Here is a 288,358-nt window from a genome sequence, read left to right as displayed (position 1 = left end):
TTATTCAAAGGGAATTTTTCCACTCTGAAATCTCTTGCAGTTCTGAAAGAATGCAGTGCTCCTGAAATCCTCAATGTGGTCAGTGAAAACTTCCATGAAATGCAGTTATTTAAGGAATATTAGAAACTGGAGACCTCAGTTAATCCCTCACAATCTCCTGACAATAAATTACATTAAATTAATATTTCAATATTTACCTGTTCCCAGAGTAAACTCAGGTTCAATACCTTTGTAAAGTGCAGGGAAATACCTAAAGAAATCACCAAGAAATCTTTTAGCCCTCAGTGCAAGGTGAAATGACCTCTAAATTCTTACAAAAACACCGTTTTGCCCATTTAGAGCTATCAGAGTCAGACACAAAGAAGTGAAATCAGTGTTGTGAGAGTTGGGAGCAATGGGTGGAGGTTCTGGAAGGTTTTTTTCTGAACAGGTGTTGGGTGAGTCTTGCAAAATCCAGTGCTAGCAACCTCAAAAGGTGGAACTTCAGCTTCCCCCTTAACCTAATGCAGCTTCCAGAGGGCTGGAACACAAATCTGAGGAGAATTCCTGAGCTTCCAGGGAATTCCTGCAATATCTGTGCTTTTTAGACTCTTTATTTTCTATGCAAGACCACCAAAATATAGGCAAGCTTCTAAAACACACACACACACAAATCACCCAGGGAGTTTTCCGAAACAAATATTGTGGAAGAGTTCATTTTAACAGAGTTAATCCACCCAGAAATGGATAGCAGCAAGATATTTAATCATGGCATATCCTGTTTAATCACATTTAGAATCCTCTGGAAATTAAGCTTATACAACTTCCTTAATTTAGAGGACAGTATAATGCTTAAGTATTTAATCTCCTTAGGATTGATATTGGACTCGAGTCTTTTGCAGAGTTTCCTGTATGGATGGAAATTCAGAAGGGCTCAAATTAGCAAATCATTCCTTTGTTTTCCAAACTATATTTTAATAAATTTTTCACCTCAAATTCAGTTTTCTTCTCGATTATTGACAATTCTAAGTCCACTGAGCTTTTGTGGAGTTGTTTAGGAAATGGATTCCCCACTGCTGTGGTTCTCATCATCATTAAATGAATAAATTTATTTTTTCTGGAAAACCTTTTCCATTCCATTATTTTTAGTCTGTGCCTAAAATTCAGCTGCATTTTAAGCCACAGGTTTATCTTGGGGAGCTTTAGGATGGATCTGACAGACCACAAGTTCCAAACCAAAACAAAGGATGATTGTTGAGCCTACCCTGGATTTCCACCATGCTGTTCATTTTATTATGCAGAGATTATAAGATTTTATGCAAAATGCCTCAATTTTGGTAATTTCAGAGTGACTCCACATTTGAACAAGAAAATAACACAAGCAGCACCAAGTTATTATAGTAAAAATATTCACCAGTACTTACTTTTGTCCCTTCTCAATCTTTTAAATAAAAATAATCACTCCAAGTGTCTCAGGCAGGCTCTAACACCAGTCTAGCATTGAACTACTCCTCATAAACCAAGATGATGCCTTGTCTCAAAATGTACTTTAATAATATAGTATTTGGGGGTTTATGCCTAACAATAATTTGATTTTTCTGAATTTATTGATGAAGAAGGGCTGTAAATTCACCATGAGATCTTTCACTAAAGAACACCAAATATTTCCTACCAAAAAAAGTGGAGGGAATAAAATTGAAATCATAAATTCCAAACTCATCCAGGCAGGCAAGTGCTATGCTAAAGTAAATTCATTGGCAGATTTACAATTAAGATCCATATGGAATGGAAATAATAGTAATTATAAGCTTCTAGAAATGTTGTAGCAGGTTGTATCCTGGATTCAGCAGGGACAAATCACTCATATTTAGTTTCAATAAAGGCATAATTCCTGATGCCTTCAAGTACCTTCTAAGAGTGGCTCAGTTTATCACATTCTTGGAGAAGATGGATCTGTTTAAAACCCAAAAGGCAAAATGGAAGTGGGAACGTTTCCATCCCACAGGAGAGAAACTCCTGGAGGCATCACCTGCAGGGACAGAGCCATCCCAGGGCCTGGTGCTGGGACCACACTCCTGGAACACTGGTTTTGCCCTTTATCAGGGAAAGCAGGCCCAAAGAGAAGATCTGATGTTGGCTACAAAAATTAATGTGGTTTTTCCTCTCCAGCAGGGCTGTGGGACAGCAAAGAACCTTCAGCAGTCACTGTTTTATAAAGGCTGTGTATTTTACTGCCTTCGATGCCTCAGAACCTGTGTTAGAATGTAAATAATCGAGAGGGTTTATACTTATTCCCTAATTCTTAGTCCATTTCTATCAAACTTCAGCTGGACATTCCCAACCTTCCAAGGATTGCTGGGAGCTGAAGCGATTTTTCAGAGCATCTACATAAAAACTGATGACAATTGGCAAGAGATGCTGCTGGCCTTGGCTCTGATTTGGCTCAGGTTGGGTTTCCTCCTCCAGCAGTGTTTTATCAGCGAGGCCGAGCCACTAAAATGTGCAAATCTGTGTCTGCACCCTTGGGTTTGCAGCAGGTGTTGAAATGCAAACACAGCCCTTGATCACTCCAGCAGTGTTTTTGACCTCTTCTACAGCCCAGTAAAAACCAGTGCAGCTCCATTAACTCCCAAAATTTTACATGGGTTTGCTGACAGCTTCATCATTCTTTGTTTGCCTTCTCAAAGAACCCAGGACTTCAACTCGCACCCATCCACTGACCCATCCAACACTTGCACAGTGATTAAAAAATGTCAATTAAAGGACAAAAAAACCTCCCCCACAACATTTCTGCAGAGATTTTTGTTGCTGTGACTTGTTTTTAGCTAAAATATTCTTTCCAAGTTGGCTGATATGGACCTAAGGAAGTGGTTCTCCGATTTTTTTGGCCTGGAGAAGCTGAACAGAGTTTTAATATCAGCTTTGAAAAGACAAGTTCTGCTATGAAAACTGAGTGTTGCATGCATGAATATGCTTTTAGTTTTATAAATGAGGAGCTGAATTGCTCATAAATATGTTGAGCACAATTTTAGCTCATGTTCAGGAGGATGCTGAGAAAATTTGTCCTTTCTGTGTCAAGGAAACCTTCACCAGAGTAAGGAGGGCATGGATTTCATCTTGTGTCTCTCTGAATGCCTGGTTAGCCTTAAAAAGTAACATTCTCCAAATGTATTTAATCATAGAGATTGATCATAAAGGTGTTTCTGTGGGTTTTCCTTGAGTATTTTGGGTGAAACATTTTTATCCAAAGTGAAACACCGGAAAACAAAAGTCACTTGTACCTTGGCTGCCCTGACATTCTATCAAAATTACTCTGCTCTGCCAAAACATGATCATTTTTTCATCCTGTATAATCCCTTATCAGCGTTGTCACTACTTATTTTGCCCAGTCTCCTGGCAAATTTTACGTTCTAGGAGTTTAAATCCTCAATTCTTTTTCTGGGTCAGCCCTGTGCCTGCTATTCTAAGAATATTGTACTTGTCCTTGAAAACGCATCCCTCCAGCTCAGCACTCAGCTAACACTCGTGTAAAGCTGGAGAGAGCACAGCAGACACACCACTCGTGCCAAGGACAGGTTTTTTCCCCCTCCCAGCTATCTTTTGTTATGGATCTCATGGTTCTTCTCGTGGTTAAACACCTGCTGCGTTCCCTTGGGAATGCCAGGTTACCTTGGACACTCCGATCACCGCGCAGAAAGGGAGGTGTGGCTGATCATTTCTCCTAATAGCAGCACTTCTCCTTCTCTCCCTAAACGTGGAGAGTTCAAGGACATGGGGAGTTGGAGGATGGAGCAAAACGACTGCAGAAATTCTGACCTGTTCAAGCACAAACTTGTAAAACACAAACCGGGTCAGCTCTGAGGCCAATTCTGATACAACTCCTGACATTTAGTGAAGTTCTGTCAGCTCCAGAGGATAGGAATTCTCAGTGTAATATTCTCATTCTCATATTCAGTGTAAGAAATAACAGCCACAACCCTCCACAGCTAGGGTTTGAAAGGGAAAAGTGCCCTTCCAGGAGGGATTCCACTTCACCCCACAGCCCCCCGGGACTCCTCACTCTGCTCTTGGTCACAGCCAGACCTCGACTGACACTTTGAGCACTGAGCGGGGTTTCTGGTGAAGGCACGAGGAATTCTTTTCACTTAATGCTTGAATAAAGCTGTTGTACACGCTTTGGGTGATGATGAAATGGAACTGTTTCAGGTTAAGCACTTAAATATTGGATCACATCTTGTATATACACTGTTTAAATCTCATTAATACAGAAAGCTTCACTCAGAAAATGGGACCATTTGCTTTCCCCAGCAATTTCAGGTCATAGCCTGAAACAAAACAAGAAGAGCTTTAAGAAGTCTTTCCGATTTTTGTTTGGACTAACAAGAATAATGGAATGTATTTTAAAGATATAGAAGGAAAAATAGTTAATCCATAGGATTACAGGAACTGGAAGAGATAAAAAAAAAAAAAGCTCTATTGGGAATTCATATTCTATGCTACAACATTAGTGGAAGGGACAAAAATCTTGAGGAAAATTAGCAGAAACAAATCCACACTGAAGGAGAAAAATTCAATTCTAAAGAATACAAAAAAACCACAGCAGAAGTGAGGCCACAATTAGTATTCATGCCATAAAAGGAAACAAGCCCATTCCTGCTAATGGCTCCAGGCATCCCCTGTGGGCTGAATGCCCAAAAAAAAAAAAAATTGAGACATCCCCATTTCTACCTCAGGAGAGAACACAGCTGCTTAGGGTGGATGGAAAACAGGATGAGCTAAATATTAACATTTCAAGAAAACACAAACCACGGGAGAGCAGCGATGGTCCCCTTACCCTACTGTGTGTTTTAATGGAGAGGTTTAGATCGTCTGGATGAATCACTGTTATTTATTGCCTCGGAGCTGCGTGGTTTAATCTGATAGGGAAGGGCTGAACGCTCGGTATTTCCTTCCTAGCGTCTCTCTAACAGCTGTAAAAATTAATACAGGCTGAATGGTGGCATTAATACTCATCAGCGAGCTGGGGCAGCCAGGAATGGAGCAGCCAGGAGTGGGCATTTAAAGGTGAAGAATTGGCCGTTCACGCCACTTCGAAATGCAAATGTCAGCGCCGAAAAAGTCAAGGCAGCTGCTGGGAAAGAAAAATCTTTTATTAAGAGCTCATCCTTTCATCAGCACACAGAGCATTAGCCACGCATTCCACAACCTTCATCTAGCCAGGAAAATCTGCTTGCACCCAGGCACAGACCTGGAAGTTCTGAATAAAAGAATGATTTTTGACCTCAAAAATCCATTTCCTTCAAAATGTGCTGGGGTGTTTGTGTGTAAAACCTACTTTGTCCTTGGAATACAGGTGTTTTAAGGCTCTTTTAGGGACAGCACAAGACCTGTTCTGTCAGGGAAAGTTGGGTAGCCAAGAGTCAGAGAATGGTCTGGGGTGGAAGAGACCTTAAAACTCATCTGATGCCCTGTGCAGGCTGCCCTAGAGCAGAGGCTGGGCAGAGTTACAGAATAAAGCAGGGATTGATCAAAAGGATCTCCTCCATGGATGCACCTTGGGCAGCACCAGAGCCCAGCCAGGGCTGCACCCAAGATGAACCCAAATGGTCCCAAAATGCACGAGCGCTCCCGGGGGCTCTCACTGTGATCAGCTCTGCTCCATTGGCACACTGGAGTTCATTGTCCCATTCCAGCTTTAGCCCATGCACTCCCATCCTGCTTGTTTTTCTCTCTCCAGCCCACGTTGTTTGTGCTCTTGGGCCTGAGGTTTGGATCATTTGTCCTTGGTCCCCAGCTGGAGTGGGAATTGTTTTGTCTCCCTGCTCTGTGCAGAGAGCTCGCCATCCCCTGATATGAAGCTGGGAACTGCACACTAAAGCAGCACAGAACGTGAAAAATAGAAAAGCTCAAACCTGAGGCATAAATCCAGCCCCACACCCATCCATGGCAGGGACACCTTCCACTATTCCAGGCTGACCAAGCCCTGTCCAACCTGACCTTGGACAATTCCAGGGATCCAGGGGCAGCCACAACTCCTCTGTCCCAGTCCACCCCATCCGAAAGTGAGAATCTCCAATGTGACTATGGACAGCATGGGCCAGCACAGCCTCTCCAGGACAATTCCTTGGGACACTTGTCCCCTCAAAGTCCATCGTTTCACCCTCAGCCCTGTGGAGCAGGGCAGCACTGGTCCCCTTAAGCATTTTGCTTGCCTGGAGCAGTGCAGTTGAGACACCAGTTGAGTACACTTTAATTAGCCCAGAGGAAATCACAGTAGGCATTAAATGAGTTGGGCTGTTATTCTCCTGTTTTTACTAGCAGCAAATAAAAGCATGTAATTAGCTCTTCTAAAGGCGTTTTCAGGATCTTAAGGTTATCATAACTGTAAACAATAGTATATTTATCTAATCTGAGAGTGGAACTCAAAGATATTTTCATTCTGAATAGGAAATAGCAAAATTACAATTGGTTCACAGTTTTTTGAGGAATTTTTAGTTGAAAGCTTAGCAGCAGTGGCAGAAGACAATTTTAAAGAAGGTTTTCAAGCAAGAATTGCACAATTTCCTGATGTGGTTTAGCATTGTCAAAATATATGCTTAACATAATTTTTTGGTTCTGATTTATTGTAATTCATTTATATTAAAATATTGGTTTGGATAATGTATTAGTACATAAAAGATTACATAAATCAAACCCAGAAAGACTAAGATTTATAACACTCAAAATAATACCAGTTTGGGTGTAACTGAAATAAAATAATTGGCTGAATTCTTTAAGGTATTTCCCCACATATTTTCCACATCAATTTTCTGTGCAAGTTTCCAACCAGTTTATTCCACTCTGCTCCCATCAGATACATTTCAGATGAGCCCTTCCAGCCTGGTTTTCCTTTCAGTGATGCTGATATGTCAGGAATTGTTCCATGAAGTTACATCAGCATGATTAAAAGAGTTTGATCAAATGTACCTTACTGAAATGTAATTTATTAGCTGCAATAAAGTCCTCTCACAAGATTTATCAGAAAGAAAAATCCCTAGGCTGTTTTCTCCTGAAGAATCTTGTGGGTACATTTGAAACCAAAAATTGGAGAAGTGGTTTGAAACAGGAATTAAAGGATGAAAGCATAAAGGGGAAGAGCTGTAAGAAAGACCTGCAAATTTGCTTTATCAAACAAATATTGGATATTTGTCCTGTTCTCAGCATAACTGACCCCACCCTGCAGGCACAGCAAAGGTACCTCTTCAGGAGGATTAAATAAAGCCCCACGATAACGTTGGTTTGTTGTTTTCCAGGGAAAACATGGTGCAGATGAAGTCTCTGATGGAAAATCATCACCAACAGGTTCCTTAGAAAGGAATATTATTCCTTTAATGGCAGAACAGCCAGACCTAAAAGTTTTCATCTTCCAAACCTAATGGGACACAGAATGAGGCACTGATCTCCTGCTGGCTTCACTTTTGGTCTTTATTAATCCAAATCTTGCCCTGGATTGCCCTGGTGCCAGATGCAGAGATTTCACATCTCACCTCAGAAACATCCACGTATTTTGCAGACAGAATTAACTGACAGATGCATTCACCATCAATACTGAAGATACCAGCCCGGGGGAAACTGAGCTGGTGATAGTTCCTGATCAAAGGAATTATCCCTGAATGCTCTGGACAGGGATCCTACAATTCCAGCACAGTGCAGGTCTGTCTTGTTCCTGTCAGCATCCCCCACACACGTGTATTGTGCCTTGGTGACACTGCAGTGACTCCTGATTGTGTCACTCCCCCAGAACCAACACATCCAGGGCTGAATGAAACATTCCTGAGACAGTTTTGATCGTCCCAAAGTTTAGGGGATGAATTCCTACCCATGATCCTATTCTCCATTGAAACTGGTGGGAGTCCGACATGTTAAAGTGCTTTTGGGGGATCAAGGATCGTTGCTGCAACCCAGCCAAGGATTAGTGGATGGAGAATTAGCAGCTCCCCTATTTGTAGGGCAGAAACCTCCCAGCAACAATGATTTGGCTCACCATTAGCACATGTAAAGTTTCCACAAGAAAGGGGAAAAACCTCCAATAACTCATTGACTTTGAAGACTGAAGCATTACAAGGCAATGATGGGCATTGCTGGCTGGGTGATCAGTGGCACTGAATCCCATAAAATCTCATTTCCCAAGACAAATTTCCCACTGAGTGGCTCTTCTCCTCCCAGTGCACCACTCAAAAACCCCTTTACCCCTTCCATACACCCCCAGCAGTGAATCACACACACCTGCTGACTGGTAAACTTCACATTTTGAATGTCCTTATGAAGTTTCCGACACATCACTCTGACCTTTCCCAGATAAACACAGTAAAAACTGCCTTCTTTTTTCCCTTGGGTGAAAAACACTTCTTCACCTTGCAGTACCTCCGTGATAGATGACAGCATAAACCCTCACAGGACTGAGTTATCTGCAATCATTTCCTTGCAAAATATCACTAAATTCCTGTCCCATCAGCATATATTGATAACACCGAGGCTGATAACATCTGCAGCCCTGCAGAGCCTGGGCTGCTGTACGAGCCTGATACTCCACTCCAATTTCCTTTCTGTGCCCTGAAAGGAGCTGCAAATATCAGCTTTTGTTTTCCAGGTTATGGAAAGACGGAGGAGAACAGGGTACTGCTGCTATCCGAAGTCATGAATGCTCCTCAGAGCTTCTGGAAACCCTCACACCCTGGAGAGGGTGAGATAAAGCCTGAAGGGTATTTCCAGCATCAGCAGCTGAGAATCCAAGTGCTCCCAAAGGCAAACCAGCTGCAGGATGCTGTGAGCTCGTGTAGGGCACAGATATTGTCCAGTGCTGATGACATCTATAAGGTTTGATTTTTTTATACCTGGTGCAGCTTCCCAGGGAAACATCCTGGCATGTGGAATTTGCTGTTTGCACAAACCCAGCCAAAAAGTTAAATGGACACCAAATATCCCTCCCTCCCTGCCAGCCTCAATGTCTCTTTGAAGCCAGAGTAATGAGAACATTTAGCTCTTAAGTTCTGGTTTTACTTCCACAAAAGCAACTACACATCAACCTAATGTCTTCCTTTGTTCGGTGACACAGAGGTCACTGCTGTGAGATTTATTTGATTTCGCAGTTTGCCTAATTAATTTGTTCATTCTGAGCATACTCCATCAGCATCAGCAAAGCAGCAGATTCATTTACATGGTACAGTGCATCTGGAATAATTATTACCCCCAGAATTGTTATTGCTCCAAATCTGAGGGGAAAGGGAAGTTTCCTACTGTGATAAAAGGGCTGTGTTGTGGTTTTATCAGCTGAAAACAACAGCGTGGACTAAATTACAAAAGGGGCTTTTTACAAGTGTTAGGCAGCACAAAACACAAATGTCCATGAATCTGTTCCAAGACCAAATTTGTTTTTCTGATTTACTTCTTATCAAGTTTTATTAACAGGCTAAAGAGTCTGAAACCACTCCTGTTCCTGCAGCAATATTGGCAGGCAACCATCAACACTGATTAAAACAGCAACATTTTTTCACTGCTGGAGGGTACTATTGACCCCCAGGTTTGGAAAAATCAGACTTTTTATCAATAAATTATGCAAAATTGGTGGGATCACAAGTAGAGAAAGCAGAAGACTTTAAGGGGTCAGTGAAGTAAGACAGAAAGCATTTTAGATCAAGAGAGTTAAGTAGTTTGGGCTCTGGAGACCTGATTGACCAAAAAGGGAGCAGCTTTGTTTTTCCATTCAGAGTTGATCGAAATTCACTGGTTCCAGTTCTTGAGTCTTGGATTTGCTGGAGGCCCTTTGCTTTGATCAACTGATTAGCTCTTTTCACTGCCCTGAGAGAAGAAATCATTCTTGACTTCTCTTTGGACATCTAATTCCTGCACATCTTGCCTGTTTCTGAAACTTAAGTTTAAAACTGTGGGCCACAGTGAAAGGTGAAATACTTGATTAATCAGAGTTTATCCCTTGGTAGGTTTGGGTTTAGAAAGAAGAGAGGAAATGTGTGGAGCTCTCTGGTTCAGCCACTTCCATCAGCCTTTCACACTCACAGCAGAAAATTAGCAAAACACAGCATCACCTCCACTATTACCTCCTTCTTCCACATGGTATTTGGGTTTTAAACATTATTCCCAAATCTTCACTCTCCAACAAGGCTGGATCTACCACAGACACCAGTTCCTGGTCTCTAATAATTATAGCATATTAAAAAAAAAAAAAAAAAAAAAAAAAAATCCCAGAACTCCTGCCTACCTTGCATCCAGGTGCTCCCCAGGTCAGACACAGCCCAGTGCTGCTCTTCCTTAGGTAGCCAACAGAGCACCTGCACTTGCTTTAAATAAATCCACGAGGTTCCTGCCCCCAGGTTCAGTGGGGTGTGCCAGCATTGAGGGGACTCCAAATCACCTGTGTTCACTCTGGATCCCTACCAAAGCAAAGTGTATCATGGGGTAATTGAGATAATCCCAAGATATAGATATAAAAAAATATATATATATTTATCTGTCTATCTATACAATGGGTGTATATTGTATTATATGTTTGCAATACACACAGACATGTAACAATGTCAGGAAAATGTATTTACCTGATCTCTTTCCAACAGCCCAGCCTTCCAATGGAGGCAAAATGAGCATTTATTCCCTGTGATCTCTTGATTAACTCATTGCTTACTAACACCTCCCACCCACTGCACCAAGGGCCAGAATTAGGCTCAACGCTGACTCTGAGGCTCCTCATGTTCCTCGTGGTTCTTGGCTCCCAAGCAATGTGTTAACAATAGATATTTTAAATCCCTGAGTGTTAAATGTAAATATCATATTACAGCTGCATGAACCCGGCTGGGAATGCATTGTCTGTCTGCTAATGGTGCATGGGGCCTATTTTGCATCTCCTACTCTCTCAGTCTCTCATTCCAGCCCAGATCAGACCAAAAGCTGTGGCTGCTGAAGGTACAATTAATAAAGTGTGTGGAATGAGCTGTGACACCAACCTGCTGCCTGGAGGACAGGTCCCACAGCCACAAATGGAATATGTAGTGCTGCTACCTGGGATTCCTTGAGGATGTGCACCAGACTGGCGTGACTGGGGGGAATTACTGGGGCACAGCTGCTTAAAGCAGGACTCACTGTTGTGCAAAATAAAGTTTTGTACCCAAAAGTGTTGGTTTTGTTTACCTCCTGAGTAATTGCCCCCAAGGATTTTTCTTTTGCCCCTCAAAAAAGCTGGTTTTGACTGTACATGAAGATTTTAAAGCCATCTAGCACTTCAATGGTGTGAGATGTGGTGGTGTTGCCGAAGAATCACAGAGTGATGGGATAGTTAGGGCTGGACTAAGTTAAGATTTTCCAGTTCCAGCCTCCTGCTATGGACAGGGATATTTCCAAGGAGGTGGTGTCTGAAGGAGCAGCATAAATTCACTTTTCAGAGGAGTCTGCAGGTGACAGAGCCCTTTGGACCAGGAAGGACAGGAAAGGCCTCGAGGGCTGTGGGGTAGGACAGCATCCAACAGGGCTGTCCCCCTGTTGCAGTAATGTAGAAATATTATAAAGAAAGGCCTCATGAATTCAGGCCAGCTCTCCTAAATCAGTGGCTGGCCTTGTCAAGGTAGCACTTTGCAAGTTCCCGTGTGAAAGCAATCCTGGTGTGAGCAGTTCATTAATACAACAATCTATTCCTGGGTGAAAAACAGCTAGGAACTTCATAAACATTAAATCTATCTCATGAGAACCAGTGAAGAAAATATGTGAACAATTGAAGTGTAGAGAGATTTGATGGACAAGTAAAATATCTTTTACTAACCAATAAAGTAATTGGCAAGAAAATTACTGACCAATTGGAGTCCCTCATGAGGTCTCTAAAACTGCATAAAAAGGAGTAATGTGAATTAAGAACGACCTTTTCCACCATGAAGAAAATGGAGTCTGTGTGATTTATTTCGAGATCCCCCCAACAACCCATGGTGTGTGAGGGTACAGATCCATGGGTTCCTTCTCTTGTGTGAGCTCCCTGCTTCAGCCATCTCCCCCATTGCTCTTCCTAGTGAGCAACAACTTTTAAATCCTCCTTTCCAAGTGACAATCAATATAAATATCCTGTGGTTTTCAGGCTGCTTATACACTTCCCATAAAAATCCACGGGGGCTGAGCTGTGTGCTGAGCACTGCCTGAACTGCATGCAAAGCACTCTGCCATGCTTTTATTTGTTGGGTCTCTCCAAAGTGCAGGGGAATATGAGCTGAGTGCCTGATGAAAATGAAGTGTAACTCCTAATGGTTTATTTGCACTGCAGTGCATTTGCCATATCATTCATTACATTGCACTCAGTACCTTCCCCCTGTTAGCCATACATAGCTGCACTTAAATAAAAATGTAACGTCTTCTCTCTAATATTTGTGTCCTGAGTCTCAAGCATCTGTTTTATGGGGCTTCATCACTTTGCACATCATGCTACAAACTGCAGTGAAAACCTATTTCAACATGTGATTGAACTGGTAAAGTGGATCCATGGTTTTTTTGCAGTGGGCAAAACTTCAGTGATTTATTTCTGCTAACTCTTCTGTATGTAAAGTTGTGTTGGGCTTACTTTTTAATGAGTCAAAACATCAGGGTCGTGTAAATTTTGCTCAGGCTGGAAATGGTCTTGCAGAGCTTTAGATGGGAGTGATTTTAACTGGAGATGGGATTGCAGACTCACAGGATGTCTAAGTGTGTATATATCACAGTTTCAGTATTCAAACCATCACCTCACTGGAGAAGATTTGGTTTTAGCTAAGAAAATTCCCATTCATCACCTCATGCATGTCTAGGGAAGTGATATCTAAGTGCAGAAAGAATGATTCTGCTCCCTGGGAGGACAGATTTCCTCAGGGTCCTTCCTGGAGGTGTGAGGTTCACACCCGCCAGTTGACCCGAGGAATCAAAGCTAATACAGCATTTCCAAGGCACCTAATTTTTGTCATTATTAGAAGGTGATGCCTCAAACCTGCGCCCAGAGAAGTCAGAGACCAAATATGTATCAATAAAAGCAATATTTTACCATAAAAAGGGATGTTCCCTTGCAAAAATTACACAGAATTATAATTATCTGTGAATTCCTGACTGGATGAAAATCAGTGAGCAACATGAGCTAATTATTTTACTATGCAGATTCCTAATGATGCAGGATGGCAAAAGACTGGGATAAAGTCTCATTTTAATGCTGTTTCTTGAATGACTGATTATTAACGTCACCCTTTAATTTCTAGTACAAACCAGAGGCAAATGTCACCCATCCTCTGCAATCAGCTCCTTAACTCTGTCACCTTCCCCAAGCTGAAGGATTTATTCTAATTGCAGCTGGATATGACAAACTACTGCATCTGAAATTGAGACCAGGAACCAGCACATTCCAAACCCAGTGTGGAAAGTCAGGAAATCTGCACAATCTCTAAAGAAATGTCTTGGAGACAAAAAGGGAAAAAAAAAAAAAAAAGAATAGAAGAAGGATGAACAAAGAGTTGCACAGTGCAGGGTGAAGGTGTTCCAGGAAGGTTGGGGGTTATAGATACTGGAACCAGGCATTAACTTATAAAAATACATCACTTATTAATGCAAATACAAGGTGGCATTAAGAATGGCTCTGCTATGTAATTACTTATTGGATTTTTACAGCAGCATGGAAAATAAAGGGAATTTTCCTCCAATTAAATGCACTTAGTAAAGGAGAGGGTGTTACCTCATTCACTAAACATCAAACATGAGGATTTTTATTCAACATCAGAGGTTGCATAAACAGAGTGCAAAAACTGGGTCAAAATGTTTGTTTAAAAATGTTGCATCTCTAAACAGGAAGGAGAATTGTTAATCCATGGACACAGAAGATCACTCTGTTGCAGCTGATTATTTTTTCCTAATTGTTTTATCATTGTTTCCACTGGTCCTAAGCCTAAACTTTGGGTTTAAAGTTCAGGTTAGGAAGTTCAGGATATCTGTTTATGTTTGGAAAAGCCTTTTCAAAGCAGTTGAAAATTAGAATATTCAAAGCAGCGCAGGTGAATTTGGGGTTCTCTATTTCTTTAACCAAAGCCACCCCATGCACTTTGCAGCTCCAAGGAAAACCTGCAAAAGAAATTTATACTGTTCAGCTTTTTTTTTTTTTTTTTTTTTTTTTTTATTTTAATCCATTTTTTAAACAGATTTCTTACTAAAACTCTCAAGTCTACAGGGAGAAAATGCTGTTGTAAACATGACCCAGATATCCACTTCATGTCTGATAGTGATCAAAATTACCATGCAGTTTTTGCAATCTGGTTTCCAAAGTTCTGCTTGTAGCAGCTTCCTTTGCATTTGTTTCCTTTAAATATCTCTTTTTAGAATATTTATGGATACTGTTTTCCTTTTGCAGAGTCCTTGCCCTTGAAAAGTAAGCAGCCAGTGTAGCTTAGGATATACCTGGGTATAAATTATTTATTGAAAACATAAAGTATTGAAGAATATTGTCTTAAACTTTATTCTCTGACAATATAAAAAGAAAACATAATCTAATTAAAATGTAGGCTTTATAGGAAATGGAAAGAATTTGGTTTCTCTGAGTTATGGTATTGTAACCTTTGACAGGATGGGTTTTTTAATAAAAGAGAAGTATGTTTTCTGGAAAAAAAACAAAACAGGGACGACTTATCCCTGAAGTAAATATCCAGCCTGTGAAACATAAATAACAAGGCTAAAGGAAGAGGAATACAGATAAACCAGATTAACAGAAAAGATGAAAGCATAAAAAGCATGAGTGTGCTGGGGAAACTCTCCTGGGCTAACAAGAACTTGTCAGAGTGTGCACAGGGAGAAAAGAAATAAAGCATTAAAGATCAAACAAAAAAGATCCTGAGATGAGGTAATAATTTCAGGTATTTACGTGCACTAATTAGGTACTACACGTGTAAGAACGACTGGCACTAAAGAAAATGTTACTGATGAGCAGAGTGATCAAAACTGAGGAATAAAATGGCATTTCACAGGAGGAGATTGGTACCAGGTCCTCCTACAAAATCCAGGTGCCCTGATCCAGTCTTGCAGCACATCTTGCTCCATTTTTTCCATCCCCCTGGGCTTTGGCTGGATTTGTTGGGTGTGGGACCTGGCACTGCTGGGACTCACCTGGAGCAGGGACATTCGTGGGCAAAATGAACTTTGTGGTTTGGAGAGGTATTGGAGAGGGACATTTGACAAGGGCCTGTGGAGATGGGACAGCAGGGAATGGCTTTGAGCTGACAGAGGGCACGGTTTGGTGGGAGTCTGGGAAGAAATTCCTCCCTGTGAGGGTGGGGAGGGGCTGGCATGGAATTTCCAGGGAAGTTGTGCCTGTGAAAGTGTCCGAGGCCAGGCTGGACAGGGCTTGGAGCAGCCTGGGACAGTGCAGGGCGTCCCTGCCATGGCAGATGATTTTTGATCTTCCCACCCAAACCATTGTGTGATTCTGTGATGATTCCATGATCTACAACTCCATCCATTCCACTGCAAAAATTAAATAAACACAGAGGAATGTGGGGCAACTGCAGCATAAAATTTCTAATACCAAATGCCACCTGCAATCACAAACCTTCAGGACTTTTGATAGAGCAAAACAAAGCAGAATGTCTCCATATGAAAACAGATTTGAAACGATCTCATTTGTGATTGCCTAGTGTCTGTGCCCAGGCTCTGCTTTCTGCAGCTCTGCAGATAGGACCTGAACTCAGCTGGACTCTGGGCTCACAGAAGCTTATTCCTGTTTTGCTGATAAACAAAAAGAAAGCACTCAGTAAATGTCAATTCCAAATTAAACTGCACTCCAAAGCTTTTGTAAAAGCTACATTTAAAATGACTTTATTGCCAGATGAAATACCAGACTTTTCTTCAACTCCCTGATAGGAGGTCAAGACCAGGTGAGGGCTGGAGCCTTCTCCCTGGTAATAAGGAATGGGACAGGAGGAAACAGCCTCAAATTGCAGCAGGGGAAGTTTTGGTTGAAGATTAGGACCAATTTCTTCACTGAAAGGGTGGCCAGGAATCGATGGCATCGCCATCCCCGGAAATACTCAAAGGAGATGTGGTATTTGGGTTAATGCTTGGACTCAATGATCTGAGAGGGTTTTTCCAGCCTGAATGATTCCACAATTCCATGTGCAGCCTTTAAAAACCTGCACGTAGAGGATGAGTCCCTGGAATTCTCCATGACCTATCATTATAAGACAACACAGTTATTAATACTTGATCTGAAGCTATTAAGGAATGTTGGGGTTTTGTTGAGGTTTCCTGTTTTTTGCTGTTATTTGCTTAATTAGCTCATTGGCCCTGCTGCATCTGCTGCCTGGGAGGGAGTGAGGTGGACTGTGGGCTTTTACTATTATTAATTGCTGTGAGTTCTGCCAAAAAGTGTTATAAAAAACACCCAAAGAAGCCGTTTCAGCACTTTGAGGGATGTTAGTCATTACCTACCCAGATTTCCTCATGGACCGTGTCTCGTGGAGTTCTTGACTCTTAAATCCTGCCCTGAGTTGTGGCTGGAGAGATCTGCCCTCCACCAGAGCAGCTCTGATTCCCTGCAGGGATCTGCTGATCCCCTTTGAGATCCACTGCTGGGGGTCAGAACAGCAATAATAATCCTATTTTTGTCATTTTTGCCATGACCAGAGCCAAAGCTGCCAGCTGACTCCTGCTGAAGGTGCCGGGCTGTTGCTGACCCAGGTTCTGCTCTGTGGGTAAAGACGGGCAGAGTGGCTGCCTGCTTGTTCCTGCACTGCTGCTCCTTTGATTATTATTTTGATCTTTTTAGATTATCTCATTTAATCTCATCTATCGAAATGATGCTCCAGCCTCTGCCCTCCACCTGTGGCTGTTTTGTTGTGCTGCTGCTTAAGGTCACGGAATTTACTCCATCAGCTTGTCCATCTGTGCCACGGGGCTTTAGGCTGGATTTTAGGGAAAGGTTCTTCCCCCAGGTGGTGCTGGCACTGCCCAGGCTCCCCAGGGAATGGGCATGGCCCCGAGGCTGCCAGAGCTCCAGGAGCCTTTGGAAAACCCTCCGAGGGATGCCCAGGGTGAGATTTGGGGTGTCTGTGCAGGGCCAGGGGCTGGGCTGGGTGATCCTTGTGGATCTCTTCCAACTCGGGATGTTCTGGGATTCTGTGATCTGAAAAAGGACTTTCCACACTCACCTTTAGCAAACAGCTTCTCCACAAAAGACACTGACATATATTTAAATGTTTCCTGCTTATTTCGTGAGGGAGAAAAGCAAAAAAAATTAAATTTAAAAAAAAAAGAAAATAAAGAAAAAGGAAGCTTCAATGTGTTTTCATACTTGAAGCCTGGAAGCATTCCCATTTCCACAGCCATCCCAGGCAGTGTTTTGCTCAGCTCACAGATTCCATGGGCTCCATCACTGCTGGCAGTGCCACCTCTAAAAGGCAAAGAGCTCAGAACTGGCATTTCTGTGCTGCCCATCCTCGCTTCCAGCACAGATTTGTCACTCCCTGCTGGCACGGGGTGTCACCCAGCAGAGCAGGGTCCTCCAGCAGTGCCACCCTCCCTGGGAAGGTCTGCTGGGGACACGGAGCCTGCCCAGGGGCTGCTGGCTGTGCCCGTGCTGGGTGCTGGGCAGGAGCCATCTGCCCGTGGAGCTGTTCCCACAGTGGCTCTCCGTGGCGGCCAAAATGTGGATTTTGGCTGGCTCCAGGCACCCCCAGAGCGAGCTGGCAGCTGTCTGCAAACTGCCAGGACACACCTTTGGCCCCACAGGTGCCCCGAGGTTGGGCACTGGGCTGGGTTTAACTGGGAGAGAGCGAATTCTCCTCCCAGGGGCTGGGAAGGGGAGGTGTTTGGATTTGTGCCGGGCACAGGGTGGGCAATTCAGGGATGTTTTGTCATTGCTGGGCTTGCACAGAGCCAAGGCTTTTCCTGCTCTGCGTAGGGAGGGCCATGCTGGGGAGGAAGTTGGGAATGCCTGGGATTTTGGGAGGAGACACAGCCAGGACAGGTGACCCCAAGTGACCCCAAGGGATATTTATACCTTGTGACATCATGCTCAGGATGTAAACTGGTGGGAGGAAGGAAGGAGGACATTTGGAGGGATGGTTTTTCCCTTCCCAAGCCTCCATTCCATGGGATGAGGCCCTGCTCTCCTGGAGGTGCTGAACACCTGCCCACGGGAAGCAGGGAATGAATTCCTTGTTTTGCTTTGCTCGTGTGCACAGCTTTTGCTTTCCCTGTTAAACTCTCTTTACCTCAATCCATGAGTTTTCCAGCTTTTACCCTTCCCTTTCTCTCCCTGATCCCACTGGTGGGGAATGAGTGAGGGGCTGGGGAATTGCTGAGGTTAAACCACAACAAATCCCTAAAACTGGCACCAAATTCCCATATACTCTTCTGGAGCACTGCTGATAGGAAGGGCAGAAAGAAGCCTGAATTATATATGGAATTAAAAGTTTTCCTTCTACTCCAGCAAGTTCAGACGCTATAGTTTTCTAAAGAAAACATTCTGGTGTCTAATAGTTACGGTAAAATATTATCACAATAATAACAATAAATAATTCAATAAGTAATACACTGAGCAGGTTTTTACTTTTTAATTATCCATGCATATACATCTAAATATGTAAAGTGGGATGTGATCTTATTGTCTTCTCTTGTGGGTGAAAATCATGCAAAAATGCTGAATAAATTGATATAAACAGCCAGGCTGGCTGCAGGAATGGAAAAAAAAATACAGGTTTTATGCATTGGGATCTTCAACAGAGTTGTTTAAAATTCATACCTAGTTAATAATGAATACATTTTGCAATTAGTATTGGAGACCAGTTGCGGAACTAAATCCGAGGACAAAATCGGATGATTTTGTGTGAACGGGAAGCATCACCAAGGAGCGACTCAGGTGGGAGAACCTGGCAGGAGCCAGAGGCACGGAGCTGCCATGTGGAGCTCTGGGCAAAGGAGCAGTGGATGAATCACAGTGATACCTTTCCCTGAAACACCCTTCCTGCTGGAATCCTGATTGCCCTTGGAGCCAGTGCAAAACCAGGATGCTCCTGGTTTTCTTGGATTTCACCAGATAAGAAAAAAAAGTGTCTCATTCTGCTCTTTTTTTGTTCTTCTGTGGTTTATTCCTGAGGACATAAGGAGGGCTCCCTCAGATTTATAGCAACAGGAAATCAAACTCCATCCTGGGCTAATCACAGCATCCAATTAGGCATTTCAGTATCTTGGCTTTTAAATAGTTCAAATGGAAATGGGGGTAAAAATATCCTGCACAATCTCAGAGCACTAAAATCTCCCCAGTGTTCATAGCCCCCACACCACAGTGTGCCACAATGGCATGGAAAAGCCTGAATAAATCATAAACCACATTAATATTACCCAATTATATCAGACCATTCTTTTCCTAATGTCTGATATTTCACAGATTCTAATGATCATTTTCTCCACACCTTGAAAGAGCTGGGTATTAATGTGACAATATAATCATTAAAACAGCTTGTCCAAAACTTAGAATAGATCCTCAGGTATAATTGTTGCCTCTGTTGACCCTTACAGAGGACAGGGATTTAAACATACTGTCAAATATAATCCTCTATTTTAAAAAGACCTCAGAAAAACAGGGGGGGGGGAAATAGAAAAAGTGAGGAAGAAAGGAAATATTCCTGCATGATATTGCCTTAGGCATTGGGATCAAAGGCCATGGGGAAATCCAGAGGGGCAATGAAACAATCCAGGCTCTGTACTGGGCTTTGGTTCATGGAGAGCAGGAGTGGGAATGTTTATAGTGCATTATCTCATCTGGTTATCAGTGTCAGTGTTCTCCACACCAGTCTCTGCCATCCCCTGGCCTTCCTCCCCTGCTGGAGGAGGGAATTATTCGTGCCTGGCATTCAAGGCAGGACACTCCATGCAAACTGCAATCCGTGTTTTCATTTGCTTTCGATGCGGCCTCCCCCGGGCAATAAGGGAAAAATGAGAGGTGGAGGAGTCAGATAGATATGTCAGGATGTAATTCACCTGATTTCCTGCTTTGGCTGTGCTGAGTTTGGAAACCTAAAGCTTTGTATTGTGTGACCTTTGGTGCGGGCATACGCAGGGAAAGGAGCTGGGCGTGCTTGGATGCACTCTTGGGCTGTTTGCTTTAAAATACCCTCACTCTTAAAAGTTTTCTCAGTGCCACAGCTGCCCAGAATTGATTGGGAATTCAATGCAGCTCTTTGTATGGAGGGCAGGGAGGGGAAAACAAGATGACAGTGGTGGCAAGACCCTGCTGTCACCCCCTCCCACCCTACAGCTCCAAATCTGGTGTTGCCTGCACAGTGGAAGGAAAGGACAGTGCACAACTCAAAGCTTTTTAGGGATGACTTTCAGATTTTTTCCCCCACTGTTGGCCTCTTCTGTGTGAAAGCAGCCAGTTTTTTCACTTAGGAGAAGTAGGATGGAGCTGGCTGATGCCTCCTTTTGATTCCTTGCCATCACCAGTGTTTACACTGGATGTGTATCCATGGCCTTTCCAATATCCTGACATCTATATTCATGTGCCACTCCTGAATATGCAGCACAGGTAATTGCTTTGTCTGCAGCAGCTCTGTATAGAGGTATATTGCAAAGTGTTCTTGCAAAAAGAGGAGAGAAAAAGGAAAAGGCACCTTGAAATGCTGTGAAAAGAGACAATTTAAGGACATCAAAATGGTGTGAAAGGAATTAGCAGGAGCTGGGGTGAGAAAGCTCATGACAAACTGTTCCCCCAGTTCCACCTCTCTCCCTGACTGTGGTGTGACAGCAGTGCCAACAATTAGAGCTCACTCACCTTCTACCTGCTGAAAATCACTGTATCTTACTCAATTCCTGTGAGTCGGGAAAAATCGTCTGAAATACAAAAACCACCGCCAGGAAATTCACCTTCCGTATTTCTGCAATTGCATTTAATTGTCCTTGCTCTTCCTTGAGGAGACAGACCCTGTTTAAATGCCCACAGGAAGGGTTCTGAAGTGCAATGCTACAATTCTCTTTTCTGAGGGCCCCTCTCTGGGGTGCAGACATGAGAAGTAGAGGTGGTGCCAGCAGCCCAGGTGAGAGCAGTCCCATCCTGCCCCCAGCTGCTGGGACAGCAGGAGGGAGGTGCAGCTGCTCCTCAGCATCCGCCAGCAGCATTTCCTCATTGTCCCATCCCATATTTCCTTTTCTGACATCATCCAGTGATATAATTTCTCTTTCCTTGCACAGATCTCGAGCAGAGGAGCTGGTGAACAGAGCAGGGGTGGTTCTGGAGTGATGCTCCCTCCCCGTGAGCCCCACAGGCCATCCTGAGCCCCCTCCCTGTCCCTGTGTCCCCCCTGGCTCAGGGGACATCAGTTCTGGCAGCACCATCTGCTTTCAGCTGATTAGAGCTGAGTCAACAGCTCCAAATTTTCAATTTTTAGGCTAAATTCCACTCCAGAAATCCCATTTACAGTCCTGTACTTTTTATCTTAAGCACTGTAGCAAAGTGCACTGTTGTCCAGGCATGAGGTAAATTTTAATGGCAGAATTAATGCCAAATCACTCAATACATCTTTAAAATTAACTCATTATCATAACACTGGAAAATATAACATTGATCCACTCACACAGCAATCCAAAGGGCCCAGTTTTATTGTCTTCTTCAGACAATTTACTGGAAGTTGTCACTATAAACTTCAAAACCAAAGCACTGCAGAATGCTTGAATGTTCAGAACTGAGGGAAAAAATGAATTACAGTAAAAACACATGAAGTTGAGGAACACAAAATATTATGGAAGTCTTCTCAAATACAGAGTTCTACAACTTGCTTTGATTATATTTGCACATTGATGCTTTTGATAGGGAGAAATGGCTTTGACTGTAAATATGCACCCATTAAAATCCATATTTAATCTTCTTCCTCGCTTTTGGGGAAGCAGGATGTGCGCTGTGAGATATAGATATATATTTTTATATATGCACAACACAGATCTAGAAGCAAGGGTAATTTTCTCTGCCATTTTGATCATATTGAGGGGAGCATTATTTTCCCCAGCCTCTTGCTCCCACTGAGGCTGCACTGTTTTCACTTGCAGTTTGCTAACCATCCCCACCCAGCAACACAATATGAGGGATTCATAAATCATCATATTTCAGATAACTAATTGACAGAAATCAGCCCCCAGAGGAGTCTTGGAGTTTCAACAGCTCTTTACAATGAAGGACTCTCTAACTTGGAGCTAGAGTCTGCTTGAGCTTTGAACCAAGGTCAACATTGCAGGTCAACAAATGTAAGTTTAATCAGCCCAGCATGGAGACAGATTTCATGGTAAAAGCTGCTTTATTGAGTAATGTGCTGCTCAGCTCTGCATGCTGGGGAAGGCATTGCTTGTGGAGAGAGAGGGGCCTAAATCACCCAAACCCAAACAGAGTCATGACAGAATCATCACAGAATCATAAAAATCAGACCTCAAAGCCCATCCAGCGCCACCCCTGCCATGGCAGGGACACCTTCCACTATCCCAGGCTGCTCCCAGCCCGTGTCCAACCTGGTCTTGGGCACTGCCAGGGATCCAGGGACAGCCCCAGCTGCTCTGGGCACCCTGTGCCAGGGCTGCCCACTCTCCCAGGGGAATTCCTTCCCAACATCTCACCTAACCCTACTTTATTTGAGTTTAAAGCCATCAAATCATTCAAAACCAGCCAGGCTCTGGAAGGAGAGAGGGTTTGTGTGGATCAAATGAGAGCTATGAGCACAGGTAAATCCCTGGAGAAGCCTGGAAAACATCCCACTGGATTTGCTGGAACAGCTGTTTGAGCTGGATGTGTGCTGGAGGAGACACCTGTAATGCAGATGGCAGGAAACCTGCAAAATATGTTCACTTCCATATTAATTGGGGTTTTTTTTGCATCCCCAGGTGGGGTTAAAAAAAATTAAATTGTTCTGTAATTACATTGAACAAATTCCAATCCATTAATTTGTATTCATAATTTTGACACACAGCAAATTTTGTAATTTATTTTCTTTGTTGCCTTCTGTACACAACACATTCCAAAATGAAGTAAGATTTTTAGAGGGAAAAACTCTTTGTCAGAGGTTATTACTGAGATCTGACATGTCTAAACTTCTAGGGATAGAGAACCTACTACAGTCCCTTGAAAATTGTCATGAAAATTAATTGTAAAACCTGAATATTTAGCTTGAACTTCCCGCTATTTTGCCTGGTTGCACTCTGGCTAGACTGGCAGTGTGTTATTTAGAATTTCTCTTCTCCAGACTAAGTTTAGCCCTCGATCTTTGCTTTACCAAGAAAAAAACACAACAGCTCAATTAGCTCCCTGTCTCTGCCCTCGAGGGCATGTTTCCAATCCTTTCATCGTTCACTGGTACATATCTGATCCCATTCCAATTTATCAGCATCTTTCTTGGGCAGTAGCCAACACAAAGGGACAGAGCACTGAAATAGTAGAATAGTCTGTCAGTAATTAAAATCCCTCCTTTTGCTTTATCTGAGGAACCCAGAATCTGCTCTGGCTGTGGTGCCTCCAAGGGACCACGTGTTCAGCCCTTATCTCTTGTGATCACAACAGGTTTTATTTTTTTTGGTGACTGCTCCTCCAGGTGACTTATACTGAATTTAATTAAGCTTCAGCTTTAATTTAAGTCCTGTGAGTTAATGAGTTCATTTAAACTGGAGGGAGAAGGAGGAGGAGCAGGTGAAGAAGGAGAATGAGCAGGTGAAGGAGGAGGATGAGCAAATGAAGAACCAGCACAGCCAAGAGGGTGTGAGACTCAAACCTGGGAAATGCCTGGAGCTGGGATGGGGTGATGGGGATGATGGGGCTGTATCTCTCCTTGTAGCCTCCAGAATGATGGGAATGAACTGTCTGCAGGGGAGTTTAGGCTGGATCTCAGGGAAAGGTTCTTGCCCCAGAGGGTGCTGGCACTTCCCCGGCTCCCCAGGGAATCGGCACAGCCCCAAGGCTGCCAGAACTCCAGGAACCTTAGGAAAACCCTCCCAGGGATGCCCAGGGTGGGATTGTTGGGGTGTCTGTGCAGGGCCAGGGGTTGGGATGATCCTTGTGGGCCTTTTCCAGTTCGAGATATTTCAAGATTCCATGTGGATTCAGCTCCCTGTTTCCCATGTTGTGACCTTGAACAAGTCCCTTCAGCTCCTTGTTTCTCCCTTCCCTACCCGTGTAATGCAGAGGATAATATTCCTCGTAGCACTGGGGGAGTTGGGAGGATAAATAGATTAGAAAGATGAGCCAGATCATAGTTTTATTTCCATTTACAATGTATAAATGTATATGAACACACTTTCTCTCTTCTGCCCAAGCATAAAATGAAACATTTAGAAGGTAAGATCCAAAGAATTTCATTAAGAATCCATCGCAAATTGCAAATGACACCTCATGGATCGGAATGTGAATTGTGAGCTGGGTGTTGCAGAAGTGTAAAATTATTCCATAAATTATCTATGACAAAGTCAAAAAATGTATCAGTCAAAGAATGTATCAGTAAAGCCATCGTTTATTTTTAGTTCCCCAAACTGTGCACAGCCACATGTATAATACAGCAATAATTATTCCACTGCAACTTGGTGAAATAAAACCAGAAAGGCACCATGAAAAATAAAAAATAATATGAAATTCATTTGTGAAATGGTGAGATTTCTGCCTGATGGCATCTTTGAAAGCAAGTTTGTGTCACATTAATCAGTCTCCTCTATCATGAAGAGAGATGATGTGGTTCTAGCTCACATATTTTCATATTTTAATACTCATCTGAAGATTCTCCTCATATGTCAAGGGATGGGATGGATGCATGGATGGTACCTCATCTATCCTTTATACCATTTGGGACAGAGTTATTCTGTTGAATTTTATGCTGAGCTAAAGTTCAGTTTAAGAGCCCAGCAAATGGGTTAGAGAGAAAGGTGGATGAGCAGAAAGTAGAGTTGGTTTCTCCCTCTCCTCCAGTCCTCTGTGAGCTGCAGGATGGGCCTTGATGTCTGCAGACACATTTCCATGGTCTTTAGATTGCTTTGTTAAGTAATTATCCAAAAATCACAAAATCCATGGTTTGAAATTCTTTGAAGGTTCATTTAAACAGTCCAGTGCTGTGCCATTATCAGATAAACAAATTAGTCAATTAATGGGTTTTAAAATTATTAATATTATTAAAAATTATTGTTATTTTATTAAAAATTATGGACCCATCTGGAAAGACTCCCTTGGGATGTGAGTGAGGAGTGTGACTTTCCAAAACCTGGTGTGGTGGGATGGGTCACTCTTATTCCAAATAATCCAAGTTGTCCAGACTTGGTGCTGGCAAGGTGATGGTCATTTAAAGGTTGGACTCCATGATCTCAGAGGTCTTTCCAACCTAAATGATTCTGATTTATACCAGATCACAAAGAATTTGATGACATCCATATCAAAGGCCATGTAAATATTTACACACTTGGAAATCTCCCCCCATTAATGGAATATTAATTGAATTAATGGCACGAGGAATAGTCTGAACATCATCCTACATTGAACATTACGTATTCAGCTGGTTCTGGACAGCTACACTGGTGTTACTCGGAAGTATTTGCATGTTTGCAATTATTCAGCGCCAATTATCTTCAATCCCAAGGAACAAGGCATGACATTTTTCCACATTAAGATAAACTGAGCATGTTAGTCAAGTCCTACAATTTTTTGCATTGCACTGTTTATAATATTAATAGCTGTGCTTTAAGAAGTTCACTATTGAACGGTCAGAAATGATTTGTTACCAGGTGTTAGCATAATTTGCCAGCTGTCATATTTTAATCATTTTTATTTGCCTAAAATCTGACACTTAACTTTAGTTGGTAAATCATGACATATAGCAGCACTTATTTGATGCTACAGTAGCTAAGGGAAAAAAAATGAGTGTCCTACAAGTGATATTTGTATTTTCAGACAGAGAACAGATTCTGAAGTCCACTGTCATTCATAATTCACACTGAATCGCTCCTGCTCTCCACAAAAGCTGTTTTTATTTAAGTAGTTCAAGCAGCTGCTGCAGGCTCTTGTTCAAGTGTATTTTCACACGTGTGAGGACTTCCAGCAAAGCTTTTCAGCTGGATTTGGTGAGGAAAAGCTACTCCTCATATTAGTGAGAGTAGAGATCTCATGCTTTGTTATCATTGTTCTTAAAGCCACAAATGAATTCAAGGCTGCTCTGTTGTTGTAAGTTCATGTCAAGTGCTCTTAAAAGTCTGCATGAACATAAGATGAGGCTGTAACTAATTAATTGTCAATACCTGAACAATGAGAAGGAAACAGATGAATACAGATGCTTGTTAGATGAGCTTGAATTTTTGTAATAGTATTCATATTTACTTGCACATCAGATAAAAGATAAGTGTGTGAAAGACACATTTTGATATTAGCAAAACACTTGATTTTTTCCATGAAAAATCATATTTTGGACATTCACTCCACTTGTTTTGGATAGAAATATTATCTCCTCTACCATGGATTAAAAGGTGATTGATTACATACGACAATGAAAAAAAAAAAAATTATTAAGTTGCAAAGAGTTTTATGAGTTTCACCAGGAACTCATTGAATCTGATTTTATTACCTGATATTTTCAACCTAAAAAACTCCAGAATCAATGACATGGAAATGCAGATGTGCTTTTGTAGTAAAAAATGGCTGTAGAATTTAAGGCTGAAAAAAGAGAAACATCACAGAAGGGATAAGAAGAATTTCTTTCTGGCATGGTTTCATTTAGGATATATATGTAACTATTATATATTTATATATATATATAATTTAGACTCATTAAAATGAACTGATTAATAAAAAAAAGTGGAATTGCAGATAGAGAAATATAGACAAACATGTGGATAGTTACAGAATAGGGAACAGAAAGGAGACATTGTCATTTGAGAGTCATAAATTGAATAATAAGAAGCAGAAAATTAGAAAAAAGCCATGGGAGAACTTCCTCAGAGTGGAACAGCAATTGCTAGGGCTGCACCTTTTGAGACTTTTAAGCCCAAATTCTGTTGCTTTTGGATCATTGTCCCAGTTTTTCATATCTGTTTGCACGTGGGTCAACACAACAAGCCTTTAAATACCATTGGAATTGTTGGCTGTAACTGTTTTACAGTGATACCACAACTGGAGTAGTTAATGTGGATTCATAAAGATTTTCATCAGAGAGTTTTGGCATCTTTCTAGATAATAATATTGCACCTAAAGTTCCCCTAAAACAGTCCTTGTGGTTCATCTCGCTGGTCAAAGAGTCATTTCCAAAAGGTCTCTGAAAACCTCTGCTGATGGTGTAGGACAGCCCTCCCAGCTTTTCCTAAAAAAGAAAGAACTTCCATTCTTAAAAAATATTTGTCTTGTCTCTTGATTGAATATATTTTACTTCAGCTTTCACTTTGATGCCTTTTCCATTAAGGATCTTCCCTGTATCCAGTAGAATTCTTGCTTGTGAGGTGGCCTAGTGCAGGAGCCTGCCCTGAAAATGAGGAAGAGCTCCTGGTAGGTTCTGAAGGTGATTCAATGCCCTTTTAATGGAGCCCTCTTTTAATAGGAACCAAACCAAACCCTTGATTTCCCACAGAGAATCATTTTCCTCCCTTGAGGAATTTCTGGGGATTTTTCCCCCAGATTCTTTCCACCAGCACTGGAATATCTCCAGAGAAACTAGCATGGATTTATATCCCCTCTGCAGTCAGGAACATGAATCCTTTCTGCTGGTGCATCCTCTCAGAGCTGTTGTTCCTTTGCTGTGTGGAAAGCTAAATCATTTTCCTTGGGATGACTTGCCAGGTACCAACCTAAATTTAGCAGATATGGCCTCATTCTTGTCTTCTAAATAAATCTTTGAACCTGAGCATATTAAACATTCTCATTCTGAGGAAGAGGTGAGTGAGGGATCCAGAATGCTCTTTATTATTTCTCTGTTCTCATGATTATTTACCTACACATCAATCTTTGTGTCATCTGAAACTTTTACCAGCCAATCATTACTGAAAATGATTAATAGCAGTAAGCAGATACCAGCAGAATCCCAGCTCTGCACTTAATTATGATTCCCCTCTGATGAGTCCGTTTCAGATCCATTAGCTTGCCCATTTTTAATAGATTTAACCTCTGTTTTATTGCTATTGAGTAGTTCTCATTTTTAATCAGAATATTCCCAAGGCTGAGTCAGATGCCCTACAAAAGTCAGAGTGGCACAGAAGCCATGCTGGTGATGTTATCAGTAAAATAAAATTGGGGTTGTTTGTTTGACAGGACCCTTTCATGGGATCATGTGGAATGACAATCACGTTCCCGTCTTCACTTCTTCCTCTTGAATCTTGTATCAGCTTTAATCCCATCATTTGCCCAGGACTGAGGTCAGGGGAAGTCATTTAGAGGTGCCAAGGTTGTTCTGGCTGTGTATCTGGAGCACTGCCACAGCATTAATGCTCCAACAATCTGTTGGAATTTTTCTAGGATCAATCATGTATGAAAAACCAACATTCTCCTAGGATAACCTCGCCTGACTACAGGGATCACCCTCTGTAGGTGGCATCAGGGCTGTCAGTTTTAAAATATTTGTATTTATATGCGTTGTTTAACATCCTCAGTAGTTAACAGCTGACTCCTAAATACTCCATCCTCGTATTTCTTTGGAAAGTAGGAGATGTGAATATTCAAGGAGCAGTTCTCCTTTCTCTGCATTGTTATTAACAGCCTTATCACCACTATTGTGAAGTGATAAACCCAGAACACTGCTGGGATTGCTTTTGTACAGAAACCCCTTATAATTGTGTCTGATTTTCCTCAACAATTATAAGTGGACTTTTCCTGAGAATTAAGCTTTCTTTTCAGCTTACTGTAATTCTAAAATCCTTCCACTTATTCATGGTTATATACTGGGGTTTTTTCACATTTAATATCTGATTTCATTTTATACCTTCCACAGAAGGCACGTTTTGCCCCTGGTTAACAAATCAGTTTAACAACTTAAAAAATGCTACTTCTCACTTCAATTTTTCACTAGGCAATCTGAAATTTTTCTCTTCCCACATCCCTGTGCAAATTTTTGCGTCTCTCTGGGACCTATGATCATCAAGTGTTGATTCACTCAAAAAAATGTTTGGACCATCTGATATGATTATGGTGCACTGCACACCATTGAGATTATCCTACAATAATGGCATTAAACCTATAGGGCAGAAAAAGAAAACATCGAATGATGTGTTCAAAGAGAAGAATTCTTTATTTCTTTAGATATTGGGAAGAAATTCCTCCCTATGAATCCCTGGCACAGGGTGCCCAGAGAAGTTGCCTCTGGATCCCTGGCAGTGCCCAAGGCCAGGCTGAACACTGGGGCTTGGAGCAGCCTGGGACAGTGGAAGGTGTCCCTGCCACGGCAGGGGGTGACACTGGATAATCTTGAAGGTCCCTTCCAACCCAAGCCACTCCATGACTGTAGTAAAGTATTGCTTAAAGAACCAAACTGTTTGGATGTAATTAATCAGTTAAATATTCTTGTAAACTGCCAAGCCCTGAGTGCAACTCTGCTCTCATCTTCTCAGGGCTGTGTGGCTCTCCGTGGGTTACGGAGACTCTCACACCTTCACCAGCTTATTTGTAGGATCTGGCTTCCTTTGGCTCAGATACCAGTGAGGGTGTTATAAACCTGACTAATGAGGACTTGGGAACAGTGCCTGGAAGTGAGGTAGAAGCCAGGAGATATTAACTAAAAGTTTTCAGTCAATAACATTAAGTAGAAAACCCAGCCGAGAAAACCGTCACGTTTTTGGGCAGTTTGTGTGGAGAATGAAAGGCAAGATTTCAGCTGACAAACTCTTGTTGTGACTGTTCTTCCAGTTCTACTTGTAACTGACAACAGGAAAAAAAAAAAAAAACTGATTCCTTCCACATTTTCTAAGTTGTGACAATGGCTCAGTTATAAAATCACAGAATCACAGAATCAATAAGGTTGGAAAAGAGCTGTGAGATGATCAAGCATTAACCCAACACTGCCGATATGTTGAAATAATTCCGTGGTTTATTATTCCTGCCAGAGTTATGATTTTCTGTGCTAATGATATTTCCACTTGAGAATTATTGCATTTTGAAGAAGTTTCAAACCTGACACATCTCACCTTGAGAGGAAGAGCTGAAAAATGAAACACTCAGCGGAGTTTGGAGAGGACCAAAAGGAGACACGGAAACGGGGTCAGTGTTAGGGAAGGATGGATGTCTTCTCCAGATCTGCCACATGGAATCATTAACTTCATCTGGAAGGAATATTTGGGTAAGACAAGAGAAGTTTTTCTCAGTCTGAAATGAGTGAACCAATGGAGGAACCTATGGAGCCTCTGAAACCTTGGGAGCTGGAGGATCTTAGAACCAATTCTACACCAAACACCACCAGCAGCGGGGAGGAAGGAGAAGGGATAAATCAGGTGACCTCTGAAATTGAACCCCAAGTCCCTTCAGAGCAATTTTCTGTGATTTCATATTCAGGTTGTTTTTCTAGAACAAAAGTCCTGGCAAACCAAACAAGGAAAAATTATTTCAAAGCTCAGGGACATTTATTGCCATCTACAAAAAATGACACGTCATAAAAAGTTAGTTAATACATTAAATATGTAATTATATGTATTATAACAAATAAAACAGCAAAAGCTTAATAACTAATGAACATTGAGAGAACTTTGCTTTCAAATAAATTTGGTGATAAAGAATTGTTTTTGACAATAGCATTTATCATGGCCTACCTAGAACTGTTGTAGCTGTTTGTTGTACTTAATAAACAATGATAAATATATCTTTGTGCAGGAGAGTAGCTTAAATGTGTGTTGTGCAATCTTCTTGAGAAACTGTAGCCAAGACTAATTAAATGATTCTAATTAAAATTGTGTGGATAGAAAGGAAATTAATGGCTTCATTTGTACTATTTGTTTATTTCATTGTCAAGCGTACTGGATATAATTGCAGTGCAAAGAAGAAATCATCAAAATTATTTTTTCTTCTGTTGGTTCCCTGTTCCATCAATTTACTGTAGAGGCTTCATTTTCTCTATCTTTAGAGGGAACAATGCTGACAAAATGTGAAACCTCAACAAAGTTATTTTCTTGTTTGGAGCTGTTAGATGGAGAATACATTTATTGAACAAAGTAAAGGTTAAGCTTCAATTAAGCATTCTAAATATATTTTTTGAGCTATTGAAAAGCCATAATGTCTCAGCCCACATGGTTCACTGGAAGCTTGGAACAAAATAAATGAGAATAGAAACAGAAGGAGTGCTCAGATGGTGAATCTCTAACACGTGGCTTATAAAAGAATGTGGTGTTACTCCTACCATCTTTTATGGACAATTTGTATCAGATAAAGTAGGCAAAAATAAATCCTTATTAATGATATTTTCTTTTTTTAACTGCAAACAGAGTCTCAGACACAAAAGCAGAAAAACACCTGATTTTTTTTTCCCCAGGATGAGGTTTATATTTCATTTTACATTTCAGTTCTGAAGGGACTCCTCAGATCCAGGGAACAATAAATCAGATTATTGATCCAGCTCCTACAAGCAGCTCCTCATTCTTTTATGTGTATTTGGAAAACTGCAGATTGGAGCAGCCTCCTTCTCCTTCTCCTTCTCCTTCTCCTTCTCCTTCTCCTTCTCCTTCTCCTTCTCCTTCTCCTTTCTCCTTTCTCCTTTCTCCTTCTCCTTCTCTCCTGCCCACTGCAGGGAGCTGGGGAGGGACCAACAGCATCCTTCAAGACCGAAGCTCCAAAGGTTTCTTTCAGGACACTCAGCACTGCTCAGGTAATTCCTAACTTCCTTTAATGAACTTTAACAGAGGCAGAATTGTTTTGAGAATTTAATTCCAAATAAAAGATGAGAAACTGAAAGATTCTGAAATTCAGGAGCTTAAAATATGTTTATGTTTGGGCTGGACTGTGCTCCTGGAATTTGTTTCTTTGCCATGTCAACATTTCCTACAGAAAGCAGATGTTCTTTGTGGAAATTTCTGATTAATCAAAAATACAGTTTCCCTTTTTAAATTTGTTTCAGTTGAGCAATTTTGACAACTGAACCATAGCTAAATTCTTTATGCTGAAAAATAAAATCCGTCTTTATGTTTTTTGTCTAAATGTGCTTCAGCAATGCCATACACAAACTAACTTTTATAGCCCTGATAAGTGGAAAAATGTGGGAAATGAGAGTATATTTGAAAATGCTTCCATTAGAGACGTTTGTTAAAGCTGGCTAAACTAATGGCTTATTTTCTGCCTAAATCAGAGAGATTAATCTATAACTTTAAAATCAGAACAAAAAAAGCTCTGCTGAAACATAAAGTCTTGAGTAAAACAATTCTCCTCAAGGGCAGTAGACTCATCATCCTTCTCAGTGAGTGCCTTTTCTTTCCCTCCACTTCTCTGCAACTCAGAAATGCCCGTGCTGGATGGAAGGCCATCATGGCCTCGTGCTGCTGTGGGGTTTTGTGCATTCCTGGGCTCTGGGAGATCACCTCAGCCTGGGGAGCTCTCCAGAGGCACTCAGAACACAGGAGGGAAGTGCTGAGGGAGCAGCTGCAGCCCTGACTTGGTGTCGTGTGTTGTAAAATGCAGGCAAACCCAATGGGAAGAATGATGATATCTGACATTAATATACTATATAAAGGAGGATAATAAAATCTACATGCTACTTTCTCTAACTGCCATATCTAACTAACTATCAACTCGTGACCCTGTTCTCCAGAGTCCAGACACAGGTGGATCCGATTGGCCACCAGGTCCAAACAGTCCTCACCCCAGGTAAACACTTCACCAAGCACATTCCACATGAGAAAAACAAGGAGCAGAAATAGACATTGTCCTCTCTTTTTTTCTCTCTGCGCACCTCCATGAAAAATCCTGAGAGAGAGAGAAATGTGCTTGCCACAGTGGTGGGCTCGCCATGGTGAGATAGGAGGTCAGTTAAGAGATGGAGCTGTGGGCCTTGCCCTCACCCTGCGTGCACAAACCGTGGGGCACGGCTGCTCTACTGGTTTGGACTGGAATCCCAGAGCTCTCACTGGCCTGGGTCCTGCCTCTGCCACTGCAGGGTGAAACATGAAGGGGAGAGCCTGATGTCTGCCCTGCACAAGCCTTGGAGGTTTGGGTTTGTGCTTTCTCTGGGTTGGCCCCATGGGCTGAAAGCTCCTGTGTGGCCAGAGTGGCTGTCACCAGCTCCTGGTGGTCATTGTCCTGTCCAGCACTGCCCAGAGGGGTCATTCCTCATGGACAGCTGTGCCTGGGCTGGGGATGAGCTATGAGGAGAGGCTGAGGGAGATGGGGAGGGGCTCAGCCTGGAGAAAAGGGGCTCAGGGGGACCTTGTGGCTCTGCACAACTCCTGACAGGAGGGGACAGCCGGGGGGTTGGGCTCTGCTCCCAGGGACAGGGACAGGAGGAGAGGGAACGGCCTCAAACTAACCCAGGGCAGGCTCAGTGTGGACAGGAGCAGGAATTTCCCCATGGAAAGGAGGCTCAGGCATTGGAACTGCCCAAGGGAGGTTTGGAGTGCCCGTCCCTGGAGGTGTCCAAGGAAGGGCTGGACGTGGCACTCAGTGCTCTGGGCTGGGGACAAGGTGGGCATCGGGCACAGCTGGCACTTGACCCTGCAGGTCTTTTCCAAGCTCAGCGATTCTGTAATCCTGTGGTCAGGAATGGTCAGGGGACGTGCCTGGGTCTCACACCCCTGACCCCACTGATTTGTAGGCCCACACGAGGCCCTGCACCGTGTGCAGCTGCCTCCAGCTGCAGCGTGGGTTAAGTTGGCTGCTTCATCATCAGTGTCATGTTTTATTGGGGCAATCACTGTGCTATCAGCAGCTGCAATGCTCTGAGGACAGAAGCACAGCAAGTTCAGCAAAGACACTACTTTTTATTAGATCAGCTGATGTAGCTGAAAGAAAAGCAGACAAGATCTTTATTTCCCACGGGAAACCCGCTTTGGATGTGAAATAGAGGTCTTCTCTTTCCCATCAATACACTTCCAGAAGTTTGGGGTCCTGGATCTGGGTGGGCGGGCAAAAATAACAAAAAATTAAATAAAATGCACAACAGATGAGTGTGGAGGTGTGGAATAGCACCTTTATAAAGCCAGACTCACCTTCTCTTTCTCTGTGATGTGATGCTCACATGGTTTTACCTCCCACACGTGCCAGGCAGGAAACTGCCAGATGCAAAGAGAGCCACAAACTTTCTTTGAGTCATTTGTGAAGGTGTCAACAGACAGAAAAATAATCTGCAACTCTAAAGAGAAAGGCTGTGGTTTTGTGTTACCAACTCCTGCTCACAGGGGTAAAAAGGTGAAGCTGAGTTATCCAACCTGGTGATGTTTTCCTATTAATTAAAGTTATTGCACTAAATAGATTTTAATGGCACAAGGGTGTAAGCTACACCATGCACAGCCAGGAGCTGTTTCCCACCAGCTGTGAGGAATCATTGCTCAATAACAGTGAGAAGATTTTACTCTTTGCTCGTTGAGAGTAGCTGTGGTGAGCTGCAGTAGGAGCACACAAGTGTTGTAAAGTTTCTTGAAAAGGAAGATAAAAACATTACTACAGGACCTCCCTGCTTTGGTTGGAGTGCCTGAGACAAGTGATTTACTTCACAAAATTTTTCCCTTTTAATTGCCTGAAAACTGTCCAAAAATAAATTCATTTTTTAAATTCTTTTTGGCTTGGTGTATTAATCTGCTTGATACTTGTTGCTCTTCAATGAATATTTCATGCAAGCCAGCTTCAGCTTGAGTATTGTTTTTTCCTCTCCACTGTGAGGATTCCTTTGAGCATTTATTATTCACATTCAATAGTGCAAGGGGCTGATTTGACACCTGGGTCAAATGGAGGCTTCAAGAAGCCACAGACCACTCTTTCCTTGATGCCAGGCATGACAAACATGCCCAGTTTGAGCCGTGGCTGTGAGGGGTCAGCAGGAGCTCTCAGGCTGGTACAGTTCAGAATATTCTGCTCTGAGTGTGAACCCAAAGCTATTTTGGGGCAAAAAAAACCCCTCATTTTCTACAGGTACCCCTGCACGAGGGCATCCTCCAAGAGAAAAAAACTCTGGTGTTCAGGATACAAATCCTGATGCCACAGAATTGAAAGGCCAACACACCTTGCTGTGGAATCACCTTCCCCTGACCCCACCAGGAACTGCTGCCCCTTTCCCTGCCTTGTTTTGAGGAGGGAAGAAAGAGGACTCAAACGAAAAACTGGATTTCCTTAAGAGCCAACATGACTTTTCCTGGCTTCTATAAAAGCATCAGAGGTAACTTTGCCAGCTGCTTGGTTCTAAAAAGAACAGCAGGGATCGGATAAAAGGAGGACACTTGCTTTTAATTGTCTCCCTTCTTCCCACCCTTATTTCAGGGCAAGATTGCCCAGCAGAGTGGTTTTTTCTTTACATGTTTTTTTTCCTCTGATTCTGGATGACAGTATATTATAAATCCAGCAATCTTGCCACTTTCCTATGGAGCAAGTAAAAAATGGAAGGAAGCAAAATGTGCAGAATTAGTGAGCTTGCTGTTAGGCTTGAAGTGAAGGGGTGTGTGTGTGTGCCACGTCTCCAGTTTTGTGCCTCTGTGGGGAAGGGGCACTGGAATAACCAGGGAATACTGCTGTGCAGAAAAGTAGGAAGCTGCCTGAGTATTAAATGAGAGGAAAATCAATGCAGTCCAAAGGTTGCCTCCAAGGAAACAAAACAGCATTTATAGCTACGCCTGTCTTGCTTCGTCTTGCCTGAAAAGGCTGCTTGTTTGGCAAAACTCCTCCAGGATGGAGGCTGAACTCCAGCATGGATGGGAGTATTTTGGCCAGACGGCATTGTTTCTTCATGTCCTGGCCAAAATACTTCCACGTGTTCTTCAAAATGAATTTTGGCCAATCTGAGCCAATTTGGCTCAAAGAGCAGGTAGGAAATGGTTTGTTGGATCAGGGGGAGAAGGTGGAGCAGGGAGGGAGTGACCATGGAGGAGACCCCACTGTCCCATGCATGGAATTCTTCAGCCTTCACACCCAACAGGACTGACAGGGTGGATGGTTATCAGGGATAAAAGGATCCCCACATCCCTCAATCCCTCTCTCTGTCACCCCTTTCCCCTTTAGCCTCCTTGTCCCCAGTTCTGGGGGTAACTGGATCTTGTGAACTGGTTTTAGGCTTCCTGGTTGCCATGTCTGGGCCACCTACCTGCCACAGTTCATGGTCATGGTTTGCTTCCCTACAGATTTCCCAGGGGGAATGAAATGTGCTGGAAACCGAGAAACCCAATATCAATTTCCTTCTATCCTTTTATTTTATTTGATTCAAGATTCAAGGACTGTGAAACATTTCTCCATTGTTTGGCCTCAGAGCAAATTTACATTTTATTACATAGATCATATTTTTTCCCTCTGTGTTTATGACCATGGACAGCGAAAGTGAGAGAATGAAGAGAGAAATAAATATGTATACATGAGTAAAAGAAATTACATCGCTCACTACAGCGGCCTCAATGTCACAGCTGAAAACAGGCCCCTGTTCATATGCAGCTCACAGGTAACACAAATTTTCAGAAGCATTTTTAATACAGATGATGTATCACCTAATTACATAATCACAGGATGCTTTGTAATGGCTCAGTGATTTGGGGGAGATAAAAACTTCTCTGGCAAGCTCCGTGTGATCATAAGGTTTAAAACTCCAGAGGGGATTGCCAGGTTCTATATATGTTTTTGTCAGCTTTTTAATTTGATATTTCCCTGAAATCATTAGACTATAATGGGCTATAAAGGAGGAAATGTGTTTTGGGTTTTTTTAAATTTTTTTTTAATGCAAACATCTAAAATAGATTACCAAAATAAAAGTTAGTTAAATTTGATCTAAATGGCCAAATTCATCTTTTTCTCTCTGCATAAATAGTTCCAAGATAGTAAAAGTGTTAGGAAAATATTGAGAAAATATAGTAAGTGGAACAAAGTCCATCAGAGGCAGGAATGAATGAATAATATTGTGGGACAAATTGGCACTTCATCATTTCAGCTTAGGACAAGTACAACGTAGAATGAGGTGGTTTTGTAAAGGTCAGGTCCTACCTTGTGACCTTCTTGCTCAGCTGTTCAGTTGTGTGAATAACCCCTCCAGGGCCATGGGCTGGGTGAGTCACAAGTGCCAAATCTGTGTCATTCAGTGGTGGCCAAGACCCTTCTGCAACTTTAAATTTAATGCTGTTTTTCCCATGTCACACTGTGCTGTAGCTCCTCTCTGCTGCTGGGTCACAGCCCTGAAGCTGCCTGAAGAGAAGCTTCCTGTGTTCTGTGAGTAATTGACTTTAAACTGCACAATGCCTTGGAATCAGGACTTTTTCTAGGATCACAGAATGACAGAGTGGCTTGGGGTGGAAGGGACCTCAAAACCCATCCAGTGCCACCCCCTGCCATGGCAGGGACACCTTCCACCGTACCAGGCTGCTCCAAGCCCTGACCAGCCTGGCTTTGGACACTGCCAGGGATCCAGGAGCGGCCCCAGCTGCTCTGGGCACCTGTGCCAGGGCTGCCCACCCTCCCATGGAACAACTCCTGTCCCATATTTAATCTAACCCTGCTGTCTGCCAACTGAACAAACACTTTTGTGTATCATGAGCCTACAAACGTGAATCATTCTCATCAATATGACAGCACACAGGAACAGGGGGATGAGAACCTCCAGAAATTAAGCTCTTTGATCCTGATAAGGGCTCAGATTCCTGGGGCTTCCCATGACCCTGGGGGCTGCAGCTAGAATTGCCAGAGGTGTCCCAGCACGTTTCCTGTAGTGAGATAAATAAAAAAAATAGGGAGGTAGATGTTGAACTATCTCTGTGGAAGACAGTTGTTATCTGCTTTGACTGATAGTTTAATTAACAATGAAATTAGTGGGTTAATTTAGGGAGGGAGAAGAGGAGGGTTCCAATTAATGGATTGATAGCATTGAGGTATATACTTTGCTAGACACTTGCTTCCATGAAACCCTGAAATGACCCAGTAAATCATGCCTGATCCTAAATGATTGAAGGCCCCTCCTCCTTTTGAGAGAAGCCAAAATCAACTGCCAGCCTGGCAGACACCAGGCCAAAGTCCTTGTCCCCTTCTGTCCCCTCCATGGTGGGAATGACACTGTTCATCGTGCAGGAGCACAGAGTTCCAGGGCTCAGCTTCCTCACTGCTGTTACACATTTGCCACTTCAACAGAGATCTGGGAGAGTTTGGGTGGGTTGTTTCACTGAAAACATAAATAAAAGGTGGTGTGCAACTGGGAAATTCACTTCCAATGAATCTGCCACCAGAGGATCCAAAGGCCTGGCTCCTCAGCAGGTATTAAAATGATGCCACTTTCATCATTGCAAATCAGGAGAACCTGTTCAGTGGAGCAGGGACAGGCTCGTTAGTGCATGGGAGCTTAATTTGCTGGTGGATGTGCTGCAGAGCCCTCTGTGCCCTGCTGCCACACCTTCCCCGGCTCGGCACAGCAGATCTGGGAGAGAGAGGATGGATGGTGGGATAGCCCTGGACACCAGGGACACCGCAGCACACACTGAACCTGCCTCTGAACCAGCACTAAAAATTTAGAGAATTAAAAGTGAGATGTTGGAGGAGTTGGATGCTACTTCATCACCCAGATGCATTTCTGCACATTACTGTGAAACACAAGGCAGCAGCCACGATTATTTCTCCAGTTCCTGATATTAAAGGATTTCTGGGTTCATTAACCAGTCAGGTCTGTAACAGTGTCTGATAAATTGAGTTGCCTTTTGTACAGCTGCATTATCTTCATGTCTTTTCCAGAAAGCAGAATTTTACTGACAAGTGCGTGTCACACTTCCATATCTCACATTGATTTTCCATTAATCTGCATTTCCTCTCGCACTTTGAGGGGAGTAACGCAGAGCTGCACGGTGTCCTGATTAACACCTGAGTGCAGCAGCATTTGTGGCGTGCTTGATTATTAATAGAACAAGTGCAGTTAATTGCATTGGTCGAATCATCCCTGTCACTGATTAATGACTAAGTGCACTCCTTGTGTTTTCAAGATCTGAGGTGGAAAAGGAAAAGCACAGAGATTTACGTACTGTCTGAAGGATTTTTTTTTTTTTTTTTTGTGATAAAGACAACTGTTTGGAGAGAGAACATTTGATATCTTATTATAGACTGTAAACACATACCATCTAAAATTAAACAATTTTAGTCTTGGCTTTTGTTGCAGTCCTAGGGAAGTGTTACTGATGCAACTCAGTGTGATACAAAGTGATTTAATATAGTGCTTCTCCTTTGACTGAATTTAATCAAACTGCATTTTAAACAATACCTTGCCAGTCATGAAAATCACTGTAAAATGTAGGAATAAAAGTGTTCCATGTGATGCATTTGTGCTACAGCAGCCTTCTTATGCAGCCTCCCTCCTCAGTTGTTCAGTATATGTTAATACCATCATCTCTCCTTGAATTTTAAATCTCAGGGGAAAAAAAAAGGTGGGTAAGTTCCCCACAGTACTGCTGCTATTTTAAGTTGTCTTCTTTTGCATTCTCAACAATTGCCCTCACTCTTCAGTGGTCTTTGTACAGCAGAGTTAAGTACTTGCATTTTTGAAGGTGAAAAGAAATCAAAATAGCAGTAGCAAAAACCTGAGTCAGAGCACATAATCCTGTGATACGGGGCACCAGGTCCATGAAAAAACACTGTCAAATAACTGGATTCATGATGGGAAATGCACTGAGTGAAGGAAAATGCAGGCCACAGCTAAGGCAATTGCCACAGGAGCACCCAGAATGAAAGGTGCCATTGACACAGAGCACGTAATTCAGGAGTTGGTGTGTGTGGAGAGAAGCAAACACAACCTCAGAGGTGCTCTGGCTGAGCCTGATGGACAATGAACCAGAGCCATGGAGCAGCAAGATCTCTGCTTCCAGTCATTATCCTGAGCCTGCTGAGGAGCCATTCTTGGGAATGCTTTAGCATTTTCCCCACTCCATCCTCTCCAGGTGATATCCCTGCCCAGCAGTTATCCCTGCAGCACAGGTTATCTTGGCTGCTTGGTAACGCCTGGGAGTCATTTCGTGGATCAAGTGGCCGCTGTCTTTGGTCTCCACGTGCACAGGTCTCTTCCAAGAATATTCCATAATCTCTTAAAGCCAAGCTGCACTGGGAATGTACCTGATTTCCCACTGCTTATCCATTGATGGTTCCTCACAGCCCCAAATCCTTTGGGAATCCAGCATGGCTTTTGGCACAGCGCCCAGCAAGAAGGTAGAGGGAAAGGTCCCATATTTAGGACACCTAATGCCTCATCTCCCTGACGAGGGTCATGGGCTGGCAGAGGTTTTCTCCTGGTTTACACACAGCAAATCCTACTCCTGGTGGCACAGGATGGGAGTGTTGGGATATCTGCATAGGGCCACTTGATGATCCTCAGGGATCCCTTCCAGCTCAGGATATTCCATGATTCTATGGTCCTCATTTTCTACCTTCTGTCCATTATGTTTCCAGGTAAGTTGGGAGAATAAATCTGTTTTTTTGACCAGCTCCTGGCCACCTCTATGGACATTCTTTAAGTGAGAAACTCATACCCAGAAGCCGTCGAAGTTCTTATACCAAAACCACCTCTCAGGCCCATTTGGTCCTAAAGAGGAACGTACAGGCACAGCAGTGCACAGAAATGGATATTTTTCAGGCTGAAATCTAAACCTGCCTTCTCTCTCCCAAGGGATGCCCTTTCTCCACTTTGTAAAATGGTTGGGTTGGAAGAAACCTTAAAACTCATCCAGTTCCAACCCCCGTGTGGTACCTGGATGATTCTGGTGCCTCAGCACTGTGTGGTGTTATGGGAGCCACACGACAATGAAGAAACTCAAAATAAATGTCAAAAGCTCAGCAGAGAATGACTCAGAGCAGGAGAGTTGGAGGAAGTGGGTGGAGAATTACGAAGTTTCCACACATTTATCAGGCTTAGTCATAATCTCACTACTGAGAAGCAAAACCATGACAAAAACTCGGGGGGAAGGTGGGGGTGTGAAGTGGCACTCCAGGTGCTTCAGCAAATTGAAAAAAAATCAGCTCTGGTGGCACCTCTGGAGTGCAGGTGAGGCAGAAACAGAAAATCTCTGTTGGTTTAAGGTCAGTCTCATCATGGATCTTCCCAAAGGAATGAGGAGAAGAGCTTCACCCACCTCACCTGGGGAAAGGGAGAGTTTGGCTTGGGATCACACAAAGCAGTGTTCTGGTTTGGTTTCAGCAGCAGCAGCAGGATGAGTGCTGTCATCCCAAACATCTCCATGGAAAATCAAATTCTCACCAAAACCACACTTCACATTGAAAAAAGATTCTGTTCAGCCAAAAAAAAAAAGGAAAACTTTTGTGATACATTCCTCAGTGTATGGATTGGTCCTCACTGGCTTTTTTTTATATCCCTTGATACTTTTTTCACTGGAAAAAAAGATCTACAGATGTCTGAAGGATTCAGACCTATAGCCACAGCTCCTATCTTCCTGCATAATTCATAGAATCATGGATTGGTTTGGGTTGGAAGAGACTTCAAAAATCATTTAGTTCCAACCCCCTGCCACGGGCAGTGCTACCTTCTACTAGAAAAGTCAATTAAAACTAAAACTAGAATTCAGTAATTTATCTCATTTGCTCCTGACTGATCACAAATACAATGAAAATGCTTTTTTTTTTTTTTTCTTTAAAATCTGAGAGCCATCAAAATGCCACAAAAAGACAGCGAGCCACAGTTTGCCTTTTATTGGCCATCTGCCATGCCTGGGATGACAGTCAATAACAATCTGTCAAACAATTAACACAGCTAATAAAGACTCACCAAGGAACCTCATTTCCCAGCCACTGGTAGCCACCAATTGAAAAAGAATGTTCTGGAGCTGTTGGGTCCCACCCCTGACACCCAAGCAGATGGAAAAGGCACACGGAGTGGGAGATGAAGATTAATGAGTAAAACGTGCAGTGACAATAAGAACTGAGGCAGGAGCCCTGGTTTTGTCAGGTGTGGGGTGTGACCACACCACGCAGGTGACACAGGACCTGCCCTAACTGCTGAGGTGCCACATAAACCACGGCTCTCCCTGGTGAAATCCAGGGATGTTCTGGCTTTTCTGCTGCCACTGAAATTTTCACTTTCATCCTTCCAGCAAAGAGGAGGAGGGTGAAGAATACTAATGATCTTGAGAAGTTCGGGATCAGCACATCTCAAATCCTGCAGGATTCCCCTCTGATGGACTTTGGGCTGGTTTAGTTACCTGGTTGGCCTTTGTGAGAAGCACAGGTTGCAGAACTTCACCAGCAATTTTTTTATCAAGCCGATAAATTCTACTTGAGCTCCAGCATGACAGGACAATTTGGGGAATCAGGCCATGTATCACTCAGGAATTCCAGATTGATTCTTGCAGTCTGGGTTACAATGACCTGAATATTTACACGTCCAACCTCAGTCCAGCTGGGGACAGCACCCACGTGTCTACCTGGGAATAACTCAGGTTTTGTGGGGAATAGACTTAATTTGGGGAGAACAAAAGTGTAAGGGAATTGTCAATATTGCTGCTTTTGTCTGAGTTCTCTGCAGGGTTCTGATTGCTGAGAGAGCCGAATTTCACCATAGCCATGCAAAGAGATCAGTGATTATTGTCTTATTGTCGTGCCTTAAATTCAGGGAGCCTGGAGAGATGCTCAGAAAGAAAGGGAAGGTTAAGCAGAAAAGGAAACTGGTGGGTTCTGGTTTCCTGAGGAAGACATCCTCTTTAACTCTGGGATCAGACAAAACAGAGAAGTTTTTGGAGCACTGAGAAAAGGAGTATTTGTATCTTTTCTGTTTATGAACCTTTTAGGCTTCTCCTCAATTACCCAAATATATTAGTGAGCGCAGACAAAAAAAATCAGCCCCGAATTCAGTCTCCATGAAACGCTTTTGAATTCCTGACTCTCCCTTCCTGCATTCAAACACAGACAGCTGCTGCTCCGGGCTGAAAGGATTCAATGCTTTTGAAATTCATGGGAATTGCGGAGAAATTCATGGGAACTGCTCCCTCCTGTGGAGCAGCTGCTGAGCAGGAGCTGTTCCCCAGAGCCTGGGGTGGCAGCTGTGGCTGCTCCCACCACCTGAATGGTGGCCACCGTGTCCATCACCTCTGCGATGGCCAAGGCTGCCATGGGTGGCTCTGAAATTCCAGTTGCCATTCTGGGAAAGGCCACCACATCCAAGTGGAGAGCTCCCCACAGCACCAGCCAACAGCAGGCAGGTGGGAAAGGGAAAAAGGAAAATGCTCATCACTCATGGCAGCAAAATTATTTATTCCTCTGCAAGAATGATGCAAAATCCTCGTGTTTGCCAAATCCAGATGGGAAAGGATGGGGTAACTTGCAACTGTCTGATGTGGTCAGAGCAGTGTGGGGCTGTGAATGCCTTGTTCTAAGGTGGGTTTTGCTTGTGAAAGGCTGGATATAAATGCCTGTAAAATGAAAATATCAGGTTTCACAGCACAGTTTCGTGCCATTATTCCAGTCCTGTGGAAGAGGGAGGGCTGAAGCTTCAGGAGCAGGTGAATTGAATGTGTCCAAGGGCACAGTCCCCACTGGCAGAGCTCTCTTGCCCTCCTATTTTGTCCAGCAATACCTTGTGCCAGCTCTGCTTTGTTCATGAGAATACACAGTGCTTTAAGCAGCAAACTAAAAATACTTTGATTCAGGGAAAAAAGATTCAAATCACAAATGCAGAGCATTTCCAGGGCTTTCCCACACTCCCTTAACGAAGGGGCTGCTCAGAGGGGTGGGACTGATCCTGCCGTGGGAGCTGCTGCATCACAGCATCCTCCACTCGTAGAATCCCAGTTTATTCCTGAACATCCAGTGCTCCCACACTGCTGGGACAGCCACATCCTGCAGGGGCTCAATCCAGGGGCTGGACTGGCTCATCTCCTCCCAACCTGCAGCTCCTGCTGCTGTGTCAGCCTCCCACGGACACACTGGTGCTTCTCTGCTCTCAGTGAGCATCCTCTGAGCACTCTGTCCTGCTCTTCTCCTCCTTTATTTGTTCCTGTGCCTGGGGGAACTGGGAATGTGTCACTCTCGGAGCAGCCTGGCAGGGAAAGCCATGAAATACAGGTGTGCAAAGGTCACCTTCTACCTCAGCAGCCCATCCTCTCTTACCACGTTTCATCTCATTCCAGGAGAGACCATTTGTGGTGTAAATGTGTTTGAGGGAGGCTGACAAACAGCTCTGGACACATGGAAGTTGTCAGATCACATTAAATACATCATTATTAGAGTTAGCTTGGATTTCATAGGTGCTGTGGAGTCTCATCTAAATCAGTTTTCTCCACCCTAAATCAGCAGCAGATCCTGCCTGGGCAGATTCAGGTGTAAAGTGGGCAAGTCAAAAGGAAGGACAGGGGGAAAAACTCAGTGAGTGGAAGCAAGGTACTGTAATTTTTCATTAATTTTTCAATTATTCTTTCCAATTTCCCTCCTTTTCTCTTTCCTCCCTGGGCAGAAGTTAATCAGCACCTTTGAGCATTCGTTTCCTCCATTCCAGGAATTCTGTGGAAAAGTAGAAGTATAGAGGCAGAAAAATAATAAAAAGTAAAATATATGCTATTGGCATGCCTGTGCCCAGCAGCACAATTTCTGATGTATTCCTGCTCTTGTCAAACACAAAATGCAAATTTAGAAGGATGTGCAAGAGGCAGAAGAGATGAGAACTTAATAAAAATATCTTCTCAGAAGCAATGAAGAGCCCATCATATCAATGTCCCCCAATCCAGTAAAAAGCCTAGACAGAGTTAAAAGGAAGCAAAGCAATTTTATATTTGGGATATGGTGGTAAAAGTAGGAATGGTGGGAAACAAATCATTGTAAACTCCTGGTTTTGGAGTGGGAGCTCTGACAGACCTCTGGGACAGGCTGAGGAAGCAGGTGCAGGATTGGAAAAAATCTTAAATGCTGGGGAGGATTTCAATGATTTTGACACTTATAAAATATAATGGAATGATTTCAGAAAAGGTGTTTGTTCCTGAGAAAAATCTCAGTACTCAAAATGTCTGAAAAAGCCAGAAACAGGTGGGGTTTTAAAATGCTGAAAGGAACCAAGGCTCAGTTCCCAGACCATCTAAATGAAGGGCTGGATTATTCTTGTACCAGCCATGAAGTGTTGAGGAGCAAAAGAACAGGTGGATAAGGAGATTTTTGTGATTTGAAATGGAATATCTCTCAAAGCACCTTTTCCCCCCACTCCTGGAAGATTCACATTATTGCCACTCATTTGTCAGAGTTGTAAAAAATTGTTTCCCATTGTGGTTTGGCTTTTTTGTTTGGTTGGGATTTTTTGGGGTCTTTTTCTTTTTTTTTTTTTTTTTTTTTTTTTTTTTGTTTTGTTTTGTTTTGTTTTAATGAAATTATACAAAACCACAAAAAGAGAATGATAAGATACTTCTCATAAGGGTGTCTAAAGCCATAGAATCACAGAATCCCAGAATTATTGAGGCTGGGAAAGCCTTCCAAGGTCATCAATTCCAAGTTGTGCCTAATCCTCACCTTGTCACCCAGCCCAGAGCACTGAGTGCCACGTTCAGTCCTTCCTTGGACACCTCTAGGGATGGGGAAATGCTCAAAGCTGAGGTTCTGGCCAGAAACTTCTGTAAAAACAAATAACATAAAACCTAAAAAAACACTAAATAATAACAAAATGTAGGTTGACAAATATATAAATTCACAAAATAAATAACTCCCTGCAGACTGGAAAGGAGCTGCCTGACCCCATTATTAAAAAAAAAAAAATCCATCTTAGGTGTGTGCTAAAAAAAGATCAAAAAACTTTGCATCATTTTAGAGAGAAAGTCGCCAAAAGTTATTTGAAGATCACATAGGGAAGGAAAAAAAAAAAAAAGCAAGCAGGGGAAAGTCTACAGAATTAAATACAGTCAACAAGATTTCAGAAAAGAAAGGTCAAGCTTCAGTAGGTTTTGCAAATTCTTCAAAAGCATGAATTGCCCTGGGGGTTGCAAGGACCAAATGTTCAGGTTTTCATAAAGACATTAGGAAAGGCTTATCCTGGGAGCTTGTGGCAGTGAGAAAGCAAAGTCAGGAACACTGGAAGCAGCTGCCATTTTCCAGAGCTCTCCTCTCAGCTGGGGGACAGGCGGTGGCTGCCTTCAGACCAGGGATGTGGAGAGGGAGAGACGAACCCTCCAAAATCCAAACTATAGCCACAAACTTCTAAAAAGATCAGTGAATTCCCTTTTTAATTGCATTTGACAGGTGGCGGGATTTGCCATAAATTTGGAATACCTCTGGATTCTGGTGGAATGTGCACAGTGATCAGGATTTGTCCTACATGTCCTCAGAGCTTCATGGAAAAACAGCGATTTAATTATGTTTAAATGTGTTGTGGCAAAACCAGATTTTAATTAAATAAGGGCCTGGAATAAAATTGGATCATGTCATGCACGTGACCATCTTTAATTTGAAGTTCCATTTACTCATCTGGTCTTCTCAAATTTCAACAGAAAAGGCAATTTAAAATTCAAATTAAATTTAAAAAAAAAAATTAAACATTTTACTCAGAGTGTGAAGTGGGATGAAGTAACAACTTCAAACCCACTTTTTTTCTGGAACAGGGAGATTTTCTATGGTTATTTTTTTGTGTCCTACAGAGATTTTTGATGAATTGGCACTTCTATTTAAAAAAAAACAAAACAACAGTGTTGGCGAGTTCTCAATCTGTTCCATACCAAAAATCCCGAAAACCTCACACAGTGGCTGGCAGTCAGGGATCCTTTATTAGATCCCAGCCTTCAGCAGAGATTTCCAGACATATGGGAGAAATATTTGGTGGGCAGGAGAAGATTTTATCAAGAATAAACACAGCACGAAGCAGGGAGGTGAAGGCTGGGCTCAGGGGTGGAAACAGGGAATGCAGGGAATGATGATTGCCATCATTTTTCATGGCACTGCTGTAGACCAGTGTGATAAGGACTCCTAAAGGCCAGGGATTGAAGCAGCTTGGTTTGGTGGAAGATGTCCATGCCCATGGCAAGAGGTGGGAATGAGATGGGCTTTAAAATCCCTTCCAAGCCTTTTTGGGATTCAAGGATTCCATGGACCAGCACAGATGTGGCTCAGCTCTGCCACAGGGTGGGTGGGAAAGGGAGGGATATCTAGAGGGAAATGGTCTTCCAGCCATTAAATCACCACCCAGAGGAGGTCAACACAATGCAAGGATTAGCAATGCGCCTTCTGAATGCAAAAAGTGCCTTTAAATGCTGGAATTCACAGATGGAAACAGAGAAAACTTCAGATGATGATGTACTCCTTGAACAAGGACTAAAGAATATTTATCATAATACAGCAGACCCCTGAAAGAAGCAGACATTTGTCTGTATCTAAAAAAAATTCTTATTTATGTTACAAATATTTCCAGCATTAATATTTTTCTTGGTATAAAGAACTGCAGAAAATATTTGGAGAATCATTTTCAAGGCACTCACAGTTGGGGAAGCAGCAGTTCAAAAGATCCTAGTGGGTGACCTCTTAGCCTGGCTTTTTCTTAAGAGAAATGAAATAAAGCCAAGCTTGCAAAATAAAACTTGCCAGAAAAGTCCTTGGGAAGCAGGGACTGGTAAGAAATGCATGTGGATAAATGAAATGGAGCATTCCAAGAATATTGCTGCCTCCTTCTTGACCTGAGCTCCTTTGTGCCTGCTCTGCCCAGCACAGACTCCGTGCCTTTTCCTCTTTGATGGATACACAAACACCAGAAAATAAAGGGGAATTTATTTTGGGACTTAAATTGAAGCCCTTGAATGTAAATGGGTGATCATATCCCGTGTACTTCCAGGGAAAGTGGGAATCACTGGATGAACAGAGGCAGATTCTTCTGCTGGATGCTGTGCTACTTGGCTTCACCCATGGCATGGACACGTGGCCAGCACGGGAGGCAAGCTCAGGAATGGGAAGAGGAGGAATGAACCCACAGCCCTTGGTCTGAGCTACTGAACAACCTGCATGGCAAAGCAGCTCTGGCAGTTCATCCCAGAGCACAAACAGGGCAGGATTTCATGGCGAGTTTACCCCAGACTGCCCCAAGCCCATCCCAGAGCACAGCCAGGGCAGGATTTCATGGTGAGTTTACCCCAGACTGCCCCAAGCCCATCCCAGAGCACAGCCAGGGCAGGATTTCATGGTGAGTTTACCCCAGACTGCCCCAAGCTCATCCCAGAGCACAAACAGGGCAGGATTTCATAGTGGTGAGTTTACCCCAGACTGCCCCAAGCTCATTCCAGAGCACAGCCAGGGCAGAATTTCATGGAGACATTCGCCCCAGAGCAGCTTTTTACATCCCGGCCTTTAGGGCTACATCCAGAACCTTTTGTTTTCCTCTTGTTCTTGCCCTGGTCCTTGGAGTTCTTTCCTTTGTAGCTGAAAGCTGCTTTTGTGTAAAATCTGCCGGGAGTGAAGCCAAACATCACCTCTGGCTGGGCTGGGGGGCTCAGTGAGTGATTCTTCTTTGCCCAGGAGAATTCCAACCCCATCCCTGAGGGATGTGACATTGGTAGGACAGCTGTGAGCAGCTGTTTGCTGTCTCTCGATAGCACACATATTTCTAGGGAGGTCACCAAGGTATGGCTCCACCTGGGACTTCATTCCCAGCTGGACACAGCCAAAACCAGCAAATCCCACACAGTTCTGCCTCAAACCTTCCTGCAGACCCCGAGTTTTGTTCTCTAGAGCAGCGCCACAAATGTTCCTTTCCCCATCCCCGCCCCTCCCATGCCGCCAGCAGCCGTCAGCTTCACCGCGTTGTCCAGGGATGACGGGAAGCAGATGGAACAGGGCACGGAGTCGCCCTCATTTTCCATCTGCCACCAGCTACTTTTAGCTCCACGGCTCCTTGGCAGGGCTGGAAGTCTCCTGGTTCTCGCCGGCTCCTCCGGCACAGCCGGGCCCTGGCGCTGCCCTCGATGCTGCGGAGCCTCATGCACCACTCCCTCTTGGGGTCCAGGTGTCGAGGTGACCCCAAGAGTGTAAAAGTCCTCGTTTCCAGCCTGTGCAGCCAAAGAAGGAGTCTGAATGCACAGGGTCAGCTTCTCAATTTGTTTATTTTCCCTTATCTATCACATTCTCTCTCTGCCCTGCTGAGCTCTGTCCAGCAGGTCGGCCATGGCATTCTGTCTGCCCTCAGGGCGGTGTTCACATTTTATACCCAAAACTCCGTGTGCCATGTTTACAATAACGTGCCAATATCTGTCATTTATGTTGGACAGTGTGTCTGTACCTTAAACCAACAGAAAAGTGTCACCATCACAGCGAGACATGGAGGGCAAGGAGAAGGAGGAGAAGGTCAGGACACGCCCAAATTCCTCCATCTTGTACCCCTGAACCCCATTCTAAAAATCCCCAAAATTCAACTTTTTCACCCTGTGTTAATTCAACTACCACACTACTCAAACCCTTGTGGCTTGTAATCCCTCATACAGAGTTGGCAGTTTTCTCCAAGGGCTAAAATGGAAGCCACAGGTGTTTTTGACTTGGTGCCGAGGTCTCCGAGCCCCTGCCAGGGTCTCGAGCCAGCCAGGGCAGCCAGAGGGATGTCCTGGGTTCCCACACTCTCAAGCTTCCCACAGCTTCCCCGCTTACTTTCCTGCTCACACAAAAACAGATGATGGATTGGAGATGCTGCTCATGCTGGATTTATGCAGAACATAAAAGCTTACAGGAATCCTCACTACCTTTTATAAAATAAATTTAAATACACGTGGCTGTGGAGTAGTGGAAGACAATAAAACCCCAAATCTTCTCCAGGGGAGATTCTTGCAGAAAGGCTCTTTTTTTTTGGCTGCCATAAATGCAGCCCTGCTGTGCTGGAGCACCCTAAAGCAAAGAGCTCAGCCAAGACGTACCTATGGATTCCTAGTTTGATATTTACAAATATCCTTATCAAGTACAAAAGGATAATAGCATGGTGGGACAGAGATCCTGCATTTACAAGCCAGTGTCGAAATGCTGAGTTTTATTTTGCCGTTGTAACCCAGTGAAACATTTATTTGTGCTGGTGGGAGTGCATTCCTTTGAGCAGACTTTCAGTGACAAAAACATTGCAAACTCACACAAAATTATTTTTATTTATTTCTTTATTACTTTGCCCATTTATAAACTTAATTGGAAAAAAACCTCTAATATATTTCTTGTGGTTTCTGCCAGCTAAGGGCTGACCCTTATTAAGGATAAATAATGATAAACACATATGAGGTTATTTTTTCAAATGGAAATAAAGACCATGAGAATAGAGAATGTAACAGAGAATAAAATAGAGAATAAAACATCCATGGAAATGGCATTGCTTCAGGAGCAACCCCAGTGATGCCTAATTCTAAAGTAATCTACAATTCAGGACCTTGGAAGTGGGGAAAATGCAGTCTGGTAGGTACTAAGCATATAAGACCCAATGCACTTTTACCATCTAAAAGCAGAATATTTATGAAGCCTGGATCCAAAGTTTGATTTGAACTTAAGCAACCTCCTCAAATCCCAATTTTCTTAGATCTTTTCAGTTCAGGATCCATTTTCAGGTGAAGCTCTTAATAGCATTGTTTATTTATTTATCTCCAAATCTCCAAATAGCCAAAATATTTTCAAGCCTGGGTATCATCTCACTGATTTAATCATCTTTAAGACTGAGTGTAGCTTAGATTGTATTGAGTATCACAATTCTTATTAAAAAAAGAATAAAACAGAAGAATAAAAAAGGTATAAAAAGGGAAAAAAGCCAATTTCTCTTGATCCCTCCTGCCATGAAGGCTGACATTTGCAGGCTTTCAGTGCAGCATATTTCCAATGGTTTAATAAAGACAACTTCTCCTTTCCTGTCCCTGATCCATGCAGAACTGAATGTAGGGAGCTGCGTCCTCGAGCTGGGAATAAGCTGGGCACAGATCCATGAACTCTGCTCCTCTCCTCTTCCCAGGGTGACCCCTGGGCAGTCTGTCACCTCCACAATATCAGGAATTTCCCAGAAAACCTCAGACATTCTCCAGCTCACGGTCACCTTTTGTGAGCTCTCAATAAAGCTCTTTTCCCCCAGCTTGTGTTTAATTTAGAAACAAAGTGTCGGGCTGAAAGCAGAAGAAGAAATAAAAAGGAAAACAGGTTTTGACTTAGACAATGTGTGAAATTGGGCTCTTGGCTACAATAGGGTATAAAATTTTGAATTTTCAAAAAGATGCATTTTAGTCATGTTCATCCAAACAGAGCCACCAGAGGCTCGGACAGGAAATATTGCTCCTGGCTGGATAAAACAGAAAGATAACAGCTGGTTTTCAAAAGGGTTCTTTTTCCCCATTAAAATATTATTTCATTTTTAGTGCCATGAATTCAAAATGCTGTTTCTTTATCCTAATGAACATATGACTGCTAAAAATACAGAGCTCAGTTACACTTCAAGAGCAATTCAGATTTTTAATCTAATGTATTTTCTTAGTCTGAGTTCAAGAGAGCAATGAAAATTTGAAAAAACAACAGACTGAATATTTAAAACTGATGATGCTGGATCTCATTAACTACACATCTGTTTATAACACCTCTCCAAAATACTTTGGTTAAATGAAAAGTTCAGTTTGAAAATAATTCTTCATTCTTGGGGTTTAAATCTGAGAATTCAGAAATCCTTTCAGTTGGGTTTCTTATCTTAAAAAATGCTTTCTGCAGATCAAATATTTCAGATTTCTCATATGTGGGAAATAAAATACAACATTTATTTTGCTTATAATTATGAGCTACCTGGTTTAAAGGCTATTTTTCCTATATTATTTCATAAAACTGTGGACATAAAACCCATCATGAAATATTACGGAAGTATTTGCAACTACTTTTTTGAATTTGGGAAGGTTTATACCCAATTTCCTTTCCCTTCTGTTCAAGCTATGTGAGAAACACAACAAAGATCCAAATTCTCCTCAAGACTTTTCTCAGATATTCCATAGAGCTGTTGGAGAATGATGGTTTACAGTTGAATTAATTTCATTTTGTAGCAGTCTGATTCCTTATTCCACATGTAGGGGTTTTTTAATAGGAACAATATAGCTCTCTAGCATATTTAGGCCTACAGGTTTCACAACAGAAAATTCAGGAGAGGTGGGGTTGTCCAGCCTGGAGAGAAGAAGCTTTGGGGTGACCTCACTGTGGCCTTCCAGTGCCTGAAGGAGAGGACAGGAAAAATGGAGAGAGAAAATTGACAAGGGCGGGAGTGACAGGACAAGTGTAGGGTTAGATGGGATAGTGGGAAGGGATTGTTCCATGGGAGGGTGGGCAGACCCTGGCACAGGGTGCCCAGAGCAGCTGGGGCTGCCCCTGGATCCCTGGCAGTGCCCAAGGCCAGGCTGGAGAGGGCTGGGAGCACCTGGGACAGTGGGAGGTGTCCCTGCCATGGCAGGGGGTGGGATGAGACAATCTTTAAGGTCTCTTCCAACCCAAACCATTCAGGGATTCTGTGATGATGAAACCCAAGGTGACACATCCTGAGCAGGAATTTCCCCAGCGTGGTGGCGACACGCCCAGGGCACGGCCATGCAGGAACATATGTGGAATGGTCCAGGATAAAAACAATCAGTCCTGGAGCCTGGAGCCAATGGTGCCAGATGCTGACTGCTGGATGTCCTGGGAAGTGAAAAGGAATTGAGCTCTGTTGGGTGATGGGTTCTAATGGACATAAGTGGAGGTGGCTTTTGGAGGTGGCAAATGAAGAAGGACAAGTGCAGGGAACTGCTGCTGATTCTGAGGGAAGAGATCCAGGCTGAGCAATGTCAGGCAGCTGCTGCTTAGGGGATATTCAGGGAATGAAGATGAACAACGTCAGAGGAAAACTCCTAAGGAAATGTAAGTCAAACAAAGATATATTAGAGCAGAGGATTATTGCAGAGACTATAGAGGAGAATGAAGACAAATAAAGTCAGGCACTTGCTGAGCAGATCTTAGACAAACAAAACTGAGTAGAACGAGATAAGAAAGATCTACAGCACAAACAGTGTCTACAAAAGATTCCTTTAAGTTAGGTCAAGAGAAGAACAACAAATCCTCTTTCCCTACAAACAGATCTTTCTTTCCTCCCCCTCCTATTTCCTGCACAGATTTTAATTTTCCTCCTAAATCCACTAGTTTTTATCACTTTTGTTCTTCTTGCTTACTGCATTGCCCTCAGATATTTACATATTGTTGTATTTGGCCAGGAAAAGACCCATAATTTGGGACTGGATTCTTTTTCTCTATAGTAGCACCACTCAATTTAAGCCATGATGGAGCAAAACGAGAAGGATGTGACTGAGGATGAAATTTGGCACAACTTGCTTTGGACAGAAGTAATGAAAACAGGAGAAACATGAAGGACAAGAAATGCCAAGCAGTGATATCTGCTGAGAGGAAAATGAGGGAAGCTAATTACTGTAATTACAGAGGACTCCAAAACTAGAATTGTGTGGCCCAGCACTGAGACTGGATTCACAATCCCTTCTGATTACTGAACTGCTTGCGTGAAAATTGTGGGTTTTCAGGGAAAAAAGGAATTCTGATGTTCTTGAGGAAAAAACCAAGGAGTTAGTTATTAGTTGTTGTCAGGTCCTCTCCACTGCCATTTTTTTAAGATTACTTTAAAAGCTGGCACAACCACACCTCCAAAGAGAGAGAGAAAAGCAAGGCTCTAATTGTGGCTCAATTAAAAGGAACCATCCCCTAGACAAGGCTGACTTTGAGTTTGTCATTGTTACACCACTTATCTCTTGAGGACTTTTCCCTTTCTTCCTCACCAGGGCTGAAGCGTGTACAAGATGAACTTTTGAACTTCTGTTTCATAAAAAATAAAAAGCTTAAGATATTCTCAGCTTCACTACGGGGAAGACAAGATATTTGTCTCTGTGCAACATGACCTACTCCGAGTGAGACTTCACCATGTTTCTGCTGTGAACAAGGACAGCAAGTAAAAGAAAGTGAGACAGCTTCAGGACTCAGTGAGGTTGAAATAAGATGGATGAAAATTTATTAAAACCAAAATGTATTTTTGAGTTGCTTTCAATATAAGCATCAATAAGAAAGAGTTTGCAGTTGAAGCCCCAAAGATTATTCTGTCCATTTTCTCATCTTCCTGTCCTGCTGAATTGTATAAAACAAAATAAAACTCAATTCCCCCAACCCAATGGCATCAAAGTTTGACCTTCAGAGAGATTGGAGATGCAGTTAATGTTGAGAAAAATGGTTAACTGTGCATGGATAAGAAACACTTCATTGTGTGAAAGTGAACACTGAGGGATCTGCTGTCACCAAACTCCAACTACCAATACCAGGAGAGAAACCTCCCCAGGAGAAAACACTTCCAGTGCCAGAAAAAGCCGCTACACTCCCTCAGTGCAGCTGTTATCACCTCTGTACAAGTTTATCATGAGACTAAAATCCACATAATTGTAGCTGTTATTATGGAGAGGAGGAAAGCATTTGTTGCACAAAGATGGGAAGAGAATGGATGCATTCAGACAGAACTGAGCATCAGTTTGAGGCAGACAAGCCTTTATTCTTGGGTTTTAAAGCAAACTCTCCAGCTAAGTGGTAAATTGCAAGTCACCACATCAAGCAAGTGCAAGGAAACATAATTATATTTATTCAGGCAAATATGACATGCCCACATTAGTTTTTCTCAACTGTTGCTGCTAAAAAGGCATCTCAATGTGAGGGCCCAGTGGTTACTGAGCAGCACCCAAAGACATATTTAATAAAATACATAAAAATAGATAGGAGCACACAAGAGCTTTGCAGATTTTTAGGTGAAGGGATTCTTGATGAAATACTGTGGCTCACTGCTCCTCAAGGGTGATTTTCATGTGGGATCAGATAAAAGCTGCTCACTACCAATAAGGCTTTGGATTCACATGGTGTTGCAGCATGTGAAAAAATGTTTGGGTTTCCAGTGTTTTAAATAAATATTGTCCCTGCTTAAAGAGAAGCCATAAACCCACTTCTCTCACTGGTGTTTCCCTTAGAATGATATTGCTTTTTCTAAACAATTATTCTAAACTCTCCCCTCACTGCCCATCAAACTCCAGTGCTTTGTTCAGTTTGTTTGATTATCACACTCAGGATGAGCTTCCATGCCCACTCAGAAAAGGAAGGGAGGATTTGCTAGTATTAATTAAAGAGGACTGAAGGTAGAAACAGTATCTGCCTGGTGAGGAAGGCTGCAGGCACGCATTTTCTCCAGCAGATGCAAGAGAATGTCCTAATTAACTCATCAATAGGGTCTTTTCAAATGTTCTTTTAAGAGTGAATTTTACCTCGGAGCCTTCTCCTGTGTCGCATGTATCCCTCAATGTTGAATGATTCTACAACTGCTGCCCACAGTTCTTTGATATTTGCTCCCCTTCCTCCCAAATCTCTCTTTACTCAAGGTTTATTCGCAGGCAGGACTCAGACCAGGCTCAGGGAGTGAATGCATGGGCCAGCTCCTCAGGTCCATAACAGCTTTGGCTCATCAGGACTCTGCTCCAGAGGCTACTAACCCAATGACCTCATTTTCCAGCTTGGGTATCCCTAGCTGTGAACCTGGACCTCTACTCCCATGAGTAAATGCCTGGATGAGACTCCTCAGGACTGTTTGTCCATCACAAATACAAATGAAATCTACATTTGATTTTAGTGGGTGCCAAATCACATTGATTTTCCCAAAATGTATCAAAATACCGAGTCTGTGTCTTGGTGATGTCAATTAAACCAGATTAAGAGGAAATACTGCTTCACCAAAGTTTCATACAGGTTTCTTTTGCAAACAATGTTAATTTTCCTCCAAAACATGGCTGATGAAGTTTTCCTGAAGCTGTGTGTTGAGAAAAACCCAAGATAACTGATCACTTTTAAGGGAGTTTTTATTTTCCCAAGTAGAAGTTTACAGACAGGTCTCCAGTCAATGTCTCTGGTACCAAATGCTTCTCTGAGGGACTTGAGGGGTCCGCAGATCTCTGTTAAATTCCATTTCATATTCAGTTGGGAATATCCCGGTCCATCTACTGTCCATAAAGAATAACTCTCTGATCCATTACCATGGACTTCCCTGCATCTGGGGGAGAGGGAGCACTTTTTAGTTCTTTGTATTCCATCCACCCTAAAAGGATTGCATGAATATGTCCCAAAGGAAAGAGAGGATAAAGAGTATTTGTAGCCACTTTTCCTCACCCCTTGTTAACAGTGGCACCTGATTAATACATGATGAGACAGCATCATTTGAATATTTTTATTCAAACTGGTTGAATTTGGAAGTGACCTATTTTCTTGTACTGTACACAAGATTTTGAGCCCAACAGACCTGTCTGTCACTGAAGGATATTTGATAAAAATCTCCCACTGTCTTGTCCATGCTCTAATCCCTCTTCCCAGGCTGTGCTATGCTGGCAGTTCCCTCTTCCCACTTTGTTATTTGCCTTGTGTTTCATTGTTTACTCCTTGTTATCTTCTGGTTTATATTTCTTAGCAAGTTCTCTAGAGATTTCCACAAGTAGGGGATAAGACCTTGAGAATTTGCTTTTGTCTGTTTAGATGTAATTCTGAGTTATTGTTAACTCCTCTATAGGTTCTGTACATTTATTGTGCAGGTAGAGCAAACAGAGCTGTCCTTGCCTCTCTCCCTTTATGTGACATTTAACTGCTGCTAAATCAACAGGCATTAAAATGACTCCGTGGAATGTGCAGAGGTTTAAATGAACCAATGAACACATAACACACTTGATTATCTGAAAACAAGTAAGGAAATTTGAAATTATTTTATTTGGAAAGGTATCTAGAGGTCAAGGATATCAGGATATCTGAAGGGCTGAATGTAGGAAGGTTTTTTGTTTTTGTTTTTGTTTTTTTTTGGGGGGGGGGGCGTTTAACTTTCATGGAGAAATTCATTTAAAACAAAGAGGTCCTTGTCATTTTTAGTGCTGTGATTCAATGCATAGCCTCGATGCAATATGGAGATGAGAGGAGTGGAGGAGCCTGCTCCTGTTCTTTGTCCAGCCCCGGGGTGTGAACGAGCCCAGTTCAGCACATCCAAATCTCCGGCAAGGGTGAGCAATCCTTGTGACAGCGCTGCTCCTCCCTGCTGAGCTGGAAATCAAAATCTGGTGGCCAAGAAACCTGGGGAGTGCTTCTTGCACTGCTCCTCGGGGTCTCCAGGCAATTTTGAGGGAAGCATCCTTGGCTGTGTTAGGAGGTGGAAGGGCAGAGGATGAGAGCAGCTGCTGGCAGTTCCTGTGCAAAGTGTGGATGCTCCACACCTTGCTGGGCAGTGCAGGGGTCACTGGAAAAAGATGGATGTCCCCAGGCACTGCATTTTACTCAACTTTTCTGAAATGAAGGATTTCCAAACGGTTCAGAAAGAAATTTTTGGGTTATTTCAAATCTCTGTGCAAAAGCAACAAGGGAACCAAAAGCTGGGAATATTGTTTGTGGTTTTGGGAAACACTCAACAAAACAGGCTCTGAAACATGACTTCAGATCTTCCAAAAGAGGAAAAGTAACTTATTACTCAGATGATAGGAGAAGAGGAAAGTGTTTTAAACTAAACCAGGAGAGATTTAGAGAAAAAATTCCACCCTGTGAGGGTGGGAGGCCCTGGCCCAGGGTGCCCAGAGCAGCTGAGGCTGCCCCTGGATCCCTGCCCAAGGCCAGGTTGGACATTGGGGCTTGGAGCAGCCTGGGACAGTGGAAGGTGTGAAGGGCTAAATTTGTCATTTGCCACCAAAACAAAATTATTGTAGAACACAGACCTTGTTGGAAGATGTTTTAAAGAGACCAGGAGTTCTTTAGAAGGTGATTTTAGATTTTACAGTATTGAGTTCTAATGGGTTGGATTTTACAATGTGCAAGTAGTAATGAAAAACAAATGTCTCAACCCTTTTCACTGAGAAAAAAATTTCATTGCTTTAAAACATTCTTCTTCAAGGAAGACAGAGAAACTATGAAATTAAGACAGTATTATCAGTAAGTTCAAGTGGTGAATTGTGAAAATCAGGCAAAAATTATCTGCACTGAATCATTTACAACACACAGACTATGTGGGTGTTTTTTTTTTTTTTTTGTAAGATCCATTAATTAAACAGTTGCAATTAATGAAACAATTGAAAAGCCCACTTCTTTGACACACGGGTCACAAAGAAAAGAAGTACTAAATAACACATTATTTATTGCTAATTGTTCTTTGAGGTTAGCTTTTCATACTCAAAGGCTTCCTTGGAGGCAGCTCCATCTTTGAAGCATATCTAGTTTGCTGCCTTCTCAGAAATGAGCATCATTTATTGCTAAAAACCAAAGTTCATTGTCCATCAATATTTGTTTGAAGGCAGTAGCTTCATTCTGAATTATCTCCTTGAAGTGTAAAACCACCTATCCATTAATTAATTCAATTTACTCATACTTCTCCACTTTTCCACACTCTGCTTAATTACCTGCACGTGCATTGAAAGAGGAATATTTTGCAGTTTGGAGCTCAAAGGATTTTGGATATGAATTGAAAATCTTTAGCCACAGGTGAATGTCACTAACCAAGAAATCTGCAATTTAACAAATGGCTAATACAGTGAAAACATCTTATTTCCTTTTTTCCCCTGTTTATTCCAAAGATTTCTATAACATATTTTATGTAGATCAGTTTTGTTTCCATGTTTATTTCATGCCACACCAGTGTTTGCTTTCTTTGCCTCCCTGAAATACCTTTAGTCCAATTTGATTAGAACCAATCTAACTTTTTATTTTTTTCCTGCAAACAGACATTTATTAAATGCCAAAAATTGGATGATTAATGAAGAAATAATAGTGGGATTCAAAGCAAACCCTCCTAACCTTTGCAGCCCTTTACAACGGGATATTGAAATGAGTGTTTTAAAAAGACCTTGATAAAAACCCTTCATGAACAAACAATTCAGATAATATTTGTTGGCAGAAGAATTTGAGAGAAGCAGAAAACTGAATGGACTATCTCTGATTCCTCACCCAGTTTTCATAAAATGGTCAATTCACTCAAACAACCAAAGAAAAATTAATTCTGTTCTCATGTTGGTTGCATGAAAACCTGTAAGATTTTTTTCCTTTTCAGCTCATTACAGCTGTAAATCTTCTAAATTCCAACATTCTACCTTTACTCCTTACAAGCCTCAGCCATCCAGGTTTTGACTTCCAATAGCCATTGGAATGTGAGCCAGCAGCTTTTATTCAGATCAGCTCTATAGTTCAAAAATGGAACTGAAAATCTCACCAAGGGGGGAAAAAATAATACAAAGGGAAAAATAAAAGCACCAAAGAGCAACAACAACTCAGTGGCAGAGTGGTCGCCCTGCAAAGCTTGGTTTTAGTGGCACTGAGTGCCTCCAAGACCTCCATGGAGGATCCGTGGGATTTGATCTGTCTGGAGATCAGCTCATTATCTGATCAAGCTTTAAAAACATCTATCACCAGTCAAAACAGCAGCTCGGTGAAAGGAGCAGCTCATCGAGGGCAATTAGACACTTAGTGAGCCAATTTGTTAAGGGCAGCTAATTTTGGGAGGAGGTTGGCCCATGGCAGGGGGTTGGAAGGAGATAATCCTCAAGGTCCCTTCCAACCCAATCCAGCCCATTCTGGGATGTGGTGATAACTCCCAGAATGTCGGTGTTATCAGATAAATCCCTGCTTAGGGAGACAAAGAGGTGCAGTGACAGTGTGGCAGTGACACCTCCAGAAGGGCCCTTTGGTAGTGCCTGGGTCAGAGTTGATGCCTTAGGAGTTCAGCTTTTCTATTTTCCATCTATCTGTAACCCTGCAGTTCTTTAGAGTGTAACTCCAAACTCCACACACAGTGTGAGCTGCTGCTTCCCCATTTTGGGCAGACACAACAATTCCTCTCCAGGCCTGGCAGTCAAGGACACCTCACTGCCTCAGGCCAGAGAGATGGGAACAAAAGTGAGTTGGGGCAGCAAACTTGGGGTCAATGACTTCATTACCTGAAGCTGGAATTGGCAGATTCACCCTCAATATGCAAATGGACCAAACTTATCAAAGTGTGAAAATCTGTGACCCATTGTGCATTTTTGGGTGTAGCCCCTGGGGGGCTTTGGCTGCCCCAAATGTACCTGAAGGCCCTTCAATAAATAGAACAGCTTTTTATTCCCTTCATTCTGTCTGGTCTCTGTTTTTAGGTAGCCCAAAAAGGCATTAGGAGCAGTGGAATTAACTGAAGAGAATACAAATTAGCCCACAGATTTATTCCTCATACTGACACAATAAACAAATATTGATGGTTTCCCGTGGTGTAATACATCCTTATTCACTGCTTCACAACTCACTTGGAGCTTCATCATTTTCTCTTCGCTGCTTCTAAATGGCTGATTTATCCCATACTTCGGGAAATATTAGTCTGTTTACAGTGCTCAGATAGCAAACAGATTGTGCATCATTGAAGTAACAACGTGGAGACTTGCCATGGTTGATTGTTGTGCTCTTCACCTTGCTTTTCTTATTTTTTTTTTTTTTTTCCTTTCCATGCATCAATGTTTTAGAGAAGAGAGGCAAACTGCATCTACTCTGTAGTGAAGAAACGTGATTACAGTTTTTGTAAAGAATTTTGGATTCCTTCAGCAACTCAGGATGGCTCCTGCATTTGTCAAAATGCGATTTGGTTGGTGCAGGACCCAGGAGAAGAGCACAGGTCTGCAAAGCACAGGAAAAATTATGAGCCCCAAGGTGTAAACTGAACTACATCCTGTGGCCTCAAGTAAAACTGAGCTGCAGTTTTGAATAAATGGAATTATAGAACACAAAAAGGCTTGGGTTGGAAGGAAACCTAAAAATCATCCAGTGCCACCCCTGCCATGGCAGGGACACCTCCCACTGTCCCAGGTGCTCCCAGCCCCAGTGTCCAGCCTGGCCTTGGGCACTGCCAGGGATCCAGGGGCAGCCCCAGCTGCTCTGGGCACCTGTGTCAGGGCCTGCCCACCCTCACAGGGAGGAATTCCTTCCCAAAATCCCATCTCCTGCTGCCCTCTGGCAGTGGGAAGCCATTCCCTGTGTCCTGTCCCTCCAGGCTCAATTCAAGCACTGTGAAGCCCCAACACTCCTTGATTGTGTTGTAGTCACAATTCAGAGGAGAAGAAACGCTTTCTCCTGCCCTGGAGACACCCAAACTCTCCCTTCACCCTTCTCAAATGCAAACACAGAGGGGAATCACCGTGGGAACACTGAGACAGTCCTGTAGGATAAATATTATTCCCAGCTCTTTTCTTTGCTCTCAGAATGAGAAATACTCTCATGCATTAAGCATGCAATACTTATTTTTTCATAATGAAATGCCCCAAATATTGAAAAACTCTCAGTAGAATTCCTTTAGATTGAATCTTTTTGTACAGATAAATTGTCAATTTTTCATTATGAACTTTCCTAAAAGCCAGGATCTTATTTATGGGAATGAAGTGCCAGAGGGGTTCTAGTCCACCTCTGGACTTGCACAATCCCACAGAAATCAAAACATTACTAGTTAAGACCCACAACCACTAAATTAAATTAAAGGTCTGGTACTAATTCTGAGATTTAGAAAACTCTCATGAGATCCATTATTATTAAAATTTAAATAAATAAAAAGCAAGACTGCTGTAAGTTCTCTGTGCAGAGAGAAGAGTGCTCAGATAGCACCAGTGTTATGGATTTTGATTGAAATTACCTGACAGACTTTATTCCATTGTTTCCACCTTATTATGCATAATTGCTTCTAGATTTCAGATTTAGTTTCTTGACATTAACACGGAATATAAATTAGAAGTCACTTTATAAAGTGAGCTCTACTGAGAGCTGAGAGTTTGGAATCAAACTTTATATAGATCAAAATACGCACAATTTGCTCTGTAGCACTTGAGTTTTACTAAATGAGTTAAATGCTTAAAAAGTTTCTTCCACACTTTCAAACTCTAGGCATGAAACTGTGCCTAATTATGTTATTTTCTGCTGTATTCTAATATGTCTGTTAAGTTGTTCTATGTAATATATAAAATGAATCAAAGGCTTCCAGAAGGTTTAATTTGCTTTTGGAGCATTTTTGCAAGCAATATGTTAGAAAGTGTAATTCACAGTTTGTTTCAAACGAGGGAAAAAGCAGATATATCAATGGGAAGTGAAACTATTTTGCCTCGATTATTGATCTTAGAAAGGGGAACATTTTAATTAAATCTCCCATTTGCAATTTAGTGCTCTGGTTTTGCATCTCATTGGGATGAGATGAAGGATGTCTGTGAGAGGTGTGCAAATCACACTGCTCACAACTCTGGGGCCTTGAAGGCAGGAAAGGGCCACACATGGCAAGGGCTGGAAGAAAACTGCTTCCCAAATGCCTGCTTGGAGCTCCTCAGGGATTTCTACCTCGCTCCAAGGGCTGGATGATTTAGTCCAAGGAGAAAATTGGAATTGGAGGTGGATTCTTTCTCCCCACTCCCGCCCTTCTCCAAGACAGCAAGGACATTCTTGCCATTCTCTGCCCTGGCGAGGAGCCCCAAGCACAATTATTTTCCTCATTGTTTTTTCAGTCCAGGTTCTGGTAGCTGGTATTTCTGGATGAGTTTCTGTCAAGAAATCCCTACATCCATCCATTTTGTGCTGCACCCTGGGGAATGAGGGCTGAGCTGAGGGAAAGCTGCCTTTGGCAGCTCTGCTCCTCTGGCCAACACTTCCCACCATCCATCCATCGGCACCTTCACATCCCCCGCCTTCAGCTGGGCAGAATTTCTCTCCTGGGTGCCTTTTGGAATTCTTTAATCACGGGAAATATTCCAGTATTTATCCCTCCGTGGCTCTGCCAGGAGCCCTGCTGATTCTGCTGATCTCCACGAGGGTTGTGTTGGAGCAATCCCACATTTCCACATTCAGAAATCGTCCCCGAGCACTTGGAGACCTACACATCACCCCATAAATCCCTGTCAGTGTCTTTTTGGCCACTCCCAGTGCAGTTGGGTTTGATGGCCCATCCCTTCCAGCTGCCTAACTCTCCTCCAGGAGATCAAACATATTGATATGGCATCGATTGTCATAGGGACAATGGGATGGGATCTGTCTCCTGGAGATCTGTCACATCTCTCTCTGAGACAGGAAATTTTATCTTCACCGTTGTTACAGGCAGGGAAATCCGTCCCTAAAGCATTCAAACCAAGCCTCTGGGGACGTTGAGATTGTTTTGGGGGAAGTACAAAAGCCCCAGGAGTTAGAGACGGACAAGGTCATTAGTACTGCCATTAGCAGGAATCCTTCAGCTTGGAAAAGACCTTCAAGATCATTAAGTCCTTTAATCCATTTCAACACCCGCAGGGCTGGTGGCTCCAGCGCTTCCTTGGAAAACCTTTTCCAACACTTTTGGTGAAGAAATTTTTCCTGATATCCAACCTAATTTTCCCTTTGTGCAGTTTGAGGCCGTTAGCTCTTGTCCCGGTGCCTGTTCCCTTTTTCAAGCCTGTACTAACTACACCAGCTCTTACCCGGCTGGATTTTTCATTGTTTTAGAGAAGAACTTAATAGAACTTGAATTTTTTATTTTCTCCCATCATAGCAAGACAGCATTAATAAATTTAATGGGATTTTCAGGAGTTCCAATAACACATCTCAGCACTTCTCCACGCCCAAGAAAGAAACTTTCCCCCTCCAATATTTTTGGTCGAATCTTTATTACAACCCTGTTATCCGACACTCCTGTGGCAGCAGGTGGAGTTCCACAGGTGCCACCAGAGGAGCAGTGTCGGAGTCCAGGACATCCCTCTGGCTGCCCTGGCTGTCTCGAGACCCTGGCAGGGGTCTCAGAGACCTTGGCACCAAGTCAAAAACACCTGTGGCTTCCATTTTAGCCCATGGGAAAAGCTGCCAACTCTGTGTGAGGAATTATAAGCCACAAGGGTTTGAGTAGTGTGGTAGTTGAGTTAACACAAGGTGATAAAGTAGAATTTTAGGGTTTTAAAATAAGGTGTTCAAGGGGGTCAAGATGGAGGGATTTGGGTGTGTCCTGACCTTCTTCTTCTTCTTGTCCTCCATATCTAACATAGATGTTAGATATTGGCACATTATTATAAACAGTCTGTACGTAAGTTTTGATATAAAAGGTAAACACCGCCTGAGAGGGAGAGCAGAATGCCACAGCCTCCTTCCTAGCCAGATCTCAGCAGGTCAGAGAAAGAATGTTATAGATAAGAAAAAATAAGCAACCTTGAAAATGCAATCGGACGCATTCCAGACTCCTTCTTTGGCTGCACGGGCTAAGGGAACGAGGACTGTCACAATCTTGGGGTCATTCCAAAGAAAAGAGGCCCCGACAGAGCAGAGTCCATCCCCTGACCCTGGAACCCAAGGACACTTTAGTGTCTCTGCTTTCACCTAACCCGCCCAGGACATTCTTGGAGGGAAATCTCAACAAACACCCAGCCCAAACGAAGATTATCCCTGCTCCCTCTGCAGGAAAACCAACCCTTCCCACAACATGAAACCCCAGTGCATTCCAGCCCTTCCCTGCCCCACTGAATTATTTCTAGTGGCTGTTCCTCCCTGTGCTTTTCCATTCCAGCTCTCCTGAATAGTACTGCAAAACATAATAATGCTGCTGCTCTCCATCCAGCTTAATAACACCAAGAGATTGGCTAATAAATCTCATTTTTGAGAAAGAATACATTTGTGATTATTTTGATTTGCTTTCTGCTTTTCCGGATTCGATTTCTCCTGCTTTACACAGCAATTTTTCTTTTTTATATCTGGGGGATAGGAAAACACTTGTTTTTCTTTAGTTCAAAACTGAGACTTAATGTTAAAAATCAGTGGTTCCAACTGCAAAGACAAAATCACTTGAAATCATTAAAGCTATGGTAGCATTAAAGAATTTTCACATTCACAGAAATCTTTTAATAAAATGGTGTTTCAACCCATTTGCAAGATCCATTCGAACCCCAAATATCTTTTTTCCCCTCCTCTTATCTAAATCATAAACAGTGAGCTGAACTCATGGCTTGAATTTTGGAAATAAATTATTGAAGTAACTGAGCAATTTTTCTGCTTCTGATTTCTGTGATCTGCTCAGGATTGCTGCAGGTGTAGTTATTATTAATGATTGTTAATAAGATGTTAATTACCAGCAGGACCTCTCTCTGCACATGGCTGTTTGGTGCAGCCTCTTGAAATTATTGAATATTTACTATTTACAGGAATTGGTTATCTGAGTGACATGGGTTGTTTTTGTTTCATGACAGCCAATATAGAAAAATAACTCAAAAATAGGAAATATCTTTGCTTGCCTGGAAGTCGAGACAGATGAAGGAAGAGCACCCATATCTCAGTGATGTACAAAAATTTATTCATGAAAATAATAATAAATATTGAAAGATTAAAGGACTGGAATATAACCAAACCCAAATTGGTCTCTGGAATTCAAAGGAGCATATTCAGAATTGCTTTGCAGCAATCCAAGAGCTACTTGAGGCTTCTCCAGTGTGTAACACCCCTTGTAAAATTAGTTACTGCATATGTGAGCTCATGTGCATCCAGAGGAGAGACCGAGTCCCAAGTGAGTTCCTCTCATTCTCTGATTTGCTGTTCCGTGACTTTTTCTCAGGAATGGCACTTTATCAGCAGGCAGCACACCAGGATGAGAGGGGGAACTCCCACCAGCAGTCCCAGCGCTTCCCCACTGCCCCCAAATCTCATTCCTGAGCTCTTCTCTGCTCTGCTCAGCTGCTCTGGATCCCTGTCACTGCCACGGGGCCCTGGCCTTGGAGTTTAATATTTCAGCACATCCCTGGATTTATTTGGAGTTGAACACACAAATCACACCTCTATTTTTCATCTGGTTCTACAGCATTGGGCTGGAAGCGTACAGCCTGGGAAGGAGCAAATTTGACCTCAGGTCTCCTTATATTCCCTCCTAGGCTTGCTCTGGGATTTCAACACAGTTACACTGCATTAATACTTGAAAAAAACAGATTTGGCTGGGATTTGTTGGGGAGGGCTAGGGAAGCAGATGAGTGATTGTTTTAGTAATATTTGAAAATGGCTAGAAATTAAAAATCAAATAACTCCCCTTGAAACTGAGGGCTTGGATTTTTCTGAAGGTTTTACTGGAAGATCTCATTGACAGCAGTGGGTCAGAGGCTGGACCTGGAAAATGTGTTTTATACCCCAGTGAGCAACCCTGGTGTCTGGCTCAGAGTGGGATGAAACCCTGGCAACAGGAATTGTCAGATCCAGCTAATGGAAAAGCAGGAAAAACAGTAAACAGCACTCAGGACCTCTGGGAACAATTCCTCCCCCTGAACTGCAGGCAGGGGGAAAATCTTTGCCTGAGCTACATTTCAGAGCAGGTTTTCTATGGAAACCAGGTCCAGGTGAACACCAGGAGCACACCCTGGAATCCCTGAGCCCAGAGCAGAGTGCACCTGGAGCCAGGTGCCGTGACAGGGTCACAGAGGCTCTCACCGGGGTGTGAGATAAGCTCGGCTTAAATCTACCTGAGCACTCACCCCAGCAGTGCTTCTCTGCTATCAAAACTTGCTATCTTGTATCAAAATGCTCATTTTACTATGAAATTCTCCCTTTTTTACATTTCCTGCAGTGCTTGTCAGGGCAGAACAGGAGGAAAGGGCAGGGTGAGAATATTGGGTAAAATTGGGTCCTGGCAGAGCCCTCCTGGTCAGGTCCGTACTGGTTTGAGTACAGGAGAGATGGACAGGGACTCCTTCAAGGGAATGGACAACAGGGAATGGCTTTGAACTGCAAGAATGTCGCTTTAGATGGGATATTGGGAAGGAATTGTTCCCTGGCAGGGTGGGCAGCCCTGGCACAGGTGCCCAGAGCAGCTGTGGCTGCCCCTGGATCCCTGGCAGTGCCCAAGGCCAGGCTGGGCACTGGGGCTAGGAGCAGCCTGGGACAGTGGAAGGTGTCCCTGCCATGGCAGGGGTGGCACTGGATGGGATTTAGATCCCTCCCAACCCAAACCTCTCTGGGATTTTGTGATCCAGACTTGTTTGGCATGTAAGCAATGTTTAATTTGAAAACTTGTATTTCTCCAAGCTACCACCTCCTAACTGGACTTCCAACTCAGCTGATTAGACTTCTATCTGTTCAAAAAACCACAAACCTAAATGTTTCTGGGTCATTTTCTTGTGTTCATCGACAACACTAAGCATGACCTCTATTCCTGAATGTATTTCAATGTGCTAAAATCAATATATCCAAATTCAATCCTTCCATTCAACTCCAAGCTTAAGAAATGCAGCTCAAGGTTGTATCAGAACAAAAATTTGTCTGGTTCATTTCTTAAATGAACTCCACTCTGCTGTTATTTAATTTTGGCTCTGCACAAAAGGCAGGTGAATGTCCCAGAGCCCACATCCCCCACGGCCTCCTAAAGGATAACAAACTCAGCTTGGAAGAGGTTATATGCAAAAAGTTAAAGGAGACAAATGAATAAAGATTTTTTTTTCCCTCGTTCTGAATTACATACAGTAGAAATAGGAGTCATTTATTATTTTGTGGCTGAAATAGAGCTGCCAGCATTACCAAGGCAATACTTAGATAACCCCCAGGAGAGATAAGCAATAAAAAGTGCCCTGCAAGCAATATTGCCTCCTAAAGCACCATGGCCAGATGGATCTACAGCTGAATTTCATAGAGCATCAGTGATAAATTACTTCCAATTTCATCTGTGATTTACAAATATTCTTTGGAGACTAAAGAAATGTCTTCTTATTTTAATTAACCACCATTGCTGTCTTCTCAAAACAGGGTGAAAATCTCAAGTGCAGCAGATTCCAACCCTTTCACCAAAATCTGAGCTATTAGCTCAGAGAAAGTCAGAGTTATGCCTCCTTATCTTGCACAAACTGGATTTATTCTGGGCAAATTCCTAGCAGATGGTTCCTAGTATCTAATGAATACAGCAGACCATTACAAATGGGACACGAGATACACTCAGATCAAGGAATTTGAAAGAGAGTTTAAAAATACTTCAGAAGTTCAGGAAAATTTAGCTAATTTAGACTCAGGTACAGCTAATGACTTGAATTAAAACAACAAGACAGAAAATGTTTTCAGTTTGAAATGAAACTCATTTAGCATCTAATAAGCCTCTCTCTTGTTTGAGAGCTTTGCCAGAACTCCTGGAGTAGCTGAACAGGAGCTCACTTCACTCTTCCATTAAATATTTTGTGTGAAAATGGAAGAGTAATTTCTTTTTAAAAAAAAAAAAAAAGAATATAAATAGAAGTGAAAAAAAAATAAAAAGGAAACTTGAGTCATACAATCTATTCTTTAGGAACTATAGAAATAAAAATTTGGGGTTAAGAAAAAAGGTAGCAGAGTTGAGGAGAACTTCCCAGCTGCAGGAATAAAAGAGGTTTCTGAGCAGATGTTTCCAAAATGTCCCTTCCAGGCCTCAGGTGCTGAAGGTCAAATTGAATAAAAATAAAGGGTGTGCTGGGGTGGGGTGGCAGGGACAGGGTGAAGGGTGGCTCTGTGGTGGCTGCTCCTCTGGGATATCACAGAGTTATCATGGAATATTGTGGGATTTTCTCCAATTCACCCCAAATTCCTTTAATCTCAGCTCATTCCTCAGGTGTGAGTACAGCACAGGATGAGTGGAAGGCGGCTGCAGGATGAAATTGTGTGAGGCAGCTTCTCTTGAAGCATCTCCAGAATATTCTGGGCTCGCTATGGCAAGGTGACAACAGGATTGCTTGGAAACTCTCTCTTTTTCCAGCCTGTGTTAAAACACCACCAGAGGCTTGCTGCTCCTTTACTGCCTGCTGTAAAGCAGAACATGGGAAGGAAACTGAGGTTTGTACCTGCCCCACGCAACCCCAGCTCTCTCTGTCCCCTGTTTCAGGGCAGAAAACATTTCTAAGACAATGAAATGAAATGTTTAATTGCTTTTCCATGAAGAATTTCCCCCTAATATCCAATGTAAACCTTCCCTGGCACAACTCGAGGCCACTCCCCGCAGTCCTGTCACTGGTACGTGCCAGTGTTTGTGTAATGTGCAAGTGACAGTGTAAAACTGGTAACACCTGCTTAGAAGAGTGACTGACAGAGCTGTGCTGCATTTTTAATGACAAGAAATGTAATTTTCTAAAGAGATGGATATGAAATCTGGGAAACGGAGAAAGCCGATAGCGTCCTATTTGTCATTAAGCACCCTGAAATATCTTCAGATGAAAGCAAAATCCCAGTGTGGTGGGTGGGATGGGAATCTCTCATGGAAGTGTATTGACAATGCAAGTGGTTTAATCAGTCAAATTATCATTTTGTACAGAAAAAAGGCAGATTTGCTTAATGACCTCTCTACTCCAGGGAAGGAAGAAGAAATTGTCAATAAAAGCAATTACGAGTTAAATGAGAGAGGCAAGCACAGTACAGGATGAGTCTTGCCTTCTTTTTTTTTTTTTTTTTTTTTTTTTTTAATATTTTTCTTTCATTTGTAATTGCAAATAATTGTCCTGACACAAAGCAAGTGTGTCTTACAACAGGTCAATACTGGAAGATCACCCTGAAGATAAATACAGTTAGGTAAAAAAGACAATTCAAGTGATGACTCCTGAACAGGCTCTTCCTGTGTGACAACAGGAAAGATTTTATTTGGCTGGATTGGCATAGAAAGTGATCTTGATGGTCTCAGATTTAACCTACAGGGGAAGCAGAACACCTGCAAGATTTCAGGCCCTTCTATCAGCATGAACCCTAAAAATCCATTTTCATGTGTTTTAGAGCAATTTTTACCCTGTGAGCTGCTTCCTCAGCAGGTCCATCCCTCCACTGCCATGTGGGAGTTCCCAGCAGTGGCCAAAGGCTCAGTGCAGTGATGATTTTGGGCTGATTTAAAGAGGAAAAAGGGGCAATGCCATCTCTGTGACCTGAGCAGGATGACAGAAATAATTTAATTACCTCTGGTTTTGGGTGATAATCTTCTGTGGGGAAAGATGACTTTTGTTGACGTCCTTATGTATGGATGAAAACTGGGCTGCAGGATCAAGGGAGACTTTCTGCCTTTTCCAGAAATCTTAATTAGAGTTTATTTTACTGATAAAACAGCATGGACTGCTGAGGAACATTATTTTTTCATTCCTGCATATATTCAGAGAATCTCAGAATGGGTTGGGTTGGGTTGAAAAGGACTTTAAAGCCCATCCAGTGCCAGCCCTGCCATGGCAGGGACACCTTCCACTGTCCCAGGCTGCTCCAAACCCTGTCCAGCCTGGACTTGGGCACTGCCAGGGATGGAAATAAAGCAAAGCTCCCTATGGGTACCCACACTGACACCTGTAAGCAGCCAAAAACCAACTTGCAGGAGCACCCAAGGCCAGCAGCAGCTGATTTCCTTAGGAGGAGACTAAATCTTGTTCACAAGTCACTGGGTTCAGTGTGAGAGACAACCCCAGTGTCACAAATCCCCAATTTCCAAGTGAGCAGATGACAGGAGTGTCTCAAGTGCTGATGAGTTTATCTGCATCAAGCACTGGAGTGCAAATAATTAAGAATTGCATTGATCACGGGGCTTTAATGGCTCTTGAAAATGCAGGGGGAGGCTGCACAAGCATTTCTGCCATCAGCAAAGCTGCTTTAAGCCTTTCCCCTCAGCTCCTGCCCTGCCTCCCTCCTGCTGCAGCCTCCGGGGTGCAGATCCCAGTGTTTGGGGCTTTGCTGCGAGCAGGACAGATGGAATTATCTGGATTAAGGAACTCAGAGCACAACAAACCTTCAGGTTCTATTTTTTTAAACTGGGATCATTCTCTGATCCAATTTACGGCGCAGCCCTGGAGTTACAATGAGAGTGAGGAACCAAGCAAGGGGAGGAGGAGGAAGGAGCAGGAATTAATTCTTATTAAGTTCTTCAGCCTGAGAAAATGCTCTTCTACCCATAGCTGTGTGTGTGCCCAGTGAGATTCCACCCAAACCTCATCTCAGACTCAGTCAGTAGGACATGGATATTAAGGATGTGAGGTTTTTTTTTTTTTTTTCCTGTGGGTGGGTTTAGATAACATTAAAGAGCAAAACTTCTCAATGTCCAGACTGAGTCTGTCTCTTCAAGAGCTGAGCAATCTGGGATAGTGGAAATTGTCCACGGTAGGGGGTTGGAAATAAATGAATTTTAAGTTCCTTTCCAAGCCAAACCTTTCTGCGATTCCTAAATGCAATGTGGGTTTTTGTTTTCAGCTGAACCCTTCCGCACAGCCACAGGCAATGATTTTTGGGGTCAAAATTTCACCCCTGTGGAAGCAGAAACCACTGGGAATTTAGGGGAGCAAGGGATGAGTGAGGTGGGGAACCTTTACCACCGCTGCAGCAGTGAAGGAGCTGTGGGAACTGAGCACCAGAATTTGTCCTAGGAAAAAGGACTTTCCAGGGTAATCCTGTCATGTGGCTCTCAGGAAATGGAAAACAGCTTTGCATGTCTCAGAATCCTCTGTTTCCAGTCTATTCAAACCCACTGGAGGATTGTTTCAAACAGCTCCGAATGAATAAGTTTCCATTCCAGGTGTCTCTTGGCTTTTTGATTATAAATGAGTTTTCAGTCCACCTGAAACAGATCAAACATTACCACTGGGAGCTGCCAGTGGGGCTTGGGCACTTCTGGAATTCCTGCTGCTGGGTGTATTATGAGAGCAAGGGAGCAGAACTGCAAAACCTGATTGACATTGTTGAACAGAAAATGGAAAAATAAATTATTTTTTAATAAAATTGGAAATGAAAGCTGAAAGAAAGCTGTATGTCCCTAGCAAGGCAGAAAAAATCATGAAGAGAATACCCATTATAACAGAAAGTATTGAAAGTCCTGAATATTTGTTCTCAAAAATAGAAAAATGAGCTGGCTCAAAGCTCTGATCTGGGCTCCCTGTTGATGGATCTGCCTGTTTCCTTGCTTTGTTTTCCTCTTAACAGTTATTATCCCTTCAAATATTGTGGGGAGGAAACTTTTTAATGTTTTGTCTTTTTTGACTTGAAGGCTCAAAGTAGGAATGCTTGGACAATTTTCCATCTGCATCCAGAAGCCCAAATGTCCTCTTTTTTTCACACTGTGGAGGAACATGAAAATGGAAGGATTTGGCAAAGAGAGTTTTCACCATCCCAGTTCTTCTCCAAGGGAATGTTCTCATCCCAGATCCCAGGAATGTTGGGATGGTGTTCCAGCAGCAGGGAAGAACCTTCCCTGTCTTCAGACCATCCTCAGTGTCCATCACTGCTGCCACAGCAGAAATTTCTGCCCCTCCAGACCTTCCCAGTGCAGTCATTCCTCAACCCAATTCTGTCAAGGAGATCCAGCTAATTCGAGCACTTTTCATAGTGGAGGTTTCTGGTTTTTTTTTTTCTTTCTTTTTTTTTTTTCCCCAAGCTGGGTGTTTTTGACAGACTGTGGAGCTGAGTGGGCAGGGAATGAGTTACACTTGGACAGATGGTCCTTGAATTCCCAGTGCTGTTACTACAGCCATGGAGGGGCTGGGATAATGGGATAAAAGAGGCTGGAGCTCTAGTGCAGGAGAGGTGGAAACAAAGCCTGGCCTGGAAAAAGTCACCTCCCTAAAAGACCAGAGAAATAATCAAAGAAATATCCAAGAAAGGTGGGAGGTGAGAAGCTGAAGTGGAATAAAGCACCACAAGAAAGAACAGAGTCCAGATCCTACAGGAAAACCCTAATGACAGTAGGAGCTCCCAGATTTTTGGGCAAATTCAAGGGGTTTATCACCATGCTGGCTTATCCCAAAAGATAGTTATAAATCAGGCACTTTGGGATAATTCTCCTGGTGGCAGCAGGGAGGCAGGAGCTGCTGAGAGGGTCCACCCTGCAGTGATCAGCCCAGGCTCAAAAATGAACCCTCTAACAAGACCAAGAATTGAACTTCTTCCTACATCTGTTGACCTAATCACAAAGCCAACACTTCCTGCAGCCAGCAGAGCTCTCCCAAACCTAAATCCTGCCATTTCATTGTATTAATGGGATGCAAAGATATGAATACCATGGATAATATCCTAATTGTCTTCATTATACCACAGCTGGTTTGGGGTTTTCTTTTACATTTTCATGTCACCCACTGCCAGAATGAATAATCCTGCCCTAACTGCTGTTTGATCTCTTTTCTTTAATTCACAATTTGGCCATAGGAAAGAGCTCTGTGTTATCAGGGAAGGGGTGAAAACGTGGCTGGATAAGGTCAGGAATTTCTTTCACAGGTACTTGTACCTGGAATCCCCAGTAAAAGGGGAATGGGAATAATCACAATAAATACCATATCCCAGCTGCTTTCTCTGTGGTTTCAGCTGGGTTTTCTCCGTGCATTTCTGTTTAATTAATCCACTGCTAGATGATGCTGTTAGCAGGGGCTCCTGTTCTTTCTTTGATATCTCAAAGCCAACAAAGTGTTGTTGTGGTTGAACAATTATGCCATTAATGGCTCAATGTCGTTGGCAAGTGTTGCTAAGGAGATAAAATTATTTTTTTTAATAGTTGTATAATTCAAGGTGGGTCCTGAAGTGAAATTTCTGCCTTGCTTGCTGTCACCCTGCTCTAGATATGACAGTGAGAGAACCTTGTTCCTGTTGTTTGGGAGCACAAAGGAAGTGGAACAGAGGACATCTCAGTGTATTGATTATTCACTTGTTTTTCCCATCTTCCTAAAGCATTTTCTGGCCTTTTAAATTTCTTCTATCATCAAGTTCTTACTGCTGGAGCTATGAGATGGGCTCTATAAATGTCTTTCTCTCATTATATAATGTCCTTAGTCAGGCTGTCATCTATAATTAAGTTCTGCTCTTTAGTCTGTAAACACCAACGGGAGATTTTCTCCAAACTCCTCCACATTAACAGGACTTTAATTTGATTTCCAAGGGGGATCAGCTGGGCTGATTAAACACTACTGCCCAGGATGGGACAGCATGGGAGTGTCCATGGTTCTTGGAATTCCTTAGGAATCGCAGACTATACTTACAGGTGGATCAGGAATAGGGAACAGAGGTGATGCCACCCCTCCAAACACCTTCCCACAGCACTGCCCAGCCCCTTCTTGGTTGGAGCTTATTGAGGAACACACAAGACCAAGCAAAAAAGCTTGACCTTGCAATTTGTGCCTTTGTCTTCTGGCTGCTCTGAAAACTTGGGAGGAATCTAAGGAGAAATCCAAGGAGGCTCCGAGCAAACTCCCCTTCCCTCGACCTGCTCTGCATTTGCAATCCCACTCTCTCCATTAGCAGGGAGCCTGGGGCTGATGGCACCGGAGCTTTCAGCTCCGAGGGAATTGTTTGCCAGACTCTGAGGCTCCTGTGCAAGCTGTCCTGGCATTCCATGGTTTAATGACATCCCACAACCATAGCCCTGGGCAGCAGAAAGCCTCTGACAGGAGGATTCTGTGCATTTCATGTTTTCTAAAGATTTGGGATTTAGTGTTCACCAAGATTTCCCAAAAAAATGCGTCAGGTTTTCCAGCATGTAAAATTCTGACTTTTGGGAATTGAAATTTCTGTTCTGTTCTGTTTCTCTGGGGAGAAAGTGAAAATGGATGTGTTTGGGATCTATGCCTTGGCAGGATTGAAAAGAAAAAAAGTTAATTCCTCTGGCATAATACTAATACTAATACTAATACTAATACTAACACTAATACTGTTAATAATATTCAAACCAACATAAATACTATGGGTGTGACCCTGTGGCTTCCCCTTATTTTCTGTTCCATGGATGTGGAGGACATCAAGGACAGTATTCCAAGGTCAAATCTGTGCCTGTGCTGCCTCACATCCCAACAAATGAATTTATTTCACTTCAGTTTGTTCACCCACATGACCAGGCTCCTGATCCTGATCAAGTTTAAACCTTATTTTTTGGCAAAATCTGCTTGGATGCTGCTGGCTGAAGCACCTGGAATCCCAGATTTGCAGGTATCAGGAAGACAATCCAAAGGGAGATTTTGCTGATTGCCATGGTTTAATCAGACCAACCTGTGATGGATCCTGAAGGTGGGGATGCACTTTAGTTCTTCACCCACCACTTCAAGATTTTCATTTTATTGCTTTTCTTCTTCTAGAGGTGCCAGAGGATCAGAGAGAGGAGAATTGCTGAGGGTTGATTTGGAATTTCTCTCAGGGATGTGGACAATTTGGAGATGAGTAATGCAGCTATTTCTGATGAAGGAAAATACATCCCATAGACAGCGAGCAGCCAAACCCTTGATTCTTTCTATCAAGGGCTCTGTGGGTGCACAGATCATTGAGTTTTTGATTTTAAATGTCTTTTTTCAAGAGCTGTGAGCAGAACAAGGCCAAATCCTTGGATGACATGCACAATCCTCTGTGGTTGAGCTTGTAAATGACAAATGAGTCACATCTTTTTGACTAATTGATCTTGTCTTCTGTGTTTATTAACAGGAAACCACTGACTGCTGTTCCCAGTTTGCATTTGTATGGAAATGAAGCTTGCAACCAGTTTCCCATGGAACTAGGATGGTGAGGGATCCCCAGGAATTTTCAGGTGGATTTGTGCTCATGCAATGGAAACAAAAATATATATTTAATTTATTTTTTTTTAATAGCGGGCTAAATCATGGCTTGTTCCTAGCAGTCGCTGCTTGGGGTTAGCAGAGAAAAGAAAACTGTGGACATGGTAATATTTCCAAGGTTTTGGACTATGTTTAGAGCCTCCACCTTCAGGCACCTGCAGCAGTGCCCCTGACTTAGGAGCTGGTTGTTAGAAACTCCTTTTTCGACCTCTATCAGCATTTTCCAACTTCTTACATCTAGGAACAATTTTTTTTTTTCTTCCTGAATTAAAACTGGTGGATCTCCAGTGGCCTAATGGATGTCCAGAGAAGAGCAATGGAGCTGGGGAAGGGTCTGGAGCCCCAGGAGAGGCTGAGGGAGCTGGGAAGGGGCTCAGCCTGGAGAAAAGGAGGCTCAGGGTGGCCCTTCTATCTCTGCACAACTCCTTACAGGAGGGTGGGGTCAGCTCTGCTCCCAGGGAGCAAGGATGGGATGGGAATAAATGGCCTCAGGTCATGCCAGGGTCACCATCCCTGGGGGTGTTTAAAAAACATGCCACTTCAAAATATGGTTTAGTGGGTATGGGGGTATTGGCCAGCTCTTGGATTTAATGATCTTGGGGTCTTATCCAACCCTGATGGTCCTGTGATTCTGTGATCCTGTTGCTGCAGTGCTGCTACGGCACAGAAATGTCCCCCAGCTTTATTTTCCCACTGAGCTGCTGAGCTGCAGCAGTTCTGCTCCTCTTGGTGTCAAACCCATCCTCAGAAATGGAGAAGAAAGCAAATATTCAGCTCCACTTGTCTGTATTTCTAAGGGGGAAGTGACATTTCATAAATACTCAACTATGCTGTTCTCAACATCCAATTTTCTATATTGGATTCATTTCTCAAATCTACTTACTTTAGGGGGCTGAAATGTTAATCTAACAACTCCTGCAGTTTTACAAGCAGCATGTGGCTTTTTCTTTTCATCTGACAGTTGCATTTAATTGACCCTACAGCTTTAGGGCATTGAGACAACCATTATTCCATTAGAACACTTCCACACAGTAATAAATAATTCCACGCATGATAACTCTTGAGAGGAAACAACCTGGACATGGTATGGCTGGGATGTGCTGTTAGGAAAATCTGTCTGTGGGCACTGCAGGAAATGTGTTCCCGGAGGCCAGGAATCAACTGTGCAGCAAAACTGAGCTGCTCCTCACGCTGCAGTCCTGGTTCCCTTTGTGACCTCTGCACTGGAACTGCCAGAGAAAAATTCCAGTTGGTGACAGCTCTGGTAGATTTGAGCATTTGCAATTCTGGAGCCAGTGCCCGGCTCTGCTCAGTGCACCACTGAGCACTTGTCAGTTGTTAATCAGCCAAAGTCAATTAGTGCTCTCACTCTGCCTCTGTTCAGGGTATGACAGCCCTGAGTGGCTCTATGGGACTACAAAACAGCTGAGAAAGGGGAAGGAGATTTTTCTAGAAATTCCTTGGTTCTGCATGACAAACTCAGGACGTTTCTGCAAATTTTGGCTGAAGTTTGTAAACTTTTCAAAGTTTTAAGTTTGAGCCAGTCCCAACGCACCATTTTATTTAGAACTCTAAAGCTTCTGGCCACCAGGACAGGGCAGTTGGTTTGTCCTAGCAATGGTCAGCTGGAGATTTTCCCTCAGAGGAACCTCCTGGATGAGGGATTGCCCAGCAGGTGAGGGTGGGGTCACCCCAGTGCCACACCTTCATCTCAGCAGGATTTTTGTGTGGCCATCTGTTGCACCCAGGATTGTTTGTGTTCAGTGACTACTGGGGAACATGAAGGGACTCCAAAATTATGGATAATGTATAATAAGGGCAAGAAATCCCTCCTTTTTGTAAGAAAAAAAAATGCTGTGCAGGCAAGTGCAGGGTAAACTTGTCAGAGCTCTTGGCTGAGCTTCTTTGAGCCCAAGGTTGGATTTGAGACCTCCTGAGGTCTCATCCAGTCTCACTTATTCTGTTGTCCCAAGAAAGTGACAAAAGAAGGACAATTCATGATTTTCAAAACTCTAAGAAGCTCTGAGAAGAAACATTGTGTTGACTCTTCAAGAAAATGCAAATTGTGATTCATTTCAAGTCTCCCCTTCCAGAGCAGCACACAGCTCAAACCAATTAACTTCATTCCTTCAGAATTTTAAGACATGAGCTTTCACGTTAAAAAAAAAAAATTAAATTTTGGGTTAAAAGTTTTAATTTAGTTTACCTCCTTTCTCTCAGGAGATGCATTCCACGGAGCACTGAATTATGGATGCACATGGACAAGGGGGATTCATTAACTGAATGAAGTGTGGGGACTTTCCTCTGTTTTGTTGACACTTCCTTTCATATGGAAAATTCAAGTGCCAAGTTCTCATCTATTCATGTTGTGGCACCTCTTGTAAAAGTCGATATGTCACTATTTTCTGTGTGTCAGCCCAGACTGATGGCAGTGCTGACTTTCAAGACAGGTCAGGAAGGCACCAGGAAAAAAAGCAACAACCTTTGCTGAAGCAGAGTGATGCTAAATGTCACAGAACAAAGATTTAGCTGCAAATTTTGAGAGCTGACATGCAAAACGTGCCCACTGTGGAGTGCAGGGGCTTGTTTAAATCCTAACAAAATCTGCAATATTATACCCAGATACCTCATTGCTTCCTCATTCCCCTCCAAAGCTTCAATCCATCTTTGAAGGACTGAGATCTCTTTGCAGCTCAGCATCAGCCAGGGCAGTGCTCGGTGGAGTTCTGCAGCTCTTGTTCAGCCTTCCCCAGCAGCTGGAAGTGCATCCACTCACATCCATTTCAGGATATTGTCTGCTTTCCCATTAGCCCATTCCTCCCGGTGGATTCAGACTAAAAGTTTGGCTCCAAACTGCTTTTGGCTACCCAGAGCAGCATTACAGCAGCTTGAGCAGAGGGCAGAGGCTGGGAATTCTATGCTGGCATCAGCCCCATTTCCATTCCCCATCTCCTGCTATTTTTTAAAACTCATGCCTTACCATAATGCTGCAAAACACTGCAAAAATCCATCCTCTGCCTTGCCTTCAGCACACCAGAATCTGAGGCTGAGAGCTGGCCTGAGCCTTATTTACACAAGCAATTGTCATCAGAGAGAGCTGTCCTCCCTGCAGGGAACGGGATGCAAGGATTGGGAACCAGAGATCTCTGCCTGGCACTCTCCAGAGGTCACAGGGATCAATGGGTTGGGAACCAGAGATCTCTGCCTGGCACTCTCCAGAGGTCACAGGGATTGATGGGTTGGGAACCAGAGATCTCTGCCTGGCACCCTCCAGAGGTCACAGGGATCAATGGGTTGGGAACCAGAGATCTCTGCCTGGCACCCTCCAGAGTCACTGCATGGGATTGATGGACTGTGAACCAGAGGATCTGCCTGGGCGTCGTTTCAGACCTGATTTTTGTCTGTTCTTGCCTGTGACCTCTATTGTGATGCCCATATTGTTACTTCAGTGCTGGAAATCAAAGGCAAGCACAGCCTAGAAATACTTGAGCAGAAAAAAAATGAGCTTTAATAACTTGGTCTTACCTTTGCATTTCAAAGGATCTGTCACATCACTCAAAGAGCCACATGTTTTTAGTAATAATGCCACCTATACCAGAGACAGGATTCTATTCACACCAAAAGTTATTGATTTTTTTAAATTGAATTGCAGTGAAAATAGAGGTGAACAAGATGCTCTCCAATCCAGTGATACCCTGTAGAATATGTCAGTTGGAGGTCACTTGATTTTTTAAATATATGTGTATATATGAATCTCTATAAAATGTGCACAGCCAAGCCTGGAAGTGGCAGAGCAGCTTTGTCACCTGGGTGTCATTAGTTCCCAAAGTTTTCCTGGATGTTAATGTAGGATTCTATGAGATCTTATTTATAGGAACACTAAATAATTCCTATCAATATTCTGTCATTTCTAGTTCCATGCTGTACCTTATTGGGAAAGTATGAAAACAAAGCCAACCATTTAAAACATAAAGATTCCACTTTTAGCTTCTTCTAAGATTCCATTCCTAGGGAACTCACATCTTATATCCCGCATTTTAAGAACTTTGATCAGCACAACAACATCTGTGAGATTCTCTGGAACTGGAGGATAATTTCTAGTTGCAACTTGGTTTTTAATATACAACAGATTGAATAATTGTGAGTGACAGCCATAATTATTTAAACTATTGCACTGTGTAGCCCCACCTCCCCTTTAATGGTTCAGGGAAGAATATATGTATCAGATTAGCATAAATTTCATTTACTGTCTCATAGAAAATGCAAATTAAGAAGGCAAAACTTTAAGTAGCATTCATTTAGTTTTTCATGCAGGACAAGGATTCTTACCAAGGGTAAGGCAGAAACAAATCAGCATAAACTTTGTGAGTAATTTGAATTTATCTGTGAAGGTGGAGCAGGGTGCTAAGTGTTCACTTTATGGTCTGGCTGATGCTCTTTGGGGAATCCTGAATTTCTTGTTCTTTCTCTAACAGTTTTCTTAAATGTGCTGGAATTCATCCCCACCAAATTATTTTCTAAAACCATTTTTTAATTTTTATTTTAATTTATTTTGAGGTCAGCCCTTCAGCAACACCAGCGAGCTCTGAGGGTGAGAATTCCCCAAATATTTTCAATCCAAGACCAAGATTTAGCTTTGCTCTGACTCTGGCACTTAACTCTCAGTGGAAGATCCTTTTCCTTGCTAGGGATGATTAACCCAGAGCAGTTACCAGGGACAGGGGGGTCAGCAGCCAGACCAACATCTCAACATCCCCACTCAAACCACCCTGGGAGATGCTGCTCTCCTGCACACAAAACCTCCCGTCAGAGCCTTTTTTCTGGCAAGTCTGGGAAAATAAACAGGCTTTGAAGTACACCCTAAAATCCTCTCCAAACTGCAAGTCAAGTATGACTTTCCACAGCATGACAAGATTTTAACATGATTCCTATATTTATATATATATATTTTTTTTTTTTTTAAATCAGAGTTCCTTATTTATCATAGGATTCAAGAAACAAAGGTCTCCCGCCTTTGATTTCCTGAGAGAAAACATTTTACAGATGCCTCAGGAGAGTTCTGAGGGTTGTTTAAAGTCATCTGCTGTTTTTAAAGATGGAAGTTCAAGGGAAATGATTTCAAAGGAGCTCAGAGGAGAGAAGCTGAAGTTGGCACATCTTCTCATTTGTGTATTCCTTAGCTCTGGTTTGAAGGAAGGAAAAGTCTCGTTGTTTTGTAGAGACAGAAGAACTGAAATTGCCAACAAAATAAATCAGCTCTGATGAAAGGAAGATTTTTTTTTTTCCATCAGCTGGATGTCGATCCCACCCAAATGGAATTGTGAGCAGAGGTTAAAGGAAGAATGCAATGGTTGAACCTCTGCAGCCTCATCAACTCTTTATTAAAGATGCAATTCAAGGAGAGGCATTGGAATAAAATCTCTTGGGGAAGCATCAAACAAGGCTGAAATGTTTATGGAAAACAGTGCAAAAGCGATATATTTTTAATTTTCTCAGCAGTTTTCACTGTACATCCCCAGCTGTGTTCAAAATGCTCTTATTATTATTTCCCCCTCCTTTTTTTTTTTTTTTTTTTTTTTTTTTTTTTTTTTTTTTTTTTGAAGGTGAATAGAATGCCTGATAATTCTAGAACTGGAGGATAAATTCTGCTTGTAATTTACTTTTCTAACATACAGATAACACTTCTGGAACAGAAGAAGTGGGAAAGAGCATCCTGCAATCCTGCAATCCCTTTCCCCAGGAATCACTTGACCTTTGGAGCAGACCCTGTCTGAGAGGTTGCTTCTCTTCGGGGCTCTGTTTGGAAACAAATACTGCACAAAAGTTCCTGGAAAATGTTTGTTTAATTCACCTGCAGCGAGAGCAAGAGACTTTATAAACGGCCTGCAAGAAGCCTTGCTGAAAATCTCTGCTTAGAACATCATCTTAAACTGGTATATCACATTGTACTGGCAAAAATAAGAAAAAGCTTGAGTTAATTAAAATAAATTGATTGCCTTTCATTTACCACTGGCGTGTTTAGAGTTCCCTCATCTGTGGCACCTCCTGAACTGCTCACAACATGACACAATCATTTCAAAGAGGGGGAAGTGATTATGTTATCTCATTTAGAGCACAGTGGCATCATGGGAAGGTGGATTATCAGCCAATATGGTGTGTCAGCTTCATTCCTGAGAAAGAAGAGTTCTAGAGATGATTTTTCCTTCAGATCTTAATATCTGCTGCTCACAGTAAGCAGCTGTATTTTCTGCTTGATCATAGTTGATTTTTTTCAGTTTTGGCCACATTTTCTTGATTGCCATAGAAATATCTTTGTTATTCTATTATCTATAAAGCTAAGTCAGTCCCTCAATTTCATTTATTTGTGTCTTCATTTAACTCCACATTTTTCCCCAGTACATTTAGGGCTCAGTGACTTCAGAATCCTCTCCAGAACAAGGCAAAGGTTTGACAGCTCATTTCAGAACATTCTAAGCCAATCTTCTTCAGCCTGCACATCAGGTACCTCTTGTCCAACAGCCTGGATCAAGCCAGACCATCTTTGAATTAAGTTATTAAAGACACCATGGGCATGAAGCACCTTTGACAAAAATTTATGTAATTTATGATGATGATCATAAATACAATTTAAGAATTCCATTTTTCAAAGATCATTCTACTGAATTTTATCAGCAGAACAATGTCCAAGGAGTGTTTTTGCTTAGAGTCCTCACCCACTGCTTTCCTGAGCCATCTCACCCTCTTGCACTTGATATTTGATCAATATTATGAGAAACCTGATCTGGCTGTCATTGAAACCATGGCAAAACTTTCTTTTTTTTTTTTTTTTTTTTTTTTTTTTCTTTTGACTGGAAACATGACCAGACTCTGATGTTTGTCTTTTAATTAACAAGAGAGTTTAGAGATGAGTCTGTATGTGGCTTTATTTGATGTGGTGGTGCCTTTCCTGGGGCTCTCACAGCCACATCTCCAAGCCCTTTCCATGGGGGCCAGGGAGCAAAGCAAGAGAAGGATAAAACAGCTCTGAAGATGTCCCCCAAACAATGAAAAGTACAGCTAATTAAATTACTTTATGGCAGTGTTTAATCTTTTCAAATGATCTGAGGTTTGTTTTCCATCTCCTTCCCTGGTGATTTCTCAGCTATTCGACATCAGTGAATCCTTTGTCCTTGCTGTTCCCCAGACTGAATAAAACCCTGGTGAAAATGTCTAACCCTGACTTTCATAATCCACTTTTGCAGATTAATATCTAAACTGAGCTGTGCTTTCTGTCCAGCCTGCCTGGCATTCTCTCTGCTGCTTTCAGTAAATCTTCAAATAATCACTGGTCCCAAAGAAAGGATTCATCTTTCATTTCTTATTTAAATCCTTTATCAATAAATATTTGAAATTAAGACAAATGTGATAAATAAGGGATTTAATTAACAACAGAGTTTTAGTGTTCTTTCCTTTTCAGGTTGGGTTTGGCCTTTTGCTTTCTGAAGTCTTTGGAGATTATTCAGTTTCTCTTGCAATCTTTTAATCTCTTCTATATGAAATATTTAAACTTTCAGCATGTAATAATTGCAAATGAGATCAAGATTGGATCTTAGAGCTACCTAAGGTAAATTCTTTCATTTCAGCTAGTGATGGCCTGAGAGCATTCAAGTTACAAAATCCACATTCTCCTGTTTCCTTTAAGGCAATATTGTCTCTGCCTCTCTTATTTCAGTGTTCTCATTATGTTTCAGACTTGCTGACAGAAAGAGCCAAATTCCACCTGTACCTGTATAAAACATGATTCTCTATTTTTTTTTTTCCTGAGATCTGGGTTTAGGAGTGACCCGAGGTCTTTGGGTTTCTGAGTCAAGTACTAACTGGATTGTGAAAGGGCACAGAAAATTCTGTCACAGAAAATGGAACTGAGGTCCAGAAAATACCAGTTCCTTCCCTTCCCTTCCCTTCCCTTCCCTTCCCTTCCCTTCCCTTCCCTTCCCTTCCCTTCCCTTCCCTTCCCTTCCCTTCCCTTCCCTTCCCTTCCCTTCCCTTCCCTTCCCTTCCCTTCCCTTCCCTTCCCTTCCCTTCCCTTCCCTTCCCTTCCCTTCCCTTCCCTTCCCTTCCCTTCCCTTCCCTTCCCTTCCCTTCCCTTCCCTTCCCTTCCCTTCCCTTCCCTTCCCTTCCCTTCCCTTCCCTTCTTCCCTTTTTCCTGTTCCTCATGAACACATCATTATTCCAAGATAAAACTCCTTTGATTCTCCTTTTTATCTCCTCAGAACTTTTTACAGGTGAGATGTGTGGATTGTTCCTCCAGCAGGAGCCTTCCTCATTCCAGCTCCGGGGCAGAAACACATCGTTGAGTTTACAGAGAGTTTTAGTTCCTCCTTTACCTTCACTTCAGTTTGGGGATGTAAAAACAGCAAATGTCTTCATTTTGCTCATGCCAATTTCTGCTCTATGTTGGGCAAATTCTTCCTGGTTTTGTGGCTTCATTTGAAATCTCAGCCAACATTCTGCTGTTTGATCTTTTTTTCATCAGTGAGAAGAGTAGCTGTGGTGATCCCCTCTCCAATCATGTGCTGTTTAATATTTGTAATTATGTGGCTTTGCTGCAGAAAATCTGATGGACAAGGCACATTCAGAGCACCAACCATCAAAACGGGGTAAGGGGAACCTCCTGCAAAGCATTCCCTGTTCTGCTGGGGGCCTCGCTCTCCCTTTGCCCAAAAAGCAGGGGGAAAATTGGAAAAAAAAATGTCTGAAAGTTTCCTTTTTCCCCCTTTTTTTGGTAAACTTTGTTTCTCCCTGCCTGGCAGGAGGCAGAAGCAGCTAATGTCTCCCTGCTGAAAGCATTAACTGATTGCATTGTTGCTTGAGCACAGCAGCTGTCCTTATACATTTAGACTCCCAGTGACAACAAAATTAAGGCAGCCTCCCCTTCTGTCAGGCAATAAAATGATTTTCTCAACTTCTTTATTTCTTCTGAGAACTTCTTAGTGCCTGCCTTTCTCTGGCTGCAGCGAGATGCTCCATCTGAACTGATCAGAATGAAGGAGACCTTTTACTCAGTGCTTTCCAGAAAGGAAGAACAAAAAAATAATCTGTATTCCAGAGTGCCCTGAGGGTTGATTTCCCCCACTTTCCCATTTGCTTTATCTCGGTATATGTGGGTGGGTGTTTAATCTCATTTATGCCAGCAGTGCTCTGCTCAGTAATTGCCCGTGGCTTTCTGGTGTCTGATGAGATGGATCTTGCTGTGACACCCATGGAAAAGAGCAGATCTCTGCTTGGGAGCACAGAGGGTGCTCCTGCAGGGGCTAAACTCTTTCATTTTGGTGTCTTGAAGGCTCCTAGCGCTTTCTGCAAGATGATAAAATGAGATATCCACGAATGGCTGGCAGGCTTTGTGTGCCAGTGTTGGCAGCTCACCCTGGCATGGGGAAGGCTCCCAGGGCGAGTTGGAGCCAAAGGCCACCTGCTCCTGCTCTCCTGAAGGAATCAGAGATGGATCATCTGGCTCTTGGACACCCTGCAGTGACTGTGCTGGTCTCCTGCTGCTGCTCTGGGCTCTGTCAGACCCCAGCTGATCCGGCAGGTTTGGGTTTTCTGTCAGATCTCCCTCTGGCAGCAGTGCCTGTGGTCTCAGGGGAACAGAGCAGGTCAGGCTTGGGTTTGTAAATCATCTCCAGCATCCCACATTCCTTCCCAACAATTTTCTACCTCTGGTTTGCAGGGCCAACGGCTCGCTCCGACTCACCCATAAATTTGGGCTTTCTTCTTTTCATTTTGCCCTTTTTGCGTGACAATGATGTGACAACAAGGCCACCTTCAAGAGACAGGGGGAAGTCCCACAGTTTCCCCTGCCAGGATCTTAGGATGACATGGAAGCAGAACCGAGTAAGAAAATAATATTAAACTCGGTCTTTTCTTCTCTCAGTGACCTATTTTGGATACTCCTCCTGCAGCAGCCAGCCCACCTGCAAGGAGAGCACTGGAGGTGTCTCACTGCTGCTGAATTGCCGATTTCTGTGGTGAAGACACCTCTGCATTCTCAGCTGCTGATCTTATGTATATTTAAACTTAAATATGCATTGTATTAAATGGGAAAATCACCCTTCAGTGTTTTAATAACTTGTTTTTCCCAGGTCTGATTGTGTCTCTTTACAAGCAGTTGCCAGTTCCAACTCAAAAAACACCAAGTCTGCTATAACTTAAAAACTACAGGGTAAAACCCCCACAGCACCAGGCTACATCATTCAAATTTGCCACAGCAGGATCCTACACCTATTTTCAGAAACATTTAGTTTTATTTTTTCCTCTCCATCTGACCCTTGCAGCTCAGCATTGGTAATTAGCCCCCTGCTTCTCCCGTAGCTACTAAAAACCAGGGAAAAATAAATGTTTCCATTTGAAACCATTATTGCAAAGGCACTGCCATGGAACACTGGAGACTCACTGCTCATGTAAGGGAGATTTTCATAAAATGACACTCAGGCATTTGGGGGTTAGCCTTCAGAATTAAGAACAGTATATTTTCTTTTCTTTTTTCTTTTTTTTTTTTTTTTTTTTTTGTAATGAAAACTTGAGGCAGTGCCATTTCTGTGCTTCAGACTCTGAACTCAGCTGTTAAAATCTCAGCTTGAGGTGCTTTCATCCTAAAAATCCCTAACAGAAACCTCTCCAATTTGAAATAATAAAAATTGCTATCAGTGTAAGCAACGAAAAAGTCTTTGGGAACATAATCTCTTCTGCAATGGTACCCATAGGAAATGATGTTTATATGGAAGAATGGTCAAGCAATGATTTTCTTTTTTTAAATTGGTACTGCAGGAGATCTGCAAAACAATTTCCCATCACACGTGGTCCTAACAGTGCTTGGAGATTTTTGTAGCAGCTCCCTCCCCAAAATATCCTTCCAGTTATTCCAACTGTGCCTCTCAGATCAAACTCAAAGTCTGAGGATCCAGGAAAAGGTTGGATCAGCTGCTCAGAGCCTTTTGCAGACAGATACAATCAAGCTGAGATTTCATTTTATCATTAAATATCCAAATCAAACTAAAATTTACCAAAGCCTCATGGGAAGTATTGCACCTTGAGAGCTCTGAGTCTGCCACTCTCCCTCTTGTTTCGTCTGTGGATTTAAATTTAAATCCTATTTTCTTCCTTCTGCAAGGGACATATTAGAACAGATGTTATTGACTGAGATCCTAATCCTACAATGACACTGTGGAAAACCCATCCAATTTTCTTATGAAATTTGATGGTTTTCTTTAAGCTTCAGCTGCTTGTATCAACCACTTGTTTAAGGAGCTCAGCCTTTCATTCATTTCAAGGAGATTTCTGGCAGACAGGATTGAGGGCTGGGGTTCACACTGAAGGTTTAAAATTCCACATGATCAAACATCAAAATTTTGGGTAGTAATTGTGATTTTTTTAATGCTTTCACCCAGAAATAAAGGGGTGTGCTTAGTGAGAGTGCAGGGCTGGATGGGGCTGAGGAGGAGCAGAACAGCCCTGACAGCCAAAGATGGGTGTTAATTCTTGGAGGAGACTGAAAAAACAACCAGAACTCATGATGGAGCACATCTGCTGGGAGGAAAGGCTGGCACAGCTGGCATTGTTCACCTGCACAGGAGAAGCTTTGGGCTGAGCTCAGGGTGGCCTTGCAAGGCCTGAAGGGGCTGCAGGAAACACAGAGAGAGACAATGGACAAGGGATGGAGGGACAGGACACAGGGAATGGCTTCACACTGCCAGAGGGCAGGGCCGGATGGGATTTTGGGAAGGAATCCTTCCGTGGGAGGGTGTGGAGGGGCTGGCACAGGTGCCCAGAGCAGCTGGGACTGTCCCTGGCAGTGCCCAAGGCCAGGTTGGACAGGGCTTGGAGCAGCCTGGGACAGTGGAAGGTGTCCCTGCCATGGCAGGGGTGGCACTGGATGGGATTTAAGGTCCCTTCCTAACCCAAACAATGCCACAATCCCAAAATTTTACAGTGTCCATGGCTTAGCTTGAAGACTCTGGTTCCCCCATTTCTCTCTTCTACACTTTGGATTATCAGAGACAAATCCAGAACTAACATCTCTTTGTGTGTTTTATCAGTTCCCCTTTTCTCATAAAGGTTTTATTTACTCCACTCCTGACTCGATGCCACTTTGCCTCAGAAATTCTCCTCAACTTTGACTTTTCTTGCAGCACAAAAGCAGCAGGAGAGCCCTTAAAGACATCATCAAAATCTTTATTTTCACGCCTTCCAAAGCCCCTGGAAATAGATACTACACTTCATTGTAAATAGTATTTCTCTTAATGCAATGATCTCGTTCTAATCTTCCAGTGGTGTGAATACGCTTAGAGAGATGGATGCTAAATAAATTAAAATGAGCTAAGAGAAGATGCTTCATAACCCTGGAAATATTGCAAGCATTATTTAAAGTAGTTAATATTTTTACTGCCTCGTGAATGCTAATCTCTGAGAAATCTCAGGTACCAAATATAGTTTTAATTCTCAATTTTAGTTCTCACAAACTGGAACTGTAAATTAATTTCAACACTATAAAAAGTAATAGAGACGTTTATTTTCTTAAGCAATCTGCCTCATTCAGCTGCAGACTGGATCTGAATTAATGGTCCTGGCGTGCTGAATACAAAATTAGTGATAATGTGAAATGCACGTAATGATAGTATCTGCTGCAAGAGTTATAATGCTGGGGTGCAAATTTTTTATCATTAATCTTCTCCATTACTATTAAAAAATTATACTGATCATCTCTCTGGCACTTGAGTGCTTTTATGGGGGTTTCTTTATAAGAAATGGTTCCGTTTGCAGGATGAGCTTAGCCCGAGCCTGCTTTAACCTTTTGGGGATGTTTTAAGTGTAGAATTAAGGTGCCTGTTACATTTCCATAATCCAGTGTCAGGAGAAGATAAAACGTTGGAAAAGTCACTGGATGTGGCTCCAAAGTTCCGTCTGGAGAAAGAAAAGGAGTTGCTCAACACTTCTTTTACTCAGCAAAATTGGAAAGAACAGGGATCCTCAGCGAAGCCCCCCCACAGCTCAATGACAGCACCCACCTTCCCTGTCCCACGAGTTCCTTGGATTATGGACTGAATGTTTGTATGGAGCTGCTGGAATGTTTGCAGAAGTGCCAGCACAAGAGGGGAGAAGCAGGGAAGTGCATGAGGGGATGAAGATGTGATCAGGAAAGGAAGTGAAGGGAATCAGAGGCTGTGGGAAGTACATATGAAGAAAAAGTGGCTTCCAGGGAGCCTGTGGTGCGCCAGAAACCAAATAAAAACCTTTTTATTTCCTGTTTCATTTTATTTACTTCGTCTTTTATATTTCCTGTGGGTGTTAGGGCATTGCCAAAGAGATTCAGTGTTTGGTTTCTGTCCCAGCAGGAGCACAAGACTTCCACTGTCCCTTGACTCAGCTCATGTTTGTTAAAGAGTTTTACTGCAGTCGTGGGGTTTATCTCAGTGTACCTCTGACAGTGTCCAGGTGGGGTTGGGAGGGTTGGACCTGTGCAGAGCTGGTGGAGGGGGTAGGATCAGGAGCTCAGATTCCCCAGGGTGGGCTCAGCCCACAGTGCCTTCCCCAGGCCCTTTGTGCTCCAGGGTTGTTTGGAAGCTGTTCCAGCCGTGCTGTGAATAACTCAGTGCTCGTGGCATTAAACAAAACTCAAAGCAAACAGCAGAGCAAGAACAAACCTCTGCTCCAACATTAAAGGTGAGCTGCGTTAACCTGAGAGTGTGCAGAGAATCCCAGGATCACTGAGGCTGGAAAAGCCCTCCAGGATCATCAGGCTATACCCAATCCCTGAGCACTGAGTGCCACATCCACTCATTCCTTGCATACCTCCAGGGATGGACACTCCAAACCTCCCTGACCACTCTTTCCATGGGAAAATTCCTCCTGATGTCCAACCTGAGCCTCCCCTGGTGCAGCCTGGGGCTATTTCCTCTTGTCCTGTCTCTTGTTCCCTGGGAGAAGAGACTGATGCCCATCTTCTTTTGTGAGTTTGCTGGCGCCAAGTTGAGCAACTCCCTGGGGGCTCCCCTGGCAGGGGAGACCCTCCTGGAGCAGTTCTGTGTCAGGAACGAGAGACGCATTGGACTTTTTCTGTCTTCAGCTTCTGTTCATTGTTACCTTATCAAAACTTCAGCACGCCGTCTGCACCAGACTCTGCGTGCAGGAAAAGCAGCACAAACATGGCTAACAATCTCTTGCCACAAGGCCTTTTAAGTCTAATCAAAAACTAAGTTACCCAATTAAAAAGTGACACCTTAATTATTTTCCTTTCTAACCCAATAACTGACCCCTAAAGACCCACAATGCGGATTTTTCTACCCAATTACATGGTACCACCTAAACCCAAGAAGAAAGAGGAAGAAGAAGAAAGAAGAAAGGAACTTGCGACAACACCCTGTACCCTCCATCTTGAACCCATCTCTAACATACTAAAAATCCTAAACCCTAAGTTTCTCACCCATGTGACATACTACACTACCATCGACAATCTCTACAATCTATTTCACACTTCCGTGGTCTCTGCTTTACTTTGAAGCTTTGGAGGCCTTCTCCATGAATGAGGGTCAAAGTCAGTGTTTTCCTGGGAGTCAGAGCACCCCAGGGCAGACAGGGGGATATTCCCCCTGCTCTGGGTTCCCACATTCTTTCATTTTTTATTGCTGTGGGAGCGACTGATAGCCCAGAACAAATCCAGGGATGGTGCTGGGGAGACTGGGTTGGAGGTGGGGACAGCTGCCTGATGCAGTGGTGGCAACTTCTGCCTAGAACACAGTGTCTTCCAAAGGGTTTTATACCTTACGTGGTGAAAGTGAAATATTTTGGGCTCAGCAGCGTTTATTTTGTTTTCTTTCCTTTGGACTAACGAGCCTGAGTCAGGAAACCATGCAGGGAAAATCAGTATGCAGAGTGCAAGCATCAATTTAAATCTACAAAGTTGCAGTGGGCTATATAAAGATTTATTAATCAAAACATTTTCAAAATATTGACTGTGCACGTACGCTGTGAGGCCTGAGAGATCATCTGCAAAGCAAAGCTTGAATTAATCACTTCTTCTCATCCATTAATCTTTAAAGAATTAAAAAATTATGTAGCAGATATTTGTGGGTATTTTGCAAACTAATTTCATTCTCTAATTTAAAATTTTTTCCACTCAACAGTTGTTGTGTAGAGGGAGGAAACAACAGTTCGGGGCAATCAGCCAAATTTTGGCTCCCAGAACAGGGGGTGTTTTGTAGAAGGTTATCCCTGGATCCTTCCCATCCTGAGGGGACAAGTCCAGAGCCCAAAATTCCTGAGGGACAAAGCACAACCAAGAGCATTTTGGTGCCTCTTTTGGCTTAAACAGCTCTGCAAAACACAGATCTGGGGAAATCTGGTTAGAAGGATCTGGCAGCCCCTGTTCTCTGAAAAAATAGATGTATTACAAGGGAAAAAACAGAAGAAAATGTGGTTTTGTTGGAGAAAAAAAACCCTCATTTTTTAGTATCCAACCAAAGAATGCCGATGGATACCCAGTCAGCATCCTGCCACCTGGAATGGCGCTGAAAGCCTTTAATCACTGTCAGCCAGAGGATGCCACAGTGACGAAAACCCACAGGCAGCATTTGGGCTGGGCTCTTGGGTTTTCTGAAATGCTCAGGTAGGTACCAGCACAGCCCAGGGTGCCCATGAATCAATCCATGCTGGCAGGCTGATTTTACTGAAAGTTGTCGAGTGCCACAAAGCAGCCCCGTTGTAGCTGATGGCTTTAATTTAAAGAAAATCATCCATTTGTGGGGCCGGCTTGATGGGGAGCAACGGCCATGATTTTATTTCAGATGTTTCCTTGAGTGGGTTTATGAGGAAGTTTCATAAACAAGGTTTCAAAGTGCAAGGCATGTTGTTATTTGATTCCCTCCAACAAGCAGTAAGTGAGAGAGCCAGGGCTGTGTCTGCAGCAGGATGTGTTTATGGAGGAAACCTTGCGGTGGTTGGAGGAAGGAACACACATCTCCTAGTGCAGAGGAATGATTGGGAGCTGCCGCTTAGGAATGTGGTGCCAGAATTAGATCAATTATTACGAGATAAATGATTATAGAATAGACAAATTATTATAAGTCATATAATTTAATAATTATAATTGCAATTTATTAATATATTTGTATTTATATTATGTATTTATATATTTTATGTAAAATATAAAATAGAAATATATATTATATAATATATATCTTTATAGAAATATATAATACATATTTTATATATTATATATTTATATATAGATAATGTAATAATTTAAATATAATAATAATTTAAAAATTATAAAATATTAATATAATTAATCTATTATAATAGAGAAATTATATATCTATTATACATATATAAATAGATAAATTATAATATAATATAATATAATATAATATAGTATAATATAATTATATAATAATTATACATATTGTATAATATAATAATATTATATTATATATAATGTTATTATGTTTATATAAGATAATTGCATATTATATTATATATTTTACATTATAAAATAAAATAATATATTAATATATTAATATAATATAATATAATATAATATAATATAATAATATAATATCAATAAATATACTATAATAGCATGTATAGTATAGTATAAATATATAATACATATTATATATTATGCATTTAATATTATATTACTAGAGAAATTATTATATTATGTAATTATATAAATTATTCTGGCCCCTAGATAGCAATGTCTGAGCTCTACCCTGCCTCTAGCTGGGATTCCCTTTCTCAGGCAGCGAGGGAAAATCAGAAATGTGCTGCTGTTTCCATTACACACCTCTCCATTTCCTGCTCCTCATGTATATATACACACATTTCTGAGTTTGCACTCATCTATATTTCATATAGGTGTATGAAAGATCACTTAGCCACCAACTTTTCTTTTTAATTTTACCCTGTTGTTGTGAATTTCCTTCTTTGCTGAGTGCACTCACTGTGTGGGCCAGTGTTGGAGGTGGCTGTGCTCCACCCCAGATGCCCCTGGGCAGCCCAGAGCTGTGAGTTCATTCCTGGGGACAGAAATTCCTCCTGAGCAGAACAGTGGGGATGTAAATCCATAACCCCAGACTATACCCTGACTTAAATCCATGGCTTGATGGAATAAACTTCACCTTTTGCCAAAATTACAGCAACAGAGCACAGTTCTCTCTTCTAACTTGTGATGCTTGGGTATTGGGAGAGAAGTTTTGACAATTAAGTCAGAGAAAAGGTTTATTTTACAAGTCAGACTTTAAGAGGAATTTTAAAAGCCTTGTGAAACTAAATGGCCTGGAAGAATTTTTCTGTTAGAAAGTATTTCTGAAGTGCAGCAATGTGGGTTTTCATGGGTGTTTTCTATAGGAGCTGTTTGTCCAACTGTGTTAATTTTATTTTACATATTTCACTAGAAAATGCAAATATACAAATAGAGAAATAAAAGTGTTTCATGCTCCAGACAGGCAGCTGGGATATTTAAAGGGCTGGGGGGACGATGCAGCTCTGGTACTTGTTAAAAATTGGAATTTCCTTGGCCTGATGGAGCAGTTCCACCAGGAGAACAGCTCAGAGCTGATGTGATTGACAGCCAAATGTTTCAGGGCTCTTCCCCCAAACTGGGAAAAGCCAGGATCAGTGGTGTTGTGGTGTTACATTCACTGTGTGGCACTGCAAAGCCACGAGATGCTACAAAAACCCCGCCTGCAGACAGCACCTTCCCTAAAACAGCAGGAAGAGCCCATTCCATCCCTGAGCCCCTCCCAGGAGCCCACCTGAGGCTCCCATACCTGGGGTAGGGGATAGTGACATCAGCTTTAGGAGCAGCAGAAAGCTCTGGAAAACACAAATGTTCAGCACTGAAGTGAGAAGAAGGAGGAGCAGGCTCATCATCCTCATCCAAATCCAAATTCCTGCCTGCCTTTTTCCCAGCCCAGCCCTTCCATCTTCGCACCTGGCTGAGGCTGGGACTGGGCTTAGCCCAGGCAGGGTAATTCCAGAGGGGTTAAGCCTTGGAACTTCTTTCCTCTGCTCTGCAGCAGTGTTTGTCTCCTACTTTTCTCTGCTGGAAGCAGGAATACAAAAAAAAGTACTTCTAGCTCAGCCAGTGGATGATTTTTATCAGCTCATTTTAGTCAATAAAGAAAGAAGTCAATCACTCCTGGAAAATAGCACTTTCCAGTGCTGTATAAACCTGGCCAGTACAATTGCAGAATAAATCAATAGCTGCATTAATCAATACGATGTAAACTGCTGATCTCTGTGGATAAATTGTACTGGTGTAAGAAGGCTTTCAAATAAATTCCAAGCCCACTCAAACTGCACAGGCTTTGAATCTGCTGAGGGAACTGGGACCCGGGGAAGATTTGGGCTGTTTCTCTTTAAAATCTCTGGGACAGCAGGGCTGCAGAATAATGTAATTAAGTCATGGCAGCAGTGCTCCCACAGACCACTGCAGTGAGAGCTCCAGAAAAGATCCCTGTGCTCAAATTCGCCAGGAGAAGGGATTTCAGAGTGAATAGGGTGGGGAGGCCCTGGAACAGGGTGCCCAGAGAAGCTCCTGGATCCCTGGCAGTGCCCAAGGCCAGGCTGGACACTGGGGCTGGAGCAGCCTGGGACAGTGGGAGGTGTCCCTGCCATGGCAGGAGTGGCACTGGGTGGGATTTAGATCCCTCCCAACCCATTCCATGATTCCCACGATTCCTGTTTCTGTGATTCTAAGAGCAGCAAGTGGTGCACAGAGAAGGGAAGGCTGCTCCTCCACCTGGATGTTTGACAGCCCCAGGAGCTGTAGGAGGCTTGGCCTCTCCAGACACCTCCATTTTTTATGAAACCCTGCATTCGAGCACCTCAGTTTTTATTTTACTTCTTACCATAACAGTGACCCATTGCAAGGCTACTGGCAGAGCCTGTGGATGGTTTCTAAGGGAAAAATTGGATTAAAGCTGAGGAGATGGGACCCATGGCAGCAGAGGACTTGGAGCAGAGGGATGTGACTGGGAGTGTGGCTGGAAAACCAACAAAAGGAGAAACAAGTACATGAATGAGGAAAGTTTGTGTTGGACATTTCACTGAAGGCAATCTGGAAAAAAACAATTGTTAGGACATGATGACTCAAGTGCAACAATGAAATTTATCTTATTGGAATATTAAGATTCCTTTTATATATATATAAAAATAATATATATTATTATATATTATTATATATTGTATTATTATATATTATAATCTATTTGTTATATTATATTATATTATATTATATTATATTATATTATATTATATTTATTATAGATATAATTATTTGGGATACGAGCACCATATAGCCAACCCAGCACAGCACCTTACAAAAAACTTCTGCTCTTCTGGGATCCCTTAGCATTTCAGAATTATTCCAGTTCATTCCATAAAGATGACAAACACTTGTAGCTGCTTTTCAGTACTGAAGTATATTGGTGTCTATAAAATAGGTTAAGCAAAGAAACAAGGCACACCAGTATGATTAATATGACATTTTAATTGCTGCGTCAGACCTGTTTCCAAGTATTTAGTGCTAGGAACTGACAAAAGAAGCTCCTAATAAAAAAGCCTGAATGATTGAAGCTATTTAGAGGCCCTCATTGTACTGTGCTGTCAAAATGTCCAACTGACCTTTTCCTCATGGTAAATTTTTCCAGGGAAGATTTTATTTTTATTTTAATGGTGCTGATTGCCCACCCTCTCCCCCAGTTTTTAGATTAGATAATGGTCAGAGCGAGAGAAATGTCAAATCTTTACCTAGACTCTGGATTTGGCCAGGGGCATACTGTATGAAGTCTGTGGAACCTATTTAAATTTTAAGGTGGATATTTCTGAATGCATCACTTGCCATTATTTTATATTTTCCATTCGGAGCAATCCTGGAGGTGTTGTCCCTCCCATAAGTTCAGTCAGGAGCAGAAGGAGCATATGGAAAATAACTCGGGTGAGCGGAGGGAGGTTGGGCCACTCCTTGGCAGGAATAATGCACAGCCAGTGGGGGAGTCCTGCTGGAGCTGTACCTGGAGAGCTCAGCTTCCGTGTGGGAATGACTCTGTGACTGCCACCAGATCTCAATCCAAGGCCAGCACACCCCTGGCAGTGCCCAAGGCTAGGCTGGACAGGGCTTGGGACACCCTGGGACAGTGGGAGGTGTCCCTGCCATGGCAGGGGTGCCACTGGATGGGCATTAAGGTCCCTCCCAACCCAAACCATTCTGGGATTCTCTGCTTCCATGACATTGTGGCTACACCTACAGAGGCACCTGAAACCTCATTTTTGGGAGCACTGAGATGCAGCAACCCTTGGGCACGTCCAGGGCAATTTTGGGGGATGGTGTATTGGAAATATCAGTGCTGGAGGGGAATAAATGAGACATGGGGGGACGGAGATTACCTTAGAGTAGAAATTAATTTTGGATTTAGATGAAGTGTGCTGTTTTAACTTGCCTAGTCTGTAACTTGCAGTGCTCACAAAGGCTTGCAGAGATGGACAAAAGAATGCAAGGCTCTGATAAAGGTAGTTTTCCACCTCTACCCTCACAATAAACCACGTCGGTTTATTCAAGCTCTGACGTCTTTCAAGCAGGGAAAGCAAAACCATTGCTTTATTCAAATTCTCACATCTTCTGTGCTCCCTGAGCAGACAGAAATCCATGGAGGGGGACACAGAAGGAGCCAGGATCCCCTGCCACCCCCACAGCACCCCAGAGAGTCCCCAAACCCCCCGTGAGCAGGTGAATCCCCTCTTCCACACGGGCCCTGCACATCCCTGCGGGGAATTCTCCACCACTGAGGCACAGGCTGATATTAATAAAACCTTTTTTGCACATTTACAACACATTTGTTCATGGATGTGATTTAGAGCTCGGTGTCAAGGCATCACCAGGGCTGCATTCCAACGACCCACAGAAAACAGGGAGTTTCTGCACTCTGGGATAATGTTGATTTAGGGGCTGGTGCAATAACACACATGGGCTATTTTATTTCGTTTCTTGGCATTCCTATTCAAAAATTGCCCTATAAAGAAGGGAGAAGGTGTTAAATAAAGTTTAAATGCTCGTAAATCACAAAGAAACATTGTGCTTGGAGTGAATGGAAACATTTGGAGAGGCTCAAAATTGCTTTTTTCATGGAGAAATATTTTGTTGATGTGTTAAATTCAAAATGAAAATCCCTGACTGTGAGTCTCTTTCATGTTTTGGTACTTTGCTTAGGTTATCAAAAGAAAATAGGTATTATTTTTCCAGCTGTCTGAAAACTTTGGCTGGTCTGTGATTTTCTCTAAAATCTGCTAAGTCTGGGTCCAAAATTCCCTTTACTGGGCACCTTCAAATGGGGTTTTTAATTCAGGTTCTTGGCTGTTAAAAGTCAGGAGCACTGCAGAGTTTTTCTGTTGTTTTCATTTCAACTTCTGGTTTTAGGGGATTTGTGCTGTTCCTATTTCCAAAGTTTTTTCCTGCAACTCTAAGTGACAAAATTCTTTTTGACCCTTTCTCTTTTCTTTTTAATGAAAGCTGCCAGCCATGTGAACTCTTTCCATTTCAGCATCAGCTGCTTTAATAACACTTTCACATAAAAAGAGTTGGACTTTCAGTGCTTTGGGCTGCTCAGGCTCAATTTGTCTTGGTGAAACACCAACAAAAGGACTGGGAAGCTGAAGAGGAGGAAATGAACCTGCACAAGTTCTGCAGCGATTTAGGGATGATGGGAGGAGCTGGATTTAAAGTTTTTTGTCCTTAAGACTGCTTAATTCTGCTCCTGAGGCTGAATATTCACCCTGCAACTCCAGCTCCAAGGGAATTCAGCAAGGGAACATTCACTCGTATTCCTGGGATTCCTCAGTTGTGTCCCTTTTTAAAAAGGGCTGCTCCCATGGGAGTGACAAAATGCTGAGGTTAAAGAGTCTGATTTAGATCTTCTTCAGCGAGAAAAGAACATCATTCCTGAACAAAAGTGAGAAGAAATCTGAAGAAGTGATTCATTGTTTACTTCCACCACAAGGAAAAATGTTTTTACTTCATTAAGGTATTATCAGGATTTTATACAGCACGTTAATTTCTTTCTAAACCATTCTCTTTTGAAAGCTGTGTTAAACCTCTTCCTAATAACTCCTATGATTAGGAACTTTGTAGAAATCCCAGAGGACAGACTTCTAAAAGTGACATTTTATTTCCAGAACCTCCCTGTAATTAAGCATTGCTCAGACATTCTATAGAGCTGTAACTGCTCTGCAGAAAATCTCTTTTCACTTGAATAAAAAGATGTTTTTGGGTAAAGTTAGCAAAGAATTGCATTAATGTTACGAAGTATAAGAATTTCAGATTCAGTTTAATGAAGGGAAATAAAAGGTATCTGTTGTTTAATGGGCACAGAAGGTCTGGGAGTGAGCAGAGGTCCTGCTGGACACCTACTGGGAAGGGATGATGCAAAAAGCTCTCACAAAACCAAACAGGAGTGACCTCTAGAAAATATTGAATGCAGTCTGGGGGTTATTAAATACCACCAGCTGGAAGAGATCTTTAATGTCCCTTTCAAACTAAACCATTCCATGATCCTGTGAAGAGTTATTTCCTCGGACATCAATCTCTACCATGTGGTTCTGCAATGATTTTATAATTTTTGAGTTTATTTTCTGCCAGACCAGTCCACAGGCTCTGTGAGGAATCAGAGAATCAGAGAAAGGTTTGGCTTGGCAGGGACCTTGAGGAGGTACCAAAGTTTTGGAGCTTCCTCTATGAATTCCCATTCATGCCCATGGATAACCAACATGGTTTAATGTGTTCTTTGAAGGATTTCCATGCACAGCTGAGCTTCTTTTACCCATTCATGTGCTGACACATCCTCACCCCCATTCCAACAGTCCCCCGTTTAAAAATATTTGGGGCGTTTGGTTATCTTGTAGTTATAAATGTTTACAAAGATGACACAACATGGATCTGACAGTGGGGAAAAGAAAATAAACTTCAGAGCAAAGTGAGAAGGAAGAAAAGATTTCCCAGTAATGACATCAGGCAAAAAACACCTTTTATCAGACGTAGTTCAAGCTGGCAGGAGTGTGGCTTCAAGTGTTGAGCTGCATCTCCTGACTTGAAAGCCAAGCTCTGGTGTTTAATTTGTCATTCTGGGGACTCAGGAGATTGAAGGGCTTAATTAGCTGCTTTTATTTATATTTCAAGATGATGAAAATCAATGTTGTTCTCATTTACCTTCACGCCCAACCCAAAGATGAATCTACGCTTTCAAGCCACAGCAAAGAATAACAAAATCAGGAGAGACCAACTGATCCTGCTTAAGGACAGCTAGATTTCAGTTTTCCCTCAGAAAATATTCAGTGTCTCTGCAAGTTTTGTTGATCAGAACAGTCTTTGCATGGAAAAGTCCTTTAAAATGGATTTGAGAATATGTGAAATATCTGATGGCATAAAAGGTGCTGTTATTTCAGCTCTGGTCCAAGGCCTGCTGATGCCACTGAAAGTTTTTCTGTGGAATTCACTGAGCTTTGGGTTGGTCCATAGGAGACACCTTTTATTAAAGTTCCCCTTTTCTACAGAAAATAGCACAGGGCACTTCAAATAATGTGTTTTATGACACCTCCTCTAATACAGACAAGTGCAAAAAAGTAAACAAATAGCTTTTATTTAATTGAAAGTGGGTTTTTTTTTTTAACAGGATACACTGAAGAATATGAGATAAATAATATCCACATCACAAGAGTTTTAAATCACTGCTCCCCTCTGTGGCATCAGCCTGCACAGGTTGACATTCCATTAAAATGCTGCTCCAATAACAACTACTTGGAAAAAAATTGAGACCACCCACGTGTCAATCCCAAATTAGGTTTGGCATCGCTCCGTTTAATTAATGCATGTTGATTTACCCCTTTATTTCCAAGCCTATTTTTAAAAATTCGTGGAATATTGATGCCTAATATTTTCTTAATGACAGACCACTTCCACCTCCCTCCCCCTCCCCAGTGTTGATTTTTCGCAGGAATGTTGGTTATGGTGAAGAATTAAGATAAAATCTACACTTTTATTTTTAGAAGTCCACGGCAGAGCATTGCTGGAACCAGCAAGGAAAAGGGTTTAGAAGAACAGAACTCAACAGCAGGATCCCAGATGCCAATGTATGGTTTATCCTTTGGGATAATTTCATTGCTCCAGAGCTTAAACCTGTAAAAATATAAACAGACAGAGGTAAATCTGTGTCAAAAATTAGTTTTTCTTTGCATTTTAGCTCTACAGCAATCTCGGTTCTCTTTTCAAGATGAAACATTTTCCACAAATGTTATTGCTATTTATTTGTTTATTAAGCTGTAGTGGCCATTTCATGGAATAGGGTTTTGGATCAACCTTTCCTGTGAGCATCATCTTCACAAGGGTTTTGACTATTTTGTAGCAAAACGAACTATGATATATAAATATAAAAATGCTCCATTTTCCATGAATAACAAGTTATTTATGAGGCTGCACCCTGGGCCACCCCACCCCAGCCATGGGACCGGGCTGAGACCTCTGTCCATGGCAGATTTAGGGCCACATTTTGTGTGAGAACTTTGACTTTCCCAAGAAATCTTATTCCTGTGTCATTCCCTGAGCTCTGCATGCCCAGGCAGTGGAGACCTGCACTAAAAATAAGGTTTGGAGCAAAACACTTTCTCCTCTAATGAATGTCAGAGTATCAGAGACAAATTTACAGCAGCCAGCACCAAAAAGCACCAGGAGGGAGGACACCTATGGCAAGGGACAATCTGGGAATCTGTTGTGCTTAGAGGCACAGATTTCTTCTTATGCAACAGCATTCAGAGGGGAAAAAAATTCTCTCACTTACTCGATATTTTTGGAATCCTAATTTCCTCACTGCTGCTGCCATCGCCACCATCACTGACGGTTCTTATCTCGATGAGATAATCTTCTTCAAATGGGACCAGAAGTTCAGCTGAAGTGTTGTTTGTCTCCAGGATATGGGCTTTGCTCTGCCTGTTCTGTCTGTACAGAATCTAAACAGAAAGGGAATGGAAAACAAGAGTTATTTCATTTCGTTTTTAGTTTTAATGGATATTTTGGGGGGGGGGGGGGGGGGGGCGAGAGATTCTTCTGTCATTTCCCAAAGTTTTCTGAGCACTCTCAGCATCCTGCAGGGTGTTAAAAGCAATTTAAAACAGGGGAATAAATTCTGCAGTATTTTGGGGTGGGTACCACAGCAGGTGGATTCCTAGAACAAGAGGATAATCAAAGAATTCTGCACTGCAACCAAACTGTAAAATAAATTTTTGTTTCCTTTAAAAGCAGATTTATGGGAGTGCTCTTTGGTTCATTCACACAGATCTTTGTGTGAGTATCTTTAAGTCTCTTTTTTAAAAGTACATTCATGAACAGGGTGAGAATGTTTAAATGTGGTTTATGATTGCTTTTAATGATTCAAAGAACTGTTCTCTATTTCTTATATATTTGCGAAACTCCTTCCCTGGAGATATGAAAGCAAGAAACTTTAGTTAAGTAAGATTACAAGGGGACAAGAGAAATACAGGACTGGGGACAGAAAATCCCTCTGTTGGGATAAAGAAGTCCTACTCTGGATGAATATCTCTATAAGCATCAGCCAACCATCCCAATAAATCCAGAAAAATCAGTGTTCCAGGTAATGTACGCTCACTTTCCACCAAATCTCTGTACCTGTATTGTAACCAAAATCTCTGATTAATGGGATAAAGAAATCACTTACTTTGTAGCCCAGCACCTCAGACTCATTCTCCATTGTTTTCACATGCTCCCAGTTCAGGCAGATTTTGGAATTTGTCAGCTTCCAGGCGATGTTCGCTGGAGGTTGACTTGGTGCTTTAAAAAAAAAAAATAAAAAGGATTATGATAATAACGAGATAAACTGAGTATTAATTTTCATAGTGTAGCTGAATGAGCTGCTGATATGGGAGTAGCAAATGCTTGGGTGATTCAAACCTAAAAGAGCAAAAAACCATTTTCCAGTCCATCATTGCTCTGGTATTAGTCAGAATAAAGATCTATTCATAGCACAGAACCTCTTACTGTGAGACTTCATTTGCAAAATTAGGCACAGCCTGACAGTGTCTGACAGTTCAAGTTATATTTGAGAGATTTTGTGGAAGGAAAATGTTGTTCCTCTCTGTATTTCCATGTCCTAGAGGATGTTTTGCTGTCTGGATCTCAGAAAAAGCTAAAACTGGGAGCAAACTACAGAAGGCAAGATTTCCATCAGCCAGGACAGGTTACAAAGAGCTGCACATGAAAGTCTCCATATGATCCACCATGAAACATTGTAGGATTTTAGAAATTCTCAGCACAATAGGCTGAGAGCAGCTTTTCCAAAGGCTTTTTATGCCTAAGTGTGAGGACTTTGAAAATTTGCCTACAAGTGACTGGAACCGAATCCCGTGTGAACATGTGAGGGTGGAGCTGTGCCTTTGAACTGGAGCTCGGATTTAGGCCAACACGTTCTCTCCTGCTCCATGGCACGTCCTCCCGGGCCCTGCTGGGTGGTGGCACAGGAAAGAAGGACTGAAAAAGAGGTAAAAATAAGGAGAGATTTGGAGAAGCACATTCCAGCCCCAATTCTAAATTGTTTAACTCTGGGATCCTTCTCTTCCCCCCTTGTGTTGGTGATTGATGGATGTCACTTGGTTGATTTGGGGACAATTTCTTTCATTTCCCACAGAGATAAAATAACTGGATGGGTGCTGCTGTTTCATATCCATCTGCCTCGTGGCTTTGGAGAAGTTTAATCTACCCTTCTGGTAGGAAATGAGGCGTTGGTGGAGCTCCCAGGTGAATATCCAGGGGTGTCCTTCCATCGGCCCCACTGTCAGTGTTGGAAAAGATTAATTTCTTTATGAAGACATTTATCTACTCTCACATACATCAAACTGCAAATTTATTTAAATATGGCTTGAAAACTCTTTGTTGCTTTCAGGAAACATTTCATATATGGAATTGGATAACAAAATAGTCACAAGAGGCAAAGGATGTCAAATACTTCATTGGCTGTGCTCTCTGAAGAGGTTTGAAATCACTCAAAAATGGGTGAATTACAGCCTTGTCCAAAGCTTTTTGACATAGAAACTTAAAGCCATCTTAATTCATGATCTTCGGGCTGAAAAAACACCAGAGGAGGATTTGCAAAACAAAATTATCTGTTTTTTTTTTTTTTTCTGCCAGAAACTAGAATAAGTGGTAAGAGCACTTTCCCAAATCCATAGGAATATCTGTTAGCAAAACCAAGCAGTTCCAGGTCTAAGACAGGCAGATTATTTCCTCAATTAATTTCTTGTAATCAGTGCTGTCAAGAATGATAGAAATCCCAAATATCTGTTTAAGTTTATTGAGGTGCTGATGTTATTGTCCTGGTTTAGGTAACACTTGGCTTTGTTGCTGTACTGTGCTGAGGTTTGTCAGTGCAAGTATTTCCAGTATCTATATGTAATATTGATATATTTCATGTGTATATGTATTTATTTGTAAGGGAAAAAGAAGAGGAAGATGAAAAAATAAAAGGAGAAGGGGAAGGAGAAGGGGAAGGAGAAGGGGAAGGAGAAGGAGAAGGAGAAGGAGAAGGAGAAGGAGAAGGAGAAGGAGAAGGAGAAGGAGAAGGAGAAGGAGAAGGAAAAGGAGAAGGAAAAGGAGAAGGAAAAGGAGAAGGAAAAGGAGGAAGAGGAAGCTGAATAGCAAAGATAAGGGGGAAGGAAAAGGAAGGGAAAGAGGAAAGTGGAATTTCTGCAATCCATGCCATATAATGAAAGAACCAGAAGAGAACAGCTCTTTATGGAGCCATGTCCATGGTTTGAGGACCTCAATTCCACTCCCTAAGTACTTTTAACTTAAACCAGGATGTCACCTTAGACCTGACATCGATCTTAGAGACGAACACTTCAATCAGAATTGCACCTCTTTGGCAGAAGGATCATTTCAGCTCTGCTGAGTCCCTGCAATAATGGGATGAGCAGAAGGCTGCAGGAATCCTGGATGCTGAGCAGGAAGACAGCTATTACTTTGGAGCTCCATCTCCTGCTCCAGATGCACATTGTTTATATTCTCTTGACATATTATCTCTTCTCTTATTGCAAGTGCTTGCATCTTCCACAGACAGAGTTTGAAATTTTAATCTATATATTTAAATATTAAAAAGGTTATTTTGACTTTAATTTTTAAATGAACCATTAGCACAATCCTGAATTTGACAGAAGATAAAGTAGATGTAAAACAAAAGCAAATTTATTCCTTCTGTGTTTTGTCATTTGACTGCCATGTCGTTAACTTGTCTTTCATACAGGTGCACATAGGAATAGAGGGAAGAATTCCCAGAGATGAATCTATTTTCTATTGAAAAATGGACTGTGATGAAAGTAGTGGAATCACAAAATGGTTTGGTTGGAATAGCACTTAAATTTAATTTCATTCAACCTCCTGCCATGGTCACAGATACTTTCCACCATCCCAGGTTTCTCCAAGCCTCATTCAACCTGGTCTTGGACAATTCCAGGGATGGATCCTGTTTGAACCCTTCAGAAATATCTTCTCTGGCTTTATTTTTGATTGTTTTATTTACAATAAATACTGGTTTTGTGGCAATTAAAAAATCAATTAACTCATTCTACAAGTTGTTCCTATCTTGCACTTGGAGTAATGGCATGGAACAGCATATAGAAAAAAGGAAAATTGGTGAAACTCAGGAGAAATATTTCCCTTTTATGCTAAAGGGCTGATCAATAATTTAGTGGGAAAATAGATTCCAAGGAAAACAAAACAGCAGAAGGCTTTACTTTTAGTATTAATTTAAAAAAAAAAAAACAAAAACTAAATTGTGTTGATATCAATGTATCCCTTGTGCTGAGCTCTGCAGTGCGAAGTTCAGAGGTCTCAAAACCCCTCTATATTTTAAAGGGGGGTTTGGGGGTTTTAAAGCTTCCTTTAAAACCCCCAAACCAACACAGCCTCACCCCAGAATCTCTTGTCTGACCTGTGGGACATCCCTCCTTTACTGGCTCTGCATCTCTGAAATCCCCTGAAAGCAAGGGGGCTGCTCTTCCAAGGCAAACAGAAATCCTTCCTTGTGGGCTCTGATTTAGGACAAGAGGAAGTCTCTCACTCACAGATTTTGTTGTCTGACTTATGAAGAAATTTGAGATTTAGTTTTCTTTGCTGTTGAAGCGTTTGGCAGTGATGGGTCACGGTGAGCTGGAATGTGCCTGTCCCAGCTGGGAATTTGGGATCCTTGTTGTACCAAATCCAATACTCACGGGATTTCTTGGTGGTGACATTCACCGGGGTGCTGGAGGGCCCTGTCCCCGCAGTGTTGTAGGCTCGGACTGTTGCAAAATACACCGTGTTAGCTCTCAGGCCCGTGATGTTTTTGGCTGTCACATTCCCACTGACTCTGACCTTCCCAGCTGTGCTTTCTTTGGGATCATCTATCCAATATGAAACCTAAAAAGCGAGAACAAAGAACAGGCAATTCATTGTGTTCCAGCAATTAGAGGCTTGGCTGGGAAGCAGACATGCTGACAAGGAAGATTTCGAGGAATACAGGATTGTTTTGTACTCCAATCTAGCAGGATGTAAACCCAGGCATGAATATTTATAGAAAAGCAATAACATTTCAGAGACTGGATCCCAATTAAGGAACTAAATGAAATCCTTAAAATTACAGATGTCCAGAAGGAAACCTTTGATAAGGTAAGGAATGATAAAAACTTTGTTGGTTTTCTGGTTGAACACAATGAAAGAGAACCTTAAGAGATACAACAGAGCATTTATCTCAATCATCTAAAAGGTTTTTAATTATTTTGTATCCTAGCTCTAGTTTTGATTCAGTGACACCTATTTAGACCTGCGATTTTTTTCAGTGATTAATTGATTTAGGAAGGTTTGTGGACTGTACATGACTCTTATTACCTTCATTTTTACATTGCAATGATAGCACAGAATTTAAAGTGGTTTTTACTTGTTTTTCTCTTATCTACAAATTAAAAAAAAAAAAAAAAAAAAAAAAAAAGAAAATAAGAAATTGCTTCACTATGCAAGTAAAATGACCAGGAATGATATCTGACATTATTTAATCCCAAAATCACAGAATCATTTAGGTTGGAAAATATCTTTAAGCCCAACCATTAACTCAGCAATGCCAAGTCCAGCACTAACACACGTCCCCAAGTGCCACATCCACACAGCTTTTAAATCCCTGCAGAGATGGGGACTCCTCCACTGCCTTCTTCAAATGTTTGAGTTAATGGTTGGAGCTGATGGTCTTAAAGGTCTTTTCAGCCTAAATGATTTTATTAAGAGGAGGGAGAAGTTAAAAGCCTTTCAATGCACCACAGCACAAGCTCTGGGTAGCGCTGGAGGACAATTATCCTGCCCTGCTCTGTCAGCAGTGCCACGTGTGCCTGTCCCCAAATCTGAGCACAGAAAGTCTGAGACAGAGCAGCAGTTCTAGGCTGTGAATCCTCCTGATTATCTCAGGTGGCTTGCTGCTAATGAGAGACAGGGGAAGAGCTCCACGCTCTGTTGACTTGGAAGCAGCAGTTTGTTAATTGGGAGGAGGAACCAGAAGGCCAAAAGGATTCTGGATAGGCAAGGGACAACTTCAAGGTGTCAGAGCCCCTCACCTCGTAGCCCATTCCCTCACCTCGTAGCCCAGCACCCTGCCTGTGTGCCGGTTCCAGGGGATGGGCAGCCAGGACACCTCCACTGCCGCCGCCGACACGCTCAGCGCCGAGGCGCCCGCCGGGGCCATCTGTGGCTCTGGGAGAGGGAAAACACAGCTGCTGGGACATGGGTGTGACCACAGAGACAGTGCAAGGGGAGGAGATGCTAGGGGAAACAGTAAGAAAAGTCCCTGGTGTAACCATGAGCCTTACTCTCCACTTACGGTGGAATGTCAACAAAACCCGTTCTCAAAATAGTCCATTCCCCATCTGCTGGAGCAGATTTTCAGAGATCAGCCACACTGAGTGGTCTGAGGAGCCAAACCCTCTGAGAGCAACACCTTTGAGTGTCTCTCAGTTTTCCCAACACACTCAGCAGAAGCACCATGGGGACAAATGAGTTGAAACATCCCCCCTACTGAAAATCATTCTGAAAATTTGCCCCTTGCTATTTTTACTTCAGATTCCCATCTCCTGACTCACATCTGTTATAAACATCCAATGAGCAGGTTTGAGCCGGGTCCTTAAAAGCCCTATGAGATCTGCCTGATCATATCTGTCACCTCTTGCTGCTACACACCCATTACTACTAAGAGTAACTCGTGTTACCATCCTCTCCCGAGTAGATGATGGAGATGGAGCTCAGGGTCCCTTCTCCTTCGTTGTTGTAGACACCAACTTTGACCTCAAAAGGAGAGAGGGGTGTGATGCTCTCGTTCCTATAAACGTATCTGCTGGATTCCACCGAGGCCACCACAGCTTTGGTCCAGGTTGTTGAGCCAAGGGGACGGAACATGACGACGTAGCCAAAACCTTCCCCGTTTTGGAGCTCTTCTGACACTGGCTGTGGTGACAAGGCAGTCAATAAAGGTTTGCATGTAGCCACAGTTTTAATTGAATCTTCATTCCCTGACTATATTTTAGTGGTATTGATTTAGTTGGCTGTGCCTTGGAGAAGATAATAATGTTTGCCCCATCCGTCAATGTAATATTGAAATAAAAATCAAAATAATAAATCTATCAGGGCAATCAATTTAGAAACAAAAGATCTGATCAGCTTCATTAAAGCTGTCTCTTTCAGGCATGAAGTTTGCAAAATTAAAAGCGTTTCACTCAGTACAAGTTGTAGCTTGTAGATTTTTTTCCTTTCCCCAAAGGGGCATAGGAATGCTAATTTTAAATAAATTATTTTAAAGGAAAAAAAGAGTTGGGAAGGAACAAATGTATACAAAGAAATGTATGTCAGTTGTATAATTGCCTGCCTCTGAGTACAGTACTGCTGTATTTTTTTCAGCAAGGAGAAAGCCTCACGTGCATGAACATATTCTTATTTAAGTTCTCGGAACAGAAATGTTCCTGCAAGTCAACATGGCAAAATTAATGTTTCTATTAATAAAATCGCATGTCAAGATGCGTATGAAAGGCTCAAACTGAAAAGGCAATTACAGCAACACCGTGTCCAGCATGAAGTTTGGTTTTTCATGGGATAAAAATACTTCCACATTCTCAAAGCAAGAGGACATTTATGAAATAAAATCAGAATTAAATGGAGAAAAGAAGTGTTTCTCAGTAAAACTGCATTTATTTCAGAGCCTTGCATCAAAGCAAGGGGCATGCAAAAAGACAGAAAAAGGGTCAGGATCTGAGTCCTTGCTCCAACCTCTTCTCCTGCAAACTCTTGGGAGCACAAACAGTGTGAGATGATAAGGGAAAATCTGGAAGCACTTCAGAAGACTTCAGGGCACTTATAATAAATTCCTTCTAATTCTAACAATAAAAATAATGATAATAGGCCTGCCCTGGCATTTATAACTGTCTTTCCTTCAGTGTTTTACAAACACCCAGTATTCCCCATTCCATCTCTTTTTGAGTCCTGAGAGAGTTAAATTTGAGAGATGATGCCACACTGGGGATTTATAGGAGTTCAAGCTACTTTCTAGAGCATTTAATTTGTTTTTGAGGCTTCTGTGACCTCAGATTTAATCAAGACATTTAGTGAGTTCATCGCAGAAAGCCACAGAGTTGTGTTCAGTGCTGTTAGCTGGCCATAATTAGGATTTCTTCTGATTGTTTTCTGGACACACTATGGAGTCCAGCAGGATAATTTGATTGAGATCTCTCAGGTTGTTTTCGATTTTCATGTTCTTCTGCTCCCGAAGAGGAGAAAATGACACAAAAGAGTGAAAGGTGCACATGGAGGAAAACCTAGTTCAGGGAAAGTGGAATTTCACTCTGCAGCACAGGGAGGGGAAAACATCAGCAGTGTTATTTATCTAGTAGGGATTTTTAAAAACATCTTTTGATCTGATTTTTCACTTTTTGACCAAGCAGCCTCCCCATCACTTCCCAGGCTTTGCCAGAGGCTGCCTGCCTTCATCCCAGTGCCTGTGGGAAGCTGCTGGGAGGCTGGATAAGGAGGTTCCTTCCCACAGCACTCACTTTCTACTCTCTTAAATGACCTGCACTCACCCTTTGCAACTTGTCTGGCATTAACTGCTCTGGAAATGTGTATTCTTTGCTCTCGCTGGAGTGCTGCAGAATTAAAGGGCTCATCTCCTTTAACGCATAATAGGATATGTCTTGTCAGCACAGTGTTCCAGAATGGAAAACATGTAAACAAAAGTAGGAAAAATGTAAATGCGGAAAATGGCCAAGCAGATTAGTGTGTTAAGCACCTCCTGTACAATGGAGATAAGAGGGTTATGCAGACTTCTAAACATCTTTACAACATGCCTCTTAAACAGTTTATTTTTACAAATTGTTCCCTATAACACAGAAAACTTGCTGCATATCTTACAGGCTGTTTGCTCTCCACATCCAGGGCGAAATCCAGGCTCGACTGAAGCCAGTGACCAAAAGCCTTTGGATTTCAGCAGAGCTGTGATTTCACCCACAGATTTATCCCCCTTGGACAGCTGAGGTTAACTGAGCTAAGAATTACCTCCCATGTGATGACCAGCTCGGAGCGGCTCCCTCCTCCTCCGCTGATGTTTGTCGGTGCCACCGCAGGAACTGGAGAAGAAAAGGGGTTGGTGTTTGCAGCTGGCTCCTCAAGGCTCAGTCCTGGGGCCAGCCCTCTTTAATGTCTTTATGCCTCATCTGGACCTCAGGAAGTTCACAGGTGGCACTAATTTGGGTGGGAGTGTGGATCTGCTGGAGGGCTCTGCAGAGGGATCTGGGCAGGCTGGATCCATGGTCTGGGGCCAGTGGTGTGAGGCTCACCAAGGTGAAGTGCAGGGTCCTGTTCTTGGGTCTCAACAGCCCCATGGAGAACTCCAAGATGGGGGAAGAGTGGTTGGAAAGTGGCCCAGCAAAAAAGGACCTGGGGCTGCTGCTGAAGACGAGGCCAGGTGTGCCCAGGTGGGGAGGAAGACCAAGGTGACCTGGCCTGGATCAGCAATGGTGTGGCCACAGGACCAGGGCAGTGATTGTCCCTCTGCACTGGGCACTGCTGAGGCCACACCTCGAGTGCTGTGTCCAGCTCTGGACAAAGCTGTGGTCAGCCACAGTTGGGCTCAGTAATCCTGGAGGCCTTTCCAAATGGGTGATCAGAGCATTTCCTACCTCACCTGCAGCCATTCCACCTCTCAACAGTGGAACAGGGATTACACTGCACAGCAGCCCATTTGAAATTAACTGCAATGATGTTTACACATTTTCTAAGGTTGAAGCCATAGATGAATTTGATACATGAGTACCCTGGTTCAAAAAATTAATTAAAGAACTGGGAGCATCAAGTATCTGACATTATTATGCCTCATCAACTAATTGGCAAAATGATGTTCCATTCAGACTGTAGCTGCAACACTACTGATTTACTAATTATGCATTTGTTCAGTAAACATGTTGTTGGAGCAATATATTAATTTTTTAATTGGCTGTATGCTTTTCTTAGCAAATTCAAAACTAACAAGTTGCTTTTTTCCTTCTCCCAAGACTGTAAGTGTCCAAAAGTTGGTTGATTAGAGTTGGGTTTCTCCAGCATTCCACAGGTGTATGGCACCAGAGGTGGAGGACTGAGATCAGGGAACTTTGTTGAGGTTGAAGGGACTCATGGTGGAGAGGCAAAGAAAATATCAGCATTTCCTGCCTCTTGCTTTATATTTCTTCTTTAAGATCCCTTCCAACCCAAACCATTCTATGATTCTATGATATCGTGTTCTTTTTCAGCTGCTGGAGAAGTATAAGAGAAGAGGACATCCCTGGAATGGGCAGAGACAGGAACCCTCTACCAGACATTTGGTGGTGCCATCTCCAAATCCTATCTTCAGAAATTTCAAGATTGTTTTGTCATTGTCTTCATTCAGATCTCACTGTCTGAAAAGCTGATGTGTAGGGTGAGAAATAGGAGGGATGTTTACATCTCAGAAACTCTTTTTCAGAGAGTTTGGGCAAGTTTTGCCGTATCTGCTTGTCCTTCCCCTTGACAAATACTCCAGGGTGTCAATAAAATCAACAGTGCCTAAAGTTCACAGAAACTGATGCCAAACCATTATCATTTCCAGATCCTGGTCCAAGTATAAATATTTATCTAATTTCATCCTCTAGTAATGGGAGGAATTTCAGAATAATGTTGCTATGCAGCAGTAAGAGTGAGTGCAAGTGCAAACAGCCTGGGCTCTTCTGGAGGGTTTCACAGAGCTGTTCATTTTTGTCACTCACAGTCAATGTCTTTGGGCACATCAGAAGCAAATGATCTCAGACTGACAAGAACTGCATGGAAACAGCAAAACAAACTTCCAAGCCTTGTGTTTCACTGTTTCATGAACCAAGTGATGCTCAATTAGCTCATGTGTTAAATGTGTTCAGTACTTGCTACATTTGCATGGGGAGAATTTTGTGCTGTGGCTCAGCAGAGCCTCAACTGGGTCAGAGTTGAGAAACAGATGAAAATTTACAGCTGAGTGCACCAACAAAGGCTCAATTAATTCTCAGCTCCATTTTAATGGAATGAGCAGTGGCTCATTTGCATTCACAAATCTACCAATGCTCAGATTTTAGGTGGCAAAATAGTTATTACAACAGCAGAGCTCAAATTCACCCTTTCCTGGCCAGGTATTTGCTGTCCACACTGCCCTGCTGATTTCAAGTTCCTATTCTGACTAAAGAATTAATAAAAGCTGATATTGTCCCACTGCAACATTTTGAGACAGGGATTTACAGCAGTGAAGTAGTTTAGCAGCTAAAACCTGAAGTGAGTCTTTCTGTCTCTTTTGTTAAAATTTAGACAGAGCTACAATATACGGAAATAATCTTCCTTGTGTTATTGCCATGATAAATAACAATAATTTTATTGTTTCTTTCTCCTCATTGCCCCAGTCTTGCGAATCCTTCTAATAAATAAATAAATAAAAGCTTTAAAAGATGAAAGCTTTCATTGCCTGTCTGGTTTTGAATATCCTACTTCACAAAGCCCCACAGTGGTAACAGCAACAAAAACCTCCTCAAGATTAATTTGGTCTTTGTGATCAATCATGTAATGGAGAATATTCATTTGTGATATTCTGCTGGGAAATTTAAAAAATCTGACCTCCTCTGGAAGGTGCTGGGGTTGGAACTAGATGGTCTTTAAGGTCCCTACCAATCCAAACCATTCTGAGATTCTATTCCCAGAAACAAATGGATTCCACATTCTAAAAGAAATGTGTTTTCTTCTGTATAATGTACAATACTTTATTTTGAGTTCTGTCCCAAAATGCAGCTTGCCAAACTTCGGAGCTTGGCAAATGAGATAAACAGAGAAGAGAAAGTGGATTGTAAAAGCTGCTTCCATTTTACTGCTTTCCATCCCATAAACACTGATTTTATAGGTGGGAGACAATTGATAAGCAGGAGGTTGGGAGGAACATAAAACAAACCAAAGCTTTGGACTGCAAATAAATCGTACCAAACTGAGCAGGTCAAAGGACTGACAGTGTTGGTTACCCCAGAATGAGGCGAGGCGAGGTGCCAAGTCCCAGAAGATAAATGAGTAAAGGTCAGACAGACAGACAGAAAGGATTCCACTCCAGAGTCAGCAGAAGCTATTGTTTTCACTGGGCTTTGGATGCTGTCATTTATTTCCTCCAATATCCAAAGTTAAAATTATCCTGTTCCTCCTGATGCTCAGGTATCAAACACCTCTGCAGCCAAGGGACATTCAGAGAGTAGAGTTATCATTTCATGTGCAAATCCCTGAGCAGGGTAAAAACTTGGATTTAATTGGGAGAAAAAAATTGTTCTCCCCAACTACTTGAGTCAAAGGTTGGTTGGGACACATCAAAGGGAGGAAGATAAGGTAACTCCAGCTTTTATCATGGAATGCCAGAATGGTTTGGGATGGAAAGGACCTTAAGGCCCATGCAGTCCCACCACCTTCCACTATCCTGATGCCTTGTGCAGCTGCCCTAGAACAGAGGCTAGATGGAGTTAAAGAATAAAGCAGGGATTTATTCAAAGGCCTCAATGGATGCACCTTGGGCAGCACAAGAGCCCAGCCAGGGCTGCACCCAAGATGAACCCAAATGGTCCCAAAATAGACAACCAGACAAAACCAGTCTCTCTTTTATAAGTTCTGCTCCATTTTCACATTGGAATTCATTGTCCCATTCCAGCTTTAGCCCATGCAGTCCCATCCGGCTTGTTCTTCTCTCTCCAGCCCACATTGTTTGTGCTCTTGGGCCTGAGGTTTGGATCATTTGTCCTTGGTGCCCAGCTGGAGAAGGAATTGTTTTGTCTCCCTGCTCTGTGCAGAGAGCTCACCATCCCCTGATATGAAGCCCAGAACTACACACTAAAGCAGCCCAGAATGTGAAAAATAGAAAAGCTGAAACCTGAGGCATCAATCCCAGGTTGCTCCAAGTCCCATCCAGTAACGCGTTCTTGTGGAACACCTTGGATCCCTGCCCATGGAATTGGGTAAATAACCCTGTAGGAATGAGTGGCTCTGCTGCAGTGAAATTCCCACAGTTGAGAGCTGGAAAAACCCGGCAGAAAGCAGGGCCTTACCTGCTGCTTTGGTTTTCAGGAGAGCCGATGGCCTGCTCGGCTCCCCAATCCCAACGCTGTTGCTGGCGACCACGCGGAACTCATACTCAACCCAGGGGCTTAAATCCACTACGGTGGCCTTGTGAGTCCTGCCATTAATGACCTCGGGAGCTGAAGGCAAGCATGACACCAACAATGTGTTTTTGAGGTAATTAGTGGTACATACTAAATAAAAATTCCAAGGCAAGTCCTGAATTGCTCACCTGTGGCGACCGCCTGCCATCCCACTGAGAAGGGAGTCCTGGTCTGGACACTGTAGATCTGCACTGGGCTGTTGTTATCTACTCCAGGCTTCCAGGATAACCCAGCAGTTGTGCTAGAAACATGTTCAACTTTAACATCTTCTGGTGGACCTGGAGGGCCTGACACGATCAGCATTTTAAGAGGAAGGTATTGGGAAGAGAAGATTCACTGCTGGAATGGATTGGGCAACTCTTACTTTCTCAAGTCAGAGGAATTATTTATGAAGCTGCAGTGTCATAAAAGCTGCACAATCCCTAAATGATGGCTCCATGCCTGGATTACATTTTTATGAGTCAGGAAAATTAATGTCTTGATGTCGCTAACATGGAAACTATAAACAAAGGAATGATTTCTTCTTTGTGTCTGAGAAAGAAAGGCACCCAATGTTGTCTTTTGTTGAACCATTGAACAGTCTGAGAATTCCTACTGAATTCAATCAAAACTGAGGTTCAGAAAGAATGCAGGAAGGTGCACTACACAGATTTCTGACTTCTCCTGGGGTTTACAGATCTGCTCCCATGACAGCATTTCCTCACTGCTAGAGTAAAAAGCTGAGTTAGAAAATATTATTTCATATTATCTCCAAATAGGGGAAAGGAATGAGGTCTTTTGATTTTCCCAACCTTCACAGTGACCCAGTGATGCCTGAAGAAAATAACAACACTGCTGAGATTAGAGTATTTCCCTCTCATCTCTGTGGCCCAAAATTTTTGCTAAAGAGACCAGGGCAGAACTGCAGAGGTTCTGCAGTTCTGGGTTGGATGAACACCAGGATCATGCTGGCCACAATTTTGGGGCCAAGAGTAAAAGAAAAAGAACATTTCACTATTGGGATTTGGATTTAACATCCTAGGAATCATTTAAACAACAGCTGATGTTAAGAATTCCTAATTCCTCTAGAAGATATGCATCTCCCTTACAGACATACCTCTCACAATTATATCTGCTGCTGCAGATTGACTGTCTAAAGAAGTTTGCACCATGCACACATATTTCCCAGAATGATGCAGCTGAATGTTTCTTATCATCAAATCCCCAGCAGATTCCTGGAGAGATATAAAAAAAGAAAGAAAAATAAAAGTAAACTAATCACTCACAACATGCGTTCCATACTGGGCATTTTTATAAATTGCTCAATATTAATACAAAATCCAGCTTTTAAATTAAAATATTCATAGCTATCATCAGTTTCTTTCATGGGGACATTTTTATTATGGCTTCACAAATAACTCAAGTGCCTTTATGAAATTTAGGGAAGAAAAATAAATGTTTGCAGCCCTTGCAAAGAAACAGTGATTTGCCAGGCATATAAACAGCGAGGGAGGAATTATGATAAACATTCGTGTCGAGTAAAGACTGTGGCAAAGAGTTTCATTAAGGAGTTTGGGAAACTCACCCTTCCAATCCTTTCAAAGTGATGGATTCCTCTGCTCAAATCAAGCCTTTGGCCATTGAATGACCACGAGAAGAGCACGTCCAGGGAGGGGTCGTGGGACACCTGGCATGGCAGGACAATGCTCTCTCCAACTGTTGCATCTGTGTCAGAGGGGGGAATAGTGATGACAGTCCTTTCTGAGGAGACAAAAAGTTATATATTTTTAATTAAAATGCTTATAAAAATAGCAGTTTTTGAAGGAGGTTTGTACCATTCAGGAAATTATTTAAAATTTACCCAAATGTTCTGTAATAAAGGGAATTATCTCTAATAAAGTGATGATTTTAGACCACTCCTATGGCAGCACCAGCCCCATGACCATGTTGTGTGCCTGAGAGTGAGGAGATGTGAGAGGAACACCCTAAATTAGTTTTTATTTATATTAGGAACACCCTAATTATATTACTTCATAAAGCCTATAATCAGTAGTTACGATTTCAGTCAAAAGCTACAGACTTCTCTTAAAAACGTGCTTGCGGTTCTCCAAACTTGAAGAATTCTCCTGGCCAAAAACTGCAACAAAAGTAAAATTGCTGCTCATCGCCACTTACTTTAGACATCGACATCCTTAACCTGTATTAATGTCAGTGGTGTTTTACTCCACAGCACTGCTCAAGTTACAGCTTCAAAGACATACCCAGGCAGGAAAATTATTTATTTGATCATTTTTAACCCATTACATGGAGACCCAAACTTGCAGCTCTTATGACAGGAAGTATCAGCTCGGTGAAGGGGAAGGAAATGGGTTTATATAGCTTTACTCTTGTTGATATGACTGGCAGACTGATTAGAGATAACAACCACTTTGTTGTAAGCAATTCCCTTGAATAAAGCTTTTGTGCACGGAAGTGTTATAAAGTGGTGAGAATTTAGACATATGTAGAAAATGAGAGCAGAATCACTTTAACAATATTAATATGATCTGAAAATAATGTGAGAGGAGGAGAAGGAAATCTGCATGAGCTGGGTTAGTTCAATGCTCATCACAGCTCAACTCCAGAATTTAGGTGTTGCTTAAATCACAGAATTCTGGAAAGGTTTGGGTTGGAAAGGACCTTAAATCTCATCCAGTGCCACCTTTGCCATGGGCAGGGACACCTTCCACTGCCCCAGGGTGCTCCAAGCCCCATCCAACCTGGCCTTGGACACTGCAGTTATCATAAGAAATCTCCTTTATTATTGGCCTGAAACTGTTTACCTCCACCAAATAAATCTTGAAAACTGTCTTTTTGGGAATTACACTGGGTTTGGGCATGAAGTGTCATTTTTAGTAGTGATAACAAAAAAAAAATTAATTTATTGTGGTATTCCCATCCTCTTGCACCTCTTGTATCTTCCTCATCCCCACTAATGCAGAATGTTCACTTGGGTGATATTTTTTACTTCTTTTATGGGCTTGTCTTCAAAACTTCTATCTCAAATACTTTTAAAAGCTTCTTAAAAGCTCTTGGTTCTGCCTTATCCATCTATCTTGCTTAGCAACAGCAAACATGCATTATATGGCAAGTCCCATTCCAGAGAAGAAAAGAGGGGAGATGTGAGTGCTGGAGGTGCAATAAAGACTTCTCACACAAAGAATAAACAACTCAATGAGCAGCAATAAACTTAATTTGCACATTAGCTATGCTTTCCCAAGTTCTGACATTTCAGTTGAAAATAATGCTGAAGCAATGAGGCCTATAATTGAACAGCCCAAACTTCTCCAGAGGGGAAACAAAAACAAATGTTCCCTGCAAACAAGATCATTTTTATACCATGTTGTTACTTGGTGTTTTAATAAACTTCATGAATGCCAAACAAAATAGGTTTTTTTTTTTCATGTTTTAATGGCATTTTCCCATATTGCCACAATGTATGGGACATGTGAAAGGTGGAGAGCCTTAATGAAGTCAGAGCTGCAGAAACCCTGAAGTTTTTGGTGTTTTCATTGCTGGCTGTGCTGCAGCCCCATCTCAGGTCACACTTTGAGCTGTATCAGTGCTAATTGCTCTGTCAGAAGGTGAATATTAAAAAGATTTTTGCCAGATGCAAAGTTAAGGAGGAGGTCACACTGTAGGCTACAGCAACTGTTCTGATACTACTGAAAAGAAGGATATTAAAATAAAATAGTTACAAAATCAGAGAACCTTGGGTTGGAAGGGTTTTTAAAGCTCATCTCGGTCCACAAAAGCAGGAAATACTGAAATACCTTTCACAATCAGGTTCCCTGAGTTTCTGGCAGTTCCAAACTGGTTTGTGGCTACACAAGTGTAGACCCCAGCATCCACCTTGGAGATGTTGGAGATCCTGAGGCTGCCATCCTCCAGGAACACCACCCTGGGAAAAAACAAACAGAATGGAATCACAGAATCCCAGAATGGCTTGGGTTGGATGGATCTTAAAACTCATCCCACCCCTGCCATGGATGAGGACAGGGACACCTTTCACCATCCCAGATTGCCCCAAGCCCTGTCCAACCTGGCCTTGGAAACTTCCAAGGATGGGGAATCCACAACTTTCCTGGGCAACAAAAGAAAAATGGAAATAAAAAAGACTTCTGGCAGAGGAATAGTAACAGAAATGCAGTGCTACTTTTAAATGTTTCCATCTTGATTTTTCTCTTCTACAGCAAGCTGAATATGTGTTAACCAATTTTCACTGCTTCTGCTTATTAATTTATATATTAGAAATGTTTTATTGGCAAAATGGGGTTGGTAATTCACTTTTCCAGGTGACTTTCTTACAGTAAAATCTGGTATCTCAGGAAAAAAGTCAAAAGACAACTCGCTACTTACTTGTGCTCTATTTTTACCATGGTTTTGTTGTTTTTTTTTTTTTTACAGATCCCAGTGCTCCTAAGCCAAGCTAAGGCTGTGTGTGAGCCCAGCTGCCCGTGGAGTTCTGTCAAGATTATTAAAAGATATTATCAGACTGGCTGAGATGCTCAAATGCCACCTCACAAGCCAAGGAGCCAAATCAAATCCATCACTGTCTCATGGGGCCCTCAAACCACCTTGGAGTCACTGAGTTGTTTATATCAGTTTGCAGAGTACTGGGGAAATTGCATTTAATGGCAATTTCAGGACCCCTCCTGGGTTTTATGGACAAAATTAATTTTTAGGCTTGTTCATATCTAATTTTTTCATGTTATTGAGATGCTTTAGGATGTAAGTCAAGACAAGGATTGGATATGATTTCTTTGGATAAGCTGACACGGTGCCTGGCACCCTTCTGCTGTCACATACAAGGACTTCAGGATTTTGGGGATTTTCTACAGAATCACACAGAACACACATCTAAAAGTAGAGAATTTTCAAATCGTAACTGAATTAGCAGTGAACATTAGCATAGAAATATTATTCTGTGATATTTAGGGGTTTTTTTCCTCCAGTTCTTCAACATCGACCTGCTGCACCTTGTAAATGTGGAACTTGAACAATTTTTTTTCTAAATTTAGAAGAAATTTAGGACATGAAAGTCCTGGAAGTTTCATAAAAATGGGGTCAGGATCTCTATGCGAACCTCCTCTTGCCACTAAGCTCAGTCCTCAACAGGCATCAGAGAATCTGCACCCAAATGCCACATTTCCTTACACTCAAAAAAATTCAGTGTAAGCCACAACTCCACAGGAAACCAGGCTCCATTCACTCACAGCAGCACTGCATCATTTTTTATATCCCTCATTTAATTGACATTTAACTCTAATACAAGGCTCCTTTCATAAAATAGAAAATACCTAATTCATGCATCACAGCTTGAGTATTTAATATTTATTACTAACAACATAAGATTGGGTGATGTACTGAATTATTAAAGGAAATGAACAATCACAAGAGCAGAAGTTGGAGCTGGCAGTAGCATCAGAACCATTAAACACACAAAAAACCCATCACAGTGTGTTTCTGTTTCCCATTCTGGCATTTATACATTTGTAACTGCAAGTGGAACACACATCAGACCTTGTCCTGCTCCTATTACACCCTCCCAACAGCTCAGCTGGGAAGGAGGAGCACTAAACTTGGATTTCTGGTGATCTTCTTGCTTATATCCCCCTAGTTTCATATATCCCACCCTCATCTGACCTTTCCCTGCACAAGGATCTGCTCCTGAGCAGGGCAGGGTGGATTTAGGAGCAGGACATGCAGAGATGTCCCTGTGGTGCTGCTGTCCCTGGGGTGTACAACTGGGAGGGGAAGGGATTTAGGCTTGAGTGAAAAATCTTTGTTTCCTTGGCAATAATCACCAGGTACTGCAGCAGCTCTCGGTTTGCCACTTGTGCTACAGTGAGGAAATAAGTTCAGGTTTAATGATCCATCATATTGAACAGGAGCAGAGCAAAACAGGAGGAAGCAAAGTCCCCTCCTCAAGACAGAGATGTATCAGCTGAAGGGTACTGTTTGGATAAGGAAGGATGAATGAAGTTGTGCCAGGGAGGGTTAGGTTGGATTTTAGGGAAAGGTTCTTCTCCCAGAGAGTGCTGGCACTGCCCAGGCTCTCCAGGGAATGGGCACAGAGGCTGCCAGAGCTCCAGGAGGGTTTGGAAAACCCTCCCAGGGATGCCCAGTGGGATCTGGGGTTTCTGTGCAGGGCCAGGAGCTGGATCTTGGCACCTGGGGCAGCGTTTCCGATCCTTGTGGATCCCTTCCAACTCAAGTCATTCCATGATTCTGTGATCCCATGAACTGAGCTGGTGTCACATCTGTGCATCAACACAGGAGCCCTGGCTCCTCTCCCTCTGTGTGGGGACACACCTGTGACTGTTCCAAAGGCAGCTTTGAACATGAAGAAACATTTCCAAGTATTCCCTTTCTGCCTCTGCAATATTTTTTGCATTAATGACACGTTTCTTCCCATCAGCTTGCACCAATCACCAGAAAAACTGCTGGTGATAAAATAGGGGATGCAGTCGAGTGGCTGGGTAACATATGGTGCTCATCAAGCAGTATCCAAAGAGATTCCAGTGTGAATCAGCAAACGTTCATAAATTGGGTACCTGAATAATAATTCATAACAAGCCACCTCAGTGTCTTTCTCTCCATCAAATATTGATGACCTGTTACTTTTACTGCAGTTGCACCTAAAAGCTCTTAGATGCAAATTAAAATCCAGAAGTGGCATAAAGCAAAAAAATAAATAAAACAATCTCCAACCCCAAAAGCTTCAATGTAGGTAAATACACAGGAAAAAACCAGTCTGTAAAATACAGAATAGCAAAGGGGAGAAGCTTTGAAAGCTCTATCTTAGCCCCTGTGGATTCTGGTTACAGCTTTTCCACTGAAGTTTGGTCATGCCTCAGATTTTTCATCCCTGTATTCTTCATGATGAATTGAGACCTTGATAATTCCCATCTCTCTCATTTAGCCACTAAGAGGGGTTTGTACCTACTCAGGAGCTGACAGTGTCACGTTTGATCTGAAGAAATGCTGTTCTGAAACAATATTTCAATGGCTGGGCAGGCTGAGGATGGAATGGCTCTTTTAATGGATCAAAAAGGAGCTTAGCAGAGAGAAAATCTGCTAAATAAAAGCTCCTGAGTTGTTTGAAACAGGTCACGCTACCTAACAACAATTAGAGCGAGCGGTAAATAAGACACTCAGGCAGAATTTGTGTAAGAGCACAAAGGACTCCACCGTAATTAGTTTAGTGGGGAAGGGAATGGAAAAAAAACGTTTAAAAAAGTGAGAAATTTCCAACTGTCCTGAGGTCTGTGACAGGAGAGGGATGGGAAGACAGAGCACAGCAGAAAATCAAGATGATGCATTTCAAATGCAAGAATAAAAAAACCAATGCCCTCTGAAACACTGCCCCAGGTGCCAAGAACAGCAAAGTTGCCCTAAACCCTCTCAGAGCCACGACTTTGTGCCCTGGGTGGGCTCAGAGGGGCTGCACTTTGCCCTCTCCCATTTCTCTCCCAAATCAGGGAGCTGTGATGCAGATGGCCATGGGAGTATTGCCTTTAATGGGCTTTGGATCAAGCTCTGACAAATGGTTTAAAAAGAAGCTGTGAAAGGCACGTCTCACCTGCTGAAAGGCTTGCAGGAAACCATTCCCTTTCACAACATTTGAGGCTGTGTGAAGGCTATAGATAATAATTCTTAGCAGCTGCATCACAAGACAAGGTAATTCCAAGTGCTGTGAGGAGACAGAAAAGTTTAACTTGTCCAACACAATGCAAGGAGAATATTTTGTCTGCCAGGAAAACTGGACTTCTCTCAATAAGTAAATAAGTGCCTGTCAAAGGCCCAAAAGCACAAGATGTGAGGCAGATCTGATAAATGCAGCACTGTGAATAAAGGAGGAGAAGGAAGAACTCAGGGCCCAGCTGAGTTCATAAAGCTCTGAGGCAGCAAGGGATTGGTTAAGCCCAGCCTAACTCTAGGCTGGCATCTCTCATTCACAACATGCTTAAATCTTGATCAGAGTCCTGCTTTCACCCTGCTACCTCTGGGTGAGCAGCTCAGTTAAACCAAGCTGCTGTGAGCAAAAGAAGAGATGAAAATCCAGTTCTGACTATTCATGCAAGGTTCCTGCACACCAGGACGAATTGGGAATACACAGAAATATTATTCCATTTAGAATTGTGGAATAGTTTGGGCTGGAAGGGACTTTAAAGATCAAGCAGTTGCATGGGCAGGGACACCTTCCACTATCCCAGGTTGATCCAAGCCCTGTCCAACCTAGCCTGGGACACATCCAGGGATCCAGGGGCAGCCCCGGCTGCTCTGAGCACCCTGTGCCAGCGTTTTGTCACCAGCAGTGTGAAATATTTCTTCCTCATTCCTAATCTAACCTGACTCTCTTTTACTTTAAACCCATCAGATATAAATATTGAAATTCCCCTCTGAGTGACTCCATCAGCAGGTGAGATGAGATGAGGTGAGCACCATGTGCGGGGAGGGAAAACAAACAGCTTCCCCGGGATCTGCTGGAGTCAGAGCTCCGTGTGATGTTCAAAAAGAAGAGTTTGCAAAGTTTGTGCAGAAGCCAGAGGCTGTGGGGAAGAGGTGAGAGCTCATTAAAATTGTCACACATACTTTTTAAGTAAAGAACTTGAGAAATCAAGCAGGGATGATAGGTACTGCTTTTAATTAACCAGGCCAAACAAACCATCTCCGAACGTGTTGTCTCATGTGAACAAAAGATTGTTGATGGCTATTTGCTTTGATCTTAAGAGCGTGAAAGAATAATATGTATTTAACAAGGCTGATAGAAGAAATAAAATCTGAGAAAAGAAAGAGGTGTCAAGTCATTAGATTTAAAAGTGCAGCAGGGGTAGCTTTGTGCACTGCTGCATTGTTCAGGCAATCTGTTTTTGGGAGAGGGGGGATGTTAATTCATGGATACAAAATGCATGGATTCAAACAGCAAAGGGTTTTGAAATCCCCATCAAAATCTTGAGCTGGATCCGTGTAAAACTGGGTGGATTCTGCAGCTTTCAGCACTGCCAGAAGGGCAGCTCTCCCTTCAAGGGTGCAACTCTTTTCCAAATAAAGTAACCCTGATACTTTGTGAAGATTCCCTCTCCTTGTCTCCTGTCTGCCTCTAACATCTGACACCTCCCAGCATTATTGAAGCCTCATCACGGCACTGTGCTGATAAAAAGAGAGGAATCTGGATCTGATGAAATCAGAGGCAAAGTAATTTTTATTATCTGAGAAATCCTATTTGAAACCATGTCTGCTCAGCCTCCCTCTGCTGCTGAGGAGCAAACCCCCTCTTTATTTTCCAGGCTGTGCAAAGATATATTGTTTATAAATTTCTCCAGACATGCTGCCAGACACTGAGACAATATCTGACTCCTCTAATTTGACCAAGATTGAGGAGCAGGAGAAGCTGCATTAAAAACTACAAAGGGAAGTGAGTGAGGGGCAGAAAAGATGAGCACAACTCCCAGATGACTCGGAATTAGCAGTGATTTATGCAGATGGAAATGTGAGTAAAGTTTGGCTGAGTGAATGACTTGTCCCTGCTGCTGACAGCCCTGGTATTTTTGAAAAGGTCCCACTGAATCCCATCTGAGATCTGACTGTCTGTATCATATGTTAATGATCTTTGTACCTGTTTATTCTATTCTGAGCATAATTTGTATGCTAATAGTATTGCCATTTAATAAACTGCGCTTAAAAGATTTTCCTTATCTGCATGCTGATATAAATGAGCTTCAGGGTTGACTGACAATTAACTGGAAATCAAATAAATGTCATTATAATCTTTAAACTATTTGGATCAAAACAAAATTACACAATCCAGCAGAATAGTCTTATTAAAATATTGTAGAAAAGAATATTATTAGAAATTATAAAATGTGACACGAGAACTCTTCCATCCTATTTCTTAAAATTCTCCCCTCTTCCTAAAAATAGAATTTTTGCATCAAATCCCTGCAATTGGGACCACAAATATTTATTTATGTAAATATATACAGCCATCTGAACAGAGCTGTACTCCATCATACAGATTCCAGAGAAAACACTGGATTTTCAGGAGCTGCCTTTAACATAAAATAGCAAAAATTGTTTTGCCTTGTCTGTAATGTACTCAAGGATTAAAAGTGAGGCAGATGTTCCTCTGTGGTGGCCAAAGAAAAAAAAGTGACAAAAGCACCCAAATGTGCTCAAATATCTTGTAGTGATACATCCCAGAACTGGCAGCCAGGGAATACTGGGCAACAGCACCTCTGTGTGTATGGGAAAGAAAAGCAGAAAAGGAGCAGAATTGCCAAATAAAACAGTTGCCAATTTCTTTATCTTCAAAGTTCTGCTGGTTTTATGAAATCTTTGTAACTCCACTATATCAGACAAAAGCTCTTCCAGTGCAGGATGGGGTGTCCACACTGCCACTATTCTAATCCCACCATTAATCATCATTTTTTTATGATCCAGGCACTATCAGGAGCTCTGACTCAGCCCTTCACACAAAAATTCATTCCAGATGTAAAACTAAGCCCTTAATATGGGATTTAAGTAGAATTTAACCAGTACAGAAGGCCCTGAATTGCCCTCTGCCTGGGAGGTTTCATTCACTTGCAGGAAGCTGCTTCCCTCTCTGCTTGTCAGAACACATTTCAGAAGCACAAGGACATAAAACCTGCTGCTAACCTTAAGGAATTCTGTCCAGACAACAAGCAGCTGACACCAGCATGGCCCTGCTTGGATTTCAGAAACCCTGGAATAGAATCAGAGACCAAAAACCCCCAAAACAGAATCAGAGAATGCCAGCATGGTTTGGAGTGGAAGGGACCTTACAGCTTATCCCATTGCACCCCTGCCATGGGCAGGGACACCTTCCACTATCCCAGGGTGCTCCAAACCCATCCAGCCAGGTCCATCAGCTCTAATTTCTTGTGCCTGTTGGTTGGGCTCCCCGTGGACCTGCAGGAAACCTGGGACAATCCTCTCTGAGCTGGTGAATTTAAGCCCAGTTTGAGTGACCGTGATGGGGCCTGGGTGTGGTGCACTGAAGCCCTAGACCCACATCCTTGCATAGAAAGTTTCTGTCTTTTTGATGTGTTAGTAACATTCTGTCACTTGTGTGTGTCACTTCAGCTTTTCCTTTCCTTTTCCAGAGTTCTCTTTCACTGAAAATCCAAGATTTTTTGCTCTTGTGGAAAAGGAACAATGAAAGAGCAACATTCCTTTGTCTCCCAAAATCCTAAACCAGAGCTTCTTGTGGCCTCCTACAGATCCTTCATGTTGGCCAAGCATCAGCAGCTTTTCCAAGGTTTTCACATGACCCTTCCCACTCCAAATGACCCAGAAATCCCTTCCTGGAAGACTCTTTGTTCATCATTCCTGGAAATTGCCTGGCTGCAGTCCCTGTGCCCACCACATTTCTCCTGTGCAGGACCAGCAGCTGGACTTTGCTGCTCCTCATGGATCCCTTCCAAGCTGGGACAATCTGTGATTCTTTGTTAATCAATCTCCTTTATATCACTTCCCCAACACATTGATCTGCTGCCTCCAATGTCACATTTTTTTTTGAGAATTCTGGGGATCAGAATCTTTGATTTGGTGCCTGTGCAGCAAATTCCATGCATTTTTTTTCCAAATCTGCGGCATGTTTTCAAAATTTGGTGCATGTTATCCAAATTTTGAGCATGGTTTCAAAATTTGGAGCATGTTTTCAAAATTTGGTGCAGGTTTTCCAAATTTGGAGCATGTTATCCAAATTTGGAACATGTTTTCCAAATCTGGGGCAGGTTTTCCATATTTGGTGCATGTTTTCCAAATCTGGTGCAGGTTTTCCATATTTGGTGCATGTTTTCCAAATCTGGTGCATGTTTTCCATCCCACACTGGCCTTTTTGATGCTGCAGCACTACCATCAGCAGCAATTATGTGCATGGCAGCACAACTTGGACTGAAAGAGAAGCACAGAAGGTAGAATTCTCTCATTACTTTTTTTTCCTGCAAACTCCTAATTAGGAACCTTGATTCCCAGCCTGCTCAGTGGAAAAAATCCAATGAGATTATCTGGCTTTGGATGGAATCCTGAACATCCATCAGAAAACGTTCATGGAGCAGGGACAGGATACGACCTGGAAGGGGGAGAGGGCACAGCACTGACATTCACTGGGGGTTGGGTTATTGCAATTCCTCGTGACAGGGAAGAGTGACAGATTTCCTGGGACATGTCAGCATGCAGGACAGCCCCTTGGAAAGGCTCCCCTTAACAATGCTGTCATGGCTTGAGTGGGAACAATTTCAAATTGCATTAGAGAGGTGTCCTGCAGAGGGGAGATGTAATAAATCCTCTTTTTCACGTGAGAACATCTGCTTCATTTACTTCCTCCATGCTCCCATTATCTGCTGTGCTAAACACTGGCACTGAGCGCTCAGCAGTGCAGGGTGAAATTAGGTTTATTGGCTTGTTCCATTGTGAAACTCTCCAAGAAGAGAGAAGAGAAAGGAAAAACCCTTTTCTCCTGTCTTGCCCTGCACCAATATCCTCTGGCTGCTGCCTGGGTCAGGTAGCAATGGGGGTCCTCTCCTGCCTCCTCGTTACTCTGCATGCCTTGACTTCAAATGGAAAGAGAACAGAGGGAGAAGAAAGGGGAGAAACAAAGGAAAATAAGATAAAGAAGGAAAAATAAAGTATTTCTTTTTTTCTTCCCATTATCTGCGCTCGTTCTTCCTTCTCCTTATCTCCCTCCTCATCTTTCAGTCAAATTTTCCATTCCCCTGCCTTCACTCTCAGCGTGGGGAACAAGAATAAAATAACCAGAAAAATGGAGAAGAGGGAAAGACTGAAGGTACTGCAGGAGAGTTTAGGGTGTTTTCTGACAACCCTTTACTTGTTAAACTTCTCTTCTGTCAATATCACCAGTTCTGGTGATTTCTGTGGGTGCTGCCATGCGGGATGTTCCTCCCAGCCCCAGTGGCACTGTTCAGGGGGCAGCACTGGAAAATGCCTACAACCAACACCAAAACCAGGCAAATCCCCAAACCAGACAAACTTCCCTGCTGAGAGCAAATAAATCCTCAGCAGATGCTTTGGAACTGCCTCTCCCAGTTCTCTGCAATTCCCTTCTCTTTTCTGTCTGAAACCAGGACCACTGTGGTGCCAGCACTGGATATTTTTAGCTAGAAAATACTTCCTGCAGCTCTCAGCATTCCCTGAGGAACGGTGTGATGGTGGGGTTTGTCTGGTTAGCACCAAATGTGCTGTGACACTGGGTTTTCAGAGATAAAAAACACCTCAAAACACCAACCCCAGGTTTTGTAGGAGTTTTCAAGTCTTAAAGAGTAACTTCAGACCAAACACTGGAGGCAGGCAGGTAAATCTGTGCTTTTGATTCCTGTCAATCTGTCTGTAAGCAAGGAATGGAGCTGAAGTGATTAATCAAATTTAGCAGAGGTGGAATCAATCCCATTGGTTCTCCAGGCAAAAGTGGGATTTCATCAACAGATAAGCTTAATTTGTATTCGTGTTGACTTTCAGCAGTGGTGTCTGAGATAGCTGGAATTACTTTGATTGCTGATGCCCACACTTCAAGTGCTCTATTTAAATATTAAAATAGGAAATGAACTTCTTTACAAGCACACAGACACTGATAAGATAGAAAGGTTAAGGCATCTCATCAAAGCTATGCAAAACTCCTCGTGGTGGAGAAGCAAGGAGGATAAAAACAGAGACACACTTAATCCAGGCTTCAAAAATCAGATTTAAAAATAAAATAATAGTAAAATTAATATCCCAGTGCTATTCACCCAGCTGCATTGCTGTAGAAAGCTGGGAATAGGACAGTAAGTTCTGGAATTTCATAAGAAAAATAGATTTTATATGGAACTTGGTACCTGCATGCAAATATCTGGGGTATTTTATGTGCAAGCAGTGGGTGAGGAAAGCAGGGTGGTTTGTGGCACCAAGCAGCCTGGCTCGTCTTTGCCTATGCTATTCATCTGCTTTGACTTCAAGGCAACCGAGGGTTTTTTCAGACACTGTGGATGGGTTTCATTCCCTCAGCTTTGCTCATCTGAGTTTGGTGTCTCATTTGAGAGGGAGGCACCTGCCAAGAACAAGTAAATAACTCCCTTAGGCTGCATATTGACTTCAGCTAAAGAATAGTCAAGTGCCATCAATCTCCTCCTTTGTTAGCAGACTAGTGTAAATTTTAGAATTTTCTATCCATTTGGTCTTGATTCCTCCCCAAGCAGATTTTTTTATTTATTTTTAAGGATAACAGATATTCTGAAGCTAAACCAACAGCACTGACATTCTGGTAATTGAAATGTTTCCCTGAAGTTTGCTGAACTGTCCTGACACATTTCTGCTCAAATTGGTTGGAGCTGAAACGCTGTTTCACAGACAATGCATTTTGTGAGTTGTGTTTGATCAGGGCATTGAGTGAGGACTTCTCCTGTTTACCAAATAATCACAGCAGAAGCTGAGCTGGGAGGGACCCACGAGGATCAGAGTCCAACCCCAAATCCCACCCTGGGCATCCCTGGGAGGGTTTTCCAAACCCTTCTGGAGCTCTGGCAGCCTCGGGACCGTGCCCATTCCCTGGGGAGCCTGGGCAGTGCCCAGCACCCTCTGGGGGAAAGAACCTTCCCCAAAAATCCAACCTAAACCTGTCCTTGTCACAGGGAGCAGAGATTGGAGCTGCTCCTCAGGAGGAGCTGCAGACTTTTTAACTCCCTGTTTGTCTAATTCCATCCACAGACACAAAACAATCCTTTTCCCAAATAACCAAAAAAAAAAAAAAGTTTAAATATGTTAAAATGCTGCTGTTTTTGGAATCTGGCTGTGAGCAGTGGAGGAGCAGAAGGAAAGCCCAAGCAAGGGGTGGCCCAGAGTGCTCAGAGGGTGGTGGGAGAACAGATCCTAAGGAAACCTGCTGGGTCCTGGCTGTTCCCCTGGGAGTAGGAGAACCCCTCGAGCCTGGGCTCCAAGGGGCAGCTCCAAGGACTCAGCAATTCCCAGATAATTCCCCCACCCATCACAACAGCTGCTGTGCTCTCTTCCCACAGTGTTGATGAAATCCAGCTTCCCACCTCATTGTTTTCCCATGTTTTCTCCGAGTCATGGCAATAACCTGGTGTAAAACACCAAAACCAACTGTGCCATAGGACACAGAATTCACCAGCTTTATTTATGGCAGAGGATCCATTCCCATCCTTCACAGAGCTGGGACTGAGCTGTGTCCTACAAGCAAGACTTGGAGCCAACAAGTATTGAGCATATTTTATGATCTCTAAATGTACTTCTTGCCCGGGCCCCCAAAAACAATTTAAATTATGAATATTTGCTTATTACTGATTATTAATGCATGGAAAGTGTTGTATATGACTAATGCATTCTTCCAGCCTACCTCATTTCTCAGTTTTCCCTCAGCTCTCCTCATTGAAATTCCGAGTGAAGTGAATCCCATATGTTTCCATGCATGCACTGCAGTGCTTGGGGATCCTCAGCCCGGGCTGGGGGAATAGCACCTCTCTCTGGCAAAGCAAAACCAGGTCCAATTCCCTTTCATTAAAATGCTTCCATCAAAAGGAATTTTTGTAAAACAGGTTTTCCATGAGAGTCCCAGATCTGAATTCACTGAAGGCACGAAGACAGACGTTTGTGATGAGATCGGTGTCTAGACTTGAAAATTTGTTTTATTTAATATATGAATTGTTCCTTTCTTCTCTTCTGTTTCCTCAGTTGGATACGAGGGGATAGCAGCGAGAAGAGAGACGAAGAAAACTCCTGTTGCATGCACTGAGGATGTGACACACATGAAAATAGCTGAAATCTGTGTCAGACTCCACGGGAAGGGAGTCTGGAGCATGAAGCTTGGTTTTTGTTGTGTTTCTTTGCTACACTGAGCTAAAACCCACAGCACACACCAGGAAAACTCTTTATTCCACAAAGGCCACACAGCTGTCTCTTGCAGAAGTGGCATTGCTCCCCAAACCCCATTTCTCCAGATTTTGACCCAAAGAAGAAGGATAATTGCCCAAGAGAGCACCTGAAGCTGAACTGGCGGATATCACATGAGGAGGGAGCAGGGAAAACCATCCAGGAGGAGCCAGCTGTGAGATTTCTCTTGGATTCCTGCAGCTGATTACCTGGAATTCCCTTTCTCAGATGCCAGCACCATGGACCATGGATAAATCCCATTACTCAGGGCCTGAGCCCTGCCAGTAAGGGTGGAATTGAGTTATTGCTGAAAATTTGGAAGGGAAACATTCAAGGGAGAGGGCTGGGAACAACAAACAGATCTGGTACTGGTATGTTCAGGCTTTATTTCACCATCTAACATTAAATTTTTTTTCTTTTGGCATTTTCTGCTGGATTTACATGTGTGCTTCAAGTGCAATAAAGTGTTTTACAGAAATGAGAGCAGACAAGCTGCTGAAGAGCTGAGCAGGGGGGGGTTGGAGCCACAGAAAGGATGAGAAAGCAAGTGGGGCTGGAGAAAACTCTGCCCTGAAGAGGGGACTGAGGGCTGAGGACCTTCACTGCTGAACCCCGGCAAGAAATGCAGAAAATTACCCTTCAAAAAATTCTACGATATTTTTCAGAGAGCAGGGGCCCAAATACTGCGGCTTTGTAAACTTAAAAATGACCTCAGGAACTCAGAAGAAATCTAATTTAAAATATTTAATAGTGGAACTATTAATATGGAAAATCAAATAGTTAGTGCTCCTATTTAGCACACTTCTCTTTACACACTTACAAACCGAATTTATTATAAAGGAAAGTTCTCCTGTGATATCAAGAATTCAGCTGATCAGGAAGAGTGGTTACCACATATTCAGGACTATGAGGAATAAACTATTATCAGGAGTAAAAGGAAAAAGATGAACATGAAGGAATATTCTTCCCCCTTTGGGTGGAATAGGTCTGGTTTCACTATTTCTTTAACAAAAGATTAAATTTGTCTAAATAATCTAAAAGCAGCTGCATGATCTGACTTATTTAAGAAAGAGCCCATCACAGTTCGGCTGCCAGAACTGGAAGGGATTGGTTTCTCCTTTTTTTAGCAACTATAACCCCACCAAATATTTTTAAAAAGGCCAATAAAAGAGCCCATAAAGGTTATAATTGCAGCACGATAAAATGGGAGCAGAAATAGGCTTTGTCAGGGTTTAATCATATCTGTGGAGAAAGGCAGACCATGTTCCCTCTCTTTTTATGTGTAATTCCAGCACTTTAATTAGCCATGTACTTTACAGCCACACAAACTCTTACTTAATTTTGTTTTCTGTCAGGGAGATCTCTGGACTAACACTGTACTGATGATTTATTTCCCATCCTTTTTAAACCACGGCATTAGCCAGTTTGTCATTTAATAATCAAACAGCCTCATAAATTCCACTTTGCACCAGTGGCCACAGTGGCAATAATGTGCATGCAGAGAGTTTAAACTCTGTCTCCTTTGTAAATCCTGCTCCTGTTATTTGCTCCTGCCCAGCAGCAGGAGCCTTCTGGGATAGTCAGAAATTACAGTGTGCTTGGAATTATTGTTAGTAAATTAATACAGGAGCACAAGTAAATACTGTACGGAGTGTGTAAATATTTCTTTTATCAGTAAATCAGGTGGGGAATATCAGAGTAGTGGAACCTGAAGATCCAGGCTTAGTTCAGCCTCTGGAATAGGCAATACAATCAAAATACAATCGGAAGACAAATAAAGATTTGATTAAACACTGGTTAGAAAAGTGTTTTCCATCATGAGCAATTAAAATGAAAATAAAATGGCCACTACTAAAGGGGGGGAAAGCCATTGGAAAGTTCTCTGTGGCCATGGGATGGATTGCTCACCCAAATTTCTCTGTTCCATTGACGGCATCTATGTAAAATTCTCAGATTTGCTCCTTCTTTCATAAATGCTGCCGTGATTTATCTCTCTTGTACATTCCTGAAGCGTGGCATAGGGAAACAATTCTGTGTGCTACAGTCTGGGATAATGTTTTAGAGAATTATCATCATTTTAAGTCTGATGTGACCCAAAGTAACCTCGTTGAGCAAGTGGTCCTGTGTGAAAATCTGGTGTTTCCATTGCCAGAGCTTCATGAATTACTGATTATAGATTTCAGAGGCTGACAACAGAATGTGACAAGAGAGGGTTGCTGTTATATTTGTGAACTGAAAGAGATGCTGAGAAGGACTCTCAGACATTCTCAGCACTTCCGAAGACACTGCTGCCCATTTCATCCATCTGCCTCCATTTGTGTATGGAAATACCCTCAGGCCTGTATGTTGCATACAACATCCCTCATTTCTGTCAGTAAGACCCTTTGATTTTAATATTCCCTCATTCAATTGCCATTAGTGTGGAGTTAACAGAATTATAGAAAAGCCTGGGCTGGAAGGACCCAGCGGGATTGTGGAGTCCAACTCCATGGTTTTGTCCACCCCAACAATGCCACCCTGTGCCTGAGGGCATTGAAATGCAATAATGGAGATGCCTCCTGGCAGCTCAGCAGTAAGGAATTAGTCCTCACACACCCCACCTGACCCAAACCAGTTGGCCAGGGCCTGTCACTGCTGGGCCAGCAGCTCAGTCCTGCCTGCACGGGAGCGACAGGCCAGGGGGGCCAGGGCTTATTATCCAGCCTGTACAGCTGCACAGCAATTCTGCCTCAGCCTGGGGGCACATCCCACCTCCCTGACTCTCTCACAGAATCACAGAATAATGAGGTTGGAGGAGACCTCTATGATCATCCAGTCCAACCTGTGCCCTAACACCTCAACAGCACCAATGCCATGTCCAGTCTTTTTTAAACACATCCAGAGATGGTGATTCCACCACCTCCCTGGGAAGACAATTCTAGTACTTTATTATTCTTTTGGTGAAAAATCTTTTCCTGATATACAACCTGTACCTTCCCTGACGTAGCCTGAGGCTGTGTCCTCTTGTTCTGTCAGTGCTGCCCGGTGGAAGAGACCGACCCCAGCTGTCTGCAGCCTCCCTTCAGGGAGTTGTAGAGAGCAATAAAGTCACCTCTGAGCCTCCTCTTCTCCAGGCTAAACAACCCCAGCTCCTTCAAATGTTCCTCACAGGGCTTGTATTCCAAGCCCCTCACCAGCTTCGTTGCCTCCTCTGGACACACTCAAGCATCTCAATGTCCTTCCCAAACTGAGGGGCCAGAACTGGACACAGCATTCAAGATGCGGTCTCACCAGCACCGAGTAAAGGGGAAGAATGACCTTCCTGCTCCTGCTGGTCACACAATTCCTAATGCAAGCCAGGATGCCATTGGCCTTCTCGTGAAGCTGATTCCCTCCAGCCCCGTGGCCGGCCATGGATGAAGTGATGCTGAGCACAAGCGCATGGATCGCGCCATCATCGCCCGCATGGATTTGCTCCGGCCGGGCCCTCACCCCGCTTTGTACCCACAGAGATCCACTGAAAGACAAAGAGGCCTCTGGCATTCCCATCAACGAGCTGCCAAAAGCAATCCTGAGCCAACTGTGCTTCAACCAGCTTTAAATGATGTCAAAACAGAGAAAATTCAGCGGCCCAGTCGCTGGTTGCTGCCCGTACCTTTTGTTCTGGCGCAGAACCTCTGAGCCCTTTCTCCAGGAAACAACAGCTCTGGGAGCAGCACTGGGTTTACAACTGATTGTAACGTCTCCTCCAACTTGAACAACAGACAGCTTCTTCACGGGGTTTCGGGAAAAATCGGGGGCTGCAGCTAAAGAGAGAGAAGGAAGAAGAGATGTTACTAAATGAACTTGTCAAATTCTTCTCTTTGAGTTCCGCCAGAAGATTCAGTGATTGTTTTGGTTTCTAGATTTCTGCAAAAGTAAATCTAAATCTAACATTAAAAATGTATCTAAGTACCAAAGAATTCTAATTCTGTTTCTAAAGATGTCTACCTAGAAATGTGTGCTCTGACAAACTTTCCTGAGGAAATCTGGAGACTGGGAGAACTTCTCTGTCCATGAAGGAAGGCAAGATTCCCAAGCAGGATAAACCTCACACTCCTGATTCAGCCACAAATATTCATCTGCAGAGAGTATTCTGTCACAAGCACAGCTCTACTCTGGCTTTCTTTTCATAGACCTACTCTGTTTTCTGAAAATATGTTTATTTTTCCAGCAGCTTATGTGAAAATTCACTCTTGAACAAGGAGAAAACACAAGACATTGGGTGCTCCTGAAGTCTGTGTTTTACCAGCTTCCCTGATATTTGGCTGTTGAGCAAAGTTTACATTTTGAAGTCTAGAATAGAATACTTTTACAATAGATGAGCAAGTTCCATTCATGTTCATCTCTGGTTATCATTAATGAGATTCCTTGTTCCAAATTACTTGTTTATGTCCATATTTGCCATATGCTCTTTGTTTATAGTTAGAACTATTTTCCCTGCTTTCTGAAATAACTTAAAAAACCTGCAGAATAACTATTAATAACTCAAACTAAGAAAGAAACAGCATTCATTAAACTGGTGTATATGTGATAATAAAAAAAGATCACACATGGATTAGATTCTTCCCCCAAGAAGCCATGAAATTAAACTTAAAAAAAACCACATTTCTATGTGGGTGAAAAGCAAAGAAATATCAGGTTTGAACTGCCAGGTGTCATCTCCTCTTTTCTTAAATTTAATTTTTTTTCAACTAGTGTCCTTTTTACTGGTACCTGAACATTTTAGTGACATTTACTCACCGATCACCCTCAGCTCAGCATTGGCATAAATGGTGTCATATTTATTTTCTGCCACGCACTGATAGAGGCCTGAGTCTGACAGATTCAGCGTGGGGATGAGGAGAGTCCCATTTTCTATTTGAATTCTTTCCTGATAAGAGAAAAACAAGGAAAAACATTGACAGAGCCAATGAGTGAACAAATAAAATGTTTTTTAGTATCACACTGATGCACCTGATCAGGATTCAGAAGCAGAAATGTTGTTTTCTAGGGAGCAAAGAGGATGGGTGCATCAGGAATGGGATGTGCACCTCTCTGTGTGGTGGTGGTTGTATTTCCAGCCCTCTGAGCTCTTCCAACTTTTCAGGAAATCCAGGCACGTGTTGCAGTAGTGGCTTTGGGCAGATTTGTCCAGGTTTTCCACGTGTTTTCTTGCACTGCCGAGCTGGGAATCTGTCATTATCCTTCTCCATGAAGGTGACACAGAAGGAGCTACCTGTAGGGATGCTCCACACTGGGAGCCTAGAGCATCTTCCGCCTGGATCCTGAGAGGCAACACCTCATCCCTGGCTGGTGGAACATCATTCCATCATCCCATCAGATAAATCTGATGGTGATAATCCCAGGTGATCAGAAAAGCTCCACAGGAGACAGAGTTGCTCCAATAACAGGAACATTTTCAACATCATCACACCCCGAGACACAGAAAAATGAGCCACTGGAAAAGCTCCACTGAAAACCAACACTTAAATTCCACTTGGAAAGCCCCAGGCAGCTGTTCAGAGCACAGGGAGAGCGTTCTCCTCCAGGCCTGGATTTCTACACACGCCAACTTTCTTCAGCAATTCTGCTGAAATAGAGGAAGCTGCACAGTGGGTATATTTGGACTAGAGCATGGAAGTTGGTGTATTAAAAGAAGTTTTACTTGCTCTGCTTTGGAAAACAGAAAAAAGCCTGTTTCATGCTGCAATCATAACTTTAAGCTAAATATCTTGTGATTTTACAATTACTACCCTCTGGAGACAATAATAGCTGTACTGCAAAGTGGAGCACTGAGGAGGAGAAAAAAAAAAAACATTCCCCCAAACAGATGAGTTTGGAAGATACCCAGGGGGAATATAAATCCCATCACCAAGTGCAAGCTGGAACAGCAGATATCACGGGGAGGATGCTGCTACTCATTTAGCCTGGCCCTCTGTCTCTGGAGCAGGAATGGAGGAGTTTGGAGTACACAGTTAGGGGACGCACTCCAGTGTTTGATGAACAGCCACAAGCGTCTCAAATGTATTTGTGAAGTGCTAAACATCTGTCACAGAATCCTAGGAATGGTTGGGTTGGAGGGATCTTAAAGCTCATCCCCTTCCACCCCCTGCCATGGCAGGGACACCTTCCACTGTCCCAGGCTGCTCCAAGCCCCAGTGCCCAGCCTGGCCTTGGACACTGCCAGGGATCCTGGGGCAGCCACAGCTGCTCTGGGCACCTGTGCCAGGGCCTGCCCACCCTCCCAGGGAGAAATTCCTTCCCAACATCCCATCTAAACCTACTCTCTGTTAGTTTGAAGCCACTCCTTGTGTCCTGTCACTCCAGGCCCTTGTAAATACTCTCTCTCCGTCTTTCTTTCATGTCCTGCAAGACCACCCTGAGCTCAGCCCAAAGCTTCTCCTGTGCAGGTGAACAATGCCAGCTGTGCCAGCCTTTCCTCCCAGGAGAGCTGTTCCATCCCTCTGCTCCCCCTGGAGCCTCCTCTGGGCTCTCTGCAGCAGCTCCAGCTCCTCCCTGTGCTGGGCCAGGGCTGGGGCAGCTCTGCAGGTGGGGTCTCACCTGGGAGGGGCAGAATCCCCCCAGCCCTGCTGGGACCAGCCCAGGGCATGGGGAGTTCTGGGGTCGGCACACACATCCAGGGCATGTTTTCCAACACCCCCGCTTTTCCTTGGAGGTCTCCTAACCCTGAACGGACCCAGCCCAAGCCTGCTTAGCTTGGAAATGTGATGAGAGCACAGCCTGGGGCTGCAAGGCTGGTGTGTGGCAAACTAATTAACAACATTACATTACTTAAACTCTGATCATTTTTTCTGAAGCTCTCACTACAGATATCTTTTGCATACTTAGCTTTACCTCCAGGCTGTTTGCTGTCCTCTCAATGCATTCTATTTTTACAAACATCCTTTGAATACAAAACCCCTCTCTGAAGCAAGGCTCGTGTTCCATCCTTATCCCAAATTCCCCACCGTTCTCTGCTGGCCCTTTTGAGCTGTGCAGACAAAGGGAAGAATAAAGCACGCCGTGCAGACGAGCAGGGAGAATGCTGGGGTGACCAGCCAGGTGGTCAGGCAGAGAGGTTTGACAAAGAGGACACAATCAGAATCAGCCCCAGGGTAAAAAGCATCTGGATGTTATTCTTCCTGGGAGAATTCTGACACGCAGGGTGCTGCGACAAACTGAATATTTTATTACATCTCCCTTGTACTTTCCCCTCCAAAGTGTCCATTCTGTCCATTGAGCAATAACATCCAGCACTTTGTTGCCTGAAGAATTGCATTTACAGCACTCTGTAAGTACTGTGAAAATGCTGGTTGAAAATGTGTCTGTGAGCGTTTCATTCCTCTTTATTGAAACGGTGCAATTGAAGAGTGACAGACTCTAAATATTACTGCTTTCAAAGAGAGAGAAACAAAATAATCTTGCTCAGAAAAAGGTGACAATGACTACAATGAGCAGGTTCAGTAAAATTGCAGTCCAGGTAAATTCTGGCTATTTTCACCAGATAGAGGTTGGGTCTGTTTAGGACTGATCCAGCAGAAAATTATATGGAAGATTGGACCCCACTCCAACTACTTAAAATAAGTACAACTAAATCAAATAAATGCTGGTTCTGCAGCCCAGCAGGTGCTAATTTAGCCCATATGTTTTGGATATTCTCCTGTATGTGCTCTTGCTAGGCAGGAATTAATCACAGAATTATTTTTTTCCATCCAAGTGAAAATGCCCCGCAGATGAGACATCATGTGCCCCAGAGATGCTGGATGGATGATCCATTAAAAAAAACAAAAAACAACAACAAAAAAAAAACACCCCAAAATAAAAAAAGGGAAACTTGGCCTCAGCAGAATGCAAAGAGCTTCTTATCATAGAAGTTCTTCTGCATGAGGGTGCCACCAGCTGAAGGCTGGAGAAGGATGTGCCAGAGCTTGGCCTCCCCAGGGATTTTGCCTGGAAGGTGGGCTCTCAAAGACCTGGCTGATGAAGGATCTGATCATTGTTCTCAAGTGTTTGAGCTCCAAACTTCCCCTCTCCTCCTGCACTCCTACTTCCCTTTCAACTTGCTCCTTTCAAGTGACATTTTGCACTTATCCATTTATACATTTTGCACTCTTCCTTTTACCTTTACGTGGCTTTCTTTGGATTATCCTTCTACAAAGCACAGAAAATATTACCCCCAAAATTAGCTGATTTTCAGAGCTGACTGATTAATTAAGGTAAAGGATTAACTCAGCAGGAGAGCAGCACTCTGCATGAGATCAGAGGTCCACCCAGCTACTGATTTGGAACAGAAACAGAAGGAAAGTGCAATTCAATGCTGAGCATTTTTCAATTCCAGCTCTGGAATCCTCTTCCAGTCCTTTGGCATCCTACCAGTTCCCCAAACTGCAGATTATGTCTACAAATGTATTTAGTGTTTCTTTCACCAATTATAATTCATATTTTTAAACCTTTCTATACCTACAGCCATATCTTGTAGCAATTAGATAATTCACGTGAAGAAATTGGTGTTTCTCTCTCTCTAAACTGCAATTTCAAACATATTCAATAAGGATGAAGTCCAGGAATTGAGGTTCTGTGTTGCAAAGAGTTCGTGCTATTACATTTATTTTGATTAATCATATTAATCTTTACCTATTTTTTTGAAACTTAGGTAATATACTGTAAAATTAAAATAATGACTAAATAATTAAAAAAACCCACCAAATAAACCAACAAAAAGATGAGGAAGAAATCAAAGGAGACAGGAATCTTACCTCTGACATGAGGGGCTGGCCATTTTTTAACCAGCTGTAGGAAGGGCTTGGTTTTCCTCTTGCCTTACATTCCCAAAATAAACTGTCATAGAGAGACAGAAAGGCATTTTGGATTTTTTTATCCCATTCAGGGGGTGCTGAAAAGAATATGCAAAACATTTTAAGCAGGAGAAAAATGATTTTGCTTGAGGTATGCTGCCATTAATTAATGAACTGAGCAGGGCTAATTAATATCTGTTCAACACATTTTTATTATACTGCAAGTGAATTCTGTACAATTCCCTGGCATTGAACTTTGGGGCAGGCTTGGGAAAATGTTAGAAATCAAGTGGTTAATGGGTAAGGAGTTTGGTTGAGATTTCATCTATTTTAAAGGCCAAAATGTGCAGAAATGGTGATCTTAGATGCCTGTATTTCAGGAAAGCACCAAGACATCTAATTTCTGCAAAGTCTTCCTCTAAAGAAATTCACTGAGGTGTAAAAGCAGAATTTGCAGGAATCACCCAGGAGCTCTGTAAACAACTGAGCCTCAAGGGCTGAGCTGAGCATGAATTCCTCTGGGCAGGCTGACATTTAGAGCTGCTGGCAGGTTAGAGGTAGAGGTGAGACCTGGGGAGAATAAATAACACCTCATTCCATGGCAGGGACACTTTCCACTGTCCCAGGCTGCTCCAAGCCCTGCCCAGCCTGGCCTTGGACATTTCCAGGGATCCAGGGGCAGCCACAGCTGCTCTGGGAATGCCATTCCAGGCCCTCCCCACCTTCACAGAGAATGATTTCCCCCAAAATCCCATCCATGCCTGCCCTCTGGCAGTGGGAAGCCATTCCCTGTGTCCTGTCCCTCCATCTCTTATCCAAAGTCCCTCTCCAGCTCTGCTGGAGCCCCTTTATGTGCTCAAAGGTCCTATAAGGACAGAGTTCACCCTGCTTAAAAGCATTCTAATTACGTTTAATTTTTACTACTCTCAGGAGGGATCACACAACAAGCAGTGTCCAGGAAAGTATCCCTATTTTTTGGAGACAGTCTTCCTCCAGACGAAAACCCCCAGAGAACAAAAAAGGAGCAAGAGGAAATCAATTACAGAGATAATTCACCAGCACACTCCTAATATGACAAAAAAACCTCATGCCAAGGTTTCATGAGTGCTGTTTATACATTGCTCTATGAACAGCTATTAATTAATGTACAAAGCACAGTTAATAAGCACATTGTTTTAGATTGAATTAACTGATCATAATTTTATAATTGCCTGTGCTGTTATCAATCACGTCCAGGTAATCTACTGAACTTAATTTTAATGGAACTGCTTGATTGACGTGGGGAAAAAAATTAGTGAGCAACGAGAGCAAAAACTACCCCCTGAAAGCAAGGAAATAATGAAATATTTAAACCAGCAGCAGACTGTTCTATTCCTGGTATATATCTTGATATTAGCCATGGCTACAGGAGCCTGGTAGCTTATCAGCAAAGCCTGCATCTCTTCATTAGAAGAGATTTACTTTAAAAAAAAAGGAAAATACTTGCCAGAGTCTTCTCAACAGATGTTAACTGGAGGCTCAGTCTTGCTTGCTGTGATTTTTTTTCTCCTTGCTGTTATGTTTCATTTTCTTTTTTTGCTTTCTCCTTTGAAAGATTTATGAGGTAAAGAAAAGATCTCTCCTCTATTCCTGTCCAAATATGTTGCTTTCCCTGGGTGTTAAGAGTTCCCCTAAAGAGACTTCATTCACCCTGGCTATGAGGGACCATCCCATGGACTGGGGCTGCAGGGAGCCAATGCCCACAGGAAGGGACGGGGAAAGGGAGAAGAGTCCCAGATTATCCTCCACTTTTAGCCAAGCTGGAAGGAGAGGGAGGAATGGGATGAGCTCCCCCTGATTTGTCCTCATGTGTTTATGGGACATCAGAGGAGGTGAAATCACCTTCAGTGCCACAGAGCAAAGGCTCCCAAATCCTTCCCTGCCCTGCATCTCTGCTGGACACCGATCCCCGCCTGCCTTTCATGTCTCACACCCGTGCACAGGGATTCCTCCCTGCCTTTTATTAACATTTCCAACTTCCCACACTTCCAATCCGAGCTTTGATGTAAAATATCTATATTTGCTGAGGCTGTAGCTCAGTGAAGGTCACTGAGAGCCCCCAATCAGTTTTTAATCAGCTTAACCTGACATGCACTTTCTACCTCCAGGAAGGGGCTGAGAGACTTCATCTGCACAACACAGCAGAACACCATCCTGCTCTTCATTAAAAATCAAAATTCAGTTAATCTGCTTACCATAGACAAGTAATTGACCTCTTGCAATGTTTATTCCTCGGGTGTTTCCTGCGATGCACTCGTAGGAACCTTCATCTTCCTGCTCAACGTTGGGGATTTCAAGAACTCCCCCGGTCCTGTTGTGTTGGATTTTCTTCGCCAAGGAGCTTCCATCAGACCTCTTCCAGCTAATACTTGGGACAGGACTAAAGAATTGTATTTATTGGAGAAAAAGGGACAGCATTGGTTACAGCAGAGGAAAAAGAATGTAAAATCCTTCCCTGAGAGTAGCAATATTTTTTAAAAAGAAATAATTCCTAAGCATGACATACAGAGATTCATATAAGACTGAGATTTTATAGCATGTCCAATTTATTTAGGAGCACAAGTCCAAAGCGGGATGAAATCCTCAGCCAATTCTATGATTTTTCCTTAGGCCAGTGTGTGTTTTCCCCTCAGTAACTCTTACTTGGGGCTCAAACCTGTTTTTAAACCCTGTGACACTGAAACAATGACTTTGCAAGTCCAAATAAACACCACAGAAGTTCTGAATTATTGACTGGTTCTCCCAGCAAACAAATTCCCTGTAGCACTAAAGGTATTTTCATACCCCGAAATAGGAAATATTGGCCGAGATTTCAAAAGATCTAAAAATACCAATAAATCTAAATATAAAAAATGGGAGCCAAGGTAGAAGAAAGCAGACAGAGAATTGAGTGAGGAGAGGAAAGAACAGAACATTGAGGCTGGAAAGAGATAGAGACAAAAAAGAAATATTTCTTTTTTCATGTTTTTGAAGCTTTCTATCATTTTCATTTATATTTGGATCAATGTATCCCATACAACACAAAACAGTGAAGTGTGAAGGCAGCTATAAATACATCTTAGATTTCTGGTAATATCACAAACCATAGCAGCCTCACTTTCTTGATCTATTATGTCACCAAAACACTTTGAAATATTAATAGTCATGGATTTCACAGTTGTTTGCTGTTTCTGCAAACTGAAGTTGCTTTTTCTAACAAATTCAATTTTGAGCTTTTTACAGGGGCTTTGGCTAAATGCTGACTTCTTTTCCACTGGAAGTAACATCCACAGCAACTGAAAACACAATTTTCATGGAAGTTACAAGTCCTTGTTTCCAGTCTCCAAGGTCCCTGCCTGCAGTGCTGACTTACAAAGGATTTATTCCTTTTTAGCAGAGACTGTAACTGCTCACACCTTAAATTATTTAAGTTCAAGTCCTTGTTTATTGAACAAAGAAATCAAGTCAAAATACAGAATGGATTAATTTCTTAATAATTCAGGAAGTTTGGGCCTGATTTCTGCATTTTGAGTCTGTGTGTCTGTGATGATAACAACTTCCCTCTCAGTGAGAAGAGCCAGGAGCTGGGAGAAATGTGAGTTCTCTGAACAATTTCCTACAAACAGGAGTGACTGGGACATGTCAGATATTATGAACCAGTCAAAGGGCTGCAAAGCAAAACTGAGATTTTATTCTACGTTTCCCCATTTTGGTTCAAAAAAATTCTAAAAAATTCCAGAACTTTCTGGACCACAGCCACAGTCACCACCACCTTTATTAGCTGTCCTTTCCATCAGGACCGAAAGCTATTTCAGATGCTGTTTCATACGATTCCTTCCTAGGGAATTTATAAGGGTTTGTTTTTCCTGAGGGAATTGTTAAAAGGTGCTGTCTCCTCCAGAGACCTATCACAGGGTCATTCTGGCTGGAAAAGACCTCCAAGATCATCAAGTCCAACCTTCCACCTGCTCACTAAACCATACCAGGAGGTGCCACATCTACTTGTGGTTTGAAGCCTTCCAGGGCTGGTGACTGCAGAACTTCAGTGTTTCTCTGCTTTTTCAATGAACCAATTTTTCTTAAAAACCAACCCAAACCACTCCTGGTGCAGCTGGAGGCTGTTGTCATGTCAGAAGAGCCCATCCCCACCTGGCTCCAGCTCCCTTCAGGTGTTTGTAGAGAGCAATGAGATTTCCCTCGAGCCTTCTTTCCTCCACACTAATGCTGCAAGCCAGCATTCCTGCAGGATTTCTCTACAGCCAGTTAGTTTCAGTTATTTATTCAGTTATTTATTATAAAGCCAGGTACTTTTGGCTGTTTAAAAGGAGCACAGCTCTAGTGGAGACTGAGCCTGGCTCACAACTGCTGTGCTCCAGGCAGCAAAAACAGCCAGGGGAGCTTCCCAGCCTGGCTGGGATTGAGCCACAGCAAGGAGAGCACGGCTGGCTCTTCAAATCCTCCTGCATATTCAACACTGGGGGAGCAGCAACTGTGCAGCAGCAGCCTGCAGAATGCCAGGAGCGTTTAACTACTTGCTTTAAAGGCGTCTCTTCTGGATTTAATTTTATTGTTTTTATAACAAAGAGATTAAAGGGAACCAACAGCCATATGGGAGGAAAAAAAAAGCAATAATTAGATGCATTCTGCCACCTGAAAGAGCTTCACCTCCATATTTTGTATTCTCTCAGCCATTTGTTTGCTCTCAGCTCTGGTTGTTCATGAACGAGGGAATTCTGTGCTGACACCAAGGCCAGAGGCAGTGCTAGGTGGGAAAAGGCCCCTTCTGTCAGCTTGGCCAAGGTTTGAGCAGAAGGCATTCTCCTGATCTCCTTCTCCACACCACAGACTTTTAATCACATCCTTGGGGATGTCTCAAGGCAAGCTCAGCTCAGTTTTGGCCAAACATGAGGGTGTTGGACACTCTCTCCTGGTGTCAGCTGAGCAGGAGGACAGAGAAACCTCGCAGCTCATCAGCTTTACTATGTTTAAAGACAATAAATAGTTAACTGCACTTTGTTTTCCTGCCAGGGAACCTGGATTTTATCAGGAGAAGGAATTCCTGTGTCAGGACAGCAGCTCCACCTGAGCTACAGGTAAAGGAGCAGAATCTGTCAGGATCCATAACTCAGCCAATTCCATGGGATGGACCTTCCTAGAGAATATCTGCATTTCTCCAGCGATGCCTCATTGCTACAGAATTCCCAGCATCTTCAATCACTGTATTTTGCACAAAATAGAGATTTTTTTGGCTGGTTTCACTTTTTTCTGCTGCTAGTTTCCATCTTTATAACCAAATCTCCTAACAGCAACTCTTACTCAGGCCATGTGAAACCTTTCAAGGTTAAAAAAAAAATAAAACCAGTTTGATTAAATTGGGTTTTGGGACAAACAATCTATTTAGAAATAGATGAAAGGAGTCAAACTTTCCTTTAGAAGTAGGTAATCCTGTATAAAACCTAGTGCAATAAATACAGCCTTGTGAATTTTTGTGGGATTGTTTTGCATGTTCATATTCCTTGGAAGGCCAGGACCTGTCATTGCTGCACAGAGCAGTGCCTGCCCTTGCAGCTTTGGGGTGGCCCTGCCCCTCATGGGTCTTTCTGTCATTCCATCCTTTCCAATAACCAGATTAAAATTATTAACTGCTTGGGCCTAAAAAGTTTTGGAGTACACGAAGAAACAATGAGTGCACTTCCCAAATTTATTACACTTCATACACAAAGTCTGGCTTTCTCCTGAGTAAACAAGAAAACAGTGCATAAATATGAGAGTGTCTTAGTACATAAATCTGCAGTTTATTTGAAACCTTCAGAGCATCCAGGAGCACTAATTTAATTTATATTCCACCATACAGGCAGCAGAATCACAAAACCATAAGTTACTAACTGGGAAAGAAAAGGAGATGGAAAATATTTTGTGGCTGGTGACAAGTTCTTGTCACAGCGAACGCGAAATTAATTTGTCTGCAGAATTAGAACCCACACCATGAGGGAGGTTTCACCTTTTCCAGCAGAGATGATGCATTGGGACCGTGCCTCATCTTTTGTCCTGTGCATCTGGGGGCCCTTCAAAGGGAAATTCAATCTGCATTTGGGATAATGAAGCCCGTGGTTCGTTAGACAAATGAGCCCGAGCTGAGCTTTGAAAGCTGCATCACTGCTGACACCAGGGAGAATTAGGATCTGAGGAGCACCATAATTAAAGCATTTAATTTTGGATCCTCCTGATGGATTACCTGAAAACAGCAGTTTTCTGCAAGGTGTTGAGGCACAGCCTGAGCTGTGTGAGGGGATCTGCTCATCCCTGAAAGGACAAATTCAGGCCTTGCTTTGGTCAGGGGGGGGCTGGAAACTTCACTTGTGGTGCCCAAGATCACCCCATATCTGGGATTTCAGAATCCCATAACTGACCCTTTTAAAGCTTCCTACATCAACAATTTGAGAATACACCAGAGGTGATGCCTGGGATTTTTATGTAAATTTAGTAAAAATGGTTATTTGGAACCCCCTTGGAGATGTGTGATTATCTCCTTATTCCAAGAGCTGCTAGAAAAAAACCCCTTCTGTGAATACATTTAAAGGAATAGGTGGGAACTTCCCATGAAAAATGAATATTCTGGGGTGAAAGAAATCTTGTTTTATATTATTCACATATGCTTTTTACAACCTCAGCTGGCAACAGCCCATCTGCAGGGATTGTGAACTGATTATTTCCCTTTCTTTGAGAAGGGAATGAAGAAAAATATAAACCACAGACAGAGTTTAATAAATATGTGCACCAGACATGGAAACTACTTTGCTTATTTTCATTCCAGGGACTATTCTTATTTGTGCAACAGAAAAAAAAGAAAAGTTATTTTGAGAGAAATCCACAGAAAGCAGCACAGGGTAACTCAACTGAACATAATTCTTTCCATGGTGCTCAATCCGCTGAAAGACAGGGAACAATAATTTGGATATATGGCATGATTAATAGAGCTTGATCCAAACCAGGACTTTTAATCCTGGCATAATATTAAACACTGTCATCGTAATGAATATTGGTGCAGAACACAAAGTCTCATCTCTTCTATTAAACTGCCACAGGCTGCAGGATTTGAAATAGTGGAGCCACTATTTCATATTTCAGTTTTCCCTCTTTCAAAGGATTAAGTATAAGGTGCAGTTTTTTGCCTGTTTAGATTCATCAGAGAGCTGCACTTTATCTTATAATCCCATCAGAGCGAGCACTAATTTGCTTTTCAAAATCTTCTGTTTGTGGTGTCTGCTCTATAAAATAAGATTCAAAGTCAAGGACTGGCCTGAGATCCTTTGTCCATTTGGGATCCATCCCTCCAAACCCTCTTTGCAGGGAGAAATTCTTATTTAACCCCTTATTTTCCTCAAAACAAGAAGAATTTATTGGGCTGGTAGATGATTTGTAAAAATCCTCAGTGATATTTTAATGTGAAGTGCAAAAAGAGCTTTGCAATAGATCTATGTGGAATGCACCTACCCCAGGGTGCCGCACAGGAGCAGATTTGGGTGACTTTGGGCTCCCCCACGTTAAAGAAAAGGCATCCTTAAGACGTTTCAAACCAAGTTTTAAACTCATCCACGAGCCTGGCCTCTCCTAGCTGCATTTGAACTGTGGAAGTGCCTTTTGAGCGAGGCCCAATTGGTGTGATTTGCTGTTCCACACAGAAAAGGGACGCTATTTCTCTAAATACCACAAAACTACTTTCATTTAAGACTTTTGCAGCCCAAAACCCCAGCAGGTTGCCTATGATCTGCCTTCAGCATGAAAGATTTCTGTTATTCACAGTGCCCAGGCAGCAGCAGCCGCAGCATTGTCGGAGCCAGCGGCCTAACAGTGTGAATATAGAAAATTATGGATAATGGGAAAGCAGTTCTGAAACCTGAGCGAGATAATAACCACCGGTGCTCGTGGCAGATCAGAGGTGCAGCTCAACAAATGCTGTGCTGAATTGATTTTAACATAAACAGACAATAGCAGGGGCCAGGGTTTTAGTGGAGTTTGGGAATCTGAAGGTGCTGCTGCGTTTAGATGGTTCTGCCTGCAATTGCAAACAGTTGGAGGCAGGAAACTTCCAGCTTTTCACAATGCTACTAATCACCTGCATACCTCTAGAAATCTGGCCTTATCTAATAAGTTAAGAGTGTTTCACCTGCAATCTGTTTTGCTTGCTTTATTCACACCTAAGTGCCAGCTCTGAAAGAAAGCTTTTCCACTGATGGACATGTTGGCGAAAAGGTGATTTAAAGCTCTGTTTAGAGAGAAAAAAACCCCACAGACTGAAACCTGTGCGAGATACTGAACTTCTAAAAATAAAATTTAAGAGGAGAAATTGTGAGAAATTTTCCAGCATCACCACCCAAGAGCTTCTGCTCCCAAGCAGCACCTCCAACACGGGGTGCACATCAGCAGTGTGATACCAGAGAGGATGTGCAAAGTGGATTTTGGCCGTGGATCCCTGGTATTTAAGCAGGATAACTCCAGGGAAGTCTGGCAGCACTGCTTTCAGCTGCACATGAAGAAGAAAATCTACATTAAAGCTGCATTAACCCTCTCAGGCATCCCTAAGCACTGCATAGAAGGGTCTCCCTGAGGGATCTCATTATCCATATGTCCTTTCAGTCCCCTTTTTACTCCTTAAGATGTTCTTAAAATGGCAAAATCTGTTCATTACATTTACATGACCCATCTTTACCCCTTCACTAAGATGTCAGTGCTTTGTACATCTCATTTTCTGTTTTTTTCTCTATCATTGTTCAATGCTTTCCATGCAACAGATGGAAATAAGAAATGACAACTTGAAACGTAAAGCCTGCACAGACTAACACACAATTAAGGAGGTATTTAAAGAGAAGTAGCTTGACAGTATTTGGGAAAGAAAATCAGCTTTACCGAGAGTGCTAAAGTCTGGTACTGCTTTTGGGCCAAAAAAGTGCATATGCCTTTAATAAAAATTAGCTGTATTATTAGTTTGTATAGAAATCTCATCTGAAAGGCAAGGCTATTTCAATCTTATTAACTTTTTATTTGCTTTATTTTTCTACTTGCCATCCCAGGTTCCAGAGGAACATTTGATTAATTTGTGCTGTCTGCAAGTCAGGCTTTTAACCTCTGGGAAAGCTCTAAACACTTTAAAAGCTTATAGCCTTAAAATGGATTGTCAAAGTGAACTTAAACTAAATAGAGGTCAACAATCTCAGGGTTATTTGGGCTTTTCCAAGGATGCTCAGTGGAAAGACTGGAGTTTGTGGGCTGGTTACAGTGATTCAGTCCCCTAGCTGCTCCCTGAATGCAGAGCAGCTGCCTGAGCCACCACTGCAGCTGGGAACAGGCACAGCAGTGCAAGAAAACGCAGGAAAATATAGGAAAATGGATTTTTGGAAGGAAGGGCTGCTGCTGGGTCTTCCCAGGGCTCCTCAGCATTGCTTTGGAGACAGGAGGGTCAGGACATCCATCCCACATACTCTTCAAACATAACCTGAATCCCCCTTGATTTTTAGCAAGGGAGCCCAGAGGAGGCTCCAGGGGGAGCAGAGGGATGGAACAGCTCTCCTGGGAGGAAAGGCTGGCACAGCTGGCATTGTTCACCTGCACAGGAGAAGCTTTGGGCCGAGCTCAGGGTGGCCTTGCAGGGCCTGAAGGGGCTACAGGAAACATGGAGAGACAATGGACAAGGGATGGAGCGATGGGACACAGGGAATGGGCTCAAATTGAAGAAGGGTAGGTTTATATGGGATAGTAGGAAGGAATTATTCCTGTGAGGGTGGGCAGGCCCTGGCACAGGTGCCCAGAGCAGCTGTGGCTGCCCCAGGATCCCTGGCAGTGTCCAAGGCCAGGCTGGACACTGGGGCTTGGAGCAGCCTGGGACAGTGGAAGGTGTCCCTGCCATGGCAGGGGGTTGAAACTTGATGAACTGGTTGAGCTTTAATGTCCCTTCCAAGCCAAACCAGTCTGTGATTCTGTGATGTCACACCAGCACAAAAACCATTCCTATTTTGATGTGTATCAGGGGAAAGGGGGGAATAACGCTGAGCGCTGTCACCTGGAGTCAGGTCTCATCTCGGAGTCAAAACTACTCTCAGGAAAGAAAATCTTTGCTCCTGTTTTCCCTCCTCTTCCCACATTCCCTCCTCCTGCTTCGAGCTGCACCCACGTGAGCCCCAGTTGCAGCCCAGTGCTCTCTCTCATTTCCTCGGGAACACACGGCACAGAAACAATTAAAGCAAGGTTAAAAATCCATAAGATTCACAAATCCCCTTCTGACCAGAATAATTCTAATGTGAAAGGAGCAGTGTTAAACCCCACATTTAATAAAAACAAAGCTCTTACTTTCCCAGGGCAAAGCATTCCAGTCTGACAGAGGAGCCCTTGGCTGCGTAGGTTGTTTCTGGAAAACGCACCTCAATCTTTGGCTCATACTCCCCCATCACACCTGTGGAACATCAAAACAGCTCACTCCAGCTGAGCCCCAGACCTTCTCATGCAACAGAACTTCAGGGTGAAAGGAAGGGTGGCATGAATCACTTCAGAGCCTCACGTTCCACCCGTGGCGAGTGGCACACGGTGGAGCAGGTTGAACCTCCTGGGTGGAGTTCAACCCTCTGCTGCAAACTCTGTGAAATCTCTCCATTCTCTGCATTTAGGAGTTGAAGAGCGTCACTTTATACACGTTTTACATTACAAGTCTGCTTGTTTTGGAGATAATTTTGGGTTCACACCCCTTATCAAGCAACAATTTTGCCACTAGTCACTCTCAGGGCACTGCGTTGATCCTATGTGCAAGAAAATCAGGAAATCCCATGTGCAAACTACTTGCAAAACTCTTAAAATTTCTTTAAAACATCCAAATGCGAGTTGCAGACTTGAGGAAGGCTGATGTAATTAGATGGAATTATTACATTTGAAAGTCTGGCTGAACATCTGATAAATCACAGATAATCCAGTATTAATTTAGGGCATTTAATTTTGCAGCAGGTTTGGGATGGATCTAGAAAACTAAACTTTTAGCTGAACTTCTTCAATATCTTTTATGTGTCTCACAGTGAAACTCATTCCAGCCATAGGGATGAACATAAATCAGGTATTTTCCTGCAGTGTCTTTGCCCAGATCCCACACAGAAAATGAACCAATTCTTGTTTTATATTTAACAGGCAGCTGGATAATATTGCACATGCAACTTCCACTGTTGCCTCAGGGGCTGCCAGCACTGGAGTCAATCCAAAGGCCAGCAGAGAGAATGGGAGAAGAGAAAGGGACAGATAGAAGGAGTCTGAGAAAAGGAATAGCATGATGAAAAGAAAAAAAGGAATCAGAAAAGATCTTAAGGCATCTGCAATCAGAGTTTGTGCCAAATTATTAACTTTGGAGCTGAGGAAGTGCAGCTTTGCTTTGTGTAATCTGCTGATGTTATTGAACAGCACAGCCTCGCAGTGAAAGCATTACTCCATGCTTTATTTATTTATTTATTATTCCATAATGCACAACTGAGTTTTGTTTATCCTCCAAATCCAACTCTGCACAGACTTTTGTCACTGATTGTCGCCACTGCTTTGTAAACAGCACGAGTATATTGAAATTTAGGTGGGCAAACTCCCAAAACAAACTTTGTGTACAGATTTCCAGGTCTGTGTTTCTCCCCATGAACATTTAATTACAAATGTTGCCAAGAAGGGGTTTGTATGTGTGCAGGGGAGTTTCTCACCTCGGCAGCTTGATTTGAAGCAGCTCTCTGGATTTGATATCTGAGCTATACTTAGATGACAAATTTAGAAAGATTTGTTGGATTTAAACCTCAACATGAGCACGAGGTGAGAAATATTAACATGCCACGTGACATTCTCTTGTTGTTCAGTGACATTGGGAACTTTCTTTGCGTGTTCATCTCCTCATCCCTGTCCCTGACAGCTCAAACACCACTGATGCCTTAGGAGTTCAGCTTTTCTATTTTCCATCTATCTGTAACCCTGCAGTTCTTTAGAGTGTAACTCCAAACTCCACACACAGTGTGAGCTGCTGCTTCCCCATTTTGGGCAGACACAACAATTCCTCTCCAGGCCTGGCAGTCAAGGACACCTCACTGCCTCGGGCCAGAGAGATGGGAACAAAAGTGAGTTGGGGGAGCAAACTTGGGGCCAATGACTTCATTACCTGAAGCTGGAATTGGCAGATTCACCCCCAATATGCAAATGGACCGAACTTCTAAAAGTGTGAAAACCTGTGACCCATCATCCATTTTTGGGTGTAGCCCCTGGGGGTTTCATCTGGTACATTACATTTTTCATCTGGCTTCAGTCAGGTACATTTAGACCTGAATGTACATTTAGACCTAGATGTACCTGAAGGCCCTTCAATAAACATAACCACTTTTTATTCCCTTAATTCTGTCTGGCCTCTGGTTTTAGGTAAGCCCCAAAAGGCATCGTCACCGTGGGGTCACGTCCTGCTGCACAGCCTTCACTGGGGGAGTTTTCCCTCCGTGGGGGTGAATTCCCCACATCTGGAGCAGGGGCAGTTGGGGTTTTGAAGCAGCCAAGCCCCGCTGAGCACTCACCATCGCCGCGCAGGGTGAGGGCAGTGGGGGTTCCCCGCACCTGGCGCTGCGCCTCGGCGCTGCTCACGGCACACGTGTAATTCCCAACATCCCACGGCTCCACCTTGGCCAGGTACAGGTTTCCTGTTGCCTGGGAAACGAAGCGCCGGCTGTCTTCCTGAAGATCCAAGGTGTTATTGTTGAAGATCCACGTGTAGGACAAGCCTGGAAAACACCAGACACATGTCACGCGTCCCTCCCAGCGGAACCCCAGCGGGGCCACCGGGGAGAACGAGGGAAAACCACTGGGGAGGCACAAATTAGCACAGGCCAGGTGTTGCTATTGGACATGAAATGAGTACACAGAAGCTTGGTAAGTTCAAAAGAGAAAAGATCTAATTTTATTCAAACATCTGGTATTTATAGAATTCCAAAGGTGACCATGGATTGGAAGATGGAATTACCACCTCTCCAACCACACTGGTCCAAAGATCAATCATTTCTCTCCACCTACAGAGAAATATGTAAACTGCTCTATTTACACATGAAATTGTGTGGGAACTCTGACTCTCAAATATGTAAACATTATCAGAAGGCTAAAGAAGATTTATGAGAACTTTAAAACTTTCAAAAGAACTATAAAAGAAAACTTAACACTTTTAAAAATCAGGGCAACAGCCAGGTAAGCATTGCTTGAGTTTTCAGCTCATTTCAAGCCACTTCAGGAGGTCACAGCAGTTTCTGTCCCCTGCTACTTCTCATTTTCCTGCCTAGCCTGCTTCCAAGCAGGAATGGTGGTGCTGCAATGGTGTGGGAAAGCTGCTTTAGTAAATAATTCCTGATTACGGCACTTTCCCTCTGAAAATCCTGAGGGCAAATTGCTGCCCGGTGTTACAGCTCCTTTCTTCACTCTCAGTATGGAAAAATTCAACTGGTTACAAGGAGCATGAACACTGGATTTTAATGGAGGGATAAGCTGAGCTGCACAAAAGTATTTTGGAGACAACTTAAAATTTGATCCTATGGCACATTTGATAATGAGCATCCCCTTCTCTTCCATGCTTCTTGCCCCATTCTCTCTTCCTGCCCCTTCTCTGCCCCCATTTCCCTCATGGTGCTCCACAATGCAAATCTTTATAATGTAGATCTATAAGACCAGGCAACTTAAAACTGATTTATCTGACCAGCCTACCCTGGAAAAGCAGATATCCTTGTGAGTTTACCATTCCCTGTTTTTGGGAAAGACTTTTGGGCCAAGCCTTGAGCACTGAGGAGCAGGTTCAGAGCTGATCCCCCAGTGTGGGGTCAGCCAGGGTGTCCTGCCAGCCCCTCTCTGCAGCTGCTCTGCACCCACCAGCAGGAGCAGGACTCACACCCTGTCTTTTACAAGCCACAGTAAATCAGAACTTTCCAAATCCACCAGTTTAGCTCCTCTTAATTAAATGCATAATTCATAAGCTAACAATGTTCTGCCAACAGCTTCATTTTTACACATTTCCCCCATCAACAACCCCATTCCAAAAAGATTATTTACGTTGCTCTCCCCCCCTCAGCTCCAGCTTGGGAGCAGTATGGTAATAAGTCTGCAAACTCCAGTAGTTTTGTGGAGTTTTATGTTATCAGCTTCCAGCATTTTAGGACTCTCATTAGAAATGATGCATCTCCAGGGAGCAATCAATGACACTTTCTATACTTGGCTAAATCCTGCAACGGGCTCCCTTTTACTGCAGATAATGCGAAACTTTCCCGTGCTCTGCAGTAAACCTGGGAGAAGGAGCAATTAATTCTCAGGGTTACACAAGGTGTGTGCAGGTCCACGTGCTCACCCACAAGATCAAAACCTTGGCACATTTACCTGCCCTTGGACTTTGAGGTGCTTAAAAGCATCTATTTACTGAAGGAAACCTGGAGATGGAGGGCTTTTCCTGCAGGAAGGATCAGAAATAAGGGATGCAGCCATGACATGATCTGTGTTGCAGAGATACACAGGCTGTTTCCCTGTCTCAGGAACAGGTTTTGCTGACTGCAGACTGTCTGGGCAAGCAGACCAAAGTGTGCAAAATTCTGATTTCAACTCGTTTTTTGAAGGTCTCTAAGCTGCAAGACGGGGACTCTGAAAATTTGCAGGTAAATAATCTGTGTTCAATTAAATGTTGTCCACATTTCTGTGGAAGAAATACCTTGGATCTCCCCTTTCCCCAGACTTCCCAAAGCACTGAGGGCTGGTACCCCAGTGTGCTTTTCCTGCTAGCTGGAATTCCTGCTTTCCTCCTTACTCAGACCTGCACTAAGGCACCTCTGGGCAATAAAACCACTCCGAGTGCTTAAACCTGACATTTGGATGCCCAGATTTCCATGCCAGGAGAGCATATCCAAGAGAGTCTGGAAATAATTTTAAGAATGAGTAATTGGGAAAAGCAGTTTGGAATTTCTCTGCCAAATTCTGGTGGTGGCAATTACAGAGCTGAAGAAAGCCCTGACCCCCTCTAAGGGCATCCCTGTACCTGCCAAGACTCCAAAAGGATTCACTCCAAAATCTTCTTTAAAATATTTTATGGCATAGAACCAAAACCCAGACTCCAGGCGTGGGAGCAGGTGATGCAGCTGAATTCTCTGTGCAAGATAGAATAAAATAAAACTCTATTAAAGCCAACTTTGTGCTATACAGACATTCTTCAGGAGGTCAATCTGTGAATTAATTAATCAATAAAAGAGAACCAGACCTTTTCTGTCCTGATTTCTGTTCTCAGGGGGCTCCAGCTGACTTCATTTTCTGAAGTTTCTCCCCGTCTGCTCCCCACCATTGCTTCAGGGACTATTGATGAATTTTCCCATTAACTGGGAACAAGCACAGGCCCCTCTTAGTCATATTTAAATCCCTTTTCCCCCCAGTATGAGGGATATAAGCACTCCCCCTCTCCTAGCTGCAGGTTCATCATCACCCATCTGCAGGCTATCCTTGCCTAGAGCCTAATTCAGCTCCACTAAACTCTGTAGAAATCCTAATTTTAATTGACTTCAGTGGGAGTTGGATGAAATCTCAAGAGGAAGGAGCCAAACTTTGGAGACTGAACTTTTTTTTTTTCATGCTTTTAAGGCATAATACCAACAACCTACTCCCTCACTCAATATCTTTTCTTGGAAAGTTACTACAGCAACAGGTAACAGAGTAGAAAATCCAGAACTGTGTTATAAAATCTTTCATTTTGGGTCACTTGGAATAAATCTGATGAGCAGATCCACTGAATGAGCCAAAAAAAAAAAAAAAAAGGAGAAAAAGCCCTTTGCTCTCACTTTTATGGCAGAACAGGAGTTATTTTATAGTGCTGCAATATTAGGGTGTGTTTTTTTTGTTTGTTTTTTTTTTTTTTTTTTTTTTTTTTTTTGTTTTTTGTTTTTTTTTTTTAAATTTGTGGTGTCAGTGTCCCTTCTCACCCCAGAGACCCCAAAAGCTAGTTGATCCACCTCACCTTCCAGGTGGGCAATTCCTGAGCTTGGCCAGGCTGGAGAACATCTCCCACCTCTGCCAGTCCTGAGAGTTTTCCTTCAGAGCTCGGCTGGGAAAGAGCTGATAATCATTCCTGACACACAGATCCGGGGGATTGAACATTTCAGTGCTTCCCTCAGCCCAAGCAAACCCAAATCAGTGCTGCTGGATCCAGGCTGGGCTCAGGGACGGGGTTCTCCCTCCCTCTGGAGCAGTGGGAAAGCTGGATTAAAGATTCACAGGAGCAGAGACTGGCACTGAGTTCTATAAAGGGAGAGACACTTCAAACCCTCCCTTTCAGATTCTGCACTTTATCAAGTGCAGCGTTTAATAGAAAATGCAGAAATCAAAGGTCCTTTCTCATCTCCTCCCATCCTCTGCACACACCCAGTTTCACGTTTCACCTCCTTCCCCAGCCTTCTGCAGGCTGAGAATTGGGGATTTTTACCCCCCGAGTAGGTCCACAGAGGGCTCCCACATCCTTAGGAGTGTTTTGGGGTTTATTCAGCCTCCCTACAGCAATGCCAGCACACAGGAAAGCCCAGAGCCTCCGTCCCACTCCCAGCCCTGGCAGCTCTTCCACACCAATAAATGCAAATGCAGAGTGATCCTGCTGCTCCTAACAAGATTAGCAACTTCCTTAAAGCTCTGCAGGGAGCCAGCTCGGAGGAAACAGGCTTTAGATCAGGCTTCACTTCTAAGGAAATAAATGAACAACAGTCCACCCCATAGTCTTGTGTCAAGTATTACCATTTAGGCAGCAGCTTCATAAGCACCGGCAGGTCAAGCTCGTGTGTATCTGCAGAAGTTAAAGCTTCTTCCAGCTTCCTCCCTCCACGCCTTTCCCTACCTCAGAGCTCTCTAGAAACCACTTTTTTTTCACTAATAAAATATTGCTATATGTTGATTACACAGGGAAAAGGGCTGACCCAAAGAACTGAAAGCAGAGATGGGATGAGGCTGAGGAAAAAGTCCGGCTCACCTGGTCCCCCTGCCCCGCTGAGCCTCACTAACAAGCAGAGGGATGGCAGAGCTGAACTTGGCAAGGTGTGGAAATGAGCCTCATAAATAACCAGAGGCACCGGTGCATAAATTAGTGAGGAGGGGCAGGCTGAGGGAATAAAGGGTTTGGGGTGGGTCAGGTAACCCGGGGCAGCCCTGCTCTTGCTTTAAAAACTAATTACAGACTGTGATGGGGTTTTTTTTTTTTGTCTGTTAACTGTAATTTTTAATGTCCTAATTGATCTAAGATACAAACTTGGGTGGGTATTCTTTTCTTTCATGCTTGTGTTTGATCACTCCTGAAAGTCCTAATATTAGTTCACAGCAATATGGAATTCTCTTTTTGTTCTCTGAGATGCTTTAAAGCTGATGTGAAAGCTGCTGGAGCAGCCTTTTTGTATGTTTGTTTTTTTGCATGGTGGGCTTTGTTTGTTTGTTTTTGGTTTATAGCTGACTAATATATTTTTGTCCTCTATTTGAACAAATCACTCATTTCTCTTGTACAAAAACAGGTTAGCAGTGCTCTCAGTTAAGAAACCAGCACACAAAAAAAGAAGCAGCACATCTTTCCTTGTCACCTCTAATGGAAAATTAAGTTTAATTCTAATTGAGCTTTAAATATTTTAAATATTTTTGACCATGGACCAACACTTTTGGTGTCTGATAAGCAGCTGAGTGTCCTGATGAGCTCTGTAGAGTTTCCCTGTGAGCAGTTTAACTCCAGTGGTGCAAGACCAGATAAACTTGGCAATGTGAGAAAGAGACGTGAGACACTTCCCTAGAGACCATGGGTGGTAGAAACACTTCTGCAGCTCTCCTTCCATCTTCTTGATGTTATATGGGAGGAATTGAATTAATGAACCCTCCTTGTTTTCCATTCTATTTTTTCTATTCCTCTTCTTCTATTGTTATCCTGACTTTTAGAGGTTGGCAGGAGGTTTTACCCAGTGCTTCCTATTTCAAATTTCCTATATTAATAGCAGCTGCTTCAAACAACTGCTGTACAGAAGGTTCCTGTCTTCCTTCAAGTCATTACATCACAGCAAAGGCAACTCTTTCCCTGCTGCTAGGGCTTATCTTCCAAATTCCTTGACATCTCTCTAATTCCTGTCACATTTAAAGTGCTGCACAGAACTCTTGTAATGTGAGCTGGAAGCACAGTGCGTAATCCTTCCTTCTGTAGGTATTGTGAGGTGGAGGCAAGGGTTGCAATTAAAAAAAACCTAAATATACAATCCTTTTCAACAAAAACAACTTCCCAAGCATCTTGAAATGTTTCTGACTTGTCATGGCTCACACCATGTACTTCATCCCCATGGTATATAATTTTGGATCCTGAACTGAGTGTTTAGGGATGACAAAAGGACTCAGGCTCTGTTCTCTGGGGACTTGTTATTGCAGGGAATGGATTTTCCAGGCCTGTTGGTCAGCAGCTCCCAGCCCCAGCTGCAGGAACACTCTGGGAAAGGCTTTGCTGGTGGATACCACGTTGTCAGTTCAATTAATCTGGGGGGAACTCACCTGGTAACTATCTATTTGTTCTGAATGTTTTCTTCTCCTCCTTCCTATTTGTCAAATCATAATTTTACCCTGCAGCAGGAGGGAAATAGATAGTTCAGTGGCTGCAGGATGGATGTGTTGTCTTTCTGCCTGTCCCACTGATACATTTGAGAAACTCTTTGAAGCCTTTTGTGCCCTTAAGGACCATGTTTCACTTCGTCTCCTTGATTATATCCTCCTTTCATATGGCTGTAAACACCCAGTGAGCTGACACTGCCTCTCCATAGCACTGGAGGGGCTCCTATTGATTGATGGGGTTTTTCTCCCTCTCTGAAATACTGCCTCCTCTTTCCACATGACTATTTACCTTCTCCTGGGACTTTACTTATAACTCTGTTTCTTTAAGAAGGATTGAGGACTATTGGGAGCAGGACATGGAAAACTGCAGCTCCTGTGGATGCGTGGTCACTGCTTCCAAAAGCAGAATGTGAGTCACCCAAGAGCTGCTCATTCTTTAAGAGCAGAAAAAGACAATTTGGTAACTATGTCATTGATATTTCCCCTCTATTAATAAATATTTGCTTTACTTGGGTAAAATTTTCACCTGGATTTACCCCACCCAGAAAAGAAGATCTCGAGGGTCTTACGGTGAGCACCCCCAAATAATTAATCAGAAAACTCCTTTTCATTCCCCATCTGAAGCACTGACAATTACTATGAAACCTGATCTAGGCCCTCCTTTAAACAGGCAGTTCACATCCCCAGAAGCCCCTTCCAATCTAAATTATACTCTGATTATCAGGAAGGAATAAATCAGTGATTCAAGAGCAGAACCCAAACCTTCAAGACAAATCCACTGTGTCTGATGCAGGATTCAAATGAGGGCACTGCAGCAGCAAGCATTAAGGGGAAAGGAGCCATTCCATGCAGACCTGGAGTAGTTTTGGTGTAGGAGGAATTGCTGAGGGCTGCTTTCTGCCATTCCATTAGGACCAAGGCCCTGGGATAACCAGGAATGTCAGCAGAGAGTCTTCATGCTGTCCTTGCTGTGTCCCAAGGAATGACAGGTTAAATTTGAACCTTGGGTTTTAAGTTTTTCTGTCCTGTTTTGGTGTGCAGCTTTAGCTTTCTATTAAGTGTTACTGGGATCTTTTCTCAGGGTGGTGAAGACAAAACAATTCTGTTCTAGCTGGAGACTCAAGGACAATCTCTTCAAACTTCAGGCCCAAAGCATGAACAACATGAAAAGAGGAGGGTGGGCAAGCAAGCAAGCAGGATGAAACTTCATCATTTGAAGCTATTAACTGGACAGTTGGTGCCTGTATGCAAATGGACTGAAACTTAGAAAAATATGAGATCTCGTGACCAAGCCCTTTTTTGCTTCCACCTTGGAGCCATCTGGGCAGAGCCACGACTGTGGCTAGGGTACTGCCAGGGTGTGGCCTTTGAAGGCACTTCAGTAAAAATCCACTTTATTTCTCTTAATCCCATATAGCCTCTGTTCCAGCTCCTTAAGGCATCACTACTCCCTGACAAAATAATAAAAAAGGGCCCTAAAAAAGCGTGAACCCAGTGTCCTTTGAAGAAACAAAATCCAAATTTGTTGTAAACCCCAGTAGCTGATGCACGAGCAAATTCCAGTGTGCTAATCCCACAGGGAATTCTGCTGCTCCTGAGGTAGAGCAGGGGCTGCTCAGGCTGTCCCCCATCGTACCTCCGTGGTGGGGGGGAGTTCCACAGAGCAGGACCACTCCTTGTCCCTCTCTCACTGACACCGGGCTTCTCGGTCTCATCTCGAAGTTTTCCAGGTCTTGAGGGAAAAGGAGAAAACAAGGCCTGGTTATTGTCCATCAGAGTTATTCGTAACTGCATCCCAATTTATCCAATTTATTTATTTATAATTTATTTATACATGTATTGCACAGCAGCATTTAATTTCATTGAGAGATTGTATGCAAGAATAGCTTGTCCAACCTGTAGCATGGAATTACAGGATCATTAAGGTTGGAAAAGACCTCCCAGATCCTCCAGTCCAACCATTACTGAGCCCTTTGGCATTCACAAAATATTTATTCCTACAGCATTTCTACTGCAACTTTGCGAAGTTGTGTTTACAATTTCTATTTGCAAAGCCAGTCTATTATTCCACTACTTTTTCCAGCATCATTTTTTGGAAATTGCAAGACTTAATCTACATGAGTTGGAAAAAAAAAATGCATTTTGTAGTGTTTCGTTTTCTACAGAAATAGAGAACAGCTGTGTTCTATATATACAAGTGATAATTAAAGATCAGCCGGACTCCCACAGAGTGTAGGTTTAAATGATGATAAAAATATGTTGTTTTCTTTAAGATTCTGGGCTGGCCCAAACTGGCTGCAGTGCTTGGATATGTTTTAATTGCCTTGAGATTTAGCACTGGTTTTAAAGGGGAGGAAGAGAGGACTTGCAGTGGGAAATCTCCTGTCCATGCCCATCTCCCACAAGTGATTTTTATGGCTTTTAATGTCTATTTCTCACCATGTCTCAATCTGCTGCTTCCTCATGTTTCACTGAGATGTTGAAGAATTATCAGCCTGATTCCCCTTAATTCAATTACAAAACATGACACAATAGATGTGCTTAAAAAAAAAAAAGATTATTTACTTTTTCATCCAGTTCTCATCCTAATGAGAAGCCTTTCCATTTTCATAGAGCCATTTGGGAAATGATTGCTTGAAACTCATTCAAAATATGCTTTAATACAATAAATATCAGCTTCCCCTTAAACCTCTTTATACCACAGAGCTGTAAACTGCCTGCTCTAAGCTCATTTTATTTACCTTGCTGCAGATTCTTGTTTCAAACAATTGTTCCATTTTTCATCAGCTGAACACCAACCTGAGCCAGAGTTCAATAGAGAGAAACAGCCCTCGTTGGTCAGAGCAATAACGATTACTACCTGTACAGCCTCAGCTATTTATGTCAATATATCAATTTTCTCCCCCTTAGCTGAACTTTACACAGTTAATTTTTCTTTTCCTCCTCTTCATCTCCTGGATATTGGTCTCCTATGAAGACATTGTCTGCTCAGAGGGGGCTGGATTGAATTAAGCACCTGTAGCACCTCCTCGTGCTGTCATAGCACAATAGATGGGGCCTGTCAATACACGGGGAAAGGGTTTTAAACTCTGATGTTCTTTTAATTGCCTGCTGGCTACAGCTCTGCCTTGGATTATGGGTAGTCCAAGGGGGAAAAAAAACATAAGAAAGGCCAAGAAAAATAGAAAAAATTCATTTATTTAGTTGTATTCCATCCTGTAATTCTAAATAAAGGACAAAATAGTAGATGGGTGTACTATGATTAATTAGTTTGGCTTCATTAGAGTCCAGTCTCTGAATGTGCGGATTTATTTACTCATTTTGAAAATTTCATCTGAGAAAATTTACCACATTTTCTTTCTTTTCTGGCAATTATTTTCTGAGAAGAAAAAGGCCAGCATCAAATACTTGTGTGGAAAAGTGGTCCCTGGAATTCCTGTCAAGATTTGCTTGGGGTGCCTGGTCTGAGGTTTTATGCCCTAGGACAAGGGGGAAAAAGATCCTCAAATTCTCATATTTATTATATTATTTTTTTTAAATACTAGAAAGATGCAAAAATTCAGATTTTTTTAGGATTCAGGTGCTAACAACAAAGATGGTCACAGTTCCCTTTCCTATCTCTTTCCCTCAGCTGCTAATATGAAACAAACTGCAATTTCTTATTACAAAAGAGTTAAACCCCCAAAAATGCTGGAGCAGTATGGAAAATCTCTGCAGTCTAAGTAATTCTTCCCAATATTTTCACTGTGAGAAATCAGCCCTATTTTTTTTTTTTTCTGAGAATAAAATTTCAGTTGTTATGAGACATCTGAGAAAGGAGGGAGAAAAAATAAAGGAAGCGCAGTGCAGCAGGAGGAAAAGGTTTTCCTGACAATTGAGAATTAACTGTGTAATACCTCACTCTGAAATGGGAATAGATTTTGGAAAGTAATGAGCTGCTAGTAGCAATTTTTAGTTTAATGACACAATATGTCATGTTATCAGTTTTACTCTCATTTTAGGTGCTGTGTCACCTGTCCATGTCTCTCCATTAAAACCATGACAAGTGTCCCTGACTTGAATAATTAAAAGCAGGAGGATGAGATCTCTTAGGGATCCACTGTTTTACAGGGAGCAGGACCATTTTTGATTGTATAATGGAATCATGGAATGCTTTGGTTGGGAGGGACCTTGAAGCTCATCCAGCCCCACCCCTGAGACAGCATCCACCATCCCAGGGTGCTCCAAGCCCCTTCCAAACCTGGCCTTGGACACTTCCAGGGATCCAGGGACAGCCACAATTTCTCTGGGCACCCTGTGGCCTGCCCACCCTCCCAGGGAACAATTTTTTCCCCAATATCCCATTAAAACCCACTCCCTTTCGGTTGAACCCATGTGGGGAAGAAGTTGGCTGTGCCTTTTTAATCTCCACTTTTCAACCTTGAGGATCAAAATCCGTAGGCAGGAGTTTGGGGTCTTTCATGGCGTGTTTGTAGTTTTGTTATACAAAGCAACTCGGATTTTCCAGTGAGGGAGAGGAGATTTCCATCCCTTTATGCTTATTAATCATAGGTATAAAAAAGCAGCTGTGGAGGCACATAAATCATCATTTAATCTCTTCATCTCAGCCATGACAGGGACAAATATGCAATGTCCTTATTTAACCCAATTTTTAAAGGCCTCTAGGAAAAGACATTTTCTTTAAAGAATTCATTGCACTGCTTAACTCTGAGATCTTCATCACTCTGCATCCTTTACAAACCCTCACGTCCCCAGAATTTCACAGGCCAAACCAGAAATGATCTTTTGCTTTGATTGATTTTGATAGATAATTGTACAAAGTGAATTTATTCAGTGCCTCTTTCTGTAATAAAAAATCATTGAAGAACAAAAGAACCCCAAACCTCTGAAGGAGCAAACCAAGGCAAAATAGATGAAGAGAATTCATTAGTAGAGTCAGTGTTGCCTCTGTTTTCATCTTTGTTGGACTCTTCCTGCAGGCAGGCATCATCTCCCATGGAATATTGTGACACCTCATTCAAATGGGTTCGATAATGAGCTATAAAATAATCTACTTTTGCTTTGCAGTCCAGGTGGAAGAGAGAGGGAAGACGTGGACCCTCAGAAATAATGTCTGTTTTTGCCCCAAAGATTTCTCCATCTATTTTCCAACCTATGGGGTTGCATTTTCAATGATTTATTGCAATTTGAAATGTGTTAAGTGTATATATATAGGGGGAAAAAATTACCTGAGGATACAAATACAGATATTCTACTTTGTTCTTGTTATTCTGAAATTCTGGCTGCTGTCAAAACCCCTTCTCCTTGCCCTGGGTGTTCATTTCCACCAAGAGAGCACAACCACTGTGTTCTTCCAGCTCCTGTTCCCTAGCACAGCTCTGTAACGTAACATGACATAACCTAATAAAGCAGAATGTTGCTTGTCAAAAAGAGTATCAACTAAGAAGGCTAAGATCAGGTGTTTGGCACACATTTAGATTGCTAATATGCACTTAGGAATAAGATGACTATTTAACAGATGGTATATTTGCTAACTTCAGTGTTTCTGCAGAGATCTATAAATAAATTATCACCTAGTTCCTACATAATTCCTTTCATTCTTTGTATTTATCTCACTTGAAGAACAACGAGTTCCCTCACACTCCATTGCTCTCTCAGCTGCGAGTTTGAACAAAAAAACCCACTTTTTTTTTCTCCCCAGATCTGTGCATGTTGGCAGACTGCTTTTGGTAGAGCACGATTAATCAGTTGGATGTGATAATGAGGTCGTGGAGGCCAAGCAAAATGCTCAGATGCACAAGTGATCCTTCCCAGGGAAGAGTGGGAATGTAAGGACTCAGCTGCGCGTGGCACAGCCTCGTCTCCTGCTGGGATGTTGCAGGGCTGAGCAAGGAGGGGCTGTGTTCACACAACCCCAAACATTTGGCATTTTGTGGGGTGGAGTCAGGGAATGGCACGGCTTTCTTGGATGGGAGCAGGGATTCTTGAGGTGGAGGAGGCTGTCAGCTCCTCGAATAAAGGGAGGAGTGGGCAGAAGGAATGGGTCAGAGCATTTTTCACCTGCTGTAACCAAGCTTTACCCTCTGGGGTCAAGGATGTTATCATGGAATTACAGAAGGTTTGGGTTGGAAGGACCCTAAAGCCCATCCCATTCCATTCCTGCCTTGGGTAGGGACACCTTCCACTATCCCAGGGTGCTCCAAGCCCCATCCAACCTGCCTTTATCCTGATTTATGGCCTGAAAGTCTTCCAGGTAGATTTTAAACAGAATAAAACCAGAGGTTGAGAAGAATATCAGTGTTGGATGAAGGTGACCATTGGTGTCACTTTGCTGAGCACAAACCTGCCAGTGAGAGAAGCAAACCCAGGCTGAGTGAGGTGTTTGCCTGAAGAAATGGTCTCTGGAGACAGAAACAAAATGGAAGTGGTGGACAGAAAACTTTCCTGCTGAAGCAATTCCATTAATTAATAGGTTAATTAATTGGTTCAGCCATACATTACTTTTTCCTTAATGTTTTAAAGCTCATAACAGTAGAGATAATCATAAATCCCATAGTGCTTTTGGGCCTTAAAGCCCATCCTGTTCCACCCCCTGCCATGGGCAGGGTCACCTTCCACTAGACCAGGTTGCTCCAAGCAACATCCAGTTGCTGATTTCTCATTAATATATTAATTCTAATTTCCCCACCACCGCTATTACCCACACATCTGGTTCTTTTGTTTGGTTTATTTTAATATAAAACTGCCTTACAGGTGTCGGAGTAGCAGATTTAACTACACAACAGAGTGAAAGGTCAGTTTTCCTGGGATTAGGGAACTAATACTTAAATATATTGGATAGGAACAAAAACGAAATCACAAGCATCAACTCGTTCATTTCAACCTCCCAGCCGTGCTTGAAATTCCTGAACCTGCTCAGGGACAATCCACCCAAATCCACCCATTCCAAACCAGTCCATCCTAAGAAGGAGCATAGAACTTCTCCAAGGAAACCAAGGAATCTTGGGTGTTTTAATATATGAAATTGTTACAGACAATTAGAGAAACTCCAATTTATCACCTTGCATAATTACCATGGTTCATCTGAATTAATATGATTTCATGCTTTCTTGAACTTTTGATATTTTTTCCCCTCATAAATGTTTTGTCATTACATAATCCCAAATATAATGGTTGCAATTACTTGGTATTGAAATATGCAATGAATGTTAAGGCATGAAGAGTAAGAGCTCCTTACAAATTAGCCACGCTCCTGAGGACAAATCAATACAATTCCTCACATTTCCATGTGCCTGTGTCAAATTGTGATGGATCATTTCTGGTCCCTTTTTTTTCTTCTGTGCCTCTTATTGCCTGTGATATATTGCAATGGGAGAGGTGTTCCTGCAGTGATGCAGCACAACAGGAATTTCCTCACGGGGAAATGGGGTACAAAGGACAAGCTCAGCACTTTTCCAAGGAAGCTCCTGGTTACGATTTGCTGGGAGTTTTTTCCAGCACCTGTGTTATCAGCTGACAATTAGTTACCTTCTTTTGCTCTGGCTGTAATGAGTTAGGGGCCCCATTTGTGTCTGAGTTTGGTGCCTGAATAAGAGAATTTAGGTCTGTTATAACTACAAATAATAAAAATGAAGCCTATTGAATCTTTTAAATTATCTCAAATTCTGGAAGGCCCCATGCTTCCAGATTTTGGGTTTGCTATTTCTTCTCTCACATAAAGGAAGTCCCAAAAAATTGGGGGTTAAAGCCCTTTTAGCTACAGGCTGTGCCTATCCAAACCACCCCAGACCCTCCTGGACATCAATCCCTGTTCTTTGCTTCTCCTGAGTATTTTTGTACTGAATTGCCTTGTAGGAGATGAGCACCAATCTCTTACAGCCTGGATACTACAGGGTGTGTTATGGAAATATTCTTCTTTCTCCAAGTGTCTCCCAAAGGAATGGCTAATCTCCTTCCCTACGACTTCCACTGCAAAGTAAACTCTCTTTTTCAGCTTTCCAAACTGCACTAAACTTGCTGAACAAACCCTCTGACAGTTCCTTTGTCTTGCTAATACTGTCAATACATTAATCTTTTCCCGTTAGCATCTAATCTCAATTTTTTTAAATGTTCTAATTGATTTTCTATTAATTCAATTCTGAGATTAAGAGCGGTGTTATCTCTAATTAAGGTGTCTGAAAGCTGCTTAGTATTTCCCATTTCCTGCCTTTTAAATACTTGGATTTTCTCCTCAACACCTGCTGAGTTCCCCTGCTCCATTTGAAGCACTCGTGAGCCTTTAACACCTCAGGTCTGGATGATTTGAAGCAGGCAGCCAGGAGTAGCCTGGGAAATGCCTGAGTGTCTCCTTTCACCAGGACAGGTTAAAAATCCACTGGAATTCCCACTTTTGTTCTCACTTCCACCTTAGGGGAGCACTGCATCCCAGAGTGGGTAAAGGGAAAGCTGCCCTGTGCCCCAAAACTCCCTGATGGAGTTGCTTGTCAAAAAGAGAGGGAAAACCACAATCACTGGGTCCTGTCCTTCTCCAAAGCTGTGTAATCATCCAAAGACCTTCATCAGTGCTTCCTTATTTAGTTAAATTACTTTGGAGCTTCCAAGGGCAAGGATCTGTAATTTACACTTCAGGATAAACACAGGCCCCAGGTCCTCAGTTCAACTTAAATGATCTGAATGGCCAACCAAGGCACTAATTTTCAAGGTGGGGAACAATAATTTCTGCCACAGTCTGATTGCCTTATTCAATTAAAAAGTGAAAATGCCCTTTACAAAGTAATATCAAGCTTCTGTAGAGGAAAAAAGTGGAAGGTCACAATTAAATTAAACAGGGAGGGTGAGGTGAGAGGGGGAAAAACCCTGAGCTGGCTTGATTTTTGTTCATGCACCAACAAACCCAGAGCACAGAAACATCTGCTGTGAAGCTATAGAGCTGGTCTACATCTGGCCTTTGTTATTTTTTCCCCTGCTTTTACAGAGTAAGCAGCATAAAATATTAAATTTCTCTACTGAGCTGAGCACAGGACTTGCTCTGAGCAGCAAGTGTTGACACAGCCTTAGGGCTCCTGCTCCAAAGCCCATCTGCAGGCCAGAGGCACAGCTGAGGAGCTGCCCCTCTCCCAGGGAGGGGCACAGAGGGAATATATGTTAAATATTTTATATTCCTGAACAGTTTTCTCACTTGTCACGGCACAGTTCATTTGTCACCTGTCATCACTAGAGTCACTTCGCCGTCTGCAGGAGTTTTCTCCAGATTGGAGAGCTCTTAAAGACAGATTTGTCTCCCTGGGCTGAACCTCCAGGGTCGGATTCATCCCTGCCACAACCGCACTGCTTCTCCTGACTTCCAGGGGAGACAGCCCTGGCTGCTGTGTCACATGTCCTTTTGGCAGGGGGGTTAATTCTTATCCAAACTCTCTTCTCCTTCATATTTCCCACTGCTCCTACAGCAACCTGTTTTTAACTATGTGAAGATGGTTCAGGAACTTCTCCCTTCCCTCAGACCTTGACCTTGTTGTTGGGGACATGTAGCAGTACCCCAGTCCTGCAGGAAGCACCTCTGGCATCCCTGCCCTGGGTTCTGATGGATTCAGTTCCACTTAAGGCCACTAATTCTTTTTATAATGCTTCTACCAACAAAATAATAATCAAGGCTCGTAATACACACAATAAAAATGGCAAGGAAGAGAGGAAAAGTGGCAAGGAAGAGAGGAAAAGTGGCAAAGAAGAAAGAGCTCTCACATGCTGCTGACAATGTCCGTGCTTGTTTCAGCCCTTCCCAAATTCCTGCCCAGCCCTTTGAAGATCTTGATCCAGCACAGAATTATTTCTTGTAGAACTTCCCTGAGTTACCTCCCGCCCCTTATTTACCTCCCTCATTCCAGCTGCAAAGCCCTCAAAGAATTCCTTCCAATGGGAATTTCAAGATTTACCCAAGCGATCGATGTAGGGGATTTGTGGATGTGAATCTTGTCAGTGGGATTTCAGGTGTAGGTTACATTATTTGTTCTTGCTGTAGCATTTAGAAATGGATATTTACAGCTCAGTGCATTCTCTGTGCCAGATGTGGTTTTCGTGTTGAGAAAAGCAACGCCTGTGACCTCATTCCTTCACTCCATGAAAAGTCCAAATGTTACACACTGTTCCTCCTTCTCCAGTATCAGCTACAGAACAGGCAAGTTTATCTGCTACCTTAAAACATTACACAGGATCAACCTTCACTGCAAAAATAACTGATCAATTAATTTCATTATTTTTATTAGGGAAAAAAGCCAATAATTTATTCCAAATAATTCAGTATTTTTTTCCCTTGTAAACCTCCACCATAACTTCTTTTGTCTCACCAAAAAATGAACAATCTGATGTGAACATCACGGATATTTCACTCAATAATTTGTTGGAATCTACATCATCTTGTCTGTAATGAAAGGAGAGCAGATAAAATAGCAAATCACCCAGACTGCAAACATAGACTGGTTTTATCCTTGCCCAGAATTAAATTTTATCAATCAGAACCTATCAGCTCCAGGACCTGTGGATGCTTTGTTCCCCACCATATCTCAATCACATATATTGCTTTTCCAATACAACTGGCAATGGGTTGATTTAGGATAAACACTTTTAAAGGACCTAAAGAAGAGTAAATAATATAGAACTGAAAGATAATCTTCAAATACTTCTATGTTCCCTATTGCTACTCTATCTGTCTGGTTCACTGCCGGTAATGCTCCTTACAACCTCTGTGCAATGTAGATCTCTGTTTCACAGATTAAAAAACTCATTTTATAATAAAAGTCTAAGGAACTAACCTGGGATAAAGCAGCTTTAACCAAGTGCTGATAGAGCAGAGCCTTGAACACAGTGGTTAAGGACTCTGAGAGAGATGTTTAAACTGTTGGAGGGGCATAAAAGTGGAATTTCTGATGTGCCTGGTCTGTTACAACTTAAAATAAACAAGACACTTGATGTCAATGGACATCACATGGGCTCTGAGAATGCAGAGACTAAAAAAAGGGAATGATGGAGAAAGCAAACCCCCTTCCTTATGGAGATACGCCCATATCTTCTGGTTTTAAGATTCCAGGCTGTTCTTTGTGTCTTCAGGAATGTCAGGAGATTTGCATAATCCCATTCTCGTGATATCAAAGGTTTAAAATAGAAGTTCTATTATCACCCTGCCTTGTCCTGTCAGCAGGCAGGTGAAACCCTTCCTGGCTTCCTGCTTCATCACTGCTGAGTGGTGGTTCCTGCTTTTCCTGGAGCCTGTGAGAGGCTCTGTGTGCACAGAATTCTGCAAAGAAATAAACACTGGGAAGCTCAACGGGGAGATGAGCTGAGCGTGGTGAGGTCTTGCAGCGCTGTTGGTCTTGGAGTGATTAAATTGCATCACTTCAGAGGGTTCTCTGCATGTGTTCTGCTCAAAGTGGCCTTGAAGAATGCCCAGTGCCCCAGTTTGAGGTGGGTAGAGTGGGATAGTGACCCCTTAGAGACCCCTCCCTGTTGGAACCAGCCCAGAGGAGGCCACCAAGTTGATCAGAGGGCTGGAGCACCTCTCCTGTGAAGACAGCTGGGAGAGCTGGGGCTGGTACTCCTGGAAATGTCATATTCCTTACAACAAGGGTTCTCACCAGGTTTTTCCTGATTTTCTAAAAAAACTCTGTGAAATAAAGGGGTAAAAAAGAAAATAAGCCTGAGGCTGCTGGGTCTGCTCCATGGAGAGCATCCATTAAGCAAAGATCTTGGTATGGTCTCCTGCCATGGGAACTGCTGCAGAGAGAGCTGGAGCATTGGCACAGAGTGTCCATAACAGTCAGAAGTGATAAATGAAAGTTCTCTTTCTTTCCACTCCAAGCAGAATTTTGACAAAATACAGGGTTTATTTTCTGTAACTCATTTTACTCAGAACCTGGCCCCCAGCTCCCCACACCAGGGAGGGTGGCTGCTGCTGCTGCTGCAGTGATATTGGATTCTACCTGTGCTAAAAAGTCCAAAAGGCAATTTTGGGCTGCGAGCCTATTTAGTGACATATGGAAGAGATGACAGCAGCACTTCCATCCTCCAGACAGGATCGATCCACAGCAAATGTTCCCACTGCAGGTTGCATTTGTTCCTCAGCCCTGAAGATGCAGCCTGGGAAGTGTTACCAGGATCACCAGGAGAGCTGTGCAGAGCATGCACGGGGGAATTTTATGGCTGATTCTCCACATGTCTGCAGTTCAGATGTGTTTCTGCATCAGAGGAAGTGGGGTTGGAATGAGATGAACTCTAAGGCCCCTCCCAAACCATTCTAGGATTTATATAGAAGGCCACCTTTTTAAAACAGAGAGGTGGGGTCAGTGCATTACTCAGCATGTGTAGAGTAGAGAGTGATGCTAGAATGTGGAGAGAGACTGAGAGAATTGGGATTGTTCAACCTGGAGAAGAGAAGCTTTGGGGTGACCTCATAGTGGCCTTCCAGTGTCTGAAGGGAGCTACAAGAAAGATGGAGAGAGACTTTGGAAAGGTCCTGGAAGGACAAGACAAGGGGGAATAGCTTCCAAACTGACAGAGGGCAGGGTTAGGTGAGATATTGGGAGGAAATTCTTCCCTGTGAGGGTGCTGAGGCCCTGGCACAGGGTGCCCAGAGAAGCTGGGGCTGCCCCTGTATCTCTGGAGTGTCCAAGGCCAGGCTGGATGGGGCTTTGAGCAATCTGGGGTAGTGGAAGGTGGCAGTGGGTAGAACTGGATGATCTTTAATGTCCCTTCCAACCAGGCCATTCCATAATTCTCTGTAGATAGAGGCAAGTCTATGGCTTTACCCGACATGTCCCTAAAGGGGAAAAGGGAATTTAGAAAGCCAAGTCAAACTTTTGGGGATGTATTTTTGATGATGAACTTTTCCTGGCACTGCCAAGCTGAGCTCTTCCTGCTTCCTGCTCCTCAGTTATCAGCTGGTCATCCCTGAGTGCCTGTTGAGTGCTGAACTGAGCAGTTTATGCCTCCTTTTGTGAAAGAAAGGCACTGCCAGAGTTCATTCCTGCAATCATCTGCCAGGGAGCCTGATCAGTATTCCAGCCCTCGTGTGCTGTGATGAATTAACAATCAGCTTAAAGACCCAGAGAGCTTTACTCCAGGTGGTAGTTACAACAGCTAGCACACCTTTTAATCAAATACAATTGTTACAGAGGGATTTCTGGACACACACAGCACCACAACACAGCCCAGCCAGAAGTGTAGGTGCCATTTAGCCTTAAAATCATGCATGTCCAGACTTTGCAAATTCAGCCTATCTGATCCAAGCCTATTGATTTTTCCATTTTCTGTTTCAAAGCATACACTGCCAGTGAAAAGGGTTATGACATTCTGAGGCTGCTGGATTGCTATGTGATGTTTCTGTAATTTGTGTGCACTCAAAGGTAAATAACACGATGAAGTAATCAGATGAAAAGTGGGCTTTCATGCTGGCTGAGCATCTCCTAGCCAGCCCCTCCAACAGGGCTCTGCTAAAGCTCAGCCTGTCACCATCCAGCAAACACTAAATGGCTTTGATTTGGTTTAGTATATTCCTCCCTGAAATGGTTAAATGCTAATGATGGGCTGTTTTTTTTTGTGTTTTGGAATGGCAAAAGCTCAGTCCAGGAGGAATTACTGCTTCTAATTTGTTATTTCAGCAAAACTGTGTCTTCTGTCTCTGACAAAAAGCACGTGGAAGCTCTTGGGAGCTGCAGATTTCATTCCAAGTGCTCCAGCACTGCCACTCTCAGCCACACTGCTGTGAGCACATCATCACTGGCCAAGAGCAGGGAGGGTGGCAGTGTCAGGAAAATGCTGTTGAGAATAAGCACCAAGCAAAGCCCTTGAGCATCACTTTGAAAACCAGGAGAATGTGGTCAGAGTCCAAAAACTCCAAGGAGAAATCCTTCCTGGGTCTGTAGCATTGTAGGGAACTTTAAAATACAGAGTCTAATGGCTCCACTGTGTGCTCTCCTGTGGGCTTCGGGGCAAAGTGACCAATTCTAGGCATGAAATTAGATTGTTGTTGTTGTTTCTCAGAATTTCAGTCTGAGAAAGCTGCAATCATCATGACTTTTATCATCAAGGGTAAAATAATTTGACTGAGAATCTAATTTAAGATCCCTAAGCAGCAAGATGCTTTCAATTAATACTGAATTTTCTGGGTTTATGCCCTGAATAATTATGAATTAGGTTTGCATTTGATTCTTTTTCATTGTGGAGTCCCTTTTTATTCTAGTTTGTTTAATTGCACTTCTTATTTCTCCTGCATATTCCTTAATGCCTCTGCTATAGATGTGTTTGAGAACTAAAAGAATAAATAAGAGGACTGGACAGGCTGTTTCATGCAGCCTGTTATGGGGATTTCCCTTAAGACCAGTTGTTTGCACACAGTTATTTTTGCTTAAAACGGAGGAAATAATTAAAGCAAATCCCCTGTGTGCTTTGGGAGAAAGTTCTGGTTGAAGCCATACTGAAGCAGTTTTCCCCAACAGGTTTTTGTTTGTCTTTTTTTAAGGCATGAAATGCATTAAACAAAAATGCCTTAGGAAAAATTTCATCACTGAAAGAGTGGCCAAGCTTTGGAGCTGGCTGCTTATGGAAGTGACAGAGTTGCCATCCTTGGAAGTGTCCAAAAAAATGAGTAGATATGAAATTTTGTGATGTGGTTTATGAGCAGGGGGAGATAGGGCAAAGGCTGGACTTGGTGATCTCAAAAGTCTTTTCCAACCCTGTTAATTCTGTGATTTTGTGATTCTATGATTAAAGATGGGAAAGACCTCCAACCTATGACCTAACACCACCTTGTGAGCTACACCATGGCACTGAGTGCCTCATCCAGCCTTTTTTTAAACACCTCCAGGGACAGTGACTCCACCACCTCCCTGGGCAGCCCATTCCAGCCCAGCCACTCGTTCTGTGAAGAACTTTTTCCCAATATCCAGCCTAAACTTCCCCTGGTGCAGTTTAAAATTGTGTCCTCTACGGATTCTGTGATTCTAAGTTGTGTAAAAGCTGAAGGAAAAGCTCTCATGTCCTCATCTCTTCCTTCAAGCTGTTGGGCCTAGTTCCAAGATTAACTTCTCAAGCCTTTGACTTCATTTTAGGCTGAGCTGAAGTGTTCCAGGTGACCTTGTGCTGGGTGTCACCTCTGACCTGGACGTGGAGAAGCCGTGTGGGTGGCAGGCCATGACTCCAGCCTCTGGCCTGGTCGATCTCTCTCAGGGTTCCTAAGGGTCAGGGTGACCCCAAGAGAGATCATAAAGAGTCTTTGCTTCCCTAGCCCGAACACAGCCAAAGAAGGATCCTGGAATGCTTCCGATTGTGCTTGCAAGGTTGTTTATTTCTTCTTATCTAAACATTCTTTCTCTGACCCGCTGAGCTCTAGCTAGCAAGGAGGCCATGGCCATCTGCCCTTGAGCCCTGGGCAGCTCCCACCTTATATACTCCAAACTACATGTCTGTGTTTACAATTTATTACCAATTCCTATCATCTGTGTTAGACAGTGAATCTCTGCCTTAAACCAATAGAAAAGTGTCACCATCACACCAAGACATGGAGGGCAAGAAGAAGGGAGAGAAGGCTAGGACACGCCCAAATCCCTCCATCTTGTACCCACTTGAGCACTATTCTAAAAATCCCCAAATTCTACTTTTCCACCCTGTGTTAGTTCAAATATCACTCTACTCAAACCCTTGTGGCTTGTAATTCCTCACACAAAGTTGGCAGCTTTCTCCATCTCCATGGACTAAAATGGAAGCCACAGGTGTTTTTGACTTCATGCCAAGGTTTCTGAGCCCCCTGCCAGGGTCTTGAGCCAGCCAGGGCAGCCAGAGGGATGTCCTGGACTCTGACACCAGCCTGGACAAGGACAAGGACAAGGACAAGGACAAGGACAAGGACAAGGACAAGGACAAGGACCCTGCTCCCGTGCTTGGCTCTGGCTGCACAAGCCAAGGCCTGACACCAAAGCTTTGCAAACTTCCACTTCAACAACTGCAAAAACACACGTGGGCTGCTCCAAATGTAGTGCTGGCAGGGGAGCAGGAGACGTGCAGGATTCATAGGGAGCTTTCAAGTTTATTTATGACAAAACAAGCCTTGTGCAGGAAGTGGGGATGCCAAGGGCCTGCCATCCTAATGCATTTACGTGCTCCCTCTCCCTGATGCTGTCTCTCATTTTCAGCTTGTAGCTTTAATAATCTATGCCACTGCCTTCTGTACAATATTCCTCCTGCAGCTTTCCTTTGACAGCTTTGGTTTTAATAGAGGATAAGCACCAAACTCCAGCTGAATCTGAAGACATATTTCTAATCTCGTCCCACATTTATTTTTCTTCTCTGAGAACTTCCTATCTTGAACAGAGGAAAAAAGTATTTTTTATATATTTAGGTGACATGTTGAATAGGTTTCTGGAGGTATCATTAATTCAAACTCCAACTCAGAGTTAGTTACCTTGTAGTAAAGAGACAAATACACATAAACCCTGGTACTTGGATAATAGCTTTGATTCAATTCTTTATCAGGGAGATTGCAATAATGTGCCAGGCATTCCAGTCTTGGGAAGAATCCCATTTTGTGAGGTGTTGAATGAAAGTGTCATCACAGCAATGTGCCTGCCTGCCTGGATTTTAAGATATACCCTGAAGTATTGGTTGAAACAAAGAATTAAATTGGATGGCAACATGAAAATAAGGAACGAGGAAATGTTGACTGTGAAATAAGAGTTTCAGGGTAATTTGTTCCACTATTCTCATCAGGTCATTATGATATTTTCCATGTACTGTGGGTTTTTTTTTTTTTCCTATTGTAAGACAACTTAAAACTCTCAGTTCTGCAGTGATGCTGCTAAATTGAAGCATTTTCCTGTAAATTTGTGCTTGTCAGTATAAATAACAGCCTTTGATTTGTCTGTCCTCTCTCTTCTCCACGGGGAAGGAGGTAAATATCTGTCACCACTACTGGAAAAGTGGTGTAGTGCTTGATTATGGGATAAATTTAGGATTCTGTGGTGCTGCTAGAGCTGAAGGACTAGAGCAGGCTGAGGGCTGGGGGCAAACCAGGCCCAGCTCTGGGATCTGCTCCCTGCAGGAACTTTGGGAAGTGTTTGGGTGGGGGTGTAATGTTTAAATAAAGGAACTGCTTGATATAAAATGCTGAATAATCACCACAGCCTTCTTCTTTGACAGATATTCCTGATTTTCCTTTCTCCCCCATTTTTTTTTTATTTTTTTACACCCCATTTGTGCCTTCATTTAAGGATATTCCCTTTCCTTAGGTCATTTCCCAGCTCCCTCCCTGGCCTGCCTTGGTTCCTTGGGGATTACAGACTCCATGGACAATTTGGAGGTGGCTGTCTATTCTTGCTCCTTTCTGACATGGAATTTGTTCTGTCACTAATCAACTTTCACCTACAAATCTCAAAAAAAATTTCCCACACAGGAAGTCTGGCTTGAAAAAAATGTTTCAGCAGAAAAAGTGGTAAAATAATGAATCAATTTTTTTTTACATTTGACCAGCTCTTGGAAATCAAAGCTGTTTGAGAAATTCAGGGTAAAACATTATTAAATGAGGTACCAGCTATACACCTTTTGATCAGGTCTGCTGAAAGAGACTCTGTGAACCAGCCTGACCTCTGATATCGCCTTTGTGTAACCCCTATGACACGAGGTTTGCTATGAGAAATGGAACAAGATTAATAATTAATCCGTTTGCTGGTGTCTGAAATAGTGACACAAGGTTGGTTTTAGTCACATGTTTTATTAATGAGCTTTGAAAACAATTGCCTTCTCCCAGCAACAGACTGCTCTGAGCTTTAGACTAGAAAAAAAAAGGGCTGGAGGGAATATCTGGGGTTTTTTGGTTGTCACTGTTGTTCCCCCCCTCCCCAGGGCATTCACAGAACTCGGTCACTGCATCCAAACCTTGTGGAAAATGTTGTGAAGCTGTGAAGGAGTGAAACGGGGAGCAAAGATGAAATAAACTTTAAATCATCTCAAGATAGACAACGTGCTCAACCTGAGGGAGCTGAAATATGAAATTTTTCAGAGAGCAGCTCACACTTTTACACATTGTGTAAGGAAAAAGAGTGTTTCTTTGGTAATGTGAAAAAAAAAAAAATCAGTCTGCCAATTAGGGGAACAATGTTTTTGTGTCTCAATTAGACCTCATTAGCTACAGAAAACTCAAAGCCCAACTTTTTGCAACAATTCCCCCTCCAGCTGTAGCTACCTGAGGGATAACAACAAAACCACTGTCCTAAAAAGTGAGAACACCTTTATTAAGTGAAGATAATTGTGCTCATCTTCCTTGACCTTTCAATTTCCTGATTTTTATTCTGGCTCCCGAGGGCAGCAGCCATCAGATGCCTGGTTTTGTTATTAATATTTACCAGGAAATTTTGGGGTTTTTTTAGGAATAAGCATTTCAGAAGGAAGTCAAACCTTTTGGACAGAATCCCCAATGATGCTTTAATTACCCAATAAATTACAGTCCATGTGCAGAATTAATAGGAAAATAATGCTCTAATAAATATGATCTTCCCAACTTACATGCAAATTGAAGCTTTGCCTTCCTGCTCAGAATTGTTCCAAATGAATTTGTGGCCAAACACTGGTATGTTCCAATATCCTGATTTTTATGTGGGTTATTGATTGCCAAGCTGCCTCCAACCAACCTGTAGTGATAACTCATGGTAAGATCAATATCTGTGCCATTTTGCTTCCACCTTTGAGGGGAAAAAAATCAAATTATGCTTATAATTTACAGAGCCTATTCATATTTATCTTAAATAGTGTGCTGTAGCATACCTGTAATGATAAAAATGTAGTTAAATATCACAAAATTAGATCATTTTTTTACACACGACTGCTTCTTACATCAATCTTAATGATAGCAATAATGGTATTCTTTAGAAAATCTTTACTTTAGTCACCAGTGTTCACCCAAATGTCCACAAAAAGTAATTATAACTTATTCACACAAAGTTATCCATTCAGTCCAGAGGGGGGTTTATACCTTGTCTACAACTACATTACTTTTTATAATATGAATGGTACCTGAATGTGCTTTACAGTCCTTGCAAATGATTAATCATGAATTTGGCAGCAAAAAAAGCTTTGGAAATGTAGATCAGGAGGGATTGCACTTCAGAGGGCAGAACAAGAGCTGAGAGGGAAGTTTTTATCCAAGCACGTCTGCGACTGATCATTTAATGATGAGAACACTGCTATTTTAAATCTTCATTTGTCCCCGTTAGTCCACTGAGCAGAAAATGGATTGTGTCTGCAACATTACCCAGCTGTTTACAGATGTCAAAATACAATTTCTCTTTCAAAGAAAATAAATATTATGTGTTTCAGGAAGGCAATTCTTGTAGCTTTGCCATCAGTCACGCTAGGGTTGAATTCTCCTTGCTCACGTGGGGGCCAAAGGAAGGATAAAGGACTCAGCCACTGATGCCTGCAAGTTTTGGGTTTGTTAATGCCACTTTTCAGGTGGTCAGCAATCCTAAAACTACACAACTGGGTATTCTTTTCTCCTGATTTTATATCAGAGCCACCTCCTCAGCCTCTATCATTTGTGTTGATCTCTGGGTGTGATTCCAAGCCCTCCATTGGGTGGAAGGCTCATACAAAAATTGCCAATGTCAAACTTTGGGTTCCTGGCAGTGCCCAAACCAAGGGCTATCATCTCCTTGTTAATCCTCTGAAGGATCACAGCATAAAAATGATCCATTTCTGCTTATTTGCAGAGCTCCTGACAGTGAGGGCAGTTCCCCCAGGTAGGAAACTGAAGCAAACTCACACTTTATCCCTGGAAATCTGACCTGGATACACAGCACAGGATTTTGTGAGTCCCCTCCCAGCCCTCTCTCCACACACCCACACTGCTCAGGAGCTGGTTTTGTGCCAGAGGATTTCCACACCGGGCTCTGAAATGCAATTCTGTGCTCCAAGGGAAATCTCCACGAGTACAGGGAGTGCCCTGACCTTCAAGTGAGCCCTTGTTGTTTTGAAAGATAATGACTGCTTAAATATGAAATCAATGGAATTCTGTGAGCAAATTCTAATAACGTGAAATCATTTGTTTGGGTTGCTCTCCCCCTTTCATGGATGCATCCACGCTGAAAAATTTGGGTGCAACACTCAACTCTCAGGAATTCTTCCTACGAATTCCAACTGATTTTTGGTGTTTCTGTACCTCTCCTCAATTCCTTTTTGATATTTGCTTTAGTTGGTTTAGGTTTTGCTGTTATTTTAGGGTATTACCGTTAGCATTTTGCCATATTTCAGGATTTACATATGCTCCAAGTTGTCTAAAGCTTTCCATTTTCTAATCTAAGATATTCTGGTATTTAATTTGCCAGTTCTCTTTAATTTCAGAATCAATCACTAAAATAACTGCTGTCATCATTGCATGGCTCCCAATTAAGATCTATAATTGTTTTTCCAAACAAATGTGAAGACGTTGGCTTAGCTGCTGCAAATGAATTCTTCACAGTATTCTCATAATCATTCTAATCACCATGGTACAATGATTATTAAACTTTGCATATAGATCAGGGGTTCAGCTCCTGGTGTGGGCTTTTTCCCTAATTAATATGTTTACATCACTGAAGGAAGCGAATTAATGAATTCATGTGGTAGACAATGATTTAATGACTTTGTGTGTTCTGCAGTGTATTAATACACAGAAATCTGGATAATTATTTTAGGGAATTTTTAACATAAGCCCGTTAAGGCAGAGATCATCGATGTATTTTTGTGAATTTTTTCATGCAACCATTGGGAAATATTTTTCCTCAGTTATGGGAAATACATTCTGGATTTTTTTTTTCACCAATTATTTTTTAAACTTTAAAAAATTTCCTATATTCTGATGCTGAATTGATCAGTTCCCTACCAGCCCAAGGACTGTGAGTGGGTGTATGCTCACATGATTTAATAAATTCTCTTTTCAGTGTGCTGCTATAATAAAAATATCAATATTTTTATGACTTCATTGTGTTCTATATTTCTTAGATTATTTGCATTCAAATGGAAATGTCCTGCCAAGCCACCTGAGGCTTTCTTGTAATTGAGAAAAGGATTTGCAAAACTTCCCTTCATGTGCAGCACTTCCAGTGAGGAAGAAAATAGGAAGTGTAAAAAACTCTTGCCCGTGAACAAGGCAGCAGAGGGTGAAGGAGTTTTTAATCCCACCCCACTTTTGAGGCAGAATCTGCACTGAGCCAAGGAACAGCATTCCAGGGAAAAGCACATGAGAGCAGGGCTGCAATTTCTTTGTCCAGAGTGGATTTTTGGGATTACTGGGAATGGTTCTCCAGCTTGATGCAATGATTATGGACATATTTGATGCCATTTGCAATCCTTGTAGACTTTGTGCTCTGTTCCCTCCCTTTCATTTGTGTGCTCCAGTTATCCTCGTGCTGCTTGGATTTGGATTGGATTTGAATCTCTTTATCTCCTTTTAGTGCAGCACTCTGTGTTGGGCTGAAATATTAAAATGTTGTTCTAACCAATGCCGCTTATGCTGCCCTTGGATTTATTTATTAGTTCCATTGACTCCTCCCTGAGAAGATTATGGAGGAAACCCTCAGTTTCCAACTTGCATGAAAATTCAGGATTGTGGGATTGCTCTGGATACTGAATGGAAGTGCAGGAAAAGACAGCACCTGAAATCAAACAAAAAATGTCAAAATACTGCTGGAAACACTGCAAGGTGTTCATGGATAGGCTGGAAGTAAAAAAAAAAAAAGTAAAATTAATTGAGTTAGTTGGTGATAAACCCTCTGGTGACTATAACCAAAAAAGCTTAAGTGCAAAAAATTATAAATCTAATTTAAAATTTGTGTTTATTTACCACCAACATCACACCAGGAAACACCTGGAATAATGTACATGATAATGTAGACAATTCTGACTTTATAAAAAAGACATAAGAGATAAAACTATGTTTATCAGAACATTTATATAGATTTCTCAGTGGTTTCAGAGATGCTTCCATCCATATTTTTGTTTGCAGTGTAATCTGTGTTCTCTGTTACTTCCAAAGGGAAAACTGTGTCTCATTTTTATTACTCAGCCCTTCCACCTACGTTTCTACACAATTCTTGCACTGTGCTTCTCAGACACACAACATTTTGAGGAGGAGTTGCAAAAAGTTATCACTATATACCACAGGTCTATAAGAATAAAAGAGTACCTATTAAAATAAAACTTTTAGGAAAAGCTAAGCATTTTTTATTTCAAGAGAAGGCATTTATCAGCATATTTCTTGATGTAAAAACTGCTAAATAGCAGATTAACTGGTATCTAACTTTCTTCCTCTTGGAGTGGTTCTGTATTTCTGAATCAAAGAGAAACTTCCAGCAGTCCTTGCTGTTCTTTGCCATCACTCAGCAAAGGAGATGATTAAAATTTCATACTGGGCTTGATTTATCTAAAATTGTTGGAACTTTAAATATATGGGCTCAATCCTTATCTGACAAAGGCAGCATTAGCTGTGGTGAAATAAAAAAAAAAAAGTGAAAAGCTCCCTGCTCCCTCCAAATCGTGGTGTAATTGCAGCAGTGATTGTCTGATAACTTTTAATTGACCTCAGGGCTCCAGGATCCATCCCCAGATGTTGATCTCATGTCCCTGGAGCCACTGAGGCTTTGCAAAAAAAAAAAATGGGAATGGTGATAAAAAACCCAGGGAATTTAATTAATGGGTGGGCAGAAAAAATTAAAGGTAAAATATGGATATCAAATATGAGATGGGGGAGACTTTCCAGCTCTCCTGCCTGGTGGAAGCTGCTGTCTGCTCTTTGTGGGTGTGAGGAATCCGTGGGGGGATACAAGAGTCCAGGAATTTTCTAGGAAGCTGCTTAAATCTGAAACAGAAGGGTGGATGATATGGAAAGACTTGAAATTCATGGCCTGAACCAGGTGATGTTCATGTTGAGAACAGGGAGAACGAATGGGTTGGGAAATACGTGAGGGTTTCTACTCAGAGGAGGAGAAGTTGCACTGTGAAAAGGAAATGAAGGGTTCCTTTCATAAAGGAAATTAAAGAAATTAAGGGTTCCTTTCCTAACACAATGTCCTGGGACAAATCAAGCCATGAAGTCCAAAAGCCAAGCTGGCACTTTCCAGGGAAGGCTGTGGTCGGAGCAGTTAAAATCCCTTCAATAAATATTCTCTAAGCATTTCATAGGACACAATTTTCTTTCATGCCTTGCATGAATGATTTATTTTTATATATAATTTTCCTTCACCTCAACCATTACTTTCCCCATTATCTTCTGAAGAAAGCACAATGTCTTTTTTTTTTCCCTAGATTCCCAGCTTTTCTTTTTATCCAGCTTGGATTTCCAGATTCTTGGGGCAACAAGTTATATTGTAAGTGATGAATCCATAGTTACCAAATAAACAAAAAATCCTCTGTACCAAGGTTTTATTAAGTGACTCTTGTAAGGTATTGGAGCTGTTTCTCTAAACAAACACCATAAATATGCACATGAAATGCTGGAATTAGAAAAGGGAAGGATGTTGCTCTTCTGCTTTCCAAGCATTTATTAATGTATGGGAAGTTTTATCGAGTACAGATGCTCAGTGCTTCCCTTCTCCCATTTTTCACAGCAGTTCTGTGGATTCAGAATTAATTCTGTATATGTTTAAATACTTTGGGGATGATTTTCAATTATTTTGTTTTCCTATGTTAATTTTCTTTACAGCAAAGCAGCAAAAACATTTTTCCTTCGTTCCTCAAATTTACTCTAAACTTTGTATATTCTTGCTGTGAGCACTCAACAGATTTTTAGGGTTTATTTCTGGTGGTGCAGTGACTAAAACACAATTCAAAGAGTCACAGTGAGACAGTATTTCCCCAAGGTTGACTTCACCTGTAGTATGGCAGTGGATATCCTTTAGCTGTGCAGTTCAGGAGGATCTCTGGATTTGCTGAGCCCATGGAATAAGTTATATCATATGGCTCTTGGATAAAAATAGGCCCATGAAGGGTTTCTTCCCCTGTGAAAGAAAAACAATAATTTCAGATTAGATGTCTTTAGTATGTCCTTCCACATAAAATTGTCCTTTGGAGTCCTTTGCTTTCAGCTGCAAGTTAAGGTCTGCTGTTATATCCACCAGAGAATCCAGCTCCAGACACTGGACTGTTAAGGAGGAAATATTTCAAGGCTGATTGATAATAAAATCGCAGAGCTCAGCTGCTGCTGATTTATTTTGCAGGTGACAGTGAAGCTGCTTTGCATGTTTCCCGTGGAAGCTCCCTGGCCAACTGCTACATGTGCCCATGCACCTCATCCTGGTGCTGTGCAGCAGGACTGGCAGCAGGAAAGGATGGAATTGTGCAGTTGTGGTTCTGGGTTTGGTCTTCCCTGCTCACAGCAAAGTCTCGGGGTATCACTCACCTCCTTCTCCTCTAACCCTTCCCATCCCTTGAGATATTATTTCTGTATACTTTATGTATGATTTTTTTATACTGGCCTGGGTTTAGGGTTGTTGATGGGGTTTTTGTCTGCTTGTTTATTGGTGTTTTGGGGTTTTTTTTCCCTTCTCATTTTCAATCCTTTTAAAACAGGAGTGGCATTACATAATCAAACTTTATTTAATATCCAAAATGAAATTATTAATTGCAAGACAAATCAGAATTATTTCCAAATTTCATGGTGATCTTCCTTGTTCTGGGGAGCAGGGGAGATTTGTTCAGCAAACCACAAGGGCAAGGCAGAGCAGCTCTCTGGGTTACTTAAATAATCTTTGTTTCTTGTCCTGCCACTCTTCTGGGTTTAGTCCCTTGACAAATTTGAAGGCTTCTTTTTTCACTGTTTCTACAATTGACCCTTTGACTTGTCTTTTCTTTGGGAGGAATTTGCTTCCCTTCTGGGTTCATTTCTTCAGTCCTTCTCGTTACCTTCCCAGAACTGCCAGGGAGAAGTTTTTCTGAAGCCACAAAATGACCCAGGGATCATTGTTCTGCATTTTAAATCCCTGTATCCACCTGGGCAAGTGGTGAACTACCTGATGTACATAAAAACCCCTACTTCACCTCATAAAAATGTAAATATTTTGGTAAACCTGGGATTAGTTTCCCATGTTTTTTCCTAAATGGAATTTAGACTCATTTGTCATTTGCAGACTCTTGAATATCTTAATTTTATATCCCCTTGCCATGCCCTTAATGTGTAGAATAAGGACACAATATTTAAAAGCTCCTTTCCAGTGGACATGTCACAGTCCCTGTCACAAAAACACCACCCATGAATTTTAGTAAAGGCAGCTTCTTGGTGTTGTTTTGTTCTCTCTTTAATATCCTTTCCTCGCTGGCTGATCTGCAGCAGAGAATAACATCAAATTTGTGAGAAATGATGTGCACTCTCAGAGCCAATGGTGTCCTAGGAGTCCATCTCTTATTTATAGAAAAGGTCAGGCTGGTCATTTCTAATTTCCTGATGCATCCTTTTGTGTTTCCTATAGAGAATGGACATATATTTCTTCTCCATCCTCCAGGTTCAATACAATCACCATGATTTCTCCAGAGATACACATGACAAATGCATTTTCGTGGGGCTGTTTGCTTTTGTTAAGGTTTAAATAGTTCATATTTTTAAAAACATTGATTGGAATATGAATATTTGATTAAATGTATCATTTCTATACATAAAAATTGTGTATGAATCCTCATCATAGTGCTTGAAAGTAAATATAAACTCTTGTTATGGAATGTTTGATAAGAACTTAAAATGTATTTCTTTATGATGCCAAATCAGTTTGATCTCCATAAAAACCATAATTATGCCAGCCTGAATTCAAAGCTAAAGCAGGAAAATGAATCATCATTCCTTCATTCATTACATGATATTGTCTTCAGCCAATCCAGGCATTTACACAGTACTAATGGAAGAGGAGGAACCCTGATTTTTCCATAATTATGGAAGAAGGGGTGTCCCAGTGCTTCCAGTCACTGCTTTATGGACAATAAAGGTGGATATGTCACACCCTGATATTCCTGTCAAGTGGAGTTCATGAGGTTTTACTCAGCCATAATAAATATTTATATATTTATGCTCTTCCTCATCCAGACAGGGAGAAAGAAGCACAAATCTGGAGTTCACACTTAATCAACTTAATTTCCAGCCAAATCCTGCTCCCTGTTCTTTCCTGTTTCTGACTCTGGCTGGATTCATATTCAGCTCCTTGTGAGGTCTCTGCCCAGCTGGAAATGCAAAGGAGAACATTCCAAGAGCAGTTTAGGCTGGCCCAGGCCCAGGCTGTAATGTGAGTTTGGATAACTCAGTAGGCCGATATTGTAAATTAGCTGACTTTTATCCCTTTGCTACACAGATCTTCCTTCCCATTAGGATTTTTTGCAAAGTGGAGTTGGAATTACCATCACTCCAAGCTGCTTGGTGGAAGCAGATAAAATCTGTTTGGTGAAATTGAGATTGACCCAGAAACATCATGATCTATTTGCAGGGAGAGGTTTTAGGTTTGCCTGGGAGAATCAGCTCCAAGGAGCCAAACTCCAGAGGATTCACTGCTCCAGGACCAGGAATGGGGAATTCTGGTGGGCTGGGAGTACAAAGAAGCTGTGGCTGCCCCATCCCTGGAAGTGTCCAAGGCCAGGTTGGACAAGATTTGGAGCAACCTGGGATAGTGGAAGGTGTCCCTGCGGGGTGAAAGTGAATGAGTTTCAATGTCCCTTCCAACCCAAACCATTCCATGATTCTGGATGTACCATATCAGCAAATCCTTATGGAAGATCATAAGGAGAAGCTTCTAAATGCAAAACTGCCATAATTCACATAAGCAAAGTAGATAAGGAGGAATTTATCCAGGCTATTAAGTTCCAGGAAGGCTGTAAATTCCAGGGGTAGTGAGTTTCTAATGAATCTTTCCTAATGTGCCTTAGATAGAGCTTCATATCTGATCCAAAACATTAATATGACTTTATGGGCCAAAGCTGACACCTGATTAAGAGGCGTCTTTTAAATCAGTGTGATAGTAAAACACCTGTCAGTTAAAGCAAAAGGGATAGGACAGGCGAATTAGACCCTTCCCCCTTCCAAAGACAGCAGAAAAACTATGAAAAATCCAACTTATTCAAAATCTGTTTAATTTTTCAGCTGAAGGTATAGGTAATTTGTAATTGGAAGACAGGGAGTTTATGGGGTGCACAGATTTTTAAATGCCATGGAGTGTTTCCCTGCAAAGAGCACTGGGGTTTTTGATTGAATCTTGTCAGAAGCAGAATGAAATTATTATTTCCTGCCTCAAAGGCCTGGACCAGGGAACTCAAGGACTTTAAAAGGAGCCTGACAGATGCAAAACGAGTGGTAATGGATGAGACACTGCTTGGTACCACCTAAAGTAACACACATTTCTTCAAGGAGTCGGATTTTTACACTGGGAGAGAAGATGGGAAAAGATGAAGCAGAAAAATGGTCATGAAAATGTGTGGAAAAAACCCCAACTTGTCAGGAGCACAGGCAGGATTCCCTCTGTCCCTCCCAGTGCCACCCAGCTCTCTGAGAGTGAAGCAGTGACACACAGAAAGGCAGATTAGATTTTGTAGGTTTGAGCAGGAGGAAGCAACCTAAGACCTGCAGGATTTTCCTCAAGGGCCTTCAACTTTCATGTGTTTTCTCCCTTCAGATATTGATGTTCAGAGCTCCAGAGACACAGGGCTCCTTTCAAGTCTCAGCTGCTATTGAAAGAGTCAAACTGGGAGTGTTGGTGGAATTCCACAGTGTCTCTGCTAGCAGACACCAAACCAGGGAGACATTTAGCTCCCTGTGATGTTGGGAGAAGGGAAGGCAGTGAGGAGGCACACGGGGGGAACTCCTGGCACTGCTGAAGTCAGAACAACTCTCAGTAATGATGGGGAATTTGGCACTCAAGCCCAGGGTTTATAAATGGAACTGTCTTTAAGATGACAGCCAAGAGTGTGAGGCATCCCTTGTGCAGAATCATGGATTCATTGCAGCTGGAAAAGACTTCCAGAGCAACAGATCCATCCATCCCAGCACCATCACTGTGGCAGGCACATCCTTTTCTCTCTCAGGACTTTTTCATAGAGGAGCACAGAGAGAAGAAAGAGAAAGCAATTTCTATTTCTGCTCCTTGTTTTCCCATGTGGAATGTGTTTGGAGAATTGTTTCCCTGGGGTGATTGCTTGGTTGGGTTCTGGTGAGGATTGTTGGAGCTGATGGCCAATCCAACCCACCTGTGGCTGGGCTCTCAGAGAGGGGCACGAGTTGTGAGGAGCTGGATATGGTAGTTAGAAAAGTATGTTTGTAGTTTCAGTATCTCCTTTAAATAGTATATTAATGTGTTATAGCATAGTTATAATAAAGAAATCATTCAGCCTCTGAGCTGGAGTCACACATCAGCGTTTCTTCCCAGTGGGCTCACCTGCATTTACAATACATCTCCACTCAACCATGTCCTCAGCTGCTACATCCACACTTTTTTGAACACTTCCAGTGGTGGTGATGACACCAGTGCCCTGAGCAGCCTGTTCCAATCCTTTAGAACCCTTTCCATAAAGAAATTTCCTCCAATATCCAATCTAAACCTTCCCTGTCTCAACTTGAGGCCATTTCATCTGGGAGACAGTGTGAAAATTGTGCCCCTGCCCTGAGATTTGAAAAATAATGAGGGCAAGCAGATGAAATGAGGCACAGCTGGAATCTGGCATTTCACAGGAGCTGGCACTCCAAGTGCCCCTTCCTTTGTCCCCTCTTCCCATGTGTGGTGGATGGAAGTTGCCTGTGGCTCACTCGGAGAACCCCACTCTTGATTTGAGTTTGGAGATAAAACTTATTTAATCATGGCTCCTCCAGCCCAAAATGGCACAAAAATTTGAAATGTTTTCAGTAAGTCGATTCTGCATCCTGTCATTTTTTTTTCCTTGAGAAATGAGTCAAATATTCCAATATTTTTTCTGTTATTTAAACAGGAACTCTATGGTGGGGCAGGTATGGTGAGCTGAGGCCGATGTAGCAAACAACATGCTCAGGTTATGGTCTGACTACATATTTTCCTTGGGTATGAAAACAAACAATCAAGTCATAAAATACAGATTTAATTCCTAATGTAACCGTTATTGTCAGAACCTAGCATAGAAAATTAGGGTGTAATATATCACAGGTGATAATTAAGGAAGTATTATGCAAAAACTGTCATAGTCATGAGAATTATGAGCCTTTTTCAATTAAATATATATAGTGACAAAAGATTTTGTCAAAATGTGATACTCCCAACATTTTTTTAAAAGTTCTATAATAACCAGGATTGCTTCAACACTTTCTAGGAATACATTTGGGTAGCAGCAAATTTATTACCCATCTAACAGATACACACATTCTGATTCCAAAATAATTTAGGATGGATCCCTAAATGCCAAAATATGACATTTTCTCCTGATATCACCCCGAGCACAACAACCAAACCTCAGATTTACAGGATATCCTGTTCCATACAAACGCCCAAATATTCCCTAAAGATTCCAGACCAGGAGTTCACGTTGCAGAGAAAGAAAATTGCTCCTAATGGATGGGTTGTGGAGAGCATTCAGCGGAGCTGCACTGATTTAAGCTTTTGACTGGAGATGAGCACAGATTTATGAACAATTCATTGTGGGGATGTGTGGAAAGGTGCTCTAGGAGAGGGGCTATAAATACACAATGTGTCACCTGTATTAATAATGGAATATTTTACTGAAAAATAAACAAACGTGAACAACAGTGCTGAAATACCTACCCGGGCCTGACTTTTTTTGGCTGTATGAAAAGATCTCCCAAAGACTTCGTGCTATTGTGAGAGATGCAGACAAGTGAAATAAGAGGTGAAAATCACCTTTTCATTAGTGTGGGTGATTGGTTTCATGTCATGAACTTGGGCATGTCCTTCAGATGGAGAACTCTGGTGGAACAGACATCTAATTATGGAGACAAATATCCCTGATGAAGTTGGAGGGATGTGCCTTTCTGATGGATACTAATCCTGACGTGCCCCCTTCTCAATGAAATTTCATTAGTTTTTTGTGTTACTAGGCAGGATGAATAAATAATAATGAACCTTTTCCAATCGAGTGCATGAGCATTTTGTTCACTGTAATTTCAGTTCTGAGGGAGCCCCAGATTCAATGACAGATTCTGTTTGCTGCATTGTACTCCTGTAATATTCATTTGGCACTGTTGCCAAACTGACTGAAGGCTTAATTCAATAATTTATGCTACAGGAGAAGATAACAGCTATATCATTTAATATCCTGCCACTTAAAGAAAGCCAGCACTTTGCTTCTCTCTAACTTTTCCCTGTTTAAAATGTAACTGTGCTTTGCTCTCTTAGAGGATGGGGAGTAATTAAGCTAAGATGATTTTTGTCATTAGAATTTTGTGTGATGACTCCCAAATTCCATTGATAGATGCCCTGTCAATGCCTTATTAATGTGAGAGGGTCAAACATTGACTTGAATAAGCAAATAACAACGTGAGAAACTGCAGTTCTGCTTACACAGAAAATGAGGGAAAAAAAAAAAAAAAAGGAATTTGGGGAAATTTCAGACTCAGTTGAGTCTTTGCAGCGCTTCGTTCCCACCCAGGGACTCTGGAGACAGAGAGGGACAAAGGACAATTGCTGCACTCAAAGATCCAGCCAGGAGAGAAATCATGGAAAAGGCTGGTTTGCAAATAGTTTGAATTTACTGAAGCAAACAATGATTCATCTTTGTTTCCAGAGACCACCCTTGGTGAGTCCCACTTATGCTCAACAGGAAAATTGTTGTAATGTGAAGCTGTATTTTGGTTCTGCAGCATTGAGAGTCTCAGACCTTGTAGAAATCCAGATACAATCTCCATTCTACAGCACTATAATGCAGGTGGGTGTTTAAGCTCCTTGTACAAGTTATTTAAATTTGGTTTATTTATTTTGAATTACTGGAACAAAATGGCTCCTTCCCAGATGCTTGTTTTTCTCACTAGTAAGAGGCATGAATTAAACCAGTCAGGAATTAGCTGTAAGACCCTGACATCAGTGATGATTTTATATATAGATAGCAAGGTTTATATCCTGGGATAACACTTAGAAATAATTGAGATCAGGAAGATAATAGAAAAACACGTGGAGACCATTTATTTTTGCAGCCCAAATTACTGCCATGGCAAAAATTCCTCAGGACACAGAAAGATCTGATATAGAAATTTCAGGCTGCCACCTACTTCTTGCTTTCAGATGATTGATAACTCAGGAAGAAAACCTTGGGATATAAATCATCTCAAGCAATGATCCAGGCAAGATTTAAAAACTCTTTATTTTCTTACATATAATTGAAGAGGAATGCAAGGGATATTTAAAACATTTTAAACCTAAGGCAGGTCCTGATTTAAATTAGATTATTCAGGGAGGATATTATCAAAATATTTATTGTATTGACTGACTGATTCGCATCCATTTGTCATCACAGTACTGGCATCCATTTGAAGGATCAAAACTAAATTTGGAGCTTAAACTTTTAGGAAAAAAATGGTCTTTCTTGACCAAAAATCAGGTTGCAAAATTGACAATTGGCCATTGAAGATCTACCTGAGATAGATCAGACCTCGTGTGGCTTTTTTGTGGCTGTTTGGGTAAGATGAATTTTCCTGGCCAGCAGCACTTGCAGATGAGCCTCATCTTGAGAATATTTATGTTTAATTCTTATTTTGGCATCCTGGCAAAAAAAAAAAAAAACAAAAAAAAACCAAAAAAAACCCCAAAAAACCAAAACCAAAAAACCCAAAAAACCTCTCAAGTATCATGAGCCACAGAAGGAAAATAGAGATTCAAATAGCAAAATGTGGTTGGGATTTCACTGGACATGGTTTTATCCTTTGACTCCTCCTGCATTCCAGAAACCTGCTGAAAACAGGGAGGTGCAATCACTCCCCAGGAAAAGGCAGCATCATCCTCTGTTGTGGAAAATATCAGGCAAGGAAAATATAATTAGCATTGAATATTCTGTTATTGTGTCTAGCACGCTGAAAGCTCCCAGGCACTTTCAAAATAGACAGAATAAACAGAGATGAATGAAACTGAACTCTGCTAAATATCATCAATGAAGATCTGCTTTATTACTGGCAATTAAGAAGGGAAAGTCAAAACACAGGCTCTCATTATCACTCATTGATTAAAACCCAGTTAGAACATTGCAATCCCAACCAGCCCACTGCTCTGCTCATTCTGCATTCCAGCACAGAAAGAAGCACAATATTTCAGAAATAATTAGAAACACAGAGTTAGTGATCAGCCTTAATGTTCCCCAATAAAATTGCCAAAGCAAATGATTATGGATCAGCCAAAAGACACTATTTGAAGCCATCATCTTTTGTGGCTGTTTAATACCTTCATGATGATCTTTTTTTTTTTTTTTTTTTTTTTTTTTCGTGAGCAAATGCAAATGAAGTTAAAATCCTTCCAGTAATGGCACCCTGGAATTAGCAGAAGTCACAAGCATAACTTTGCAAATGCTTTTTTTTGGGGAAATGACTGCCAGCCATTGAGTTGCTCAGGCAATTTTTGTATCTGCTCTCTATTTTAGAGGAGCTAATATCAACATTTCTGGTGTAGAGCAAGCTGGGAATGTCTCACTGTCAAAATCACTGTGCTTTTCCATTCAAGGAAAAATGACCTTTATCTGATGTGTTCTCCAACACAAAAAAAAAAAAAAAAAAAAAAAAAGAAAGAAATGACAGCATAAACAACAAAACAAAACCCAGCTGAAAGGAGGGGGGAATGCAGAAAGGTCTGTGAGCCAGGGACACGTGAGGTGGAAATGTTGCTGGCCATGTCAGAAGGCTGAAAATCCTGGGAAATTTGGAAATTATCCTGTTTAGACACTGCCTGTCCCCTCCTGATGTCTGTATTTGACACCATTTTGAAGCTGCACAGAAACAGCAGCAGCCCAAAACTGGGGTTTGAGGTGTCCCTGTTAACCCTTCCCAGGGCTCTCACCCCAGAGAGGAGCCTGGAAAACTTGGAATGCCAGGCCATGGGAAGGGTTTGCACCATTTGTCCTCCTGTGCCTCCTGTGCAAGTTTCCAGAGGGAAACCAGAACCTGAAATGCTTTTCATGAGCAGATATGAAAAATTCCCTAACTCTGGCCAGTGCCAGTTCAGCTGCTTTGTCACTCTCTCACCTCCTCCCTATTATCTCTACTTTCATTATTTGTTAAAATCCAAACAGGATAGGAAGCAGGAATGATTTATTATTAAAGAAATACTATTTTCATTAACTTTTACAAATTGTAATTTCCAATCAAGCCTTCAACTATTCTATCATCAAAATTATTTTGCAAACCTGTTTTTTTCCAGCTGGGATTTACATTGATCCCTCTACATTTTGGCTTCTACCCTTGCCCATTACTTCACATCAACTCCCTGGTTTTTAAGAAGCTCTAAAAAGTTAATTTATGTCTTTTTCCCACCTGGAAGCATTCATAAAGAACATAAGTGCAGGAGAAAAACTGAGTCCAGATTTAGGATTTCTCAGTCCATTGAGTTCTCTGTGATTTTGTAGAATTTTGCTGCTTGGGTTGGAAACAGAAATAAAAATCAGACTATCTACAGTAGGAATAGCCTGATGGGAGCTTTAGCACCGGGCCAATAATGAAATGCAGGGAAAACATTTCATATCTATTACTTTGGGGTAATTTTTCTCTAATCCAAAAATCACAAAACTGCTGTAATTCTGCGGAAATCTCACATACTTGGCTGGCATATTTTCCCCAGCTCTAGTAGGAACTGATAACAGGCTGCTGAATTACTGCTTAATAAACCACTAAATGAGTGCCATCCAAGATAACGGGGCATTAAATGACGGCTATTCAGGGAAAAAGTAGAAGTGCAGAGAGAAATGCAAGAGGATTCTTTGCATAGAGGGAAATTGGATTAGTCATCTCATCTCTGCCAGTGGTGGAATTCAAACTGCAGCAGACTGGGGGGAAAAAAAAATGGAATGTGTTTTGACGCCAAAGAAAGGAGGACACTTAATGTAGGGGCAGCTTGTCATCACTTGAGCTGGGACAGAGTGTTAAAATTGTGGGAAATGTGAGCAGTGAAATGTAATAAATGCAAAGACAAAATGAAATTAAATGCAAAGATAAAACCCAAAAAGTGAAAATAATATATGGGTGAGATTATAAAACAAAACAAATCAAAGCGATATAGAGGCGTTGGAGAATTTCAGGATGTGAAGACAAAAAGGGCAAGTTGTAGGGAGCGCTGGACTCCAGGACGGTTTGGATGGATGGAGACGAGAGATCTCTGAATCAGGTCTTAGAAGATGTGGTTTATTATAAAGGGTGAAGGGCCCTGCAAGGAGTTGCCAGCTGCATCTCATGGCAGGCGCAGGGAGAGAGGAAGAGAGGGTTCCAGGTGAGGGTCCCAGGGGAAGGTCCAAGAGAGCGTCCAGTCCCTCGGGCACACCTTATCAGGGGGCTTCAAGGTGGGCTGGAACAGGACTTGGGCCAATGGGGTCACAGATACCTGATACTTCAGGGGAGGGTGACAGGTGTGGGATGAACCATACATTGGGGGTGAGACAGAGCATTCCATTTGACCTTTGACCTATCTGCAGGTAAAGGGCATTGTTTAATCAAAAGAGGGATTGCCTTCAACTGGCTGTACTATTGCTTTCTAGTTGTTTAGCAACCAAGGTTTGGTATCTCAAAGCTTGTTCTCATTTCAATCTCGCTTATATTTTCTGTATTCTCCAAATCTTTTGCCAGGCAATCATATTTATAAGGCTTTCCTATTGCATCTTCCCCAACAGCAAGTGTTGAATTCAGGTTGGATCATAGAATCATTGAAGTAAACAATAGTTTGGGTTGGAAGGACCTTAAATCCCATCCTGTTCCACCCCTGCCATGGGCAGGGACACCTTCCACTATCCCAGGCTGCTCCAAGCCCAGCCTGGCCTTGGGATGGGCAGCCAGCACTTCCCTTTCCCCCGATTTCTGTGGGATTCAGAGCCGAAGTCCTTCTCTAAGGATCAAACCCCGATCACACCACAGAGGTGTGTGAGGAGCTGCCCTGTCCCTGCCATCCATCACAGCCTGGTGCCATCCATCTCCAGCAGAATTTGTCCCACAAGGCTGCTGGGAAGACATTTGCTTGACTTGTGGTGCTTGGGAAATTGTATCCTCCTGACTGATGGTCGCCGTGCCCGCTGTGCAGCATCACCAGCAGAGTTATGACAGATCTGCTCAAGGCCATATTTCTGGGCAATGACATAATCAGTGATGGATTCAGCTCTAATTTCAGGAGATTTAGACTGCAGAGTTTCAAAGCAAAGAGAGGACGGTGTTCCATGTTCCCTGTCCTCAATAATTGCACCCGACTGAATTTGCAACACGTCCTATTTCACCACATTCATTTTCTGTGTGTTTGTGTTTTCACATTCCTAATATCTTGAAAACTATGCAGACATCTTGGGAAAATGTCAGTGCAATAGAATAAATGTTTGTTTGATTATTTTGATTTGAGTGGACATCCACCTTTGGCCTGACAACAATTCTCTTGTCTCAATTTCTCCTATAAATTAGTTGTGTATATGCACAAGCATTATACACATATCAAACTGGGACAGAAATCTTGATTCAGGTTTGGTTTCCTTAAAGTTTGCGTGAATTTCTGTTGATCATGTTACCACAGATTTTTATCCAAAACTCTTAACCGAAGTTATTTCAAGGCACAAAATACGAATCAAGCTGGATTCTGTTCATAGGATTTTGTTCTTTTCCATACAAATTCTCAGTGCTCACCTTTCAGGTCACTCTTAATCTGTAATTTTTTTTTTTTTTTAATGAAAAACTTGGGCATTTCTCTGGGAAGGAGAGGTTTAATAATACGTAGATACTTCTGCTCTCTAAATCTCACTGTGCACTCTTAGTTTTATGTGATTATTTTTAGATTCTCTGAAGAAAAGACATTGTTCCCTGCCAGTGAGTACTGAAAATCAGTAGCATCACTGGCGATAAAACCATTTTAATTTGCAGTCAGACTGGTGGGATATTAATGAGGTTTACCTTTCTTTAAGGCAAATTTGTGGAGTACATGTGCAGCACCATTTTAATTGCAACACCACACATAATTTCGTGTATCGCCAACTTATCTCCTGGAGAGGCTGGGGGTTAATTGAGTGAATAAAATAAATGTAGACTAATTAGGAGATGACAAGTTATAGCTGATAAGGTCACTTGTCAGGCAAATATGAATTCAATATCTATTGCATAAATTGTTACATTTTGTCTGGCCTAGAGCAAACTATTTGTGTTTTGCAAACTTACAAATGTACCAGGAAGACACAGAGAAAAGTCTTTTATTCCTGCCATATTCAGTGTAAATCAGAATAAATCTAAATATAAACAGAAGTTGGAGGTATCGCATTATATTCTGATTTAAGCTGCATTATACCATCAGTGATTTTTGTAGCTTTAGACTAATATGACTAAAATATGAATCTGATTATTGTTCAATAAATTAGTAGAGATTAACCCCTACAGTTTTGTTGACATTGTATTGATACTCATTTTTTTATAAGCTGTAGGAAAAGTAATAAATCATCAAAACCGATTTGGCGTAAGTGTATAAATTGAGACAATACTAGAGGATGAGGAAATTGCATTCCATAAATCACATTGGGGCTGGGGGGAAAGGCCTTCTGAGCACATGAGCCAAAGTTTGGATAGATTTTACTCTAAAGCACTCTAAATTTTCCAGGGTGAGCTCAGGGCACTGAGATGGAGACTCTCCCAAGGCTTGGGAGGGAGGAGTGGCAGCCTGGGCACCTGCTGGGCAGTGAAACCATTGCTGGCCAAGGGCACCCAGCAATGCCACACAGGAGAAGCCAGTCCCAAGGGACAGCGTGCTCTCATTTCTAACAGGCTGCTCTTTCCCCAGCCAATTCTCCCAGATGATAACGAGCTTTGCATCTGCTTTTAAGGAAATCCTGTGGCAAAAAAACCGACCCAGACTGGAGATCAGCTCACAGAAATAACCTCCCATGGAAATAACCTTCCATTGGCTTTGGAATGATGCTGGAGTGCTGCCTGAATCCCTGCCTGCCTCAGAGCTTTCCTCCCTGGGATGCAGGGATGCTGCTGGAGTTGGGGGTGGGCAGGCCCTGGCACAGGTGCCCAGAGAATCTGTGGCTGCCCCTGGATCCCTGGAAGTGTCCAAAGCCAGGATGGATGGGGTTTGGAGCACCCTGGGACAGTGGAAGATGTTCCTGCCATGGCAGAGTGACTCTGGAAGGGCTTTTTGATCCCTCCCAACCCAAACCATTCCATCACTCTGTGATTCCATGACAAAAGAAAGGTAAGGCTGCTGCCTGTGTGCAGAGGTTTGTTTGCAGAACAGCTCCAGCACAAATATCTGCACCTTCCTTGCACCATTTTTACACTCCCCTAAAATGGCTGCAGAAAGAATTGCGCAGAAATAAACCCTTTCTCCCTGCTTTTCCTCAAAGTGCTGCAATATTCAGGAGATGTCAGAGGTTCTGTCACTGAGAGAGAGTCCTGCTAATGCCAGACACACACCAGGAAGCCCCCTGGCCATCAATGTGAGTTTTCACTCATGACTCAAGCATGACCTTTGTGTGTCTTCTGTTTGTCTGGCAGCCAAAGTGAGCAAAGTTCCCAGGCAAATAACAAAGTGATGCTGCTGCTTCAGAGGAAAGATTACCCCAGCAAACAGTGTGACAGATCTGATCTCACAGCTGTTTTGTGCAGAGAAGACAATTTAAAGCCACAGCGATTTCCTTGCTGATACCTCGAAGAGTTGGAGTTTTTCAGTCATCTTTCACCTTTCCCTCAGAACCCTCCTTCCTTCTATTGTGTTTGGAAGCATTGAGGACAATTATTCTGTTTCTAAGGAGCTCCAGGGCTGCAGTGAAAGGTGCATTTTTCATTACAAATATCTTTGTCCACGAGAACTTTTCATTCCCACCAAGAGCATCTCCCACCATGGCAAAGCTCGAAGGAGCTGACTTCTGAGTGGAAATGAGTGAGTTACAGGTAATTAGAGCAGGCTGAAAAGCAGGACGATGATGTTTGGAGTGAAACAATGTCACACTCAGTGCCTTAATTAGCAGCAAAAGTGATTTAGCAAAGTAATATTCTAATTCCAATCCAATTGCTACAAATTATTAATAACAATAAGCATGGAATAACCGAGATCCACTAACAATGAGATGCAATATCTGTCACAGGAAAACACAGGGCCCCTTTCATAATGAGATTGTAATTAGAATAGAACAATAAAGCAGATATTAATATTGAACACAGGACAAAATACTGGTTATGTTTTAACCAGAAGGGGAAAAAGTGCTATTGCTAAAATTCTACAAGGGTCTAAAAATCAAATATATCAAAATAAAGTTTACAAATTTTCCTTTTGCTGCAAACCAGGAGGGAATTTAGGCAGTGTCTGACCCATAGGACCAGGATTGGCAGCTCCGGGTGGACTTGGCACACAAGGGGAAGCAGACCCAGGGAAATGGGGGCTGCAGGTCCCCTCTGTGCCTGAACTCTGCCTCCACACTCAAAATTTGCCCTCTTGTTCCCCTCTCACCTCCTGCAAGAGAAGCCTTAGAGAGCTTCATTTGCCTTTGGATGTTAACGGTGATAGCTGTGCCAGCAACCACAGCAATTACTGAGATAAATCCTCACATGGTGCACGTGGGGCTGCTCCTCCAGTTCCTGGAACTGCATAATTCCATGACAATGAAACACTTGTCTAATTTTTAATTTTTTTTAAAGAGTTTAATCCTAAATATGAATGGAGTCATGGAGAAAAGGGGTGTTCTGGAGGGTAAAAAACAAGCATAAGGTAAATAAAAATAATCCATTCATGTTATTACTGGCTGGCTCAGGACTAAAATCCAGTCTCCTGGGAAATGTGTGGTTTTCATTGTTTTGGGAGCTAAATCTGGGAAAACGGTGGGATCTGAATATCACAAGAGCAATGGAAGGAGTGCTTTCCACGTGGCCCGCGTGTGAGCAGCTCAGAGCTCCCCCAGACATTTCCACCCATCCAGCTGGAATAATCCATCCCTATTTCCCTCCGACTGTCCCAGGGCTGCCACACTCCACACTCAGAAATTTTTGTGGCAATCACAAGATTTCCTCTTGCAGACAGGGATGACAAAACACCTCCCAACCCCAAGAGGTTTATTTTTGTAATGCAGGCACCATAACCACAGCCTAAATCATCCTGAGGGGTTGGAAATGACTCTGGGAGCTCAAACTCTGTGACAACCACATTTTCTGTCCCAGGCGAGTGCCAACCATAATAACAAGACATTTTTTTAAAGCGCTTTTAAAAATACATTTAAAAAGCACTTTTTTTTTTTTTTTTAACATACATTTTTTAAAAGCATGAATTTTTTTTTTGCTGCCAAGAGGCCAGAGAAGAAAACACCAATTTTTGAAATACCCAGCTGGAGTGAAATTGTGGCAGCAAGATTTTCCTAGGAACGTCAAGTAGGTGTGAATGCAGTGAATTCCAAGAAGTTTTCAATGTTAATTCCTGCTCAACAAAAACCACACAAATAAACAGCGATCAATAGGCGCTAAATGAAAAAGAAGTAGCAAATCAATAATCCCAGACGTTTTATTTTCCAGCTTCTGCAAACAATGGGAGGGATGATCAGCCTCTGATTACGTGGAAGTCTCAGATATCAGTCGCAGCACTTAAAAGTTTGTGGGCAAGATCTTCACCCGCGTCAGGGTGTTGGTCCAGGTTTTCATGTCACAATGAAGTAGAGTTAATTTTGTTTTTTTTTTTCTTTGATTGGTTTGGGTTTTTGATGTTTTTTGATTTTTTTTGGGGAGGTTTGTAGGTTTTTTTTGTTTTGGTTTCGGGTTTTTTTTGGGTTTGTTTGGTTTTTGTTTTGGTTTTTTTGTTTTTGTTTTTGGTTTTTTTGGTTTTTTTGGGTTTTGGTTTTTTTTTTTTTTTTTTGCATTTCCAAGGTCTGATTTCTGGGAAAAAAAAAATCTCTGCTAGTGGAAAATCAGATTTCAGCTGGGTTTCTCTCTATTTCATGTAGGATGTAGATGATCCTTGAGGTCCTTTCTAACCCAAACCCTTCAGTGATTCCATGATTGTGTGGTTATAATAAAATCTAAGGTTTCGAGTGTCAGTTCTTTACTTGAGGAATTGGTGTATTGGAGATAAAAAGGGAGGGAATTTGGCTCTCAAATTCCAAAAAATCCATGTTGGTAACTCTAAAATGGGGAATCTCAAAATTCAGCTTCTCTGGGCAACCTGTGCAAGGGCCTCAACCCTTTTTAGGGTTTATCTCTAAAATCTGATCTAAACCTACTCTTTGTTAAAGCAAGTACTTAAAAGCAGCAATTTTCCTTGAAGAATTTGTGCTTCAATAAAGTGTTTCAGTAATATTTTATTGTGCCTCCTTAAGTTTAATGCCTTTATACTGAAATTTGCCATTGTTGACAATAGAAAATGCTCAAAATATTTGTCGTGCTTAATCACCTGCTAATTTCAACTTCTTGGCAGTGATAATAAAGTAAAATTGAATTGTCTTTGAAGCTGTTGCAATAAAAAAGTGAAAAAAAAGGGCCTCTAAAGTACCAGGATGTTATTTTAAAAAGGTAATGAGCCTTTTGTGCTGGTAGAGAAAATGGTTTGATATGAAACGGGAAGAAATCATGTAAAATTTAAATAAAAGGGGAAAAATAATGTAAAGCAACTAATTGAAAAGATTGGGAAGCAATAATTATTTAAACCAGAAAAAAAATAGATAAGGCCTTTCAGACTAAAGAATTTAGACATTTAGAACAATACAGAAAGCATAAAACTCTGGTGAATTCACACCCATGAACTGCAGCATCTCCACCTCACTCCAGGAACCATAAATAACATTTCCCTGACAGTGAAATCAATGCAGGCTCCAATCTCAAAGTGCACCCTCAAAGCAGCACCTGAGCTCTCACCTCTTCTCCACCACATCCGCGCACTCAGGGGAATTCCACAAATGGGTTTTGCTGGGAGATGAAGGACAACGAGGGAGATTCTTCTGTTGGGTGAGTCTAGCCCGTGGTAGGGAATGTTGGACATAATTCCCTGTCTCCAGGTTTGGGGTGGAGTCCTTGGGGAATGTGAGTGGCACTGGTGTCCAGCCAGGGCAAAGCTCTGAGGTGGGTTTATGTCTGTCTGGTGGAAAGCTTCAGACCCCCTCACATTCCCTAAATGTAAAGGAGCATCTTCAGGGCACGAGGTTCCCTTTTTCCTGGCTCTGTTCCACCCGGGGTGGTTGTTGTTCACTGATGTTGGGGAATGAACTGAACCTCCTGGCACACCACAGCATGGAAACAAATTTTTTCAAACGTCACTGCTGCCTCTCCTGGGAGCAGCACTGCAGTATCAGCCATGTCCTGCCACAGCCTTGCAAATCCTTTACAGAAATGCAGCTTTTTATTTCCCCAAACCATGAAAACCTCCATGCTGTCTAAGGCACACCTAATTATTATCATTGTCTGACTCATCAGAAGATCTCCAAATGCCTCTGGTTGTTCAGGGAAACCTTAACATTTCCAGGCTGGACTAGTTCATCTCCACATTTTGCTGTTAGAAATAGCAAAGATGTCGCTTGTCCTAAAATATATGGTGTGCTGTTCCATCCCTAAAGGTGCTGTTATGCCAACAATAAATCTGCGAGACGCTGCAGGCAGAGTGTGGGATGTGATGTATTCAATATTCATCCTGCTGTGACCCAGAGGAGGATCAGGACACTTTGCATCAGGAAATGTCTCTCTCTAATTTAACAGTTTCAAAATGATGGGCCAAAAACCCAGCCCAGGAGGTTGGGGCTGCATCTTGGATTGGTTTGGAGGCAAGGAGCCAAAGGGCCATGTAAAAATACAGCTGATGCCTCATTTCCAAATTCAGGTCAGACTGGCTTGGAATATTTCTGTTGTCCACAGCCTGATAGAATTCACTGCCATTCTGCTTTTTCCTTGTCTTTAATCCTGGAAATCCCCTTTGCTCCCAGTGGGGCCAAAACCATCAGCAGAACAAAGGACAGTGAAAAAGGCCACCTCTCCATGCATGGATTTATTCGAAGGAAAGAACCCACCAGGAAAAAGGTCAAAGAGGAACCATTTCCCTTTAGGAACAGGAGGGACACAAAAAATTGGGATCAGCTGTCCAGGAGGAAGATAGACCCTTGAAATTATCAGAAGGGATTGACCCAGGAGGGAATGGAGGGACCAGAGAGAGAGAGAGAGGTGAGGAAATGTCCTCCAACCTGATGGAGAACCTGACCTGGCACCCACACCCAAAGAACAGCCTGAGGTGCATCTGATGGATGCTTAGGACAGAAATATGATATCAAAAATGAAAATACAATTCTGCCTCATTAAGATATTCTTGACAACTTGCCTTGCACAACAACTCCAGAGGAAGCAGCACAATCCAGGAGCAGCCATAGGAGTAAAACCTGAGAGAGTTTTGGTGTGAAGAGACAATTATTTTATTTTATTGAGCACTTTGGACAGGTCTGTTCATTTCAACTTCCCAAAATCCTGCCTACATCTTTAAACCAGAAAGTGAAGGCTCTTTCCTAACATATTCATATCAAATAATGTTTAAATTTCAATGATGTCAGGAGATGGTTGTTGTACATCCCTATAGCAAGTACACAGAATTTAAAGTAATGATCTCTGAGTTTATCTTCATCACCCTTCTTGCCTCTGGTGCTCTGCTTAGATCAGATTATCTCATTTAAATAGCAATGGGTTATGAAAAAAAAAATCTAATCTATTCCCTCGCTGTGTCACTGTGCATGCATTACCTTATTTTATTTTGTCCCCTAAGGCGCTGCAAGAAAACCCTAAAGACCCTCGTGGAGACACATAAAAAAGCTTTGCTGGAAAATAAGAGTTGGAGGGAACATTATTCTTTCCACGATTTTTTGCCTATAAAGAGAATATAGAGGGCACTTTGATTTTTGAGTAATTGAATTGCCATTTTTGGGGGGTAATAATATCTAGTTCTTCTGCACAGCACATTTAATCCTGAGATTTAAAATTAATTTATAGGTCAAAATCATTTTCATTCTACATGTCAGGTAGAATTGAGGTAGAAACAAGGAGGAAATGAGTGACCAATGCCATCCAACACCCGGAATTACCTTTCCATCCCCAACCCTCAAAACTGCTCTGCTCAGCATCAGGGCTGCTTCCTCCCCTTCCCACTCATTTCTATTATTCCTAAATTGATGTGAACCTTCCATGTGATAAATCAGAGAAGTTTTGCCATAAGTGCAGTTTGACTGTTACCATCAGGCATATTTCAGAATGTCATGGAGTGAAAATCAGCGGAGCTCTGCTGAAATCAATGGAGTTAATTTATACCCAGGAATAAATTAACTTATCCCAGTGAAGTCAGTGGGAGCTTTTGCTGTTCCTTTAATTGAGTGCAGGAACAGGACAAAAGTGCCATTGTGAGCTACTCTTGGTGCCTGGGAATATGGAAAATTTGCATTTTTAGCTATTTTTAAATCTTTAAAAGCTGAACATGTTCATCTAAAAATGAGCTCCCAGTACCTTTTAACTGATGTTTAAAGCCCAGCACTGGGCTTGTTAAAGATGATCCTCTGGCAAGAATGATGAAGATGACAAAAGGTTTCAAAAATGAATGCTTGAGGGGAAAAAAAAAAAAACAAACAAAAAACAAAAAAAAAAGGAAGGAAAAGGTTCTTTTTAGAGATACAAATCATGGGTGTAAGAATATCTTGTCCCTCATGCAGCTGTCCTGCTCCTCCAGCCATTCAGATTCCAGGGCCACCATCTCTTTCCTTGAGAAATCAATGAATTACAGGGGAATCCTGTGCTCTGAAAGACTGGTACAAGTGCTTTACTCAGAGTAGTAAAGAAGGGAAGGATCTGTGAGAGGTACCCAAGAGGACTGAGTGGGGCAATGAGGAATTAAAGGGAAGATTTAGGTTCTAAACACATAATTGTTGAGATGAGTTCAGCAAAGCTGGGCTTAAATGAGCGACTGCTCACTTGAAATATTTTATATATCACAATATTTTATATACTCCAAGATCCTTAGTCCTTAATGTGCTGGTTGTTTGTTACTGAAATAGCAACTTGATATTGATTTAACAGAAAGTCTGATCCTGAGATCTGCTTTTTTTTTTTATCCTGAGGTTTACATTTCACATTTAGATAAAACAGTATCGAGGTTCATTTAAATTGTATTTTAAAATGGTACTGAAGTCTGCCCTCTGCTCTGTTTCTCCACTTCAAACAGCTGCTGACTCATGCACTACATAATTAATTTAAGTATCATTTGAGGTTACTTTAATACAATTTCCTTGTAAGTACATGAGTAATATCCTGGCTATTTAGAGTTCAATACATTAATTGGAGACAAAAGTCAGTTGTCATGGTTTCTATCACAGCCAAGTGTGAAGGGTCAGTCCATCCCCAAATTCATTAGAACCTCAAAGAGTTCAGTTCCCACTCAGTGCCTGTTTGGAGATGAGGCTGTAATGAGCCACATGAGTTAATCCCATTTTTATGGCTCTATGAAGCAGGATTGTCAAGTTATATGCTTTTAATTAGAAGAAAGGTTCAGAGCAGGAATGAACTCAGAATGCCAAACCTCACTGTGAGCAATGCCCAGCCAGGCAGCAAAGAACATTTTACCCCACAATATGTTACAAACTGTTGATATTTTAAATGAACACAGGGGACATTCAGGAAGCGGAATGGAGGGGAGGCATTCCTGCTCCTTCCGAGCACATTTTGTCCTCTGATCCCAGCCTGAGGAGTGTCAGGATGCCCAGGGTGGGAGGATGAGGGTCCATCACCACTCCAGCAGGAGGCAAAGAAGGAATGTTTGCATTTGCTTTGGGCTTTAAACCAGATTTTCTTTCCTCTTTGTGCATTTATATTGATAGTCCTTATGATTCTCACCCATTGTTGGACTTCATAAATAAACACTTTAATTTGCCTTTCAGTTAACTGTGATTTAAAGACACTTCACTCGCATGGAAGCACTTGAAGGGTGTGATATGAAATGTGGAATCAAAACCATTCATTCAGTGCTCCCAAACTGGTCTGGTTTTCAATCCAGCTTCATTTGCTGATATTGTGGCCAAGAAAAGTTTTCACGATGTTATCACCCAAGTAACAATTGTTTTTCTTCCTCCCTGTTACAGCTTAGATTATTTTTTAAAGCTGTTACCTGGATTCCAGCTTTCTTATGATCTTGAAAAGTGTTTTTCTGGTTCAAAGGCAGCACCTGGAGTTGTTTAAAATAAAATGTGTCCTAATGAAAAGCTCCTTAGTCACTTGTTCATACAAAAAAGGGCTGTTAATTTTGGTAATTGCTTCTCCTTTCTCCAAGAACTATGACACTGACAGAGATTTATCAATCACAAACACTAATAGTGGAACATTTTACCTGTGCTGCAGCTCATGAATGGCAGCAGACTTATTAGTTTCCATAGCAACACCATCTCCACTTTCCAAGGTCAAAAATTCCTCCCATCCAATCAGTAGGAAGAAAGTAAAGTGTGTCTTCCTGTGACTACCTGGATATTCTGCAAAAACAGGAAGAGATATTGGGCAATTAAAGTACAGACTCCAAATAAATACCCCAAATTTCCCCAGGTAAAATCATGTTCTACTACACTGTTTGGAGACTCAGACACTAGAAATGCAATAGGATAGGATCATCCTGGCCCAAAAAATAATTCCAAAATGACTCAAAGTTGGAATGAAAATCATAGGTAATCTTGGGGTTCCTCCCATCCACTCCGTGTGGCACAGAGATCTCTTGGATGGGAGGGAGATTCTCCAAATAGGAAAGAAAAATCTGCCTGTGGTCCCTCTGCCAGACAGTGCTGGGATGGAAGAAAATGAAAGTGTTTGGAAAAATGAGCTTTTCCCAACTCCTAAATGTTCATCAAATGTTAAGGTATTTCTTGTTCCATCCCTCTCCATGGAGCCAGGCTGGGAGAGCTGGGGGTGCTCCCCTGGAGAGGAGAAGCTCCAGGAAGAGCTCAGAGCCCCTGCCAGGGCCTGAAGGGGCTCCAGGAGAGCTGGAGAGGGACTGGGGACAAGGGATGGAGGGACAGGACACAGGGAATGGCTCCCAGTGCCAGAGGGCAGGGATGGATGGGAGATTGGGAATTAGGAATTCCTGGCTGGGCTGGAATTCCCAGAGCAGCTGTGGCTGCCCCTGGATGCCCTGGCAGTGCCCAAGGCCAGGTTGGACACTTGGAGCAGCCTGGGACAGTGGGAGGTGTCCTTGCCATGGCAGGGGTGGCACTGGGTGGGATTTAAGGTCCCTCCCAACCCAAACCATCTGGTACTCCATGATTCCATCGTGGTTTGGTTCTGATCCCAGCCAGGATCCTTTGGGGAATGTGTTGTATCCTGATGCAAAACGATTGATCTCCCAGGAGAGGAGAAGGGATCACAATGTCACACACACCCCAGGTAAAAAGGAGAAAAACACATTTTCTGTGTGAAGTTTGATCCTTCAGAACTGAACCATCCTGTAAGGATTTACATAACAATTTCCTCTAATTTCCTTTGACATTTCAGTCAACAGATGATGAATTAAGCCAGGAAAAAGTATCTCTTTGGCCTATACTCCCAAAGGGCAAACGAGTGATTTACTGCTGGGCATCAGCTCATAAAGCAGCTGAAACCAGAAATCACTTAATAAAATGAGTTTACAAAATTGTAAAATCATTCCAAACCTTTTAAGTACTGAAAATTTTCCACTGAGAAATTACAATTATGAGGCACACTTATGGATCCATATTCTCTTCTCACTTGTCTCATTTTTCACAGCAGTGTGAAAACATCTCATCCAGGGTTGCCCTGGAACTTGTTGCTGATAGGAGTGGCAGAGATATTTTTTAGAAAATTAAGAAATCCAAATCTTCTGGAAGCCATCCCACTTCTCGAAGGGACCTAATTTTGTTAATATTTTCTATAAGCCTCACCTAAGAAATGCAGGAGGTCTCAAGGGAGACACTTAAAATCCCAAGGAATGATCAACACTTGACAAGCTTCTAAATTTTGGAAAAAAAAGGATGGAAAAACCCCAGAGTTTCTTTTAGCCTTTCATGATGTCCTACTTCGCACACAGCTGTGATCTATTGAAGAACATTTGCAAAATTTATAAGTGTTTGAAAAGAAAAGGATTAAAAAGTATTAAATTATATTTCTGTCGGAGTAGAAACAGAAGGATGAGCTGGGTTGAACCTTTATATATCAGCCCTGCTCCAAGTAGCAGCAACTGCACCTAAACACCCTCAATCAATATTTCCTTTCTTTTTTAATACTTTTGGGTGCTTTTTTAGAGCACTTGCCTTCAGTTCAGGTTCCACTCCAGCCCCTCCTTTAAACCACCTGGCGATACTGAAGGTAGGCATTGATTATTTCTGCTTCGGTGGAAAACCTGGTGCTTTTCCTTATTGAATCACATCATATTTATTTCACACCCTTTCTCCTGCTTGTCAATATTTGTCTCGAAGCTCGTGTACATATCTGTGATATCTGAGACAAAAAAAAAAAAAAAAAAAAAAACAAACCTGCTTTAAATCTGTTTTCCCTTGTCCTTCCTGAACAGAATGTATCCCTTCAGAGCAAAAATGTAAGTTAGGATTTTAATGAATCACTTACATGTAATCTAATACCTCCTGTATTAATTCTGTGACTTTACCTGTCCCAATTTTAGATTTTTTTTTTTCCCTGGAGGAGGGAGAAGATTCCCCAGGCACTCAGGGCCTGTGTGAGCAGCAGCAGCACAGGGTGAGGAGGCTCAAATTGCCCATTTGCTGACAAATCATCCTGGTGGGTGCCAAGTTGGCTGTTAGCAGATAACAACCAGCGTTTGTCTGCAATTTATCCCCTTTTGCTGAAGTTATTGCCACGAATTTTGCACATTCCCACGTGTTCTCCTTGTCATTTCTATTTGGATTCCCCTCCTGTGCAGGGTATTTTTCTGTGGTTGTTTTCTTGGACAGGGAACACTTCCCAGTGCTGGTCCCACCCAACTCCTTTTCCTCAAGATCTCTCCAATATATTCAGTTGCTGGTCCTTCCACATTGGGTGTGTGAGTTATTTAGTGCAGAAATCCCTTCTAAGGGTGCAGGGGTTGCCAAAAAAAATTGGGAATGGTCTTAGTCCATCCAAACTTACATGCTTCCTGATATTCCAAACAAAAAATATTCCAAACAAAAAAATAACCACTAAAAGCCAAATAACTGGCTAGATCCTGCCTTTTCCAAGAGGACAGATCCTTTTTTTTTTGCAAGGAAATATCCTTTTGAAATCCTCCCTGCTTTCTATTCTCCTCTTGTTGGGTTCTGGATGAGTTTTTTGGAACCCTGAAACAAGAACCTGCAGCTGTCAATATCCAGAATATACACCCCAAACTCTCTGTATTCATACAAGGTATTGATCAATCCTCAGAACTGGAATTCTTCTGCTCCTAGGACTGCAAATTATGGGGCATTACTTTAAATACACACACACATGCACATATTTCCTTTAAGTTACCCAACTGTTTTATTCCCTTCCCTCTGACAAACACAAGGACTGAACTGGCGAGCAGGCACTTAATAATTTTTACAACATCTTTCCAACAGCTGCTTCCATGGGATTATTTACTGTCAAACTAAATCAAGAATAAATGAAAAAACTGAAATATTTATAGCATAAGAAAAATCTGGTTCAGACCAGAAATCCCAGACTGGTGCTAGATCAAGAAATGTAACAAGATAAATTCTGCCATCATACCCTTTGTTTTCTGGATGTGCTGCTATCACTTATTCTAATTGTTATGCCATGATTTGAGCAGAGAGATGGATGGAAAACAAAATATGTTAAATATGATCATGGGGGAAACATTACATTTCCCCCTAAAAGTCCTGATTATGTGTCCATTTGTCAGCAGGATGTAATTTATACAAATGTGTTTGTTACAGAAGGAGGCAACATCATTTTTTGTTGTTTTCCCCTTCGAGAAAACAAGTCCATAGGAAAGAACTCAGACCTCAGATAATTTATACCTGTCATTTTCACTTCTGATCTGTGGGGAAAGGAGAGATATCTGCTCCTGGGACATCCAAATGTGTGGGACACACAGGGATATACAGGAGGTGAATAAATGGAAAAATATCCAGGTGGATATTTTATCCAATGGCTCTGCATGGATGATTTGTGCAGCTCCTACTTCTCCTTGCAGACACTCTGGGTAATATTGGAAAGAAAGTACACAAAACTATTGCTGCCATCAAACATTCCCTCCTGGACATCTGGGATATTGAAAAATTCAGTCTAAAAGTGGGATTTGAGTGTTGGCTTGTCACATAGCACACGGAGGGAAAGGCTGTCTTTGTGTGGCTGGAGGTTGCAGTTGTACAGATGTTTTCCTTGCAATTTAGAAGGGAATAGGCTGTGGTTTCATTTATTAATTAAACTAATCTGACATACATTTAACGCATTAATGTAAGTGCCAGTGCCTTGTTCTTTGCTGAGCCCAACCTGGTGCCGAGGCTTTGGTTTTCAAGACCCTTAATTTCCACAACCACTTATTTTTTAAGTAACAAAACATTTACAAGACCAAATCTGTGATAAAAGACAAAACACTTTTCTGGTGTCATCTGAATTTTCATGAAAATAGACCCCATTTCCCACGTCTGCCACAATTTTCTGTTAAGTTTTCTGCAAGTAAAAGTTGGTTCAGGTGGTGATGTGACATCGATCTGGGGAAAAACCTGTCGGCCCTGGGAATGATGAGATTTTGCTCTCAGCTAAATTCCAGCAAATTGACATTTTTACCCATGGCAAAATGTAGCTGTGTTTGCAGAATGAGCAACTTTTTGACCTGGTGGGAAAAAAAAAAAAGTGTAACAACAGAGATTTGGGGCCAAATTCCACAGTGGTGCTGGTGGAGGAGCTTCACCCCAGGTTTATTGGTGTAACCTCCTATAGAATGAGATCTGCCTGGCAGAAGAAAGGAATGGAAATGTGGAGAGAAAGGCTCTAATCCAGGCAGTGCATGCACAGCCTTTTTATTCTGCAGCCTCAGCTTTCCCTCCCACCAGCTTCCACACATCTCTATTATCTTTTGAATTTGGCCTTCCACACTTTTGTATTCCTCATGTGCCAGGAAATAAGCTGAGTCTGTCCCAGCCAGGCTCGCATTCCTGGCACACCATTGCTCCTGATCTCTCTATTGTCTCCTGAGCACCTGATTCGAAGGCATCTAATGTGAATTTTCTCATGAATGCCAATGATATACAGCTACATTTTTCTTTTCAAACTTTTTATCCCTGAGGCGCTTTCTGCACTCAAACTATTTTCCAGATATCCATAACAGAGTGAGCAGCAAACACTTGCAACTACCAGAGCAGGAGCAGAAGCGACCACTTTTCCAGGCTCCAGCAAGATTTACGTATGCTGTTGGAGTTCTTACTGCTTATTTAGAATTATTGAACCATATTTTGAGGGAGAAAAGCACCCCGTGCTATTTAACAAAGGTTTCCGATACCGATCATTCTTGTTTTTCCTCTTTCACAAAAGGATTTGGATTTTCATTTGGTTTTCACTCCTGACTGCTATTGCTTACTTTTCCTAGGGAAACTGAAAATATTGTGGCTCATTTGCAATTCAAATTCAGCACATAAAGCCTTCAGGGAGGGTTTAAATCTTGTGTTTTCAAAACATTTTCCTAACTCTGAGCAAACAGCTCATTGGGTTTCAGGTGACATTGAGATCCTACATGGTGGGACATTACAGAGGCTTTTGGTGTCTTAAATTCTCCAAATTAAGACATTTGAGGAGAAATGGGCTGGACTTTGCTCTCTGATGAGGCCTCACTCACCTTCCCAAATGGATTCACCAGCATTGAAATGGTCCTGGCACAGGGAATTTCTGGATGAACATCCCTGGAAATGTCCAAGGCCAGGTTGGACATTGGGGCTTGGAGCAGCCTGGGATAGTGGAAATGATGCCTCAGGTTTGAGCTTTTCTATTTTTCAGGTTCTGTGCTGCTTTAGTGTGCAGTTCTGAGCTTCATATTATGGGATGGTGAGCTCTCTGCACAGAGCAGGGAGACAAAACAATTCCTGCTCCAGCTGGGGACCAAGGACAAATGATCCAAACCTCAGCCCAGGAGCACAAACAACGTGGGCTGGAGAGAGAAAAACAAGCAGGATGGGACTGCATGGGCTAAAGCTGGAATGGGACAATGAACTCCAATGTGCCAATGGAGCAGAGCTGATCACAGTGAGAGCCCCCGGGAGCGCTCGTGCATTTTGGGACCATTTGGGTTCATCTTGGGTGCAGCCCTGGCTGGGCTCTGGTGCTGCCCGAGGTGGATCCATGGAGGAGATCCTCTGAATAAATCCCTGCTTTATTCTGTAACTCTGCCCAGCCTCTGCTCTAGGGCAACACAGGGCATCAGAAGGTGTCCCTGCCCATGGCACGGATGGCACTGGAGGAGTTTTATGGTCCCTTCCAACCCAAACCATTCCATGATTCTAAGCATCCTTGTAAGGATTCACACATTCTTTAACAATCAAGTACAACACAGAGCAGGATTTAAATGTCTTTAAAATTATTTTGATTTTTTTCCTGTGTTTTTATCTTCACAGCAACAATAGGGAAGCTTAAAGCAGGATGCTGAAAAAGAGAAACTCCTCTGCCACCAGTGCACTGCAGAACGTGCCCACGTGCTTCAGGATCCCACTGGAACTGCTGGAAAGGTCTCAGGGAGTGCCACTCTTCATTCATCCATTCTTTCATGAATATCTGAACAGTCCAGTGCAGTAGCCAAACATTGTGTGGGCATTCCCAGCTGTAAATAACCCTGTCTCAACAGGCAAGACCCAATGAGAGAATTTGCTGTACTCAACCCAAACACAAAGACTGAAAGGTAGAAACCCCAGTGGGCTGTGCTGTTGACAAATCAGCATTAAAATGTCTTTCAACAGCAAAGCGCTTCAGTGATAATGAATATAACAGAGAATATCCCAGCGCCCGTGCTGAACCCAGGTGGAGTTATCTCATACAACCACATTTGGAGCTGTATTTTGACACTCTTTTTCAAAATTTATACACTATGCAATGCCAGTAATCAGTCTGAAAGGGCTGATTGCTCATTCTTTGGTTAAAAAAGTGCTGCTCTCATTTTAATCCCTAAATATGTGGGAATGCACCTCCAGCACCTGTGTGAAATCTGCCCTGGAAGTGTTGGTGGGATGAAAACATCAGTTCAGCCCTCAGAGATCTGTGGGAACTACAGTAGAGAATGGTTTCCATGTGAATTAGAATTTAAAAGTTTTCATGATAAAGATAATTTCCAACAATAAGAAGATTCTCTCCCAATCACTTAATACAGTCTGCAGCAATTACTGAACCAACATTAAGATGGAAAAAATCTGATAAAAAGGCTTCCAAGGCCTGGCTGAAACGTAAGTGTGGATCAATTTTCAACACAATACACTAAGAAATACAGTTTTTGAAGAGATCAGAAAGTGTTAAATTTACCAAATCTGACAATATCACTTTTGAACCAATTATCATATTTCTTTCAACATGTTCACAAACACTAAAGCTGCAGATCTTGATGGCACTCAAGCACTGGTAATGAAGAGCACACATTGTTCTTCCCAGGTGAAAAGTTTAATATCTACTTCATATCTATGAGTAAAAGCTTAAAAAAACCTCCTTCCAAATATTATCAGTGTAATAACGATAAAAAAATTGATTGTGTTTTGACTGAAGTCAGCAGCAAAATTCCCATTTCTTCAGTAAAAAGAGGATCAAAATGAGAATATCATCAAAAGACAGTGTGCAGGTTTCTTCAGAGATATGGAGGTTAATAAAGGAATTGTTGATAAACTTTTACAATGATATTTTGAAGACTTCATCTCTTTCAAGATCTCGTGCAGCAGTTGTTTCTCTCTGAGCCTGATATCCCAGCAATGCTTTCATTTGTGCCACCCTAAAGGCTCTTATTGGGTGTCTGCAGTTTAATCTTTTGCTTCTTCACATTCAATATCCCAGATCTTTTTATTAAAATACATATTGAAGGCATTGTGATATCTTTATGGGGCTCTCCTTTCAAATAAACAGCATCTTCAGTATTTATTATTTTTGCTGCTGCACTTCTTGCACACCTGGTCCTCCAGCTGGTGGCCCTCACAACACCTTAAAAAAATTAAAAAAGGGCAATTTCTTTGCCCACTGGACACAGAGAACTCACCATTCCACCCAACTTTCTTCCCAAAGGGAATGTGGAGTTGAGCAAAACATCCCTGGAGTTTTGATTGAAGTTAAGATTTGCCAAAAAAAAAAAAAAAAAAAATTGAAGCTGAAGCTAATTTTAGACAAGAACCTGGAAATCTTCCAGATTATTAACAACTGGCTTTCAGCCTGTCAGGAAGTATTAATAGTACCACGAAAGGAAATTATGAACTGTAGATTTCCCCTGAGAGCTGTCAGGCAATATTTGGAATTTTTAATAGCCATATACTGCAGTGCAGCAATAAATAAAGTGGCCAGGACTAGTTCTGGCCTGACTTGGGTGGCCACGGATTTAGACCATGATTAGGTGGAATTCTAACCAATATAAGGAGGAACAAACAGGGCTGCAACTCTAGGGTGACTTTAAGATTAGCTGAACCATACATGACCATTATTTTTGCCCAAGATGAAGGCTGTAATCATTTTATTTGCATTTGTGCATGCAGGGGTGTCGGGAGGGAAAGTTAATTTCAAGGCTTATTGTTTAACAAGTAAATGATTCAGTGTGAAATGAGGATCCTTCCCATTCCCTTCCTCCTTGGTGATGCTGTTGCTGTTTATTGCCATCACTTAGAATCTTTTGGATAATGAGGAAAAGGAAGAAAATAATCAGTTGGTTTCTGGATGAAATTGGACTTAATTCAGCATAATCTATGTATTTTAAGATAGGGGATACAGCCAAGTGGAATAATCAGTGCAGCAAACAGATTGCTTTAATGTCTAGACAGGTTTGAAGATGATCTGGAGATGGGAAGAGGAATACAAATTATTTCCCTCTTCTTCTGGAGCTCAAAAGCTGGATGCTGGTAGAATGCAGAAGGAGAGGAGGAAGAGGAGGAAGAGGAAGACGTACGTTAAACAACAGCCAAGAAGCAAAGCTGGAGTCTCTAAAGGATCCCCCATGGACAATCCAGAAGGGTTTGGGTGATCCAAGAGGGAGGAGCAGAGGGATCCCTGAGCACTGGCTGGGTGAAGGGGATGCCCTGAGGGTGCTGCTCCACCCCAGCCAAGCCAGGCAGGAGGAAGGACAAGGACTGGAAATTGGGAAAGTGTGGGAAATGGATTTGTAGAGCTTTGCAAATAAGACCAGCTACTTTGGAGAAGTACTTTGGAGAAATACTTTGGAGAAATCTGTAGTCTGCGCTGTAGTAGGACCCAAGAGGGGTAATATTGGGTTATTGGCTTTAAGGCATTTGCAGCATGGTGTGGCTAAAGCTGGGGGGCAAGAAACACTTAGAGTGTTTTGTAATTAGGAAATAGTTGGCTCCTGATTGTGATGGCGTGAATTATAACACCTGTATTGTCTCACCCTTCATGTGAGACTGAAAATGGAATAAAAGTTTTTAAAATGCCTCTCAGTTGCCCCATCTCTGGGTCAAAAAAAGACTTAATCCAACAGGAAACCTTCCCTACCCAGAGTGAACAGAAATTCCACTGTTCTCGATTAAAATTATTGAGTTATTAGGATTTAATTAATATAAATAGCCATGTCTTTCTTTAACAACTTTAACATTAACCACTGTTTTGATTTTGAGAAGATGGCTGTGTTTTAAGTCAGGGAATAACTTATAGACTTTTTTATTTTAATTTAAATTGGCAATTTGAGAAGAAAACTTGATTATGAGCTGTGTATTTGAGTGTATTGGAGAAGAACATGTCAATGTGAGCTAAATAGAAGTAGAACTTCAGAGATTAATTTTATTACAGAGAATGTCTTGGTGCATTTAAAACAAGGCTTATCTATTTTTCCCTTTTTCTACATTAAATACATTTTTATTTTTGCTACAAGTTCCGTATGAACATCTAAATTCCCTCAAAGTCACTTCAAAGTCACATGACACAGATCAATTGTATCAAGATGCTTGAAAATCATGATGTAATCCTAGGCCTAAAATAAAATGATTTGTGATTATTTTTTGCTTATTAATTAATTTCTTCTGTGGTTCATGCTCTTTCCTAGAACTCATGTATGAGCTGTTTTTACCAGTGGGTAAAAGAAAGAGCTAGAGAGAACCATGAATCCATTTTATGACTTTAATTACTATTAGAGGCCTGCTTTGCACATGGCAGATGATTTGTTAGAAATTGATTTTATTCCTGGATAATTGCCCTGCACTCCAAACAAGTCACACATGCAGGGATTGATGCATTTGCATCTGCTGGATATGCAGCAGACAATTGCTACAAACTCAGAACAGGTTAGAAAAGCAAAATGTTAGCTACAATAGTAATCAGGATTTAGGAAAGTTTTCCCTTCCTGGGTACACTAAAGAACTTGAACTATTTCTATTTGCTATTCTGGAGGTGTTCTGGGTTTTTAACAGGTAAATAGGGTTGGCTACTCCAGGGTGAGAGTAGGAGAACCTTGACCTTCACAGAAAAACGCAAATTTGCACCAGCTGGGAACCAGGACCAAATATATTTGGAAGAAGAACTCTTTAAATTTATCTGTTTTATGATAAGAATAATAATTTTACTTAGCATCTCCTAATACACAGAGAGGTATATTTAGGATGCACTTATTTATGTATGCAGTTATTTAAAATAAATCAATTCTAAAACTCAAAAACGTGAAGGGCCGTGAAAGGCCAGGACTGGATATAAATATTTAGCAAGAGATTTCTCCTGGCAGTGCATTTTTTTTTTCCAGAGGCAGAACTTCCTTTTCATTTCTGCTTTGTTTCCTCATCCATTAAACTGGACACTGAAATCTAACAGGATTTTCACCTGTTGCCTTTTAACATCAGCTCTCCAAGGAGCCTCTTTTATCCCCTTCTATTCAGAGCTTTCATTTCCACTCTCTTTATACACCAAAATGTGTTGTTGGAATCACAGAGAATAATTGAGAGGAGACAATGCCAAATAATCTGTTATAACAGAGAAAAGAAAAAGTGAATTAACCACTGCTGTCTCACCTCAGGCCGTTCTGAGGAGCACTTACTTGGCAAAGTCCTGATGCAAATGATTTTGCTGATTAAGTGCCCAAATTACAACGGGATGCTGGGGAATTATTCCCATTATTCCCTCATCACCAGGGTCCCGAGCACCCCGGAAAAGAGCAGGGAAAACTCACAATTAACCAGAGAAATCTCCAGAGGGAAAAATCCTGAGGGTTTGAATGATGATTTGTGCCAATTAAAGGGAGCTGCTGAAAATTCCATGTTTAGCTGTTTCTCCCTCCCTTTTCATCCCCTAAATCTGTATTTTCCATTCCACTTTTATATCATATTTTGGTGTACTTCCAAAGCAGTTCCTGCATCCTTAATCCATTTTGTGCCACTGTGGTGGCACAAAAAGTGAAATTTCTCTGGTTTCATTCCTGCATCAAACTGTTGCAAACTCTTACAGTTGTTGGTTCAGCAAAATTGAAGAATATAAAAATCTGTCTTTCCACAGCAAAGGAGATCTTTCCTCATCTTATCATTCCTTTATCCTTTATCAAAAGCAACTTTTGTCTTTCAGAGTCTCTACTAAGGCACATGATTTCACCAAACCTCTTACAAAGGTTGTCCTTTGTCTTAAGTCAAAACCACCACATTTAGAACAAGAAAAAAAAATGTTCTGTCCCAAGAAATCCATGAGTGCATTCATTATCAAGGAGTCACACTTTCATTTTCCACATCAATAAAACAAAAACACTTCAACATCCTAAATTTCCCCTTCCTTTTTAAAGGTACCTAAGATAAATTGCCTTCAAAACTGGACGCTGGCGATTTAACACTGTTAATATTCCAGAGAAAAATAAGGATTTGTTCAAGGAAAACATTGAATTTAAAGGGTCTTTGGAATTTAAGCTCCCTGCTTCAGCTCCCTGCTGTCTAATGCCAGCTTTGTGGAATGGCTGCTCCATAGCAGAAATTGCTAATTAACATATTTCCAGGTGCATTCTTTGCTGTAGGATCACTCGCATATCAACTGCAAGAGATGGATTTAGGTGTTTTGCTGAATTTGGGCTACATATTAAAAGGAAAAAATAAATCCTTTGAAATAGTTTGATTGGTAAACCTGAACAGTGAAAGCCCTGTGGTTACATCTTTCCTTCCTCTCTGGTGACTGTCTCCATGGGACAAGGATTTAAAATATTTAACAATGAAGTTTCCTTTTCCAGTCTTTCTTTAAACTCTCAGGAAGCTGTGCTGGTTATGCCCCATTTCAGGGAGGTTCAGACCAGTTTCACACCAACACTGACACCAGCTCAGAGCCACCTTTGAAGCCTTGGCCAACCCCAACCTGATGCTTCCCCAGGACTGTCAAATCCATCCCAACAACTGCAGAAAAAAAACAACATTGTAAAAGCCTAATTTTCATCCTCAGATCCCTGCAAAGCTGCTCCATCAACGAGTTTCTACACATTTCCTTGGAGCTGCAGTGGTAAAATCCCAAAATAGAGTTTAGTCTCTAATGGGCTTAAAAGTGCTTCTGGTTTTGAGGAAGAGACTTTGAGGAGGATCCTGAAGTGAAGTGTCTGCACTTTGTCAAGCTCATCACACCTTCCCTGGAGTTCTGCTCTTAATAATGCAGATTGTTTCCTGGGATACTGCAGCTCTTCCCCAACTTCTTGTCATGCCCATGTCTGATTGTGCTCATAAATTCCTCTAATAACTCCTGCTGGTGTCACTGTGTCACTCTGAGCCTTGGCTCGCTCTCCCTCCCAGCCCAGGCTCTGCTACAGGTTCAGCAAGAGTTTAGGAGATTGAATGGAGATGATAAGAGGGAGATGGCCCCGCTTTTCAGTCTTAAAAACATCCATTTACTGGTGCTGATCTAAAGAATGGACTATTTCTCTTTTTCCCTTGACACATAAAACAATGTTGTTGCCTCATAATGACACAAATCCATTTTTTTTCACCAGTTCTAGGCTAAGAGCAACACACAGATTGTTTCTATTCCTCTCTTGGTCTGCTCCTCTCACAAAAATCTGTCATCCTTCAAGGGAAATAGCAAATTTAGGGGCTGAAGGGATCCACCACCATTAGCTTTTCTTTCTTTAATAGGCAAACCAGTCCTCATCAGAGTGCAAGTTCATCACCAAGTACTTCAAGTCCTTTACCCAGGCAAATCCCACAGCCACAACTGCATGGTGTGGAGGGGAAATCACTCAGGAATTAATGGAGCTAATAAGCAGCATGCAAGGGCTGATCCAGTCCTGGGAAAGGGAAACACATCCCACTGAATTCAGCAAGATTTAAATCAGCTTCCCAAAGACCTGGAGCTTCACTTAACTTATGAGACAGCCTCAAATTGGCTTTTACTCTGTGTGTATCTCCAGGTCAGTGCACTCATACTTCAAGCAGGATGTACTGAGAAAAAGCTCCTTTTATGTTTGTGTGTTTGGCTCCAAAAAATAAAACATAAAAAAGAAAGGTCGCATTTGCTCCCGAGTTTTGCTCCTTTGCTATGAAATTACACCGGGAAAAATGATGTTGTGTACAGGCCAAAGGATATTGCAGAGAGAAAAGTTGTATTAGAGAAAGAACATCTTAGTCATAAGCACCAGGCATTGCAGTGAATTTCCTCACTAGGGTGGGAATCATTCTTCCTGAGAGCTTTTCCAGCCCTCCTGATCCAAATCACCAAAGCTATGCTGATCTCTATTTGAGCAGCCCCCAGGCTGCTGCTCAGACTTCCCTTCCCTCCCTTCCATTACTCACAACCAGCAGGAAATTCCTGCCAGGAAATAAACAGAGTGTGCAACTACACCTGAACATCTCTTCTACACTCATTCCCTGTCCCAAGCTTTATACCCTCATCATTCTCTTGGATTATTTTTTATTATATTATCTGATATTATCAACTGTGACATCCATGTGGCCAACCTGGGCAGCTACAGGCTTGATGGAAATGAAAGTTGTCCCTTCAAGAAGATTCCAGGCAGTTTGTTTCTGTTTCCTTTGGTCTCATTAGGCTGCCACCACAAGATTAATGGTTTGGGTTAAGAGTAATTTAGTTTATGGCACAATAGGTATGAAAGGTTATTCCTTCTTATGCCCTCCTCACATAAAACCTCCCTTAAAAAAAGCAAAGTCTTTATGTCTCAATAAACAGAAGCCACAGAGAAATTGTGTAACAAATTACATATTGGATAACCATCTATAAAATTTTATTGGCTTATGAGGTTTGCATTGATTTGAATTTTACCCAAAGCATTACTGCTCCTCCAAAACACTGAAATGAAAGCAAAACAGAAACATCCATTACAGGTTTTTAAACAGTGAAGCATCTCTGAAGAATGTAAATTCCAGGGAACAGCCCAGAGATCCCCTTGTCCCTTCCCTGTGTGTGGCTCAGAAGAGATCATCAGCTCTTCCTCCTACTCTCCCAGCTCGTTCCAAGCCCAGCCAGGTCTTGAAGTGCAGAGTTAGGCCAGGCTTAAGAGGAAAGCAGGAGCTTAACCCAAAGCTCTGGGGGCTGACTGGTGCAGTGAGACTTTCCTGGAGGCATCTCTTGCACCTTTTGCTGTCTGTCCACGGCCAGCAAAAGGTACAGCAGTTGGGGACTAACCCAAATTTGCACCATGACAGGAGAAACAACCCCCTCTAATGGCCCAAAACTTGAGTGTGGCAGCACTAAAGTGACCTGAGAACCTCCCTGACACCCTCCTGCATTTATGCAGAGCGAGGTTAATTTTCAGTCTCTCACGCCAGATCAACAACCACGGCCTAAATAGATTTTAACTTTATTTCTGATTATTTTTACACATATTTTGGTGCTCCTTTTTACTTTGCATTTAATAGCTGTATAGCCCATTACAAATGCTTTGTTACCTGTCACACCCTTCATCCCAGCTCATTTATTCTGACCCATCCCCAGCCTGGGCTGTAATTCATCAGAACCAGACACTGATTATTGGAGTGGGTACTTGCACGGGCTGTGGCCTGGTGTCTTAGGTTGGAAATGCAAGATTTAGCTGGGGGTGTGCATTCTATTGCCATCTGTTAGAGGTGGGGCAGTTCTCTTCTGTTCATTGGGCAGTTTTCTTTCTCTCTTCCACAACCCATTCTCCCTCCAGGAGATATCTTCTGTTCATGGGCCATTACTTATTAATTATCTTCTGTTCATGGGCCAGTGAGTGCCCCTGCATGGCTGAGAAAATTCCATCATCCCACTGGGAAGTGCTCTGCCCAGGGAGCAGGGGTGGCACTGGATCTTCCCTAAGGTCCCTCCCACTCTGTGTTCTCGGGTTTTATGACCTCACAAAAACTTTCTCACCTGCTTTCTGTTCCCTCAAAGTGTTGCTTTTGCTTCTGTGGATTCAAATGAGAGGTTTTATGATGTACCCATACACCAGTGAACCCAACAGGGCCCCCTGGTTTGTCAGGGCTGGGGTTTTATTTCTGGGTATTGCTGCTGCTTCCCTGGCTGCTCAACCCGCCCCCTCAGCATCCTCCAACAAAGCAGTTTCCTGCTAATTCCTTTCAGGGCTTAGCTGGATTTGGAATCAATCTTCCTGAGAAAGTCAGCCAGACAAAGAGGTAAAATCGTGACAGGCTTAGTCATTTTTATTTTGCCTGAATCAGAGAGAAAGGTGCTTTTTTTCTCAGTTCTTGCACTTCAAACACAACTCTTATTCTGCTAATTTTTGACAGAAGTTTGATTTTGGGGCTGTCTCACCTATGTCTTCCAAATCAATCCCCTGAATCCCTTACCCAAAGTTTAATATCATCCATTATTCAACACCTTCAGTAAGAGTAACTTGAAAATGAGTAATCTCTGAGTAAAGCTGTGCAATTAATGCTGAAATACCTCAAGTACAGAGTAATTCCAAATAGCACTCCCCACAGCTTTCCTCACAGCATCTCAAAATACCTCTGAAGTCTCTTATTATCAGGATTTCTCTAAGATTCAGTGGTAGATCCTGGCTCACCTTAGTGGGCATTTTGCATTAAAGTGAAAAAATATTTTTCCTGTAACTTTAATTCCGCACCAGCTCTTCTTCCACTGAGCTTTGCCCACCTTGCTCCATCATTTTTATCACTCTTTAATTTGCCATATCAATTATTCCATGGGTGCTGCTCCCTGTGGTGCCCAGCACCAACCACAGCCTCACCTCACTCTCACTATGGAAGGGCTTTTCACACCCTTGAGTTTCCCTTCTCCTTGAGGTATTTTTTGGGCTTCCTTTGGACATATCTTCCATTTGGCAGCCTTCTCATTCTTTGTAGCTTCAACAGTCTGTGTTTTATTTGGAAACATTGCATTTACTACAATCTAAAGTGGTCATTATTGTTCAGCTGGGTTCTCCTTTCCCTCCCCTCTCTTTCCAGCTGCTTTCCCAACTTATCCAGCGTGTCCAGGCTCACTTATCCCTGCTTGCACTAGATACAGCACAGTTAGGCTTCTTCCCCCAAGCTCAGTGTCCTCAGAGGAGTATTTAGGTTAAGAACAGTTTATTCCTGGCTGGAACTGCAGCAAATGTGAGCAGGTTCATAAGCCAGGATTCTCCTTTGCTTCGGGCAGTTGAGAAAAAGCTGAGGTGATGTCTCAGATGGAATCAGACATGGAGAGGAGCAGCAGAGGGGGGTGGAGCAGCCCTGGCACCATGTTTGGGGCATGTTTGGGGCATGGCAGCAGCTCAGGGGGTGGATAATCCTATTAACAGGCAGGAAAAAAATAGGGAGAAGTGGCCAAATGGTGCATTAAACGTCTAGCTCTGTGCTCAGCACACAGGGAACAGGAAGGGCTCTGTGAGACCTGAGCAGGACTCAGCTTCAGGGAGCCCCACCTGAGCAAGGGGCATTTCACAGAACCCCAGGATCTCTGGGCTTGGAAAAGCCCTCTGAGATCATCCAGGTCAGCTTGTGCCCCATCCCCCCCTTGTCCCCAGCCCAGAGCACTGAGTGCCACCTCCAGCCCTTCCTTGGACACCTCCACGGATGGGGGTTCCACCTTCTCACCCTTCCTCACCACACCTCACACCTCCAGCCTGGCACAGGTGATTTTCCTGGGAATTTTTGCAAAGACTTTAGCCTGGCTTTATCCTGCTCAAAATCTGCTTGGTACTTAAACAGCAACAACAAATATTTAGAGTACATTGAGCTCTACAAGAATTCTCTCCTATAAAAAAAAGGAGTCTGTTTTGTTTTTTTGGGTTTTTTTGTGGTTTTTTTTTTTTTGTTGTTGTTTTTTTTTTTTTTTTTTTTTTTTTATGTAAAGTTTCTCAGAGAATCACAGGACTCTTTGGATTGGAAAAGACCATAAAGATAATCTCGTCCCAACCCCCTGCCATGGGCAGGGACACCTTTAGCCCAGGCTTTTGCAAAGGAATTAATGAAAAACTGTTCCTATTTCAATGATGTAGGAAACAAAGATTTTTCTTGTAAGTAGAAGATCCCTCTGACAAGTCTGTCTTCTCACAGACAGATGGGAATGCAGCTGCCCAGGCATTAGAGTTTTATACCAAATATTGGCATTTGTTTGGATTTTGGGGTAGGAAAATTGAGCCAGGACTGAAAATACAAACCTAATTCATAGATTTGGTGGAATAAAGGAGACAGAGTGTGCTCAGGGAAGAAATTAGACCTGCACCTCCAGTGGTGGTGGAGCAACACAGGAAAGGAGAGGGTTAAATATAATATTTATGGCTTTTAGCTTTGTGTGATAGCTCCAGAAAGGGCTGGGTGACCTCTGTGGAGAGGCTGCAGCAATGTGTCAGCACTAATGATATCAGTGCTGAGGGAAAGGTGGCAGTTTAAGTGACTTTAACAGGGGTAAAACCTCTAACCCGCTGTGCAGCTCAAGTGCTCCCTCTAAACCAGCAGCAAGACAATTTCTGGGAGAGAAATTCCCTCTCTGGGGCCTGCAGAGCTTCCCTGCTATTATCAGCCGGAGGAAAACAAACCCATCTGGGGCTAAGTGGGGAAATTAGGGAAATTAGCAGAATGGATCAGTGTGAGGAGAGTCTGGATGCTGCAGTACCAGGGACAAGTGACAGTGCCATGGGTAAAACAGTTCTCAGCTGTCACCAGCCAGGGTTATCCCCCTCTAAAGCATCAGGAGCAGCTGGAATAGTGGCCTCTAGCCGATAGATCAGAGGAGGGAAACTGAGGCACGAGGGAGACTCAGCAGCTCTGCTTGAGGTCACGGTGTGGGTGCCCAGTGTGGCTCTGTGGAGAATTTTGGTTTTGTTTTGCTTTCCTTGGCTCAAGGACAAACTCCTTGGAAGCTGCAACACCCCGAGAAAGGCAGGGATTCACGGATCCACAGCGCACCAGCCCAAATTCTGTCCTGACTGAGGGTTTTCAGCTGAGGGGTGGGACACTGGGTAGTCCATGTGACACAGCTCTCTCATTTAGCTGATAAAAATCTCCACCTTATCTGGCTTCCTTTACAAATGGAGGGAGTACAATTTCCAGGGAGGTTTGCTCTGGTCCCGCTGCTTTTGTAATTTCATGGTAGGATTATCAGAAACTGCTCCAAGAGATGAAGTTGCAGAAACTTCTGTGCTTTTAATCCCCATTTCTCTCACCAAAGGCACCACTCGTGTTCTGCACACACCAAACTCACTGAGGGAACGTCTGGCAGAAATGGATTTAAATTGCTGAAGTGCACCAGGGTTTCAGGAACAGTGCCAAGCATTTTGGGATCCAGGCAGGCCCATTCCTGATGTCCTGACCCTACAATGGACCAGGCAGTGGAAAAGGTGTGTTTGAAGCAGAAATAATCACTAAATGTCTGAAAATTCATTCATTTCAGTGAGGAATTTGGTGCAGAGCTTCATCCCAGCCAGGTTATATCTTCCCAGTGTGAATCACAGTAATGGGAATTAAAATCAGGTGCTGCTCAAAGGTACACACTTGATATTTACACTCATTTTTAAAACAGAAGATCCTCTTTTTCCAGCCAGTCTTCCCTCATTTAACAAGAGATAATTTTAATAAGAGAATTTTAATAAAAGATTCCTTGCAGGCATCACCACAAAGAGGGATTTGGGATCCTCATGCTCTGGTTGCAGCCATGGGAGAGCTGAATTCATTGCTAAATATAAAGCATTTATATTTTTTCTGAAGAATCTCATTTTAAAAAATGGATCTTATTGGTGATCACATCAGGATGTCCTGAAGAGAAGGAAGGATTTATTGTAGGAAAAGTAGGCAGAGTGTTTTTATTTGTTTGAGCTGCCTCTGGTGGGAGCTGGGATCCGAACCCTGGGGAGGCTGTCTGTGTACCTGGGTCACTTGTGTTTGGATATAGCCAACAAAACCAGTTACTGGGAAACCAATTCCACTCCTTTCCATATTATTGTGTTGTGTAAAGAGCAAGGACAGAACACAGCTTCTTTCATCTTTCTGATGTTTTCCATCTCTTTTAACAAGAGCATTACAGCAGATGCTGTCGGGAATTTTAATAAAACAAACTGTCTTTCTGCCTTTCTGACTCACTTGGTCCATTCATTCTGGTCTTCATGGGCTAAAAATACATCCGAGGGTCTGAGAGAAATTCTTCTTCTTCTCCCCAGCTCCTTCCTCCCCATCCCTCTCTCTCAGTGCTCCCCTCAGCACTTCATGCTCTGGAGTTTGAACTCTTGCAGGAAACCCAGAACAAAAGACCCCCAAAATGAATAAAGAGACGAGATCAAATAATGAAATTTCTTGGGTTGGAAGGGACCTTAAAGCTCATCCCATCCCCATGGGCAGGGACACCTTCCACTGTCCCAGGCTGCTCCAAGCCCATATGTCCAACCTGGCCTTGGACACATGGTTCTGCTCTGGGAATTCCATCCCAACCCCTCCCCACCTTCCCAGGAAACAATTCCATCCCAATCTCCCATCCATCCCCACCCTCTGGCAGTGGGAAGCCATTTCCTGTGTCCTGTGCCTCAGTCCCCAGTCCCTCTCCAGCTCTCCTGGGGCCCCTTCAGGCACTGGAAGGCTGCATTAAGACAGATCAATCATTTTTCCCCAAAAAACTGGGAAGAAGCTCTTGTGCTCTAGAGAATAAAAGCAGCAGGGAGTGCTGACCAGCTGCTCCTCATCCACCAGGAAAAGCCACAGCTGGAGATTCTGCACCAGGAGGTTCTTGGAGGAGAGGAGACAGAGCTGAGAGCAGAAAGGGATGGAAAAATTCCAGCTTCTCCTCACTGCTTCTCCTCCAGCCTCTGAAACCGAGGAGTTTAAGTCCCCATGAGGGATTTTTGTGCAGAAATATCTTGCTGGCTCTTTGCTCTGTGCTGACCTGGTGTGTTTAGCACTTTTCTAGCTCCAAGTAGGTTTCCATACCTCTGATGCTCTGTCTCACACTGGTGTGTGGTTTTTTATCTCCAAAAGATGGGGGATTGTTAAGCACAGTGCCCAGATCTATTTTGATTTGGGTTGTTCTTCTTTACTGTGACTGGGGCACTTGAAGATGCTTTGTTCCCTTTTTAAGTTATTTTTTCCTAGCATATTCTGCACTTGCTGAAAGCCTTTGTGTCAATAAGGGACTTGTGGAGCCTGATTGTTTTTGGATGAAAATAAGGTCACCTAATCACCTAAATTCTGATGTGTCTGGGGTTTTTTTGTGTGTCCCAGGGATGGTTTTTGCCACGCAGGGAGTTGTAACTGTAAAACTGGGCCTGAATTTCTTTGTGTCTCCACTTATCCTGGAGACAGACGAAGCTACAAACTTGCCCAAGCACAGAGTTATGGCCAGCTCTGGGTGCAGCCCTTGGGAAGAAGGAATAAATGACTTTTTGGGCCAGACTTGCTGGTTTTCCTCCTCTGCAAGGGCCTCCCCTGCTCCAGAGACTGCGTGAGAGGCTGGGGACAAGCAGGGCACCATTAAGATGGTTTTTGTCTCTCTTTGTCCCTGAGGAAGGTGAGCAGAGGCAATCTGTGGCAATCTTCTGCAATAAACTCAGTTTTTCACAGAAGGAATACTGTAGTAACATGCAGCTAACACAGTTTTGGGGAGGGAAACAAAAATTTGATGCTGTTTCGTAGAGCTGTCTCTTCCCAAATACTCACAAAATATCTTCTAGTGAAAATTCTCAGTTCAAACACAAATAGTGCTTTGAACCACCCAACTTTGTGTTTTAAGTCCCCTTGGGCACACTGGTACCTTGTTCTGTGAGGGAAATACTTGCTCCAATGGCAAGAAATTAATTTTAGGGTAGCTTATTATGCACCACAAACCTTTTTAATAGTGGTCATAAAGCTGGAAGCAAAGGAAAGGAGACATGGCTCCTGCTTGATTTAAAGCACTTAGGTTGTTATGGATTATTTATAATTTTATCCTCAGCATGGAAGGTAAAACTTGTAATCCATGGCCAGCAGTACCTCCCCAGCATCTGAAACCCACAGCCGCAAACATTGGGGGGTTTTATTTTTTCTGTTTTTACACGATAAAATGTGATCTATGGTTGTTGCTACCTTCATAGAGGTACTGATTTGGGACTTTTTAGTGTCATAAAACCTACAAAGCAGAGACTTGTGGAATGTGAAACACTGACACAGTGCCTCTGGAGCACCACAGGCAAAGCTGGCTGATGGAGATGGGTTATTTGTGGGGATGTGGTGCCTGGAATTACAAACACTGCAGGGTTTAGAGGCACACACAGAAAAATTCTCTGAACTTTCAGGACTTTGTGTGGAAGTCACAAGTCTCGTGTCTTTGGGGAAGAAAAATAAAAGGGGAGGTGGAAATGCTACTTCAGAGGAGTAAATATTTGGATTTTAACTCACAATATTTATCTGCAGAGGATTGCAGTGCTGGTAAAAGGACAAGTAACTGTTATCTACAGAGTGTTTGCATCTTGCTTGATCATTCAGCTCCATAAGTGCTGCAGGAAATTGTCAGCTTGGAGCATCCTGCTCCTGCAGAAGCTGCTGGAGGAGCCCCTTTCCACATGCAACAACTGTCTGAATCCAAGGATTCACCCCAAAAGCACCATGAGAATATCTGGTTTAACAGAAAGTTCTAGTCAGGCACTTGCTTCTGAAAGCACAGACTTCCCAAACTTTTGATAAAGTATCATATCCTTTAAAGCTGTGTCATGCAGTGTAAATAGATAACAATATCCAAACTAACAATCCTGCAGGTCTTTGGGTGCAGACCCAAAGTTCAGCAAAGGCTGTGAACTTGCTTTATATTTTTCTCTGATGACTCAAATGAGCAACAGGGAAAAACTTTCTTTTTAGGACTTACCTACATTTTCCTGCAGATTTATGTTTATTGCTTTTCTGCCTTCAGCTGGCAGAAATGAGGTTAGGCTCTCATTACCCACTTCAGCTTTTAATATGCTGCAGAAAGTCATCTGGAAGTGCCAGAATTAGCACTGTCATGCTCTGTGCTGCCCGTTTCGCTGCAGCACGGAGCTGTGATAGCCTCAATAATGCACCTGTGGTGCCTGTGGCCAGCACAGTCTGGGCTCTGCTTGCCTCAGCCCTCACACGCATACAAATTCATCCTACGCCTCCTTTTCTGCCCAGAACACACACGTTTGGAGCATCAGCCATTTACAGCCACGCAGGAGAAATAAAGCAGCGACTTTTCCCCCTTCTCTCCCCCTTATGCAAATGAAAACGAGCAAGGAAGGATAAAATCCCAGCCCGGCAAACGCAGCTCCCCAGCACCATCCACACCGCAGCAGCCAGACCATTCCGTACTCACAGCTCCGAGCAGGGAGATGTCTCAGGATCTCTACAATTTTCTGCAGGACTGTTTGGAGCTCTCAGGCAGGCAGGCTGTTCAGCGAGGCAGAACGGAGCCGTGTGGAAGGTCTGTGCAGCTGGGAGATAATGGAACTGTTTTCCCAGCTGGGACCACGAGCCTTTTATCCACTGAGCATTGCGTGTCTCTTCCCCGGTATTAAGCGTGAAATGCGCTGCCTTCCCCACGCTGCTCCAGCCAGAACCCGCACAATTAGTGCCTCAATCAGATAAACAGCTCCTACAGTTTGTGCATATCCCTGTCTGGAAATTCGGGATGTGTAAAAATCAGCCCTGCCTGGCTCATCCTTCAAGAAAGCTGAGCGAGCGAAAGCGCAGCTGTCAGAGCGGAGCATGAAAGATTAAATGTGCTCTTGCTGCTCCTCTCGTACAAATATGAGCTCCTGTCAGGTAATCACAAACCTCTCTCCTCAAAAACTGGGTCACTGCATGGGCTTGGGTTTGGAGCAGGAGTGGGAATAGTTTTGTTTGGTCCTGGTCCCCACAGCCGCGTCCTGAGCTCTGGGACGTTCAGCCTGTGGGGTGGGAGCTGTCACTTGAATCACATCCCAGCCCTGAGTGACCTCTTCACTCAACTGCCCCTTCGTATGTTACATATTAAACAAATTTAAATTAAAAAGGGGAGGGGAGACTTGCTCATCTAAAGTAGCACAGACATAAATTGTGATTGAACTTCAAATCTTCTTGGATTTCCATTTTCCCTCTTGGGACTGCTTCAGCAGAGAAAGGGCAGAGTCAGGCAGGGGAGTCCCCTTCTCTTAGGGAGAAAAGTAACGTGAATTTATCACTGAGTTCCAGATTGGTTTGGGTTGGAAGGACCTTAAAGCCCATCCAGTGAGCATGGGCAGGGACACCTTCCACCATCCCAGGCTGCTCCAAGCCCAGTCTGGCCTTGGACACTCCCATGGATCCAGGGGCAGCCCCAGCTGCTCTGGGAATTCCATCCCAACCCTCCAAGGGAACAATTCCATCCCATTCTCCCATCCATCCCTGCCCTCTGGCAGTGGAAACCATCCCCTGTGTCCTGTCCCTCCATCCCCTGTCCCCACTCCCTGTCCAGCTCTCCTGGAACCCTCTCTGATGACGCTGGAAGCACCTCAGCTGTCCTGCTGTGCTCTTGGGGTGGGAAATGGGGACAGCAGGACATGGCAGCCCCCGGAATGTGCCCACGGGTGCCCAGAAACCCCTGCCAGCCCCATTCAGAGCTCTCCTCCTGATTAACATAAACAATTTTGCACTTTCTTCCTGTGAGCTTCTCAAATGAGCTTTACTGACAATTAATTAAGCCTTGCAGCACCTTCTAAAGGAGATAGGCATTATAATTAGCAGCTCCATTTTTAATTAGGAACAAAATTTAAAATGGAATTTTAGGTATTTCCTCATTAAAAATTTTCTTCTAAACAATTACGGGGCTTTTTCTAAGTGGCATCAAGAGTAAGTAGACTAAAAGTTGCTTGCAACAGATTAACCCAAGCTTCCTATAGCCAATTTGAAAAGTTTATTAAAAATTTAGCCTTTTCTATGTCAAAATAAAATTATTTCCTTATGCCCTTCTTTTTGAACAAGACTGGGAACAGAATTTTTCAGTTGCTGAGGAAATTAATGCTGTTAAAACTTTCCAATTTCTGATTGAGAATGTTAAAAAAATATTTTAGAACTGTCTCTTCAAAAGGTGAATTGTTCACTTCAAGATTTTTGTGGAGCCAGGCTGGGAGAGCTGGGGGTGCTCCCCTGGAGAGGAGAAGCTCCAGGGAGAGCTCAGAGCCCCTGCCAGGGCCTGAAGGGGCTCCAGGAGAGATGGAGAGGGACTGGGGACAAGGCATGGAGGGACAGGACACAGGGAATGGCTCCCACTGCCAGAGGGCAGGGATGGATGAGAGACTGGGAATTAGGAATTCCTGGCTGGGAGGGTGGGAGGCCCTGAAATAGAATTCCCAGAGCAGCTGTGGCTGCCCCTGGATCCCTGGCAGTGCCCAGGGCCAGCTTGGACATTGGGGCTGGGAGCAGCCTGGGACAGTGGAAGGTGTCCCTGCCATGGCAGGAGGTGGCACTGGGTGGGATTTAAGGTCCCTTCCCACCCAAACCTCTCTATGGTCTCATTTTTTTCATTCATCAAAGACTGTAACACTCCTACAGCTGAATTTTGAACTTCTGAATATCTGAATTTTCTTTTCATTAGAACTTGTAAAGTTCTGATTTAGATTTTTCTGAACTATCTTATACCCTGTTAAAGATTCTACCCATATCTTTGAGAAATGACACAGAAAGTGATGACAAATTTGAATACTAAACCAGTCTTTTCCTAGAGGTCAGGATAATACATTTGCACGTTACCAAAATTTTGTGGCTTTGCCTGGTACCCTGTCAAAACAAAAATTCACTGAGATCAACATTTATTTGTCAAATATTTTGCTTTTGAAGAATTGTGATATTCTACAAGAAAAAAAAAACCACATTTAAACACAACTAAGAAACAAACTTAAAGGAAATATTGATGATCAAAAAAACCAACAAAAACCAAACCAACTGAAACTCTGTTGTGTTTCCAGCTGTCAGAAACCCCTTAAACAAAACTTGTCCACCCTTAAGGAAGGGCTACTCCTCTTGGGGTTTTGACAGTGTCAGAGCACAGACAACTCCTGCAAGCTGGGGCAACCTCAGCAGCCTGGGCTGGGCCCCTAGTCACCTCAAAAGTTGGCTCTGGAGTGACAAAAGTTTCCCTGTCTGAGAATGAAGTGCACAGTGTCCTTGTGTAGCTTTCAGGACGCTGTCGTGGGCTAAAAATACCTGGGAGATAGGATCTGGTCTATAAAGCAGACAGGAGAGCATCAGGAGCACAGGCTGGGAGACAGGAGGGAATTAGAAGTTGAGCCAAGGTGTCTCTTGCACAAACTCGGGCTGGAAGACACTTTCTGCTCTGTTTGCTCGTGGAAATTGGAGATGCCTTGGGGTGATACACGTGGGGTTTTGTCACTGTGCCTTCAGGAGCTGGAGCTCTCCAGCTCCCCGTGGCTCTGTCAGCTTTTCTATCTCTCCTTCAGACAGAGGAGATAAAGCCAGGATGTCTTTATCAACTTTTAAACTGAATTAGATCAAGGACTAACATGATCTAAACTCTCCACTGTGCACAAGCATCAACTTGCTCAAGGGCAAATCCCTGCCACCACAAAGACAAAATTTAAGGCCCGAGATGAGTCTTTTCAAACAAAGGAATATGATCCCATCCCATGAGGTGCTTTACTCAGTCAGTGCCACCTTCTGCTCTGACATCCTTCCATTAACCCACCTGAATTGCTATTTGGTGTTGATCCCATGCAGAGGGCTCTGGTTACTCTAACATCCTAAATCACAGAATTGCAGAATGGCTTGGGTTGGAAGGGACCTAAAGGATCATCCCATGTCAACCTCCTGCTGTGGGCAGGGACACCTCCACCCATCCCAGGTTGCTCCTCTTTATGAATCCAGGGCACTGCTCAAGTAAGATTGAATTAATTCATTTTACAGTGCTAATCAGTAAACATTTCCCAAGTTATTGGCTTCATTTCCCCTCAGCCCTGGTTAGAGACGTTCTAAAGTAAATTTCAACGTAATTTTTTCATGAATGCAACTTTGCAATTGTTTTTCAATACAGAGGTGATGTAATTTCAGATTCATGGAGTTACACCACCTTTGTCTTTTGAATATTCCTCCAAGTCTTGTCAGAGACAGATATTGGAAATCTGAGAGCAAAAATCCATCATAATTCACTTGCATTGTAAGAATTAAAATGTACTATGAAGTAAATTGAGCTGCTGGACAGGCTGGGTAGTTGAACAATGCAGGCACTGGGGAATGATCTGCTCTCACATGAAAGAGGTCTTGAAATCCCACAAAAATGGATTATTGCACTCTGAATTCCCCCAAAAAAGTTTGCTGCTGGAGCAGAGAAACCAAGAAAACCCAACCAAACCAAACCAACCTGAATTCTTGATGACTTCTGGGCAAGTGACCACCACGAGGGAGAGAGGTGGCACAACTACTCCAGCAATGAAGCTCCAGAAAAAGGATCTCTCCTTTGGATCCTTTTCCAAAATGCAGCCCTCTAGAAAAAGGAAAGGGATTTGCTATGAAAGCACTGTTCACAATTTTTACCTTTTTGTGTTAATATTTTTTTTAATTATTATTATTTTTAAATCCTTATTTTGCTCTTACCCTGCAACTGCAGAGAGCACTAAGTGCCTTCTCCATGTGTTTTATCACTGTGAGTGATACTGAAGAATATTAACACAGAAAAAATAATGTCAATTATAGGAAATATGCCTTCATATGCAATAGCTGTTTCTGCTGTAGTTTTTGTAGATTTTATTTTACTTGGGGCACACACACGTCATGGAGACATGACACTGAAAAAAAGAGATCTGCAGGTTTGACAGATATATGTTCAAACAGATTTTCTGCTGAGTGCAAAAATTCAAAGTATAAAGTGTATTGGTCTTCTTTTTCACACTAGGTCCATCAAAGAACCAGAATTTGGCTACTTTATCCCTTGTTTGTATTCCACAAAGCTCTTTCCTCTGCCTGAACTTCAGGCTTTGTCTCCATGTGGTTTGTTCAGGGCTCCACTTTTGAGTTATGGACAACCCCAATCAGAGGCTCTGCTTTGATAACAAGGGGATTAATTAGTTCCCAGCTCCACAAATAAACCAGAAAACAAACCCTCTGAGCTGCTGCCTATGTACCCCCTCCCAAAGATGATTAAAGAGGGAAAGAAGCAGCTCAGGGATGTTGTTAGTCCTGTGCTAAAGTGCCCCATTGATCTCCGTCTCTGGAATAAATGCCAAGGTTTAGTGGGTGTTAATCCTTGCAAAATGTACAGCTTATTAATGATCCCCCCAGCAAAGGTGACCTCTGGAGCCTGGAGTGACGCTTTGAGAGGAGTCTGAATAGTTCCTCTGCTCCCAGCTGCTCTGCTGCCACAGAAAAACAGGTTTCAAATCTGTGTCCTGGTTCTTGGGGTGGGAAATGCTCTGATCAATAGCTGGAGGTTTACCAGTGATGGAACTGGAAGTTCTTTAACACCAGGACAGCCCCGACTGGAAATGACTGGACAAGGAAATTTTAAAAGTATAAGCAAAAAGAAGTATGAAGGCTTTCATTGGAGTTATTTTTGCTACAGCTGGTGGTGTTACTGGATGTGGTTTGTGTTTTGAAGCGCAATCACTGTTGAACAACCTTTGCTCTCTAGACAATCACTGTGACCTTAGTGAGACTTTCTAATGGCTTTGTGGCTAATCCTGCCATGATCTTCCACTCAGAAAATGTGGGGAGCTTGCTTATCTCTTTGTTTCTTCAGGGTTTTGGTGTGACATGTAGTTTTTTTGCTTTTATTTTTATACCCGTGTTTCTTTTGCTATTTTTTAAAATTTATTTTTTAAAGAAAAAAAAAGCCATCTGAGAAAAACACCAGCTGTGCGTTTCCAGATTTCCAGGGCTGTGCTCGTGCTTGTACCTTCCTGGATGTGAAATATCTGATAAGTGACTCACATTTTGCATTGATTTTCCTCGAGGGAGAGAAAACTTGGAGCAGGGAGCCTGGGAATTGCAGTGTCCTTTCATTGCTTCCCCTCCCAGCTGTGCTAAATGGTCACTGGATCAATGTCCACCATCTGTGCCCTGTGGAGGAGGAGACCACAGAGGCATCACTGCCTGCAAGTCCAGGGCACCAGATGTCACCTAATGGGTGTCAGCTGCCAGGAGCCACTCAGCTGTGACAGGGAGAGCTCAAAAACCCAGGCTGGAACAGGAAAAGGCACAAACCCTCTCTGTTTACAGAAACTGGTGCAGCCACAAACCAAGTTACTCCTTTCAAGCGTGTCTTTCTTTTGTCTGACACTTGGCAGGCTCTCCAGAGGGGACAGGAGGAGAGGGAACAGCCTCAGGCTGGGCCAGGGCAGGCTCAGGGTGGGCACCAGCAGGAATTTCCCCATGGAAAGGGTGCTCAGGAATTGGAACTGCCCAGGGAGGTTTGGAGTGCATATCCCTGGAGGTGTCACCTGGAGGTGGCACTCAGAGCTCTGGGCTGGGGACAGGGTGGGGATGGGGAACAGCTGAGACTCGGTGATCTCAGGGGGCTTTTCCAAGCTCAGTGATCCTGGGATTCTGGAGCTACACTTGACCAGGTAAATGTCTAATATTTTAATGATAAGGCATTAGGAATTACAATCTATAAGTGCTGCATCATAGGCACAGTTCTCACCAAGATGGATAAAAAGTGGATTAAAACCAGCAAATATGTTTAATTTTCTCTATGGTTTTTGCATCCTTTAAAGACTAGTGTCTCACTGGTCAGTACATTTCAGCCCTGCAAGAAAATGCTGGGTGTAAACTTTAAAAAAAATCCATCTTGAACTAAAAGAAGGAAAGAAAAAATATGGATATTTCACAGGAACTGTAGGAACAGGACAAGGGGAATGACTTCAAACTGAGAGAGAGTAGGTTTAGATGGGATATTGGGAAGGAATTGTCCCCCATGAGGGTGATGAGGCCCTGGAATGCATTTCCCAGAAAAGCTGGATCCCTGCAAGTGTCCCAGGCCAGGCTGGACATTGTGGCTTGGAGCAGCCTGAGACAGTGGAAGGTGTCTCTGCCCATGGCAGGGGCGGCACTGGATGAGATTTCAGATCCCTTCCAACCCCCACTAATCTGGGATTTTGTGATAATGGTATTAGAAAATTATACAAAAACCCTTCAAGTGCTGCTGCTCCCTCCTGGTTCCTTCATTTCCAGCTGGGTGTTGATGTCAGTGGGGTCAGATCCATGGGAGAGGGAATTTCACCAGCTCTTTTTCCAGCCACTCTCCCCAGGGCTCACCAGGATGATCCTGGAGCATCTCTGCCTTCATCACATTTGGTCTAATTGAGAACATGCACAGTGCAGTGTCCATGGTCGAACAGTGGCTGTAATTTCAGTCCTTCTTTTAGGGAGCCAGTATATAAAATCCACTTATTAAAAATGTATACCTGAGAAGAGTGACTGGAATTTTATAGGTCTGGTTTTACTGCAGAAAATGTAGTTATTTGGGGCTCACAAAAGCTGTAAAGCTGCACCTAGGATTTTACAGCACTGAGTGAGCTTAGATGAATTAAAATATAACATTTTCCTGCATCCTTCTTTGGATTATATTTGAGGATGTTTTTCATTCAGGTTATTATTATTTTTTTTTTTTTAATTTCCAATGGCAAACAGAAAATATTCCTCTTTGCAGCTGTAGATAGATTTAATGAGGAATATAATATTCAGACAGGGATCGTCTGTTTGAAGTCACTTGCTGGATGCTTTGTGCAGAAATATCCTCGTGTTTTGACACACTGATTTCTTGTTCTCTGACAGGGCTATAATTTGCTCTAAGAATTGTTTCAGTCGTTTCCCAAATATTTTTCATGCTGCGTTGGGAAGAAATAATTGAATTTGGTAAAGTTATACCAACTTTCATTACGCTGAAAAAGAGCTCTCTTTATGTAATCCCATCAACTTCCTCCTCAAAGATCAGCTTAATTAAAACTCCACTCTCTTAAAACAGACCATTGCTTATGATTATAATGAAGTTGAATGAAAACTAATGAAAATTAACTAATGCAGATCAGTTTGTGTATCTCACAGGATGATTTTGTATTGCTGTTGCCTTGTAGAACTCTAATAAGAGGGGCTGCACCCAGGGATCAGCCTGGCTTTGTGTTTTAATACCCAATATATTTCAGGGGTGCATAAAAGCCTACAAGGATAAACCTTGCAAAGGAGGCAGCTCAGTGAGAGGCAAAGCTCAGCTCAGGAAGGGTTTTGTTTGCTCAGAATCTTCCCAAAATATTGGGGAAACCTGCAGGAGGTTTGCTCTGGGTGCTCCCTTGTCCTGTTTGGAGATGTTTACGGGGCTGATATCGATAAATAACAAACCTGACAAAGAACAGCTTTACTGGAGTCAGATATTTTCATTTTTTTCACAGAATCACAGGATCATTAGGGCTGGTAAAAACCTCTGAGATCACCAAGTCCAACCTTTGCCCAAACACCACCGTCCCCACTAAACAATATCACCAAGAGTATTTTTAGAATGAACTTTTATGCAGCTTTAGAACCCACTTTTAGAGTGAGTATTTCAGAATCTGGTTTTCATGACCTCCTTAAAATGAGAGAGAGTTTAGCCCATTCTATTTAGTTCTTAGTCAAACAGTTCCCAGCAGTTTAACACCCCATCTCTCTTCCCATAACACGGGCATCCTATAAATCTTTCAAGGCAGAGTCCTCTCCACTACCCAAATCTTTGTGCATCTTTCACCCATGCAAGGGATTTTATCAGACTATTAAAAATAAATTATGCAGGCTTTGTGCCACACAATCAAATCTCTGCTTGTTAAGCATTTAGTGCCAGTGATCATACCCCCTAAATGTCAGTGGGGTCAGAGCTTGGTTGTGCTTCCTGCATAAAAGAAAAGCTTGGCTGGTGTGCATTTTCCTGTGTGGAAATGTACTGGATAAAACAATTATGTGAAACATTCCCTTGGAAATTGTGGGGCTTCCATAAATTTGCAGTTTCAACTCTTGGGCAAAATGTGTGAGGAGGGGTTGGACTTAATGATCTTGATCTTTTCAGACCTTAATGGTTCTATTAAATGAGGGACGTTTTATAGGATATTTTTTATTCTTGAGACCAAGTCTAGAAGTTTCCTTTTGCTTCCAGCTTTGAGCACTGAAACCCAAAGGAATCCATGTCCTCCAATAATCTGCCTTCAGCCTGTGACACTGCTATTCTGAAAGGTTACTCCCCACATTTCTGCCTGATTTAATGAGATTTTACATTTTGGGGAAGTCAGCCCTGCACCTGGTCTATTAAAAAATTTTGCAACTTCCACCTGAAATGTTGAAGAGCCCCTTGCTGGGGTTTGGAGCACCCTGGGATAGTGGAAGATGTCCCTGCCCATGTGGAGGGTTACAACTGGGGGGTCTTTAAGGTCCCTTCCAACCCAAACCATTCCATCACTGTGATGTGGCACAAGGAGTTATTACCCACACTTATATCCCAAAAACATTGATTTGCATTAATCCTGGATGAAATCTCCCAGCTCCTCAGCCTACTTCTGCAAGAGAAGACAGGAATGATTTACCAGATCCTTTTTCCACACAGAGATCTCCCTGTTATCTGCTGAACACCAGTTATTTCGACTTGCTTATGAAAATTGTTCCGCCAATTTTTCTCCTCGTGGTGCATAAAGTGTAGTGAAAAAACAAACATCTCAAATTAACTCCACGGTAGCTCATTTTAATTTTGTCTTGTGCTTTGAGAGAGCTGATAACCTAAATCAGCCTGATTGTTATTTCAGCTGGTAAACAGCATATTTTATCCTCTGTGTATCTCTGGTAATAGCTGGTGCTCAATCCTTAGGATCTGTGTATTCATCTAATTATTAATTTATTAATATCACCCTCATTGAAATTGCAGGAATGGTTTGGGTTGGAAAAGACCTTAAAGTCCATCTTGTTCCACACCTTCTACTATCCCAGGGTGCTCCAAGCCATGTCCAGACTGGCCTTGGACACTTCTAGGAATGGAGGTACCAAGTTGAGGTAGAGTAAAGGAATCACTTTACATCCCCTGTGTCAAAATCCCTCATTAAGAACACCCCAGAGGACTGTAATTATCTCAGGGGAAATGATCACTCAGCTATCACTGGTTAGAATTCCTTATTTAACCCCATTATCTGCCCTTTGTGATGTCTTAGAGCGAAATTAAGTAATGTAAGAGAATTATCCCAGGAAAGAGAGATTTTATTGCGATCTTTCAGCAGCAAAACACTCTTTAAACATAAAGCCCAATAGTGTAGTTTGGGGTGTAGTGTGGGAAGGGCAAAGAAAAGTCAGCAGTTGAAGGAGAATTCCAAATACGTTGGTAAGAAAAGCCCTTGGAGGTCACAGATCCCAGCAGTGACTCCCTCATCCGGCTTCCCGTGCTCTGCCCTGCTCCAGCAGCACTCCTGGCAGTCACTGGTGGAGGATTTTCTGGATTCCCTTACAGAGACTCATGTGCATAAAAGATAAACTGTCCATTATTACCCCTAGACATGGATTTACTCCTTTATCTCCAGTAATAAATGTCTGTAATTTGGACCTGTGGTTGAAACCTCGTTTGGAAAAAGGTCAATGTTATGGAGGTCGTAACTGTCACCACAAAGTGTGACTGTCCTGGCATGGAACCTTTAGCTGATATTGAGCACTAGGTTCTCCACCTTCTTGATAAATAGAAGAGATTTTCCCCAGATTTTGACCAAAGCACCTCATCCTCTCATTCACTGGAAGGAGAACATCTCTTGGCTGCTCAAACTTCCTCTTGCACTTGTAGAAAATTAGAATTAAATATTTAAAGTGGAATTAAATCCATTTTTCTCAATGCTGCTGAGGGGGGCGGGGGAATGGTGTTTGTGCTGTTTTGTGTTGGGTAGAATAAAGACAAAGTCAAAACCCCAGTTTGACTGACAGTAATGGTGGGTTGGAGAGCAATTAGGACTGGTGATACTGGTATGGAAGATTTTGTATTATCCAGTCCAGCCTAGAACATGAAGGGGCAGGAGGGAGGAAATATGTGGCTGTGTCATTGCTGTGTTCATGGAATTAAATTCATTATCCACCACTGGTTTCTGAGGAATAAATCTGTTTAAACATCAGACCTGGGTCCAGGTCAGCCATCAACACCAGTCAGGACTAAATTCTGGGAAATATCCCACAAAGGATGGGAGATGGAGCCTTTTGTGAGGGCTGTGTGTGACAGCCCTGCAGCTGCAGCTGCACAAGGAGGCTGTTCCCATATGCAGCCACATTGTCCCTCAAGTGCTTGCCATGAATAGGTTTTATCCCTCCCAATCCCACAGGAGAATAAAACCCCAATGTGTCTACTGAAAAGCTGTTTTTTGACATCCAGTTGGTCTGGCTGGAGCTCCAAGCAGCTGATGGCTGCCTCGGGACTCACAGGGGTGGCTTTTCCCTTTTCCTGGACTCCACATCTCCAGTTCTCACCGGGATCATCCCCAGGGTAGAACACCCCACTCTGGAGCAGCTTCCTCTAGGTGCAGCTGTGGGCTCTGTGCTGTAATCCAGATGTGGGGCCAAATTCACAGGCAGCAGCGCTGGGTCTATCCTGCCAGGGGTGTTGGGTAGTGTTGTCAGCCCTGGAAAACCCCTTGGTCCTCAGGGATCATCCCTTGGAATCATCCCACTGCTGGAGAGCTGCTAGCTCTGCCCCTTGGTGACTTCTTATGAACATGAAACAAGTCAGCCACAGGATCCCCCAGCGGCCAGGGCTTGATCTTACTTTTGTCACTGACAAATCTGATGAATTCAGAGGTTTCAAGGTCAAAATACTGAATAAAGATCCAAACTCTGAGCCTCATACAGTGCCCAGGATTTCCCAGTCTCAGAGCAGTGCCTTTCGGGATCATTGATAAAGCTGTGGTCTTAGGGAGGTCAAGACTACTTGTGAAATGTTGATAAAAAGTTGATTAGTTGGCTGATTAGATGTGATGTTTAGATGTGGATTATAGTTAAGGATCAGCAGCAGTTAAGAGAAATTTATAGCACATCCTAAGCACCTCAGTCATAGCAGCTAATGATATTTTAGCCATAAAACCTTCTTTTCAGGTGATAGTCCTCACCATTAGAACAAAAGTAGAATCAAAGGATTTAAGACTCTTTCTTCTTGGTTTACAATCTTCAATTCTTTTTTCCCCTCTGGAAGCCTTAAAAAGAACTGCAAGAAATATAAATTTTAGGAAAAGAAATCAAGCTCCAGTTTGAATCCCAATGAAATTACTGAGAGCAACCCACAGACTTTATCCATGTGTGCGTCAAAACACCTTGTCAAGTGTTATTTATCTTCACAACACACCCATGGAATAGGGATCTTCCTATTTTACAGGGAAACCCAGGTGAAAAGACTCGGCATCTGGAGGTTTTTTGGTTTTTTTTCCCCCAAAAGAACCAGGGCAAATGAAGCACCAACATCCAACCACCCATGGAATGTTTTCCCATGGTGGTTTGGCAGAGCCACAATCACAACGTGTAGCTCATGTGTCTGCTTTGAGCCCACTGATTATTTCCTCCTCCAGAGACCAGGAGATGTTTAAAATACCCCAAAATATTGACCAGAACACACAGTGAAAGTTAAAGGCCATTACTACTAAACAAAATCCTATTATTTGATTTAGGCAAATCCACTTTTTACTCTAGCAAAGCATCACTTCCCCTCTCAATAATGTCAAATAAGATACCAGCACATCAAAATGTCTGTTGCCTCATGGAATAACCATCCATTAGTGCAAATGGTGCACAGTGCTGATTTGGAGGGCCCTGGTAGGCAAAACCCATTTCAATTCTTTTATTGCAAATCTAAATTTCCCTTTTTAGTGTTGCAGGATTGTTTAACTTTGTCACTTGCAGCCGAGAACTGTGGGATGCACCAGTGGCTGAATTCTTCTGTATCTGACATTATAAATGCCACCTATATTTGTTTCTTTTTTTTTACTATTATTTTATTTCTGCTATAGGTCTTTTTCTACCTGCATAATTCATGGCTCTAAATAGAGTTACATGAACATTTTTGCAATAGCACTTAATCCCCTCTATACCTTAAAGGAGATATTTGATCTTGAGAAGGATTTGTTTCTTGAGACAACGACAGCAGTATTTAATTATTTCTGTTTAAAATCAAGCAAACTTCACAGACAACATTCTTTAGTGTTAACCTCGGTGGATTTGCTTTTAATAGCATAAAAGAGTGTGGCTAATGATAAGACTCTTAAATTCTTCTATTTTAATCCTTTTCCGACCTTCTTGTCTTCTGTAATCTTTGGTAACTGCACCCAAAAGAAAAATTTCCTCCGTTTCTTCTTCAGTAATGCAGTAAAATCTGCAAATTACAGTGATTTTGATGCATAATCTCCCAGGTATTCCTGCTTCTGATTCTGTTCATGCTGGAAATACTGGAATGTTTGAAGATCCAGCCTGGTTTGTGTGGGATTACAGGCAAGACTTTGTGTAGACCACAGCTGACCCATCACTTCCCATGAGCAGTTATTATTTAAAAATACCCAAATTCATTGGACAACTTCAGGCATGAATTAGGCCTGAGAGAAGCTGATTTCTGCCCCGACACTTAACACCCACCTTGGAAAATGAGCAGTTCACTGAGTGCTCAGTGAAATCCCAGCTCTGGTGACACTGTAGGCAAAGTCTCTCGCTGGGCATATTTAAGTTGAAATTTCTCTTTGTGGTGGGAAAAAATCCTCCTCACTTATTAATGGTTGTGGGATCATAATGACATGAAATGTTTTAAAAATCTTGCCTCCTGCCTTTTAAAATAAGTAATAAATGCCAGTGTAGTGATCCCAAGCACCACGACTTGTTTAAGTACATGTGGGAACAAAGCCAGTATAAAGTGATTTAGGATTGATTGGCTATAAAACTTTATTTGTAAAAAAAAACGATGAATTCATTTTTATGTCACTCGCAGTCATTAGAACATAAACAGGCATAATACACTCCAAAAATCCAATTCTTGAGGACCTCAAAAGCAGCTTCTTTTTCTCTATTTACTCATTTTTATTCAGAAAACCTGCCAAAAAAACTATTCAGAGAGACCAAAAAAGTATTCAAAGACATCAAAAAAGTATTCATTCAAAGACACCAAGAAAGGTATTCAAAGACACCTAAAAAATCAGTAGCATTGTATTTCAAACAAAGGCAGAAAACAAACCCAAGCTGCTGTTTCCACCCCTCGTTTGTTTTGCTTCAGCTTTTTAAACACACCCTTTCCCAAGGGGGAAGAAAAATCCATATTGTCCAATTGTCTTTCCATTAAAATCTGCAACAAACTCCTACAGCTTTACAGAGCAGGGAGATCAAGGCAGGAATATTTGTCCAGGTATTGATCACTCCCGCAGGATGTGGTGCCTCCTCCCCGCGTTGAGAATCTCCCAACCTTTCTCCATTCCCGCTCCCCAAGCAGGAGGAGATTGCAGCTTTTTGTCTGTGTAATTGCTTTGAAGATTTAGGTCTAGATTTTAATCTCAGAAGGGCAATATATCTGGGAGAATCTCAGGAGAAGGAGGGAAGAAAGTGTGGCTAATGGATATGCAGGGAGCATCACAGCGTGGAACAAACAAGGCGTGACATGGACCTGAGATTAGGATCTGGCAGTCGTGAAATTTAGATGGAGAACCCTATAAAGAGCTCTTAATTCCACTGCCAGCGGTCAAAATCTGTCACATAATAATCTCAATAATGCTGTAAATATATTTATTTTAATATCTTTAAGCATTTTCGCATGCTTTTGCCTTTATTAATTCCCCCCAAAATGTGAAATTATTTCCTTTTTCTGAAACAGCAGCATTTTAATGACAGAGCTCCTATCTGGAGTTATAATTGCATTATTTTTATTTTTATTATTATTTTTATTTTATTTACCATTTCCTTAGATTTAGCCATGGTCTGGTGGTGTAGTGGAAGGTATCTCTGTCCATGTCAGGGAGTTGGGATAAGATGGGCTTTAAGTTCCTTCCAACCCTTCATATGAGTCTCTGAAATAGCAAAGGTAGAAAAATAGTCCTTAAGATGATAATTGTGACTCCTCAGAAACAGGATGTCTGCCCTCCCCACACCTACAGTTTAGAAATTTTAAAAACTTTGAAGTCACCAGAAGGATTTATGAGCCTCCATTTAAATTTTTACTTTCAGGCCAGGTTTTCTTCTTTTTTTTTGCTCTTACAGTTATTCCTCAGAAACAAGAAAACTCCACTGCTTTTCTTGGCATGATTACTATGATCTATTCTCTAAATACCTTGACTTTTCCATTGATCATCAATTCAATCCATGGGTAATTCACTCCTAAAATGCCCTGCCTGGGCTGGGGTGAAATCCCCTGGGGACTATCAAGGTTGTGGTTCTCCACTGCAATGGAGCAGTGAATAATTGAATTATTTATATTGCATAATTTTCCCCTCTAAACATTTGTGTTGCCTGTAGGGGGTTGTTATTTCAGCTGGAATTTCAGTTCTAGCTTTGGCATTAGTAAGATGACACTGCTTTCCCCATGTTTTGGTGGCTTCTGTATTGTATTATTTGGCTTGAAGCCTCTCTGTATCCATATCTGTAATATAATTATCATTAATATGGTTAAAACAGAAAATACAGCTGCAGTTGAGGCTCTTTTTGGCAACTTTTAGTGTCCCCCGTAAGGCCACCAAATATTCCACCTTGAGGGACCCACCAACAACATCACCAATATCCCGGAATCCCAGAACGGTTTGGGTTGGAAAGGATATTGAAGATCATCTAATCCAACCCCCTGCCATGGCAGGGACACCTCCCACTGTCCCAGGCTGCTCCAAGCCCTGTCCAGCCTGGCCTTGGGCACTTCCAGGGATCCAGGGGCAGCCACAGCTGCTCTGGGAATTCCATTCCAGACCGTCACCAGCCTCACAGGGGAGAATTTCTTGCCTATATTCAGTCTGGCCCCATTCCCCCTTGTGCTGCCTCTCCAGTCCCTGATGCAGAGTCCCTCTTTGGCTTCCTTGTGCTACCTTCAGACACTGCCAGGTTTCCATGAGGTCTCCACAGAACCTTCTCTTCCCCAGGCTGCACACCCCCAGTTTTCTCAGCCTTTCTCCATAGGGAAGGTGCTCCTGGAGTTCAGGTTGTGTTTGGTCCTGTGCCGGATTCCCCCGTGACATTGTATTGCACCTAAAACTTGGAACCCAAAGAAGAATCCTAGATTTTCTGCAGCCCATAATGTTAACAAGCCTGGAGGAATTTGATAAAATACTTTGGATGTTTTGTACTGAAGCTTTTTCTTCCCCCCAATTGTTGCTAATGAAGTCAGAGCGCGTTTGAAGATCTGAAACTTTTCTTTTGAGGCAAAAGTCGCCTCCTTGTTCTTTCCCTCATGCTGTGTTGACATGTTTTCATCAGCTACATCGTGTTACCCCTTCTGCATTAAAGCCTAATCACAACCTTGGAATTTGCAGTTACCAGCTACAAACAGAAAGATTTCTCCCTGTGAGACCAGAGCATTCCTCAAGCAATTTTCCACCTTTATGCCGGGTTTTGTTTCATCAGGGCTGATTTTTTTCCGTGTTGTTTCTTACCATCTGCCTTGCAATTAAGCTGTTTAAGAGCACCCACATCAAAGGAGGGCTCTGGTTCTCTACAAATAGACCTCTCTGCTGCACTGCAGAAGTGACAAAAATAATCCACCCAGTTCCATAGTTTATAGTGATGGAATAAATATTTTCTCCTTGTTTTTATTTTTGATTGACTTACAAAAAAAAAAAATCAGAAAAAAGGGCATGTTAAATATGTCTAAATTAAGTGATTCTTCACTGGAGAAAATCTAACCAGAAACATCTTTATTCTTTTTAAGTTTTTCGATACAAAAACAAGTGATATTATAAAATTATTGGCGATCTTTTGTGTTTTTTCCATTTTTTTAAAATTCATTACCTATATTAAAACCACAATGATAACATCTCATCCCTATATTAAAGTTAGTTTTTCTGGAAAAAGCTAATTGTGGTCTGCATGTTATTTCTAGTGTTCAGGGTTTATGGAGTGTGGAGAACAGGAAGCTTTAAAGGCAGAGTTCAGAGATAAGGATTGGAGAGCAAATTTAATGCTGAGTCAGCCAGTGCTTCACTTTAATTGTTGTTTAGGAGTGTTGTAGGGATGATTTCCTCCCTAGATACAATATTTAAACAAAGATAAAATAGTTAAACAAAAATGTAAAAATGAGTGTAAAGAAAAAATAAATGGATTAGAGAAGCTGTTTAAAATAAATGGCATTTTTTTTGTGGGTTTTTTCCCACTTCATAGAATGAATGCTTTGGCTTGGAAGGAACCTTAAAGTTCACCTTGCTCCAAACTTCTTCCATGGGCAGGGACACCTTCCAAGGTGGCCATGGGCACTTCCAGCAATGGGGAAACCACAGCTTCACAACATAATTTATTATAATTATAACAGAACGAAAGCTTATGGAGGAAAAAGAAAAAAGAGAAAATCCAGTGTCTGAGGAAAAAGATTTCCAAAGGTGAAAGCGTGCTGATGGTTTCCATGATGGGACACCGAACCAGCAGGATAAAAAGCAGCCAGGATTGCAGGTAATTTGAGGTAACGTTTCAGTGCCCAGGTGGGTGATTGCTCGCAGTGACCTCCCTAAACAACCTGAAACCAAGCTGAGAAAATGGGATTTTCTGTTGTCTTCCTTGCTGACCTCTGCTGTCAACTCAGAAAGAAAGTAAATTAATCAGAGCGTGTTTGCTTTGTTCAGGGAGTAATGTTTTCTTTTTCACGTCTTGTGTTTTATTTCAGCAGCTAATGGTCCAATTTATTAAGAAAAAGCCAGGAATTTTGCAAATGCCTTTCTCTCATTAGATCCTGATGAGGAGCCTGAAGTGGGCTGCCCCAGCTCCCCCAGCACAAGGCACAGCCCAGCAGGTTTTTAACCTGATATTCCATTGTCAGGTGGTCCCTTAGGATTTCACATCAGGTCTGTCTGTAGATTGTTCCTAAGCTGGGAATGAGCTGAGCCTAGAGAGGCAAACCTCAAATTCTTTGCTGTCCCATGCACTGCAGCTTGCCTAGGAGTGAGTGACAGCACCATTTCCTCCCACTTGGAGATTTGTTTTGGAGCTTTAACCTCCCTTATTGTTTCTAATTTCAATTCCCCTGGCTGTATTCACACACAGCTCTCCAGAATTTGCCCTGATTTATCTAAAAAAAGGCAAGGAATTATTTTCCAGTGATGGCTTTCTTTTTCTAGCCAGCAATTAAAATTTCTGCTGTCCTTCTGCAAGGCAAGCACAGGGGCCTTTTGACCCTGAGAGCAAATCTTCAGTCTTAGAAGTCACTTAAAACCCTTTCACCTCCTAGATGTTTATTTCTTCTCCACATTTCAAAAACTTCAGCTGTCTTCTGTACCCCCAGGTGTGGAATCAGTGCTCAGCAAAGCCCCATCCCTCTCCCTGCTCCTGGGATTGATCCATCCAGGCTCTCCTTTGTGGAAATCACATTTTTCTCCCTTTGCAGTGATCAGTGTATGGAAATTCAGCACGTGGTGTTGGGAGGGGTTTATCCAGCTTTATCCAACTTCTGGGGATGATTCCTTACTGCCTCAGCCAGCTGGAATCACCATTCCTGGGGGTTTGACTCAGGTAGGGATTTCTGTATTTCCATGGACATTTGACTCCTAGGTGACACCAAATGCTCATCAACTCTGAAGCAATTAAAACAGAGGATTTGCAATTTATCACCAGCTTTGCCTTGTTACACTTTTCCCTTTTTGCTTTCATTCCAGTGATTGCAAGTAACCAAATTTCAATTAATTGTCAAATTTTGAGAGAATTAGGCTGAGTGTTTTCAAAGTGATGTCAGGGCTGTGGCAATCACTTTGTTGCTGCCTGGTGTTCTCTTAGAAGCTTCTCTGAGATGCAACTTTCATGCAAATGCAGGAGCTGGTGTTTGAAGAGCTCTGGGAAGGCTCAGATCAGAGGTGGTGTCTTTGGGCTCTTCTCATCTCATGTCACCTCACAATAAATTTGTTTGCACACATTATTTACCTTTGGATTCCCCCTTTTCACTCCAGAACTGAGCCAAAGCTTATGTCAGGAAGTAGAAAAAATTGTGTCAGGTAAAAAAAATGTCTGTGGATTTCAGAGGAACTTCTCTCCGTGTGAAGGGAAAGGAGTCAGAGTCATTCCTGGAAATGTTGGTGCTTGTTTCCTGTCCCATCAACCTGCCAGGCTGAGCCATGGTGAGTTACCCTCCCTCCTCTGCGGAGTTTTCTTCTTCTTATGAAACCCTCCTACCCCCTAGAGGAGGCTTATAAAGAGGGGTGTGTTAATTGGGAGGGGTTTAATTAGCAAAAAGAAAGCCATTGTAGCCTTTGTACTAATAATATTAATAATATTTTCATTTAAAATCAATGGGGCTGAAATATGTGGAGCTGAAAGGGTGGAAGGAAGAGCAAACTTCCACCATGGCTGCCTGTGATACATTGAGTGTATCAGGTGAATTTTCATCCCTCCTTCAGCCAAGTTTTACAAAATTAGAAGTAAAGGTCATCAGGATGAGGACCATCAAGTTTAGCAGTTCTGAATAATGTAAATGAATACATATTTTTAAATAACATTATGGCTAAAAATCACGTAGCATCACTATGGCTCAATGCTGGACTCATCAAATGCTTGTCAAGAGGGAAGAAATGAAGTTACTCTTCACAGGAGTCCTCCAGGGCTGCATTTGTTACAGGATAGCAGAATGGAGCTGAAAGCATAAAACTGTAAGCAAACCTTGAAATTCACCCCCAAAAAAAACTTCTGAGAGGAAATATTCAGAGTGAGCTCTGTGGTGCCTCTGTGTTACTGTCTGAAATTTACACTTTAATGGGCAGGTGTTAATGAGCAACAGCTAAAGCCTGATCTGTTCTCTCAAGAACTGCTTCAGAAATAAAGTCTTTCCACCTGAACAGAGTAAAAAAATCTTAAATTTCGACTGTATGTGGAACTGCAGCCTGTGTAGGGAAGGATAAACCCAGTACAGAAAGCTGAACAGATTTAAACAACGCAGAAACCAGGAGGGATCGGGAGTGCAGGATGTCACAATTCTGCTGAGTTTGTTAATGCACTGAGTGATTCACTTTTTATGAGGAAAACTAACAACAGGATCTGAAGGAGCCAGCAGGGAAGATGGGGAGAGACTGGAGTGACAGGACACAGAGAATGGCTCCCACTGCCAGAGGGCAGGGTGAGATGGGATACTGGAAGGAATTCTCTCCTGTGAGGGTGGGGAGCCCTGGAATGGAATTCCCAGGGCAGCTGTGGCTGCCCCTGGATCCCTGGCAGTGCCCAAGGCCAGGCTGGATGGCGTTTGGAGCAGCCTGGGACAGTGGAAGCTGTCCCTGCCATGGCACGGGTGGAATGGGATAAACTTCAGGGTCCTTCCAACCCATACCATGATCCTATGATTTATGACTTATCAGAGCTATGCACATTGTGTTGTTTTGACTTTTCTTTCAAGGTTAATTTTGACTCCAAACACATAAAGATCATTTTCACACAACTCTTTTAAAAATGAACCACTGCAAATCCCAAATACATGTGGCTCCAGCAGAGCTTGAGGAGGCAGAGCAACAGCCACAATTCATCATGAAAAGCAAGTGTGAAAGGTAGAGAAAAACTATAATCAAAATGAAAAATGACCAGGGTTTGTTAGGGAAATTTTTATCACTAATTTGATCAAAATATTATATTTTTATGCACATTTTTAGGTGGGTTCTTCTTATTCCCTCTTAAGTAATCTCAATTTTCAGGATGCCCCAGTCTGTAGTAATAACAGACATTATATGTCTTCCATCTATGTAGTCTCTGTAAAGATTCTCAAGAGATTCATCAACTTTACAAGGCATATAGAAATGAATCCTATACAAATTACACATCCCTGGGGTATCACCGATGACATCCTGGAAAAAAATAAATCCTTGCCTTTCCATTAAAAAGCAGAAATTTCTGAAAGTAAAAGCCCTGCAGGAGTGAAGGGTTAATGCATTCCATCGTGCTGTAGAAAACAAGATTGCAAGCAGAGCTGTGAGTGCAGAGCTGTCTTCCTTCCCTGATAAAGGAACAAACAAGGTGATTTCAGCACAACTAATTGTCAGAGATAAGCAGCAAATGTCAGGCAGGGAGGGGAACCCAGCTGTGACACTCAGAACATGTTAAACACCTTTACCTGCCTGAGCTCAGCCAGATCAGAGCACAGAGATTAAGCCTCGTTTGCTTAGGCAAGCACTGTGGGTATGGTTTGTTTCTAAAGCACTCCCAGTCAGGAATGTGCTTCAACAACTGCCCAAAAAAGGCCGGTTCAATCCCCATTTCCCCAGGGTTTGTCTGTTTGGGAAGAAGTCTTTTCCCAGCTCCAGAATAAATCAGAGTGCTGTGTAAATAAAGCCTTCACAAAAGGATGTTTGCTGTCATTAGCCAAAGCACTCGTTGTTGCAAGTATTCCTAAGTATTCCTTGGAGAACAATTTCATCCCAGCCTCAGCAACGTGCTTGTGCTCCACGAGCCTTCCACGAGCACTTATTAAAATCAACTATCCAAGGAGTTAAGTGGAGTCCATTTATAAATAGAATCTGGGAGTTAAATGCCATTTTGAAAGTATGGATAGAGCTTCTTATCAGAATGATTAGAGATGTTCTTTTCCGGGCATAATTTATCCATGGGATTGAGGGATGGAGCAGGATTCGTGCTGCTCTGCTCAGGGAAGCGTTTGCTGTTCCACAGGATTTGTCTGCAAGCAGCTTTTGATTTAATATATTCCAAGGTGCTAATGCATGCAGAGTAACCCCAGGTGTGGCTGCTGCATTCAGGACAGTCAGGAATCTCAGGATCGCTGAGGTTGGAGAAGATCTCAAAGACCATCAAGTCCAAGCTGTCCCCACCCTGTCCCCAGCCCAGAGCACTGAGTGCCACATCCAGGAATTCCTTGGACAGCTCCAGGGATGGGCACTCCAAACCTCCCTGGGCAGCCCCTGCCAAGGCCTGACCATCTTCTCCATGAAGAAATTCTTCCTGAATTTCTCCATGGAAATGCAGGAGAAGCCCTGCATCTGCCTTCACCCTATTTACACAAAGTAAGGTTGAAACATTATAAATGATCAATGGGAGAACTGAAAATCATTCCAAGTTTTAATGATGTTTCTGACTATTCCAAAGCCAGCTGCTGTCAGGCAGAGAGGAAGGGAGCATTTTCCCAGGCAGAATTCTTCCTCAAATGCAATTAAAAGTAGTAGAAGGTTAAAATAAAAGTTATGAGAGAGCACAGCACAGCAGGACCGGGAGGAGCAGGGCAGCAAGCAGCAATCCCCTCTGGACTATGAAATGAAAAAGGCTTACTAATTCATAAACTAAAGGTGTCTGAGCTTTAAAAGAGAGAACTTGTGGGACCACAGCTTCGATTTTTCCATTTTATTAACCATATGATGTGCTGTAGGCATGTAATTTCGTGAATTTGGAATTCACTCACTTGCTCAACTCTGTCTTACAATCCCTGCCAGCACCTTGAAATAAGAGCATTCCACAGCAGCAATATCCACTGGCAGAGGCTCCCAGATGTGGGGGGAAAATCCATTTCATGTTCTGCAGGGCTGGCAGGGAGAAGAAGAATGAGGGAGCAGGGGAAGGGAAAGGGAACATTGATGAAAAGGGAGGGAAAGCAGGTTTTTCAAAACTGTATTGATTTTTTCTTTATTTTTAAAGAGTTATCCTTATTAAACTTTTTGTTGTTGCTGTTATTATTATTGCTATTATTTTACTGTGTTGTTACAAGGGCAGCATCCTGCCATGATGCTCAGGTAGCTGAGTGAGGTGCTCTCCATTCATGTGCACCTTCTATATCCTGAGAATAGGATTTGGAAATTAAAAAAAAACCCACGTGGAATATAGGAAGTGTCGTTATCACCTTTCTACAGGCAGAGCCACAGAAATGAGTGCAGAGAGAAGAGAGGAAAAGGTGGAAGCAGCACAGATCAACTCCAATTTCCTGGGCCAGAGTCTGGATTCTTTCCCTATGACAGCTCCAAATGGACAAAATTTGCCAGGGATGATTTCCAAGAGGGGGAGGGATTATTTTTACCTGTCAGGTGATTAAATCCTTCCATAATCATCACTGCCACAGAGCAGGATCTTGCTAAATGCATCCTTAGCCTGGCCAGCCGTGCTGTTCTCATGTTTTTTATATTCCTTGAGAGTGGAAGCATCAGAAACAAGATATTTCCCTTCTGCTTGAACCCTGGTTAATTTTTAACCCTGGCTTTCAAACAGGCCATGGGATGAGCATATAAACTGCTTTAATTGTTTGAATTCAATTCTCTGATTTGCACCTTAGCCATCGCTGTGGAATGATGTGTTAAGGAACTGTTGCACGGGGTATGACTGGAAGAGCTACAGGTGAGACCTGGGTTCTTCAGCAGGTGATTTATGGAGCCTTCTGGCCAAAGTAGTGTTAGCAGTAAAAAGCAGCTCTCTGGGGAAGAGTAAAGCCAGAGCAGGGAGTGGGGAATTGAAAGACACAGTAAAGAAACATTATTTCACTTAATTATCCTCCTCAGTGCGAGGCCTGGCTCCCTCCACTGATGGTGAGTGCAGGGAGAGGGACACACACAGAGCAGCTGCTGCTCCCTGGGGATGTGCCTTTACAAAACCTGCAGACACAGCTCATCCCAGGACCTGTGAGAATTCCCAGCTTCCTCATTTGTCTCTGTATCCAGATGGCTGCCTAAAGGCATGGGAAATTCCCGAGGTGCAGGCAGATCTGCAGCAGGATCTGCTGCCCACGAGGCAGGGAATGGTCCCAGAGTGAGCACTGCCTGGCATTTACCACGGAATGGGGACAGATTTGGGGAAAATGTGTTTGGGAAGTTGTTCCTCCAAGGCTGGTGCCTTTGGGAAAGTGTCCTGTGGTCTGGCTGATGTGGGAATTGTCAAGGCTCAAGCAATCCACAGAGGAGAGGGATGAGTTCTGCACTTGGAGCTGTCCCAACTTCACCTCCTTAGCCAGAGCAGGACCTCTGGGTTTAAACTCTGTCCCAAAAGATGAAACACCCTCATGTTCAGCCCTTCACTCCTCATTATCTTCACTAGTGGGGTTAGTTCTGGCTTAAGGATTTGCTCCATAACAAAGGAGTTGCCTTGAGGATATTGCCTGGCCGGTTACAGAACCCCAGAATGGTTTGGATTTTAAGGGACCTTAAAGCTCCTCTCATTCCACCCTCAGGCACGGACACCTTCCACCATTCCAGGTTGCTCCAAACCCTGTCCAGCCTGGTCTTGGATTCACAGTTTTCTTGGATTCACAGTTTTCATTTTAGAAAGTCTCAACTGAAAGCCTTGGACAAAATGTCCAAAGGCACCACAGTTCAGACAATAAGTTAAATAATTGCATTGCCAATTAGAAATATTTTTAAAGCCTTTTCATGCATTGTCTTGCCTGATTAAACTTTGCTGTGACATTTCAAACTGCTAATGTGTGCTGCTTGTAGAAGTTTGCCAGTTAAATAGAAATTGAGACCTTCAGGCTGAATTGTAACTAATTATTCCAAATATTGCTATTAGTAGGCGAGAGTAAATGATATGAAAATGAAAATGTGGCTCAGATGTCTAAATTTTGTGCTGTACAAGTGGAGCTCTCAGAGATTTCCATGCACATGAATTCATAGTACTCGATATTGCTGGATAAACTGTAATTCCATCCAGGAGATTTTGCAGGAATAATGTTCCTCTTGCTGATAGCAGAGCAGTAATAAACCCCACGTATTCCAGGTGCTCAGATTTGACACATAACATCCACTTGGTCAATAAAGGGTGAATTTTATGAGTTCTGCTGGAGTGGAGAGAGAAGGAAAAAGTCTTCATCCTGATTTGATGGGACTGGATCAGTCTTTAAGTACCAGCAAAGCTCCTTGCAAGGGTGACCCTAAAAACTTCAGATCAAGGTATGGAAAAAGCATTTTCACTACGAGGAGCGACTGCAACTTTAATGTAACTTTAAAGCAGCTCTAAAGAGATGGATTTATATTATTTCAGACTTGACCTTGAGAGTGTACTTAATCTTCAGCCCTCATTTTCACTCTGTGAACCACAGTCACCTTTCCAGTGGCCAACAAATTCATGGCCCAGTGGCTTTGAAAAGAGAAAGCAGCAGAAATTGGTCTGAAATCACCAAACATCAAACCTGGTGAGATTTAACTGAGTTTAGTAAAAAAGGAAACAAAAAAAAAAAAAAAATTGAAGAAGTAACAATCCCAAGGATCTTAACATTTCTAATTCCACTCTATAAAGACAATCCCTGAAACCATTTTGAAATGCCCTGAAAATATTTAATGAACTGTGAACTCTTCTGTTGCAGAGTTTAGAAATTCATCCCTTTTTAGCTTTCCTTAGCTCACATGGGTTTTATTCTGTGTATGTCTAAAAGGGAACAGGGATTTCTGCATGAAGACACAACCCAATATTTATATGCCAACAGCAAAGGCAAGCTAAGTCTAATTACAAGAGAAATTTGAGTGATTTCCATACCCCAATGGCAAATCCTTGCTTTTTGCAGTGTTGCAAAGCTGATGGAGAAAACGAACTGCCATAATCCAATTACATCTCAGGAGCTGTCTGGTGATTTCAGAAAAACAACATTTACTAATCTGTTAAGTAAGTCACTGATACGATAAAAATTATGCATAATATGATAAGACTTCATTTTGCATTAAATCACGATCACATCTGGGAATTCCAGTCCCAGTAACGCTCTCCAGGAGCTTTGTGATTTAAACGACTTTAGGTTAAGGAAAACAAGAGATGCTTGATGATTTCACAGCCATTTCAGTGCAGCAGCATTAAGGGCTTCAGTCCAAACTCAGTAAAGAGTGACCTGCTCAGGTAAGGAACAGGATGGGAGCTGATCCAATCCAGGATGATGAGGATGGGAAGGTGGCACTCAGAGATGGGAGCCCCTCTCTGGACAGCCCTTGACCTTCAGCTCAACTTCCCCTGCCAGCTGGGATGAATCCCTTAAAAAGATAAATTGCCCCCTGTGGTTTGAACAGAACAGATCTGAGTTTCCCTTGAAATGTGGAAACTTTTTACAGCCAGGAGCCAGTGCAATAATTTCAGGATATTGAGGCAGTTTCTGCTGGTGTTTTCCTCACCTGACAAATGTCCTGTGTTATGGACCACGAGTTTGCTGTGGGGACAAAATTTCTCCCTGAGTAGATGCAGGAATTCATTCCCTTCACATCCATAGGCTTTTACTTCCATGTTTGCTCTTTGACAAGGAGCTGGCACAGGATGCTTTGGAAAGAAGTAGATGTCTAGAACATGCCAATTTGGGCTGTTAGGCACTCCATCTTCATTCATAATCATTAACAAGGTGGCTCTAAACCCAGATGCACGAAGCTTCATGTCTCTTTTGAAATTTCAAGCTGAATATGCTCTAAATATATGCACGTCTTTCTATTAAAGCACAAAAAGATAAAATGGTATCATTAGAGACTGGCTGCTTCTAGCAATGACCAGCTTTTAGAATCCATCTCCGTTTTTTGCATCAATTAACTTCTCTAACTAATCAGGCACTCTGTGAAAACAGCTCCTTTTTATCCACTTGGGTTAAAGTGGATAATGTTCAATGATCCCTCATTTGCACGATCTGAGGTGGTGAGAACCTCTCTCAACCATTCATTATTTGATATAATGCCCCTACTTTTTCTGTATCCAAAGTGAACAGCTTTGCTTTTGCAAATTCCTAATCCTCATCATCATGCCAAAGTTGTTTCCATAACTAAACCAGAAATACCAGCAAGTGCTCAGCAAACCTTTATTCCACACAGTTGCTGGATTAGTTTTCCAACCAATTTATGACATATTGAAAATTCATGCTGTGCCTTATCCTATATCTCCTTCTTATATATGATTTCTTTTTCCTGTTGGAAAGACAGGGGGGGATAAGAGAATAAAAATTAATAATAATAATAATAATGAAACCTCAGGCAGATTAAAGGAGAATTTTGCTTTGAACTCTGCCACGAGGGGACCACGCCAACCCTGAGTGTGAGCAGCTGGAGCTGCCAAATCCTTGGGAGTTTTTCCCAGAGTTGGGATCCTGCTGCACCAACCCAGAGCACCAAAGCAAAGTGAAGTTTATCCAAACTCCAGGCTGGGAAAGGCAGATGCCACACAGCTGTGCCTGTGACACGTTCCTTGTCCAACAAAGCTGAGAACTGTGAAGGTTACGTTGGATTACGAAGATGAGGTGGGAGATGGTCGTCACTCTGTCAGATAAATAAGTCATAATTCCTCCAAGAGAAAGAGTCTAAGAATAACTCAACCTAGGGCTTAGACAGGGAAATGCTAATGAGTTTAAATCAAAGCTCATTTGCATGTGAAAAGGCAGAGTCTTTAGGGAGCAGCTCTGTAAGGTGTACAATGCCCCGTGCTGTGTTTGGGGTCAGTCAGCCTTGCAGCCCCAAGGTTCTGCTCAGAGTTGAGACAAATCATGGAACCACCGAGGCTGGAAAAGCCCTCCAAGATCACCAAGCCTGACTTTCTTCCACATTCCCCCATTCCCTCTGCCCCAGGCTGTGCAGGGACACGACTGCTTGTGGTTTGAGAGCTTCCAGTGATGCCTTTTGGGGCTTACCTAAAAACAGAGGCCAGACAGAATGAAGGGAATAAAAATCTGTTCTATTTATTGAAGGGCCTTCAGGTACATTTAGGGCAGACAAAGCCCCCCAGGGGCTGCACCCAAAAATGGACAATGGCTCACAGGTTTTCACACTTTGATAAGTTTGGTCCATTTGCATATTGGGGGTGAATCTGCCAATTCCAGCTTCAGGTAATGAAGTCATTGACCCCAAGTTTGCTGCCCCAACTCACTTTTGTTCCCATCTCTCTGGCCTGAGGCAGTGAGGTGTCCTTGACTGCCAGGCCCGGAGAGGAATTGTTGTGTCTGCCCAAAATGGGGAAGCAGCAGCTCACACTGTGTGTGGAGTTTGGAGTTACACTCTAAAGAACTGCAGGGTTACAGACAGATGGAAAATAGAAAAGCTGAAATCCTAAGGCATCACCAGGGATGGTGATTCCACCTCTGCATCCTGGGACTGGGCACCCCGAGTCACCTCATCCCTCCTTCTGCATCTATTGCAGACAAATCTGCTTTCTGCCATTTGTTTACCCTTGGACTCTGCCTCCCTGGCCCGGCATGCATTTTTAATTAGGTGCACTCCAGTTCCTTCCCTGCCTGCTTGCGCTTTAATTTGGGAAGCGCAGTTTTCATTAGCTCTGCAAATATCCGCTGCTCTTTGCAAAGTCAAATCTATTACTCGCAAAATAACCTTGCTTAGCCCTGGTTATCAGTTATCCCAATAATACTGGGCTCTCTAATTAGTCCAGCTGTTAACTGTTCAAATTCCCAGGGCTTAGCTGCATCAGGCAGCTCCGCATCCACATGATCACTGCTGACACTTGGCAGGTATTTTCTTGCAGGCAAAAGTGGCTTTTCCAAGCTCCTGGGAAAGGGACAGGTTTGGGTTGGTTTTTTGTTTTTTTTTTTTTTTTTTTTAAATTTCAGAACGATTTGCTGGTGGAGTTTGCACTTTGTAATGCCTCTTTGATGCAAAACCTGTCCCTAATTCCACTAAACCTGCCACCCACACCTGGGGATTTCCCTGGCTCCGGGATCTCTTCTGAACACCTCAATTCCAATGAAAAACACGAGTGATGTAATCTTCCCTTCCAGTCCTGGGCCACGTTCAGCTCCTGCCTCAGAAATTCTGGTGGCTTCACCTCCTGCCAGGAGTTTCCTTGCTCCCAACTCTCCACAATGACCAGAGGCTCCTGGGGATTTTTGGGGGATCAAGGGGTTTAGGATTTCTGGCCCCAAGCGGTAGAACGAGACCCAATTTCACTGGAAATTTGGGATACCACTGATGAAGGACTCAATGCAGGTCTTCCACAATTACCATTTTTTATCAGACAGTTTATATTTTTAAGAGCACTCTCAAAAATCAGTATTTTGTGTTAACTTCTCTACCCTGAGCATCAAAGACCAGTGTAACTTTCTTATGGGCCATTGCACAAAATCTTAGAATCTGAAACATTTATTGAACTACTCATTTTTGCCTGGTTTATTCAGTCAAAAGAAACTGTGGGGAAAGAATCCCCCAAATAGTAAACCTCAAACCTCAGGTAAGTCCAAACTTCCTGCCGAAAATCAACATAATTTTTAATTCAATGTTTACTTCCTAGATGTATTTTCATCTTGTTTGTAGATGTTTAAGCAAGCTTTCAGGTAGAAGATGATGTTTAATTTTGGATTTGAAAGGAACATTCTGTTCAACTCCAAGAGAAAGCTTAATTACTATTTTTAAGTCTGCCAAAAACTCAGACAAATTTTCATGTCATGTTGATGGAGTTTGGGGTGTTTTTTTAATAAATTGACAATAAGCTACAGAATCTTTTCCCAGGCTGTACCTCTAATTCTTCTTTGTGGTTGGAAATGAGATGCAGTGTAAGAGGGGTTAATTGTTGTCCCTTTTTCATCCTCGAGTGGGGTCAGAGGCTGAGAACTGGTCTGAGCAGAACCTGTTTGCAAAATCAAGTGACAGGGAGAGCTCCACTCTCCCAGAGCTCCTTGTGTGAATTAACTGGGGAAAAGTTAACCCACACAGAATACAACTGCACTGATGCAAGGAGAAATTTAAACTTCTTTGAAACAAGCCAAGAGCATAAAGGGATAATTTTGCACATTTGTCCACTGAGTTATTTTCAGCTGATGTTCAGCAGCACTGAAGATAAAGGTCTGCCTTGCCTTTGATGTAGCCAGGGAGTCTGACAGTGTTCCCAGGTGATTTGAAAAATTGATCTGATTTGAATTTAAAGGTGAGTCCAGCCCATCCCCTGTGGATGGAGGTTTCACCCAGACTTGTGGTGGTGACCAAGGCACCTTTCCCTGTCAGGTCCCCTCCAAAGCCCACGGGCCCACCAGGACAATTCAGGGCACATTATTAAACATAATTTTTTAAGATTATCATTTCTCCATTGCAATATCTCCCTCTTGTAACTTTGATTTACTGTGACAAGCAAGAAAGGATGAAAGTTACTGCAGTAACTTAAATAAATACCCAAAAGTTCTAATGCTCAGCAGAGATTCTGCAGGTCAGGGGGAATTCCTGCAGTCTGGGAGAAGACAGTGGGGGTGGGGGGAAAGCTGTTTTCCAGGTCTTTCAAGTAAAAACAGAGGGATTTTTGTGGCAGAACAGAGGCTTCTCCTCACCACTCTTTCCTTTTTCCACAGCGTGGAACATCTCATGAAGGGTGGAGCAGCATCACTCAGGTGGGTGCCTTTATTTGGGACAACCCAGATCTCCTGTGTTCCTCTTTCCTCAAGGCGTCATTGTAGATGACTTAGACAAATCCACATCAGAATTTGGGCCAGATCAAGGCTCTGCATGAGTAGAAATATTTAAAATTTTCAGGAGGAAGATGCAGAAGTGCTCTGGAGAGAGTCAGATGGAAAATGTCACTTAAGAAAGCAAATCATCATAATTCATCTGAGCTACAGCCAGGTGAAAAATAAAAGGTTTAGAGATGAAGAATTTGAGAGAAATGTGTAGGTGGAGATATGGAGAACTTAGGCAAAAGCAGTCCCTGCCCAGAGAAAGCAGTGAGTCTATAAATGAGTGCTGGACAGGAAAAAAACCATCCTAATATTCCAGATAATTTATTTATACCAAAATAGTTCAGGCAGCACAAAAAAAAATGTGCTATTCTTTCTCAGTCTGGAGAAATATCTTCAAAAAGCTTAATTATACAATGTTAAATCTTCTGAATAATGCTGGCCAGTGATTTCACACCCTTCTTAGCCCACAAAGAGACCTTGGTAGTCCACAGAGACCCCTCAAATTTATTCTGGACAAGGAAGGTCTCCAGCCCAAACTGTATCAATAATTAGTGTCTACAACCACTAATTGTCCTTCAGGCATTGCTGGAACAACTCCCTGCTCAGGATCTAATCCAGCTCTGAGAAATCTTCCTGAGGGATCTCTGCAGAAGGCAGGGAAATCAGGGGATGTCAGTGACGGCTCCAAGGAAACACAAAAATGAGAGCTTGGGCAATTTTGGAACCCCAGTGATCAGCTCAGCTTCAGTATCAAATTAGCAAATGTAAATATCTTTATCTCTTTCTTTGTTAAGTTAACCCTTGGATAATAAATAATGCATGGCATTTACATTCCAGTCTCTCTTTTTGCATCAGCCCAGGTAGGGAGTAAAGAAATATTTGCTGCAACGTTTTCCTGGAGCTTCCAGAAAGTTGTCCTTGCAATAAATAAATAAATAAGGCAATGAATAAATACATATTAATTGGGAAGGCTGATTTTCAGCAGGGACACACTGGCTTGGCAAACAGACATTGTACTCAATCTCAGGGACCATTTAAATCCAGGTTTCGAATTCATTCTCAATTCACTTCATGGAACAAAAAAAACAGAAGGAATGAAAACATAATTTTCCAAGATGCAACTTCCATTACCTTGCAAGAACTATGACCCAGTTAGAGTTCAGATGGATAACTCCTTACCTGAAACTACAGAAATGTTTTTAAATCTTCTAGTACTTCCACCTTAGGTTGGATTCCTAAGGAAAAATCTCACTGGAGAACATCTCAAGATCCCAGAGAATGTCTCCTCTCCAACAATTTCAGTTTCATTCCCACTTTTTCCATGAGTCAAAGTGCTTTATTCCCATTTATTTGATACTGCAAAGGCCTCTGGTGTCATCTCCTGGTATTTCCCACTGGACCAAGGAGAGATATAAGAACTTGTGCTCCCTTCCTTGTTGTCCTTCAGGATCAGGAGTTTTCCTGGCTGTGCTTTGGATTGCTGAGCAGGACAGTGATTTATGAAATAGATTGCAATTATTTGTAGGTTGTATATAGATTTTTTAAATGAGTGATCCCAATAAGACCTTTTTAGCAGCAGACAGGCAGAAGTGTGGGTGTTTTTAGCAAGGAAATCAGCTGGGGGAAAGGAAAGGACTTTGATTACACCTGGTGGGAGGCAGGTGACTCATGGACACAGAAAGGACAAGACAGGTACAAAATGCAGGTGCTAAATGGCAGATTCTGTTATTCCTCCCTTTTCTGCCTTGGAGGAGAAGCAGAACCACTGCTCTCCCTGGAATCTTGGAATGCTTAAGGTTGGAAAAGCCCTGTAAGATTATCAAGTCCAATCATTTAACCGGGAATTCTTACTGCACAAGAAGAAAAGAGCACCTGAAGGTCGGGGATTCAGTGCAGAAATAACACAAGTGCACGTGCTTGTAGCTCAGAGGATCCTGCACCTGACAGCAGAGCAGGAAAATTCCCAAAAAACCCAGGCTCAGCAGATGCACAGAGAAATCTGAGTGCACAAGCAAAGTTTGAACTCCAGGCTCTGAGACAGCTCCTTCAGGGCTGCAGCAAAGACGTGCTTAAAGGTGGCCTTAAAGGTCTTTTCCATCCCAAATGTTGCTGTGGAAGTGCCTCTTTGGAAACAGGGAATTCCCTGTTTTAAGCACCAGTTGGCGGGAGGACAAACTTTTTAGCAGGATGTGTTGTAGGCCGAGGGTTATTGGTTTTAAACTGAAAGAGGGTTGATTTAGATCAGCTATAAGGGATAAGTGCTTGGCTGTGAGGGTGGGCAGGCCCTGGCAGGGTTGCTCAGAGCAGCTGTGGCTGCCCCTGGATCCCCGGCAGTGTCCAAAGCCAGGCTGGACAGGGCTTGGAGCCACCTGGGACAGGGGAAGCCATTCCCAGGGCTCCTGCAACCTGGGATTTCAGGGGTGAGGTTTGAACTTCACCCTCAGGGGTGTCTGTAACAGCCCCAAAGTTCTTCCCACCAATGCTGAATGTTCAAGGGAAAACATTTCCTTGCTGAAATCAGGCTCCAGGCTGGAGAAAACACTTGGACACTTTCCAAAACTGGTATCTAGGGCTGGAGAGAGGAAGACACCTCCCTGTAGGATTTGGGGCAGCAGCTTTTGGGACTGGTGCTGGACCCAGCCCACCATTAGGTAGAGCAAGGAGCTGTGCACGACTAAGGAGCAGCTCCAAGGAGTGAGGGCAGAGATTTTTGTATTTTCAGGATGTGTTTTTACTCTGCATATCCACCCACACAGAAGCAAAATGCCAGCAGGGACAGGTTGTATTTCTCTTTTATGTAAGATAGATGCTCCTGTGGTCCTGTTACCAAAACATCTCAGCACCTCCTAAATCTGTCATTTCCTTCTCAGCACCATATTAAATGGATATTATGGACTGTGCATGTACCAAGGGACTGAGCAGCACAAACAAGTCTGCCCAGGGCGTCTGGAGTCCACGGAGCAGGGAATTGGTCCTGCATTTTCTTCATTTCCTGACCATCCAAAACCACTTTCCTCTGTGTTTTCATCCTTTGCCCAAGATCAGACCAGCTTCTGCAAAAGCACAAATGCTTCCATTTTTTTCTGCTGTTTTCTCTGAAAACTTCACATTTTATCCATGAGCTTCACAAATTTGAAGTTTATTTGCTGTAGAGGGGCAAGATCAAAGGCTTCTTTTTTTATGTACCTCATGACGTGAAAACAAAGAATTTTGCTTTGCCATTAATTTATCTCATTGTTACCCTGAAATACATCAGTGAAAGGAAAACCTGGGAAAAGGTAAATTCCCAAATGCCTTGGCAGACCCCAAGTGACAACGTGCCCAGGGAATAAATCACCTTTACACCACACAATGATGTCCATGATTCGGTACTGCAGGGGACGTGGTGTGGAAATTGACCTTTCTCCTCAGAAGACAGGATCTTTATGAGGTTCTTTGTGTGAGGAAATAGTGGGGGCAGTTTTTCCGTGCTGCCCTGGGAAGATGTCAGAAGGATTTGGGAAAACCTCTCCAGCCAGGCCTGGTGACAGATTTGTTTCACCAGTGAGCTCATTAGTGAAACAAAGGAATCATTTCCACAGGTGTTATAAATACCCAGTGCTCACAAAGCTCTCCCTCCACTCCAGCCTTGGTGTCACACAAACCCTTCAGTGATTCGATATGGGAATAAATCACACAGACTCCATTTTCTTCATGGTGGAAAAGGCCATTCTTTATTCACATAACTCCTTTTTATACGGTTTTACAGACCTCGTGTGGGACTCCAATTGGTCAGGAGCGTTTTTGACAATTACTTTATTGGTTAGTAACAAATTGTTATTCTGTATTGATTGGTCACTCAAACTCTCCATGTGTACCTGCAGGGAAAGTTGTTTGTGAGAGATAGTTTTCATTTTTCTATCTAAAGTGCAAAAACATTTTATACAGATTGTTCTTTACCCAGGAATAGATTGTTATGTTAACGAACTGCTCACACCAGGATTGCTTTCACATGGGAATTTGCAAAGTGCTAGTTTGGCAAGGCCAGCCACCGATTGTAGAAGAGCAGGCTTGATTTTATGAAGCCTTTATTCACGATTGTTCTACCTTACTGCAACAATTCTATGATTTAATGGCTTTCATTCTCTCCAAAATAAAACCTATGGTTTCACGTGTTGGTTCTTTAATTAGGCTATTGGTTGTGAAGATAAAAAGGGAGTGGATTTGGCTCTTAAACTCCAAGAGAATCCATGTTGGCAACTCTGAAATGGGGGATCACAAAATCCAGCTTGCAGAATAAACCCAGGAGCATCATCACGTGGGAGCTTAGGCAAAGCTGGGTTTTCTCCAACCAACTTGGGAGGTATTAAATCACCTAATATCTAATGCAGTCCTGCTCTGATGAGAACACAAACCCCTGTACCCAGCTTCAGACACAGAGAGGAGCAGTGGCAATGAACAGATGTGTTACAGAGGTGCCCCTCCAAGTGCACCTCTTTGGGGAGGTGGGGAAATAAAAAGAAGGATACAGGAGATGGGTGCAGGAGCAGAGGGGCCCTGAGCATCCTGGGCACAGCTTTATTGCTGGGCCAGTGTTTGGTAGACTCTCTTTGCCTCTAAAAGATGGGCCACAGTGCTGATCTGGCAACACTTTATGGAGATACTTCAGAAAATATTTCAGGGCAAAAGCCACTTCAATCTGTGGAGTCCTTAAGCCCAAGAGGAACTTGCCATAAGGCTTGTTCTTGTCTGGGTAATTCTGTTTCCACTTCCCTAAAGGCAGAACTATTAACCAGCCATGAGATCTTTATTGTTTTTGTGTCAGTGCTGGAGGAAAGGATCCTGCACAAAATGATTGTTAAGAGGGAGGCTGTTCTTGTGCTGCCGTGTAAGGGTTTCTATTTTTTTGTTGTTGTTTTGTTTTTATTGAGTTGTTTGTTGTTTATTTTTAATGTAGACTTTGCAGAACATGTTTCTGCAGCTACAGATCTACTTTTCTCTTGTGTAATTGAATTATGAAGCTGCTCCAGGGTCAGCAGAATGGCTGATTTCTGTAGCAGTGCAGCCCAAATCCTGGTGTCATTACTCACACTGAGCAGCACCATACTCAGCAGGAGGCCTCACTGAAGGATCTACCTGCAAAGTCTGCTGCTGCTGGGAATTAAATTGGTGCTCCCTAATAAATGGAATCATAGCACAGGCTGCAGGAAATCCAAAGGGGTAAAGGAGGTCTGGGTGGATGGAAAAAATCCAGGTGCCCTTGGCTGCAAATGACCTCGAGCTTTACTCATTGCAAAAGAGCAAACCAAAAAGAAAATACCAAAAATCAGCAGTAAACTTTAGGAAAACCTCTAATGGATGGGCTGAATTCCTGTGCATTAATAGAATCCCTTTTTGTTTTCAAGTAGCTGCTGCAAAACTTTTGCCACCCAGAATGAAACTGTTCACTTCCTAAAACTGATTTTTTTTTCAGTTTTCAGTGCTGAAATCTCTTGAAACTTTGTGTGTGCTATTATAGAAGAAGATTCCCTGCAACACATCAATGTTATATCCTGATTCTTTATATATCCTGGCTCTTCTTTATGCTCTGCTCTGCACTGCTTGCCTTAGCAAAAAAAAAAAAAAAAAAAAAAAAAAAAAAAAATTCAAGTCTGGTCTCTGCAGCCTTTTCTCCACAAACAAAAGAGAGATAATGATGAGGTAAATCACAGATGTCAGATCATGTCACTGTGGTACTTTGAGAAGGGAAATGTGGTGTTAACCAGAGAGTTTACAAGTCATACAAGCTAGAGGGCAATTAAGCATGAGGATTGCTAATCAGGCATTGAGTAATAAAGCAATGAATGAAATAAAGGAAATGTGGGAATCCAAAGCACGTTGTGTACACTCCTCTGGAGCTCCCTGAGAACAGGAATCTGGCACTGACATCATTTTGTCCCATGTAAAGCAAACATCTGCATTGCTGGAATTAAAAAGTAGCACTGCATGCATTTATTCTAGGGAATATTACCCAGAAAAAGTAGTGGAATTTGTCCTCCTGACTGGATTGCTCCAGTTTCCCTGGTAGTCCTTGGAAGCAGACAAATCCTCCAAGGATACAGTGACACTTCCCTCTCCACCTGAGTGTCTGCATTTCAGGAATGAAAACCTTTGGAGGCTTTTATATCTTCCCTTTAACTCTAACTTTGGCATAAATGATACTCAGAGCCAGGGAGGCTGGTCCTTACTTCCAGTTTACACCCAGGAATGGGAATTACACTCTGTGTTAGTCAGGCTGCCTAATGCACCTCTGAGGGTGTTCAGCCCCTGTCAGGAGACTGGTGCTGAACTTCCAGCTGGTTGGATTTTCCTGCCAAACCTCTCACACAGGGAAATGTAGATATACACAAATACTCTCAAAATTACCTTTTTTTTTTTTTTTTTTTTTAATAGAATTAGTAATATTAATTGTTCTTGCTGCTGGTGGGTTTGTTCCCTATCCAAAGGAGAAAGACTGATTTTTTTTTTTTTTTTTTCCATTTAAAAATGTCTTCTGGATGTAAAAACTCCTCTCTGCTGTGGTCTCTGTGACTTGGAGCAGATGGTTGAGGGATATTTCCTGCCTAAGGAGGAATATTTTCGGGTGGGTGTCACCCACAGCACCTGTGAGGTGAGGGGTGTGGCAGTGAGTTTTTAAAGAGCTGCATCATTTAATTCAATAGCCAAGCATAAAAGTGTTCTGATATTCTTTTTGATCTCCTCAGAAGGAATTTCGCTAAATGAACAGAATTCCCAAACAAAAAATCCTCCCAGCAACTTCCATGGTGTTTTCTGATTTCGAAATCTTGCTCTACCTTAAAAATAATAGCAGCTTTCTGTGTCTCCTGCTGAATTTCCTCCCCATTCAGCCGAGGTACAGCCATGGAAGGAGCAATTAAAGCAAGCTGAGAGGAAGAGCAACATGGGCTCTGTGTGTGGGATGGTTTCCAGGTGGGATGGCTTTCATAAGTGCCTTAAAAAACATTCTGCCACATGGTTCTTTAGAGGCCTCCCCACAGAAGCAGCTCAATTATTCATTCAGAGCAGAAACTGTTTTATTACATGTCTTGTAGTTCCAATGGTTCCACTGAAATGTGGGACACTCTGCTCTCAACAAGGTTCTGGTATTTGCATTTGTACTTGCACTTGTCCTGTGGAGCAGTAAAAGAGTTGCCAACACCAGCTGGGAGAGAGGAATATCATTAGCACATATTTTGTTTTGTATCTTCAAGGTTAGTACAAATCACAAAATCTCTGCAGCTGAAAGAGAGGGGAAAAAAAAAAAGGCACAACTCTGGAATGAAACTTATTTTTCAAATCAGTCAGAAAAATTTGAAGATTAGACAGAACATTTGCCTGTGGCCCAGGGGAAGATCACTGTAGTATGGCACAGTCTCACTCAGAGTTTGTTTTCATCCTTTCTTCAAAATGGCTCTTTCTGCCACAAAATCTGTATTTTCCACTCTCGGGCTGTCGGAAGGGCTGATGAAAACCTGAGGAATGCACAGCCCATCCCTGGTGTCCCTCTGCCACCTCTCCCCACCCAGGGGGATGCTGAGGACCTGCACTCAGGGTCCTGGCTTCCATTCCATGTGCTACCAGGGTTTGATCCAGCTTTTATGTAGATATCCAGCTGAAAGCTGGGGATTTATACCTGATTTGGGTTTAAAAAATATTTTAAAAATTAGGTGAAGAAAATGAAGTTTCCCCATTCATATGAAGCAGGAAGTTGTGTAAATCCAAATGAATTTTGTGCCATGAAGGTCCAGGGAGGGATGTGGGGCTATGAGGTCCCACAGTCTGGCACTGCATGAGCGGTGAATGATTTCCAAAGGTTTTCCTTGAGCTAACATTGACTTAATTGTGTAACACATTCCATATTACCATATGTACACATTACCGAGGCTCTTGATTATTCCCTAATTTGAATTTCTCCAGCGGTTCTCCAAAGGGCACTAATTCAGGATCACTGGAAAGATGGAAGTTACTGAGCACCACGACTGCCTGGATATCTCCCCATTTATCCATAACTGTGAAGAATGCCCTGTTAATTGTGGTCAGTGTTTACAGAGGCAATGAGTGTGATTTCAAATGGCTCTGTTCTATTTTCAAATGGGATTAATTAGGTTATGATTCCTCACAAAGCCACTGCGTTTGGCCGAGCTCGTTTGTCGACAAACCAGCAAATGAATCATCTCATCAAACACATCAATTAATTTTGCCAGGCCATGTCCTGCAGGGAGGCTGAGCCCTTCATCTCAAGGGCAAGGCTGAGCTAGGAGTTCTTCCAGGGGGATGTGGTGGTCTCCAGCTGGGATAACACCCTGGAGGGAGCAGGGATGGGTTTGCTGCTGTGTGACACCTCATTTTATATCCCTGGGAAAAGTCATCCCAGCTCTGAGCCAGCACAACATCTCCCTTCTCCCATGTTTACAAGGAAATGCATAATCCCAGTGGTGACATGCTCAGAGTGGCTGTCACACTATTCCATTCCCTTCATGCCATCCCAGACCAGAGTGACCCCTGAGATCTGGGAGGCCGTGCCTATTCTGCTCCATTATCCTGGTTTCTGCTCCACTGTTTGCCACGAGGACCAAAAGTTTCAGGAGCTCTTCATGCATCCAGAAATGAACAAGCAGAGCAGAAGGTCCAGATGAAGGAGTTCTGCTCGGACCTGGGCACGCAGCGCTGCCTGGAGCTCGGCAGCTGTGGCTCTCCCTGGCTTGGGAGTCCCATTTTCCAGCCTGATCCTCCCAAAATCACCTTCCACTCCCTGATCTGCTGCTGAGGAGATCAGCAGGATGTCCCTGTCTGGGATTCAGGCTGCAGGTTTATTGGAAAAAGAGAGGTCCCACATTCTGTACATCAACTCCGGGGCCATGGGATCTCGGGCACACCCACAACACAAAATAACAGCAAATGACCTCAGAGAGAGTTGAACCTCTGAGAATTTTTCAAAGAGTGGCCCGAGGATTTAATTTACAGTCTAATCCAAGTTCAGCTGAGCTGCAGCTCCCCGATTTCTTGCCCAGCATGGGAGCACCGCAGTCAGCACCTCACAGTTAATGAATATGCTAATGGGGGATTTGGGGAAGGAAAGGAAGATGGGAAACCTCTGGCTAAAAGCAGCTCAGAATTGAGACGCCTTCTCCTCTGCCTGTGCTGACACAGCTTTCCTGCCACTCTTTCCATCCCTAGTCTGGAGCAATCTCCTCGGAAAGGGAAATCATCATAATGAAATAAAATAAGTGTGAATTTCAATATGGATCAAGAGCTGATAAACTTCAAGAGAGTCCAGATCCCAGGTCAGATTAAAGACAGGAGAATTCCTCACCTGGGGCAGGTTTCAGCTCCATCCTCCTGGTCGGGACTGAACTCCAGCCCTGCACAGTCCGTGCTCCTGCCTGGAGCTGCTGAGAGCTGCAAAATAGTGAAGGGTCAGAGAATGCATGTTAAATGAAGACATAAATACATGTACAACTGGGAACATGATTATTTGGGGATGGCAGGCCTGACCTGACCTGATCTCATGAAATGCACAGAGGGAGAATGGCCCGTGGGTGAAATTCCAGGTACTGCTCTCTTTTGAGGAAGAGAACACAATTAACACGGAGCAACACCTGGATTTTTTGCATGACCCAGACATTTCTTGGATCCAAACACACTCGTAGACGTACGTGCACTGGCATTTTTTGTGCTTTATCACTTTCTTCCTGTCTTATTTTACTCAATTTCTAATGTATTGTGTATTGGAATGTTCTCCTGTCACTAAAACATACCTAGACAGGACTCTCTCAGAAATGCATTTAATTTTTAACCACTTTCCTTGCTTTCAGACAAGTGTTTTTAGACCCTGGTGAATATGAGTTTAAATAATCCAAGTGAAACATGAATGTTTGGTCTGTAGCACATTCATAGCCCTCAGTATCTGGAGTGAGTTTATCCAGAGGATTCTGTTCATACATAAGGAATTGTTCTGATCAATCACCACGTACCCAGGGATCAGAAAACCACTGCATTTCATTTTAACCCTTCAAAGAAAGCAAGGGGACACTACAAGGGAGCTGCAGGATATTCTGCAAGGAGTCTACAACTCATTTTATATATTCCCTCCCTTTTACATCCCCCAGTTCCCTCAAAATTATATAAAAAATCATGTTTGACTTACTGTTTGCTTCCCATTAAGTATTCCTGTCTAAGGAATCAATCTGTTTTGTTTTTTTTTTTTTTTTTTTTTTTATTTCATGAGTCTGTATTTTTAGCAGTTTTGTTTAAAATCACTAGGCTGGGACAAGTGTATTCAGCCCCCCTGTCCATGGGTGTGTGTCCCTATAAATCTGTCCTGGGGACAGTGTGGGTGACATAAAGACAGTGCCGGGGAGCAGAAGGCAGAGACAAACCCAGCTCTGCTTTGAACCCACTGGGACAATTTAGGGAACTCAATTAATGCTGTGACTGTGAGGCAGGAGAGGCTCAGCCACATCCCCAGAGTGTGGGCACTGCACCGCTCCAAAATTAAAATATTTTTAATTTGCAGCTCTGGAGGCCAAAAGGGAGGTTGTAAGTAACCCCAAATGTCTCGTTTTACCTGATCCTTTTTGTCACAACAGCATCCAGCACCTCAGTCCACCACAGAGAGATGCTCTTGCTACTACTCTGAGCTCAAAACCTGATTTTACTCCAGAGAAACACATTCCAAAGAATGACTACAAAGACACAGAGTGAGGATCCTGCCTATTTTCATTATTTCATTTTCCCATGTAGCAGGCAGCAATTCTCATGGAGGCCATAAAGTGCACAAGAAGCAAACAAAGAGAGGGGAATTCTTTGCCGCACTTATTTAGAGCTTCCTCCCATGGAGGGGGAGGAGGAAAATCCTGACATTATATCACTCCTTGGGTAGTGCTGATATGGAAATGAGGAGATTTCCCAGCAGAGGGATATAGGATTAATAAGGAGAGTGCTGGAATTGCCTGGGAGAGGCCTCAGGAGGGGAAAGGCTGTAGAATTAACTGCTTTCTACTAGGGTTCTCTTTCTTAGGGTGTGCCATAAGAGGGGATGGTTTGTGCAGATTAATTTGGTGTCCCAGGCTGGGTAAGAGTGCTTGGGACCAAGGAAATGGATGAACTGTCAGCTCCCTAAAAGCTCATTGCTGCCCTCTCCAGTGTGGGGTAATTAATCAGGTAATTAATCAGGATGGGGACCCTGAGACCCCTTACCATGAGTACAGGATTTGCTGATACCTTGGAAACATTGCTAACAGAATTCTTGGTACAAAAATCCCAGCTCCTGTGATAGGAATTGTGCCTTGGAAAAGCTGCTGGCACAGTTCCTCTTACAGGAGCTGGGATTTTTGTACCAAGAATTCTGTTAGCAATTTTTCCAAGGTATCAGCTTGGCTTGGAGCTCTGACTCCCTGTGCACAAATCCACCACCTTTAACCTATGGAATTCAGAGTTCCCATTCATTCAGGATTTTTATCTGTTCCTTGAATTGCAGATTCTCACTTTGGGATGTTTTTAAGTTCTGATCTGCCAATGCAGTCTGTGACTAAGATCTGGGGCTCCCTGATCTGCTCTTCCCTTCCTGGAAAAGCAGCTCCAGACACAGCAGAGCACACCCAGGTGGATTTGCTGCTCCTGTCCTCTCACTCACCACTGCAGGGACTGAGAAACTCAAAAATTTAATCACAGACTGAAATATATTTGTAAAGACTCCATTTGTTTTATGCATCCCTGCTTTGCCTCCTCCAGTGAAGTATTTAGAGGACACTCAGATCCAAACTGAGGCTTTCCAAGAGCCAGTAGCCCTGGCCAAGCCATCCCCAGCCTTACACTGGTGCCCAAATTTGCAGCAGACTCAGAGATTTGAATATTGCCTGACTACTTTGTGGTGCTCATAAATGATTCCTGTAGTACAACTAAACAAGCCAGCTTTTACAAGAAAGAAAACCACAACAAACAAACCCCAAACCCAAATTAACCCTAAAGTGAGCTTTGGGATGTTGCTGGTCGTGTTTTCCAGCCCCCATCCTCTGGTGCTGTGGTGCAGGGGTGGAGTACACGCAGACCTGGATTTGCCAACCCCCGAGATGAAAAAAACAGAGATTTGCTGAGCAGAGCAGCAGGAGCCATCTGGGTCCTGGCTCCTGAGCCAGTTCTGTGCCTCCTGCCCATTCCCAGTGTCACTCCAGTGCTGGGGAGCAGTTGGATAATCTGAATTTCTGGCTGTGGCAGCAAGAGCTCTGTCCAAGGCTGTGATTACCCTGCCATGGACTCCCCACTCCTCTGCAGCCCTTTCCAAAGCTGGAGGCTGCATTCCCATGGCTCATAAAACCCCACAGCTCTCCAAGAGCTGTCACTGCAGGCTGGGCACCCCAAGAAGCTCAGTCAGAGGGCCAGGAGCTGTCACCAAGGCTTTAGTGGCACACGAGGCTGGAAGCTGGAGGGAAAACCTCAGGGAAATTTGAGTTTCACAGATTTAATTCACCTGTCTCACAACTCAGGCTCTTCAAAGGGGAAAAACCCAAGGCAAGTCTTAATTAATATGCCATGAGCTTGTTAAATGAAGCACTTAAGGATATTACCTGAACATAGGCACTTAATGGAGCTCCAGGTGAGGAACAGGGAGCTTTTGGAAAGGAAATTCAGGCTCCTCCTTTCCAGAGGTGCTGGTGGCAGCAAGGTCAGGGTTCTTTAGCAATTTGCTGGCTCCCAGTGAGACGCTGCATCACTAAACCTTCCTTTGTGGAAATAATCTGTAGGAATGAGCCCTGATGTCATCGGTGCTACAAAAATTACAGGTTTTTATACAGTCATAGCTCAAAATTTTCATAGTTTCATGTTGCCCTGATTTTTAAAAGTAAGTTTTCTTTTATAGTTCTTTTCAAAGTTTTAAAGTTCTTTTAAAAGTTTTCCATGCCTTCTGATGTTTACATATTTCCACTGGAGTTCTCACACTGTTCATGTAAATAATGATTTTTTTAGATTCTTCTTTGTAAGAGGAGAGAATTGATGGACTGTTAGTTTTGACCAGTGTGGTTGGAGAGGTGGTAATTCCATCCTCCAATCCACTGTCACTTTTAGAATTCTATATATTACAAAGTCAAAAATAACTTAGCTCTTTTTCTCTTTTGAACTTACCAAGCTTCTGTGTACTCATTTCGTGTCCAATAGCGATGGTTTCATACTTTTATTGGTTTTTATACTCATAGCTTCTGCTGTTAAAATCCATGATTTTTATGTATACAAAGCACTTCTCTGCTGCACAATTCCACTTTTCCTTTACACCGAACGGTTTTCACACATATCCCTTCACTTAAAACCCCCAAAATCACTCTTTGAGTGTGTGTTCTCCTTCTTCCCACCCTGCCCTCCAGCTGGGACATCTCTGCTGCATTTCAAGGTCCTGCCCAGGAATGTCCCTGCCTGCTGGATGCTGCACAAACAGAGATAAAGAGAAGCTCCTGCTCCTGCTCCGGGGAGATAAAACCCACACTCGGGCAGGATTTGTGCCCTCCAGGTGAGCTTGCAGAGGTGAAACCCCCACTGCAGAGCCACTTGGATTTGGGCGGCGGCAGTCTGGCCTCGGGAGACTTCGTGGGGACCAGCAGCTGAAGAGTCTTAATTTCTTTAATTAAAAATGTTTTTTATATATTGCTATATTGTTATTCTTATATTATTACTTATATAGTAATAATAATATAATAAATATAAATATAATAGTATTATGCTATCATTACACACATACATATATTTATTATTATAGTTACTATTACACATATAGGAGAGAGATAATTTTATTTTTAATAGAATAAATTAAAAATTGATCTATCTTGTTTTATATATATTATTACATGCATTATATAATATATTATATATATTATATAATACATATTATATATTACATATTTTATATTATACTGTATATAGTATATAATATATATTTTATATACGTTATATATTATATATTATATATTATGTATTATATATTATATATTATATATTGTATATTATATATTATATATTATATATTATATATTATATATTATATATTATATATTATATATTATATATTATATATAATTACACCTACTATATTATTATTACATGTTAAGTAATAATAATTAATAGTAATAGTAATAATAATAATGATTATTATTACTATTACATATATAAGAGAGACATGCTTCTATTTTTAATTTATAAGAGTGAAGTGCTGTAGAACTCACAGTTTGTGAGATTGTAATATAAATGAGAACTAATAAATATCTAAGTCTATCTAAGTCTAATAAATATCTGAGTCTAAACAATAAATACTGTCTCATTCCATACATTTAATTCTAACAAAAGAGAAATTCAGACTCTGTAACAAGTGGCCACAGTTTTGCCTTGTTTATTATCCTCGTGTTCCAAGTTACCACCAGGCTCTGTTTGCAGGTGGAAGGACACTTAAATTTTATACCATCTATTTGTACTAAACTAAGTAAAAAAATCCCAAACAAAACCAGAAAAAAAAAACCCCAAACAATTAAAATAGTTTGTATTTAAGCAATAAAAGCAATGCAGAAATAAAGAATAAAGTAAAAAGGAGGGAGGGGGACTTTTTCTGTGGGCAGATGGTGAAAGGACAAGGGCAATGGTTTTAAGGTGATAGAGGGAAGATTTAAATCAGATTTTGGGAAGAAAATCTTTACTCAGAGGGTGCTGAGGCCCTGGCACAGGTGCCCAGAGCAGCTGGGGCTGCCCCTGGATCCCTGGCAGTGCCCAAGGCCAGGCTGGACAGGGCTTGGAGCAGCCTGGGGTAATGAAAGGTGTCCCTGCCATGGCAGGGGTGGCACTGGATGGGATTTAAGGTCCCTCCCAACCCAAACACTTCTGGGATTCTATAAAAAAAATGAAGTTTGGGCATTGGGAGGGGTCAGAACTGAAACTCAGTGACTGAACGATTTCTGAGGGGTTCAGAGAATTAAAAGCACATCTGCTAATAGAATTCATGGCTATTATAACAACTCATAATAAAAAATAAATAGTTATTTTGTTCAGAGAAAACACCTACCCTCCACAATACCGACAGCTCAGTGTTTTACTGTGGGCAACAAGTCCTGCAGAGATTTTGGATAAACCCGTCTCTGCTAACCGGCTCGAGAGGTTTGTGTTTGTGCCACCCACCCAGCGCAGGGATTAGAGCCTGAACCGCTCATTCTCTGAAGGGCAGCACTCCAGAGGTGTTTGTTTAACAAACATCGCCTGCAAACCATCCTTAGCAAGCTTTCATGAGGGATCCACACGCGCCTGCTGCTCCTTCACTCAGGGTGGGGACAGCTGCTCTTGCCTGTCCCCATCAGGGACAGGAGGCTGAACTTTGTTGCCCTGATTTTTCAAAGTGTTAAGTTTTCTTTTATAGTTCTTTTGAAAGTTTTAAAGTTCTCATGAAACTTCTTCAGCCTTCTGATAATGTTTACATACTTCCACTGGAGTTTCTCACACTGTTCATGTAAATAACGATTGTTTTGCATTCTTCTTTGTAAGAGGAGAGAATTGATGGACTGTTGGTTTGACCAGTGTGGTTGGAGAGGTGGTAATTCCATCCTCCAATCCACGGTCACCTCTGGAATTCTATAAATAACAGATGTTCGAATAAAACTTTCTCCTTTTTCTCTTTTGAACTTACCAAGCTTCTATGTACTCATTTCGTGTCCAATAGCGACAGAACTTCTCACTCCAGGGGCAATTTTGTCGGTAATCACAATTAGAGCTTTAATTCTCATTAATTGCTCACATCCTGGTGGGAAAAAAACCAAGTTCCCAATGTAAGGCTCGGCTATAGGAGTTCTGGATGCCCATCGACTGCTGACAACCCCTAATCCATCCCCGATTGTAATGATCAGCAATCATAAAATCCCTCAAGGAAATCACTCGCCTTCATTATCAGTTTTATTTCAGATATCGATTAAAAAGGGGCAAACATTAATTAACACTATTAGGTTGGTACTCCCATAATTGAGAGGATTGGCCTAAAGTTGCTCAGGGAACTTTAAGGGTTTTTTTTTTTTCCCCTCTCCCTCATTTGCCCCTGGGGATGCCCATCCTGACGATGCAGTGATGGGCGCGCTTTTCTTCCAGTTCCTTTACCATTGAGGAATTTAAATGTTCCAAGTTTTTCTTTGTTTGGGTGTTTGTTTGTTTGTTTTGTGGAGGTTTTGTTTATGTTTATGTTTTGGTTTGGTTTTGGGTTTTTTTTTCTTTTCATTGGAAAGTTGCAGCGCTGGAATCATGCGGTAGATGCTGGAGAACTTTATTTAAAGAAAAATGATCCAAGGAAGATCAGCGTGGCAGCTCGTGAGCAGCCGAGTGTGGAAAAAAAGGTAATACACGCTCAAAAATGCATCTAAGCCCTTTGGTCTGCACTTTTAATTAGGTTTAATTTGGTTTAAAGCAAAGTTTCTAGCTGGAGCTGTCTCATTTCCCATCCTGGACCCGTCCTGCTCAATGGCATCGCCCCCAAGAGTCAGCCCGGGTTTGCTGCTGGGATTTTGCAGCTAATTCAGCTTTTCCTTAAATGAAGCATCCCTAAGGAACATTTGGTATTCCGCAGGCTGTAATTACTGCACCAGGTTCGATGGAAGTGACCTTTGCTTGTGCCAAATGTGTTTTTATCCCAAGATGCCGAACTGCAGCCGAATACTGCAGTATAAAATCCTAATGGAGCAAGATACGAGGCGCTTTTATTCTCGTGGCTGTGATTAAATCAATAACGCATCTGGCCCCTCTAATCTATTCAGCTGAAGAGGTTAAAAACAAGCAGCATTTTGTTTCACAATAATTTTTTATTAAAATGTACTTAAAGACGCGGCGAGGCTCCCAAATCACCTGGAGGAGCTGGGTCTCCACTCGTGCTGATCCTCCTGGGTTCATTTGTGTGGAAATCTGTTGGAGAAGGATGCTGTGAATTTTTGGGTTGCTTTTCTGGCTCCATTTCACCAGCGATGGGGGGTGTTTAAGTGGCTGGTTAAGTGCGAATCTTTTGGGGATGGGGAAGGTGCTTTTGAGCCTGAGCCACGAGGAATCTGCATTACAACAGAGTTAAACGCTGGGGGAAAGGAGTTGGAAATCTGGGTTTGTGTTCAGTGACATAGTTCAGTATTTTGATAATTGAGGGGTTTAATTAGAAAAGATGAGACTAGGTAGCACCATGTGCCTTTTTATCTTTATTTTTTTGACGTTGCTCTCAGTGTGTTGTGATTACTGAAGTTTTGTGACGTTGGTGATGGCAGCGGTGTGTGCAGAGCTTGTTGCCAGAGGGATGTTATAAAAGGTTTTAATAGATGAACATCATTGTAGTTGTCCCTAAAAGCACTTCTGGAGAGGAGCTGAATCAGGGACGAGCTGACATGATGTCCTTTCCCCCCATATTCCATCCCATCTCCAGCACAGGTACAGGTGAGGCAGCAAAGTCCTGCTTAATTCAGCACTTAGTTCTCAGTTCAGACTTAAGTTCCCATCAGTTTTCAGGGTGAATGGCTCTGAAAGGTTCACCTGCGGTGGAGGGATCAGGACAGAGCTTCCCTGGATTCTTTGATATCCCAAATTCCGCTCCACACCTCCTGATGACAGGAAAATTAATCCACAAACAACAGAGGTTTATGTCCGAAAAGGAGACAGAGGAGTCCTTTTTCTTTATTCGAATAAAGGGAGAGGCCATGGGGCATTCCCCTGGGGTCTCTCCAATTTTTGGAGGACGCAGCCTCCTCTTTATCCTAATTCCTGACTGCATTTCCCTTCTGTCTTTCCCCATTGCCTGAGGTACTTGATAAGTTCAGATTTCTTGATACCGAAGATTTCCCTCTAATGTATGACCCTCCCTTAAATTTTTAATTCTTACAGAATTTAGGGTTTTCCCCCATTGTTTCTTTCATCTTTCGGAGTCCACTTTAATTTATCAGCAACACTAAGGTCTATTTGTAAAAGCAAATATCTTTTTTTCCATTCATCAATCAGTGGAATCCATCCCATTGTTACTTTAATCTCTCAGTGCTGGTTTTATCCACCAGCAGACCCACAGCTGGTTTGTAGAGACAAATCCCTCATTCTTCTTGCTGGGATGGCACCTGGCCCCAAACTTGGCCGTGCAGAACCGCCTCCGCTGCTCTCTCCCGGTATTTTTAGGTGTATATTGAAGTGCTGGCTGCATAAATCCTGCTTAAAATTATTTTAGCAAATTAAAACGTCATCTGTGTGTAAGCCTGTTAGGCTGGGCTGTCACTTGTGAGATTAATTATTGCATAAACAGGGGCTGGGCCGGGGGGTTTGCCTCAGGTGACCTCGGGCGAGTCAAACCTGAATCGTTAAGAAGGACAATGACTCACAGCATTAATCTAAAGTAAATAAACCTCGTTTTAATCTCACTAAAAGGGAATCTGCACCTTCTCCCCAGCTCTGATGTCACTGCTGGAATCCTAAAGCAAAGATGCTTTTGCCAAAACCTCGCAGAAGTTGAGAGGGTTGGGGATAATTCATCATGCTCGTTTTTTAATTTGGAATTTTTGCCTTTTCAGCTAAGTGTTTTGATTGGAATTCACTGAGATGGAACAACTTTTACTACAGACAACTGTGTGATTCTTTTATAACAGGAGCTATTACAAGAGATCTTACAACAGAGGGAATGTTGCAGTATTTTAATCAGCATTTCCTTCCTTCATTTGGAAAAGTAGCCAAGGAAAGACTCATTCCAGCAGCCCAAAACACTGTGCTGGTGGAGATGGCAAAGGGGCTGAGCCCCAGGGATGTTCCTGTTCAGTTGATTTCAAAGAATATATACATGTATCTGTATACATATATACATATTTAAGCACATATTTTTGCAGCAAGGACACAGAAAAATCACAACTTTGATCACTCCAAATTAAAAACAAACAAAACATTAGACAATGAGTTGTTTTAAGGGTTTCTCCTTGGAAGCACAGATGCTGTAGCAATAGAGAAGGACCAGAAGTACAATCTTTGTCTTCAAAGGCATTAAACAAAAGATGTTGAATAGCTTCATTTGTGCTCTCTCCCCATAATTACAGGAAATAATTAAAATTATACCACACCTGCATATCCTTCTACTCAGCTGCTCTGAAATATATTTGCAAACATGAGAAGGGGAGCACAATTTGCCATTTTAATCTCGAGCCCAATCAAGTCCAGCTCTCTGTGGCCTGAGTTTAGCTGGGGATTTTGTCTGCAGACCACAGGAGGCACAAAAGGCACCCCCACAAAACGGGAACTGGGGATCCCACAGGGCACTTTTATTTAGGGTACACTCCCCAGCCTGGCTGGAGGTGCCTGTGGCACATTCCAAATGAGTCCAGGATTGATTCCTTGTGCCTCATCCCATTGGGAAGAGGGAGGGAGGCTCCATCCAACACCACCAGCGCCAAGAGCCACCCCCAGGCTGGGAATTGTGTGCAGAATTCCCAGAATTCAGAAAGGCAACGTCCATGGAGGAGCTTGGGTGGAAACTGGATTAATTTATCATGAGGCTCTTCAGGGCATTGTTTCTTGGGATGTGTTTGATTCTGGAATAACTCAGGGAGGCTGTAGCTGATCACATCGTATTCAAACATTATTCCCCACTAATAAAATCACTGAGTTCAGCTCCCTGCTTCAGGCACAGCTGATAAAATCAGTTGCTAGCTTTTAGCTCAAACATGTCTGATTTTGATATTTCTTGTGGAAAACAGTTAATTTATTAAAGGAGGTAAAAACCCTCCTAGTGCAGTAGTCAGAGCTTTTCTTGAGCAACACTTTGGGGATCCTGAAAAGCTGTTCAGAAATAGGTATTTTTGGAGCTAAGTGAATAATCTAATGATTACAAAATCCAGTTTAGCTCTTGGCAGCTGTGTTCAGTCGTTATCCTGCCTTCCTTTGTCACACACCCTGAGATCCTGGGGAAGCTCTGGTGGGCTGCTTTATTTATTAAGCATTTATTAAAATGAAGCAGCTTGAAATTTCTGAAGTTCTGTCTAAAAGGAAAATGAGCAGCCTGTGTTTGCAGGAAGGGATGGGATAAAGATGAGCAACAAAGAGAGAATAATCTAATGGAAAGATTTTGGACAGAATTTATTCTCTAATTACTGCACTGCGTGTTTACTGCTTCTTTTTTCATATTATTGTGTCCAACTCTTTCATTGCAATAATACAGCTGAGAAGTACAGACTTGGAAAGAAAAATATTTCCAGAAAGTAGGAGCTGCCCCTTATTGACTTTTGTATTTAAATAAAAGTACTCCCACTAATCTTTGGCAAAAAAAAAAAAACAAGCAAACAAATAAACACCAACCCAAGCAAAAAAACCCAAACGTTTTCAAACAATGCTTCTGTCAAGTAAGAAAACATGATTATGTCTAGCTGAAGTGAACTCTTCCTGCTGCTACTTTGCTGGCTGAGGCAAAATCTGCTTTACAAATAATGCATTTCCCATGAAAAGTTTACATTTTTGTAAATAATGCCATTATTTTTATGCTGGAGAAAACCCCCAGTAAGAGAGAAGCAACAGAGCCCAGCAGGAGGGACAGGCAGGGGGGAGGTAATGGATTCTTTAACTGAAAGAAAACTTCCAGCCTGTGATTCAAGGAATAAAAATAAATAGGAGGCTTTATTTTATCTCACACAGTTGTAGAGAATTGAGTGTTTTGATGGCTTTAAAGCAATGTCTGTCCTTATGCTAATGCAGAATAATTCCTTTCCTGTACTGTGGCCCTGTGGAATTGTTTTCCAGGGAAGTAAGAGAAGGTTTTAACCAGGGAAACAAAGTCTTTCTGTGCATTCCCAGCACTGAATAAATGAGTTTTTACAATGGTATTTGCTTTTATTTCTCAGGACTGAGTAGTGGAGGCACTGACAGATCTGAATCCTGACAAAATTACAGGAAAACAGTGCTGGGAGACCTTGGGTTGGTGCTGTGGGAGCCACTGCCTCAGGGCTTTACTGTTGGCTCTTGGTAACTTTTCCAGAATCAACACTGATGTGATAAGAGTAACACAAAACTTCTAATTCCTGAAACTTTCAGAGCTTGAGGTGAGGAGAAGGAACGAGAACAACAGAGAAATTGCTTATTTTATTAAAAAAAAAATATTCAACCCTCAGGAATGTCTTTGGTGTCTGTGGCTGAGCCTGTGAGGTGCCAACATCCAACATATCCTAAAGGAATGACATCAGCAGGGATTGCAGAGCAGGAATTCCACAGGGTCTTTGTTTTTTTGGACTTGCAGTGATGCCTGGAACAGTGGAAGGAGCCACTTTTCCTGCATATACAAGACTTCTTGTTGCAGTAGAGAACTTTCCAGGGAAAGGGATTCCATTGACGCATTTTGAGACTTCCTTAATCACTTCTTGTAACATCAGGCACTGCCCTTATTTGTGATAATTCCAAAAGCTGCCGAAGATTCATGGGTGGAATCTTGATCCAAGATTCCAAGTGACTTCAGTGCTGTCAATATTTCATCCCTGGAGTCTTGCACTCGTTTTTAATCCCTGGACTTTGCAAAGCTCCCAAGGAGCTGTATCCAATTTCGTGTCCCAGTGTTATAAACAGCTCCAAACTCCAGCCCAACATCCTGGAGAAACAAGTTGCATGTGGGACAGTTAAACACTTTCTGACATGCTTTGCTCCAGGGGGGGTTAATTTACCATTTTCTCTACCACAGGATTATATTATATCATCAAAATCCTGAAAAGGAATTACCACTGGAGCTGGGAGTGGCAGCAAATATAGAAAATATCACTCTACAGTATTTAAGACAGGGAGAGTGCAGCTGGAAGAGGAAAACTCTCACCTTGGCTTTACTATGGCAATTTGTTTTATTTTCTATTTGTTATTTTCTCGCAGTTGTTCAGACAAACATCTGTCCAAATGTTGAAGCTGATGTGAGCAGAGTAGTTCAAAGTAAAATTCAAGCTAGGACTTCAGTTTTGTGCTCAAGATATATTAAATAAAATTTGCTTAGATTATCCAAATCTTCATTGTCCACCTAGAACATTGTGTTCTAGAAGCTGTCCTTATCTACTGGTGCCAGAATTCAGCATTCATCTAATTTTTATAAAAATTGGTGTCCTGAAAACCACAGATTGATAAAATAAGGCACGAGCATCTCACCATCAGGGGTTCAAATTGTCCTGCGAGGGCCCAACCCCAATTCCTCCCAAATGTGGATCCCTCCTCTGTCAAAATTCCAGAAAGTTTTTCGGTCCTTTTTTGTTAGAAAGCTCTTTCTGGTGGTTTTGTTTCTGTGTGAGCTTTGAAGAACCCAGAGAGGTTTTGGTGTCTGTTCTGGAGCTGCCATTCCAGGAGGCCATGGAATATTTGTGAAAGCTCTGCCTGAACCCTCCTCTGCTGGGCTGGAGGAAATGCTGGAGTAGGATTGAGGTAGAGACATTCCCGAGGTTCTGGCAGCGACAGAGGAAACCATGGAATTGTTTGGATTGGAAAAGGCCTCTAAGATTGAGTCCAGTTGCTACCCCAGCACTCCCAAGACCACCAGGAAGCCACATTCCCAAGTGCCACACCTACACGGTTTTCAGTCCCTCCAGGAAGGAGGGAGGACAAGGAATTTTGCTCTGAACAAAGGTTTTGGCCACTTCTAGAAGTTTCTGAATCCATTGGAGAGCTTTGGATAGTCTCCGGTTACACCAGTTCCAAAGTTGCTTTAGCAGGATCCTTGATCTTGAGCTTTGATTTCCTCTCAACTCCATTTACCCTCAGATATATATTTTTTTGTAACATAGCAGTAGTCCCTCCTCTAATTTAAAGACCCACTGGAGAATGCTTGTGAACCTTTTAATCTACAAGGAACAACCCTGCTGTCAAGTGTTATCTGAAGGTCTGGAAACTCACCATGATAAAAGTGTTCCTGTCTGACTGGAATCTGAATCCATAATTTAAAAGATGCTGGATTTATAATTTCACTAAATGAAAAATAATAGAATACACTAATTAACAATTCCTCATGGCCTTTTACTGTAAGAAATGACATTGACTCTGAAAGCTTCCTCGTATTTGAATTTATTTCCTGACAGAACACTGGCAACATTTGAAAGGTCTGGGGTGCTTTGAATTTCTGATTGGTTTGACAGCTTGACAGGGATCTGTAAACCGAAGGTGTTGGCACAGCTTGTGCTGCTGGCAGAGCAGGGACAAAGTTCAGGCTCCAGACCAGGCCCTGCTGGAGCACAGAGATGAAAAATTGCTCTGATAAATGTTTGCACTGTAGGAGGATAAAAGGTCCTGCTCCCAAAAATAAGATCTGGTCCAAAAAGGATTCAAACCAATGGAATGGTTTCTGTTAATTCTGGTGGCTGTTGAATCAATCACTTTTTTCACATGTATCCCATTTTATGGCATATTGGGCTCGTGTTTGAGGTTGATCCAGAGCTAAAACCCCATGATCTACATCAAAAGGAGAGATTTCACCAACATTAAAGAGGCAGAAATACTTAACAAGATGAAGCAGGTAGAGTGATTTATATTCTGTAATCATATAAAATGGGCTGAACATCAAGTCTGAGTGTCCTTTTCCCCTCTTTCTCAAGCTCACAAATTCATATTTTCTATTCACACCAAAATATCAAAGCAAAATATTGTAATTTTTTCTCGGATTTCTCTTTCACACAGCTGAAGCACAACTCTACCTGCAACAGGGCCACTTCAGCTGGCCATATTTGCAATTTCAAAGCAAAGAACCTAATTTTCAAAGCTGGTTGGTTTCACCATCTTCTGCTGGGATCTCCACGAACCTAGAAACAATTAAATGGGCCAGCTGAGCATGAAACACCACATCTGCAAAGTTTGTTAGCCATGAAAATTTCCAGTTGTTTCCCTTGCAGAGCTGTATTTTACCCATTAAACCAGACCCACATTCCATTATGAAACCATAAATTTTCATGGCTTGCAAACTTTGTGGGGCTGGCGTTCAGCGCTCAATTGTGCCGGTTGATTATTCCCGGGATTTCTTTCCCCCAGCCTTGCAGGACACTCGGAAGCTGCACACGTGGGCAGTAAAAGCCCTTTTACAGGAAAAAGGTGGAAATATTCTGGTTAAAAATCACTAAAATCACGGGTTTTTTTTTTTTTACAATGCTCTATTTTTAGCTAAACTCCGGGAATGTTGGCAAGGCAGCGAAGCTCCACGGGGTGTAGAGGAATCCTTTCCGAGGGGAAGCACTGGAATGAAGAGGTGTTAAGAGCCACTCCACCAACTGAGCTGTCTGCTTGGCTTCTGACTCCTGAGAGGTGGCAGAACCATTCTCAGCAGCTTCGGGCACCTCTTGCTCTCCGTGTTCTCCTCCTGAAGTGTTTTTTCAGCTTCTCCCTCTCCCAGCACTGTCCCTGAGAGTTCCCCAGCAGGGAAAGCTGAGCTGGGATGTGCTCCTGGAAGCTGCTGCCCAGCCCAAGCACTTCTCAAGAGCACAATCCTAAGATTTTGGCTCATGATCAACTGAATTTCCAGGGGAAAACATAGAAAAATGGCCCAAAAATCACCTGGTGAGGTCCCTCCCAGCCTCATTAATTTTTGACACTGTGTCAGAGAGACAGAGAATAAATATTTTTAGTGTGTGACCCATCTGACACAGTCAAATGCTGACTCCTGTATTTGCTGTGATTGCCAAAGCCTCAGCAACTTCATAGAGAACTTCATAGTTTTTCCTGTATTTTTTGAAGCTAATAAAGTTTAATTTGCTCTATTTTAGCAGCCTGGGAAGCAGATGCAAACCGAGATCCATACCTGCTCTCTCAGCATTAGCTGCAACTCCTCAATTTGTGTCAGTCATGTCCCATTTGATGTGATTTACCCACAGAAAAAGCCACTGGTGCAACTAAAAATAGAAGCAGCGTCCTAAATCCCAGCCCTGTCCCTACCCCAGAAGATTCAGACTCGGGGACAGGGATGCTCAGCATTTAAGGACATGGCAAAATCTCACCTGCAGCCCTGAAAAACGGGGATTTTATGGTGAGAAAAATGGAGAAAGTCGCTGGAAATGTGCCATATGGAAAATGCTGTTTGTGGGCTGGGTTCTGCTGCCTCACACAGCCCTCAGCCTTCCATTAGGCTAATGCAGAACAATATTAATGAGGGAATCAAGGTGTAATGTTCTTGCAAGGATGCTGACAGGAGGGAGCCCGAGTTTTAAGCAGGGATTGCTTGCTTTAGCATTATCTCCATTGCTGTTAAACATGCACTACATTTTCTGGGCAAATATCATTTGGAATTAATTGAATGGAAAAGAGGATGTTCAGAAAATGCATCTTCAGAGCTGTTGAAGTATGACTTTCTAATCAAACTGAGTGATTGTAAACATAAATTAGTTCTTGTTCTTCCTGCTGACTTGGAAAGAGAGAAACGTGAACGCTTTGAGGTTAAAATCTTTTTCTCCTGAGCTTGCAGTTTCAAACCTTGTAGATGTTTTGCTGGTCTGGTTGAACCATTATGTAATGATTATTACTGGAATGTTACTTGAAGCACAGACTCTCGGTATACAAATTGATTTTTTTTTTTAAGCTTTTGCTATATTCCATCATTCTCCATGTTCCCAAAATGTCATCTCATGGCAAAATTCTTCTTGTCCTTCTATCTCCTTCCTCTGGGAGGACATTTCAGGGTGTCCTTAACAACAATTTCTGATATATTTTCTTCATAAGGAGTGATCTTCTTCTTTAGGACAGCAGTGAGCAAAACCACCAAGTGTACAGTTTCTCCATGCAATTTTTATAGGAAGTGAATAAAGCTTTGGAGTCTTGCAGGTCTTCAGCCTCTGTGGAGTTCTGAAAGAGGAAAAGAACACGATGTGGATGTTCTGAGGATCCAATAGTCTAATTAGGTCTAAGCTGTAAAGCTGAATGATCTCATTTAATATCTGCTGGATGGTCTGATTAGAGTTTGGGCTGGAGCTTGATGGGAGCAGAGGGAAATCTCAGCATCAATGCCTGGAAGGAAGGAAGGAAGGAACAGCATCCCAGGCATATTCAGGGATTTATACTGAAGTGCAATTCCTTTCATTTGCACAGTCCCAGTTATAGAAAGAGGAATTAAAAGAGCTTAAATAAGTAACTGCTGCATTCATAGAACACCATAAAACCCTCTGCAAGGTGTTTAAACCCCTCAGCCTGCAACACACAGGAGCAACGTGTGAAATGTTAGTGAGTAAAAATAATGGGAAAATCAGACACCATCTTTGGGCAGTTTCAGACATTTCCCCTGATGTGTCCCGAGTGCCTCTGCATGTGTTCAACACACAGAAATGGCAGTTCAAAGGGACCAACAGCACAATTTGATTTAACAGAAAATACTTTTACTGGAAGTTCAGAAGACCACTCACTCTGAATTTTGATGTAGATGTCTGTCTGAAGACTAAGGGTTTCTTTAAATGTGTAGTTTAGCAATAATTGTTATTCCCAACATAAAAAGACTGTAAAAACATGGTTGAATAAAAGAGAATGACTTTAAAGAACTGAGAGGGCAGTTTTCCATTTTGTTCTTTAAAAGGGAAAAAACAGATCCTCTTTCCACCCTTCCTAATGGACGAGTCAAATGAGAATGAGGTGGGCAGCAGCTGTAATTCACAGAATTCTCTGTTCACTGCTGAAAAACAAATTAATGCTCTGCTGTCCTGTGCTTGCTGTTTCTGTTTCTGTGCTAGGCAAGATGTGGGGCTCAGACTGGGGACCATATTTCCATTCCATGTCTGTAAAGTGTTTCTCGGTATTCATTAGCAGCCTCCAGATATGTTTCACTTTGTTGCTGCTTTTTATTCAGAGTCTTAAAAGATGTGGTCTTCTTTTTGTTCTGGTTTTTCAGCCAATCTTACAGTCAGGTCTTTTTAGGGAGTTTAAGAGGGTTCTGAAGGTGCTTCTGACTCATGATTTTATTGCTCTAGGGGCTCCTAGAGATATTTTGAAAAAAGCTCAGGCTGTGGCAAGGGTTCATGTCAAAAACTGACCAACAAATCCAAGTAGGAGAAAGCAGGAGAAAGTCTCACTCTCCTTTAGGAATTTAGCAAGAACTGGTGTGACTGTTACAGTACATAATGTCCTGGCTCTAGTAATTAATTCCAGGGCCTTACCTCTGCCCAGACAGGATCTGTGGGATGCTCTTGGCCATCCTTCTGTTTAAAGTGTTAGAAAATTCTGTCAGAAGATCCTAATTTTCCACTGGTTTGAGCAAGGTACTTAAAATGCGACTCTCTGGTAATTTGTGTTTGTTTAAAATCATTAAAATCTGTTTGTGGTTCAGCTTAGTCTTCTTTCTCCTGTTTTAGGAAGATCTGATTATCCAGTAGCTTTGTCATCAAATGGCAGTGGTGGCACTGCAGCACTGAGTTTGATTTATTTATTTTCATTATCTTAACACTGGGCAACATCATAGTCACCAGGGGCACGATGTGTTCATCGCCTTTCTGAGCCTGGATGAGAACTTGTGTCATTGTTGGGCTTGGCAGCGCTGGGAGAACAGCAGGACTTGAGGATCTCGGGGGGCTTTTCCAATTTAAATGATCCCATGATTCTGTAATTGCCAGGTTGCACCAGAAATTGGGAAATTTGAAATAACAGAACTGTCTGAGAGCAAAATCTGCCACTGTACTTTTCCTTTCAGTCTCCCACCATGGTGATTCTCCCCTTTCAAACCATTTTCTCACCAACTGGCAATTCGCCAAAGATCAACCTCAGGCCTTTCTGTCCCCCAGACCCAGTGCAGGTCACCTTTCTGGAGCCTCTGGTGAGTCCTGGGTGGTGTTTGAAACACAAACTGGCTTCTCTTTATCTCATTATCTTTATTCTCATGCAGCAAAAAGGATATCACTCCCATCTTTGGGACAACCATCAAGTGGAGGCATTGTCTCTATCTCTTTGTGTCAGGGCAGAGTGAAACAAAACAGCAGAATTTGCTGTTTACTAACAAGTCAAAACTCCTCATTTTGTCTACAACAAAATCAATGTCATCTCTTGGGCCCTGTTCCCGATAAGAGAATGAAAATGGGACGGAAACTCAAGCACTGCTTTCCACAGACATCTTTGATGGATGCAGTTTAGAAACTTTTCAGCTGAAAGCTGCTTTACCCTTTGTAAAGGACAGGTGGATTTTGTCTGGTTTAGGACAGTCAATATTGTGAGTCCCCAACAAAACCTCTTTTACGCTTAGTTTTCCTCCTCCTCACCTTCCCTCCACACTGCAGATGTTGAGATGTGGCAAATGGTAAAGGACAAAAGCTTTACCTTTCCAAAAGAAATACCTGTCTCTGCTAATTAATGTATTTAAATGCCCGGGTAAATGGTGTTGTTTGACCCTCCTAAGAGGAACTAAAATCCCATTAACTCTAACAAGAGCTGCAAGGCTAAAGGGGCCATCTAAAGCCCAGGTGATATTGTTAATTCCTTTTCCCTCCTCATTTTAATGGACATGAACATAAAAGAAAATGAAGCAGAACTGGAAACTTAGAGAGGGTCTGTCCACGACAGAAATTGGTGTTAGAGGGTGAGAGAGCTGAGGGTGTGGAGTAATGGAGGGGAGAGGGACAGAACAGCTCTCACAGGGGTGAGGCATCTCTTAAAAATACAAAAAAATTTGGATATTTTGTGGCTGATAGCAGTACAAGAACACCCTTAAAAATTGAGAGGTTTCACCATTCTCCTGCATCGAAATGAACAGGAATTGGAGTAATTTAGGAGTAAGAGGAGTAAAACAGATTCAGAGAGACTGAGCCAGCTTCAGTTTCTGAACATGGAGACAAACTAAAGACAATTCACCTGATAGTACAGAACCAATCAACTCCCCTCATTCCTGCTTTCATTATTCCCAATAAATAATTCAGATTGTTTCAAATTCAGGTCATGAGTTTACTTTCAGCAATTCCCAGCTTTCCTTTGGTAGGGGAGATCATAAATTATCCCCTGGACTGTTAATGTCACACAGAACTAACCAGACATAGAAGCATGTATGAGATATTAAAGTTCCCCTGTACTGAAATAATGTTAATTATGAGGATTTCATTTGTATTAGCGTGGCAATACGTAGTTCTACTGTATAACTGAAATTAATGGACTGTAAATTCTGACAGGTTGCTAACATCATCTTCAGTGGTTCTTAATTAGTCACGTGTTGTTTCTTTTTTGCTGCTGTGTTTGTGTTGCAGACTCTTTATGGCCATAAATCAGAGCTAGAAGGTCCAACCCAAAGATTTAGGGACAGAATTAATTCTTTTGTGGAGATCATCTTTCAAAGGCAAGAATTTCTCTTACTTCCACAGGGATGGAAGCTAACAAAAGTAAGAACAAATATATTACAATCAGTTTTTAAAGAAGCAATAATGTGATTATTGGTATTGAATGAAAAAAATAGTATTTGGAAAATTAAAAACATTATTATATTCTTTTCAGTTCCGTGAGTGACTGCTTCAAAGGAAAACTGCAAAACACAGAGAATATGGAAAAGTTTTTTCCAAACAGCCATAGTACAAAGCAAAATAAACCTGTCTGATTTAATTCCTGTTTGAAGCACACTCTGATCTTCCATTTTTACAGGCAATAATGAGAAAATAATTTAAAATTATATGTACTATTAGTTCACTAAGGAATGTGGTGCTTTCAAACCCTGATGGTTGTCTTTGCAACTGGAGTTGCTGAATTCTCTGGGACTTGGTTTTGGAAGGGAACTCCTAACCCTGGAAGAGCAAACAGCTCTTTCTCTGCTGTGCTGGTTTTCCAGGGGTATTTTGATTTCTTAGAGAGAGAAAAAAAACTAACCAAAAAAAAAAAAAACAAAAACAAAAAAAAAAAAAAAAAAAAAAAACAAACAAAAAAAAAACCAACCAACTTAGAAAAACCCAACTCTGCTCAGCTTGGGAGCTGAAAGCTCTTTATTCCTGGAACCTTTGGTCACAGAGGACACCTGTGCCTGTACATTGCTCTGGGGTGAAAATGAGAGAGATGAAAATTCCTTCTGTCAAATGCCCCCCCGTGCAATTATAGAAAGAAATCAACCAGGGGAGAAATACATCAAAAACTTTTGTGCAAAAGAATTGAGAGTGACAGATGGTCTGAGCCAGGAACATATGGATTTTGTCAGACAACAGGAAAAAAATACGTAAGATCATGTTGTGGAAAAGTAGGTGTAACCTCTGTGTGTGTCACCTCAGAGGGAAAGGAGGCGGCAGAGTGTTTCAAAACTTATCATTTTTTCTTTGACAACGATTCAGAGAAAAGTGCAGGAGAAAATACTTGGTCCTCCACCTTTTGTAACTTCCCAAGGAACGCTGGTGCCAGGAAAAACAGATGGCACTCGGGTCTCTCCTGAAATGATAGTTATTCCTCTCCTGCCAGATCGCCGTGGTGTGCAAAATATATGGTGTAAGTCACCACCAGAAAACAAGCCATTAATTAATCACATCTCAGTGCTCAAGGATCAGGCAGGTGAGGCTGCCAGGAAGCTGCCTCCAAGAAAGCTGGCTGGCAGAGCAGGAGAATGGGCATGGGGAGGGATCACTCCCCATCCCTGCCTGCAATGCAGTCATCCATTGTTACAAATAATCAAGCCTAAAAGTATTTGTCATGCCCAGGGCATGGAGCTGTTTGAGGTTCAGAGTATAAAGAGAACAGCAGCACAAAAAAAAAAAAACAAACGATCAGTCAAGTGGAAAAAGGAAAAAAAAAGGTGGAAAAAACAGATAGTAGAATAACAGAAACATTCTAATTAAATCCTTACTGTAATTAAATTCGGTGTGACGAGACAAACAGCACTTGCAGAGTGATTTTTGCTGTTGATGCTTTTGCTGTACCACATTCACGTGTTCTTTCTTCATGGCTATCACTCTTTTGGTGAGGTTGAAGCAGGGGCACCAACGCCACCTTCATTTTGCTCCAGGACTTCCAGTGGGTGCAGTTCTACAGGTGGTTTGACAACAGGGCTTTCCAGGGAAGCCAGGACATGCCCTTCACCAAAGCAGAGACCAAGACACCTCTCATCTTCCCCACTCTTCCATTGCCACTCATCACTACAAGCAGAGCACAGCAGGCTTGGCTGCAAATCAGGAATTTACTAATAGCAGCATAATTAAAATGAGAATTCCTTGAAGATCACTTTAAAGGTACCTTTGGCAGTAACTGTTCCTAATTAAACGGAACAAGTCTATTGAAAAAGAGTAGGTTTAGAAGGGATATTAGAAGAAAATCGTTCCCTGTGAGGGTGGGCAGGCCCTGGCACAGGGTGTCCAGAGAAGCTGTGGCTGCCCCTGGATGCCTGGCCGTGCCCAAGGCCAGTTTGAACACTGAGGCTTGGAGCAGCCTGGGACAGTGGAAGGTGTCCCTGCCCATGGCAGAAGTGGCACTGGATGATCTTTAATGTCCCTCCAACCCAAACTTATTGTGGTGTTATGAACCTCAGAGTGGCTGTGGCAGGCAGAATGGGGTTAGAAGAATATCTGTCTCACGGGGAAAAAATTTCATGAGTGAGCAGAAATTAGTTTCCCTTCATTTTGTTCAGACTTAACCAGAAATTAAAACGATGGCGATCACTTGAGAAATATAAGCTCGTTCTAATGAACAGATGGCAGCTCAGTGAAGATTGGTGTGAAGAAGATCACCAGTCCTTTTGTTTACAACACATACATGTCCTGTTTTGTTTTAATTATAGTGTTGTTTTTCCACCCAGGCTATTCACTTAACCAAACAGCAAAAACACCCCCCCTTTCACCACTGTGTTTATGTCAGCAAAGCTAATAAGCAATCCACAGGCTGGAATAGAAGGGGAAGCAAATGCTCATGAATACTGAGAACTCTGAGAGATGTGGTGTCTGCCTGTATTGTCTGGATCCATCTTGATGTCCCCTGTGAAGTTCACAGGAAGCAAGAAAGAAAATCATCTTCAATTGCTGTCTGGCCAGGAGCTCAGGGCTTTGCTACCTGGTTTTATGTTAGGCTTTGTTAAATCCATTTAAGAGTCTTATGTTCGTGAGACTGAAATATATAAGGGGGAAAACCCAAATGCTTTCCCTTTTGTCAGAGGCTGGAGGCTTAAGAGAGGATTTAAGCACTTTCTAACTCTTATTGTCTTGTATACTTTGCACTGTAAACGGCAACGTTTAATTACAGGTAATAAACACAGAAGCCCTTAATAGGATTATCAAGAGCAGCTTTCAGTGCCTGGTGGAACAGGGAAAGGTGCAATATCTGACAGGAGCCTCAGCAGAGGGTCCCAGAACATGGAAGAATCACCACGGCTGGGTCTGAAGGGTTTCCTGGCAAGAAAAAACTATTTCATCTGTTCACTGAGCTTGGTTTGAGCCTGGTTTGTGAGAACCTTGTGCTGCTTCCCATGGCTGTGACACCCTCTAGTGACACAGAGTCTGTGATTCAAGGATTTGCCATTCTGTGCCAGCAGCTGCTGGAACACGGGCTGGGGACACGGGGGTGTGCCACTGCCCAGCCCAGTGCCCACCCTCCAAGTGCCACCAGCACCTGGGGCTGAGCACAGTTTGACAGCTGAGAAATTAACCTGCAAAAATGCCATCAGCAGGCTAAAGCTTGCAGTAAATTCGGGAATAAATCAGGTGAAAGCCATACCTTTCCAGAGCCTTGGTTTTCTTTTTTATAAATTAATTTCTTAATACAATGCCCAGTTAAAAAAAAAAAAAAAAAAAAGAAAAAGAAAAATAAAAAATAAACCTGCCAATCTTTTACTTGATTTCTAACTTTTCTCAGTGTTTTATAATAAACCCCTGAGCTGTTGCAGTCTAGAAATACCCAAATTTTAATAGCCCTGCACCTCAGCTGTCAGCTGCTAATACTCTTCAGTCAGTCAGTATTAAGCAAGGTTTAACAACGTTCTCTCCCATAAAAAAAGCCCAAGTAAATTACTGGTTATGTTTGACTTAAACCACCATCCTTGCTGAAACAAAAATGTGGAGTCACCGGAGTTCTTACGATGATAAACTTCTGGTGGTACATTATATATTACTGAAATTAAAATAATTTAATGCTTCAGAGAAGCCCCGGGAGCCTGCAGAGTTGCAGGACTCGTTTCTGTCAGCATTACTGTCAGCACTATGCACACAGCACCCTGTGCCTGCGCTGTATTTCATGCTGGGCTCCTCTTTATACTCTGAGGGACAGAGTCCATAAAATTAACACATACTTACTCTAATCTCTGCCTCCAGACCTTGTGGAGGTTGTAATCGAAGGCCAAGTGGGAAATGGTTTGGTTTTCATCGCCTTCCCAGCAGTTTGGGGGAGCACAAATTCCAACCTTGTTGGGGAAAAGTGCAGTGGGTGCTGATTCAGAAACTGAGGCCCAGGATTTTGACACTGATGCCAAAAACATGCTCTAATTCCAACTGCCACTGTGGAATGATTGTTCTCAGGGTATTTAGCATTTCTCAGGGCTGCGGGAATAAGTTCAGTGTGCTTCAGCTGCTCTGTTCTTCTGAAATACGACCTCAGATGTGAAGCTGGGAACATGTAAAATACAGGGTATGTACTCAGAGCCATCTTTCAAAACTTAGTTCCAGTGATTTACTTGTCATCACACAGTTAATCTGAGCTCCTTCAGCTGTCTCCCTCACAGAGGCAACCTTCCTCCTCCGAAAATCCCCTGCTTTTGGGATGTTTCTTAGGTCTCATGGCCAAGATCCTG

At 42.4% G+C, this 288,358-nt stretch overlaps 1 protein-coding gene across 6 annotated transcripts; it reads right to left on the bottom strand.

Moving 5' to 3' along the window:
- Nucleotides 1-99,182: 99,182 nt before the first annotated feature.
- CNTN6 (contactin 6) lies at nucleotides 99,183-225,156 on the bottom strand. 6 transcript variants are annotated; one of them, XM_068202325.1, is made up of 23 exons: nucleotides 224,629-225,155; nucleotides 202,172-202,310; nucleotides 180,574-180,700; nucleotides 175,236-175,360; nucleotides 158,332-158,427; nucleotides 150,650-150,853; nucleotides 148,428-148,530; nucleotides 140,300-140,484; nucleotides 138,027-138,163; nucleotides 134,032-134,161; nucleotides 132,905-133,055; nucleotides 117,135-117,262; nucleotides 114,908-115,083; nucleotides 114,440-114,557; nucleotides 113,472-113,630; nucleotides 113,230-113,379; nucleotides 109,184-109,254; nucleotides 106,852-107,086; nucleotides 106,224-106,339; nucleotides 104,836-105,022; nucleotides 101,292-101,404; nucleotides 100,398-100,566; nucleotides 99,183-99,739 (listed from the first exon to the last, which is right to left on the bottom strand). In XM_068202325.1, exons 2-23 carry the CDS (start codon nucleotides 202,224-202,226, stop codon nucleotides 99,606-99,608), a joined length of 3,069 nt encoding a protein of 1,022 aa, XP_068058426.1. In that variant the 5' UTR covers nucleotides 202,227-202,310; nucleotides 224,629-225,155; the 3' UTR covers nucleotides 99,183-99,605. The 6 variants fall into 6 exon arrangements, with proteins under 6 accessions (XP_068058426.1, XP_068058425.1, XP_068058427.1 ...); XM_068202324.1 differs by having other exon boundaries at nucleotides 175,236-175,411; nucleotides 224,629-225,154; XM_068202326.1 differs by lacking the exon at nucleotides 158,332-158,427 and having other exon boundaries at nucleotides 175,236-175,411; nucleotides 224,629-225,156.
- Nucleotides 225,157-288,358: the final 63,202 nt, after the last annotated feature.

The sequence above is a fragment of the Anomalospiza imberbis genome, chromosome 11, assembly GCF_031753505.1.
Source record: "Anomalospiza imberbis isolate Cuckoo-Finch-1a 21T00152 chromosome 11, ASM3175350v1, whole genome shotgun sequence".
Lineage (NCBI taxonomy): Eukaryota > Metazoa > Chordata > Aves > Passeriformes > Viduidae > Anomalospiza > Anomalospiza imberbis.
This window is presented reverse-complemented; position numbering and strand designations above follow the sequence as displayed.

Excerpts from the sequence above, each read along its gene's own strand:
- CNTN6 (XM_068202324.1), bottom strand. The coding sequence starts at position 202,226 with ATGGTGTTGCTATGGAAACTAATAAGTCTGCTGCCATTCATGAGCTGC. Across the intron at positions 158,428-175,235 it reads GGCAAAGCTTCAATTTGCAT|ACCTGGAAAACTTCGAGATG; the intron begins GTAAGTTGGGAA and ends TTTTCCCTCAAG. Across the intron at positions 107,087-109,183 it reads AGCTGGTCATCACATGGGAG|CCAGTGTCAGAAGAGCTCCA; the intron begins GTAATTCTTAGC and ends TTGTCACCACAG.